Source organism: Balaenoptera musculus, chromosome 5 (assembly GCF_009873245.2).
Source record: "Balaenoptera musculus isolate JJ_BM4_2016_0621 chromosome 5, mBalMus1.pri.v3, whole genome shotgun sequence".
Classification (NCBI taxonomy): domain Eukaryota; kingdom Metazoa; phylum Chordata; class Mammalia; order Artiodactyla; family Balaenopteridae; genus Balaenoptera; species Balaenoptera musculus.
The window spans coordinates 9,232,261-9,520,618 of record NC_045789.1 but is presented as its reverse complement, the minus strand read 5'-3'; the positions used below and the strand labels follow the sequence as shown (position 1 = coordinate 9,520,618).

Here is a 288,358-nt window from a genome sequence, read left to right as displayed (position 1 = left end):
CTCCCTTGTGCTGTAGCACTAGTCCCAATAAAGCCTTGCTTGAATTTCTTACCTGGCCTCTTATCAGCTTCTATTGATTAAGGAGTCCAAGAACCCCATAGCTTAAGGCGAAGTTTAAAATTTTTTTTTAAGATGGGAACATAAAAATCCTCAAAGACGGGCACACCCTGGTGGTCTCAAGCAAGTTAAGTTAGTTAAATAGATTTGAATAAAGTTTGGGTCTTGTTTTGTTTTGTCTTTTTAAAGTATGTCACAGCTTCTATACTACAGGAGTTTGAAGGCCTGGTTTCTGCCCAATTCTGCCAATCAGGTGATACACAGTTGGAAGAGCATATTTATTTCACTTTCTTTCTCTGCTGCTAAGTTCCTTATTTTTAAAAATGAGAAAAGGCATTCCTAACCTCAAGGTAGCTTTAGTTGGCTGCTCCTATACATATTCCATTCCATATGATATATGGAGTATGTATACGGTCAGCCAACTAAATATAGATACATTATCACAGCAAATTCAGTCAGAGTTAAGATTGAAATTTAACAAAAAAAAAACTCAAGTCATTACAAACGCTAACAGGGAAGCAGATAATAAATTATCTGGAACGGAATTAAGAAAGTAAGTAATAGGAATCACAAGTACCAAAAAAAACTAGCATGTTTGCTAATGGGAATACACTGGGCCTTTTGTAAATAGTAACTTTCTTTGGGGATGGGCACAAAGATGTCCTTTTGTAAGAGAATTATTATTGCAGGTTATCTTTGTGGATTAATAAATGCAATTTAATTATTTTGCAAACAAAACACTTACGAAGTACCCACCAAGTGTCAGCACTAAGTGCTTTACATATTATTAACTAATATCCGCAAGAATCAAAAGACGGCACCAAATGTACTTAGGGAAGTAATTTCCTTACAGTCACAGGTTTTATGGAAAAGCTTCAGCAAGTCCCAGTATAACTGATGAAGGAAAAGCATTTATATCAGTCATGGCGAATTTGAAACCACTCCTGAAGAACCCCTGTAAAGATCGTTTGCGTTCTATACCTAAACTATGTGCCCTTATCCTTACTCAAGAAGCTATCTTTCTGATTTAATAAATGAGGAACTAAAGTGTCTACTCACATGGCTATTAGAGAACAAGAGCTCGGTATTTAATAGCTTTCCTCAATGTTCTCATACACGAATCACCGGTAAGAGCCATAGCACAGGTGCTGAACGTGCCTCGGGGACAATGCCTGTACGTGCGTGTGTGTGTGCCAGCGCGTCCCCAAGGAACGGCAGTCCTAAACACATGCTTCAGGCCCGGGAAGGCAGGGGGCCCTCGGCCCGGGCCTCAGGGCTTACACGGTCTTGCTTTCTTTGGCCCTCCTGCAGCTTTATTCCTCCCCAGAGGCCAAGGGCTCCGAGGACCCTTCGAGAACATTCCAGGATACCGGCGTTCCGAGATTCCCTATCCAAACGGCTCCAAAGCTGCTTCCAGGGTCCGTCTAGCTGGGAGAAGACCCTGCCACCAGTATATATGCTGCTAGGCTGGGAGAGGGGCTGCTGCGGGGGCGGGGGGGGGCAGGGGTGATGGGGGGCATGTAAACTGCACGATTCCCGCCCCCATCAGCACACGCACCCAGGTCCTCAACGGGGTGGGACGGAGCCCGCTCTCCCCGCGCCTCCACTCTCCGGAGAAGAATTCAGTGAAATCTCAGGTGCTTAAAGACGGCTCCCCAGCAGTAAGCCAGAGACGCCCTGCCAACGGCATGCCAACGGCAGCCCAGCGCCAGCTAAGGGGAGATGCAGACAAGCGCCAAGCCAGGCGCACCGGCGGATGGAGATGAAGCCCTTCCCCGCGGCGCATCCCCGCCGCCAGCCCCAGCCCCGCTCTGCCGCGGGGGAGGCGTGCGCGGGCGGCCGGGCAGGGTCGCTAAAAAACGGGTCCGGACGCCGCCCGCAGTGCGGGGAGACGGCAGCGCAGCATCGGCGGGCGGCGGGCTGGCGCGGCTCGAGGGCCCGACCATCAGCTGATTGTGGGGAGCCAGTCAAGCGCCCGCGGGGGCAAAGGGCGGGGCCGCGCCTACGTCCCCGCCGCGGCCGACGTCAGCGCCGCTTGCCGCTTGCCGCTTGCCGCTTGCCGCTTGCCGCAGGATCGCTGGGGCGCAGCTCGCGGGCAGCTCTGCGCGGGGGCCACCGAGACCTCTGCGCTGCTCCGCGAACATGGCCGACTCGGAGAACCGGGGCCCCGCGGAGCCGAGCCAGGCGACGGCGGCAGCGGAGGCGGCGGCGGCGGCGGAGGAGGTAATGGCGGAAGGCGGCGCGCAGGGGGGAGATTCTGACAGCGCGTCCGGCGACTCCGACGGCGCGGTCGGTCGGACGGCTGAGGAGCCCCAGACGCCTGCGGAGAACGCAGCGAAGCCTAGAAATGACTTTATCGAGAGCCTGCCTAACTCGGTGAAATGCCGAGTCCTGGCGCTCAAAAAGCTGCAGAAGCGGTGCGATAAGATAGAAGCCAAATTTGATAAGGAATTCCAGGCTCTGGAGAAAAAGTATAACGACATCTATAAGCCCTTGCTCGCTAAGATCCAGGAGCTCACCGGTGAGATGGAGGGGTGTGCGTGGACCTTAGAGGGTGACGACGAGGAGGACGAGGAGGACGAGGACGAGGAGGAGGAGGAGGGGGAGGAGGAGGAGGAGGAGGAGGGAGAGCCTCCGGCAGAGGCTGCAGCGGAGGCGGCGGGCGCCGCCGCCGAGGACGAGGGTCCCCGCGCTGCGGTGTCTGACGACGCCCAGAAATAAGCGGGGGCAGAGACTGCAGAGCAGAATGACGACGCAGATGAAAAACCCCCATTTTTTTTTTTTTTTTTTTTTTTTTTTTACACATCGGTGGACTTGAAAAGGCTCAGGTTTTGGACCAAAATACAACGTGAATCAATTCTGACATTCCTAACATCATATTAAATCGACGCAATCAGATTCTGGCCAGCCCGTTTCCAGTCTGAACACCAACACACCAAAAGGTGTTGCAAACGAGTTAAATTTGAAATGGTTTTTTCATGATCTCTTCTGCGAGGACTGGAGTTGAGACTTCCGAAGGGTGCCAAGTAGATGTGAAGTAAAGAACGTCACTTGGAAACCCTTGGGTCACACACTATCATCACACTGCGCGCAGACACCCAAGCCGAGACTGAACGTGTTCTCAATGCCTAATTCTGCAATTTCTTTAGTCTTGCATTTTTCCAGCGCGGAAGCGGCAGAACCCAAGAAAAAAAATCTCATCTTTAAGACTTTGCTTTCGTAACCCAGACATCAGCTTTACACTTCAGAGAAGCGTGATGGGAGGGAGGAAGCCGGTGCCGGAGAACATGACAGTACTGTTAACGAGGCCCCGAAAACTGCCACTTCACATTCTAAAGACTGCTCTGAATATTTGGTTCTGAGAAGGAGGGTGTATTAACCTGTACACTATCGTCAACATATGTGTTCATTATTTACAGTCTCGTGCTTACGTGTTTTCTTGGTAGTGTCTGTTTACAAAGGTGTTAAAAAAAAAAAAAAACCCAATGTTTGAGTATTGATCCCTTTAGCATTTTACAAACGTTAATTTACTTGAAAAGATGCAGAATCTAGTAAATTCTGTAAAGCATGTGTATCCAATGTTATGTTTGATCCTTGTGATGTCTTTTTGTCTTGTAGCTTTTAGAATGTAGCTGTGAAAATTATCAGAACTCTTCACGGAAGCTAATGTGTGGAAAAAATATATACTTGAAGAACCAATCCAACTGTGTGTCCCCACCCCCAGCTCAGAAGTAGAAGGGGTTAAAGTTTGCTTGTGTTAGCTGTGCCTTCATTATTTTGCTATGTAAATGTGATATATTAAATATAAAATGGTGCATAATCAAATTTTTCTGCTTGAGAACAGACTGTCATACAGTAAAGGATTTTTAGGAAGACACATTTAATGTAAAGACTCTTAGCTTCTTTGTGGGTTTTGAATCGTGTGATCTATAAAGAAATTTAAGCATAACGTTGTTTACCACTGTGGTGTTAATAAAACAGTATTTTCAAAAAACAAAAGGACTCATACCCTGACTTCCTGGAATCAAATCCCAGCTCTGCCTCCCATTAGCAATGAATCTTGGGCAATTGCATTAATCTGTGTTCAGTTTCTCCTCATCTATAAAAGGAGATAGTAACAGTCCCTTCCTCACAGATTATTACGAAGAACAAACTAGTTAATTTACATAAATCCCACAGACCAGTGTCTGACCCTAAGTGCTCAAGATATTTTAGCTATTATTATTATGGTTATTATTATTAGATGAAAGATAAAGATGATGATTTGAATTCAATCCTCCTAAATTACTAAAGAGGAAAAAATACATATTATATTCCTAAGTTCATGATATTACTGTTAAAGAAGTGGCCTTTAATTCATAAACACAGGTAGTTCAATAAACTGTCTTGTTTTGTTTTCCTCAATATAAAAATCAGGTTTTGATTTCTTCCCAGAAAGGATAAAAGACTTTAATGTGACATCATGCATATATTAAAAAGTCTATTTCAACTTTATATTTGGGCATTCTAAATGAAGTATAAAATTGAAGACCCCCCCAAAATTTTAAACACAGACGTGTTTTCTTCCATTTCCCTTAAGGGTTAAAATTAGTCAGAAGCAAAATTAGACCTCTTTACCTTAGGGAACGGAAGGAAGCTCTGACCTGTTGCTAATGGCAATAGTTGAGTGAAACCTTAATGTATTATTAATCTTCCTTAGGGCTGGGACAACAAAAAGAGAAAATCAAAATAATGTATTACATAAGTCAGTGATTATCTTAATCATGATTATCTGAAATAGAAGGAAAAAAAATCTAATAAAATTCAATATTCATTTCTTATCCCTAGGAGTAAGAGACTGTCATTTAATATTTTTCTAGATCCCACAAAAAAGCAAAAATGAATGAAACAAATAAGGTGTGTAGTTAGTGGGGGGGGAAAAATTTTTTTTCAGGCATGTAATTACACATAGAAAACCCAAAAGAATCAACTGAAAGCTATCACATTCATAAATTTGAGGAATAGACCAACCATGTAAATATATAAAAACCAATAACTATTTCTAGCCACTACTAATGATAAAAATATATGCAAAGGGCTCTCTTTCACAGTAGAAATAAGAAATCAAAATATTTATAAAAACCTCTAATAAAAATGTATATAACCTATGAAAAGAAAAAAAAACAGTATCACAAAGAAATGTAAAAGAGGCCTTTGGAAGATGAGACTGAATATCACAGAAGTGTCAATTCTTCCCAAATTAACTTTTAATTTATTACACTTCAAATCAAAACCCAAACTGGATCTGGAACCATGTAATTACCCTAATCTTCACCTGTAAGAATAGGAAAACAATTAAGATTTTTACCTTAGAACAGACAAAAAAAATTTTTTTAATTGAAGAAAATATATTATTAAGTATCAATTTCTATACAGGGAAAGGTTAAATTTAGAATGATTTAAGACCAAAAGAAATAATCGACAGGCGCGACAACACAAAAATTAAGAAGTTTTAGAGATTTAAACAGACTCCACATTTTTAAAAGTAAACAGCAAACTGGGAATAAAATCTGCAATAAATACAGATGGCAAAGGGTTAATAATCTTCATATAATAAAGAGTTGATACAAATGATACGAAAATCATTTCATCTTAACAGAGAAATACGTAAAGGACATCAGTGGACGACTTTAAAAGAGGGAAATACTGCAATCCTGTTTGGGGCAGCAAGACACGTCCTGAAAGGGCGATACTAAGTGGACCGGCTTCCAGCAAGGTCTGGAGGACACGCACGCCGAGCTGTGTGCTCGGGCCAGCAGTCTTCCCTCCACTTGTGGTAAGACTTCAGCTGCGGGGTTTCCCAGCTACCAGTCATACCACTGTTGGTTACTTTTCTCAGGATAAGGCACAGATCTGATGCCCGTCATAACGTCAAACAATTTCCACCATTTTCCTAACTGGGTTGATCTTTCCCCTCTGTTTCCTGCATTGCTTATTTGATCGTTCCTCAGGCAAGACATCAATCTTGTGTGTTAACATGTAGCAGGATACCCTCCCTGGAAGGCAGGTCAAACACTCTTACTCATAAACCTTTTTTCATCCATTATAGGCCCAAATTAGTAAGCAATGCACAACGTAACTGGCAGAAGGAAAGGCAACCGTGCATTACACATTCAACTCAGTCTCTAAGAGCATTATGCAGAAGCCTGCAGTGTGCCCACGCTCCCTGCCCAAGCACATCACAGCAGCTCTCCCTGAGAGTTTACAATTAAGCGTACACACACACATTTGCACGTGCACACACACAGACACAAACACGTTTTTTTAATTGGGGTGAAATTCACAAAACATAGCCATTTTAAATGAACAATTCAGTGGCATTTAACACATTAATAATGTTGGGCAATGACCACTTCTATCTCATTCGCTTTCTTTAAACAAAAATATTTTAGAGGTAAACATCAGTAAAAAGGATCAATGCTGGGCAGAATGTGTGAAGCAGCCTATGCATGGAAGAAATACAAATTTTACAAGTGAGGTCAAGTTTCTTATTAAATTAGATTAGATTTAAAAAAAAAAAAGAACACTCAGTATTTGTAAGGATTCGATGAAATGGGTACTTCTCATACATTGATGATAATGTATAAGCTGGTATAATTCATTAGCAAAATCAATTTAGTAAAAATATCAACAAATTCAAAATGATATACACTAATTCAATTTCACCCTTGGGACCTTACCATTAAAAAGAAATTTTAAAAAACAAACAAAGCTTTCTACATAAGATGACTGATACAGTCTTATTAAAAATGGAGGGGGAAAAGAAAGAAAAAAAAAGAGAAAGAAAAAGAACACAGAAACAAGCCAGATACCCAAAAGAGAAAGAATAGAAGATACACATTTACACAGCAGGCTGTGCAGCCATTATTAAGGGTGTCCATGAGGGCTTTATAATAACATTATAGATATAAGCATTGTCTCAACCTAAGTTTAAAAATTCAGACATACACTTTTATACGTACATTGTATGTCTTTAACTATGCCAACTTTGTTTTTAAAAAATTGCATCGTCTGCCTGAAACGAAAACAGCAAATTCTTCGAAGTCATTTATCTTCTAGGGATGAGGGGACATGGGGACTCTGGAGCCCTGGTCTTGGCCCTCTAAGTGGCAGTGTACTGAGAGCACAAGCTCTCCGTCAAACAGAATGGCTCTGAATTCTGGCTCTGGTGTTTGAACACTGGACTTCTGGCTGTGTAACCTTGAACAAGTGACTTACGTCCCTCTCTGCCTCAGTTTCTTCAACTGTAAAGTGGGGAGGACTGCATGTGAAGGACTCAGAATAATGCCTGACACAAGGGAAGCACCCAAGAAATGTTACTGGCATTTTAATTATCTGCTATTCCTGTAACAGTCCAGTGCGAGTAACATGCAGATCTTAAAGATTACACCTCTCATAGACTATCTCAAGAGATCAAGGTGGGAGGGAGACGCAAGAGGGAGGAGATATGGGGATATATGTATATGTATAGCTGATTCACTTTGCTATAAAGCAGAAACTAACACACCATTGTAAAGCAATTATACTCCAACAAAGATGTTAAAAAAAAAAAAAAAGAGAGAGATCAAGTGAAGTCTTTCATTGGTCCTAACTTCAGTAGATCTTAAGGAGCTAGAAGTATTTGTCACGTGTGGGTTTTATTCTCAGGTTCTCTCTATGGAATCTAGGTGCCCTTTGGAGCACTTACCTTAAGCCTGGCATTTCCTTTTCACTATTCCCTCTCCCCACCCCTTTTTTAATATGGAAGAAATGGAGGAAGATATTGATTGCATTGGATTTGATTAAATTGTGTTAAACTGGGGGAAATCTAGAATGATATGTGGGGTTTTTTTATTAATGGTAGTAACACCATGCCACAGAGTGAGAAATACTTAACCACAAATAGTCATGTAATGCAGTATTATCCAGATGTGACTGCCAGTTGTTCCAAGATTTAGCTAAGATGTGGTCACCAGCAATCACCCACGGATGTTCTTTTACCTGGATGCTTATAATTCAATTGTCTGTCTGCAGCTCTTGTCCAAGGAAAGAAAGCAATTTTAAGTCCAAATGGAATGTAATAAATTATGGATACAGAATTGGTACCCTTCTGACATTTCCCTACAGGGCAGTGGTGACAGCAAGTATCTTACTGTTAACAGAAACAGCTTCAATGCCAGCAGTATCTGTATACACAACGCTCAAGTTAAAAATCCAGCAGGTGTTATTCTTTTGGTTCTTTCATTTAATTTTCTTAGCCTAATCTATGAAATACCCAAAAAGGACCCCCCAGTAATGAGGTTATGGCATATAACAGTCAAAAGGAAATAACAGCTGCAATGATTAATCTTTTGCCGTCGTATACAAGCTTTCTTACCAGGATCTCAACGTGCTTTAATGTTAAGATTTCTGCTTTTTGCAACATTAAAGATAAAGGAAAAAACATTTGCTTGGCTTCTTCTGGCTGTCCCTAACTCTGACAGCAATACCATGTCATGTGGCAGTAACCACACTAGGTTCTCAGAAGCCTTCCCAACAGGTAACTGTGTCAGCAAGGGGGTCTGCTCCTGTCACCGGGTACAGAGTCACGGACAACAGTGCCTGAAGCAGCGGGTGAGCTCACCACCGTGTGCTCGGTGAGTGCCAGCAACCCAGAAAAGCCGAAACCCAAACTTGCACCTAACACAGAAGCCATTCCACGTTTAAATTTCAAGCGCCGCGTACTGGCAATAAAAATAAGAATCCCCCTCTGCCTGGCAATATTTAAAACGACAGCACATTTTATTGCACAAAGATTTGAAAACTTTTTTAGAAAGAGAGAAGCTACTTTTTAGAAAGTCATGGTAACAGAACAATGGAGTTTTGTAATACAAGTAAAAGAATAATGTAAGTTCCCTTATTACTCCCTTGAAATTATGTACTGTCTTTCTTTTAAGGAACCTGTATGTCATCAGAACACCCGTATGGAAAATGTTTTCTAGAAGCAGCCCTGAGGTCAATTAGGGGCAAATAACTGCACAGGCAGAGAAAAGGAACCCACGTGGCTGTAAACAAAAGCATGCTCTCCACACTGATTCTGAGGACCCCCCATGGGATCAGCAATGTCCAGGAGTGCATATGTGTCAGTGCATGGTCAGGACACTCAAGATGGCTGTCCTCCTGCTCTCCGTACATCCCCTGCTCTACCTGTGCCTGCTTCACCTACACCTACTCACACGACTGACCTTCCTACAGACTTGCCCCAGGCCCTAGCTAATGACCGTTCCAATTTGAGATCAGAACACCTCTGCGAAGATAGCTTATCAAAGGGGTGCTGAGGGGCGTGCCCCTCTACTGGTTTCCCTGATAACTGAGAGCCAACCTGACGTCAATTCCCCCTATAACTGGTCACCTCCCCCATCCCCCCGGTAGCAAAGACTGCCAGCACATCCTGCCTGACCTCGGACGCACACAGTGGGGTGTCACTCCAAAACCTTGCTTCAGACATGTAAGATCTCCCATGCAGTAAACCACTGATGTCTCTGTTGCTGACCCCGGGCTCTTTCTTCGGTCTCAAGGCTGGGCAAGTACAGAGCTTGTAGGACTGCGGGCTGCAGCCCAAGAGTCAGCAACAGATATAAATAATGGAGAAGGAAAAAAAGAAGACGAAGAAAGGAAGTGTGCCACGGACCCACATCTATCATGCAACTCCTTTGCTCACAAACTTTACAGAGCACCTTCCCCTTTTTATTATGTCCTCGTCTCTACTTTCTAGTATCCAAATCTTAGGAGTTCTCCCAACAGCTCTAATCCCATATCCATCCTCCCAGATGCATATGTCTACGTGGATTTCTCTGAACACCTTCTGGTCCAATTAATCAATTTTGTCTTCATATTTCATTTATGGTTACATATGAGAACGGCTTACCACCCTAAACAAACTGTGGTCTACTTCAGTGTTCCTGCACAAACTGTCTCTCAACTATTAAGTGAATTCAATTGCTGATTCAAAGAAACACCTACTGAATAAGGAGAGACAGTAAGAGTGAGAGAGAGAGAGAAGCACAGACACAGAAAGAGAAAAACTCAGACCCGGAAAGAGACAGAGAGCAAAAAAGGCAGAGACAAAAAGTACTCCAAGAGAAATAATTTTATGAAGATATGAAAAAGAAAAGTCCCAACAACTGCCTCTTCTGCAGACTACATCACAAATCACCTGTGCCCACACGACATCGCTCTTTTCCCCACCCGGTGTATCCAACACACAGCGCATTAGGGTGGCTCACCAGAATGTGAAGAACTTCTGAATATGCCCTTCCTCAGGCTGCCTGCCCAGCCCACTGTTAGCTCCTAATGCACACACCGTCGTGTCTGAAATCTGACGCAAAAGCTCAGGCATCCTTTGAAAGACTAAAGACTATAGATGTATCTACGTAGGTACATACATGCACATGTAATAAAGCGATCGTCAAAACCAGGAGGGAAGAGAAATCACCTGGACCCACAAAGCCACTTTATGATCTACCATAAATTCCCCAATTCTAAAAACAGTATCAAGGACTTCCCTGGTGGCGCAGTGGCTAAGACTCCGCACTCCCAAGGCAGGGGGCCCGGGTTCGATCCCTGGTCAGGGAACTAGATCCCACATGCGGCAACTAAGAGTTCACGTGCCGCAACTAAAGATCCCGCATGCCTCAACTAAAGATCCCACATGCTGCAACGAAGATCCCACGTGCCGCAACTAAGACCCCGTTGCAGCCAAATAAATAAATATTAAAAAATTAAGAATAAATAAAATAAAAAATAAAAACATTATCAGACTCTACAGAATAATGAGACTGTTCTTATTAAACAAATCATTTGCTGTCAACAAAAATACCAACATTATGTAGATAAAGAAAGGACAGTGCTTTCAGCTCCAAAAGATTCTTATCAAGTTAGAGTTTCGACTGAAACACCTACTTGAGACAAGACTAGCCTCTATATTAGAGTCCCAGAGTCAAGATAATTTCATCATCTGAAGCCATTTTGTTGGGTACTTAGCAACTTCTGGATTAGTTTACTTAATTCTGGTATTACAGCTCACACTTTTCCCAAAGCTGAGGCTTCCTGCATAGTCTGGAAAGTTTACATGACAAAAAAGATGACTGAATGTTACATTAGACCACTTTGGCTTCTAGCTATCTTTAAAAATGTAAAAGGATGGAAGAAGAGGCCTGTCAGTTTTTCTATCATTCCTGTTTTCCAAAGGGAAAACTTATGGGAGGAAGCCAATATACATCCCTTGGATAGAGTGAATTTCATAGGATCTCTGTTTGCATCTTTGCAACTATTTACAGTAAGAAGCCAGCTAAAACCCAGAGTGAATTAGCTTTAATTTCCCAACATGCTTAAAACAGCAAACAACTTCTCTTCATCTGTAACTTTTTCCGTGGCTTCAATGAACCCTTGCTTCCAGAAGGCTTCCCTCGCTCACAGCCCTCCCAAGTGGACACTGACACTCCCTTGTCTTTCCTGACCCCTACCACTTCTTTAAGCCGAGAAGTTTTGTCTCTAGCTAATGTGCTAACGGTCCCTAAATCCTCATCTCAAGAGTCTACTTTCTATTCTAATACATACAACTCCTCTAAGAGCATACATTTTCCCTGTCCTCGTTTTTTATTTATTTCACCACTTCTTTCCTTGTGTAGGCAACCTCAGATTCACTGGTGATTAAGACTGGAATAAGTAAACAAATAAACTACTGATATAAGACTTCTCTTCTAATACAACAAACTAGTGAATATAACAAAAAAGAAGCAGACTCACAGACATAGAGAACAAACTATGGTTACCTGTCAGGGGGAGGGGCAACATAGGGGTTGGGGAGTGGGAGGTACAAACTACCTGGTGTAAGATAGGTTCAAGGATGTACTGTACAATATGGGAATACAGCCAATATTTTGTAATAATTGTAAATGGAAAGTAACCTTTAAAGACTGTATTAAAATTTTAAATGCAAAAAAGAAAAAGAAAACATCCTACTTAAAAAAAAAAAATTATGAATTGATTTTAAAAAAAGACCTCTCTTGATGATAGACATAAATTTTCAGCTGTAAACAAAATCACCCAGGTATCACACAGACATGTCAAAATCAACACATACAAAACAGAACTCTTTCCCCTCCACCCTGCGCTACAGATTCTGTTTCCTGTTGGTCAGCTCTCCAAATTAGAAGTCAGAGTTGTTATCAATACGTGCCTCTCGGGACTTCCCCTGGTGGCGCAGTGGTTAAGAATCCGCCTGCCAATGCAGGGGACACGGGTTCGATCCCTGGTCCGGGAAGATCCCACATGCCGCAGATCAACTAAGCACGTGCGCCACAACTACTGAGCCTGCGCTCTAGAGCCCGCGAGCCACAACTACTGAGCCTGCGCTCCAGAGCCCGCGAGCCACAACTACTGAAGCCCGTGCACCTAGAGCCCGTGCTCCACAACAAGAGAAGCCACCGCAATGAGAAGCCCGCGCACCGCAACAAAGAGTAGCCCCCGCTCGCCACAACTAGAGAAAGCCCGCGCACAGCAACGAAGACCCAACGCAGCCATAAATAAATAAATAAATAAATTGATTAAAAAAAAAAACTTACATGCCTCTCTAGTACCATCTGTATATAATGAGACACTAAGCCAGCTCTGTATCCCTGCTACCTTCACTTTGGCCCTTACCACCCTGCCCTTGAGCTACCTCAACAGCCTCCTAATGGGCCTCTCCACACGTGGCTGACTTCCATATGGCCACCAGTCATCACTCAAACAGAGATCAACCACGTCCCACTGCAAACCCATTTAAGGTCTTGACAAGCTCCACCCCAATACTACTGCACCCACCCTCCATCCACACCCTAACCCCCACCCCACAAATACTCATCATTCTCTGGTATGTGTTAAATTTGAGAGTCTGACTCATAGTACTCCCTGTGTCTAAAATGTTTTCCCTCTTCAGTGTTTGGTCAAAGCGTTATGGCCTCTCCTCCTGGTTCCTTGGCACTTGGCCTATCACTTTCCTGTCACATGCACCATAATCTACTGCAATCATTCATTACACTGCCCCTTCCCAGCTAGTCTTGAGGATAAAAGTTACTTACTCCTATACCCAGAAACATGCCTGGCGTACAGCAGACACTCAGTGCTTGTAAACTGAATTAATTAATATGCAGATGGCCAACAACCTCACTCATAATTTAATTCAAAGGCAAACAAAATTGAATTTTTTTCTCCTCCAAAGGGATAACACAGAGAAAATCATCCTGAAAAATCAGATATACTTGAATTAATTTTCATGAGGCAGAAAGAATTTAATTTAAAACCTGTATTACAAATTCTTCAGCAATAAAACCACAATAATAATAAGCATCTTGACAACATTCGTTTATTCAACACATTTTTTGGAGCATTTTTATGCCAGTCACTCTGCTGGATACTGGAAACCTTGTGCTAAATGCTGGGAGTTCATTCATTCCAAAATGTTCTCCTATAAATTATCTCACTTTAGTCTCACAACCATTCCATGAGGGAGGCAGGACAGTTATTATAACCCCCACTTGACAGATGAGAAACTGAGATCAGAGAGTTTACGTGATTTGCTCAGGGTCAAAGCCAGTAAGACAGAGATGCAGAACTACAACAGTTATCTCCTGAACCCAGGTCCGCTGCTTCCTCTACTATTAAACCCCTAAAGTTGCCTTAGCACCCTTACTCCCTCTGAAGAAGGGATGAAAATTTAACTTCAGTCTTGGTCTTAAAAGGAAAAGTGCAGAGAAATGAAGTAACGTGTGCACGGTCCAGGGTCAGGACTAACCTGTTCTCCTTGCACACAGCCACTTTGTCTCCCCCAGGTATCAGCTTCTTCTGTTCAATCACGCCATAGCTTTCTCGACAAATCTATATTTAAGGGGGAAGAAAGAAACATTTCAATTTTGTTGACCACTTATCTTTCTAGACCCCAAATGACTGAGAGAAGCTTTAGGAACAAATGTAGCTTAATGACTACTTATTACCACAGAACATTCTCAGGAGGAGAAAGGGAACCTGAGTCAGAGAACACTGACACCTTAAAAGATATCTTTTTTTATTTTTTTCTTCATTACTGTTTTTTTTTTAACATCTTTATTGGAGTGTAACTGCTTTACAATGGTGTGTCAGTTTCTGCTTTATAACAAAGTGAATCAGCTATACATACATATATATATCCCCATATCTCCTCCCTCTTGCCTCTCCCTCCCACCCTCCCTATCCCACCCCTCTAGGTGGTCACAAAGCACCGAGCTGATCTCCCTGTGCTATGCGGCTGCTTCCCACTAGCTATCTATTTTACATTTGCTAGTCTATATATGCCAAGACGTGGAGTTGCCAATAAATGCAATCAAAGAGAAAATGATATGAACTCTAGAAAAGAAATTATATGTATACGAGTAAAGAGGAATAATGCTTCAGTAATTTTCTTAATTGTATAGATTAATCATTCATTCATTTATTCAACACATTTACTGAACCCCTGTAACATTCAAAACACTCTGACTACCATATGACCCACCAATTCTACTCCTGAGTATGTATCTGAAAAAAACAAAAACAGTAATTCGAAAAGATACATGCACCCCAATGTTTACAGCAACATTATTTACAACAGCCAAGATATGGAAGCAACCTAAGTGTCCATCAGCAGATGAACGGGTAAATAAGATGTGACACATGTACACAATGGAATACTACTCAGCCATAAAATAAAGAAGGAAATTGTGCCATTTGCAGCAACATGGATGAACTTGGAGGGTTTTATGCTAAGTGAAATAAGTCAGACTGAGAAAGACAAATACTGTACAATGTCACTTGTACATAGAATCTAAAAAACACAACAAACTAGTAAATGTAACAAAAGAGAAGCAGACTCACAGATTTAGAGAACAAACCAGTGGTTACCAGCGGGGAGAGGGAAGAGGGTAGGGACAGTATAGCGGTAGGGGACTAAGGTGTACAAACTATTAGGTATAAAATAAGCTACAAAGACATACTGTACAACATGAGGAATATAGCAAATATTTTATAATAACTATAAACGGAGTATAACCTTTAAAAATTGTGAATCACTATATTGTACACCTGTAACTGATATAATATTGTATAGCAACTATACTTTGATTTTAAAAAAGACACTAAAGGGACTTCGCTGGTGGCGCAGTGGCTTAGAATCCGCCTGCCAATGCAGGGAACACAGGTTCGAGGCCTGGTCCGGGAAGATCCCACATGCTGCAGAGCAGCTAAGCCCATGTGCCACAACTACTGAGCCCATGTGCCTAGAGCCCATGTTCTGCAACAAGAGAAGCCACCGCAATAAGAAGCCTGCACACCGCAACGAAGAGTAGCCCCCACTCGCCACAACTAGAGAAAGCCTGTGCACAGCAATGAAGACCCAACGCAGCCAATAAATAAATAAATAAATAAATAAATAAATAAAATTTTAAAAATACAAAAAGACACTATGACTAAAATAATTTGATTCAGAGAAGTCTCTGAATTTGTTCTTTGATTTGGAGAAAAATTAATGTTAATTGTGACTTGTAAGCATGAATGATGAAAGAGACGGCTACAATCATGAGTAAACTGTGGAAATCCTTACCGTGAAGTTGAGGCAGAAAGTCTCCTCAATATCTTCCCCAGGGTAATCTAAAAGTTCTTGAAGACTCCTAATCACAGATTGACAGAGAAAGGAAATGAGGCAAATCAGACATAGCAATAGTGTTTCTATCTCAGTCACATGCCCACCAGACTGTCTGCAAGGAAACGCTATAAAAGAAGATTCTAGAATGAACATGAATCCAGACTGACAGCAAATCATGTCAACTGTATCTTGAAAAGAAATACGGCAGTTGACTTGTAAGACACTCATTAATCATTCTCTGTTCCTACTGACAAATCTTACTGAATTTATGAAGAAATTCAGATGGAGTCATATCTGACACATGTGTTAACTCTGGTATTCCTCAGAAGTAGATACACGAGGAGATGGTCTTGCAGCGGTCCTACAGACTTGCTTTATCCATACGCATTAGTAGAAAAATCCTCTTATCATAAAACAAAAGCTACAAAGTCACCGTATCCACTTAGGAATCTTAATGGCTTACTTGTTAATGCAAGGGGCTCTGTACGGTAAAGAACTGCCATATTAAAGAACACCGAAACATGTTTCTGCCAACAATGATCATATCGTATACTCTCACGAGAACACGTTCTTATTACTAGACCTCATTCACACTTTCTTCTTTAGTGATCTCGGAGTCTGGCAGTTCCATAAAGAAAGAAAATTGCCCAGAAAGAAAATTCTTAGTGTGGAATTTAAATCTGTTTCCAGTTAACCAGCCAAGAAGATTACTTGAAATGCATCATTCGCAGCCAGGTTGGCAAAGAAAATAGCGCACATTTCTGTCACTCTCAGTTACCAAAGAAAGCAACCCCGCCTGGGTCTCCTCTGCCATTTTTTTATATTCCTTCTAAATTTTCTTTTCCTCTCTCTGTGCACCCTCTCCCCACATCCTTTATGATTTCTCTGTATTGGTGTCCTAGACTGGTGGTGTGACAGTCTCATTTCCAGAGGGCACCTTAGAGACCACCCTTCCTCTATCTCCATCTTAAAATCAGTATTCTTTCTCCATAAAAAAGGGATGTTCCTTCCTGTTGAAGTCAAAAGAATTGTACTGTTTAGAGAAAGTCACAGATATGGTGTCTTTTTATATACTTCGCCTATGCTACCTAAAATCAATACAGAGAAACTCAGAATAAAAGGAGTTTTTTTAAGAGCCAGAAAGAATAATAACATAAAAACATGGCTCCACTACGCTGGAAAACCGTCTGGAGGTTCCTCAAAAGGCGAAACAGAGTTACCATTTGACCTAGCAATTCCACTCCTAGGTACATACCCCAGAAAAATGAAAACTTACATCAACACAAAAAGTCTGTAAGAATATCCACAGCAGCACTATTAGTAATAGCCAGAAGGTAGGAGAAAGCCAAACGTCCATCAACTGATGAATGGATAAACAAAATGTGGTATATATCCATATAACGAAATATTAGTTGGCAATAAGAAGAAATAAAATACTGATACAAGTTACAACTTAGATGAACCTTGAAAACGTGCTGTGTGAAAGAAGCCAGTCACAAAAAAACACACGTGGTATGATTCTGTTTATGTGAAATATCCAGAATAGGCAATCAATAGAGACAGAAAGTAGCTTAGTGGTTGCCTAGGGCTTGGGGAATGAGGAAGTTGGGGATGTCGACTAAGGAGTACCAGGTTTCTTTTTCAGGTGATGAAAATATTCTAAAATTGATTGTAATAAAGGCTGTACAACTCTGAATATACTAAAAGTCACTGAACTATATACTTCAGCTGGGTGAATTGTGTGGTATGTGAATTATATCTCAAACTACTTTCTGAAAAAGGCTCTGTGACATAACAGAAAATGCATATACTGGTCTCTGCCCCCAGTTCCTGGCACAGGGCTCCCAAAACCCTACGTGATGAGAATATTAGGAGCATCTTTTGTTCTAATGGGGTGATTCTGGGTGGGCTCCTGGGTGGGGGCTGGTCACCAGAAGGACCCAGCCATGATTTTCAGCTCCACGCCCCCCATTCTCCAGAGAGGGGAGAGGGGCTGGGAATGAAGGTCATAATTGATCACACCGTAAGCAAGCCTCCTTAAAATCCCAACAGTAGGGCGTTCAGGGAGCTTCCAGGTTGGTGAACACATCCACACACCGGGAGGGTAGTGCACCCCAACTCCATGGGGTCAGAAGCTCCTACTACACTCAGGACCCCTCCAGGCCTCACCCTAATGTATCTCTTCAACTGGCTGTTCATCTGTATCCTTTATCATAATCCTTGAATAAACTGGTAAACCTAAGTGTTTCCCTGAATTCTTCGGGCCGCTCTAGGAAATTAATCGGACCCGAGGAGGGGTCACGGGAACCTCTGATTTGTAACCAGATCAGACAGAAGTTGCGGGTAACCTGGGGACCTACTGCCTGCGACTGGCCCCCAAAGTGGGTGAGAGAAGTCTGGAGGGACCGAGCACTGAGCGTGTGGGATCCAGTGCCATCTCTAGGTAGCCGGTGTCAGAACTGAGATGAACTGTAGGACACCAGCTGGCGTCGTGGAGAATTACTTGGTGGTAGGGGGAAACCGCCACACGTTTGGTGACCAGAAGTGCTGTGAGTGCGGCTGCGGTGTGACAGTCAAGGTGACACAGAAAAGAGAAACACGGAAGGACAGGGAGACCTGTAGGCTTTCTCAAAATACAGACTCCCTTTTCAATACTTCCTCCCCTGTACTTATGGACCATGGCAAAGCTCGAAGTCCTAATTTTTTGTTCAGGATAAGAAAAGCAGACAGCTGGATTCCTGGGCAGCTACGACTTCCCTTTTCCCTTTTCTCCTTCTGCCCCTAGAGTGACACAGGCACTGCTTCAAGCCACTAGCTGTGGAGCTACGTCTTAAGACAAAGCATACACAGCACAGTCTAATGATAAACTCTTAACTTGTACACGTGGTGTTGTCAACCTTTGATCCCGGCGCCAGAGCAGCTCTCCACACCAGGCTCCCGTCTTCCAGTTCCATACCTTCCTTCCGTGGGTGACAGCTCCTTCAAGTCCTCCAGGCCAGGCTTCACGTTCAGTAGCTTCTTATAGAGAGCCAACGGGAAGTGCAGGTCCACCACGGTGGAGTTGTAGGTGGCGAGTCCGCAGGTTATGCCAATCAAGTGAAACCAGTTGTGCTCTACAAAACACTTTCACCACATGTGCAAATGTGTTAAAAGCAGGGACTTCCCTGGGGGGCCAGTGGTTAAGAACCCGCCTTCCGATGCAGGGGACGTGGGTTTGATCCGTGGTAGGGGAACTAAGATCCCACGTGCCACGGGGCAACTAAGCCCGCGTGCTGCAACTACAGAGCCCACGCACTCTGGAGCCCGAACGCCACAACGAAGACCCTGCGCCGCAACTAAGACCCGACACAGCCAAAAATAAATAAATAAACATTAAAAAAAAAAAAAGAAAAACAGTGTTTGCAGCCCTCAAAACAATCTGCCATTCACCTTAAAATATTTTCAGTATGAAAGAATGAAGATCTCGTTAATATTTAGTTACCTTCTGAAGCAGAGAAGTACCCCTAACAAAAGTTCAGCTGTCCCCCAAAGATGCAATGCTGTAAGTTAAGCATTTACAGCTCATTTGTGATACAGAGAACAGCTTACCCTTATTTAGAGCAATGCCGTCCAATAGAACTTTCTGCAATGATGGAAACAGTCTATTCTGTGCTGTCCCAGATGGCAGCCACTAACTACATGTGCCTACTGAGCACTTGAACGGTGGTTAGTACAACTGAGGGAATGACTTTAGTATTACTTAATTTTAATTAAATAAAATTTAAACTTAAATAGCCACAGGAAGCTAATGGCTACCCTTCAGGACAGTGCAGATCTAGGGAGAAAACTCTGGTAGAAAAAGAGCGAAACTATAGTCTGCTTGAAATGAGAATGCCTTTTAAAACTTAGCTCTCCAACTGAATTTTCAAAAAGTGTGCGTGTGTGTGTATATTTGTATGAGTATTCATACACATACTATCCTTGTTATTAAAATAAGATATACTTGACAACTACTTTTTATATGTCATAAAACCAACTTCCTTATCATACCATACTCTTTCTACCCTCCGAGGATTACAAAACTTGGAGCTTACCTACTAGAAATGGAAATGGGGCTAATGGGTGACAAAACACACCAAGAGGTCTTAGCAACAGGTGAAACATGAAGACGGGAAACATGAAGATAATCATGTCAAATGATTACCTTTGTTATGCTCCCCTTGGTAAACATCAGAAGGCTAGGGATTGGTCTGACAACAAAAAAGGCAGTTTAATTCAATCCATCTGCTGAATGGTGACATCACTAACTTACCTTATCTGAAAACCACAAGAGATTTGAATCCTGATAGTAGGTAAACATTCCATAGATGGGATTCAACAATTCTTTTAATAGTAAAAGAAAGAACTCCTTTGTGACACCACCAGCATCCACTGCTTCTTCACCATCAAAAATGACCTTGAAATAATGAAAGTAGAATTAGTACTTCAGGGGAATCATTGGCATTTTATGTTTTTTCTTTCTTTTTTTTTTCTTTAGCAAATTCTTTCCAAAGTCAGGACAAAGAAAGGAAGATGTAACAGAGAATACACTGACGCAATGAAAACTGCAAAGTGTATCTGCTGATTATTAACAAGGCACTTATAAACACACAAAATTTTACCAGGTACTTCATGGGATACAGAGAAAGTCAGAAGTTTACCATATGTCCACAGAAAGTTTACCATCTATTTGGGGCAGGGAGGCAAACATAAAAGAACCAATTCGAGAATACATTTTATTTTCCAAGAGTCAGATACACTGAGACGTAAATGTTCTGGCACGTAGAGAAAAGCAGTGACTAACTTGAATAAAGGAAGAAATCTCTCTCAGTGGGGTTCTTGAACTAACTGATGCATATGAAAGGGAGGAGAGCATTCTGAGCAGACACAGACCTGGGCTCTGTGAGGGGCTATAAAGAGACCCATCACAACAACAGCTACAGCGAACCAAAGGACGAGATTTACTGAGAGTTGTCTACATGCCAGCCAGCACTTAAACTCTATTAACCTAATGCTCAGAACAGTCTTACACACTGGAATTACTACTATCATCCCCACTTTACTGGTAAGGGCTCAGGTACAGGACTAAAGACAGCATTTAAGAAAGCTTATCCTGGGAACTTCCCTGGTGGCCCAGTGGTTAAGACTCCGCGCTCCCAGTGCTGGGGCCACGGCTTTGATCAGGGGACAGGGAACTAAGATCCCGCGTGCTGCATGGCGCAACCAAAAAAAAAAGCAAGCAAGCTTATCCCGGTGCCCGTGGTCAAGGTTGCCCAGAGCACGAGGAGAGTCAAGGCCTCCGATTATACGGATGCCAGCAGAAGACTTAACTCAAACACGCTAGCAAGCAAGAACTGTCCCATCTGAATTACTGATTGAAAACAAGGGGCAAAGAAAGCGCCCTCTCTTTGCAATATCAAAAACCGAACCCAGACGTTCTAGGGAGAACTCCCAGGCATACTGATGGGACCGATACTACTTACTGGAAATTTTTAAAAGGGTGACAGGATCGTGGAGACCATCAGTTTCTTGCCTATTACATTTCAGAAACTGGAGTTTACAACAGGATTGGAAATAGAGTTAGGAAAGTCTTCTGAAGGGAAAGGTAAATGACTTAAAACTTCAATAATTCACTAAATATTTACTGACCAGCTACTGCGTACCAAGCATTGTGCTAAGCCCTGGGAATACACTAAGTGGTGACACAAACATGCCTAATCTATGAGGAAAGACAATTTCTTAATTTAATCATTTCCAAGTACTGAGAGGGCCTATCATAACAGGCCACCAGCTGCCCAGACAATCTCACTACCTTTCCGTTCTCTTTTTTTTTTTTTACCTTCTTTCTCTTAAATCTTTGACATCCAAAGACTTCCTAGATGCTGGCTTGGTAGTTTTACCTAGTTGAAGCTTTAGTAGTGCTGTTGTTCGCTTGGTTTTGGCAGAGCTGGAGCAGGTAAACTGAAGAGAGCAGACAAAAAAGGCCCTATATTCCCCTCAAGTGATCCACTGGCATTTTTATCTGATGTCACGTTGAGATGTTCTGTTTGGTGACTGGACAGAAGCAAGTGAGTAAATTCTTGTAAAATGAATGAAAGGAAGAATGAATGGCTGTACGCCACGATTTTAATAAAATCTTTGCTGCCTCATCAACACTGTTTAAGGAAAACCCAGGAAGGTATTTAGAGGAACATAGGGAAGGGCTCACTTTGAGAGGCTTTTTCAAATCAATATCAGAATGAATGCTCAGCTCTCTCAGGGCGTCGCCGACAAGGTTGCTCCGGCGAATGTGAAGGACCAGGAAGGGGCTTCTGGCCAGCAGAGGCTCCAGGGTGAGAAGCATGAAGACGTTCTGCAGGTTGGCCCCGTTGACCGCCACCTGGAACGGCACGTGCAAGAGCGCAGTTACCACTCAGAGCGCACCTGTGAGTGGGGACAGCAGCCGGCCCCGCCTCTGGACCGGGGTAGGTCGGGGCCAGGCTGACCGCAGCTCCATTTTGGTCTTTATTTTCCTCCTAACTTTTCCAGTAGATTTTCTCAGTTACTCCTGTTTACAGAACACACAAATCTTTCTAATCTGAACCCAAAGAGATTAACTGAAACACTTCATAAACCATATGATCCGTAACTCTTTCCAGGAAAATGATTTAGACTAAGCTGATTAAGACTGAAATAATATCTTAGTAGAAGAAAGTGATGACGGACAGTGGGTAGAAACTATGACTTTCAAAGTGGCAGGAAAAGAAACCTAATAACTCCTTGCTAAATGGTGTTTATTCTTTGAAAAATGTCCATTTTCTCTGGAAAACCTTTAAATTGTCAATATCATGGATATATCACTGTGAAAACATATATATATATAGAGAGAGAGATATAGATAAGAGCTAGAGAGAGACAGACAGATGGGGAAAGGGAGAGGGAGATGAATGAAGTTATATATCCACCAACAATGGGAATTGGTAGATTTGGATTGCTAATTCACAGGTGTCTTTGTAGGCTTGTCAAAACCAATTATATTTTACAATAAAAATGGGTGTTTAAAATAAATTAAACAAATCTCTATAACTTGAGTTTCTGCTCAATGAAGAACTGCCAACTCCATTTAATTATCTATCAGGGGTCAGCAAACAATGGCCCAAGGACCGAATCCAGCCTGCTGCCTGCTTTTGTACAGCTGTTGAGCTAACAATAGGTTTTACATTTTTAAATAGTCTTTAAAAAATCGAAAGAAAAATATTTCACTACATGTGAAAATTATATAAAATTCAAATTTCATGCTACGACAGAGCTGAATACTTGAGACAACTGTATGGTCCACAAAGACACACATTTACTATACGGCCCTTTATGAAGACACTTGCCACCCCCCTGTTTATGCAGATGTGCATTCACGTATACGTGTTATATTCAATATAAAATTGCTGAAAATTTTTCTAACAGTTCTAAAACTTACAATGGAACTTCATCCAAATCAACTTTCTCCTATTTGGAAAAATTACAACTGAATGTATAAGATGAAAGAAACCTGTAAGAAGAGAAAGTAAGGTTTAAAATACGTTACCTGCATCTGCAGCTCAGCGTCGGTCTGCAACATTTTGGTCTTAGCTTGGGCATCAAAGATGAAAGGGTAGGAACAAAGTGTTACAGCATCCTAGAATAAAACATATTATTGGCAATATTATAGTATCCCACAGAGAATACTGCTGGAAAAATACATAAATAAATTTTACAGAGTCATTTACCTGCATTATAGATGGTCTAGCCTTCTGTGTAAAGAAAAATAAAAAGTCTCTTAGTTGGATTACAAAACTTGAACTTTCTACCTCGCACAAATAACAAAACAAATAACAGAACAGATAACCTATCTGACCATTTGACCATGGAACTAACACCATTTGAACAGCTTAGTGGAGTTCTGATGGAACAGGCTAGTTGTTTTGATGACTACAGACTGAGAAGAACACTAAAAAAAATTTAAAAAAAAATTTTAAAGGACCTTTACAAACCATTTCACTAACCCCATAATTCACAGTATTAATAGAACTCTCATTTATAAGAAATCTAATTCCAAAACAGGAGCTTTACAACCATGACTTCAGAGGTTAATTTTGTTGGGTAAAGTGGATAATGCAAATTTCATTTATTTGTCAACATGTTAAGCCTCCCTTTTACACACACACACACACACACACACAGAGTTCCTCTTGGGAGAAACCAAATATTTAGAAAGCTGTCCCTGGGGGGCTTCCCTGGTGGCACAGTGGTTAAGAATCCACCTGCCAATGCAGGGGACACGGGTTCAAGCCCTGGTCCGGGAAGACCCCACATGCCGTGGAGCAACTAAGTCCGTGCGCCGCATCTACTGAGCCTGCGAGCCACAACTACTGGAGCCCATGTGCCACAGCTACTAAGCCTGTGTGCCTAGAGCCCGTGCTCCGCAACAAGAGAAGCCACCGCAATGAGAAGCCCGCGCACCGCAATGAAGAGTAGCCCCCGTTCACTGCAACTACAGAAAGCCCGCGCACAGCAATGAAGACCCAACGCAGCCAAAAATAAATAAATTTAAAAAATTTTTTAAAAATATATTGAGAAAGCTGCCCCTGACTAGGCACTGGGACCAATGCCTGGCCTACAGAAGACACTCCATCAATATGTGACTAAATCTGAATAAACTTTTGAGGAGGGGAATAACAATACAGACGTACCTCGTTTTATTGCGCTTCACTTTATTGCGTTTCACAGATACGGCTTTTTTTTTAATTTTATTTGTTTTTTGTACATTATTTATTCATTTATTTTTTATTGGAGTGTAATTGCTTTACAATGCTGTGTTAGTTTCTGCTGTACAGTGAAGTGAATCAGCTCTATGTATACATATCCCCCCTCCCTCTTGGACCTCCCTCCCACCCCATCCCACCCATCTAGGTCATCAGAGCACCGAGCTGAGCTCCCTGTGCTATACAGCAGGTTCCCACTAGCTATCTGTTTTACACGTGGTAGTTAGGATATTTACGTCAAACCTAATCTCCCAATTCATCCCACCCTCCCCTTCCCCGCAAATTGAACTTTGTGGCAACCCTGAGTCTCGCAAGACTATGGGCGCTGTATTTCCAACAGCACTTGCTTACTTCATGTCTCTGTGTCACATTTTGGTAATTCTCACAATATTTCAAAGTTCTCATTCTTATTGTTATGGTGACCTGTGATCAGTGATCTCTGATGTTACCATTGCAAAAAGACTGAGACCGGCTGAAGGCTAAATGACAGCTAACATTTTTAGCAATAAAGTATTTTTTAATTAAGGTTTGTACATTCATTGTTTTTGTAAACATAATACTATTGCACACTTAATAGACTACAATATAATATAAACCTAACTTTCATATGCACTGGGAAACCACAAATTTGTGTGACTTGCTTTATTGTGACATTCACTTTATTGCAGTGGTCTGGAACCAAACCCACAATTTCTCCAAGGTATGCCTATAAATAAATACAACCACAACATATCTATAGAGGTATGTTAGTTTCATTTATCAGGAGAAAAAAGGAACTCTCTCCTGAAAGGTTTTGTTAAGTTAATGAATAATGTTTGCTACATAACCTAACAGAAAGAAACAAAAAAAATCAACAGTATAGATCATGTTGACCTGTAGCAGTATTTCTCAAACAGAACACCATGGATTTATTCCCAGAGATCTGAAAGTGCGCTATGCATTTTTTAAATTTTGTGTTGTTTTTTTTAACGATATCCTAAACAAAATAAAAACACATTCTGAATGACCTCTTTATAAAGATGTGTTACCATATAATTTGCATTTATTTTAATGATTGCACTGGTGCCATGTTATACTGAATCGTCCAAGGGTAATAAGAAAGGAGAAAAGCAGTCTTCCTTTGTAAGTGATGCATTTGTGCCCAGGAAAAGGCCACTGCAGTCCTGGCTCCCTGCATGAATGAAGGTTTAATAGCAGCTGAAAGGACAAAAGGGAGCTGAGTCATCCCTGGGTGTATAGAACAAGCTGCAGAACTCAAGTCCCCAGGCCTGGCAGCCCGCAGTAAGGCATTCTTGCTCATCACGTTAAATCCATGAGGCTCATTTGTGTTTTACTGACTTTAGAGTTTTGTTAATATCTAATCTGTAAATTTGCTTTGGTTTTATAACATTTAAATGCTATATGAATAAGAAGTGTATATCTACCTCCTTTTGTATTTGCGTATATTTCAATGAAATCATTGAAAAGCAGTTTTAATTAAAATTCCCCTTGTTTATTCTTTAGAAACACGTTCCTTCAGGGATCTTGGAACATTTCCCTAGCCTGAGAAACACTAATCAGAGAAAGGATTCCAGTGCAGGGAGACAAGGTATGGAGTCCTGCACACAGAACCCAGAGTGACTTGATTCATTCTCACGCCTACTTCTCGAATTACTTTGAATTCTGGAATTGAAATCACTAAAATAAACACACACACACCATAAAACAGCACTAGGTACCTACAACGGGTACAAGTATCTCTTGGGATAAGAGTGTTGGGAAAGTGTGTTTAAAACTGGTGCCAATATTCAGAATTTTCTAACCTCCCTCTCAGAAGAGATTTTATTCTAAGCATTATTTGCCTATTTTCAAGGCAAAAGAAAGATCTTTACCATGTGTGTTGGTCTATAAAGCAAGATAAAGTTTTGAACACTTCAAATTAAAAGTGACTATGGGAGAAGTGAAAACAGTTACTATAAAAACAGTTGTTGGGGGGCTTCCCTGGTGGTGCAGTGGCTGAGAATCCGCCTGCCAATGCAGGGGACACGGGTTCGAGCCCTGGTCTGGGAAGATCCCACATGCCACGGAGCAACTGGGCCCGTGAGCCACAACTACTGAGCTGCGCGTCTGGAGCCTGTGCTCCGCAACAAGAGAGGCTGCGATAATGAGAGGCCCGCACACCGCGATGAAGAGTGGCCCCCACTTGCCACAACTAGAGAAAGCCCTCGCACAGAAACGAAGACCCAACACAGCCATAAATCAATCAATTAATTAATTTTTTTAAAAAACACAAAAAAACAGTTGTTGGCTTTACAGCATTGGCAGTATACAGTCAGCCCTCCTTATCCACAGTTCCACATCTGCAGATTCAACCAACCACAGATGGAAAATATGTAAAAAAAAAAAAAAAAAAAAAAAAGACAATTCCAGAAGGTTCCAGAAAGCAAAACTTGAATTTGTCACACACCGGCAACTATTTACATAGCATTTACACTGTATTATGTAGTATAAGTAATCAAGAGATGATTTAAAGTCTATGGCAGGATGTACTTAGGTTATATGCAAATAATACAACATTTTATGTGAGGGACTTGAGCATGGTATGGGGATGGGGGCTCCTGGAACCAATCCCCTGTTGATACTGAGGGACAACTATATCTAGTATTTTTACTTTTTTATAAATTTATTTATTATTTATTTGTTATTTTTGGCTGCATTGGGTATTCGTTGCTGTGCGCAGGCTTTCTCTACTTGCGGCGAGCGGGGGGCTACTCTTTGTTGTGGTGCGCGGGCTTCTCATTGCAGTGGCTTCTCTTGTTGTGGAGCACAGGCTCTAGGCATGCAGGCTTCAGTAGTTGTGGCTCGCAGTCTCAGTAGTTGTGGCACACAGACCCTAGAGCATGCAGGCGTCAGTAGTTGTGGCGCATGGGCTCAGTTGTGGCTCGCGGGCTCTGGAGTGCAGGCTCAGGAGTTGTAGTGCACGGGCTTAGCTGCTCCGCAGCATGTGGGATCTTCCCAGACCAGGGCTCGAACCTGTGTCCCCTACATTGGCAGGCAGATTCTTAACCACGGCGCCACCAGGGAAGCCCATATCTAGTATTTTTAAATACTAGTATTTTTATTGGTGCGATAGAGTTATTTCAGACATCAATCAGCAGCTTTTCCTGTATGTCTTGACTCTCTCCAGTCCCACTCCAGTTCTCCAGCTCTCTCCTACCACCCTCTCCCTGCAATCCCCACCACAAGCCCTCCCAGACCCCTTTAATGCCCACCTTCTGCAGCTCCTAGTCCCTCCCATGGCCCCCTGCCTGCCCCCTGAAAGAGCCCAGTTTTGGAGGTAGGCTGATCTCTCTTCTGGAGGGCAGGGTCACTGTGCTTTCAGTTGGGTAAGTTGGCTGGAAAGAAACTATTGTTGGGAACCAGAGCCAAGGTCAGAGAGTTGGTGGTCCAGAAGACCCTCACCCCGGGGGGAGGACTGAGGTGCCAGCTCTATGGAAGGTGAAGAAGGGAAGGGTATTCGGTCAAAAGAAGCAGCAGACCTATATGAAAGTCTACTTACATGTCTACAAATTTTTTACAACTCTATGAGTTTTCGTACTTGAAATATAATGATTTCACTGATTTTTGTTTTGTAGATGCTGAATATTTTAGAAATCGTATTAGTGCTGGCATTTCCATACTACGTGAACGAAATACTGGAACAGCAGTATTATGATTCTGCTTCCTGACTGCTCTCCCTCACCTAGAAGGATGTATATGAACGGGTAAGATATGTGATCCCCTCCTGAGAAGCTGTTTGTCCTGGGCCATCCATTCCCCAAAAGTGAGTCTCACAACCTATAACTAGCAAAGTACTACTGATGGATCACATTTCAAGTGGTCCTGCTTGAAATGGGGCTGCCCTGTAACCTCTGTTCATTTTTTTAAAGTATAGGACACAGAAGCAATGAATAAGTACATGGTACAGAACTAGAGAACTGGGGAATTGAGAATATCTTTTTCTTTTCTTTTCTTTCTTTTAATTCCAAGTCAACATTTCCTAAATGTGGCTGTGACTGGAGACAAGCGGCATCACACAAACACCAAGGAGGAAACCCAGGAGCCCCTGCCTTCGGGCCTGCCTGCCACCACGTGTTCCTGTACCTTCCATGGGCAAATCTGGCTCCCAGCATCACCGAATGCTGACGCACACACAGCTGCCTCATCTCACCACGCACAATACTGCTACCCGGAACCAGACACTGCCCCAGACGACACAGACAGCCGACGTCAGGTTGACTCCAGTCTTTATTTGTGAAGCATTTTCTTTTTTTTTTTTCTTTGTTTTTTTTAAAATTAATTTTTATTGGAGTATGGTTGCTTTACAATGAAGCATTTTCTTTGTATCACTCACTTTCTCACTTGTGAGGCCCTCTATGGGGCCCACAAAGGCACTCATTCTGTGTGCTATTTGGTTTTCAAGTGTAGATGGTGGCAGTTAATGAAGAGAAATAAATAAGCCACTACCACCTCTTCTTTAAAATAAGCTGACGGAGACCTTCAAGATGGCAGAGGAGTAAGACGTGGAGATTACCTTCCTCCCCACAAATACATCAGAAATACATCTACATGTGGAACAACTCCTACAGAACACCTACTGAACGCTGGCAGAAGACCGCAGACTTCCCAAAAGGCAAGAAACTCCCCACGTACCTGGCCGTGTGGCTGACCGGGTCTTGGTGCTCCGGCTGGGTGTCAGGCCTGAGCCTCTGAGGTGGGAGAGCCGAGTTCAGGACACTGGCCCACCAGAGACCTCCTGGCCCCACGTAATATCAAACGGTGAGAGCTCTCCCAGAGATCTTCACCTCAACGCTAAGACCCAGCTCAATTCAAAGACCAGCAAGCTACAGTGCTGGACACCCTATGCCAAACAACTAGCAAGACAGGAACACAACCCCACCCATTAGCAGAGAGGCAGCCTAAAATCATACTAAATTCACAGACACCCCAAAACACACCACTGGACACAGTCCTGCCCACCAGAAAGACAAGATCCAGCCTCATCCACCAGAACACAGGCACTAGTTCCCTCCACCAGGAAGCCTACACAACCCACTGAACCAACCTTAGCCACTGGGGGCAGACACCAAAAACAACGGGAACTACGAACCTGCAGCCTGTGAAAAGGAGATCCCAAACACAGTAAGTTAAGCAAAATGAGAAGACAGAGAAACACACAGCAGATGAAAGAGCAAGGTAAAAACCTACCAGACCAAACAAATGAAGAGGAAATAGGCAGGCTACCTGAAAAAGAATTCAGAATAATGATAGTAAAGATGATCCAAAATCTTGGAAAGAGAATGTAGAAAATACAAGAAACGTTTAACAAGGATCTACAAGAACTAAAAAGCAAACAAACAATGATGAACAACACAATAAATGAAATTAAAAATTCTCTAGAAGGAATCAAGAGCAGAATAACCGAGGCAGAAGAATGGATAAGTGACCTGGAAGATAAAATAGTGGAAGTAACTACCACAGAGCAGAATAAAGAAAAAGAATGAAAAGAATTGAGGACAGTCTCAGAGACAACTGGTTCAACATTAAACGCACCAACATTCGAATTATAGGGGTCCCAGAAGAAAAAGAGAAAAAGAAAGGGACTGAGAAAATATTTCAAGAGATTATAGTTGAAAACTTCCCTAATATGGCAAAGGAAATAGTCAATCAAGTTCAGGAAGCGCAGAGAGTCCCATACAGGAAAAATCCAAGGAGAAACACACCAAGACACATTAATCAAACTGTCAAAAATTAATACAAAGAAAACATATTAAAAGCAGCAAGGGAAAAACAACAAATAACATACAAGGGAATCCCCATAAGGTTAACAGCTGATCTTTCAGCAGAAACTCTGCAAGCCAGGAGGGAGTGGCAGGACATATTTAAAGTGATGAAAGGGAAAAACTACAACCAAGATTATTCTACCCAGCAAGGATCTCATATCAGATTCAATGGAGAAATTAAAAGCTTCACAGACAAGCAAAGCTAAGAGAATTCAGCACCACCAAACCAGCTTTACAACAAACGCTAAAGGAATTCTCTAGGCAGGAAACACAAGAGAAGGAAAAGACCTACAATAACAAACCCAAACAATTAAGAAAATGGTAATAGGAACATACACATCAATAACTACCTTAAATGTAAATGGATTAAATGGTCCAACCAAAGACATAGACTGGCTGAATGGATACAAAACAAGATTCGCATACATGCTGTCTACAAGAGACCCACTTCAGACCTAGGACATATACAGACTGAAAGTCAGGGGAGGAAAAGATATTCCATGTAAATGGAAAATAAAAGAAAGCTGGAGTAGCAATTGTCATATCAGACAAAATAGACTTTAAAATAAAGACTATTACAAGAGACAAAGAAGGACACTACATAATGATCAAGGGATCAGTCCAAGAAGATATAACAATTGTAAATATTTATGAACCCAACATAGGACCACCTCAAAACATAAGGCAAATGCTTACAGTCATAAAAGGGGATATTGACAATAATACAATCATAGTAGAGGACTTTAACACCCTACTTCCCTATGGACAGATCATCCAAAATGAAAAGAAATAAGGAAACACAAGCTTTACATGATACATTAAACAAGATGGACTTAATTAATATTTATAGGACATTCCACCCAAAAACAACAGAATACACTTTCCTCTCAAGTGTTCATGGAACATTCTCCAGGACAGATCATATCTTGGGTCACAAATCAAGCCTTAGTAAATTTAAGAAAATTGAAATCTTATCAAGTATCTTTTCCGACCACAACGCTATGAGACTAGATATCAATTAGAGGAAAAAAATCTGTAAAAAATACAAACACATGGAGGTTAAACAATATACTACTAAATACCCAAGAGATCAATGAAGAAATCAAAGAGCAAATCAAAAAATACCTAGAAAAAAATAACAATGAAAACACAACGACCCAAAACCTATGGGATGTAGCAAAAGCAGTTCTAAGAGGGAAGTTATAGCAATACAATCCACCTCAAGAAACAAGAAACATCTCAAATGAACAATCTAACCTTACATCTAAAGCAATTACAGAAAGAAGCACAAAAAAAACCCCAAGTTAGCAGAAGGAAAGAATCATAAAGATCAGATCAGAAATAAATGTAAAAAGAAATGAAGGAAACAATAGCAAAGATCAATAAAACTAAAGCTGGTCTTTAAGAAGATAAACAAAATTGATAAACCATTAGCCAGACTCATCAAGAAAAAAAGGGAGAAGACTCAAATCAGTAGAATTAGAAATGAAAAAGGAGAAGTAACCACTGACACTGCAGAAATACAAACGATCATGAGAGATTACTACAAGCAACTCTATGCCAATAAAACGGACAACCTGGAAGAAATGGACAAATTCTTAGAAAGACACAACCTTCTGAGACTGAACCAGGAAGAAATAGAAAATATGAACAGACCAATCACAAGCACTGAAATTGAAACTGTGACTAAAAATCTTCCAACAAACAAAAGTCCAGGACCAGATGGCTTCACAGGTGAATTCTATCAAACATTTAAAGAAGAGCTAACACCTATCCTTCTAAAACTCTTCCAAAATATTGCAGAGGGAGGAACACTCCCAAACTCATTCTACGAGGCCACCATCACCCTGATACCAAAACCAGACAAAGATGTCACAAAGAAAGAAAATTACAGGCCAATATCACTGATGAACATAGATGCAAAAATCCTCAACAAAATACTAGCACACAGAATTCAACAGCACATTAAAAGGATCATACACCATGATCAAGTGGGGTTTATCCCAGGAATGCAAGGATTCTTCAATACATGCAAATCAATCAACATGATACACCATATTAACAAATTGAAGGAGAAAAACCATATGATCATCTCAATAAGTGCAGAGAAAAAGCTTTCAACCAAAGTCAACACCCATTTATGAAAAAAGCCCTGCAGAAAGTAGGCACAGAGGAACTTTCCTCAACATAATAAAGGCCATATATGACAAACCCACAGCCAACATTGTCCTCAATGGTTGAAAAACTGAAACCATTTCCACTAAGATCAGGAACAAGACAAGGTTGCCCACTCTCCACCACTCTTATTCAACATAGTTTTGGAAGTTTTAGCCACAGCAATCAGAGAAGAAAAAGAAATAAAAGGAATCCAAATCGGAAAAGAAGAAGTAAAGCTGTCACTGTTTGCAGATGACATGATACTATAACATAGAGAATCCTAAAGATGCTACCAGAAAAACTACTAGAGCTAATCAATGAATTTGGTAAAGTAGCAGGAGTACAAAATTAATGCACAGAAATCTCTAGCATTCCTATAACACTAATGAATGAAAAATCTGAAAGTGAAATTAGAAAACACTACCCATTTGTACCCAATTCTGCAACAAAAAGAATAAAATATCTAGGAATAAAACCTACCTAAGGAGACAAAAGACCTAGTATGCAGAAAATTATAAGACCTGATGAAGAGAATTAAAGATGATACAAATAGATGGAGAGATATACCATGTTCTTTGGATTGTAAGAATCAACATTGTGAACATGACTCTACTATCCAAGCAATCTACAGATCCAATGCAATCCGTATCAACTACCAATGGCATTTTTCACAGAACTAGAACAAAAAGTTTCACAATTTGTATGGAAAGCACAAAAGACCCCAAATAGCCAAAGCAATCTTGAGAACGAAAAATGGAGCTGGAGGAATCAGGCTCCCGGACTTCAGGACTGTACTACAAAGCTACAGTAATCAGACAGTATGGTACTGGCACAAAACACAGAAATACAGATCAATGGAACAGGATAGAAAGCCCAGAGATAAACCCATGCACATATGGTCACCTTACCTTTGATAAAGGAGGCAAGCATATACAGTGGAGGAAAGACAGCCTCTTCATAAGTGGTGCTGGGAAAACTGGACAGGTACATGTAAAAGTAGGAAATTAGAACCCTTCCTAACACCATACACAAAAATAAACTCAAAATGGATTAAAGACCTAAATGTAAGGCCAGACACTATAAAACTCTAAGAGGAAAACATAGGCAGAACACTCTATGACATAAACCACAGCAAGATCCTTTTTGACCCACCTCCTAGAGAAATGGAAATAAAAACAAAAACAAACAAATGGGACCTAATGAAACTTCAAAGCTTTTGCACAGCAAAGGAAACCATAAACAAGACCAAAAGACAACCCTCAGAATGGGAGAAAATATTTGCAAACGAAGCAACTGACAAAGGATTAATCTCCAAAATTTACAAGCAGCTCATGCAGCTCAATAACAAAAAAACAAACAACGCAATCCTAAAACGGGAAGAAGACCTAAATAGACATTTCTGCAAAGAAGATATACAGATTGCCAACAAACACATGAAAGGATGCTCAACATCAGTAATCATTAGAGAAATGCAATTCAAAACTACAATGAGGTATCATCTCACACCAGTCAGAATGGCCATCATGACAAAAATCTACAAACAATTAAATGCTGGAGGAGGGTGTGGAGAAAAGGGAACCCTCTTGCACTGTCAGTGGGAATGTAAATTGATACAGCCACTATGGAGAACAGTTTGGAGGTTCCTCAAAAAACTAAAAATAGAACTACCATACGACCCAGCAATCCCGCTACTGGGCATATACCCTGAGAAAACCATAATTCAAAAAGAGTCATGTACCACAATGTTCATTGCAGCTCTATTTACAATAGCCAGGACATGGAAGCAACCTAAGTGTCCATTGACAGATGAATGGATAAAGAAGATGTGGCACATATATACAATGGAAGATTACTCAGCCATAAAAAGAAACGAAACTGAGTTATTTGTAGTGAGGTGGATGGACCTAGAGTCTGTCATACAGAGTGAAGTAAGTCAGAAAGATAAAAACAAATACCGTATGCTAACACATATATATGGAATCTAAAAAAAAATGGTTCTGAGGAGCCTAGGGGCAGGACAGGAATGAAGACGCAGATGTGGAGAGTGGACTTGAGGACACGGGGAGGGGGAAGGGGAAGCTGGGACGAAGTGAGAGAGTAACACTGACATATATACACTACCAAATGTAAAGTAGATAGCTAGTGGGAAGCAGCTGCATAGCACAGGGAGATCAGCTTGGTGCTCTGTGACCACCTAGAGGGGTGGGATAGGGAGGATGGGAGGGAGACGCAAGAGGGAGGAGATATGGGGATATATGTATATGTATAACTGATTCACTTTGTTAAACAGCAGAAACTAACACACCATTGTAAAGCAATTATACTCCAGTAAAGATGTTAAAAAATAATAATAATAAAATAAGCAAAAAGCAGCCACTTTAGAATGTTGCTTTTATACACCATAGCCCTTTGCCCACACATATTATGTCCCTTTGTAATTCCTTTTGCACTACACTGAACACCCCACAGAGGCAGCCCCCATGTGCTGTACGTGTGTCCATCCCCAGTGGTAGCAGGCACATGACATACATTAGGTGCCCAAGACTGCTTACTGAAAAATAGTTATTAGGGCTTATGATATGCCAGGCGCTAGGTACGCTGACAAGTAAGGCCTTTCCATGGTTTCTCCCATTTAATTCTCACAGTACTGTTATAATTCACATTTATAAATGAGGACGCTAGGCTTACAGAAATTAAGTAATTTGCCTAAGGTCACATAGGTAGTAGGCCTGAGTTGAGACTTGAACCCAGTTCTTTTTGACTAAAGCACGTGCTCTGAACTGTATGCTATACTGCCTCGGCTACTGCCAAGGCAAGAAAATTTAACACATAAAAACTCATATAGTGTGAGACAGACAGACACACAGACACACACACAGGAATATTATTCATCCATAAAAAAGAAGGCAATCCTGCCATCTGCAACAACATGGGTGAAACTAAAGGGCATTTTACACGAAGTGAAATAAGCCAGACAGAGAGAGGCAAATACTGGTGTCAAAATATGGCAAATATGGTGTCATTTATATGTGGGATCTAAAAACAAGAAAGCCGGTCTCACAGAAACAGAATAACAGTGGTTGCCAGGGGCTAGGGCGGGAACAGGGGAGGCGATGGGGAGATGTAGGTCAAAGGGTACAATCTTTTCAGTTATAAGTAAGTTCTAAGGAGCTAAAGCACAGCATGGTGACTACAGTTAATAACCCAGTATTAAATACTGGGAACTTGATGAGAGTACATCTTAAGCAAAAAAAGAAGTTAACTATGTGAGGTAATGGATGTGTTAATTAACTTGATCTTTGTAATCATTTCACAATGTATATCAAATCATCATATTGTACACTTTAAATATATACAATATGGGGCTTCCCTGGTGGCGCAGTGGTTGAGAATCTGCCTGCCAATGCAGGGGACACGGGTTCGAGCCCTGGTCTGGGAAGATCCCACATGCCGCGGAGCAGCTAGGCCCGTGAGCCACAACTACTGAGCCTGCGCGTCTGGAGCCTGTGCTCCGCAACAAGAGAGGCCGCGACAGTGAGAGGCCCGCGCACCGCGATGAAGAGTGGCCCTCGCTCGCCGCAACTAGAGAAAGCCCTCGCACAGAAATGAAGACCCAACACAGCCATAAATAAATAAATAAATAAATAAACAAATACTTTAAAAAAAAAAAAGTAAAAGTCTATAAAAAAATTAAAAAAAAAAAAATATACAATAATGTTGATTATCCCTCAGTAAAGCTGGGGGAAAGAAAATCCACTTATTGTTCATTACTATCATTTAAAAGTGGTTAAGCTCAGAAATAAACCCATGCATATATGGCCAATTAATGTATGTAAAGGAGGCAAGATCACACAATGGGAAAAGGACAGTCTCTTCAATAAATGGTGTTGAGAAAACTGGATGGGCACATACAAAAGGATAAAACTGGACCACTATCTTACTTATCATACATAAAAATTAACTCAAAATGGATTAAAGACCTGAACGTAAGACCTAAAACCATAAAACTCTTAGAAGAAAACGTAGGTAGTAAGCAACTTGACATCAGTCTTGGCAATGATTTTTTGGATCCAACTTCAAAATCAAAGGCAACAAAAGCAAAAATAAACAAATGGAACTACATCAAACTAAAAAGCTTCTGCAGAGCAAAGGAAACTATCAACAAAATGAAAAGGCAGCCTACAGAATGGGAGAGGTATTTGCAAACAATATATCTGATAAGGGGTTAATGTCCAAAATATACAAAGAACTCATACAACTCAATATCAAAAAAAAAAAAACACCACCAACCCAATTAATTAAAATTATTGGGGTTAACCCAATTAACCCAATAGACATTTTTTCCGAAGATGACATACAGATGGCCAACAGGTACATGAAAAGATGCTCAACATCATTAATCATCAGGGAAATGCAAATCAAAACCACAGTGAGGTTTCACCTCACACCTGTCAGAATGTCTATTATCAAAAAGACAAAAAATAACAAGGGTGGGCAAGGATGTGGAGAAATGGGAACCCTTGTGCACTGTTGGTGGGAATTTAAACTGGTGCAGCCAGTATGGAAAATTGTATGGAGGTCCTCAAAAAATTGAAAATAGAACTACCATAGATCCAGCAGTTCCACTTCTGGGTATTTATCTAAGAATAAGAAAAACACTAATTTGAAAAGATTTACGTACCCCCCATATCCATAGCAGCCTTATTTATATTAGCCAAGATGTGGAAACAACCGAAGCATCCACAGATGGATGAATGGATAAAGAAGATGGGGTATATACACACACAGTGGAATAGTACTCCTGTAACCGAGCAGGACCCTATGGGGCCTTCCCAGGACGGACCCCTCCCCGATACCCTCTGTTTTAGCCCCTCTCTGAAGGACCTAGATAACAGTATCGGATGCGCACTTCCTGAGCTGTCTTGCAGATACTAAAACCACCACCAATGGAAGAAGAAACTAACTACCTGATGACCAGGAGCACACAGCCCCCAGACCCACTGGAGCCTGAGGACTGATCATGTGACACTGCCCTGTTACGTCACCATCAACCAATCAGAGACTTGTGCACAGGCAGATTACATACTCTGCGACTCCCCTCCCTCACCTGGCCTTTAAAAACGCTTTCCTGAAACCCACCGGGGAGTTCAGGTGTTTTGAACACTAGCTTCCCTGGACTCCTTGCTTGGTAAGGAGTTCACCCTGCAGTGAACGCTGCACTTTCCTTCCCACAACCCGGTGTCAGAAACTGGCTTTACTGAGTGCAGGCAAACGGACCCAAGTTCGGTTCGGTAACACTCACACGTTAAAAAAAAATGGAATCTTGCCATTTTCAACAACCTGGAAGGACCTTGAAGGCACTATGCTAAGTGAAATAAGTCAGACAAAGAAAGACAAATGCTGTATTATTTCACTTATACTTGGAATCTAAACAAACAAAGCAAAGCAAAGCAAAACAAACAACAGCTCACAGATAAAGAGACGGTTAGTGGCTGCCAGAGGGGAGGAGGGGAGAGCGGGTGGGTAAAATGCGTGAAGAGGGTCAAAGGTACAAACTTTCAGTTATAAATAAATAAGTCACAGTGATATAATGCACAGCATAGTGACTATAGACAGTAAAAACTGCATTGCATATTTTAGTTGCTAAAGCTGCTAAGAGAGTAATCTTAAAAGTTCTCATCACAAGAAAACAAAATTTGTAACTTGTGGTGACAGACAGTGACTAGACTTATTGTGATGATCATTCACAGTGTATGTAAGTATCGAGTCATTATGTTACACACCTGAACTAATATAAATGTTACATTACATGTCAATTATACCTCGAAAAAAAAGTAGTCAAAAAACATGAATCAGGGGCTTCCCTGGTGGCGCAGTGGTTGAGGAATCTGCCTTGCCAATGCAGGGGACACAGGGTTCGAGCCCTGGTCGGGAAGATCCCACATGCCGTGGAGCAACTAGGCCCGTGAGCCACAATTGCTGAGCCTGCGCGTCTGGAGCCTGTGCTCCACAACAAGAGAGGCCGCGATAGTGAGAGGCCCCGCGCACCGCGATGAAGAGTGGCCCCCACTTGCCGCAACTCGAGAAAGCCCTTGCACAGAAACGAAGACCCAACACAGCCCAAAATAAATAAATAAATAAATAAATAAAATAAAATAAGGTACCACTTACTTTAAAAACAAAACAAAACAAAACATGAATCAATATATGAAATAGCTTTAGCATTTTAGGTTAAATCCAAGATATGAAGAATATAAACTTTAATTTCTAATAGCATTGTATAACAGAAAAAAATGCCACAGAAATCACAAAAGGTCACACAGTAATTTCACCTAATTTTCTATCTTTCTATAATAACTAATTTCTGAAGAGGAGATGAGCAGCTGGTATTTAAGACTTATATTTGCTTATCAAATGTTAAGAGAAAGGAACTATAGAAGTTGCTCACTTAAGTATCTCCATTCAGAGACCACAGTCATGGTAACCTATATTTTAACACCAGCAACTTCTTTTTTAGGGTCAAAAAGAATTAGGGGCTCATTAGAATTATTTTATTCAGCAGCAAAGAAAGGGTAGAGTAGAAGTTCGAAAATTGGCTTTTAAGCTAATTGATTGGTGGGAAAAACTGTTTAGCTTCTCTGTGCCTCCAATTTCTCACCTAGAAACAAAAGCAGTTGGCTAAATATAATTCATAAGGCTTACTTCAGCTCTTAACATTTTATGATTCAAAGAGTATTCACAAACTGACAAAACAGAGAGGCTTATCTTTTTTTTACAATTTCTAAATCAGCAGATGAAAACAGAGTTTACTGCTAGCCTCCATATTAAATTTCCATGTAAACCCGTTTTGAAGACGCATCCACTTTTTTGAAAAGGATTTTGGTTTTTTAAAGTAATCAGAAGTCTTACTAAAAACACAATATTGTGTCTAGCATTGATCATCTGTTATTTAACGAAGGAAAAAAATCTTCCTTAGTTAAATAAACCGATTTAAATGCCTTGCTTTTGGAAACCACTACTGACCTCCAAAAGCCCTACAGGGTACAGGGAAATACTGCCTAAAGGTCAGTGATGAATCTGCTAAATTGGCAAGGACTTACCTCAAATGTGTCTGCTATGCATGGCTTCACTAAATATAATAACCAAATAATCACTCTGTTTTCTGACATCACTCAAATTTTTACATAATCCACAGATGGGGGATCCTAAAAAGCCTTGCATATATCCCAAGCCAGTCTACAATCAAACTGAGGAGCCAGGCCAAGGGTGGCAGGCAGGAACCCGCAGTTCTAACGTACAGTGAGAACTAAGTCAGGGATACGTGACATTTTCACACACGTAATCCCAAGTCACAGGTAGCCTGTAGGGTTCAGGCAGCTGACATATGATGACTAAAGTAGGCTAGCTGTTAGATGAAGACAATTAGTAAATGATCCTTTCCTCAGTGTCAAAATCAAGCTGCAGTGGGGACTCTGGCACGTCTCAGCCTCATCCAAAGAGTCCCCATTGAACTCCAGCCAACTGGCGCCATCTGGAAAGACAGGTCATGTTGCCAGATCTTCCAAGTTTCAAGAAAAGTCAGAAATACACTTTATGTGTCTTGACTCTTTAAAATTGTTGTAAAAGACATATAAAGTTTACCATCTTTATAACATCTTTAAGTGTACAGTTCATTAGTGTTAACTACATTCACATTATTGTGCAATGAATCTCCAGAACTTTTCCATCATGCAAAACTCAAAGTCCTAGAGATGATCATACTAAGTAAAGTAAGCCAGACAGAGAAAGACAAATATCATACGATATCACTTATATGTGAAATCTAAAAAAATGATAAAAAATGAACTTGTTTATAAAACAGAAATAGACTCACAGACATAGAAAACAAACTCATGGTTACCAAAGGGGAAAGATGGGGGGGAGGGATAAATTAGGAGTTTGGGATTAACATATACACACTACCATATACAAAACAGATGAAGAACAAGGACCTATTGTATCGCACAGGGAACTATACTCAATATTTTGTAAATACCCTATAAGGGAAAACAATCTGAAAAGGAACATATATAGATATAGATATATGAATCACTGCACTGTACACCTGAAACTAACACAGTATCGTAAATCAACTCTACTTCAATTAAAAAAATAAATAAAATAAAAGTCTATACCCAATCAACAACAACTCTCCATTTTCTCCTTCCCCAGACCCTGGCAACCACCATTCTACTTTCTATGAGTTTGACTACTTTAGATACCTTGATTTTTTTTAATGTTGACAACTAATTAAAATTTATACCGTTCTGGGTGACTACCCATTTGTGACTGCTTGTGATTACTCAAAGCACTTCAGTGTTTCAAAAATGCAAAAGCCAGCTGATAAAACACAGGTATAGCACTAACATCAAAGTCAAGGACAAATTTTAGAGTTCAGATGTGCTTTTCTTGCCCTTACTTGTACTCTGAGAAAAAGATTAAAGCTTTGAGATATGCTTTACATGAATTCTTACCATGCCTGCTTGATGTAAGAACCACATGAGGTAGTCTTCCTGAATGTCCACAAGACTGGAAATTTCAGGAATATAAAATGTATCATATTCCACATGCGTCACTTTAAGATTTACCTGATGAAGAACAAAACAAGGACAACTAAGGCCCAGGCAACTGGTAAACGGCTTCCCATAGAACATCTCGGTATATCATTTTACCCTACTATCTCTTCATCCCTCCCCCCTCTGGCTCTTCTCTATGCTCACCTTGTATAACTTCTCCAAGAGCTTGAGCGCTGCTGTAACATAATTGTTAAACAGTACAGGAATTAAGAATGTCTTTCTTCCTCTCAGTAGATAAACCGACTGCACCTTATAGAGGTTTACCAGCTTCGTGAAGTATCTCGGGCATACCTGAGACCACCAGTTATCTTTAGAAAGAAAGGAAAGACATATTTCAACATGTGACCTTCATCAAGTATTGATGTCTTCTGCCTACTAGCTAAAAACTGCTCCAGCTAGAAGATAAGCATTAGTCTAAAATACAGTTTCCCAAAACTAACTTTAAAAAGAATCCATTAAAGCATTTCTGGAGAGAGTGGCAGCTGTACGAGAATCCTGGAGCTTTGTTATAAAGCTTTATCTGATTTTCTCCTCAAGGACTCATCCAGAAGGCTAATCTAGAAGTCCAGTTCCAAGGGCACATGTGGACAAGATGCTCGGGCACGTATTTCGGGCAGGAGCATTCACATATCCTCGTCCTTTCAGCCCTCTTCTCACCCACCACCTAAGTCCTGTAAAAAAAAACCCCAAACTTTTAAAAGTCAGGTAATATTCCTTCAAAGATTGCTATCTCTACCTCACAGTCTATTAGAACACCTGAGAAAATATGCCCCAAAGGGCTTTGGAGCTTAAAAAAAATTAAGGACTAACATCTTACTAGTGCTTTCATGATTATCTGTAGAATGGTTCCACCTTCTACAAAAGGTGGAAGCAACATAGAAAAGCCAGTGATTCCCTCCTGAGCCACACAGGTCTCTTTACTCACGGGGAGACCACACTCAAGTAACGTCCTAGTCCTTATGGAACACAGAAGTTACTGAGCTGCAGTGAATACCTAAAAAGAAGTTACCAGGAAAAAATAAAATAAAAGGAAAAAGCCAGGTGACAGACGTTCTGCATTTGATTAATAAAAACATCTCAGGCTCTACTCCCATGAGAGACACTCTCCAATTCACTGAGGAACGGAAGGTTCTTATCTCAGCAAAGTGTCCGTAGCCTGCAAAAATCAGTGTGGACTCAACTGTCCTAAAAAAGAAAAAACAAAACAAACATTTGGTAAGTCTCCATTAAGGTCATTTTCTTCCTCTCCTTTTCTGGAGACCTGTGTATCACACCCCAACTGTTCATTTCACCTCCCACCCCCTAAATTAGGTATAAGAGAAAAACAACAGATGGACACTAATCTGAGGCACTATTACCACTAGCAAGTGTAGGAGGAGAAAAAAATAAAGTCAATAATCTAACTTTGTGAATATTTAAAATCAAGATTAGTTTGGCGTAAATCATTTTCAAATAACCTAAATAACGGTTCGATTTGTTTAAACTGCAAATTAGAAATTAACAGCAAAGAAGAAAAGTTTAAGTGTTAAGGATATTAAATGGCAACCAAATAGATTCTTGCATGTCAATCCACCAGGAGCCAACGGTCACACGAATAAAATAAAAAGCACAAAACCTCTGGTATTCAGTGTAGCAAATCACCTAAGACTTTGCTGGGGTTTGTATCCAGCCGCAGAATGGCCATAGCCAGGGGAATAGTCAACGTTATGTAATACTTAGAATCCTGGAGCAGGGGAAACTCGGGGTAGTATTAAGTAGATTCTCATTGCTTCAACATCTGGTGGTGAACTTGACAACTGAGGAATCAGGCAACTTTCAAAGCTATTTAAGATCTGCATGAGAGAAAAGAGTATTGAGAAATTCAAACACCTGAGATCTAGTTACCTGATCTCTAAATTCATAAACTATTTGAGAGACTCTCAACTCTCATTCATTCAGTATGTACTCAAGACCCTCTATGAGCCAGGCACTGGTCTGGGCACTCAGGATACATCAGTGAAAAAGAAAAAGCCAAAGATCTGTTGCTCATGCAGACCTTACACTCTGGGGAGCATTTCCTTAGAAAAACTTAAGCCAGAGAGAAAGTTAAAGTAGGTCAAATTCCCAAAGTGAATATTTACAGAGTTATGATTTATACAAGACTTCTGCCTTTTCATCCTACTCTTTCTTTTCCTCTTGAAAGTCAACTATTTCAATGCAAAGTGCATTTTTAAGCACGCACTTTGTAAAAGTAAAAAAACATACCTGTTCTAGAATCAGGGAGTGCTGAGAGTTCATTAACTTTCTCAAATAACACTCTAGTTGAGTTCAGGTCAATCCCAGGGATTTTGGGACTTGTTTTAAAATGCTCATCAATCCTAAACAAACAAAAACAAAAATATGTATAGCACAGGGAACTCTACTTAATGCACTGTGGTGACCTAAATGGAAGGAAATCCCAAAAGAGGGGATATATGTATATGTAAAGCTGAATCATCTGTTGTACAGTAGAAACTAACACAACATTGTAAAGCAATTATACTCCAATAAAAATTAATTTTAAAAAAATATGTATAAAAGAAAAACAAGCAAACACTCTGATAGGTAGGAATTATAAAGCTGTCAACAAAATACATACTCTACATACTGATCAGATGATCAGATTTAAATCTGACCTGGCGGACCAGATGCACAAAAACATTAACTTTGGGGAAAAACGACAGAATAAATCTCTCTAGAATCCCTTTTCAAGATGATCTTAAAATTTTCAACTCTTGGGCTTCCCTGGTGGCGCAGTGGTTAAGAATCCACCTGCCAATGCAGGGGACACGGGTTCAACCCCTGGTCCGGGAGGATCCCACATGCCGCGGAGCAACTAAGCCCGTGCGCCACAGCTACTGAGCCCGCGCTCTAGAGCCCGCAAGCCACAACTACTGAGGTCTGTGTGCCTAGAGCCCGTGCTCCGCAACAAGAGAAGCCACCGCAGTGAGAAGCCAGTGCACCGCAACGAAGAGTAGCCCCCGCTCGCCGCAACTAGAGAAAGCCCGCGTGCAGCACACGAAACCCAACACAGCCAAAAATAAGTTAATTAATTAAAAAAATATTTTTCAAGTCTTTTTTCCTTCAAGTCAAAGTACAAGGATCATCATTTCAATTTGAGGCTGTCTTGAAATTTATATGCACAGTGTTATTTTCCTGATTGACTTTTGTATTTTTGACTCTTTCTGTCATTGTGGTACATTGAACTAGACGTAGATGCTATGCCTAGGTGCAAAAAACATCCCTTGTGCAAACTGGCCCACTCATCAACAAATGCCAAGTTTAAAGCAAGTAGTTTTTAAAAAAATCAGATCTACAATAAATGCACAGTTAATGCCTCGCTCAGTTAACACAAGGGATACGATTACATTCACTCAAGACTAATTTCACTGCTACTGTTTTTAACTTCCGAGCAACTAATCATTTTCTAACCCTTAAATAAAGTCTTTAGTTTTTTAGAGACTTGGAGAATGTCTCTTTTAAAATTCCCACTCTTGAACATACCACATCTGCTAATTACAAAAGAACTATCTATTTGCAAAACAGCCTTCTGTTTATGCGTAACAGACACATTCAGATAGTTTTAATACCATCTGACATCACTGTTTTAATCTATAAAAAATAAGTAGAGTTTCTAACATTTGAAAAAAACCGTAATTATATGTATTGGAACCTAAGTGGTCAAACAAGAGGAGTAACTTAGACTTTGTTTGTTGGATCTTTTGTTACTGCTGTTCTAAAAATAAATTTGCCCAAAACATAGAAATTAACTCCAATGTCCCATAGGTAACGTTCCATATGCTTAGAAGTACCTTCTGCTATGCTGTTAAGAAAAAACAAAATATTTTATCTACATGTATTTATGCTTTGTTAAACTGGATCTTCATTTTCACTGGTTTACTACGATGTATTTTACATAAAGCAGGAGGAGCAGAACTCCAGAAATAGCACCAAAGTCCATTTAAAAAAAAAAAAAGGTTTTACCCACAAATCTACAGAATCCATGATACTAAGGATGGATAGCCTAAGAATCCGGCCAAGAGCCATTCCCAACTTTCATAAAAGCTGTGCTTCTAGAATAAGATTTCTCAACCTTGGGACTACTGATTTTTGGGGTCGGATAATTCTCTTCTGGGTGGGTGGAATTGTGAGATGTTTGGTAGCATCTCTGGCCTTTGCCCACTAGATGCCAGTCGTATATTCTCCACCACTGTAACAACCAAAAAATGTCACTAGAGATTGCTGAATGTCCCCTGGGAAGCAAATCAGCCTGGTTGAGAACCACTATTCTAAAAGATCAACGTTAGCACAATACAGAATATTTTTCCCTGGAGGAAAAGCCTAAGGATTGACTCTGAAATGAACTGGATGAGCTCATTTCAGTTGCCCTAATGATACAAGTAAATGACTTCGCAATCTTTAACTGTAACTGAACAGAGTTTCTGAAGCAATCTCTTGCAACCCAGTTAGGGACAGAATTTGGGGCAGGGATGGAGCGGGAGATGAGATTCACACACAGAACTGAAGTCTAAGTGTTTATGGGATTTCATTAGCCTTGCCACTGGCAGGAAAAGGATAGAAAGATGGTCAGGACTTGGGATCACCAAAGATCAAAACCTATGACAAGACCCTTCTGCTGCAGCAAGTTCCTGAGGGGGATATTTGCAGAAGGGATAAGGCCCAGCCAAGAAACATTATTTACAAGCTGGGAGTTCAGGCCAAATGTAATTTCCTGGTGGGCTGGGCTGGCCCTGAGTCCAAGGAGTCCCTGAAGCCTCCTTGGAACTTTTTCCCTAAATTCACTCTTTTTGAGAAAAGAAAAAACTATGGGAAAGCAAACCAAAGAAACCAAGGAGATTATTTAAAGAATTAAGAATTTAGGAATAAATACGATTAACATTTTGGAATGCCCTGAAAAATCTTACTTCTGACTACACAACCCTTTCTGAGATGCCGTCTCTCTCTCTGGTAACCTGCTTCTCTGCCAACCAGGCACGAATCAGGATCACTCTTCCTGAGGTCCTCTCGCTCATCATCACTGGGCGTTCCAATTTCTCTGCAAACCACTGGCTTATCATCATTGGGCGTTCCAATTTCTGTGCAAACCACTGGCTCATCCACTGGATTAAGGCCAACCACCATCAAAGAGAACAGAAGTCTAGGGGCTTCCCTGGTGGCGCAGTGGTTGAGAGTCCACCTGCCAATGCAGGGGACCCGGGTTCGAGCCCTGGTCTGGGAAGATCCCACATGCCGCGGAGCAACTAGGCCCGTGAGCCACAACTACTGAGCCTGCGCGTCTGGAGCCTGTGCTCCACAACAAGAGAGGCCGCGACAGTGAGAGGTCCGCGCACCGCGATGAAGAGTGGCCCCCGCGCGCCGCAACTAGAGAAAGCCCTCGCACAGAAACGAAGACCCAACACAGACAAAAATAAATAAATAAATAAATAAATAAATAAAAAGAGAACAGAAGTCTTTCACGGCCTTTGCTGAGTAAGTATTTGCATCACATGTGGGTTTTTTTTTTTTTTTTTTAAGACTCTAAATCACTTACTTTTTCTCAAGAAAACTTCCATTCCAACAGGCTGCAGAAGATAATATCTGAATGACACCGCTGCTCAGGAAGAAAAAGGGAGGGAAGCCTTTAATAATTACAAATAAATGGTTGTTTAAGCATCAGCAACAGGTTTAGTCCTCTATTCCAGGGTTTCATTAACAGCTGCTTTTTCTTACCCAGGTGAAGCCTTGGAAAACGTACATTGCTTTAGAGAAGCATTGTGTCATGTCTCAAGATGGACAAGAGCGTAAGTTTTCCGTAAGTCATGTTAAAATAAAAAGACAGCATCAAAGCTACCAAAAGAAAACTCTTGGGCCTAAGAATAATGATCTTGAACGTTCTTTTCCCACCAATCATCTAAGACACTCCCCACCTCACCTCCGAAAGTGAACGCAAAATAAAACCAAAAACAGAGAAGCTGAGCTGCTATTTATCAAGCACAGAAAGTATCTTTGTCAATTAATAACCAAACAAGTACTTCCTTCTATTTTGTTGCCCATCTGAGAAAGAAACTAAAAGTAAGTGAAATAAGTGTTTATTCCTATTACCTAGATTACATAGTTTCTGAGGAAACCGCTAGTTTCTGAGAACCCAGGGTGAAACTGCAGTCCGGAACCCCGGACTCTCTTATTTAATATAAGGAAAAGGGAAGGAATAAAACAAATATTCGGTTGAGGAGGGGATCACAGTAACTTCTATTAATCAGAGAATCCGGGTCAGGAAAGATCTTTAGAGACCATTTCTTGCATCCTGTCCTTTTGTAAATAAGAAAACTAAGAATTGGTAAAGTGTCAAGGTCCCAGCCAAGGAGGTCTCAGTCCCCCCACCCCTCCCACGGTGAGTCTAGTCCCCCAGCCCCTTCCCTGCCACCTTCCAGCCTGAGCGTCCCAGCAGAACCACCCAAAGCTAGAGGGATTCGGAGGACCGCCATGGAGCTGCTCTAGGGCATTCCCAATGACCCTCCACTCAAAAAGCTGCCACCTGGTGTGCCCAAAGTTTAGGGCCCTGGGCATTTGCTCCACTACGATCTCTATCATAAAGCAAGATGCTTTATACACATTTCTGGGAACCGTCACCACCTAATATTCAGCCTGATTCATTCATTCCCAAGAATGAGACTCTGCAGAAAAATGGAAAAGCTGAGGAAAGCCAATAAAATGTGTAAAAATGTAAAAAAAAAAAAAAAATTCTCTTTTAAGAATGAAATAAACTTGCTGAAGGGCCTCAAACCTTTAACTGTACTTTTTTCTCTACTTGACACCGAATTACTATCTCAACTGATCATTTTGAATGTGAAAATGCTAAATTACTCAGATTAGGTAAAATAAGGCTGTCTTAGATTTGGGATGCTTTGGGATATGCATATGAAGAAACTCTTGGAGTTAAACAATAACACTGAGCTTTCTTAGCAGAAAGGCCAACCCAGGCCTTCATCAGTCAGGATTAAGATCCAAACAAGGGAGGTTGAGGAATACATTCTGTGAGAAAATGGGGGAACAACCTATTATGTTATCTGGGTCTAAGGGCACCAAATCCTGAATAAACATGTGCCCAAAAAATGATTCCCTAAAATGTAAAACTCCATTTATCTTCACAACCTCAATATGGAAGTAGGGAAAACCACTAAGCTAGGAAGTTCCAACACACTTTGAAAAAAAATGAAAACAAGCAACCACGTACTTGATTGTATTTGCGTTGTTGTGTTCTGAGAGTTTTTGTCTCCAAACTGCTATGGTTTCATCATTTATTAAACTGGTGTAATGGGCTTGGTTCATCATCCTGAAGTCAACAGCAGGAGAAGAATTCTGAAGGATTAAATGTAACAATAAAAAAGAGAAACTGTGTAATAGCATGGATCTTTTCTCATCTCCCTCTCCCCAGATGTTCCCCGCTTGGTGCTTCACTTACATACAGGAGCTGGGGTGCACTGCCAGATCCTCCCACCCTTCAGGATGGGGGCGCTCCCTCCCCCAGCTGCCGAGAGAGTACACTCCTGAGGGCTACCAGCTGTGCTGCCCTGGGCTAGTGCTTTGCTCCTTTCCCACCCAGCAGCTGGTGGGGGCGTGGTACCAGGACCCAGCCAGTCCCCTTGCCTCCAGCAGGATTTAAACCTGTAAGATTCCTCGGGGAAACAGACTCTGAGCCTGAGATTTATGTTTGGGGGCGGCGGTTGCTTTAGAACCACGTTTCCTTAGGGAGGAAGGAGGCGGGATTGGGCCGAAGGAGAAGCTGAACTGCAGAGCCCTCAGCCAATCCCATGGGGAGCTCTGGAGTTGGGACGGCCCTTCAGCACACTCCCCAGAGACACCAAACCAATACGACTTCCTCAGGCTTCTTTCCCGCTCTGCTTTGAATCACCATAACATCAAGGCTTATAAATTACTCATCATTTGCCATAACTGTTGACCAAACTCCAACAAAATGTATTATATAAAGTCAGAGTTCAGTGACAACCTGTATTGCAAATCATCCATGAAAACGTAATGCCTCTTAATGTCTTGCTCAAAGTATAGAGCTATAAATTTATAAGAAAGGTAACAAAAAGGACATGTCAATAATGGCCTTGAAAATCCCAAATGCTGCCCAGCACTGTACTGTACGTCCTTTCTTCAGTGAGATTAAAAAATAATAATAATATAAGCACTTCTATTTCCTAAAATTGTTCTTTTTCAACTTATTTTCCCCAAATCCTGTTCTTGATCTAGAACTAAGAAAAAGTTGAAAGTGCTTTATGCCTCCTGTACTTGTCACTAAAAAGGAGGAAAAAAGTAATATTAAAGCATTAACCAGATGATCATTTTTTTCTCCTTTGTACCTGCACATGAAAACACAACTTTCTGGGGACTTCCCTGGTGTCGCAGTGGTTAAGAATCCGCCTGCCAATGCAGGGCATACGGGTTCGAGCCCTGGTCCAGGAAGACCCCACATGCCGCGGAGCAACTAAGCCCGTGCGCCACAGCTACTGAGCCTGCGCCCTAGAGCCCGTGAGCCACAACTACTGAGCCCACGTGCCACAACTTCTGAAGCCCACGCGCCTAGAGCCCATGCTCCACAACGAAGAGTAGCCACCACAATGAGAAGCCTGTGTGCTGCAATTAAGAGTAGCCCCCGCTCACCGCAACTAGAGAAAGCCCGTGCGCAGCAACGAAGACCCAACACAGCCAAAAATAAATAAATTAATTAATTAATTAAAAACAAACAAACAAAGAAAACACAACTTTCTGAGTAAATTTTCTCGGTTATTTTCTCAGAGTTATGAGTTTAGATATCATTATAAGGGGAAAGGAGAAGGGCATGTAACAAATCAGAGATGCTTGTCAAAGTTTATGATCATCTGTTCTTGATAATTATTTTACGAAAATGACCACAGACATGTATTGAGAGAACAAAAGCCGTCTTGGGGGCTTCCCTGGTGGCGCAGTGGTTGAGAATCTGCCTGCCAATGCAGGGGACACGGGTTGGAGCCCTGGGAAGATCCCACGTGCCACGGAGCAATTAGGCCCGTGAGCCACACTACTGAGCCTGCGCATCTGGAGCCTATGCTCCGCAACTAGAGAGGCCGCGATAGTGAGAGGCCCGCGCACCGCGATGAAGAGTGGCCCCCGCTCGCCGCAACTAGAGAAAGCCCTCGCACAGAAACGAAGACTCAACACAGACAAAAATAAATAAATAAATAAATAAATAAAAAAATAATTTAAAAAAAAAAAAAAGCCGTCTTGGATTACATAGAGAAAACCTATAAGACAAAGCAGACACTTGAGAACACACAAACGAGACTGCCTTGCCACCATGGTCTTGCAACCCACTGTCATTATGTAAATTTTAATTACTTCCCCCATTCAAGGGGTAGCTGAACATAGACACTAACACATACTTACAATAAAATATAAACAAAGAACTATTCTGTCAGTCTTCATTGCAAGTCCAACAAACCACAGATGCCTTGGATGCAGTACAACCTCAGAATCACATAAAGACTCAAGAAAAAGCATCGATTTTCCATACCTTAGAATTACATACAGCCCCAAAAGAAAAAATTGGTCTAGGTCAGTGTTTCCCAACTGTGGCTGCACTTTGGATCACCAGAGCTTTCAAAACTCCCGACAGCCAAGCCACACTCTAGACCAGTTAAATCAGAATCTCTAGAGACATCAGCGTCTTTTTAAGACTCCTAAGTCTTAGTCAATAATTACGTAATATCTTTGTACGGTGACAGATGGTAACTAGACTTCTTGTGGTGACCATTTTGAAATTACAGAAATATCATATCACTATGTTGTGTACCAGGAACTAAAATAGTGTTGTAGGTTAATTATACTTCAAAATCAAACAAACAATACTTTTCTAAGTCATATTCTATTTTTAGTTTCTTTTTTCTTTGTTATCTTACATTTTTAACGCATACAACCTTACAGTTGTTTAAAATTTAACCTGGAGAATTTAATTTCTCCAACAATATGCTACTTTCACTTCCTTCTCATCAACGTTTTGTTCTCCAGTCCCAACAGGGTTAATCACAGTAAATTTAAAAGCCAACTACAAATATCAGATACCATATTTACAAAAGAAATGAAACAAAATTTTATGTTGAATTTCACAGGAAAATTGAAGTTGGTTAATCAAGCCAGTTTCATAGGGAAATGAATACTTCAAACTCTACTACTGGTGGACACAAAGTTATTATCCTGCAGAGATTCAGGGCTTTTCATATTTCGCTTTATTAGCATCTTAAAGGAACAAAGAATAGCCTCAGCTTTTCTCCAGGTTTCTCTGTGAAGCACTGAAGCTGGTCCTAAAATAGGTCTAAAGCAACAGTTCCAAATCACCCCAGATGGCTGCACTCAACAGAACTTTCTCCAGGATCCTGACCTGGAAAATATCCAATTGTCAGTTTCAGCTGTCCAACCTGCAGCCTCAGACCCCACCGCAACCTTTAATACCAAAGTCCTAGAACGATACTGACCAGAAGGCAAGAACATTGCACACTGAAAGATGGCGAAGTATCAGAGTAAGGCGGAGAGTTCCCAGCAGCGACAAGGCCCCTTGTGTCCACAGACCCTCATTTTCTTTCCAACCCATTCTGATTCCTTTGTCATCACCGAGGGCCCTTCCCTGCTCCTCCAGGGGAAGATAAGGACCAATGCACTACCTACGGTTGGTCCTCCCTAAGTGCTTGTGTGGACAGGGGAGGAGAGGGGCAGGGAGGGAGGGAGGAGAGGGGCAGGGAGGGAGGGAGGAGAGGGGCAGGGGAGGGGGTGGAAGGCAGGAAACGAATCTGTGCTGCTGATTTCAGACTGGTATCTCTCGTCCAGAAGAGGGGGATGAACTAAAGCCCTGTCACAGATACCTGGCCCACGTTCTCTTCGACCTCCACCCCTGAAAGAATGTCATTCTTCCTGACTCACCCACCACAGTGATGCAGGAGGCAACCAGAGGGAAATTTTAGTGTGGTGCTACGAGCGGATGATCAATAACAGAGGAGAGCTGAATACTGTGGCATCTCCTAGACCTCGTGTAGGCTCAGTCACATCAAACAAACCCAGAGAGTCCTCAGACACCCAGCATTTGTGGCTACGTAACAGGGGAGGAAAGGATGGAAAGTCAAATAATCCCAAAGTGAGTGTGAACTCTCTAAGGCCTCCTTAAATCTCCTGTGGGACAAATCCAGATGTAAATAAATAATTTTCAATTATAAATGAGAACTCTGTGATTAAAATACCAAGAAAATTACTGGCACTTCAAGGAAGCAAAATGGAGATTACCTCAAGGTTTAGTTGGCTTATTTTAATATAATAAAATTGGTAGAAACAAAAAGTAACGTTGCTCTCATGTAATTATTTATCAAAATAAATATTGGTTCACCCTTATTCCACCCCCAAAATAACAGTCAAAAGAAAATGTTACCTCATATTTGGAGCAAAGTACAAAAGTCTGGTCTCCTCCAGAGAAGATCTGCTTAACAATATGATATTTAAAGCGATCTGTCAAAAAAATTTTCAAGAGCATATTTTTCAACAATTAACGTTTTTCCTTGATCCCCTTTTCTAATATTCCACAATATGCTTCAGAACGGTTTCCTATCCATTTAATAATTATGTCCGAAAAGTAAGAGACCTCCTCCCCGGGCTCTCTTCCCAGGACTGTTTCTACTTCAGTTAAAACTAAACATATAAAACTGTACCTTCCACTCTGACCCTCCCTCCCTCCCTCCCTCCTACTGCCAGCTAGTCCTGACCTCGTTTCTGTTTTTCATTCTAACTCTGTCATGCCACTGCCCTGACGTTTGAAACGGTCACTACCATAAACCGTAACATCTGCTAAGAAATCATTCGGCACCTGAGTGTGGCGGTCTGCAGCCCCTTCAGGATGCAGCTTGCCTCCGAAGGACCTCGACATCCTACCACCCGCTCTGCCTCCCATCATACTGCGTCCGTGCTGACACACCCCTGCCACCACCTTGCTTTTACTTCTCACACACCACACTACCTCCTACCTCCACGCCTCCTCCTCTGCCTCCCCCAGCGCACACCGCATTCGCCATAAACGGCGCCTCCTAGAGCGTAACTGGAAAGGTGCTCCTGGAATGTGCGATTCCACGGTACTCACCACCGCCCACCCACTCACAGCCCTCTACCTGGCTAACTGCAAATCATCCTTTAAGACACAGCTCAGACTTCCTCTAACCGGAATACGCCTTGATGCTTTCCTCTGTGCTCCCACATTACCAGGAAGGTTCCTAAAACCACAGCATTTACATAACAAATTGAAATTTACCTACTTTGGCAAACATCCAAGCACAGATTTATGGTCACGTAAGTTATGCGGTAATTAAACTTCAAAAACCTTGTGGTTTCAAATTAACCCATAAAATGTTTGAGCTTTTTTACATTGGTGGTATTTCTTAAATATATGCATTCCTAACAGGCGTACAATGCCTTAGAGAAAAAGAAATTTACAAATGACAGAGAAGAGGACACCAAGCCATTCTTTCACTTTGGGGAACATCACCTAAACAAAATCTTGTTTATTTTACAGTTTAAGTTCCACTACATTTTTAGATGCTTATATGTTCCTTCCATAAATATTTATTCAGTTAGAAGTTTGTGCCAGGCCCTGTGCTATATGCCAGGTTTATAAAGGGGAAAAGACTCCATCCCTGTAGTTAAGTTTCTTATAATCCAGTAGGAAACCTATGATTGTTATTGTTAAAATAAAATTCTGATCAAGCCAGAAGTGTGTCATTTTATAGTCTTCAAAATCAAAATTAATTAATTAATAAATCACACTTCTTTCTAATGACTCTCCAGCTGCATTGAAGCTTCTGGATTTATTATTTCAAGTCACTCTTACTGAGTGACTGCCTTATTTTGATTTCTAATGAAATGGAACTATTTTGAAACTAAATGGAACAAAATTCAACTATTTTTGAAGAGAAGGAAAAAATGGCATGAAAAGAAATCATGTCATGTTTTCACCAAAATAGCAATCATAAAGGAAAGGTAACACAGTACAGGCATGAAGAGCACAGGCTTTAAGATTCACAGATACAGAGAACGAACTAGTGGTTCGTTCGAACTAGGGTGGGCAATATAGGGTTGGGGCGTGGGAGGTACAAACTACTTGGTATAATATAGGCTATCATGATGTGTTGTACAACACGGGGAATATAGCCAATATTTTGTAATACCTGTAAATGGAGTGTAATCTTTAAAAACTGTATAACATTTTTAAAAATTAAAAAAAAAAGAACACAGGCTTCAGAATGAGGCAGACCTGGCTTTAAATCCTGTTCCCCGAATCTGTATCATCTCGGGCAAGTTACTTAACCTCCGTAAGACTCAGTTTCCTCATCTCCAACATGGAGATAATAACCACTAGTTCTTAAGGTTGTTTGCAGTGCTTAGCATGGTTATGGAACTTGGTTAAGCATTCAGTAAACGTGAACTTTCATTATCAGCAACAATAATAAATAAAACGTACACACCACCACCACGGTCCTTAGGGCCAAAATTACACGTTTTGCTTTATTCTCTAGGATCTCAACTATAGAGCCTCATGCATAGTGAGTACTCAAATACTTGTTGATTGATGTTAAAATATCTCACATTCATTCCTTCCAAAAGACCTCAAGGTAAAAAATAAATACGTGTTCTATAAACAACTGTTTTGAGCATTTGAAATACCATTAAATTCTAATAAAAATCACTCTTACCAGCTCTGGCTGAAAGCTGGCCACTATGGGCGGCCCAGTAACCTTTCACAGGTGATGGGCACTTGACATTACAAGTGTGTCCAGTTCCTAATTGACCTCTTGCTCCACAACCAAACGCATAGATGAGTCCAGAAGAAGGCACAAAGGCTAGGGTGTGTTGTCTGGGGGAAAATAATGTAAATTAACCCATCAGCATCCCTTCTGATACGGATGAATACACACTCTGACTTTTCACTTCCACATGGGAGCACTGCAATTCCCACGGGTGCCCCTTGTGTTCACAGGTGCCTGTTTCTGCAGTGCTGGCTCTTCGTAACACCATCCTTCTCTGATCATCTAGGTCATCGGGATGATGGCAAGACTCGGAAAGAGCTGAAGGCCTGCTGCATCTGGGATGAGTGGGAAGAGGCGGGGTGGACCAGCAAAATTTCCAAGACATTCTTTGAGGCTCTCTCACTTTCCTCTCTTCATGTCTCCCACACATCGCGCTATTCTTTACCCCGAAGAAGCATCCTGGCCCCAGGCGGCTCTGCTTCTCTAAAACCCTTCCTCGCCACACCCTGCTCAGATCGGACTCTCTCCAAGCTTTCACCATAGGTGTGCATGCAGTTAAGATTTCTTAAAATGATGGTGGCTGGGTCTAACCACATTCTCCATCACTACAAAGACAAGATCCATTTCTGGGTCTTAACAGTTATGGGGACGCTCTTAGGAGCACTCACCTGCCACAGGCAATCTGAGTGACTTCACTGCCCATCAGCTCCAGGACTCTTCTGGGATTAACCTCATCATTCATGGAATCATGTCCAAGTTGCCCACAGGAACCAGCACCAAAGGTAAACACACCTCCACTCTAACAAGGAGCAAACACCACATGACTGCACTGTGTCTCTGAGTTTGCGTACACTCCTTTAGCCTCTGTATACAAAATTCATTATCACAACCGTCTGTATAAGAACGCTACACTCGCTTGGTACTTAGCCAAATCACTTCTTTGGAACGTTGATTAAATGGAAAAGTAATTTAAAAAGAACTTAAGGCTACACCTTTATGGAATAAAGACAGTACTGCTCAAGGGAATGTGTGCCATCTATAAATTCTGAAAGTTGTTTAAAAGTACAACGATGTGTTAATAAGAAGGAAAACAAAAGAAGAAGAAAAAGATAGGTGAAATGAGATGATTTTGCATGATCATTTGTATGTAAGAAATTAAATGTTCCACAGATTCCTTGGAAAGTAAGATCTTTTTAGCAGCTGTACTTGAACAAACGCTAAGGCATTTTATCAAAGTGAATCTATAATAGTATTTGTTCGACATGAAAATACCTTCTCGTTCTCTCTAGATGTAACTTTTAGAAGCAAAAGAAATAGGTAGATAATTTTAAGACATTAATTACATTGTTCTTTGTTTTTTACAAATATTTAAATGGCTTGTTTTAAAGGAACACAGAATATTGCTATATATATTTGAAAGTTATATATACATTGAACTATCTTTTTAACACCAAAATATATATATATATATATATATTTTTTTTTTTTTTTTTAATTGGAGTATAGTTGCTTTACAATATTGTGTTAGTTTATACTATACAGCAAAGTCAATCAGCTATACGTATACATATATCCCCTCTTTTTTGGATTTCCTTCTCATTTAGGTCACCACAGAGCATTCAGTAGAGTTCCCTGTGCTACACAGTAGGTTCTCATTAGGTATCTATTTTATACATAGTATCAATAGGGTGTATTTGTCAATCCCAATCTCCCAATTCATCCCACCCCCCTCTTCCCCCTTGGTATCCATGCGTTTGTTCTCTATGTCTGTGTCTCTATTTCTGCTTTGAAAACACCAAAATATTAACAGTGATTCTTTTTGAGTTAGAATCCTTCTTTATTTTACAGTTAGTCCATAATGAACAGGAACTACTTCCATAATAGAAAAAAATCACTTTAAGAACAAATTTATGCCAAAGAAATGCCAAAAGGGTCAGGCCAGCTTAGCATTTTCTCTCTCACAGTGGCATTCTAGAATCTTTTCTGAAAGGGCGTATTTTTCCCTGATATCAGTTTCAGGAGGTTGATGGACACACCCTAAACACCACTAGCTTCCCTTAATAATAACTGATTTGAATGTATTGTCCTCATATTTTTATTTTTTATATTTAAAATTTATTTATTTATTTATTATTTCTTTTTGGCTGTGTTGAATCTTCGTTGCGGTGCGTGGGCTTCTCATTGCAGTGGCTTCTCTTGTTGCAGAGCACGGGCTCTAGGTGCGCAGGGCTTCAGTAGTTGTGGCGCACGGGCTTAGCGGCATGTGGGATCTTCCCGGACCAGGGCTTGAACCCGTGTCCCCTGCATTGGCAGACGGAGTTTTAACCACTGCGCCATCAAGGAAGTCCCTCATATTTTTAGAAATTCTTAAATCTCACTGTGGCTCAACTTGAAGAAAAAAATACTTTTGTGTTGGACTTGCCTGGTGGCCCAGTGGTTAAGAATCCGCCAGCTAGGGCAGGGGACATGGGTTTGAGCCCCGGTCCGGGAAGATCTCACATGCCGCGGAGCGACTAAGCCCGTGCGCCACAACTACTGAGCCTGCGCGCCTAGAGCCCGTGCTCTGCAACAAGAGAAGCCACCGCAATGAGAAGCCCGTGCACCGCAATGAAGAGTAGCCCCCACTCACCGCAACTAGAGAAAGCCCGTGCATAGCAACGAAGACTCAACACAGCCAAACATAAAATAAATAAATAAATTTATTTAAAAAAAATATATACTTTTGTGCTACTTTTAATAAAGGTCTTCAGGGAAGTATGGCTGAATTAACGCCTAACTCCGTGTTACTGGGGAGCTTTCGTAGGGATAGTGGTCATACGCATTTAGCCTGGGAGCTAGTGTCAACTGGAACGGGGCGAGGGTCCGTCTTCTTGAGCGCCTGGAGGCTGACCGCCAGTGGAGCGAGGGAAGAGGGAGAATGCAGACAGCTGCTGAGAAGGGAGACAACACTGGACTACTTTTAGACACTGTCAACTGCTCTCTCTAAAAGGCCCTATCCAACCAACCAAACCATGATCAATGAGCATTCGCGTCATACCCAGCACCAAAGCGCCGCGGAACAAACTGGAATACTCCGAGTCCCTTACTTTTGTGAGAACTGCCGTATGCTCTTCTCCGCAACTGATATAGACGACCTTCTGTGTTCGTAGCAGCTTCACATGGCAAGGAGACTCTCGATCTAGAATAAGAGAAATACCACAGTGTCACTACCATTTGCCTTTGAGATGTACACAGCTGTCTTAGCCTGAATTTTGGGTCCCCCGGACGCCTGACTCTCACCTTCCGCTTCCTGCCTGAACCTCCCCTTGGATGTCTGACAGATGCCTCATTTTTAATGTATTTAAAACTTAACTCTTGGGTTCCCTACACTCCCCACACATAGCTTTCCTCATTTCATGAATGCGACTTCACCCTTCCAGCTTTTCCTCTTTATTTCAAACTACACACCCAACAATGAGCAAAATCAACTGGCCCCGCCTTCAAAATACATTCAGATCCATCTTTATTCCCACTACTTCCAAACTGGCCTTCCAGCCTCCCCCGTGGACCCACTCTAGGCAACGCGAAATTGGATTGCTCTTCTCCTCAGCACCTACAGCTCAGTGTCCTCCCTGATTTCACGGAGAGAAGCCCAAATCCCTACCCTGCCCTTCAGGCCACGCGTGACGGGGCCTCCCTAGCTCTCTGAGCTGCTACTCCTCCCGCCTCCCGCTCACCCCAGCCCTGAGCACACCACGGATGCCCCGGCATCCGCGCTTCCGCACGCCCTGCTCCCTCTTATCCGAGAGGCCCTCCCTGGCCACCTGATACGAAATAGGAACCTCTCCTCTCAGACCCTGTGACATCCTGTATACTTACGGGTTTGTGGTTTGCGTCTGCCCACGGGCAGGCAATCTCCGCTAAGCCAAGGGTATTATCTGTTTTGGTCCCTGCCGCACCCTTAGGGCCTGACACGGGGCCAGCACACACAAGCGCCTCAGGAAGCACATACTAAACAAATGAGGTTAAGAGGTCCACGTGAAGACTTCACCTACCTTTCTCATCACTGAGCCCGAGCTGCCCCGCGTTATTCATCCCCCAGCCAAACACGGCTCCCGAGAGAGACAGGGCAAAGCTGTGGGCCCCTCCTGCAGTCACCTGTGCCAGCGGGATCCCCTCCAGGGACCTCACCCTCTGCGGGCTGGCTTGGGAGGGGAACTCCTTCCCCAGGCCCAGCTGCCCATGGCTGTTCTTCCCCCACGTGAAGAACTGCCCATCTGAAATAAGAAGAGGGTAACTGGTATTACCAGAAATGATACAAGTGCCGTCCACAAAAATAACCTTGTTAGAACAACAGGGTTGCCCAGGAGGCTCATTCGTTAGTGCCCTCCGGCCGCAACACACACCCCCCCAAGAGCAAGGGAGCAGACACACTTCACGCTGCAACCGAAACTCCCACGTGTCGTGACAACAGAGATGGGCTGAGCCTTAACACCCTTCCAAGGCTATTAACATTTATGCAAAGAAAAAAGTAAATGTTTAAGTCAAGTCAGTTTTGAATAGGCAATTACCAGGCTTAGATCCACTAAGCAAGGTGAACGAGTTCTGACCACACCAGGGCCATGAGAGACCCAGGACTTCACGGGGTCCAGCTATGACCCGGACGGCAGCACAGAGAATCAAGCAGGACCTGTTGGTGCTGACTTCCCCTCACATTTATCCTAACAAAATACAGCATTATCTGCTGGCTTAGGTTTTTCTAACTCCGTCTTCTTCATTTATTTGGGAGCTTCATGGTGGAATATAACGCCATAGTGAGCTGTAGCTCAGAAAAACCAATCTTCTGCTCAAGCACACGACTGACGTACTGTCTCCTCCTCACCTTCCCCCGAGAGAGAGTGGGAGCAGCAGTGATGACCAGCTCCTTCGTCATCCAAACCCTGAGAAAAGCATGAGCTACACAGAGGCTGTCTGAGAACCGCTGCTGTCCAACAGGAATGCACAGACCCTAACCAGTTAGTTAAACGTATCCAGTTAGATAACATCACACAAAAATGCAAAGGGAAATGGTTCTCAAATTAGCATAACATTAGCACAGATATACGTTACCAGCTGCAAGAGCCAAGCAATGCCAGTTGCCGCAGGAAACTTGTAATATTGTCTGCTGGTTCAGCTTTTGTATTAACCTAAAACAGAAAAGACTTTCCTCTTAAGAAGGGCATTCACAAACAATGATTGGAAATATTCCCAACTAAATAAAACAGTTGTAATAAGTTAACATCTTTCACAAAAGACTTTTTAAAATCAAACATATAATCTTACATGATATAATTCTATTAAGTCTTTCACTAACCTCCTGCCTCTTAGGTAGCTACTGTTTAAAAAAAAAAACAAAAACCATTCTGCACCTAAACCCATTACCATAGCCCTCTGTTAATTCCCACCTTGTCATCTCCAATTCAGGGACAAAAGGAGTAAACTACAGGAGAAAGATCCCTAAGGACATGGCTAGTATCTAAATGGCTTTCAAATGAGGGCAATGCCATGATCCAGCAATCCCACTTCTGGGTATATGTCCAAAAGAACTGAAAGCTGGGTACCAAAGAGATATGTGTACACCCACATCGATAGCAGCATTATTCAAAATGGCCAAAAGGTGGCAGCAACACAAGTATCCATCAACAGATGACTAGAAAAACAAATGTGGTAAACACATCTGGAACATGTATACAACAGAATATTCACCAGCCTTTAAGAACAAGAACTCCGACACGTGCTACAACATGAATGAAACCTGGACATTACGCTAAGTGAAATAAGCCAGTAACAAAAAGTCAAATACTCTGTAATTCCGCTTACGTGAGATATCTAGACTAGTCAAGTTCACACAAATCAAAGTCTAACGGTGCCTGCCAGTGGCTGGGAGAGGAGAAATGGGGAGTTGTCATTTAATGAGTACAGAGTTAAACTTCTGCCAGATAAAAAAGTTCTGGAGATTGGTCACACAGCAACGTGAATATACTTAACACTACTGAACTGTACACTCTAAAATGGTTACGATGGTAAATTTTATGTTATGTGTATTTTACCATAACTTAAAAAAATTAAGAAGGGCAATGCCTCCAAAACTCTGATTCCCTAGGATGATAAAGAGGAAGATCATATGATAACTTTTTAAATCCCGCTCCTCTGCTTGCTCGTGTCAAAGACAGAGATAAGAACGGTACCCATTCACAGGGTTGTGGTGAGAATTAAAAGAAAAAATTCATGCTTGGCACTGCCCAACAGAGGTGGACAGCCTGAGAATATCTGCTGCTTCCTATTTTAGTAATTCACAAGTTGCCGTTTTCCTCTTCATTAAGTGTATGCCATGGGAACAAAGGAGTCAGACGGGCACACTCTCGGGAAAGGGCATTTTAGAAGACAGACATCCAATAGGCGAGGAGGGGGTTATTTAAAGTGAGAGGTAGATGTTGCTTTTGTTAACGGTTTATTTTCTCGGATCTAAAAAAATGTATAAAATAGAGTTCACATATGCATTTAGTACCAAATAGAAGCCAACTATTTTTTTATTGTAGATTCACATGCACTTGTAAGAAATAATACAGAGATCCCTTGTACACTTTGTCCAGTTTCCCCCAGTGATGACATTTTGCAAAACTACAGTATAGTATCATAACAAAGATACTGACAATAATATAACCTACCAATCTCATTTATGTTTGGGTTGGCCAAAAAGTTCATTCAGGTTTTCCCATAGGATGTTACAAGAAAACCCAAATGAACTTTCTGGCCAGGCCAATATTTCCCCAGATTTATTTGTGCTCGTTTCTGAGTTTGTAGTATTTTTGTCACCTGTGCAGGCTCATGCATCCAGCACCATGCTCAATGGTTCCAACGCCACAAGGATTCCTTTCGTTGTACTTTTATAACCACTCCTCCCCTCCCCCATTCGTAACCCCTGGCAACCACTAATCTACCTTCCATTTCCACGATTTTGTCATTTTGAGAATGTTATAGAAATGGAACCATACAGTAGGTAGCCTTTTGGGATTGGCTTCTTTTTCACTCAGAATAATTCCCTGGACATTTGTCCAAATTGCTGCACGTATCAATAGCTTGTAGAACCCCACTATGTTTTAAAATTGGAGAACGTAATACTGCCTTGGGGCCCAGTGTTTCAGAACCTTATGTGGCAACAGCCCCTTTTCCTGGCCAGCTTCCACTCCAATTCCCCCTCCCCTCCCTTTATGGGTCACCATTACCCTCAATACAACCTCCACAATCACAGTTACAGAGAGGAAGCAGGCCAATAGGACAAGACAAACAATAAGAAACTATACCCTTGAGATGGAGAAAACGGGACACGCCTGCACAAGCATATACTGTGCTTTACCTACTCATCTTACTCCATCCTCCCAGTCACTTTGTAAAGGTACACAACACTATGTAACTCCATTCTGAAGTTAGGAAATCGAGGCCTAGATAAGTTCAACAATTTGCCCAAGGTCCCTCACCTAATAAGTAATAGAGCCAGTACTGGAATCTGAGTCCGTATGACCTCAAAACTATGTTACTTTCCACAATACTAAGGTATGAATTAATGAATCTACTTTAATTAAGTTATGAAATTATATACAAACTAAAGGCTCAGAAGTCATCCATAATTTAGACATGACTAATAAAAATAATAACAAACTGCTACTCTAACACAGATTACTCCATTTTTAGAAATGAAATGCCATTAAACAGATTTTCTTGAGTCTTTGGTCATCAACGAATGAAATACTTTTGTCATTAATGTTATAAATCTTTTCCGTAATATTACAATTTCGTTAAAATATAGCATCCCCCTTTTTAAAATTTCTACTCTCCCTCTGCCCCCCAAATTAAATTAATTTTTGGAAGTAATGAATCCAAGACATTACCTGTTCTAAATCAGGAAATGGAATCAAATCATTCTTACCTCCCTGTTCCTCTTTTCCCTAAAACAGCTTTTGATTAAAGAGACAAAAATCTAAGAAGGGCAAAAAAGGAAGAGGAAGAAGAATGTACCGTCCTTTAAAAGGGACAGTAATTGGGCGGGGGGGGCGAGAGGCCATTTAATAAACACACCTGTACTGAGCAATGCACGTGCTGGAGCACCCTTAGCAATGGCAATGCTAAAATGAATGATCCAGGTCTCCTGGCATCAAGCGCTCCCAGCTCTGTACTAAACATAGTTATTAAATTAAAAATTGCAAAGAATGTGACAAGTACTGCAACACAAGGAATGTTGTACATCTGCAGCATGAAGGAGCAGGAATTAAATGAAGGAAATAAACCAGTGGCCTCTTTGATCATTAAGAACCCTCAACAAACAGAGATGCCCCCGTTTCAAAACATCCACCTGAAAGTAACTTCAATATTTTAGACATTTACTTAGTGGTGAAGCATCGGTTACGTATTTAGCCAAATCATCTAAGATTCAGAATTAAGTAAATACTTAAGGGACTAAAAACCATCGCATTAGTACTTTTGTGTTAAACAACTTATGTATATTTGGTATTTTAGCTGTTGGTAATGCTTAAGGTAATTCGGCCTGTTATTAGAGTATCAGGTCAGCCTTGTGATTCTATTTTAAAGTGACTCATTGAATAATTGTTTTAGGTTTGCAATTTTAAGTTAAAGGTTAGTAAGTCCAGCAATGTGAAAAGGTGTTTTTTTATTCAAACATTAATGAGTTCCAAACACTCTGCCAGCAACTAGGCTACTGGAATAAATAAAGTACAGTTCCTGAACAACTCACATTTTTTAACTGGAGACAGACGCTTCTATAAATAATTACAATTTTTGTGACAAGCGTTATAACAGTATGAGGCATGACAGTGACACAATGGAAACAGCAATCAAAAGAAGAAAGCAGAACCCAAACCAAGGAATCTAACAAAGAAACTAGCAGGAAATGATATTTACAGCAACTGACATTCTTACCTGGGTACTACCACAGAGTCCTCGGTAGTCACGAGTCCTAGTTGACCATCGCTCCCTGCACCCCAAGAAAACAGCTGGCCCCGGTCACTGAGGGCCAGACTGTGGGACTCGCCACACGCCACGTGGACAATATGCTGATCTGCCAAAGCTCCAATTTGCTCTGAAGAAAGAAAAAAACAAAAACCAAAGGAGGAAAATGTAAAGCCCAGAAACAGGACTTACACAGAATTAGCTTCCTAGGCAGTAGTGTTTTTCAAAGAGAACCACTACATCTGTAAATTTATAAAGGTGTTATACGTTTCTAAAAGGTATCCATTGAAACCCCAGCTATACTGGGTAGCACACACGCCTAGAGCAACACACACGCCAGATGTTCCCTCCTGTGCCTGGTGCTTCTCCCCAGAAAGATGCCTGAAGGCTTACTATTCGGAGATGTGGAACCAGAGAGGCCCCAGTGTGAGTGGGAGTGAGGCATGTTACTAAAAGCAGTGGGATTGAGTGAAATTTTGCCTGGGAACAATGAGACCTCCCCCATCCAGAAAAACACCTTTCTCCCCTTAGTTCCAGAACACAATCTCTCTATATATACCTATCCAGCCAGAAGATAGAAGGATTTCTCTGAGAAAATTGGCCCAAAAGAAAAGACCCATAGCTACTGACATTTGTGGGTCCCCCAATGAAATGTCCAGCTTCCCGCTAGTTAACAAGACTTGCCCACACACAGCTCCACTCACGTTTCAGTACCTCACTCTTACATATAAAAGACTGGCCAAGGATCAACATATACATGAGGAAATTTTAACATAAAAGTTAAAGAGCAAAGGAAACAGAAGAAAATGAACTCTGAAGAAAAAAAGATCATGAAGAGAACAGAAAAAAAAATAAGGCATTAGAAAAATAAAAGAAGAAACATTCCAACATTCAAAAAATAAAGTTATCTTGGAAAATGGACACATGGCAGCATAAATTTAAAGGAAAAACCTTCAAAAGCAGGATGGGAAGTAAGAACTGAAATTTTCTAAGAAACAGAACAAAAAGGCAAAGAACACAACAGAGGAGGAAAAAAAAGAAAGAAATGAGGGGATTATTCCAAGAGGCCCAACAACGGAAAAATAAGAACTTTAAAAAGAGAATGGAGGGCTTCCCTGGTGGCGCAGTGGTTAAGAATCCACCTGCCAATGCAGGGGACATGGGTTCGAGTGCTGGTCCGGGAAGATCCCACATGCCGCGGAGCAACTAAGCCCGTGCGCCACAACTACTGAGCCTGCGCTCTAGAGTCCGCGAGCCACAACTACTGAGCCCGCGCTCTAGAGTCCGCGAGCCACAACTACTGAGCCCATGTGCCACAACTACTGAGCCCGTGCTCCTGGAGCCCATGCTCTGCAACAAGGGAAGCCAACACAATGAGAAGCCCGCGCACCGCAAGAGTAGCCCCCGCTTGCCGCAACTAGAGAAAGCCTGTGCGCAGCAACGAAGACCCAACGCAGCCAAAAATAAATTAATTAAATAAATAAATTTTTAAAAAAGAGAGAATGGAAAAATCACAAAGTAGAAAATTTCCAAGAAGAAAGACATGAAGATTGCGCATAACTAAAGGACATGAGTTTCACATTGAAAGGACCTATTAAAACTTCAGAATAAAGACTGATAAAACCCTACTTTAGAGCACTTCAGCTTGAAATTTCAGAACACCAAAAAAAGATTCCAAAAGTTTCTAGAAAGGAAAACAGTTTATATACAACAGAACAGGGATCAGAATGGCATCATATTTCTCAGAAGCAATACTGAAAACTAGAAAGACAATGAAGCAATGCCTTCAATTCTGAAGGAAAATGACTTCCGACCAAGAATTCCATATCTAGCCAACCATGAATCAAATGAGAGGAAAGGGGAAAAGAACAATTTTCAGGGATGTAAGGCTCTCAAAATATTTTATCTCCCATGCTGCCTTTCTCAGTTAGCTACCTAACATCATGCCTCCAAAACAAAGGGAGATTCAGGTTCCAGGAAATAGGAATCTTACCTAGGAAAAGGTGAAGAATATTCCCAAGACAGCTATGTAGCAGCCTATGAAGCAAAGTTGGAGGGATGTCTCCAAAGTGAAAAATGGCATACAATCTGATGAGTTTATATTATTATGAGTTTTACACTTCTGTCAGAGAATAGAGATTACTACACAAATGAAAAAAATGAAATAACTCCAGGAAACACAGTGTTTTATGGGAAATAAGAGCAATCATGGTACATAAAGTCATAATAACCAAATAAATGTAATTTACGTAGTTAAAAATTTAATTGACTTAAAAAATCAACTATTTAGGAAAAGATAAGCGTCTAGGGGTGAGAAAGAGGAAAGGGTGGCTGGAGAATATAAAAGCATGCTACTCTTCCCCAGTGTGAAGCCTCTAGATTATGTCCAATATTGAAAAAAAAATCAAGAAATAGCATTATAAGCATGTCATTTAGAAATAAAAAGGTAAGTACAAAAAAAAAAAAGAGCTTCAAGAATTGAAAGTGATGGCCTCCGCAAGTGAGACTCAAGGATGGGAACCGGAGAGGTAGGGAGTTGCTATTGGACCTGAACAGAGTTGGTATAAACGTTACCTTAAAAAAAAAATTTTTTTAATCAGCTGAAAACATGTTCACGTCAGAGAAGTCTCCTTTACCCTCTACTCACCATTAGGCGCTAACTCCCAGCTTAGCCTTGCCCCACACACTAAGAACAGTCCCGTCTTCACTTTGGAAAAACTGAGAAACTCTTACCCAAATAGCTCAGGTGAATCAGATTCTTACTCCTCTGACCAAATTTCCAAGTGTACCATAGTTCTAGGACTTGGGCAGCTTTCATGTTCTCCTGGGCCTGAGCGCCTGGCCTGATACCTCAGCTAGGACTGAGACCTGCCCCCCAGTTCCTGACCTCCTAGGTCCACCATGAGCCTTTCCTGCCTGAATGTGAGTGCACCGCCTCACATGACACTAATAAGTTTCTCCCCGGTCTGACAGGACACTCTCTGGTCTGCCACCGATTTCCTTACCTCGGTATCTGTCAATAGCATCCCTCTTGATCTTTTCTTACCATGGCTGAGTAGTGTCAAAAGGCCACGTCTAGATTCCAATTACCATTTACTCCCAGTCTGGTCAAGCCCTAGGCAAACCAATTCCTGTCCCATCACATATCGGCCCCCAAAACAGACATGGAACTCCCACTACGATCACAACACAACTTGCAGCCCCAAAGGCAGAGGTACCGTTCGGTAATGCAAAGATTTGTGGAGGATTAAACCAACAGTTTTATCAAGTCCAATTTATTTTATTTCTCCTAGCCAGAACACCGAGCTCATCTGATTCATACTAGTGGTCTGCTACAGTGCAACTTTAATCCCTCTTCTAGAATCTACTCCCTAGGTCAACTGGGAATGCTTCATTCACACCTCTCACTGAATACACCCCTGCCCCGGTTGGGAACATTCAGGCTGCAGTGCACATTTTCACATGTCGTCTCTTCTGATTCATTCTGTCAAGACTGTACACTATATTTTGCAGATCATGACAGAACCTCAACCCACGCATTAAAATAATTAAACACACTAAGGAAATATTTGGCACTTTTTGACGACAAAAGTATATTTTATCTCTGATCCTCTCGTAGAAACACTTTAAGGTCTTTAGAAGTCTTTAAGGTTATCAACTCTGAACAAGCCAGGGTAATAGGGCAGAACAGCAGCAAATGTGGAATGCTGCTTACAGCCAGCCAGCAGTTCAACTGCACGTATGTTATTAGGATTACTGCTACTTGGCTTTTGAGCCCCATGATAATTTTTTAATGTATTTTCAAGTTAACAGTAAGTTGGGCAGTAAACCATCACAGGGTGGTAATAGAGAAGGATGATATGAGCCTGGAGGGTAGATGGATGTTGCCGGTATGAACTTAATCCTTGCACCGATCCTGAGAGGTGCCGGCTCTCCAATAAGCCCCAGCTGAGACAAAGGGTGTAGCTTGGCCAAGGTTCACAACGAATGAGTGGTGGAGCTGGGACTGGAGCCCGGGTCTTTCTGACTTCCAAGCCCATTACACCCACAAGTCTGTATCATCTTCCCTCATGGAAAAGGACCAGGCGGATTTTAAATCAGTTAACAGTAACTACGAAGTGACGCGTCTAGTTATGGATAATGGGAAATAGACTCTTTCCTCTTACTGTCTGTTCTGATGAGAAATATATCCAACAGTTTGCAGTTAACAGCATGAGCAGTTGGGTGGCAAGTACACAGCATATACAAAATCAGTGATCAATATTTGGTACTGAATTTTTCATAAAGCTAAAATCAAATTAAGTGTCAGCAGTTAATATGACAAAAGGGATTAGACTTTCATCACTTAGATGTCTCCTTTTTTTTTTTAACTAAACATACATTTTTATTCTTATACTTTTTAATCTACATTTTTAAAATTAATTATAAAAATATACACACACAAGGATACATGTGCACACATTTAAAAGAAAAAGTCAAGGGGCACATAAATATCACAGAAACATGAAAATTCAGAAGTGAGTCAGGGACTTCCCTGGTGGTGCAGTGGTTAAGAATCCACCTGCCAATGCAGGGGACACGGGTTCAAGCCCTGGTCCGGGAAGATCCCACATGCCGCGGAGCAACTAAGCCCATGTGCCACAACTACTGGGCCTGCGTTCTGGAGCCCCCGAGCCACAACTACTGAAGTCCTCGCGCCTACAGCCCGTGCTCCGCAACAAGAGAAGCCACCGCAATGAGAAGCCCGCGCACCACCACGAAGAATAGCCCCTGCTCACCTCAACTAGAGAAAGCCCACGCACAGCAACAAAGACCCAATGCAGCCAAATAAATAAATAAATACATTTTTTAAAATTAAAAAAATAAAATATAAAAAAATTAAAAAAGGCCTCTTCCCTATCTTTAAAAAAAAAAAAAAAAAAAAAAAAGAAGTGAGTCAGGACAAACCTTAGGTAATCCAGCTCAGCTTCCCTCATTTCTTTAACATCTTTGATACAATATAACCCAAGTTCCCTGCAGATCCCCAAAAAGAGAATTTCCTAGTGCCCAACTTTCCTCTGGGGCCCCTGGCTTCCCACTACTTGGCAAGACTCTCCCTCGTTTTCTTTGCTTCTGTGTCTGAAAGGTCCTATTCCCAAGCCATATTCCAACTACTTTCTTATTTTCATCTAACCATTTTGGGGGATCTGGACTATGCCTAGCGGGACCACCCCCCCCATAAGAGAGTTACTTCCGGGACTTCCTGGTGGTCTAGTGGTTAAGACTCCGCATTCCCAATGCAAGGGACTCAGGTTCAATCCCTGGTCAGGGAACTACTAGATCCTGCATGCCGCAACTAAGACGTGGCACAGCCACATAAATAAATAAATACATATCTTTAAATCTAATTAAAAAAAAGAGAGAGTTACTTCCATGAAAGGAATTCTACCTCGTTCCTGAGCCAAAGCACTCAAATCAGAGTCAGCTTTTTAAAAAAATTTTTAAATTATCATACAGTAAAATTGACCTTTTTTAGTGTACAATTTTATGAATTTAAGCACATATAACCAGTGACACAATCAAGATACAGAACAGTTCCATCAACCCAAAAAGTCCCTTGTGTCATCCCTTAGTCACACTCTCTCCTCATCCCTAACTCCTGGTGACTACTGATACGCTTTCTATCACTACAGTTTTATATTTTCAATACTGTCACATCATGGAATCGTATAGTATCTAACCTTTTAAAACTGGATTCTTTCACTCAATATAATGCCTCTGAGATTCATCCAGGTTGTCGTATTATCAATAGTTTGTTCCTTTTTATTAGTGAGTAGTGTTCTATTGTATTATGGATGTACCACAAAGCACTGTTTCCAGTTTTAAGCAATTATAAATAGAGACGCAATAAACATTCGTGTACAGGTTATTGTGTGAGAATAAGTTTTCATTTCTCTGGAGTAAATACCCAGGACTGGGTAGTCAACCTTGCTATATACAGTTGGGTTATTTTAAAAATCTAGTATGATAATCTCTGCATTGATTGTTTTGTTTGGACTATTTATATTTAATATAATTATTGATATGTTTGGATTCATGATCTACCTTTTTACTATTTGCTTTGTTTATTCCCTGTTTTTCATCACTCTTTTTCCTCATTCCTGCCTTCTTCTGCATTAAACATGTTCTACTTTTCCATTTTAATGTACTGTGGTTTTTATTATATCTCCTTGTATAGTTACTTGAGTGCTCTAGAGATTACAATGTAAATATTTAGCTTTTCAAAGTCTAATTAGAATCAATAATTTACTATTTCAAGTGGAATTTAGAAACTTTCCCATGATATAGGTCTCTTTACCCCTCTCCCCTTTAAGTTATAGTAATCTTAAATATTACATCTGCATACCTTGAAAACTCTATCACAATGTTATAATTTTTCATTTCAATCATCAAAATATTTTTAAAGAATTCAAGAAGAGAATAGTCTATTATATTTACCCAGATATCCACTATTTCTGTTGCTCTTCCTTCATTACTGATGTTCCAATATTCCTGCTGGTATCATTTCCCTTCTATCCAAAGAACTTCCTTTAACTATTGTTTAGTACAGGTCTGTTGGCTGTAAATTTTCTGCCTTTTCCTTCATCAGAAAATGACTTTGTTTTACCTTCATTTATGAAGGCTTTTTTTTTTTTTGTCTGTTTGCTTGTTTTTGCTGAACATAGAATTCTGGGTTGACTTCTTTTCTTTCAGCACTTTAAAAACACTGTGCCACTTATGGCGCCCATAGTTTCTGGGGTGAAATCCACATTCCCCTATAGGTAATATGTTGTTTCTCTTTGCCTGCTTTCAAGTATTTTCTTTGTCTTTAGTTTTTAGAAGTTTGATTATGATCTGTCTTGGTGTGGATTTCTTTGGATGTATCTTGCTTGGTCTACTGACTTCTTGAATCTGTATATTTATGTCCTTCACCAACTTTGGAAATTTTTCAGCCATTATCACTTTCAGCACCACATTTTTTCTCTTCTCCTGCTAGGATTGACATGAATGTTAGACCTTCTGTTCTTGTCCCACAAGCCCCCGAAATCCTGTTAATATTTTTCCCAATATTTTTAACCTTTATTACTCAGTTTGCATAATTTCTATTGATTTATCTTCAACTTCACTGATTCTTTCCTCTGTCATCTCCATTCTACTACTGAAACCATCCAGTGAGTTTTTCATTTTGATTATTGTATTGGTTCTTCTTTATGTCATCCATTTCTTGGCAAAGAATTTCACTTGTCCATTTGTTTCACAACAGTTTGAGCCAGTTTGTTGGAACATTTGTACAATAGCTGCTTTAAATAAAGTCTTCATCAGATAATCCCAACATCTATGTCATTCCAGCATTAGCATCTGTTGTCTCCCCCCATGGTAGTGGAGATTTCCCTGGGTTTTCATATGCTGAGTATGATTGTATCATGAACATTTTGAATATTATAAGACTGTGGGTCTTATTTAAATCTTCTGGAGAATGGTAACACTTCTGTTTTATTTTTCAAAGCCTTTGCATGCTATTTGGATTTGTGTCCTGCATGTGCCACATAGTGGCCAGTCTGGAACCTGAGTGGTGGTCTATTAGGTAAGTTCTCAAAGTCACTTACATGCTAAGTAGGATCAGATCCACACGTACAGCTCAGGGATGAGCCCAAGAGTTCATAGATAACTATATGGAGTTGCTTTCCCAAGCTCCTCCTTCTCTGAGATCTCTCAGATACTTTCAGGTTCCCTGGGGCTCCCTTTTTAGCCTACATACTGTACTTCCACAGCTGTGCTTGCCTCTGGGCCAAATGGCAGGAAGACCAGAGGGGGAAAACGGTAAACTCATTGCCAGTTCAGTGGTACTTTGCATTCTGGTCTTCTGTCCCAATCCACCTGCTATTATTTGCTTTTCAGAGTACTCAAATAGCTGCTCCATGCATTGTATCAAGGTTTTATAGCTGCATTCAGTAGGAGCGACAGGAAGGAATGTGCTTACTCTGTCCTGCCCGGAACTAGAAACCCGGAGTCTGACTTTTAAAGTAACATTTTTTTTTCCTGCTATTTGTGTGTGTTCACAAACTGTCTTTGTTCCACTTGGCTAAATTAAAAAAAAAAATTCAAAGGCATAGCTTTCCCACAAATGTTCAAAGTACAATTGTGCTTAACCTAAGAGCTGGATTCCTGGCTGTGGGCAGTATCTCTGAGCAGCTGATGCTTCATTTAAGTTATCTGAGCATATCAAACACTTATTTACTTGATCCTTTGTTTGACTGCCCAAGTTTAAACAATCATTAAACCAAATCTTTTTAACTAAAGAATCAGAGAGAAAGATTAAATTACGACAAAATTCAGAGTAGTAGTTCTCAGTTCAGGGCCAGGTGACTTTAATATTGGGCTTTAATGTTCACATACAAAGGCTGAAAACACTTATACACTATGAAACATGTTTGAGAATACTTTTTTAAAGCCGTAAATCTAAATTTACCATGTATGCATTTAGATGCAATAAGCCAAAACTGGGGGCTTCCCTGGTGGCGCAGTGGTTGAGAATCTGCCTGCCAATGCAGGGCACACGGGTTCGAGCCCTGGTCTGGGAAGATCCCACATGCCGCGGAGCAACTAGGCCCGTGAGCCACAACTACTGAGCCTGCGCGTCTGGAGCCTGTGCTCCGCAACAAGAGAGGCCGCGATAGTGAGAGGCCCGCGCACCGCGATGAAGAGTGGCCCCCGCTTGCCACAACTAGAGAAAGCCTTCACACAGAAACGAAGACCCAACACAGCCAAAAATAAATTAATTAATTAATTAATTAATTTAAAAAAAAATAAGCCAAAATCACTAAGTCCATTAAAACATATGGAGGCCTGTCACAGGCAATGGGAAGGGAGGAGCCTTTGTGTCTCTGAGTCATTAGCACTTCACTAGTCAGAATAAGATCAGCTGCAGTGACTCAGTTATTTTTAGGAACTCAGAATTGCCAACTATGGCATAATCTAATGCTGTAAAAGGATTTTAATAGAGAAAGATTGTAAATTAGAAAGCTACCTCACAGCTCTGATAGAGGGAACCCTAAAAGCGGAAGGGACCACTGCAGTGGTGATACAGTGGCATATATAACTTCGTAGAGTCAAATGCCCAAGTCCACCAGTTGATAATTCAAGACCCCTCCAAGAAGACTGGAATCTTAATCCTCAGCACAAACTATTAACAGTCCCCCAAAGTTCAGCTCACAGGTTACCATGGATGCTTTCTCCTTCACAAAACTTTTGCTTCTTGTACAATGACAGCTCTGGAGTACCTGCTTGGGTACCTACAAGAATTGGAGTGTAAGCTCCAGGAAGACTGTCTCTCATTAAAGAAATGCTGGGGAATACCTGTTGAATATATAAAGTCTCTAGTATCAAAATGTAAAGTCAGGCTTTAAGATGTCTCAAGTGACTGCAAAAAAAAAGTTACATATTACAGTGCTATAATTCCTAATAAGGAGGGGAAAACAAACTGGTTATTTCAAAACACTGGAGGAGTTCAGGGGTATTTCAAAGCATCATCACCCTTTATGGGGGAATGGAGAAACTAAAACATTTTCAAAAGATACATGAATCAGAGAAGTGACAGAACCAAGACCAATCCATTTAGAAAATAAATTAATCTGCACTGGATTTACTAATATAAATAGAACACTGTTAAGAAAGCCCAGGGCTTCCCTGGTGGTGCAGTGGTTCAGAGTCTGCCCACCAATGCAGGGGACACGGGTTCGAGCCCTGGTCTGGGAAGATCCCACGTGCCGCAGAGCAACTAGGCCCATGAGCCACAATTACTGAGCCTGCGCGTCTGGAGCCTGTGCTCCGCAACAGGAGAGGCCGCGATAATGAGAGGCCCGCGCACCGCGATGAAGAGTGGCCCCCACTTGCCGCAAGTGGAGAAAACCCTCGCACAGAAACGAAGACCCAACACAGCCATAAATAAATAAATTAATTAATTAATTAAAAAAAAAAAAAGCCCATTCCACCCTGCCACACCGCCCCTGCCCCCTGCCCCCTCCCCCCGCAAGCCAGACCTGTCTGTCTCCTTTACTACATGAGGCTTCCTCACATAGGCGTGATCAGTTATGACCTCCATTTCCAGCCCCTCTCCCCTCTCTGGAGAACGGGGGGCTAGGGCTGAAAATTCCAAGCCTCTAATCATGGCTGGATCTTTCTGGTGACCAGGACCCACCCAGGAGCCCAACAAGAGTCACCTCATTAGAACAAAAGATGGGGCATTCCCTGGTGGCCTAGTGGTTAGGATTTCGAGGGCCCGGGTTCAATCCCTGGTCAGGGAACTGAGATTCTGCAAGCTGCACAGCGTGAAAAAAAAAAAAAAAAAAATGCTCCTAGTACTCCCATCACTTAGAAATGCACACGGGTTTCAAGAGCCCTGCACCAAGGAACGGGGGGCGCAATATACACATTAACTTAACACTAGCGCTACTTTACCTCCTCAGAGCTCAAATTTTTTAACTTTGGCCTCCTTGCAAGGCAGCCAAAACCCATGGATGACCCGAAAGAGAATTAAAAACCCTCTATATGAAATCACAAAATACACTGAGATGCTGACACGTTTTAACTATGCAATCACAACAAAATACCTTCCACCCCACTTCTTTTCCAAGAGGCTGTGTTAAAAGTATTTTTTACTCACCATTTAAACTGTAGTAAATGTAAAAATTATCTTTGATTAAATCAAAATTATAGCAATCACTAGTTGATTAGCTTTTAGAAAAAAATGAAAGCCCAGAAAATTGAAGTTATGATACAAATCCAAACTATATCTCCCAAAAAAGTAAACAGTAGACACCTGATGTTAGTATACGACCAGTCAGTACAAACTTTAAGGCAAGCATTTTGACAATATTCCAGAAGCTTTAGAATTCTTCAAGTTCCTTGATCCAACAGTCGAATTTCTACAAATGTATCCTAAAGGATTACTATACACTGCATTGCTACTAACAGAGAAAAATTAGAAATTGAGATTATACATTATAAATTGAAATATGCAGCCATTAGAAAGACTGATATAGATCAGTATGAACATCAGCATGGAAAAATATTCATGACATATTAAGTGGAAAAGAAAGTTACAGAGAAGTATTACAACGTGACTCCATTTGAAAATTACATTGATGTTTAAAAAATATTGGAAGGATATATTTCAAGGCAATAATGTTTTTTGTTCAGGGTGGTAGAATTAAAGAGTAAAACACTCTTATTTGCTTCTTGCTTATGGGTATTTCAACTGTGAGCAATACACATGTATTACTTTTGTAACAGGGAAAATTTTTAAGCTTTTTTAAAAGGACTTTTTACCACTTCCCGCTCTTATTCACATCTTTTTTCAACAACTCGAATTTTTTTCATGTGATGTAGCAACAGGAGACCATTTCCAAGACTGCAGATTGCTTTCTGACTATTTTAGACTATATGCTACCTTATAAACAGTATCTCTGTGCAATCACAATGCAAGATGAGATGTTTCTGGAGGGGCTTCCTAAAGATAGTTAATCCCACTTGATGTTTATAGATTGGGTAAATTTTTATCACAGCAGGCAGAACATGCCCACACTGAGATCTATCTACTTTATCTATGGAATTGTAGTCCTCTGTCCATTTTCTTTTAAAAATGTGTGTATATAAACTCTCCAATCAGAATACAGAGACAGTCAGATTGGATTGATGCTCAAGACCCAACTCTATGCAGTCTTTTTTAAAAACCTCTTTAAATATAAACACACAGAAAAATAAAACACAAATGGATGGAAAATGATATACCATGCTAACACTAATCAAAAGAAAGCTGAAATAGCTATATTCATACGAGGCAAGGTAGATTTCAAAACAATGAATACTATCAGGGATAAAGAATGATATTTCATGATGTTAAAAGGAACAATTCATCACGAAGATCTGACAATCTTAAATGTGTACATACCTAACAGCAGAGCTTTAAAATACATATAGCAAAACTGATAGAGCCAGAAGAAATAGTAACTGATATAACAAGTAAACACAAAATCAATAAATATAAAGAAGATCTGAATAACACTATCACCCAACTTGTCTAATTGACATTCATGAAACACTCTTTCCATCAACAACAAAACACACATCCTTTTCCACTGCACACAGAGTACTTACCAAGATAGACCACATTCTGGGCCGTAAAACAAATCTGAATAAATTTAAAAGGCCTGAAATCATATAAAATATGTACCCTGACCACAGAGTATTAAACTAGAAATCATTAACTGACAAATATCAGTAAAATCCCTATATATTTGGATGTTAAAGTACACACTTCTAAATAACCTATGGGTCAAAGAAGAAATCATAAGGGAAATTATTACAAAATATTTTGAACTGAATAAAAATAAAAACAACCCATTAAAATTTGTGGAATACAGGTAAAGTGATGCTTAAATGAAATTTTTAACATGAAATACTTATTAAAATAGAAGTGGTAAATCAGTGATTTAAATTTTGCATGAATAGAAAAAATACAGTAAATTAAGCACAAAGTAAACAAAAGGAAATAATATAAAAGTACAAATCAATGAAACAAAGAAAACCAAAAAAGATTAAAAATAATCACTAAAACCAGAACTTTTTCTTTGAAAATATTAATGAAACAGATTAACCCCTAGCCAGTCTAACCAGGAAACAGAGAAGACACAAATTACCTATATCAGGAAAAGAAATGTTACAGACATGAAAAGGATAATAAGGGAATATTGTGAACTATTTTTTGCTAATAAATTTGACAACCTAGGTGAAGTAGACAAATTTCTTGAAAGATATAAACTATGAAAACTCACCTAAGATGAAACAGATAATCTAATTAGTCCTATATCTTCTTTAAAAATTGAAATTGTAACTTAAAAATGTCCCCACAGAATGTAAATTGATACAGCCACTATGGAGAACAGTATGGAGGTTCCTTAATAAACTAAAAATAGATTTACCATATGACCCAGCAATCCCACTACTGGGCATATACCCAGAGAAAACGATAATTCAAAAAGACACATGCACCCCAATGTTCACTGCAGCACTATTTACAGTAGCCAGAACATGGAAGCAACCTAAATGCCCATCTACAGACGAATGGATAAAGAAGATGTGGTACATACATACAATGGAATATTACTCAGCCATAAAAAGGAACGAAATTGAGTCATTTGTTGAGATGTGGATGGATCTAGAGACTGTCATACAGAGTGAAGTAAGTCAGAAAGAGAAAAACAAATATCGTATATTAACGCATGTATGTGGAACCTAGAAAAATGGTACAGATGAGCCGGTTTGCAGGGCAGAAGTTGAGACACAGATGTAGAGAACAGACCTATGGACACCAAGGGGGGAAAACTGCGGTGGGGTGGGGATGGTGGTGTGCTGAATTGGGCGATTGGGATTGACATGTATACACTGATGTGTATAAAACTGATGACTAATAAGAACCTGCAGTATAAAAAAACAAACAAACAAAACAACTAATACTAAACTTTCATTGGGTTATTTGTATGGAAATATGTTAATATAAATGTTTCAGACATTACATGAAATTTCTTTAAAAAAAAAAAAAAATGTCCCCACAAAGAAAACTGTAGCCTCAGATGGTTTTACTGGTGATCCTACCAACCGTTTAAGTAAAAAATAATAACCTCTAATAAACCTGTATATAATATAGACAAACTCTTCTAGAAAACAGAAGAGCGAACACTTCCCAACTCATTTTATGAGGCTAGCATTACCCACGTAACAAAACCAAAGGCACTGCAAGAAAAGAAAACAATTATCCTTATGAACATAAATGCACAAATCCTAATAGAATTTTTAGAAATCAAAAGCAGCAATATATAAAAATTAACAAGTGAGATTTATTCCATGAGTGCAAGGTTGGTTTAATACTCAAAAATAATCAATGTATTTCACCATCTTAACAGACAAAAAAGAAAAGCAATACAATCACTACAATAGATTCAGAATAACATTTAACAAAATTCAACACTCATGATTTTTTACAAAATGAATAAATATCAGAGAACTTCCTCAACTTGATAAAAGGCAACCAAGAAAAACCCACTGCTAATATCACACTTAATGGTGAAAACTAATGCTTTTATAGACATTGTCATTTATGTAGAAATTCCTAAGGAGTCGACAAAAAAACATAACTGGGACTATTAAGAGAATTTGGCAAAGTTATTCAAGATCAATACACAAAAAATTAACCATATTTCTATAAACTACAAAAAATTAGAAATACCATGTGTAATAACATCAAAAACATTATAAACTTAAGAACAAACTATGTGCAAGACCTGTACACTTAGAAAGTAGAAAATATTGCTAAGAAAAATTAAAGAAGACCCCAAAATGGAGAATATACCATGTTCATAAATCACAAGATTCAATATCATTAAGATGTCAATCCTCCCCAAATTGATCTATAGATTCAGTGCAATCCTAATAAAAATCCCAGCAGGTTTTTTGATAGAAACTGAAAAGCTGATTCTCAGATATATATGCAAAAGCCAAGGACCTAGCATAGCCAAAACAGTTCTGAAAAAGAAAAGTTGGAGGATTTATACTATTGCACTACATACTCTGAAGATTTAGTATAAAGCTACAGTAACCTACATAGTGTAGAACTAAGGATAGACATGTACATTAAAAGCATAGAATGTCTAGAGATAGACCACCACACATATGACCAATTGGTTTTCAAAGGTGCCAGGGTAAGTCAGTGTGGGATAAAGTCTTTTCAGCAACTGTATTGAAAACTGGATATCCATATGCAAAAAACGAACCCTGTCTAGAGATCGACCACCACACATATGGTCAACTGGTTTTCAAAGGTGCCAAGGTAATTCAGTGGCGGATAAAGTCTTTCCAACAATGGTACTGAAAACTGGATATTCATATGCAAAAAATGGACCACAGGCCTACATGTAAGAGCTAAACTATAAAATTTGAAGAAGAAAACTTAGGAGAAAAATCACTGTAATCTTGAGTTAGGTAAAATTCTTAGGACATAGAAAGCATAAGTCATAAAAGCTAAAACTGATAATTGGATTTCATCAAAATAAAAAGTTTTGCTCTTCAAAAGACACTGTTAAGAAAATGAAAACCACTGATTGAAAGAAAATATTTTCAAAATGTATCTCTGATAAAAGACTTGTAATTGTTCTTTATATATTCAGGATACATCTCAAAAATAGGACAAGCAATTTGAGTTTTTAACAGGCAAAATATCTGAATATATACTTTGCCAAAAATAAGAACATATGAATGGCTAAAAATAAGCATGTGAGAAGTTGCTGAAGATCATTAGTCACTAGCAAAATGCAGATTAAAACCACCAGGAGACTCCATTATGTATCAATTTGAATGGCTAAAATTGAAAAGACTTGGAACTTCCCTGGTGGCACAGTGGTTAAGAATCCGCCTGCCAATGCAGGGGACACGGGTTCGAGCCCTGGTCCGGGAAGATCCCATATGCCGTGGAGCAACTAAGCCCATGCGCCACAACTACTGAGCCTGTGTTCTAGAGGTCGCAAGCCACAACTACTGAAGCCCGCGCACCTAGAGCCTGTGCTCCGCAACAAGAGAAGCCACCGCAATGAGAAGCCTGCACACCGCAACAAAGAGTAGCCCCCGCTCGCTGCAACTAGAGAAAGCCCGCACGCAGCAACGAAGACCCAACGCAGCCAAAAATAAACAAACAAACAAATAAATAAGACTGACAATACCAAGTGATGGTGAGAATGGGGAGCAGCTAGAACTTTTATAAACTGCTGGTGTAGGCACGGTCACTGGAAATCTGGCAGTTTCTTATGAAGTCAAACATACACTTACCATATGAACCAGCAATCCCAATTCTAGGAATCTGCTGAAGAAAAATGAAAACATACGTCTACACAAGGACTTGTACTCAAATGTTCATAGCAAATTTACTCAAAAAAGCCCAAATCTGGAAAAAACCCAAATGTCCATCAACTGGTTAACGGATAAACAATGTGGTATATCCATAAAATGGAATAATACTCAGCAAACCAACTACTGATGCAACAATACAGAAAGAACTTCAAAAGCATTATTCTAAGAAACCAGACACAGGAGACTACCTCATGCATGATTCCATTTGTATAAAATTCTAGAAGTGTCAAAACTACGGTGACAGGAATTCCCTGTTAGTCCAGAGGTTAGGATTCCATGCTTCCACTGCAGGGGGGCACGGGTTTGATCCCTGGTCGGGGAACTAAGATCCCACATGCTGCACAGCATGGCCAAAAATAAATTTAAAAAAGAAAACAAAACAAAAAAACTATGGTGACAAAAAGTAGACACAGGGAAAGTAGTTGGTGTGGAGATGGAATAGACTACAAAGGGCATAAGAGAAGTTTTGGTGGATGAAAAAATGTTCTCTTTTATGATTGCAGTGGTGGTTACCTGATTCTCTATGACTCATTAAATTGTACACTTAAAATTGGTGAATCCTACAGTATGTAAATTATATCTCAGTAGAGCTGTTCCAGTGATTTCCAGTGACCGTGCCATTTTACATTTATACCAGTAGTTTATAAAAGTTCTAGTTGCTCCCCATTCTCACCATCACTTGGTATTGTCAGTCTTTTTTAATTTTAGCCATTCAAATGGATATATAATAGAATATTAGGGGTCTCAATAAAGCTGTTAAAAATACAGTACACCAGAAAAAGTATGAGCTTATCATATACAAGGTATTTTATTAGGGGTCAAAAAAGAAATAAGATTAGTTCTGCACTCAAGTTCACTCTGACTGAAGAGGCAAACAAGGCATATGAAATGATGTTACAGCACAGGGTAATGAAAGACACATGTGCAGACTGCTAAAAGCAGCCCACGTGAGAGGCATCTAATCCACCTGGGGTGGGAGGGGAGAGAGCGTCAGGAAAAGCTCCGTGAAGAGGTAACATCCAAGATGTGCCCTGAGTGATAAAGAGCTAGTTCTCGCTCATATCATTCAACTACCCATCCAAGTGACCCAAAGTCTATAACAGCAGATTAAAGATTTCATTATAATGAGTAAATCCAAGACAAAAATGGGTAAAGCACATTATGAGAGGACAAAGGATGAGTAACAAACCAGCCTGAGAGGGCCTAGGGAAAGCGTCCTAGGAGTAAACACCCAGAGTGGAGTCTCTAAGGCAGTGACTCACAACAGAAATGAGCAGCAGAAATCCCTCAGGAAACTTTTCTAAACACATACACCTGAGTCCATCCCAGCTTCCAGAATTAGAAAATTTTAGGGAAGAAGCACAGACATCGGTAGGTTGTTTTTTAAGTTGCCCAGGTGATTCTGATATTAAACACTGCATTGAAAAGCTTCACAACACTGGATTTGGCAACGATTTCTTGGACACCAAAGGCACAGGCAACCAAAGAAAAAAACAAACAGGACTTCATTAAAATTTAAATATTCTGTTCATCAAAAGATACTATCAACAGAGTAAAAAAGGCAACCCACAGAATGGGAGAAAATATTTCCAACTCACATATCTGATATGGGAATAATATATAAAGAATTTCTAAAACACAACAAAAAATAAACAACCCAATTCAAAAATTGGCAAAGGACTTAAATAGACATTTCTCCAAAGAACATATATAAATGGCCAATAAGCACATGAAAAGATTCTCAGCATCACTAATCATTAGGGAAATGTAAATCAAAACTACAATGAAATACCACCTCACATTCATGAGGATAGCTACTATCAAAAAAACAGAAAATAGGGCTTCCCTGGTGGCGCAACGGTTGAGAGTCTGCCTGCCAATGCAGGGGACACGGGTTCGAGCCCTGGTCTGGGAAGATCCCACATGCCGCGGAGCAACTGGGCCCGTGAGCCACAACTACTGAGCCTGCGCGTCTGGAGCCTGTGCTCCGCAACAAGAGAGGCCGCGATGGTGAGAGGCCCGCGCACCGCGATGAAGAGTGGCCCCCACTTGCCGCAACTAGAGAAAGCCCTCGCACAGAAACGAAGACCCAAAAACACAGCCATAAATAAATTAATTAATTTAAAAAACAAAAAAAGAAAATAACAAGTGATGGCAAGGATGTGGAGCAACTGGAATCCTTGTGCACTGCAGGTGAGAATGTAAAAAGGTGCAGCCCCTACAGAAAACAGTATGGCAGTTGCCCCCCCAAACTTAAAAATCTGGCAATTCCACTTCCAGGTATATACCCAAGAGAAATGAAAGCAGGGTCTCCAAGAGATTTGTATACACATGCTCTTGGAGGTATTATTCACAACGGCTAAAAAGAGAAAGCAACCCAAATGTCCACTGATGGATGAATGGATTTTAAAAAAATGCAGTCTATCATAGATTGGCCTATTGTTCAGCCTTAAAAAGGAACTTCTGACACACGCTACAAAATGGATTATACGAAGTATGTAGTTAAAGTAGTCAAATTCATAGAGACAGAAAACAGAGTGGTGGTTGGGGGGATGGGGAGGAAATGGGGAGTCACTGTTTCAATTTTACAAAATGAAGAGTTTTGGAGAGGGATGATGGGGATGGTGGCGACAGCACAACATTATGAATGTATTTAATACCACCGAACTGTATACTGAAAAATGGCTAAGGTGGTAAAGTTCATGTTAGGTATATTTTACCACAATAAAGTAAGGAAACACTGCATTGATTCTGAACTTGTTATCTACATGGAGTACCCACTATATCAGTTACAGTAAAATAGCCAGCACTTATTGACTGCTTCCTATGTGCCAGGAACTGTTTTAAGTGCTTTATGTTTTATCTCATTTATCTCCACAACAACCCTATGAGGTAGGCACTCTTAGAAACAGATCTGCATTTTTAAAAAACTCTCAGGCCCTCAAACACTACTAGCAAAAATGTAGAATGGTGCAACTACTTTGGAAAATAGTTGACAACTCCTCAAAAAGTTAAACAGAGAGTTACCCAATAACCCAACAATTCCACTCCTAGGTAGGTATCTAAGAGAAATGAAAACGTATACCAACACAAAAACCTGTGCACAAATGTCCATAGCATTAATTAACTGAAAGTATAAACAAAATGTGGTATATTTATACAATGGAATATTATTTGGCAAGAAAAAGGAATGAAGTACTGATATATGCTACAACATCGATGAACCTTGTAACATTATGCTAAGTTAAAAGAAGTCAATCACAAACGACCACAGACTGCATGATTCTATCTACATGAAAAGTCCAGAAAATCTATAGAGACAGAAAGTAAATTAGCAGTTGCCTAAGGGCTAGGGGTTGGGGGAAAGAGCTGCGTGACTGCTAGGAGTAGGGGGTTTCTTTCCCGCGCGATGAAACTGTTCTAAACTCGACTGTACAACCCTGTGAATATAATAAAAACCACTGAATTGTACGCCTTAAGTGGGTAAGTTGTTTAACATGTGAATTACATCAATAAAGATGTTAATAAAAATCAAAAGTATCTCAGGGTCGGGGAATGGGTCCACACTTTAGTCAGCAGCCTGTCATAGCAATACACGTGCAATTGTCTACTACAGATGTAATCACATGGCTTCTCATTCTGGAGTGCTTACAGCTTTAGGATTACAAAAGAAACTTCATACCTATTTGGGTAAGGGAACTAACACACTGCAGGATATCTATGCGCGATATATTTAGGTCCCTAGCAGCAACAATACATTTGCAACTGATCCGCAAATACTTCAGCCCCCAAAAGCAAATTCGGCAAACCTGATGCAGCAGAGCAGGCAGGATTTCTAGGGGGGGACCTTTCTGTCTCAGCTCCTTCACACGTGTAGACATGCAGATCATTACAGCCAAGCAAATGCCTGACAGCTGGAGCTGTGTGAGCCTGTCTAGAAGTGAATTCCACATAGGAGCCACAGGAAGGAAAAATGAAAGGTACATAGTTCATTAAAACAAAGTCTGGGCTTGATTTTTATCTGTACAGAAAAAGGGATCCTATAATCCTTAATTAGTAACTTTTTGTTTCTTTTCACAATATAATCATTTATTCAAAAAATAATTACTAACGTTTGCACTGACTACGTGCAATGTACTGTTCTAGGTATTGGGGATACAAAACAAAGCCCTGATCCTCAAGGAGCTTAAACAACTACGAGAGGGAGAGAGAGGATATAAATGAATATGAACGTAGTATATCAGACAGGGATAAACTATGAAGAAAGCAGGGAATAGAAATAAGGAGGTGCTGGGAAAGGGGCAGGGGTAGAAAATACACAGGGCAGTGAAAGGAGGGGAAAGGGAAGGGGCAGGGAGTCAAAGACGACTTTCAAGTTTTTGACCTGAAGAATGGAACCGTCATTTACAAAAATGGAAAAACAGGGTGAGGAATGGGTTTAAGGGAGGAAAATCAGTTTGGCTTTGGATATGTTAAATTTAAGATGCCAATTATACATCTCCAGGTGGAGATTTTAAGTGGACATCAAGCTTGGAATTCAGTGAAGTTAAGGCTGGAAATAATTTGTGAGTCAACAGTATAAAGACGGTACTTAAAGCTTTATCCTGTGACTACCCATTATATTTAATTCAACCTATTCCCTAGAGGATGAGGAAGCTGTTTCTGCTATTTTGCCATTAAAAATACTGCTGCAACAAGCATCCTTAGAAATATTCCCTTATGCTATATACTGACATTTTTATTCGAGTAGGGAAGCCTCCTAAAAATGGAACTGCTGATTCAAACGCTATGACCATTTTAAATTTGACTAAAGACAGCCAGTTGATCTACAAAAAGATTGCAGCAGCTCACGCTTCCTCAATCAGGACATGACAGTGCCCATTTTCCAAGACCAGCGAGCAGTGAATATTACTCTTAGATTCTGTGCCAATCAAATGGCTGAAAAAATGGTATCCTGTTTTTTTTTTTGTTTTTTTTTTGTTTTTTTAATTAATTAATTTATTTATTTATTTCTGGCTGTGTTGGGTCTTCGTTTCTGTGCGAGGGCTTTCTCTAGTTGCGGCAAGTGGGGGCCACTCTTCATCGCGGTGCGCAGGCCTCTCACTATCGCGGCCTCTCTTGTTGCGGAGCACAGGCTCCAGACGCGCAGGCTCAGCAATTGTGGCTCACGGGCCTAGTTGCTCCGCGGCATGTGGGATCTTCCCAGACCAGGGCTCGAACCCGTGTCCCCCGCATTGGCAGGCAGATTCTCAACCACTGCGCCACCAGGGAGGCCCAATATCCTGTTTTAATTTTAATTTCCCTGAACGTATTTGCATATATTCATTGGCTATTTGCAAGCGCTCCTCTGTAAAACGTCCGCTTCATGACAGGGCTGCTTAACTTTTCAATTTGAAGATGCTCTGATATATTAGAAATATGAAACCTTTATCTGGTACTTTGTGGCCATCATTTCCCCCAGTCTATGACGTGTCATTTGGCTTCATTTATGAATGCCTTATGTCACAGGAAAAACCTTTCTGTTCACGCAAATCTGCCAATCGTTTACTTTACGGCTTCTGAAACCACCTGTCTCACTTGAGAAGCCCCAAGGCTCCCAACACATTCCCCTATTATTTTTGCAGTTTTACTTTTTACACTTTTCTCTTTCATACATCTGGAAGTTACTTCTGAATACGGAGTGAGTCAGGGAGTTCAGGTGTGTTTGGAGGCGAATAGCCAGTTATATCAACAGCATTTATTAAGTAAACCATTCTTTCCCGCATAGTAAGTGCCTGTTATCATACGTCTGACTTACCAGCGTAGCCATGCAACACTGACCAGAAAAAAATTCTGCATAGAAGACTAAGGAAAGTCAAAGCGCCCTACTACTTTATATAAATACGCAAATTACACAGAGCAGTGACACATAAAATTCAAAGTCAAGAATGCATTAAGGGAAGGAAACGACCGTAACAGTGAACGATGACAGAAGCATCGCTTCTTCTTGACTCGTGGCTCTGGCCTCGCCGTGATGCTCCGTCCAGAGCAACGGGCAGAGGGCAGGCACTTAAACTACAAACAGAAAAGGATTCACCTGTCTTGAAGTCTTTGGCCCCCTCCAGTCTCTCCCGTCACAAAGCTCGCACTGGTTGGTCCCATCCACGCGCACTGAAGCCGGAAGCTCCCCCTGGCTAGTACACCTGGGGGTCAGTCCTAAGGTCTCAAGGCAGCGCTGTTTGGCTGCAACAGGTGTGTCCTCTCATCACTGCCAAAGTTAACAGTGCCTCTAAACTGTGGACAAACTTGGAATAGCTTCTCTGACACAAAATACCTAAATCAGGGCAGTTAAATGGTATTCATAAAGTGATTTATGGTGGTGTGTGTGTGTGTGTTAGAGAGAGACAGGGACAGAAAAAGAAGGCGGAGGGAAAGGGAAATACTGCTCATTGTTCTCTGGGCACTGGCCCACCCCTTCCCACCCCTAATCGCATTTTGTCAATTTAGATATATAAAAAGCAGCTATCAGGAATTCCCTGGCGGTCGTTAGGACTCGGCACTTTCACTGCCGGGGACCTGGGTTCAATCCCTGGTCGGGAAACTAAGATCCCACAAGCCGCAGGGCACGGCCCAAAAAAAAACACAGAGCAGTTATTTACAAAACCTGTACAAAACCTAAAGATGAGTTCCCCTCCATTTGAGTTGCTTTATGCTGAATCAGAATAGTAAAGAAGAAAGGAGACAGGTACCTAGTCAGTCTGAATTATACCCTCAGTGACCAATGGAAGAGCATGAAATAGTCAGAATGACTAGATACCTTTCATCGTGAATGTCTCCATATCGCATATATTAAAGGCATTCACCAAAGCTTTTCTACCTCCAAAGCTACTTTCAGCGAAGAACGAAAAACAGAAGGATGGGTAAAACATGGGCTAACACAAAGCTTCCAGCTTCTCACCGAGACCAGCTGTTCTGAGGTCTCCCTGTCAGATGCTACCTCACAGTAAATAAAACACAATTACGTCAGCCTTCCCTCCTTCATACGCAGGGAACAGTGTTCAGCTTGTGCCTCCTGGTGAGCTCAGCACGGGTGCTATTCTTCACGGATCCAACTGTCCCTTCCCTCCTCCCGCTTCCCCGCATTCTCGCTTTCAGCGGGGGCTACCTGGCGGCCTCCACCTCCCTGAAGGAAGCCAGGGGATCCGCTGCCCCAGGGCATCATGGTCCCGACCCTCCCGCACTCCTTTCTCTGACTTTGGGCCCAAACAGCCTCGAGCTACAGGCAGAATGCGGAACCTGCTGTCCAATCAGCACAACCTATCTGCCCACGATTAGTCCTATACACACAGCACCAGGCCAATTCCAAGCCAGTACATACAAGATTCCCCTCATGTGACCAAGTACAACCGACCACAAATCTATCTGAAGTGGGAAGCAGGTTTTTTCAATTGGTAAGGACTCTCTACAAGCTAACATGACTTTGCAATGAGAAAAAGAAGCCTTAAAACTCTCTCCCTAACAGTATGAACAACTCCCCCAAAAAGTTAACAGGCTGGGCTTTCCTGGCAGCACAGTGGTTAAGAATCCACCTGCCAATGCAGGGGACACGGGTTCGAGCCCTGGTCTGGGAAGATCCCACATGCCGCAGGAGCAGCTAAGCCCGTGCACCACAACTACTGAGCCTGCGCTCTAGAGCCCGCGAGCCACAACTACTAAGCCCGTGCACCACAACTACCAAGCCCGTGCACCACAACTACTGAGCCCACGCACCTAGAGCCCGTGCTCTGCAACAAGAGAAGCCACCGTGATGAGAAGCCCGCGCACCGCAACGAAGAGTAGCCCCACTCGCCACGCGCAGCAACGAAGACCCAATGCAGCCAAAAATAAATAAATTAAATAAATTTATTTTTAAAAAGTTAAAAGGCTGAGATGCTACTGTGACTAGACCTCACTCTGTCCCTCTCAGACACTCAAATTTTAATGAGGTAAATCATATTCCTTTTGAGAGGTTGAGTCCATTGCAAATGTTTCCATTTCAATAGCTGACAGTACCAAAGGAGAAAAATATCACAAGAGCCAAAATAACACTTTCAGTATAACAGGCCACTTCTGGCATCAAAACAAACAAACAAACAAAAAAACACAGCATAGTGGCAGAGTGACCCTTGTTGGTAAAGCACTCGAAGAATAAACGCAGGCTTTAAATGGGGCCCAGCAATTGTTACAACCTCATTAGCGGGCTAGAGGAAGAAGGAATCTGCATCACTACAAAACTCCACTCCCATCCACCCACCACCGACTTATACGTAAGCTCATACCCTTACATTCTGAAGAAAAAAAGAAGTCTCTGAACACTGGAAGATCTGTGTCAATCATATTAACAAATGGATATTCATACTCACGTGGAAACTTACTTACTGCTGCAGAAAGGTGTGGCAGTAAGGGATGGGACGGATCATAAAGGGTGTACTTTAGAGTCTGTTTCATTTCATGATTTTAATTAGTCTGACAGTTAAATGAGGGACCACTAATCAATGAACGCCTGATTCAGGGACCAGGTGATGCCACTTATCAGACCACTCATAATCTTTGCCGTCTTTGTAAAAATGGTTAGAACTGGTAAGGTTTACTGAGCTGAAGCCTGAGCCTACTACAGTTCTCTCTGGAGTTGTTCTGTGCGGCACCAAATCCACTTTCAGTTCTGTGAAGCCTAATAAGTGGAAATCTTTACCATTCAAGTCACTTTTTTATCCTTCATCCTTAAAATTCGGTGATTTTCTTTAAACACAGATCACTCTAATCCTTGTTGACCTAACCCTAGCAATCTCCCAGAGCCCATATAGAGCATGGCAAAGTAACAAAATAAAAAACCCATGAGACATTTTATATATTTAACACACTACCTACACTATGTGCCTACCACATTATGCTCAGCACTAAGATACAAAGGTGAATAAGATACTAACTCAAGAAATACACAATTCCACATCGGATATCATAGAATAAACACTAAAGAAAGTCATTGCCTCACGATAACAGCCATTAGTTTTGTTTTAAAAGCAGATGTGAAGGTGCTGAGTTCGTAAAAGGAACTATAGATCATAATCCAGAGCAAAATGTAGACTCCATGATTCAAAGGCATTAGTTTGCACACAATATGAAACGAGACGCTAGGCATTGCTTACCTGTCAGCCATCATCCCCTTCTTCCTTGCACCAGAACCCTCCAGGCTGCTGGGCCCCTCCCCAGGCCTAGGAGATAAGCCCTGGCTGTGCCAATCAGATGATTCTTATTTCACTTATCAGGCACGCCAGTGACTGGTCTAGGGTAGGCATGTGACCCAGGCCTGGCCAATGAGACTAAAGATGTAAGAGGGTTCCTGAGAAAGAGTTTCCCCATTGTGAAAGGTGACACAAGACACTACCCTTCCTGTCTGCTTCTGAACACAGCTGTGTGAGGATGTGATGCCTGGAGCTGTGGCAGTCACCTGGTGACCATGAGGGGACAAGCCCAAGTAAGAAAGTGAACAAACTAAAGATGGCAGAATAGAAAGGTGGGAAGCACCTGGGTGCTTGATGGTGTCAGTGTGCCCTTTGGTTTAACCAATCCTAGAAATACCTCTCTATGGACTTTTTATGTGAGATCAGAAATTTTACTCATTGTTCATGCCACATTTAGTTTAGTATTCTGGTACTTGCAGCTGAAAGCATCCTGTTACAGGCCCATTTTATTTTTTTTTAACATCTTAATTGGAGTATAATTGCTTTACAATGGTGTGTTAGTTTCTGCTTTATAACAAAGTGAATCAGCTATACATATACATATATCCCCATATCCCCTCCCTCTTGCGTCTCCCACCCTCCCTATCCCACCCCTTTAGGTGGTCACAAAGCACCGAGCTGATCTCCCTGTGCTATGCGGCTGCTTCCCACTAACTATCTATTTTACGTTTGGTAGTGTATATATGTCCATGCCACTCTCTCACTTCGTCCCAGCTTAACCTTTCCCCTCCCCGTGTCCTCAAGTCCATTCTCTACGTCTGTGTCTTTATTCCTGTCTTGTCCCTAGGTTCTTCAGAACCTTTGTTTTTTTTTTTAGATTCCATATACATGTGTTAGCATATGGTATTTGTTTTTCTCTTTCTGACTTACTTCACTCTGTATGACAGACTCTAGGTCCATCCACCTCACTACAAATAACTCAATTTCATTTCTTTTTATGGCTGAGTAATATTCCATTGTATATATGTGCCACATCGTCTTTATCCATTCATCTGTTGATGGACACTTAGATTGCTTCCATGTCCTGGCTACTGTAAATAGAGCTGCAGTGAACATTGTGGTAAATGACTCTTTTTGAATTATGGTTTTCTCAGGGTATATGCCCAGTAGTGGGATTGCTGGGTCATATGGTAGTTCTACTTTTAGTTTTTTGAGGAACCTCCATACTGTTCTCCATAGTGGCTGTATCAATTTACATTCCCACCAACAGTGCAAGAGGGTTCCCTTCTCTCCACACTCTCTCCAGCATTTATTGTTTGTAGTTTTTTTTGATGATGGTACAGGGCCATTTAAAAAAAAAAAAAAAAAAAAACAGGGATCAGACAGGTTCAGACTCCAGAGTAATCTCTTCTTAGGCCATTGCAGAATGCAGAAAGAAAACCACTTACCTTCTTTCAGGTCATGTATAACCCTGTCCGAAGATTCGCCCCCATCAACGCTAACTGGAAACCTAAAGTAACTGCCTACAAAATTCAGCTGGGGAAAAAAAAAAAAAAAAATCAAAAAAAAAAAAATTCAGCTGGGCTCAGCATCAATGGATTGCCGTCTACTTTCTGAAGCTGTGGTAAGATCAAATCACCTGGCCATGTGTTGCCAAACCACTTCGAGTCCTCTAGGGGCATCACAAAGTAGCCCTTGCTGTGCCAAAATATCCACGGTGGCTTCATTTGCTTCCCCTGTCTGTGCAAATTTGGACCAGAATGCTGGGGGCAATGTTAACCACGGTGTAGAGATAAGATATATGTATACATGTCTGTATGTGCATAAGCAGTTTTTACAGAGTTCCTAATATATGTAAGGTACTTTTCTTGGGACCAGTAAGGTCAAGGACCCAAAAAATGGAAAATAAAGAAAAGACTGTCCTTTAAAACTCAAAATATAAAAATCAGCATAATGTGTGAAGTCTCTCTTAACGCCCCTAGCCTACATCATCTCCCTCCCCTGGATGTATATACCATTCATCAGACCCTACAGTGTTAAGGGAACCTATAAAAATGATTAACACAATTACTTATATATGTATAAATATAATATATACTTAATGAATTTATTATTTGTTTACATTCTGGAATAGGAGGATCAAAAAATTGTAATGGAAAGTGTTAAGACAAATTACTACTATGAGCAGTAATAACAGCTAGCACTAATTGAGTTCTTATTGATACTCTGGGCCAGCATTATTCCAAACACCTGACATACAACTTACTAAATCCTCACAACCCTAATAGATAGATATTATTAACATTATCCACATTTTACAACTAAGAAAACTGAGACACAGAGAGGTTAAGCCACCTTCCCAGAGTCACACAGCCAGTGAGTGGCAGAGCCAGGATTCTAACCCGTAAGTCTGGTTCCAGAGTCCATGCTCTCATTCATTATACTGCTTGCATAATTAGCTAACACTCTAAATTAAAATCATTCACAATAATGATTTCAATTGCTATGAGTTATTTAATAATTATATATAATAGAAATTGCAAAACATGTCTGAATAATGAGAGAAAAAATGGTTTAAAATCTGTAAGGATATGAGACAGTATCTGTTGGAGAGTTACCCAGATTTCAACATTACATGCTATCAAAGGGCATTTACTCACGAAGACAAAGATTCCGGTAGCTCTTGAATCACTGTGAAGTATCAGCTGACTAGATATACTCCATCCAGATTGATAAATTCAGAAACATTTCACCTATCCTTGATCTGTCAAGATCACAGATCACCAAGCTAGACAAGAGTTCATCAAAACTGCCAGACAATGAAATCATTATCACAACACAAAAATTCAAGGGTGGACTTACTAAAATCATGGAACATCCCTAGAGACTGACACCATCACCAAAGCTGCCCCTGAACAAACCAACCTAAGATAAACTTGAACTTTATATGTGTGTGGTGGAAAAGATGACACTTCTTAGAAATCAGAATTCAGCACTCACTGCTGGTGACCTGACTTAGACCTAACTCTCCACCACAACTCTTATTTTGACACACTTAGGACCTTTATCACTTGCTCGGCACAAGGTGAACTGCATTATGTAAACTTCACAGGAACACACCTTATTCCCACCTGGCCTATAAACTCCCAAAGGGCAGCTCTGCGCTAAAGGTGTTTTGTCCTGACAGTATCTAGAACAAATGGGGAACCTAGTAGTCTAATCACTCCGTAAATATCTGCTGACTGAATGACTGAATGAGAAATAAGTAATTCAAGGAAATAAAGGAACAAAGAACATGAGGTAAATTGCGAGGCAAAAGGTATCCGCCTGAGATATGAATTATCATGTGTTCTTTTTCCCCAGATTATGTGGTACTCAAAAGAGAATAAAACAACAAGCTGACAGTCATCTAATGATTTTAAAGATGAAAGGGAATTGTTTCTCTGTGCCTTTAATCAAAGCACCTTGATCATATGTGGTATTCAACCAGTAAATTAAAGAATACAAGCTTCTTGGTGGCCAAGTTTATATCTTTGTTTCTTTTATAAGGACTGAGTGGAAATTGAATATAAACGAGAAAAACAACTTGAAAATAAAATTCTACTGGGCCTTCCCAATCAGTCTGAAGTTAAAAAGATATCCATGGACAAAATTCCAGGATTATTAAAACCAAACTGTCAGTACCCAACCAAAACTCAAACTCAACTCTCTTTCCTCTTCTCCTTTACATATACCTGGGATACTACTACTGACCTACTTTACAGGGCTATCATGAGGATTAATCAGCTTAAAAATGATCAGCACATCGACGTGAAGAGAGCTTGTAACATGTATAGTTAACCGCTTTTACAATTAACAAATGAACTGAGCCTCTTGTATCACGGTGCAAACCACTGTGTTAATTACTTAAAGGTAAACTGCAGGGACTTCCCTGGTGGCGCCGTGGTTAAGAATCCACCTGCCAATGCAGGGGACACGGGTTCCAGCCCTAGTCCGGGTAGATCCCACATGCCGCGGAGCGACTAAGCCCAGGCGCCACAACTCCTGAGCCTGCGCTGTAGAGCCCACGTGCCACAACTACTGAAGCCTGCGCACCTAGAGCCGGTGCTCCACAACAAAGAGAAGCCACCGCAATGAGAAGCTCACTCACCGCAGCAAAGAGTAGCCCCCGCTCGCCGCAACTAGAGAAAACCACGCACAGCAACAAAGACCCGACGCAGCCAAAAATAAATAAATAAAATAAATTAAAAAAAAAAGTAAACTGCAAATTTTTAAAACACAAATAGCATCTCATATTGAAGAATATGCTCATGAATAAGTATATATTTTATAAAACATTCAAATGTCTTTAAGGAAAGTAGGCTGAGTACTACAGACAGAAAAAAGTAACTTTCGATCAACCACAACAGAAAAATAAAATTATTAAATGACATTTGCTCCTGATCCCTAGGGCTCTAGACCAGAAAGCTGTCCACTCAGCTGTCAAAGCCGTCAACACCTCCGTGGCGTTTGATGACTACCATTCTCCTCATCAGAGAGATGATGAATTTATGCAAACCTCTAACCTTTATGAATCTATGTAAGCCCTCCCCCACCTGCAATTCCTGCTGAGGAAGAGCTGGGCCCCAAACAAGCACAGTGCTGAGATCTGAATATCTGCTATGGTACCTTCTGTCTTTTATAACAGAGTTAAGCCCATGGAAACACGCACTGCAATGTTAGGAAGTCATTACCGGATTTCTTCTGTTTCCTTTCAGCTCAGTTAGTTTGCTTTTCGGCAAAAACTGATTAACATAACAGAGTTATGGCGTCCTTCAGATGCCCTAGAGCAACCTGATAAGCTGCTTGAAAGTGTTACTTCTACCTCCGGTTACCAGCAACCCCAGCTCTGGGAATTGAGGCTTCTGAGATGGTCTGCTTTATAAACCTCATTTATCAAACAGCAGGAGAGCTGTTACATATGGTGATGGGCATTACGGAAATACTTAGATTGAACACAAAATGTGAATGTGAACTGGATTAAATTACCTACAAGAGAGAGAGAAACTAACTCAGGAGGAGGTAAAAGGAGCCAATCACAGGTGTGAATCAAATAGTGCTGCACAGGAATGTTAGTCTGTTTATAAATTGTTACTCTTGGGGTTTGCCATGGAAAGGTTTCCTGGGATGTCTATGCAGAATTTTTATCTATTTATTTATTTTGGCTGCGTTGGAATTCTTAACCACTGTGCCACCAAGGAAGTCCCCAGAATTTTTAAAATTTAACATAGGTTAAATTAAAGTAAATAATTGCATCTACCACAGTTCTTGCCTACTCAAGACAGGAAGAAAGGTTAGAGGTTTACATAAATTCAGACATTCCTGATAACACAAGGATTAGCTTAAGCTGAAATCCCAATATGGGAAATCAGAGTATGTATGGGAAAAGGAGAAGGGTCCCTTCACGAGAAGAGTTGTGTTGACAATGTGGATGGGTGGGAATAAGAGAAGCACGATAGGGCTTCCCTGGTGGCGCAGTGGTTGAGAATCTGCCTGCTAATGCAGGGGACACGGGTTCGAGCCCTGGTCTGGGAAGATCCCACATGCCACGGAGCAGCTGGGCCCGTGAGCCACAACTACTGAGCCTGCGCGTCTGGAGCCTGTGCCCCGCAACGGGAGGGGCCGCGATAGTGAAAGGCCCGCGCACCGCGATGAAGAGCAGTCCCCGCACCGCGATGAAGAGTGGCCCCCACTTGCCGTTAACTAGAGAAAGCCCTCGCACGAACCGAAGACCCAAGACAGCCAAAAATAAATAAATAAATAAATAAAGTAGCTAAAAAAAAAAGAGAAGCACGATAAACTGAGGTAAGTTGTTTGAATTTTTTCTATGGGCCACTAGTTTCTATTTTAATTTAATGAAATATTTCAAGACTTGCTTAATGTTCAGTTATAGATTAATCACTTATTTAAAAAAACATCATTTAGATGTTTTGTTTGCTTGCTTTATTTTTAGAAAATACAAAGAGGCACACACGGCTTCCCTTTATCCGAGGGTCAACATAAAAATTAATGATTACAAGTTAATACTGATACATGCTATGGGAGAGAATAACTATGAGAAAAGAGGGAGGCAGGCACAGGGGGGGAAAAAAAAAAAAGCTCACCCTAACGTCAAACTGACTTTCCTAAAAGAACACAAAAGAATAAAATTATCTAGACAAAAACCAGCAAGGCTGTTTTTCCATGAAGCTTTGGCCTCTTGATGTGATTTGGACTGAACAAAAAAAGACAGCAAGTAACAAAGAAAACGGCACATGCCAGTGTGAAAAATACTACACAGTCACAAGTTAAGACCCTACCTCATCATTTCTCACCAGAAGGAGAGCCCCCCTGAAGGGTCAACGCTTGGTGAGGAAACCTTCGACCAGCCCTCCCAGTCTCGGCCGGCCTCGCCCGTCATCGAGGCTGCCTAGGTGCACTCACCTGGCTTGTTTCCTTCCCTCTCGTGGCCCAGCTGCCCCTTGGTGTTCAAACCGCACGTGTAAACTTCCCCATCCTCCAGCAGGAACACGGAGTGGCTGCCTCCGCAGGCCACTTCCTTGACGCGTCTGTCGGACGTAAATCCACACAGCTGTGGCTCGGCCACAATCCCCTGCAGGTTAGGGCTCATCCCAGGCTGGCCCAGAGACCAATACCCCCAACATAACATCGTTCTTGTCCTTCAGGGAGACATGTAGCCTAGAAGAGAGCTTTGTAAGAAAAAAAAAAAAAAAAAAAGGTGCGGGGGAATCAGAAAAAAAAAAATCACTTTAAGGAATAAACGTAATCAAAGAAGCCCTCCCCTTAATATTCTTCAGATACCTTGCATCTCAAAATAAAACATATTACAATTGCTGACGGTAGTTATAATGATAATGCTATTTTTATGTTTTAGTAAGAGTTTTAAAAAACGTCTAAACAAACGTTGTGTAAAGGAACAGTGAGCACAGAATGCGGTTTTCAGATCACTGATGAAGAACTGAGTACAGGAGATGTGCTGCAACAAGGTCTGCACACCATGACGGCAACAACTGTTTTGAAACTACCCTCACGACTTCAACTTGTCCTCTCTTGCTGTACCTTTCCTTTGAGTTTTCTGGGTTTTGGTTTTTTTAAACTAACTAATTTTGAACTAACTCCTTCAGGTAGCCAATTGTTAACTTGCATAGTAGTAATTCACTACTCAAAACAAAAATGAGAAATGGGAAAAAGAAATGCTATCTTCTCTGCCATTCCCTCTTACACATCCTTCAGGATCTGGGTCAAGCTTCAGTTCCTCCCTGAGAGCCTCTCTGACACATCTACTATACCGCCTTGATTGGAAACTTTCTCTGTCTCTTGTAACTTAACTCCTCAGCCAAAGTTTAACTGCCTCAGGCAGAGACCATAGCACGACATACACCTCTCTGATTTAGCAGGTGCTCAGTCAACCTTTGGCTGATTGATTACAGCTGACTACCCCAAAGTTTCACTACCATTTAAAAATTCATGCTTCCTTTTTCATACAAACAACAACTAAAAATAGAATTACCATATGACCCAGCAATCCCACTACTGGGCATATACCCTGAGAAAATGATAATTCGAAAAGATACATGTACCACAATGTTCACTGCAGCACTATTTACAATAGCCAGGACTTGGAAGCAACCTAAGTGTCCATCGACAGATGAATGGATAAAGAAGATGTGGCACATATATACAATGGAATATTACTCAGCCATAAAAAGGAACAAAACTGAGTTATTTGTAATGAGGTGGATGGACCTAGAATCTGTCATACAGAGTGAAGGAAGTCAGAAAGAGAAAAACAAATACCATATGCTAATGCACACATATGGAATTTTAAAAAGCGGTACTGATGAACTTAATGGCAGGGCAGGAATAAAAACGTAGATGTAGAGACCGGACTTGAGGGCACAGGGTGGGAAGGGAAAGCTGCAATGAAGTGAGAGAGTAGCACTGACATATATACACTACCAAATGTAAAATAGATAGCTAGTGGGAAGCAGCCGCATAGCACAGGGAGATCAGCTCTGGTGCTTTGTGACCACCTAGAGGGGTGGGATAGGAAGGGTGGGAGGGAGAGGCAAGAGGGAGGAGATATGGGGATATATGTATACATATGGCTCATTCACTTTGTTGTACAGCAGAAACTGACACAACATTGTAAAGCATTTATAGTCCAATAAAGAACGTGAAAAAAAAATGTTATTCTTTGAGCTAAATGCAATCATAGGAAGGAAGGGAGGAGAGATAAGATGCAAACTAGGGATAGGGTCGGGGTGGGGGGGGTGCGGAGGGAGGACAGACATTTGAAAAGAGCAGCAAGCTCACAGTCTAGTCATAATTTAATTTTCCCAATTTGCTCAGCTGCTGTATTTGTACTAATTACTTTCATTTTTAATGTTTCATGAGTTTGTCTTGTCTCTCCTACCAATAATTACATAAACATCATAGTGCTTACTATACCGCAGTCACTGTACCTAATAAGCATTTTATGTCATTATCTCATTTCATCTTAACAACTCTGTACCCTCAGCACTATTTTTAGCCTCATTTTCAGATAAAGCAAGGCTCAGAGAGATTAAGAAGCACGCTCAAGGTCACAGAGCTGGAAGGAACACAACCAGGCTAGGAATCTAGGCCTGAAGCCAATGTGCACGCGCATGCTCTTACCCACTGGGCCGCACCACCACCCAATGCGCACGCGCACGCTCTTACCCACTGGGCCGCACCGCCACCCAAGTAGATTTACACGTCACCTACAAGAGCAAGAACACACACCAAAAAACGTATGGAACGATGTGGTCAGTATACAACACAAGATGTCTTAGAAACTTGAAAATAAAGTTGCCCTCAGAGAGTGAAAGTAGTCAGAATTAAGAGATAAAGGATGAGATTAGGAAGCTGAAGCATTAAGCCATCCCCTTAACCAGCCAAATACAATGTGTCTAAAAATATGGTATTAAAATCTGGACTTCCCTGGTGGCGCAGTGGTTAAGAATCCACCTGCCAATGCAGGGGACACGGGTTCAAGCCCTGGTCTGGGAGGATCCCACATGCTGCGGAGCAACTAAGCCCGTGCGCCACAACTACTGAGCCTGTGCTCTAGAGCCCGCGAGCCACAACTACTGAGCCCACGAGCCACAACTACTGAGCCCACGTGCCACAACTACTGAAGCCCATGTGCCTAAAGCCCATGCTCCACAACAAGAGAAGCCACGGCAATGAGAAGCCCGCGCACTGCAACGAAGAGTGGCCCCCACTCCTCACAACTAGAGCAAGCCGACGCACAGCAACGAAGACCCAATGTGGCCTAAAATAAATAATTTATATAAAAAAAAAAGGCCTTTGGGACACAATCAAAGCCTCACTTTAGATAGGACAAAGTATTTCTTTTAAAAAAAAAAAGAAGCTATGATTGTATGTCTACATACGCAAAGGTCTATAAACAATGCTGACAGCAGCTTTATTCATACTAAACAAAAATGGCAACAACGCAAATGTCCATCAACATGGACACTGCTCATCAATAAAATACAATGGAACACTATTCATCAATTGAAGAGGGCCACGACTGAAATGCACTTAATGCAAGAGAAGCTGCAACCCAATGTGGCACGACCTTCCTGAAGAATGAAGGTTAGTTTAAAACAAATTCCTCAAAGGTGTAAGGGACTGCCCTTTTGTCTAATCTCTCTCCTCAAGTCCCTCTTTATCTGGTAGCAAACCCTACGCCCTCCTGCACAAAGGTGAGCGTGACCCTGGCCAAGCCACTCAGAGAGGGCCACCCCTAAGCCGCTGTGATTGGTGCAGGGAGAGGTTCACACTCCCAGCTGGGCCAGAGTCCTCCCCCACCAAGCCCCGTGGAGCTCTGATGGAAGACTGCCTCTTGCCTCCGAAGGTAACTGGAGCTGCCGGAAGCTACCTTCCCTGTCGCACAGAGGACACCTGTAAGACACGGGGGAGCTACCAGCCAGAGAGGTTCTAAGACGGGAGACAGAAAGAGTCCCAGCGATGGTGACTGAGCCTTGGAGCCCCTCGTGCCTAGGGCCAGCACCCCCACCTTCACTCTTCCTGAGGACAGCTGTGTTTCATCACTCACGGATTCCATACTTGTGGATCTGCCTACCCACCGATATTTATTTGCAACCTCAAAGTCAGTACTCGGAGCCTGTTTGCAGTCATTCCCAGACATGTGCAGAGAGGTGAAAAATCTGAGCCCCTCTCTGGGCACGTTCCCAGCCGAAGTCGAACAAGACGATGCTCTCTACCTTCTTGTCTCAACTCTCACACTGCAAGCAAGTGATCTTTTTGACTCCACTTGGTGCCACAGTTTTCATACTTTTATATTGTTCTGTCGGTGATTCTGCTGTTTAAAATGCCCCCCACGCACAGGGCTGAAGCCCCGTCTAGTGTTCCTAAGTACACGAAGGCTGTGAGTGCCGCACAAAGAAAACACACGTGATGGATGAGCTTCGTTCATGCGTGAGTTCCAGAGCCGTTGGCTGTGAGTTCAATGCTAATGCGAAAAAGGGGCGATTCACTGATCAAGACATGTGGCCGCTCTGGAAAGTGCTAAAGTAACATCTATAGTGCATAGCGAAGCTACAGAAGAGAGAGAAAAGCAACTGAGTATCTGGGGATTCATGAAATGACGCCTGATTATAGCGTGTACTAGACAGCACTGTTGTGAGGCTGAGAGCCAGAGAAACTTACTGTCACGTTACCCAGGATCAGGAAGAGGTTAAAAAAACTCTTCCTGACTAGTGTTTTATTATAAAGAAATACTGTATAGAGTTAATCATTTGTAAGAAATAGGCATCAAATAAGGTGTCTAAAAAGAAACACACTTTTTTCTAGATTTTTTTTTTTTCCTTTGGCTGCACCGCAAGGCTTGTAGGATCTTAGTTCCCTGACCACGGATTGAACCCGGGCAGTGAAAGCACAGAGTCCTAACCACTGGACCACCAGGAGATTCCCCCCAGAAACACACTTAAACATATATGAAACAAGATTACGTACTGATCTGTTGACCAGAGGCTCTTGGCAGGAAACTAACTAACCCTGTGTTTCCCCAGGAGCAATGGCTCAGTCTTCATTAATTTGGTGTTCTCAGCAACTTCATTGAACTTAACTACCACGAAAAATGAGAATCACCTCTATACAGTCTAATAAGTCCCTTCTTTGTCTGCTTAAGAATGAATGTCTGAATTGGATTTCTGTCACTCGAAATTAAAAAAAAACTCCTAACTGATAATATTAACATTACACTATTAATAACAACAGCAGGTAAGACTTCATTTGAGCTTATGCTGAGTCTGGCACTTTTCTATGTGGTTCACAGATATTAAATCATTTAATCTTCTACGAGGTAGGTACTGCTATTATCATCTCAAATTTGTAGATGAAGAAAGTGAAGACAAAAAAAAAAGAGAATGAAGAAAAAGAAAGTGAGACAGAAAGTGTTGAAGTGACTTGACTAAATCACACAACAAGGCAGTGGCAGAGCTAGGATTTAAGCCCAGAGAATGTGCTCTTGACTAGTATGCTATACAGTAAGGAGTCTAGAAAACGGACAGCCAAACCGTCAGAACTTCCCAGTATCTCCAGCTCTGTCCAGAGAGAAAGGGTACCATAATCAGTCAAGTTGACTATTTGATCTGCTAAGTAATTACTGCCCAATAATGGAGATGGGGAGATCAGACTCCATAACATTAATCATTAAATTTACCCAGCCACCTGCCCTGCTTAGATTCCATGATTAATAAGCAATCTTTTTTTTTTTTAATTTTATTTATTTATTTATTTATTTTGGGCTGTGTTGGGTCTTCGTTTCTGTGCGAGGGCTTTCTCTAGTTGTGGCAAGCGGGGGGCCACTCTTCATCGTGGTGCGCGGGCCTCTCACCATCGCGGCCTCTCTTGTTGTGGAGCACAGGCTCCAGATGTGCAGGCTCAGTAGTTGTGGCTCACGGGCCTAGTCGCTCCGCGGCATGTGGGATCTTCCCAGACCAGGGCTCGAACCCGTGTCGTCCCCTGCATTGGCAGGCAGATTCTCAACCACTGCGCCACCAGGGAAGCCCTAATAATCAATCTTAAATAACTTGGTTTCCAAGGCAGATACTACTATGGGGAAAGAATACTGTGACCAGCTGTCCAAAGCATCCCAGCCTTCTTGGCATTTCTACTTCTCGTTGCTAATTCGGCATCCTGGATCTATCAGTTTCTTATAAGTCTGTTTAACATGATTCAGTCCTTGAGCATCAGCTGAACTCCGATGCTCTGGCCAACTGCAAGCCTGGGAAAGCAGCCTGAGGTGCGGCTTCACCCCTGATTGACTAGTAGAAACCATTTATGAAAAGAGATAAATAGGGCTATTGTTAAAATCCTGCCCACCTGAGTTATAGTAATGCAATCTTCAAGTAGTCAAATGAAAACTACTTATTCAAAAGACACAGACATAGAAAATAGACTTGAGGACACAGGGAGGGGCAAGAGTAAGCTGGGACGAAGTGAGAGAGTGGCATGGACATATATACACTACCAAATGTAAAATAGATAGTTAGTGGGAAGCAGCCGCATAGCACAGGGAGATCAGCTCGGTGCTTTGTGACCACCTAGAGGGGTGGGATAGGGAGGGTGGGAGGGAGATGCAAGAGGGAGGGGATATGGGGATATATGTATATGTATAACTGATTCACTTTGTTATACAGCAGCAACTAACACAACATTGTAAAGCAACTATACTCCAATAAAGGTGTTAAAAAAAAAAAGAAAACTACTTATTCAGAGGTAACTAAATAGCAACCACAGATAAGATGTATTCCTATCAAAGAATGATTAACCCTAATTGGAGATATGGTCTAGCTCATCACGGCGCCCTGCCAAAACTAGAGCAGGAGGCACTAAAAGCATCTAGCTTTCAGGAGGGAAGTTCAGGGCGTCGAAGAGAAGTCAGATATTAACGTAGCTTCCACTTAAAGTACACTCTGGTGGAACCCCCGAATCTAGGAGCTGTGGGTTTCCGTGAATTTAAGGGTCTGTCTTTGGCAATGTTCTCCATCACTGGGCATTCTGATCTCCTGGGTCGTCTCACCCACTTTTCCTCACTCACCGTCTCTCCCTTGCTTCCAGAGGAGTAGAATCTTTCACTTCCCTTCAAAACACACAATTATAAAAGGTGCTACAGGGGCTTCCCTGGTGGCGCGGTGGTTGAGAGTCTGCCTGCCAATGCAGGGGACACAGGTTCGAGCCCTCGTCCGGGGGGAACCCACATGCCATGGAGCAGCTGGGCCCGTGAGCCACAATTGCTGAGCCTGCGCATCTGGAGCCTGTGCTCCGCAACAAGAGAGGCCGCGATAGTGAGAGGCCCGCGCACCGCGATGAAGAGTGGGCCCCGCTTGCCGCAACTAGAGGGGGCCCTCGCACAGGAGCGAAGACCCAACACAGCCATAAATAAAAATAAATAAATAAATAAAAACTTAAAAAAGAGCTTTACAATTTGCTTAATCATTAAAAAAAAAGGTGCTACAGAAGCACACAGGACGACACACTGGCTCAGCACCCGCGCCAGCCACCTTGGCTGTCCCGGGCCACTTCGGTCCGGCCCCTCCGTTTCCTGCCTCTTATCTCCCCGTCGCAAAACAAAAGGAAGAAAGCTGGACCTTCCGTTCCTTCCCTCCGTGTCACACCTCGTACTTTTCCCAGTCCTTCTCCTCCTCTGTTTCTGGTAAAAGACTCAGGATAATGTTAGCAGGGCTTAAGGGTCAAAAGGACCAAAGTTCAAGCCCCAAGTTAACCACGTGCTAGCTGTGAAGCCTTGGGGAAGATATTTAAACGCTCTAAGCCTGTTTCCTGTCCCTGAAGTGGCAAGAAGAGCAACAGGGCTGTTGTGAGGACCAGGGACAGAAAGCGAGTCACGAGTGCTTAGCCCGGGCGCGGCGCTCAGTGCAGGGGGCCAGTGGGTCACTGCCTGCTGCCCCAGCACCTGCTCCAGGTGTTCCGCTCTGAGCCCTCGGCACACAGGGCAGCTCCCCAACGGGCTGGGCTGTGACTCCCTTCTTCCTGTGGCGAGTATCTGCTGTGCCGCCAGATCTGCACTAGGGCAAGGCAGCGCTACCCTGGCAGGCATAACTTACGCGTAGGAAATTCGAGGTTGCAAGGACAAAGTTTTTTGTATGTATTTTCTTTTAAATTCTGGGGAAGCCAAGGCAGGGTGGGGGGGGGGGGGGAGGGTAGATAAATCTCCTTTTATCAGTCCTAGAGAGTTGAATGCTAAAAGACAAGCTGCAATTCCTAAACTCTGTCTTACTAATTAATCAGACTGTGCAAACATCAGCCTAACAACTGATTCTTATTTCTTTGAAAGTCACGAAAACCTAAATAACACTCAGGCAGGACTTCTAATCTCATTTATGATAGGGATAAGCTTTGTTTCAAATAAGCTCAGAAGCCTTTACCTAAATGGTACACGGGGAAGGGAGGGTCTTTTCCAACAGCAGGAAAAGGGAACGCCCCAGGCTTCAGTGCTCTGCAGGCACTCCCCAGATCCAAGCTTTGAATAAATCTGGAGCCAAAACTCAAATGCAGAATTAACTCCAGTAACAAAGAAGATTTATTCTAATGACATACTTTATTGCCAAAAGTTTACTACCACAGGCAGAAACGGCACAGAAGGCAGAGAGAAGTTTTCAACAATGTGAATCCACTCCTTGCTGGTTTCTCTCTCTCTTTCACGTCAGCTGGACTTTGGTCCTCTGACCCTTTTAGCCAACTCAGGAAACATTCCTACCCCTCCTCTGATGATCCCTGCACAGGTGGGGCCTTCTTTACTACCTGGTGTTGGGCTTTGTACAACTAGAAGAATGATCTTTCCGTTGTCTGCATAAGGCGCGGGCTGCCTTCAGAAAAAGACACTTGACCAGACTGGCAAGAATTAAAAAGTCTGACAGTGCCAAGTCAAGGATATAAAGCAACCACGACTCTGACCCACAGCTGGTGGGAGTGTAAGTTGGCAGAACCACTGTGGAAAACAAGTGGGCATTAATTCCAGTGAAGATGAAGATGTAAATACCCCACGGCCCAGTAATTCCATTCCAATTCTAGGTACAAAACCAGCACTGCCCAACTTATCAAGTATCTACAGTGCTCCTTCGCTATGCTGAGAACTGGAGATACAAAGATGAGCAAAACCCGGAAACAGAGAACTCTGTGATGGAAATGTTACCTATCTGTACCGTCCAATATGGTGGTCACCAGCGACATGTGGCTCCTGAGCACTTGAAAGGTGGCTAATGTGACTGAGGAACTGACATTTTAATTTCATTTAGTTTTAATTATTTTAATATAAGTAGTCACATACGGCTAGTGGCTATCCTACTGTACAATGCAGCAAGAAACTCATGAATATATGCCCCAAGGTATATGCACAAGAACGTTCACTTCAGGATTATCTGAAATACATAGAACAAAGACAACCCAAATGTCCATCTGTAAGGAAACGGATAAGCTGCAGCAGAACCATAAAATAGGACGCTGTACAGCAGTGGAAGAGAAATGAATTCCATCTACAAACATCAGTGCAGCTAAACCTTAAAAATGGCGTTGAGGAGGGGAAAAAGTCACGGAAGAATTCAGAATGTGATGCATCTTTACAAAGTCCAAACACAAGTGTACAACAAGTATTTGGAGATAAGAACGTTAGTGGTGCTAAAGCTATGAAGAAAAGCAAAAAAATGATCAATACAAAGACTGAGAGAGATCTGTGTATATGTGACAATGCAGGGTACCTTCTGGAAGGAGCACAAAGGGAGCTTCAGTAGCATGGCTGAAGTCCTGCTTCTGTCCTTTTATTGTTGTTTGTAGAACATATATTACACATACTGTTTTATGCTTTCAGATACTTCACAGTCTTTTAAAAAATGAAAAGTACTGTTGGGGTAAGATCACTGCTTCTTGCATCTCACCCACCAATTCCCCATCCATGAGCAGACTGAGAGCTTCTCCATATAGGGAACCGGGTTTTACTCATCTGTGTGTCTCCTGTCCCCAGCATAGCAAAGGAGCGCAGTAGATGCTTCATGAGTGCCTAGAAAACTGAACCCGAATCTGAGAAAACCACATCTCCCACAATCTAAAGTTGTTAACAGTTTTGTTTGCCAGGTTTCCTTAGATACACATTCCCTAAGCAGTAACAAAAAAACAACAATGTATTTCCTCCATTCTCAACGTGCTCGCCCCTCACCACATTTTAGCAGATCTGAAAGTAGAATGCCTTTTACGATCCAAGCTGTCATTAAATAACGGTGTTTCTCAATGCTAGCACTGAGGAACGGAAGCTCCGTGAAGGACGGACTGCGCCTCTTTGTTCATTTCTCTACCCCTAGAGACTAGACTAGTGTCTGGCACAAGGGAGGGCTCAGTAGATACTTGTTGAATGAAGAAAAAGTAATAGTTACTATTACTGCAAGCCTACTGTGTGTCTGAATCTGTGATAAAAACTTTACATAGATTATTTAATTTGCCCTTTACTATAACCTCAAGACTTCGCCAGGTTAAGTCACTTGACCAAGAGCATGTAAATAAGTACTAGCTGTGGTAAATAAGTACTAGCTGTGGAGGAAACTTACTTAAAGTGGCAAAGGCAGGATTCAAATCTCATCTCCCAGACTCCAAAGTCCATGCTCTTAAACATGATGTTATACCACCATTAAATAAAACAAAGCCAAGCTATACTCCTTCTCCAATTTTAAAAGCAAATGTTAAAAGAAGAATGCTGCACATAGTAAGTGAGCTCGTATTAGCTGGATCACTGGCGATGTTCGTAGGCAACTAGAGCTAGAACCAACCTGTGTAAGCCGGAGACCGGAGGGATGCGTGAGGCCATCTCAACAGTTAGCCACGCTTTCCTCCACACTCCCCGGAACTCAGAGCGAGTCTAGTTCACTTACTGGCTCACACACAGAAACACACGCCCCTGACACCAGCAAGTGCTGTTTCTTAATGTAGTAAATGTCTAAAGGGGGCAGCGTTATGTCATCAAAGGGGTCATCTTATTAAAGAGACCTTAAAAATCCATTTGATCCAACCTCCAGGCAAGAGATTGACATTCCTAACCTCATTTTAATGGCAGCTGAAGTTAACTTTGGTCCTCTGAGAAGTAACTGGTTGAATCCAAGACCAGAAACTAGGTCCCGGGCTTCCCTGGTGGCGCAGTGGTTGAGAGTCTGCCTGCCAATGCAGGGGACACGGGTTCGAGCCCTGGTCTGGGAGGATCCCACGTGCCGCGGAGCAACTGGGCCCGTGAGCCACAACTACTGAGCCTGCGCGTCTGGAGCCTGTGCTCCGCAACAAGAGAAGCCGCGATAGTGAGAGACCCGCGCACCGCGATGAAGAGTGGCCCCCGCTTGCCACAACTGGAGAAAGCCCTCACACAGAAACGAAGACCCAACACAGCCAAAAATAAATAAATAAAGAACTATAAAAAATGGTTAAGATGGAAAAAAAAATTATTTAAAAAAAAAAAAAAAACTAGGTCTCCTACTTCCTGGGCTCATTTTGTTCTCTTCACTCTGTCACAGCCGAAAGAAGTCAGTAAGGATTTGTTAAGGTCCCTCTCTAGGCAGCTATACTAATCCGAGTCCTTTACGTAGATTATCCTGTGTAATCTTCTTATCGATTCTGTGAGTTAGATATCATTCCCAAGTACAAGATGAGGAAACTGAGGCTCAGAGAAATTAAGGAACTCACCACAGGTCACACACACTTGGCATCTGTACTTAAGCCAGAATGGTTCCACCTCACCCTGCAGATCTGCAAGTTAAAAAGAAAACAATTAACATTAATATAGAATGCTACAAAGTGCTTTCATGTTATTGAAAACAAAATGAAAAACAAACTTCTGAAAATAAGAATAGCTTTAAATTATGCGAGCTTGAATATTCCCCCAACATTGTATCTCAGGACTGGAGTTTAGTTAAACACCAATGAGATAACCACTGACCAACTATGAAGATGTCACCTCTAAACGTGAAGTTAGAGTCAACTGGACAGTCAGCTCAGTTGGTTAGAGCATGATGCTAAAAGCGAACTTAGAGACGCACCTTTAAAAATTCCTAGCATTTGTAGTAGATGTAAAACTAAAAATAAAGTTATTTTAAAACCTCCCGTTTAGGTTTAAAAAGATGCATTTTTGAAAAGTAATGTACTTTTTCCCTCCATTTTTCCATGTACCACACACATTATAGCTTATTTTGCTACAGCCGTTTTGAAGTCTTTCTCAGACTTTCCTTCCTTCTCATCACCACATCCTCTTTCATGCAAAACAAGATGGGACTATCTGAGAGGCACCTTAAGTCTCTCAAAAGAAAAAGTACAGTACCGCATGATTCTAAGACACTAGCATCATAATTTTATTTCTATATAATGTAAGAAACTGCCTTTCAATTTGGAGACTATTACTTTTATTTCTGAGACGGCAGCAAAACTATCTTGTATCTCCAGTAATGGTACAACTCTCATTATGTATTTTTTTTAAAGTTTTTAATTATTATGCAAATCTTAAGAAATTTAAATCTGTTACTCGGAATGAAATGCTTTAACCAATGGCTCCAACCACACCATTTGGAACATTTTGGAATCTCTGTTTCTTTTTTCAAAAATAAAATCCCAACTACTAACTGAAAAAGTAAAACTGCCTGCTAACCAACTGTGTTTCTTTTTTTCATGCCAAGGGAGAAGTTCTGCCAAAGAGGTCTCAAGTCTTCCTCCTTGATTCCTGCATCCTTTCTCCAGAAGGTTCCTAGCCTCCACGCGGTCAACGATGTGTAATTCATCGGTTTTGCTTTAAAAGGGCGTTAAGTACGCTACTCTCCTTTTCTGGTTTATAATGCCACCCCCCTACCCCCCAGGGTAAAGGAAAGTAGGAAAAGAGAGAGCTACGCAGTAATCTGCTACTAAATAAAACAAGACAGCATCTCTCTCCAGAGTCGCTGCATTTAAAAAGGGTGTTAATCCTCATTTTATTTCACTTTTCTTTCTCCTCAGTCTGGAGTTTAAAAAGCAGCTCACTCGATGTTATCAAATCATCAGATGAAATGTTCTAGAAATAGCCTCCTATTTGTGGAAAGAGTCAGGAGACACAAAAATGGAAGAGAGCGCTTGAATCGTCTTTCCTAAAGCATTCCGTGCGTAACGAATGCAAAAGCAAAATCCTGGAAGGCTTAGCTCTGAATTTAAGGTACTTCCAAATGGGGCTAATTAAAAAGCTAAAGTAAAACGGAATCAGAAAACAACCAGAAACGCTGATATACCAAAAGCAAAGTTCAAAAACACACATCCCGGAGCCCGGGGCGCACAGCCCGAATCAGTGCACAGCTGCTTTAGGTGCGGTCTCTACAGCCCTCCCCGGCTCGTCTGTTTCAGGTTACACAGGCTAGGCTCGGTCGGCTGTCCCGGTGCGCCCACTCCACACATCCGCAGATGACTCAAAGCGCCACCTGCCCCCGCACGTCCCAGTTCCTGACACCCCCGCGCCCGTCCGCGCACTTACGTGTCCGCACACACACGTGTCCGCACACACCCTCGCCCCGGCTCCGCCCAGGAGGCGGACTCCGAGCAGGCAAACCGAGCCCCGCCTCGGTCAGGTGGGTGGCGCTGTCACCGCGGCCGCCGAGCCCCCCGTGTCCCCAGCGCCAACTCCTCGCGGCCGCCGGGGTTCCCCCCGGCGCAGAGGCCTCGGCGGCTCCCACTGCGCGGGGCGGAGTCTGCGCCCCTCACCGCAGCCGTGTCGCCGAAGCCCCGGAATTTAAATAGGGGCGGGCGGGGAGGAAGGGGAGGATCCTCTTTTTGACTTTCGGCGTCGCAGTTCCTCCCAGTCCGCAGGCGGCCGAGTCGGGGCGGGGGGCGCCCCCGTCTCTGGAGCGGCTTCCGGCCTCCCCGGGCGCTAGGGCTCTGTAGGTCAGAGGGAGCGCCCCGAGGACGCCGGCGAGGCCCCCGCGCGCCCGCGCCCCGCAGGCACTGCAGGCGCCGCGCCCCGACCTCCCCGCGCGCCCTGCCCCGGGCTGTCACGGGAGGCGCCCGCAGCCGCAGCCGCCCCTCCGGGAGCCGCGCGCGGACCGCCGTGCCGCGCCGAACGCGGCTGACGCTCGGCCGCGGCTCCGCGGTGCCCTCCTTCCTGGGACCCGGCCCCCCCCACCCCGCCCCGCGCACCTCGGCGGCCGCTGACCGCCGCGCGGGATTCCGACGGTGACTGCTCCGCCGACCCGGCTCGGGGTTTCTCCGATTTCGGCGTCACAGTAATAAGGAAGTTTCCCCGCAAGCCTGCGGGCGGCGGAATGCGCCGGGTGAAGGATGGCGCGCACGGCCAATGGGCGCCCTTGTGGGGCGGGCCCGCACCCCCGGCGGCCGCGGCGGAGCCCGAGGCGGGGCGGCGAGGTCCGCGGGCGGGAGGCGGGGAGAGGCCCAGGCCCGGGAGGGCGGAGGGGGCGGGCCGAGCTCAGGGCACCGGCGGGCCTGGCGAGGGGACGGCGGGGCAGGTGTGTGTCGGCCGAGCGCCGGCTGCAGGATGCAGAGCGTCCGCGCCGGAGCCGGACTGCTTCTCCCTGGCGGGGAGGGGAACGAGACGGATCCGCGGTTGGCTTTCCCGGTTCTGAGCTCTCAGTCTCATCAAATTTGTGCAGAGGTGCCCAGAAGCCTTGGGCACGGCGGGGAAAACCTAGAGGGGGGCAATTGAGGCGGAGTTCTTAAGCGTCGTATTCCATCCACGGTGCAGGAGTCTTGTTCCACTCGCCTTTGGAGGGCTGGAGGAGGCGCCGAGCCGAACGCCGGGCTGCGCGGGAGGAGAAGCGGGAAGGAGGTCGGCGCTTTCCTGGGACCCGCGTGGAGAGCTGGCGTGGAAGAGGAGAGCGGCGCGCGGCAGCGACGGGGACTTGGGGAAGACTGGAGCGCGGTGGCGGGGGGAGCGGGAATCTTCGCGTCTGAAAGACACCCTGTGGCCTGAAGCCCAGTAACGGATGGAGAAGTTTGTCCTCGCCCACTTTCCCTGGCACTGAATCTCAGCGCTTCCTCCTCGTCCTCCCCGAGGTTACAGGGCTTTCCGAGCTCCCCTGGTCCATGTCTGATGCACAGATAATCCTGGGAAGAAAACATTCTCACGAAGGTGACCTCCTGAGTCTACCCCACCCCACCGCCGCTTCTCCTCTGAAATTTGCAACACAGAAGCAGAATGCTAAGAAAGTACTACTTTAACCCAAAGGAATGACTTTACTCGGGGAAGAATTTCTGTAACCGGCCATTTGAGCCGGGAAGGTCCTTCGAGGCCAGATTCTTCCCAAGGAGGTCCGAATCAGGTCAGGTCTGTAGTTAATCTTCTCTGAGAATGTAACAGGTTGACCAAGCAGAAAAGAAGTTTGGGGGAGTAGTATATCCTGGGGACGGGGCACTGTTGGCTGGCATATGTAGTCTCAGTGACATAAGCAGGTTGTCAGACGCTCCTGAGACAAGAGAAGAAAGCAAAATCTCAGTTACCAGGTAACTGACGGACATCTAAGGAAATGATTCCAACCTTTGAAGTCTGAATCACACTGGACCCTTTAGAAACACTGGGGACAAGATTAGCACAATTTCCTTATGCTCCAGAGATGTGGCAGTTTCACAGAAGTCCAGGTCTCTCACAAAGACATAATCCCAACGCAGGGATGGTATCACCAAAAAGAACTGGAGGAATGGCCAAAGAGAAGTCATGGTGGGAAGGAGGGTTCCTCATGGTTGAGAAGGAGAGAGTGAGATTCTATTTTCATGTGTCATCAATTTGTATTTTCATGTGTAATCAGTCAGCGTTTAGGTCAATTATCTCTGGCCCATGGCTCAAGTGTTTTTCATATGAAATTTTGTCTTGAGGAAAAACTTGCTTATCAAAGACTTAAGTCTGGAGTTGAGCTAGGAGTGATGTCTAAATTACAAACTGAGGTACTCTAAGCGTCCTTACCAAATAAACAGCCAGAAACCTGGGAACTTACTCCTATGCAGAACAATCAGTGAAGATACACAGTACTTCATTTTATTTTCTTCATTGAACCAACATAAAACGGCAGTTTCCTCAGCAAGCATGTCCTGCTCCATTTACCAAAATGGCTTTAAATGGCCCCAGCAACAACAATAGTCATAATAGCAGATATTTAAACTGGCTTGAAGAGGCCATGGTTTACTTTTTCTTTCCATTTCTATAGCTCTGTCTTCCATCCATTTCTTTCTGACTTCCGCATGTTCCCTAACAAATACCCTGTATATTGAGCACCTACTATAATACCAAGCCCTGTGGATACATTGGTGAGCAAAACGGCACAGTCCCTGTTACCTCGGAGGGGTAGGCAAACGTTAACCAAATACCATACCAAGGGTTAGATAGTGGCTAATCATGAGAAATTTTATAAAGGAAAAACATTCATGTTAAAAATAAAATATTTAACCCCAACAAGAACTGTAAACAAAATTGAGCTCCAATTAATGCTATGTATGCTGTATTTAGGAGGAAGTATCTGATGTCAGCAACCTATTTTGAAATGTATATTTTAAAAGATGGATTGAAGGATGGATGAAGGGATGGATAGATATGTGATAAATCCAGTACAGCAAAATGTTAAGTATAGGTTCTATGTGGTGGGTAGATGGTGTTCACTGTACCTTACTTCTTACTTTTCTGTGTGTTTGAAAAGTTTACATTAAAAAATGTTGGAAAACCCAAAATAAACAAACAAATAAACAGTGTGATAAATTCTAACCGTAACCCTTGACAGGCAGAAGGGATCCCGTGGTCGTGGTCCAGCACTGGGCAGACGAGGGATCCCCAGCGACAGGGGCTGATGCCCAGGACTGCTGCACCTCCAGCTGAACAGACGGCGATGTGCTCCATTCTCCACACCTCCCTTCTCGAAATGCATATGCCTGTTTTTGAACTGAAAGAAATTCAGTGCAGCAGGAATACTGTTTAATAATTATTGTTCTCTGTGTTTACTTACTTGCACGGCAGACAAACGTCACTTGGTAAATTTACACAGAGACAGACTTCTGGTATCTCAGATTAAACATGTGGGAAAAGGGGGAATTCCCTGGCGGTCCAGTGGTTAGGACTCGGCAGCTTTCAGTGCAGTGACCCGGGCTCAATCCCTGGTCAGGGAACTAAGATCCCGCAAGCCCCACGATGCAGTCAAAAACAAAAAAAAAAAACCCAAAAAACATGTAGGGAAAAAACCAAGTCAGCCACAACATTCTGCCTTACAGGCATACTTTTGAAGAATAGGTGTCTTCATCTCTAGGAAGGGAAAGCTCTGATTATTTAACAGGTAATGGGTATGCACCCTGTGAAGCTACACAATCACAACAGTGTTTCTTGGTTCCCCCTGGGCCCCCAACAAATTACTCATTTTGTCAGTCAAGTCAATACTCAAGGGGAAAATTGGTTGTAAAACATTTTCCACATTTTTTTGGTTGCTTAATACAGTTTATCTGAGAGGCCTATATATTCCCAGGATAAATTATCTAAACTTATTGAAAACCGTCCTGTAATACACAGCATTAATTTATTAATGTGAAAAATAACTTGGAAGAAAGATATGGTAAATCAATATTGCCATCAATCAGATAATCATTCAGTATTTATTGAATGTCTTCTACATGTAGAGTTGCTGGAAAAGAAGCACCATTCCTGACCATAAAGATCTTACAGCCGTTATGACTATTCCTTTGTTTTTCTTGAAACTATTCATAGTTTAAATTTGCATTGGTTTTTCTTTTCTTATCTTACCATCTCATTTGGATGAGACACAAGCACCTTACCTTAAATATAAGAAACTCACTAGCGTCATATAGGTTGAAATTAATTAACATTAACAAGATTGGATGGTTGAGCATGTCCTAAGAAAGTTTTTAGGGCGAGCTTTGGTTTGTCCCGGAAGATTGCATGAAGTAGAGCCTTGTAGCAATGCGTAGTTGATGTTGCAGTGAGTGTGGTGTGTTAATACAACATTTTCTTTAATCCTAGCAGAGGCATCTGCAGTATGTTGCATGATTTCTCCCTCTCATTTTTACTAAGTAAATCTATACTTTTAGCACACTCCAGAAGAAATAAGTAATCAAGGGGGTTCTGTCTGTAAAGTTGATATATACTATAACATAATGTAATTTACTTAATATGAGTCTGTAAAAAAATAAAACAGTATTGTTTGTGTTTCCAAACTTTACGGCTCCCCTTTATATAAAGGGGAACTTATAACTGTTATTTAACTTTCTATTGGCCTTTGGCATTTTGTTTTCATCCTACATGTAGGTAAAAGTTCAGTGAAATCAGCCATTATATTTACTTTCAAGTTGTGGACCAACAAACTGTTCTTGCCTTATACTTATAAGAGACTATAGTATCTTATCTTGTAGATACTGTAGCTGATTGTGTTTCCCTTTTTCCAATGGCTTTTGAAAGCTTACAGCAAAATGTATGTCCCATCTGTACAGAATCTTATTGCATGCGTTTTGAGAAGTAACCTCATTTCAAGGTTCATTTTAACTTTGCTGTCATTTTCCCATTGCACTCATTTTCTTACCTAATTAAAAAAAAAACTTGTTTTTCTCTTTACAAATGCAATAAATATACACTATATAAGATGTTTAAAATACATATAAGAAAAAAGAAAATAACGATCTGGTCTTTCACCACCCATTTTTAGTTCTTAATATTCCGTCATTTCTCCATGCATGTATGTGCATTTCTAAAAGTGGTTCATTTTATACATAATATTTAACACCATGTTTTCTGAAGTTAACAATATATTGAACATCTTCAATAGATTTAAATACTATTTTACAACAGCATTTTAAACAATTGCAAATATCCACAAAATAGATATACTATAACTTAACCAATTTCCTGCTTATCGCATGCTTAAATTATTTTCAGTCCTTTGCCATTATAAACAATAGTGAAACACAGCCATACATGGTGAACATAGCTAAATGATTGCCTTCGCTCTTGATTATTTCCTTTAGATAAATTCCTAAAAGTGGAATTGCTAGGTTAGGTAGAAGGCAGACTCTTTGAGGCTTTGTAGTGTATTGCCAATTCTCCCTAACAAACAATAACACTAGCTAAATACACACACAATGTCTAAGTGGCCTCTGCTCAATCCCCTCACCAGTAATGAGGTTGTTTTGTTTTGGTTTACATTTTATCTTTTTTTTACTGTACTAATTTTGTAAGCCGCTTTAGGTATCAACTAGAACATGTGGGATATAAATAAATAAAACAAAAAAATCTTCTAGTAAAATCTTAAAATTAGCTTAGCTAAGAAAGTTAAAATTACCTTAAAATTAGTTTAGCTGTTTCTAAATATTCATATCAAAAATTACCTACATGCATAAAATTGTAGTATTGGAGTTCTCGGTCCTTTGCTGAAATTCTGTTTGATGTCATGTGATTCCCACAGTCCTTCCACATAGTTGCCAAAAATAAAAGATTCCAAAAAGGAAGTCTTGTACAAACTCACACTATTGTTAATCTTTTTCACCTTCAGTACACATGCACAAGCCGATGGCAACGAGTTGATGGTTCACCAAGTTTCACAGAAAACTGAAAAGCAGACGGAAGTGTCAGAATTTGTGTTATCCAGCAGTGGTAGCCAGAGAAGGCATTTCATTGTGCATTTCTGAAAAAGAAAACTTAGTGTACTGATTTATAACGTCCATTGTGGTCCGATCACCTGTGCCATTAATCACCTTGTTATGGGTAGCAGTACGTCCCAGGCATAATCAAAGAAATTGTCCGTACTCACCAACCATCAGGTAGGCACGTACTTTGAGTTCTTTTGTCGCCTTTAGGGGTAGATTTGTACTATTCCATCCAAGTTCTTGTCTGGTTCCCTTTTCAATTAACTGGATAAAATTTCAAGGTAAATGTATACCTGTCAGGCTAGAACCAACCAAAATGACCTGCCCTGTACCTGGAGTGAAACATATACCCTGGGTCTTATTAACATTATGTTCTGAGGAAATGTACTGATGTTTCTGAGGGTAAATGTACTGATGTTTCTTAGGGTAAATGTTAGGGGGTGTAGTGGGTTAAATAGTTTCCCTCCAAAATTCATGTCTACCTAAAACTTCAGAATGTGAACGTATTTGGAATAGGGTCTTTACAGATGTAAATAGTTTCATTAAGATGAGGTCATACTGGATTAGGAAGGCCCTAAATCCAACAACTGGTGTCCTTATAAGAAGGCGGTGTGAACACACAGAGACACACAGGTAAAACCTTGTGAAGATGGAGATAGAGACTGGAGTGATGTATCTACAAGCCAAGGAATGCCAAGTAACCACCAGAAGTGAGAAAAGAGGCATAGAGAAAAGATGCCCCCTCAGAGCTTCCAGGAGGAACCAACTGCTAACACCTTGATTTCAAACTTCAGCCTCCAAAAGTGAGATAATATCAATACATTGCTGTTGTTTTAAGCCATCCAGTTTGTGGTACAAAGGTAAGTGTGTTGCTACAAAAAGCATCTATAACAGGCTTTTAATGTAGTCTAGCTATGGCATCTTGTCACCAGGATGACTGCCAGGACTGACTGACTGACCTGGCATCTTAGACCAGAGTTCCCTTCCTCTGAGAGTCCCATGTGTGTTCTTCCCAAAGTGCCAACTCAACCAAAAAGAATGACATTCCAAACTCACAAAGTCTATTCTTAGTCAGGATATACGGGGAGCTGTACTCCCCAGCTAGATCTTTCCAACAAGCATTGACATCTCTTTGTGAGCAAATGTAGGTTAGCCAAATCTGTTTTTACAAAGTGCCTCTTTCCACATGATATTTTGTTACAATATCAATCAAATCATAGTTCCATATCAGTTTCACTCAGAAAGCATATAAATTATAGAAGATTGAACTTATACAAGCCTTGACTTTGATGAAATTCTAGTCATTTCAAAACAAATGCTTGTATTTTCCTTGATATTGCAGCAAAGCAGGTACCCTTTATGATTCGACTATAATAGTAGAAACTGAAAATTGTTTAAATTTATTTTATTCTCTTATTGAATTAATATTTATCCCATGAAGCAAGACTCTGAATGTTAAACTTCATGACTATGGAGAGGACCCGGGGAAATCAATCATAACTATAGGAAACTTCATCAACTACAAACCTAGTACACTCCTTTATATTATTAAAAGGAAATCTTGACAATAATAATTTTTAGTTTTTTAAAGTCAACATTATATTGCAAAACAAAATGGAAACTCTTCATTTTTATCTGTACAGAGACGGAAAACCAGTTACCTAAATAAATTGCTTCGGAAAGAGACTCTGACCCCAGGTCAGCCTCTGAAGCATTCAATGGACTTGGCTATGCTAAATCTAAGCTACGTGGAGATTTAACTACAGAAACACTTTACTTAGAGATCAACTAGGCAACTGTTGATGATTTATTTCACCAGAAAAAAAAAAAATCGTTGCTGCTAATTAGAAGCTACCTAACCTGCTGTATAAAAAAATAAAATAAAATTCAAAAATTAAAAAAAAACATATTAAACTTTCTTTGGGTTATTTGTATGGAAATATGTTAATATAAATGTTTTAGACATTACATGAAATTCCTAAAGATCTTATACGTTCTGGTATAATGTTATAAGTCATAATTCTAGTTATTATTTTAAAATGTATATCTCAGAAATAACTAAATTTCCTTGTCAATTGCATTGTTATGAACTTTCACCAAATCTTTAACCGTGGTCATTTTTAAGTCTTTTGTCATATACAGACAGTTCTGGGTGTACTCTGATGCTTTTGCAAAAATGTTCCTATAAAAGGGTTTCATCTTCAAGGAATTCATGGAAAAGACTCTGACAAGTACAGGTTTCCGGTAACTGACTATACAGCTGAACTGAGTGAATAAGCATTTTCAGAACTCTAATGGAAAACTGATGAATTCATAAATGTGCTAACAAAAGATCAAGATAAAAAAAAAATTAATTACATGGGACTGAGTGAACTGAGGAGGATGATTATAATTTTCATGACTTTCTGTTTGAATAAAAAAAAAAAGTAATGCCACAATGGAAAAAGAAAATGAGATATTTTAAACAATTATTATTCTGTTTGTGTGGACCTTGTGGGTTTGGGATTCATAGGGGTTATAGGGAATAAAAGAAGTGCCTACTTCTCAAAAAAAAAAGCTACCTAAGCTTTCTATGTCTCACCTTTGAAAAGAGATTACCAATGATAATTATTTATTGAGTTATAGTACTTTAATATTTACTTTGTGGAAATACTAGTATTTGTAATATTAGAAAACCCCTTTAAAAAACATAGATGAGGGATTTCCCTGGTGGTCCATTGGTTAAGACTCTGTGCTCCCAATGCAGGGGGCCCGGGTTCGATCCCTGGTCAGGGAACTAGATCCCGCATGCCACAACTAAGAGAGCCTACATGCTGCAGCTAAAGATCCCGCGTGCCGCAAGTAAGACCCGGCATAGCCAAATAAGTAAATAAATAAATATTTTTTTTTTTTTTTTTTTTTAATATTTTATTTATTTATTTATTTATGGCTGTGTTGGGTCTTCGTTTCTGTGCGAGGGCTTTCTCCAGTTGCGGCAAGCGGGGTCCATTCTTCATCGCGGTGCGCGGGCCTCTCACTATCACGGCCTCTCTTGTTGCTGAGCACAGGCTCCGGACGCGCAGGCTCAGTAATTGTGGCTCACGGGCCCAGTTGCTCCGCGGCATGTGGGATCCTCCCAGACCAGGGCGCGAACCCGTGTCCCCTGCATTGGCAGGCAGACTCTCAACCACTGCACCACCAGGGAAGCCCAATAAATATTTTTAAAAAAAGAAAACCCAGGGACTTCCCTGGTGGTCCAGTGGGTAAGACTCTGAGTTCCCAATGCAGGGGCTCCGGGTTCAATCCCTGGTTGGGGAACTAGATCCCACGTGCATTCCGCAACTAAGAAGCCCGCGTGCAGCAACGGAGATCCCACATGCCGCGACGAAGACCCGGCGCAGCCAAAATAAATAAATTAATTAAATATTTTTTTAAAAATAAAATAAAGTTTCTTCATCCATTTCTTAAAAATAGATGAAGTATTCTGTAAAACACCAAAAAAAGAATCTTTCAAAGAACACATTGTCAGCAAATAAAATAACTCTAAACAGAACAAAAAAACTCTGCAGCTGCTTTGCAAGCTGCTTCTAGAAGCACAAGAAGCCCTGAAATGGGTCTAGTAAGGGAAAAGAGCGGCATGAGTTAGCAGTGCTGTGCTGCAGCAAAAGAACGACTGTGGAGTTTTCATGTGTCGCCCTTTCTTTTTTTAATTGAAGTATACTTAATTTACAATTTAGTGTTAATTTCAAGTGTACAGCAAAGTGATTCAGTTATATATATATACATGTACATTGTACATGTATATTCTTTTTCAGATTCTTTTCCCTTATAAGGTATTACAAGATATTGAGGATAGTTCCCCGTGCCACTCAGTAGGTCCTCGTTATTTTCCTATTTTATACATAGTAGTGTGTATATGTTAATCCCAAACTCCTAATTTATGTCCCCCCGCCCCTGCTATCCCCCTTGGTACCCATAAGTTTGTTCTCTGTGTCTGTGAGTCTACTTCTGATGTGTTGCCTTTTCTGCTTCCTCTTGCCCTTTGCCTGCCCTCTTCCACCCTCTGATATCCCATAGCAGCAGAGCATGATTCTTAACTTTCTTTTTTGATCTTCTATCCTTTTGAGAAGCTGATGAAACTTATACACTGTCACCACAAAAACGGTGCATATACTCACATAATTAATAACTCACATAAGAGTTAATCATGACTCACATAAGACTTCTAAGAGTAGCTCGGCAGGCATTCTAAGAGTGTTCATGGACTCTTGGCCTCAACCACTTACCAAATCTAAGAACATGATAAGCACATTCATACTAAAATGCAGTAAGGCTTAATACTTGGTCATTCTCTCCCAGAAGAGAATTTTAAGTGAGGTGACTTCACCTCTGATATAACGGATCTAAGTGATATAAACATCATTGGACAATGTGGGAGCTGCATTTTGCCTCCTAAGGGCCCCTTCCTGAAGCCCCAGAATCAAACCCTCATATAAGGTAAACTTAATTTTGGATGCCCTCCCTGGAACCCAAGCAAAATGTATAAAATTGACTCATTTTTCCCCCAGAAATTAATTCCCCTTCCAATGATGCCTTCCTAATCTAGATTCAGAATCTTGGAATTTCTTTGATTCTCAGTTCTTCTCCCCTCATCTAGTCATTCATCAGGAACCACCATTTTTCCTTTGTAATGTCTTTCATACCCATCTCTTCCTCTACATGTTAGTTTCCTACGGCTGCCGTAACAAATTACCACCTACTTAGTGGCTTAAACAACGCACATTTTTTCTCTTACAGTTTTAGAAGCCAGAAATCCTAAATGAGTCTTACAGGGATAAAATCAAGATGTTGGCAAGACTGATTCCTTCTGGAAGCTCCAGAGGAGAATCTGTTTCTAACCTCTTCCAGCTTCTAGAAGTTGCTCACTTTCCTGAGCTTGTGTCCACATTACTCCAATCTCTATTTCCACAGTAACATCACCTTCTCCTAACGTTGCCCACCCCGCCTCCCTCTTATAAAGACCCTTGTCATTACATTGGACACACCCAGGTGGTCCAGGGTAATTTCCCATCTCAGGATCATTAATCACATCTGCAAAGTCCCTTTTACCATATAAGAGAACATATGCACAGGTTCTGGGCATTAGGACATGGACATCTGTGGCGGGCCATTATTCAGCCTTCCATACTCTACATCACTTCTTTCTCAGCCCCAGTTTAGGTCCTTATCTGTACCCCTGGACTATTTCAACATTTCCCTAACTGCCTTTTCTGACCCGCACCTCCCTCCCAGTTCCTTTGGTCATTCTAGATCTGACAAATATTCATCAGAACTTAGTTCTTCAACCTGCTCCCCACACCCATCCCAATACCCTGACCCTAGCTTACTTTGGCCCAGCATTGAGCACTTCTGTCACACCGATCGCTATACTGTCCCCCCCCCACACACACATACACACACACACACACACACACACACTTTAATGGAGAGACCTACCCAGCCTTTTCCGGGAATTCCTCCCTGAAGAGAAAGCCTGTAAGGTTAAATTTTCAGGATGTAAAGAGAGGCAGAGCAGGGTAAGCGCATCCCTGGCAGAGGGAACGGCAGATGTGACAGCTGTGAGGCCGAGGAGAGCTGGTCGTTGTTACACACTGAAAGGACTGCCAGGTTGCCAGGGTGGCTGGAGCAGATTGCACAGAGAGGGAGGGGCGGCAGAGAACTTCCGAGAAAAAGGCAGGGACGGAGCACGCAGAGCTTTGCAGGGGTTCTGATTTTTCTATACGTGCAATGAGGAGGTTTTGAATAGATCGCTGGTTCCTTGATGGACGGCGAGGGACGGAAGGGGAACAAGAGTAGGGTTAGATAGACCAGCTAGGAGGTTATTGAGGCTATCACAGTAATCCAGACTGGAAACAGCAGTGGCTTGGGTTCAGACGATGGCAGTGGAGATGAAGAGAAGCAGATGTAGCCACGATCTATTCTGGAGGTAGCAGAGAAGGGAGCTGGAGGGTTGGGAGAGGAAAAACCAAAGAAAAGTCCTAGATCTCTGGCTTGAGCAGCTGGTTAGATGGCAGTGATGCCCTTTCCTAAGGTGAGGAAGGCTGAGAGACAACAGGTTTCAGAACGTAAATAGTGTCCTCTAAAAGTATAAGATCCTTGAGGGAGTGTCTAGGTTTAAACTTTGCTTACCAGGGCTTCCCTGGTGGCGCAGCGTTTGGGAATCTGCCTGCCAATGCAGGGGACACGGGTTCGAGCCCTGGTCTGGGAAGATCCCACATGCCGCGGAGCAACTGGGCCCGTGAGCCACAACTACTGAGCCTGCGCGTCTGGAGCCTGTGCTCCGCAACAAGAGAGGCCGCGATAGTGAGAGGCCCGCACACCGCGATGAAGAGTGGTCCCCACTTGCCGCAACTGGAGAAAACCCTCGCACAGAAACGAAGACCCAACACAGCCATAAATAAATAAATAAATAAATTTAAACTTTGCTTACCAGTATACACAAGCACCTAGCACACTGCCTGGCCCGGCGAATACTAACTGAACCGGTTTTGATGATAATTCTGTAACATCCTGATGATTCACTGCTTATGAAAGGAGACTCAGCACATCTAAGTGAAATATTAAACAGACATGGGATATAGTTCAAAGATTCACGTTTCAAATTTATGAAGTGAGAGTGATAAGTTAATGTCTTCTACACATATGAGCCTTATGTAAAGCAAGGGACTTTTTTTCACAGAATGTCTGATGTAAAGAAAGTCCGATGCTCTAAGCTGATACTTCGGAAAGGAAAAAGTCATAAAACGTCACTGTAGATGAGGGCTCTTATTATTACTTGAAGTACTTGAATTCTATTGTTTTAGAGAACTGACTCTCAATGGTATGGCAGCCTTGCACTACTAGCTTTTAGTGGACACGGGAGCAAACGAGAGAGCAAGTGACAGCTGCTGACGCTTGTCAGATTTGACAGGCTACGGAGGAGCCCTCGAATGACACTGCGACCAAATCAGTACTCAGCTTTTAAACTCCGAGGGCAACATGGTGTTTAGCATAGTCACCTTGACATGCGATTTGCATGGCCCAACTCTACTAGAAAATGGACGATTCATTACGTGAAAAGGAGGAATCCTATGCAAAAGGATACAAATGTGTATCTTCATTGGTGTTTTGCCAAAAGGTATCTAGTATCTTTAATACTTTTCGATAGGTTATTGGCATCTAGCGTCCTTACTATTCCAAGAAAGGCTTTTCAAAAACTGGCACTAGCTATCACTGAATATCAGATTTGATAAGGGAGATTTCAAACTCAGTTAAATTTATCCAGACCTGAAATTTTATATCTTGTCTAAGTGAGATCTAAAACAAAAACAAATAAGCAAACAAACAAAAATGTTCTAGGATAGACAAGCAGTACATTTTAAAAAATATGCTGAAAGGATTAAAAATAGTTATTAATTCCTTACAATCCAGCAATTCCACTTCCGGGTATATACCCAAAAGAACTGAAAGCAAAAGTCTCAAAAAGATATTTGTACACCCATGTTCACAGCAGCACTATTTTCAATAGCGAGAAGCTAGAAGTAACCCAAGTGTCTATCAACAGATGGATGGATAAACAAAATGTGGTATATATGTACAATGGAGTATTACACAGCCTTAAAAACGAAGGGAATTCTGACACAGGCTACAACATAGATGAATTTTGGACACATTAAGGTAGGTGAAATAAGCCAGTCGCACAATAAAATCAACTACTATACAATTCCACTTATATGAGGTACTTAGAGCAGTCAAATTCATGGAGACAGAAAGTAGAATGGTCACTGCGAGAGGCTGCGGGGAGGGGGATATGGGGAGTTAGTTTCATGGGCACAGAGTTTCAATTTGGGAAGATGAAAAAGTTCTGGAAATGGATGTGGTGACGGTTGTACAATAAAGTGAATGTATTTAATGCTACTGAACTCTATGTTTAAAAATGGTTAAAATGGTAAACTTTATGTGTATTTTACCCCAATTAAAAATAATAATTATTAATTAACTTTAAGTCGTAAGGGGTCTGTCACACAAGCAGTAGTATAATAGTCTGACAGGATAAGACATTTAAGAGTGGGATCCTAATCTCAACCCTACCTTTCCAACATCCGGCACTGTGGGTATTATTAGTTCACAGTAAAGTCAGTTTGAAACAATAATGGATGTGTGTGGTCACCAAATAGTTTTCGTGCCCTATAGAATTATTTTATCCAGGATGAGAGATGGTAGTTCACTTCTCTTCTGACCAGTCTACATCCCATTCTGTTCAGCTACAGGGAAACCCTTTCAGAGAATCATAGACAAACTGAAATGGGTTCAGGGAGGCGTAATCAGGAGAGAGAGAGGATCTGAGAAGTCCTTTACGAGAAACAAATGAAGGATGACACACTAGCTGTAATGAAAAAAAGTAATTTTTTTTTAATGAATGGGAAGAACAGAATTAAGACCAAATTTTGGAAGCTACACAGTAAGACAGTTTTCAGGTCAGTAGAAGGAAGAAATTTCCAACAGTTTCCATAGCACTTTATCAGTACCCCTCCTGTAGAACTTTCCACTTTCTATCTTTAACTAAATTTACTTCCAGAAATTACCTCAATAGCCACATAACACCTGATGGTGCCCATATTAGGCCCTGAAATACTTGTTTGATGAATAAAAGAGTGTGAGATGATTAAACAAATGACTGTCGCAAGTAGCCAGAGATGAACCAAGCTGTCCTGTGAGGGAAGGCATTCAAATACAGGCTAGTTAACTACTTGGCAGAGGTGTTATGGAGGAGATCCAGGTTTTGTTTACTTGGCTGGATTAGATGACTTTTAAAGGCCTTTCAAGCCCTAAAGATCTATGGTTTCATGACCCGGGTTTAAGCCCTGGCCCCGCCACTTTAGTAGCACTGTGGCGTTAGGGAAAGTCACTGGGGTGCTTTGCTCAAATGGGATTAAAATATATACCCCACTTGCTACATAAATTATTTGGAAGATCAAAACAACATTTTAACACGAACAAACAACAAAAACCAAAAAAGAAGGTTAAGTGCCTCCCTCCCTTGACTGGTGAGAAGTCGTGAACTTTTAGAGAGCTCCCTAGGGAGGCAGGTGGCAGCCTGGGCTGGGAGGGACCAGAACCAGAGGAACTGGCTGTATTACAGGGCTTATTCCTGAGGCTAAGGCAGTGTTAACCCCAAGCACTGTGGACCAAGGGGCGTAACCATTTCAGGCTTGATGAAGGTCAGCGACCATCTATGGCAGGTCAGTCCCACAAGAGGGGCAAGAGTACACTCTCATACTGCTGTGGGGCATGGGAATAGAAAACACCCACTGGGGCAGGTGTTTCTAGATTAATCAAGGTCTCAGCCAAGTGGATGGGATTCAGATTAATCAAAACACTTAAGAAGAAAATGGGGCAGAAGCCGGGGGTCTAGGCCAACGTGGAGGGAAGTGGAGAAAGGTTGTGGCTCAACCCAGACGCTTCAGAGTCTAACTGAAAGCACTGAAGTGAATGCCAGGCCCCAGCTGATGGGTCTGGTGCTGCAACTCTACCGCTGCCTTGGTCAAAATAGACTCTTCAGCTGCCTGAGGTTAAACCTGTAGGAAGAAACCATCAGGTAATATAGGTGAATCAGGGAGAGAGGCAGGATTAAACTGGGAAAGTGCCTTGCAATTTATAAAGGGTTATACAGGTGTACATGTTTATAGCTTAGTGATTAGAAAGCTGCCTCCAGAGTCAGATTGTCTGGGATTGAATCAGATTTGATTCAGTTTGACTTAATAGTGGGTCCCTGCCTTACCTTTCTGTGTCTCCATTCCTTCGGGTGTAAGATGGAGATGATAATAGTACCTACCTCAAAGCGTGGTCTGGGGTTAAATGAGATAATGTGGTAAAGCACTTAGAACAGCACCTGGCATAAAATAAGCTTGCAACAAATATCAGTAATTACAGATTTTGCCTAGAATCAGTGATCCATTTTGATCTACATACCTAGGTCATTTTTTTCCACTCAGTAATCTATTCTTCAATTATGTCTCCAGTTGTCTTCTTCCAATGGTTCTCAACTAGGACTGATTTTGCCCTGAGGGACATTTGGCATTGCCTGGAGACATTGTCAGTTGTCACTATGTGTGTGTGGAGGGGGGAAGAGGTTACTGGCATCTAATAAGTAGAGGCCAGAGGTGCTGCAAAACATCCCGAGATCTAGAGATGTGGCTAAACATACACACAGCAGCACCACACAACAAAGAATGACCTGGCCCCAAATGTCAAGAGCGAAGACGTTGAGAAATCCTGACCAGACTCAGTTCTAGTAATCAGCAAAATTTCATTTAATGCAGCTCTGAAGGAGAAAGGTGGCATCTTCTCTTTCCTTCACTTTCCAGAGCCCTAATACTCTGAAAAGATGGAATGTATGCAAAGCTGCAACCCACCGTGGGCACTGCCACAAAGACTCTTCTTACCCTTGTCCCTTCTTATAGTGCTCTGGAGTTGGGGTGTGGCGGGATTTATACACCCCAGAAGGCAGTGGACCGTTTCATTCCTTCCAGTGGCTTTCAGGGAGCTGCAATTCTCATACGGGTACAGACTGACTTGGGGAGTGGAGGTGAAGAGAGACGACAAGGGTCTTCGTATCTTCTTTCAGTGAGGATCATTCTGTTTCTGGCAGCATAATGTCAGTGGTCTGTCAACTATTTTCATTCTTCAGTTGTGTCTTGTTGCTTCATGGATGGTGGAAGTTCCTTCTGGTGGATGGTGAAGAGATTCCGAAATTCAACCATTCTGGAGGGGGAGTTTGGGGTTGGCATCGTTTCTGGAACAACACGAGTGTTTTCGCTGACAGCTAGCAAAGGCTGCCAGGGCTGCAGGTCAGGTGTCCCTTAAAATCATTACCTTCTCTTTACTCCTGTTCATTTGTTTTGGAAAGGGTACATTAAGGCACGGGCATCTCCTCTGGGGCGATCAATAAATTTGTAGTGAGGACTTTCCTTTTCTCAGATACTCAGAGTTGTTAGAATTAGATTTCAAATCCATGCAAAGATGTGGGAAAGGAAGCTCTGCACCCTTTGGGTCACCATCCTATCATCCTCTCCCAGAACTGCCCAGAATTCCAGAAGTCAGCGTAAGTGCATGGTCCATGGTTCACAGGTCTTTAGTGACACTGCCTGGTAGCAGTGTGAATAAATGGTTATATTGTACAAATTTCTAATTTTGGGTATAAAATATTCAACTAAAAATGGCATCTAATCAAGAGATTAAGCTTTCTAAGAACTGGAAGTGGCTGTATTATAAACCTGATGAGCTTTATGTTCCATGTGCACACAAAGAATGTTTTCTAATGACCGATGAGTAAGCTAGCTTTTCATTTTCTTCTCCAAATGGCTATAGAGTTTCTTTTGCTCAGTGAAGACTGATCTTGAATACACACAAATGCTGAAACCCAGCTGTTTCTCTCTGCGAGCAAAAAGCAGTCTTAAATTAGTTTTTATAACATATACATATCTTTCACTCTAGTAAAGTGCAATACTCAATAAACAATGTTTTAATTAAAATCCGGTGAACACTTTTCCTGTTCTTTTTCTCCCTAGTCTTGCCCCATATTTTTTGCACCCCACAAGTATTGCCAAAATATAATTTTTCAAAAAACAATATCAAATTACTGACTTTTTTTTTAATATTTACTTATTTATTTGGCTGCACTGGGTCTTCGTTGCGGCACGCAGGATTTTCGTTGCCGCATGCAGGATCTTTAGTTGCAGCATGGGGGATCTAGTTCTCTGACCAGGGGTGGAACCCGGGGCCCCTGCATTGGGAGCACGGAGTCTTAACCGGTGGACCACCAGGGAAGTCCCCCAACTTTATTGTGATTGTAGAGGTTATGATTAAAATGTCCCCATTTATGTAACTTTAATTACAGGCTTCATGAAGGAGAAGACTTTTACCACTTTTACATACTGATAAATCAATTTTTGGTTAGAAGATGGCTTGAGGCCACATTTACTTCATTAACTGCCACCAACTGAATGGCGGCCATAACCCTGAATTTCTGAGTGCTTATTCCTTGGTAGAGTAGAATTGATACTATCAGGAAAACTACATTGTCAAAATCAACTGTTTTGGAGGATTTCTTCTTTGGTGCTGTACTGTATTATCTAAATTGAATGTGTCTAACTGGAAACACAGCCCTTTCAGCACATACTTGGAAACCAACTGTATTAGCTTGCTAGGTAGGGCTGCCATAACAAAGTACCACAGACAGAGCGGCTTATACAACAAAAATTTGTCTTCTTACATACAGTTCTGGAGGTTAGAAGTCTGAGACCAAGTTGCTGGCAGGGTTGGTTTCTTCTGACGTCTCTCTCCTTGGCTTGTAGGCGGCCGTCTTCTCCCTGTGTCCTCACATGGTCGTCCCTCTCTATGCATCTCTGTCCCAATTTCCTCCTCTTATGAGGACACGAGTCAGACTGGATTAGGGCCCACTCTAATGACCGCATTTTAACTTGACTGCCTCTTTAAAGATCCTGTCTCCAAATAGAGTCACATTCTGAGGTACTAAGAATTAGGGCTTCAACATATAAGTTTTAGAAGGACACAGTTCAGCCCATAACACTGTTAAAAACCCAGAAATAGCAAAATTAAAACCACCAGATCAGTAAATGGTATTTAGTAAGAGTTATTGCATATAAGAACAGTTTGAGAACTGGGAGATTTCAAATTTAAAACTGATATGAAGCTCAAGGATGTGATGTTACAGGATGATTTATAAAATGAAAATGAGGAAGTTGTTTAACTTTTACAATGATTGGTTATTTCAGTGGGGGTTTCCAGAGGGTAGGGGGTTGGTTAAAAGTGATTATCTGATAACATATTTAGGAAGATAACACATTTCTTTTATGATTATCAGAGGCATTTACAAGAAATAACCTAAGTTAACTTTTACTTATGTTCATGAAATGATTTCCATTTAGTTTTGCTTCTGTGGCTTAAATGGTTTTGTCTGCCAGGGAATTTTCAAGTCTGGTCTCCATTTTGTATTTAATTTTAACAATACCAATTCACAGACTTTTCCATGTTTTTCATTTGGTTTAGGTGGAATAAAGTAGTCCCAGATAAATATTTCTATACAGAAAAATTGTATCTAAAGTATATTCAAACTGGAGCCAGATTACAGCACAAGCATAGGTTGTCGGAGATTCCTAAATGTTATTGTTAGAGATGGCAGATTTTGGGACCAACATAGGTCACAAGCCTGAGGATGTCAAAGGCCTATCAGGAATAATGGGGTCCCAGGTATAATGGAAATTAAACACTTGCATGTGTAAAAGCTTTGGTTAGATATAACTGAGACTTCGTACTTGAGCCCTCCAGTTTGCACACCAAGTTCATCCTCCTAGGACCTGGGAAAACACAGAAGAGTGAATCAGAGTTCAGAAGAAACCTTTGGAAAATATTTTCAAACCAAGGTAGTTTCTACTTTTGCTCCTCAGTTTAGAGACAAGGACATCCAAAGTGCACAGAGGCTACCACTGCTCTAAAGAAAACAAAAAGCCCTAATGGTTCTCAAGCACCTGCAGGCCTTGGCTTTGCCTCCTTTCCCCTGCCTCTCCGCCGCTCTGGAGGTGGAAAGGTTTAAAGAACAAAATAGCGAGAAGCGGGCGCCACACTGGGCACAGACGTGTTCCCACCCACTCAAAGTTAAATGAGGGGAGCAGCACGATAACCCGCAGAGGAGCCGGAGGGGAGCTGAACTTGCTGCCTTCCGCCTCGCCGCCCCTGAGTCCTAGACGCACGCGCAGTCCTACAGGAGCAGGAGCTGCCCATCCCCAAAGGCAAGCAGCCGGGATACCCAGGAGCGCCGCCAGGCCCATCCCCTTCGCGATCCTTCTGGCCACATCCATAGGGCCGGGAGAACAGATGCGCACGGCCTGCAGAGCAGAGAATCAAGGTTCAGGGAACACACACAGTGACTTTCACGGGTACATGGATCTATGACTGCATCCAGGGAGGACAAATAAATAATGAGAGTAAATTCAAAGTAGTATACTTAGGAAGAAAGGTGAAATGATACAAAGTGCATACATACTGGTGACAAGTGGACATGTTCTGGGGTGAAAAATTAAATACGCATGCAATGTATCAAATATTCAGGTTCCTATTACACACCAGGCTCTAATGCAATAGATTACCAATGAGCAATACAGAGCCAGTTAGAAAATAAGGGTCTTCTTAAAGAGTGAGTTCAATTCTCATCTTAATATTCTCAGTGATACCACATGGAATCTCTCAGTGAAAATCTTGAGGGACTTCCCTGGCGGTCCAGTGGTTAAGACTCTGTGTTTCCGGGACTTCCCTGGTGGCGCAGTGGTTAAGAATCCGCCTGCCAATGCAGGGGACACGGGTTCGAGCCCTGGTCCGGGAAGATCCCACATGCCGCGGAGCAACTAAGCCCGTGCACCACAACTACTGAGCCTGCGCTCTAGAGCCCACGAGCCACAACAAAAAGTAGCCCCCGCTCGCCGCAACTAGAGAAAGCCTGCATGCAGCAACAAAGACCCAATGCAGCCAAAAATATAAATAAATGAATGAATGAATGAATGAAAGACTCCGCACTTCCACTGCAGGGGGCTCAGGTTCGATTCCTGGTTGGGGAACTAAGATCCCGCATACCATGCAGCATGGCCAAAAAATCTTGAAAGAAATAAATGAATGATCAGTATAGTGTAGCATAGTGTAGTAGAAAAATCATGGACTTTGGATACCTACAAATGAGAGTTCAAATCCTAGCTCTGCAGCTAAGGCAGCTGTGCCAATGTTTCCTTCCTTGTTAAGTGGGAATTATAATATCCACCCTACAGTTTATGCTGAGGATGAAATGAGCTAATGTCTTTAAAGGGTCTAACACAGGTCCTGGCACTGGGGTTCTGAATTATTAGTTGCCTTTCCTCTCTGTTCTTTCCCTGCTCTGGAGTATATCAATGAGACATTTGTTTTAAACTGAAGCATAAAGGAATGAATTTATATAAAGGAACAAATTTCCTGATGGTGTACATTTTCAAATATTAAAGCAGGTAAACCAAGCAATTGGGGGCTTAAGAAATCTCTAGTTTCCTTTAGTAGAGATGAGTTTTTCAAAGGCAGTCACGTGGATAGGAGAATGGAGTGAAGACTTCCTAGAATGAGGGGAGAATAAAAAAGAGAAGTCTCGACATTTGAAATTGAAGGCTTTCAATTTCAAAAACCTTAACTCATGTCTCAAACAAGGCCGCTCACCGTCCACTCTGTAATTTACAGGCAGTAAAGCCAGGTGGAAAGAGAATGGGCTAGGGAGGCAGACAGACAGGAGCTGGTGTCCTAGCCATCTGTGAACTTGGACGTACCATTTAACTTCTTTGAGGCTCAGTTTCCCCGTGTGCAAGTTGCAGATATTAACACTTGCTGGCAAGATTGTTCTGAGAATTATATGAGATAACACAGGGATCATACTCAGGAAATAAATAAAAGTTTTAATACAACCAACCCTGAACTGAGGGACCTTGAACCCCTGGAACCCCTGAGAAATTTCATTGAGATGATGTAAAGAGAAAGGTGTAAAAAAAATGAAAGGAATAGACGATGATTCACAATTAAATTCATTGAAAAGAAAGTGTTCTCTATCTATATAGCTCTCTTCATGACTATTAGTCACACTGTAATTGAGTAAGATAAATAGAATATGAAATAACTTGCTGTATTCTTTACAAGAATCATCATTAACATACTCTCTCTGACCTCCAGACTTTGATGTGTACTGTAGCTTTTGCTAGGAACACTTTCCTCCACCTCCCCCCAATCTTAATTCCTCATCCTTACAATCTTCACATAAACATCGCTTCATCATGGAAACTTTGTCTTACCCCAGAATAATTTAAGAGTCCTGCTACGTGCTTCTGTCAAACTCTTAACTTCCCCATTTGTAGCACTTTCCACACTTTATTGAAATTGAGTGTTCATTTCCTGAGGGACTGTAAACTCCTAGAAAAGCGAGTCAGTGTGTCTGTCTCGGTCAATGTTGTATCCAAGCACCTAAAACAGCGGCTGGAACATCCAAGCCTTCCATTTTTTTAAACGGAAACATGCATAAATTCTTGAGTGTAAAGTCAGCATATTTTTATCTTTATACTGAGTATTTATTACTTGATATTATATCATAAGATATCAGTTACATTTTATTTCTTCACATTTAAAATAGCATTTGCAGGATGCTGTGGAAAGTTCTGTGCACTACGTTGGAACTTTGAACCAACTGATGCATAAGCTTACGTCTAGTTCAAAGTTCTGGGATCCTATGACTCTTTGATGTTGAAGTCATCGGAGTCAGCTTCCCAATACTTAAGTCACTCCAAGATAGTAAATCTGGAGCGCCAAAGCCATGTTATTTCAGAATATTATGATGAGAGCATTATGATAGAGTTCTTTAAAGGTAAAAATGGCATTGGTAGAAGCAGAGAGAAGACTTGGAGGTTTATTTCTCCCAATGGTGGTAACTGGCTGGTGCTGGACCATCTGTACTCCTTTTCACCATCTTCCTTGTCCCTTCGCATGACCCACATTTCAGATGACTGGTTAGTGTAAGTAGTCTATAACCATGCGAAAAGCAAAACCAGCTGGTTTCCAGGAGGCATAACTTGCTGCCTTACTCTTGAAGCTATATAATCTACCAATAAACTCACTAAGCAAAGGATGGTACAGTATTGTGGCAGGGTTGTGAATTGTACCCTTAAACATTACGTCTCCTTGAATGTCAATTTTATTATTAAATAGAGATCTGGTACTAAAAACAAACCAGAAATATGTTGGTATCTTGAAATAATTACTGAAGTTTTCTAAACCATATCACTTGCAATCTAGGAGTGTACACTGTGGATCATATTTTCAGAAAAATATCCTTCACTCATTCCATAAACCTTTACTGAGTAAAGGAACTGTGTTTAGAACTGAGGAAACAAAGTGCTGAGATGATTAGGATTTAGACATTACGATTCACAGAACTTGGGAAATATAAAGGAAGAGCTATCTTCTGTTATAATAATAATATACAATTATATATATAATATATAATTATAACTTTTTATAATAATAGTCTTTAAAATGTATTCTTAAAATATATGTTGAAGTCCTAACCCTCCAGTACCTGTGAATGTAACCTTATTCAGAAATAGGGTCTTTTCAGATATTCAAGTTAAGATGAAGTCATTAGGGTGGGCCCTAATCCAGTATGACTGTGTCCTTATAAAAAGGGAAAATTTGGATGCAGAGATATGTACAGAGGCAAGATAACATGAACACTCAGGGAGAACACCATCTACAGGCCAAGGAATGCTTCAGGCCACTAGAAATTACGTGAGAGGTGTGGGACAGATATTCCTTCACATCCCTCAGAGTGAACGAACCCTGCCGACACCCTGATCTTAGACTTCCAGCCTCCAGAACTGTGAGACGGTACACTTCTGTTCTTTGTGTCATTCAGTTCGTGACCCCTTGTCACAGTAGCCCTAGGAAACTACAACAAGCACTCTCATCAAAAATCCATTCATTCAGTGGTATTCCTGAGTCAGGTATACTATACTCATTACAATATAAATATTTTATAGAGCCATGAAACAATCAGGCAATTTGATGAATTGTTTGTGGATCCGTGTCCAAAATGTAGGTCTCATATCAATGGGTAAGAAAAATAACTAGAAACATAGTAAAAATAGAAACACTTACCCATTATATTTAATAAGATGGAAATCAATACTATTTTATTTTGGTTAAATAAGAACTCAGATCTTCTTGTCCTTTGATTACCAAAAAGTCAGCCAAAGCTAACAGTTTTCACTTAAAAAGAAAACTGTCACTTAATTTGAAATATTGCTACAGATTATCTGGATAAGCACCATCTTCTAATGGAGACTGGCAACTCCTAGCAAAGAAAACTTCCTGTTTAGGACCTGGAAGCAGCCTAAATGTCCATCGACAGATGAATGGATAAAGAAGATGTGGCACATATATAGAATGGAATATTACTCAGCCATAAAAAGAAATGAAATTGAGTTATTTGTAGTGAGGTGGATGGACCTAGAGTCTGTCATACAGAGTGAAGTCAGAAAGAGAAAAACAAATACCGTATGCTAACACGTATATATGGAATCTAAAAAAAAAAAAAAAAAAAAAGGTTATGAAGAATCTAGCGGCAGGACAGGACAGGAATAAAGACACAGACGTAGAGAATGGACTTGAGGACACGGGGAGGGGGAAGGGTAAGCTGGGATGAAGTGAGAGAGTGGCATGGACATATATACACTACCAAACGTAAAATAGATAGCTAGTGGGAAGCAGCCGCATAGCACAGGGAGATCAGCTCGGTGCTTTGTGACCACCTAGAGGGGTGGGATAGGGAGGGTGGGAGGGAGACACAAGAGGGAGGAGATATGGGAATACATGTATATGTATAGCTGATTCACTTTGTTATAAAGCAGAAACTAACACAACATTGTAAAGCAATTATACTCCAATAAAGATGTTAAAAAATAATAATAAAAAAAATAAAAAGGAACAAAATTGAGTTATTTGTAATGAGGTGGATGGACCTAGAGTCTGTCATACAGAGTGAAGTAAGTCAGAGAGAGGAAAACAAATACCATACGCTAACGCACATATATGGAATCTAAAAAACCGGTACTGATGAACCTAGTAGCAGGGCAGGAATCAAGACGGAAACGTAGAGAACGGACTTGAGAACACAGCGGGGAAGGGGAAGCTGGGATGAAGTGAGAGAGTGGCATGGACATACATACACTACCAAATGTAAAATAGATAGCTAGTGGGAAGCAGCCGCATAGCACAGGGAGATCAGCTCGGTGCTTTGTGATGACCTAGAGGGGTGGGATAGGGAGGGTGGGAGGGAGACGCAAGAGGGAGGAGATATGGGGATATATGTATATGTATAGCTGATTCACTTTGTTGTACAGCAGAAACTAACACAACATTGTAAAGCAATTATACTCCAATAAAGATTTTTTTTTAATTTAAAAAAATTTTAAAAAAAGAAAACTTCCTGTTCAAATTTGGTAAGGAAATTATGTAATATTATTAAGAAATTTAAAAAAGAAAGAAAGAAAACAACATATTGGTGATATTACTAAGTAGAAACACAACAGATTAGAAATTAAAGCACAGAAACAGTCACTGATTTACTATCATACTGGCAGGAGGGATCAAAAGGCAGTAACCAGAGATCATTCATTTGCTAATGTCATTTAATATTTTTGTGCTTGAACTGAAATAGTGCAATAGCCAGTGCATGCTTATTTGGCTTGTAGTTAAACACTAGGTTGAAAGGGTTGCTAATGTTTTAAACAAAGAAAATCCAAAATCACTATAATAAGTAGATGGTCAGAGGAAGTTTAATGGGAATAATTTCAAGACTGTACAGCTAAGGAAAACAAAATCAACTCTAGCAATATAGTGTATTAGCTGGCACATAGCCAGTATTCAAAAAATGTTTCTTGGAATGAATATGAATATGACACTTCTGTTCTGAGCTGTTGTTTACCTGAGAGCCAAAAACCCATTGGGAGTTCGTAGACCAACAGAAAGTCTTTTAAAGCAATTATCACTAGAAACGAAGAAGTAAATAAAATTCCAGTTTAATATATCTAGTTGTATCAAATACGTCCTTCACTTACTTGTCTAACAAATATTTATTGATCAGCAACTGGACAAATGAACAGGACAAAATCCCTGTCATTACAGAATTGTACAGGAGAAAGCCTGGAAGGGCGACCGTTACAGTACAGTACATGGGGACAAGGGCGGATTGCGTACAGCAGCAAGTACTTCTAAAAGGACGTATCTCATAAAGGATGATTAGGAGTTATCAGTTGTGGGGTGGGAGAAGACAGCACTAGCAGAGTTAACCAAGTGTGCAAAGGAATAGAGGCTAGAGAACAAGGCACTTCCGGAGTGCAGCACGTGGCTGTGTTGAGGAGGAGTCGGGGTGGATGACGAGACTCGAAAAGGAGAGAAGACCCTTATCCTGAACATCTTCAGATGCTTTGCTAAAGAACTGGACTTCATCCGTTTCTTCCCCCAATTTTATGGAAATACAATTGACTTATAACATTGTGTAAATTTAAGGTGTAACACGTGTTGTTTTTATACACTTATATATTGCAGAGTGATTACCACCAGAGTATTAGCTAACACCTCCATCACGTCATGTAATTACCATTCTTTTTTTGGAGTGAGATCATTTAAGATTCACTCTCTCAGCAACTTTCAAGTATATAGTACAGCACCGTTATCTATAATCACAATGCTGTCCATTAGATCCCTAGAACTTATTCATCTTCCAACTGGAAGTTTGTTCTCTGTGATCAACATCTCCCCATTTTCTCCACCCCCTAATCTCTGGTAATCACCATTCTACTCTTTGTTTCTATGAGTTTGGCTTTTTTAGACTTTATTCTTAATATAATGAGGAGACACAGATAATTCAATGAAACAATCAGATCTATATATTCAAAATATTATGTTAGTAGTGACAGTATGAAGAATTAATTGGCACTGGGACGGACTAAAAACAGTGGTGATACAGGTTGTTTTAGGAATCCAGATGAGCAACAAGGACCTGAGTTAAGACAATGGCAGCAGAAATGAAGAAGAGAAGACCTATATGAGAGATATTAGGAGGTAGATTTGATTGCATGTATGACCACTTAATGAGTCCACGATATGAGCCAGGCACTGTGCCAACTACTAAGGAAATAGAAAGGAAAGAAATATCTCTTGTGTTTAAGTAACTTCTAGTTCAGTGATCAACGTAAACAGTTAAACCTATTAAAAGTCAATATGGAAAGCATTAAAACGGTGGTATGAACAAGTGCTATGGTTGCCCAGGGAAGATGTGATTAACTTAGTTTGGGGAAAGAAAGAAAAAGGACCAAAAGGGTAAGGATGGGTGGGGAAAGAAGAGGTGGGCACTTCCCAGATGAAATGAACCTGGAGAGGAAACGTAGAGGGAAGGGAGAGGTGTAAGGTCATTCTGCAAAACTGCAAATAGCTCGCTATGTATGATGATAAGGTACCTGAGAACAAGTGGTGAGAAATAAGGCTGGAGAAACTAAGATGAGAATAAGTAGGGCTTGTGCCATGTACAGGAGGTTGAAATTAATCCTGGAGGTTCTAGGACACTACTGAAGAAATTTAGGCAGGCAGGCAACGTGACGTAACTGGTGTTTTAGAAAGACGGCTGCGGTGGCAGGATGGAGGATGGATTGTAGAAGGAGGGGCAAGCAAGATCAGTAACGAGGTGGAACTGAGTGTAAGTGAGGATCCAGATCAAGGCTGGGATAAAGAGGCAGAACTTATAGGATTTGTGACTGATCTGATGGGGAGGTTTTAGAAAAGGAAGTAGCTGAAGAACGTCTGTTCTAGAGCTCTCACCACAGTGATTATTTGCACGTAACAGGAACTCATAAATGTTGATAGACTGTAACTAAATTACTTATTTCCTTTGTAAAGGTTGGTCTCAACCAACTAATTCTTCCAAAATATGAGTATTTGGTTCAGTTAATTCTGCAAAAAAGTGTGGTTTTAGAGCTATTAGGGTTTAGTACCATTTTATTCATGTTTTAATCCATGACTGCAAATGTTTACAAAAAGCTTTTGGACAGCTAAAGAGGGCTAAAATTCAAAATTATTGCTCTTCACAATGACACTTGCAGTTTAGAAGTCCTAGTGCACCTCTTATGTAACACAATTGCTGCTACCCAGATTGCTTCATCTTTCATTAAAGAATATTGGAAAATGGCATGATGTTTCATAAGGCTAGAAAGATTTTATGTATCACGCCAAGGAGCTGCTGCGTGGAAAGTTTGCATCAACAAAGGAAGAATAACCAGGGTCCTTTGTTCATACTTTCATACCTTCCAATATCATCAATTTCAAAGCTCCCAGCCTCCCCTTGACTCTGACTTTGAACTCTCCTTCTGACCCATCTCCCCAAATCCAATTCAACTATCAATATAAACTGGAGGCTCCTACTCATATTCACTACGTCTAATTTGTCAGCCTACTTTATTTTCTCATCTAGATAAGTTTACCAAACTAGGAGGTGTCTCACTGGAGCTTAACAGGTCACCAATTTCCTATAGAGTAACATTTACTAGAATTCTCCTCTCTCCTTATGCTCATTGATGAAGTAAAATTCAGATTTTAAGGCGAGACAAGAAAAATTTAAACATAAAAATGTTCTTCAGAATAGTTCTCAGAACTCTCTGAGAGACAGTCTCCCGAGTTATAATCCTCAGGTTGGCTCAATGAAATTTCCAGTTCTTTCTTTCTTTGACTATTGACAACTTTTTTTCATTGCCATCACCACACCAAACTTAACTAAGGAATAAAATATTCCTGCTCAATCTCTGAAGATAGGATTTATCTGCATCCTTGTTTAAGCAACCATAATCATACCAGAACTGTAAGTAAATTAAAATTATTTCAAGTTATATAAAAGTTCTTCATATCCACCTGAAATATATTTTTAGTAGAATATGGCAATATAATTGTCAGTAAATATGCTAAATATAATTTTCAAGAGCATTTTTATATCAAACTCTATCATAATTACCAATAATTAGCCATATAAAAAATATACCATAATTCCATGAGTTTCATTAAATCTCTACTTGTGGCATACCGAATAGCCACTCGTGAACAAAATTTCCCTACCTTAAACCATCATGTGCTTTAAACAAATATCAAACTGCCTCATAATAATACATAATGCATATGTATGACAGTGAATTTTATCTGTCCACTTGACTAGGCTAGGAGATGCCCAGAAAGCTGGTAAAACATTATTTCTGGGTGTGTCTGTAAGGGTGTCTCCAAAAGAGATTAGCATTTCAGTAGGTAGTAAATCAGGAGTAAAGAAGATGCCCATCATCAATGTGGGTGGGAATCATCCAATCCACTGAGGAACTGAATAGAACATAAAGGTGGAGGAAGGGAGAATGTGCTCCCTGCTTGAGCTGGGATACCCCTGCTCCAGGTTCTCAGGCCTTCGGACTTGGACTGAATTATACCACCAGTTCTCCTGGTTCTCCAGCTTATAGATCATGGGACTTCTTGGCCTCCATATTCACATGAGCCAATTTCTACAATACATCTCCTCTTATATATCTGTATATATCCCGTTGATTCTGTTTCTTTGGAGAATCCTGATTAATATAATATGCAATCATGAAAATGAGTAAGAGACGTTTTGAAGGAATAAATTTAAGGGCTCCAACCTGAATGAGAGAACGCAAAACTTCCATGCTCTTATACTACACTATATGTAAGTAAAGTCAATTAATTAATCTGTAGAATCCCTACTCTTAAAATGGTTTATACCATATCATTTCTATACTAAAGTTTGCCTGTGTGATAATTGTTTTATTTAGCTTAATTCTAGATCCTATGTTTGGCTCTCCATGAACATTAGCTTGAGTAAGCCTGGAAATTAACACCCTACCCAAAATCATTATCCAAAATCAACAAAAGCAGCAGCATGTTTTAGTATACGTATTTGTTATAACAAGGCATGACTACTAACCAATAAATGAATGTACTAACCTCAGTCAACATAATTCTGACTCTATCCATGGAGCTAGGCTTTATCTCTTTCCCAATGAAATGCCAAGGTATCCCATTAACTTCTCATATGTTCCTCTTACATGTCAAAAGTCGCTCCCAATCTCAGTTACATACTGACTCTTCCCGTCATTAGCTCTTCCTGTCTTCCATTAATAAAGTCCTTATTGGCAGCTGAGCAGGCTTAATCAAATTCAGCTGGGAAAAATTATAGCCTACACTTCACTAAATAGCAGTCATTATTGTATAAAGCCCAACTCTAATCTTAATCATTTTATTTATCTCATCTTCAAAATTACTTTTTTCTTCATCTGAAGTCATGTGCCAGCTGCCAAGACACAGCCCTTTGCCATTCATATCATCTATAATTGGTATTGCCATCATACCATTTTACATCCTTAGGGGATATTCCCCATTAACAAGGTTTCTTCCCAAATGCCTTATCCTTGAACAATTTATCAGGCACAGTACTGTAATTTTAACAATATCATTATTAGCACCTTACCAAATATTTCTCCTAAATAGGAATTATTTAGTCAATACTAATCATGTTTCTAACAACTAATAGCAACAATATTAAGCAACGTGGGTTTTATCCTTTACTACTCTCCAAAATATCAATAATTTCCATTCCCTTTTCCCATGTCTTTCTCTTTAGAGTTCAGGACACTTGAGAAACAAAAATATTGTCAAATGTGACGAGTTTATCCTGAATGTTTTTAGTTATTTCACTTATTTACAGGGAACAAAGACCCTTTCAAATTAGCTCATGTGGAGGAACAAGGAAATTAGGATTTCATGGAAATCCAAGAACTGAAGCAGGAAATTGGGTTTGGATTCAAGGTCATTCTAGAAACCTTAGATGCAGAAGTTCCAGAATCTTTCCTCTACTATTCTACTGTTCATGTTACTCAGTTCTATTCTATGTATATACTTCTTTCTATCTTGCTTTAATAACTCTTTCTGCTTATTTATATAATTTCTACTTCCCTATAATTTTAGCTTATATGTGGTCCATTATAGCCTCCCAAGTCCTGATTCTTCTCACAAATTTTCAGCTAAAGCTTCCACCAGTAACTGAAAAATTCTTTCTTCGTTCCTTAGGTCCAATTCTCACTTGGTTAAATTAATCTTTTTCAATCTGGCCTTAGAGAGTGAAGATTACTGCCTCACCTGAGGATTAGCTGTTCTTGGGTCAGACGGTTATTCCAGTCCAATAAACAGAGTTGAAGGACGGGGAAAGGAGGAAGACACCACCATAATACCATATATGACTCCTGAGACAGCAGGGTCCAATGGTGGATCAGTTTCCTTGGTGGAGGTTGTGGACAGGACAAGCACAAAAATGAAGATGGCCAGTAGTTACGGATAAAACAAGATGTAGCCCTATTCTCACAATATTTATCGATGCAGTCCTTTTCTCACAACATTTATCTCAATTGGGTCTCAATTTTGTCAAATTCTCTTATGCCATTTTATTTAGGTAATGCGACCATGTAAGAGAAATGTAACAATTATAAATACTTTAAAAGATCATTACAGCACCTACAAAAAACCCTTAGTTAACATAATACTTAATGGTGAAAGACTGAATGTTTTCCTCCTAAGACCAGAAACAAGGCAAGGATGTCTGCTCTTGTCATTTCTGTTCAACGTCACGCTGGAGGTTCTAGAGGGCAATTAGGTAATAAAATAAAGGCACCTAGATTGTACATGAAGAATTAAAACGATCTCTATGACAGTTACGATATTGTATATGGAAATGATATTGTATATAGAAAATCCTAAGGAATCTAGCAAAAAACAAACAAAACTAATAAGCAAGCAAATGAAAAGATGCTCAGCATCATTAGCCATCAGAGAAATGTAAATTAAAACCACAACGTGATTTTATCCCACATCTCTCAGAATGGCTATCATCAAAAGGAACACAAATAATAAATGTTGGCGAGGATGTGGACAAAAGGGAACTTATACGTTGTTGGTGGGAATGTAAATTGGTGCAGCCACAGTGGAAAACATTACACAGGTTCCTCAATAAACCAAAAATAGAACTACTGTATGACCCAGCAATTCCACTCCTGGGCATAGAGCTACAGAAAACAAAAACATTAATTCAAAAAGATACATGCACCCCAATGCTCACAGCAGCATTATTTACAATTGCTAACATATGGAAGCAAGCTCAGGGTCCATCAACACATGAATGGATAAAGAAGATGTGAAATTTTGTGCTTCAAAGCACATCACCAAAGAGTGAAAAGACAATCAACAGGATGACAGAAAATATTTGCAAATCATATATCTGATAAGGGACTTGGATCCAGAATATACATAGAACACTTACGGCACAATAATAAAAAGACTGCCCAACTGCAAAGAGTCCAAAGGATCTGAACAGACGTTCCTCCAAAAAAGATACACAAATGACCAATAAACACATGAGAAGAGATGCCCAACATCATTGACCATCATGGAAATAAAAATCAATACAAGGAGGGAGGACCTTCAAGATGATGGAGGAGTAAGACGTGGAGATCACCTTCCTCCCCACAAATACATCAGAAATACACCTACATGTGGAACAACTCCTACAGAACACCTACTGAACGCTGGCAGAAGACCTCAGACCTCCCAAAAGGCAAGAAACTCCCCACGTACCTGGGGAGGGCAAAAGAAAAAAGAAATAACAGAGACAAAAGAATAGGGACGGGACCTGCACCAGTGGGAGGGAGCCGTGAAGGAGGAAAGGTGTCCACACACTAGGAGCCCCTTCGCGGGCGGAGACTGCGGGTGGCGGAGGGGGGAGCTTCGGAGCCATGGAGGAGAGCGCAGCCACAGGGGTGCGGAGGGCAAAGCGGAGAGATTCCCGCACGGAGGAGCGGCGCCGAGCAGCACTCACCAGCCCGAGAGGCTTGTCTGCTCCCCGGCCGGGGCGGGCAGGGCTGGGAGCTGAGGCTCGGGCTGCGGTCGGATCGCAGGGAGAGGACTGGGGTTGGCGGCGTGAACACAGCCTGAAGGGGTTAGTGCACCACAGCTGGCTGGGAGGGAGACCGGGAAAAGGTCTGCAGCTGCCGAAGAGGCAAGAGACTTTTTCTTACCTCTTTGTTTCCTGGTGCGCGAGGAGAGGGGATTCAGAGCGCCGCCTAAACGAACTCCAGAGACGGGCACGAGCCGCGGCCATCAGCGCGGACCCCAGAGACGGGCGTGAGACGCTAAGGCTGCTGCTGCCGCCACCAAGAAGCCTGTGTGCGAGCACAGGTCACTCTCCACACCGCCCCTCCCGGGAGCCGGTGCAGCCCGCAACGGCCAGGCTCCCGTGATCCGGGGACAACTTCCCCGGGAGAACGCACGGCGCGCCTCGGGCTGCTGCAACGTCACGACGCCTCTGACGCCGCAGGCTCGCCCCGCCTCCTCCGTACCGCTCCCTCCCCCGGCCTGAGTGAGCCAGAGCCCCCGAAGCAGCGGCTCCTTTAACCCCGTCCTGTCTGGGCGGGGAACAGACGCCCTCAGGCGACCTACACGCAGAGGCGGGTCCACATCCAAAGCTGAACCCCGGGAGCTGTGCGAACAAAGAAGAGAAAGGGAAATCTCTCCCAGCAGCCTCAGGAGCAGCGGATTAAAGCTCCACAGTCAACGTGTTGTGCCTGCATCTGTGGAATACCTGAATAGACAATGAATCAGCCCAAAACTGAGGTGGTGGACTTTCGGAGCAACTGTAGACTTGGGGTTTGTCTTCTGGGTCTAATTTGTTTCTAGTTTTATGTTTATCTTAGTTTAGTATTTAGAGCTTATTATCACTGGTAGATTTCTTTATTGGTTTTGTAGCTCTCTTCCTTTTATATATATTTTTTTCTTTTTCCCTTTTTGTGAGTGTGTATGTGTATGCTTCTTTGTGTGATTTTGTCTGTATAGGTTTGCTTTTACCATTTGTCTTAGGGTTCTGTCTGTCGGGTTTTGTTAGTATAGTTTCTAGCGCTTGTTATCATTAGTGGATTTGTTTACTGGTTTGGTTGCTCTCTTCTTTTTTTTTTTAACTACTTTTTAATTGCTTTATTTTAATAATTTTTTTAAATTTTTTACTTTAATAACTTTTATTTACTTATTTTCTTTCTTTCTTTTTTCTTTTCTCCCTTTTCTTCTGAGCCGTGTGGCTGACAGGGTCTTTGTGCTCCAGCCGGGTGTCAGGCCTGAGCCTCTGAGATGGAACAGCCGAGTTCAGGACATTGGTCCACCAGACCTCCCGGCCCCTTGTAATATTAATCGGCGAGGGCTCTCCCAGAGATCTCCATCTCAACGCTAAGACTCAGCTCCACTCAATGACCAGCAAGCTACAGTGCTGGGCGCCTATGCCAAACAACTAGCAAGACAGGAACACAACCCCACCCATTAGCAGAGAGTCTACCTAAAATCATAATAACTTCACAGACACCCCAAAACACACCACCAGAGGCAGTCCTGCCCACCAGAAAGACAAGATCAGGCTCATCCATCAGAACACAGGCACCAGTCCCCTCCACCAGGAAGCCTACACAACCCATTGAACCAACCTTAGCCACTGGGGGCAGACACCACAAACAACAGGAGCTATGAACCTGCAGCCTGCAAAACGGAGATCCCAAACACAGTAAGATAAGCAAAATGAGAAGACAGAGAAACACACAGCAGATGAAAGAGCAAGGTAAAAACCTACCAGACCAAACAAATGAAGAGGAAATAGGCAGTCTACCTGAAAAAGAATTCAGAGTAATGATAGTAAAGATATCCAAAATCTTGGAGATAGAATGGAGAAAATACAAGAAACGTTTAACAAGGACCTAGAAGAACTGAAGAGCTAACAAACAATGATGAATAACACAACAAACGAAATTAAAAATTCTCTAGAAGGAATCAATAGCAGAATAACAGAGGCAGAAGAACGGATAAGTGACCTGGAAGATAAAATAGTGGAAATAACTACAATAGAGCAGAATAAAGAAAAAAGAATAAAAAGAATTGAGGACAGTCTCAGAGACCTCTGGGACAACATTAAACGCACCAACATTCAAATTATAGGGGTCTCAAAAGAAGAAGAGAAAAAGAAAGGGACTGAGAAAATATTTGAAGAGATTATAGTTGAAAACTTCCCTAATATGGGAAAGGAAACAGTCAATCAAGTCCAGGAAATGTAGAGAGTCCCATACAGGACAAATCCAAGGAGAAACACAACAAGACACATATTAATCAAACCATCAAAAATTAAATACAAAGAAAAAATATTAAAAGTCGCAAGGGAAATATAACACACAAGGGAATCCCCATAAGGCTAACAGCAGATCTTTCAGCAGAAACTCTGCAGGCCAGAAGGGTGTGGCAGGACATATTTAAAGTGATGAAAGGGAAAAACCTACAACAAAGATTACTCTATCCAGCAAGGATCTCATTCAGATTCGATGGAGAAATTAAAACCTTTACAGACAAGCAAAAGCTAAGAGAATTGAACAGTACCAAACCAGCTTTACAACAAATGCTAAAGGAACTTCTCTAGGCAGGAAACACAAGAGAAGGAAAAGACCTACAATAACAAACCCAGAACAATTAAGAAAATGGTAATAGGAAGATACATGTTGATAATTACCTTAAATGTAAATGGATTAAATGCTCCAACCAAAAGACATACACTGGCTGAATGGATACAAAAACAAGACCCATACCCATATATACGCTGTCTACAAGAGACCCACTTCAGACCTAGAGACACATACAGACTGAAAGTGAGGGGATGGAAAAAGACATTCCATGCAAATGTAAATCAGAAGAAAGCTGGAGTAGCAATTCTCATATCAGACAAAATAGACTTTAAAATAAAGACTATTACAAGAGACAAAGAAGGACACTATATAATGATCAAGGGATCAATCCAAGAAGAAGATATAACAATTGTAAATATTTATGCACCCAACATAGGAGCACATCAATACATAAGGCAAATGCTAACAGCCATAAAAGGGGAAACCAACAGCAACACAATCATAGTGGGGGACTTTAACACCTCACTTTCACCAATGGACAGATCATCCAAAATGAAAATAAATAAGGAAACACAAGCTTTAAATGACACATTAAAGAAGATGGACTTAACTGATATTTATAGGATATTCCATCCAAAAACAACAGAATATACCTTCTTCTCAAGTGCTCATGGAACATTTTCCAGGATAGATCATATCTTGGGTCACAAATCAAGCCTTGGTAAATTTAACAAAATTGAAATCGTATAAGTATCTTTCCTGACCACAACGCTGTAAGACTAGATATCAATTACAGGAAAAAAACTGTAAAAAAAAATACAAACACATGGAGGCTAAACAATACGCTACTAAGTAACCAAGAGATCACTGAAGAGATCAAAGAGGAAATCAAAAAATACCTAGAAATAAATGACAATGAAAACACGACGACCCAAAAGCTACGGGATGCAGCAAAAACAGTTCTAAGATGGAAGTTTATAGCAATACAATCCTACCTCAAGAAACAAGAAACATCTCAAATAAACAACCTAACCTGACACCTACAGCAATTAGAGAAGAAGAACAAAAAAGCCCCAAAGTTAGCAGAAGGAAAGAAATCATAACATTCGGATCAGAAATGAAAAAGAAATGAAGGAAATGATAGCAAATATCAATAAAACTAAAAGCTGGTTCTTTGAGAAGATAAACAAAATTGATAAACCATTAACCAGCCTCATCAAGAAAAAAAGGGAAAAGACTCAAATCAATAGAATTAGAAATGAAAAAGGAGAAGTAACAACTGACACTGCAGAAATACAAAGGATCATGAGGGATTACTACAAGCAACTATATGCCAATAAAATGGAAAAACTGGAAGAAATGGACAAATTCTTAGAAAAGCACAACCTTCCAAGAACTGAACCAGGAAGAAATAGAAAATATACATAGACTAATTACAAGCACTGAAATTGAAACTGTGATTAAAAATCTTCCAACAAACAAAAGTCCAGGACCAGATGGCTTCACAGGCGAATTCTATCAAACATTTAGAGAAGAGCTAACACCTATCCTTCTCAAACTCTTCCAAAATATAGCAAAGGCAGGAACACTCCCAAACTCAGTCTACGAGGCCACCATCACCCTGATACCAAAACCAGACAAAAATGTCACAAAGAAAGAAAACTACAGGACAGTATCACTGATGAACATAGATGCAAAAATCCTCAACAAAATACTAGCAAACAGAATCCAACAGCACATTAAAAGGATCATACACCATGATCAAGTGGGGTTTATCCCAGGAATGCAAGGATTCTTCAATATATGCAAATCAAGCAATGTGATACACCATATTAAAAACTGAAGAATAAAAACCATATGATCATCTCAATAGATGCAGAAAAAGCTTTCAACAAAATTCAACACCGATTTATGATAAAAAACCTCCAGAAAGTAGGCATAGAGAGAACTTACCTAAACATAATAAAGGCCATATAAGACAAACCCACAGCCAACATCATTCTCAATTGTGAAAAACTGAAACCATTTCCACTAAGATCAGGAACAAGACAAGGTTGCCCACTCTCACCACTATTATTCAACATAGTTTTGGCAGTTTTAGCCACAGCAATCAGAGAAGAAAAAGAAAGAAAAGGAATCCAAATTGGAAAAGAAGAAGTAAAGCTGTCACTGTTTGCAGGTGACATGATACTATACATAGAGAATCCTAAAGATGCTACCAGAAAACTACTAGAATTTGGTAAAGTAGCAGGATACAAAATTAATGCACAGAAATCTCTTGCATTCCTATACGCTAATGATGAAAAATCTGAAAGAGAAATTAAGGAAACACTCCCATTTACCATTGCAACAAAAAGAATAAAATACCTAGGAATAAACCTACCTAAGGAGACAAAAGACCTGTACGCAGGAAGCCAAAAGACACTGATGAAAGAAATTAAAGATGATACGAACAGATGGAGAGATATACCATGCTCTTGGATTGGAAGAATCAACGGAACAAGATAGAAAGCCCAGAGATAAACCCACACACATATTGTCACCTTATCTTTGATAAAGGAAGCAAGAATATACAATGGAGAAAAGACAGTCTCTTCAATAAGTGGTGCTGGGAAAACTGGACAGCTACATGGAAAAGAATGAAATTAGAACCCTTCCTAACACCATACACAAAAATAAACTCAAAATGGATTAAAGACCTAAATGTAAGGCCAGACACTATAAAACTCTTAGAGGAAAACATAGGTAGAACACACTATGACATAAATCACAGCAAGATCCTTTTTGACCCACCTCCTAGAGAAATGGAAATAAAAACAAAAGTAAACAAATGGGACCTAATGAAACTTAAAAGCTTTTGCACAGCAAAGGAAACCATAAACAAGACCAAAAGACAACCCTCAGAATGGGAGAAAATATTTGCAAACGAAGCAACTGACAAAGGATTAATCTCCAAAATATACAAGCAGCTCATGCAGCTCAATATCAAAAAAACAAACAACCCAATCCAAAAATGGGCAGAAGACCTAAACATACGTTTCTCCAAAGAAGATATACAGATTGCCAACAAACACATGAAAGGATGCTCAACATCACTAAGCATTAGAGAAATGCAAATCAAAACTACAATGAGGTATCACCTCACACCAGTCAGAATGGCCATCTACAAAAAGTCTACAAACAGTCAATGCTGGAGAGGGTGTGGAGAAAAGGGAACCCTCTTGCACTGTTGGTGGGAATGTAAATTGATACAGCCACTATGGAGAACAGTATGGAGATTCCTTAAGAAACTACAAATAGAACTGCCACATGACCCAGCAATCCCACTACTGGGCATATACCCTGAGAAAACCATAATTCTAAAAGAGTCATGTACCACAATGTTCATTGCAGCACTATTTACAATAGCCAGGATATGGAAGCAACCTAAGTGTCCATCGACAGATGAATGGATAAAGAAGATGTGGCACATATATACAATGGAATATTACTCAGCCATAAAAAGAAATGAAATTGAGTTATTTGTAGTGAGGTTGATGGACCTAGAGTTTGTCATACAGGGTGAAGTAAGTCAGAAAGAGAAAAATAAATTCCGTATGCTAACACATATATATGGATCTAAAAAAAAAAAATGGTTCTGAAGAACCTAGAAGCAGGACAGGAATAAAGACGCAGACATAGAGAATGAACTTGAGGACACAGGGAGGTGGAAGGGTAAGCTGGGACGAAGTGAGAGAGTGGCATGGACATATCTACACTACCAAATGTAAAATAGATAGCTAGTGGGAAGCAGCCGCATAGCACAGGGAGATCAGCTTGGTGCTTTGTGACCACCTAGAGGGGTGAGAGAGGGAGCGTGGAAGGGAGACGCAAGAGGGAGGGGATATGGGGATATATGTATATGTATAGCTGATTCACTTTGTGATACAGCAGAAACTAACACACCATTGTCAAGCAATTATACTCCAATAAAGATGTTAAAAAAAAAAAACTACATGGAGGGAACTTCCCCGGTGGTCCAGTGGGTAGATCCCGCATGCTGCATCTAAGATTTCCTATGCCTCAACTAAGACCCAGCACAGCCAAAATAAATAAATAAATATTAAAAAAAAAAAAAAACTACGTGGAAATACGACATCACATCCACTAAGATTACTATTGCTCTTATGCTTTCTAATCAAAAAATTATAAAACAATTCTTACACCACTATTTTAGCAAAGAATACAAAATTAGAACTGGTATTTCACTAGGCCAGTAACCTCTTATCTGGTTAATAAGACCAACCAGTTTAATAAAGACGTCAGCTCTTTCATTGTTAAACATTAAATATCTGAAATATTATAAATATTATATGACAAGTTTGGGATAAGAAAGAAGAAAGGTAAATAAAACTATTGAAACATGGTTTCTTCAGTACCTGTTGTGAAATTCCAGTTCTAGATCCAGAAAAAATTGGAAAAAATAACCCTAAGCACAGGAATTATATTACACGTTACAGAAGAACATGACACAGTATTAAAGAATTACTGGGAGACTACTACTATAACAATAGCAAGGTCCAAAAACTATTTCTAAAACTCTGTGACAAAGCTTACTTAAATAACATCAGATTCATCTGAGATTAGCAATGTCCAGGGTGTTTCGAATTTTACGAGGCAAAAAACCAAAAACAATCATAATTGCATAATTAAGCCATGTGATTTTTTTAAAAACAGGTTCTCTAGTACTTGAAAGGACTAGAAAAGTATATAAAAGAATCAGCGGTGAGGTGGGGATGGTGGTGTGCTGAATTGGGCGATTGGGATTGACATGTATACACTGATGTGTATAAAATTGATGCCTAATAAGAACCTGCAGTATAAACAAACAAACAAACAAAACAACTAATACTAAACTTTCATTGGGTTATTTGTATGGAAATATGTTAATATAAATGTTTCAGACATTACATGAAATTTCTAAAAATCTTATATTTGTATTTGTATGGAAATATGTATGGAAATATGTTAATATAAATGTTTCAGACATTATATGAAATTTCTAAAAATCTTATATTTGTATTTGTATGGAAATATGTATGGAAATATGTTAATATAAATGTTTCAGACATTACATGAAATTTCTAAAAATCTTATATGTTCTGGTATAATGTTATAAGTAATAATCCTAGTTATTACTTTAAAGTGTATATCTCAGAAATAACTAATGTTCTTGTCAACTGCATTATTATGAACTTTCATCAAATCTTTAACAGTGGTCATTTTTAAGTCTTTTGTCATTTACAGACAGTTCTGGGTGTACTGTGATGCTTTTGCAAAAATGTTCCTATAAAAGGGTTTCATCTTCAAGAAATTCATGGAAAAGACTCTGACAAGTACAGGTTTCTGGTAACTGACTACTGCTGAACTGAATGAATAAGCATTTTCAGAACTCTAATGGAAAACTGATGAACTCATAAAAGTGCTAACAAAAGATCAAGATAAAAAAAAATTAATTACATGGGACTGAGTGAACTGATGAGGATGAGTATAATTTTTGTGACTTTCTGTCTGAATTAAAAAAAAAAAATCCCACAAGGACTCAGAGGCAAAGAATATACAAATCAATTTTCACTGCAAAGTAAAGGAGCTGTCACAATGGAGGATTACTGGACTGAATGTCAATATTATGACATAGTATGAGTGTGTTTCATGTTTGGTAATTGCAATCATTGTTGCTTTTGTTGTGGTCATCCATGTACAATGCTTGGTGTCAGTCTATTTATCTCTTGTAAAAATAAAATGCAGTGTGTGTGTGTGAAAAAAAAAAAAAAAAAGAATCATTACTAACTGACATTGACCTAAATATTACCAGATTTGGTGTCACCAATATTTTAGGTTTTCCTTTTTCCACATGGATAGTATTTCCCACCCCATTGAAGTTAAACATAACCTTATGACTTTTTTGATAAAGAATATTTGAATGTAAGTGGAATGTACATAATTTTAAGGTTCCTTTCCTTCTGCCAAGGTAACCAGCAACATCCTAGCTGGTGAAACCTCTCAAAGACTGTACCCCTCAGTAAAGACAGCGAGAAAGAGAGATCCCAATCCATCTGTGACTGATATGCACTAGGTTTATCCATACAAACTTGCAGTATCTCTAGTTCAAAAAAGATAAAATACGGGTAATTTCATGTGATTTAACCTAACAACAAGAACACAAAATAAACTCATTATTTTAGGCCACTGAGATTTGGGGGTTGCTTTCACTGTACCATATCTAGCCTATCCTAACTGATTTCCCCAAAGGGCAAGGAAGTCCTTTCTAAAATATTTGGTTCTTATTCACACTTATACCACTATTAAAGGGGAATGAGATATGCAGATCACTTGAATTATTACGTCTTTACATTGGGAGAACCTTACACTAGGTTTTAGTTCAGAATTTTCCCTGAAAAAGGAAATTGTTTTTTAGCTTAGACTGTAAAAGCTCTTTATAGTCAAGTTACCTTCAAGCATATAAAAAGAGAAAACAAATATTTCCCTTGGAACTGTCATTACTTTAAAAATTAATGTTTCTCATGCATAATTCCCTAATCGTTGAGAATTCTGCAAATGACTTCCTTTAAAAAATTAAACAAATTTGAATGTGTATTGTAAAGTCTATTAAGGGACTTTAGGATGTTTGATACCATCCTTTAAACCCTGTAGAGTTGGTAGAATAACTAAGAACTTTTTGTGCCAAAACAGTGGAACTGGAAGAGCAATGTTACAGGCTGAATTGTGTTTCCTCCAAATTTATATGTTGAAGTCCTAGCCCCCAGTACCTCAGAATATGACTATATATTTGGAGATAGGGCTTTTAAAAAGTCCTTTCCTAGACAAACAAAACTGGGAATACAGTATACCAAAACCTATCAGACACAGCAAAGCAGGTCTAAAAGGGAAATTTATAGTGATAAATGCCTATGTTAAAAAAAAAAGAAAGATCTCAAAATAACAATCTAACTTTACACCTCAAGGCTAGAAAAAGAAAAAACACTAAGCCTAAAATTAGCAAAACAAGAAAATAATAGAGATCAAAGCAGAAATAAATGAAATAGAGACTATAAAAACAATAGAAAAGATCAATGAAAACAGGAGTTGGTTTTTCAAAAAGATAAACAAAATTGACAGAACTTTAGTTAGACTAAGAAAAAAGAGAAGAGTTAAATAAATAAAATTATAAATGAGAAACATTACAACTGATACCACAGAAACACAAAGGATCATGAGACTACTATGTACAATTATATGCCAACAGATTAGATAACCTACAAGAAATGGATAAGTTCCTAGAAACATAGAACTTAACGAGACTGAATTATGAAGATCTAAAAAATATAAATAGACCAGTAATGGGCTTCCCTGGTGGAGCAGTGGTTAAGAATCCGCCTGCCAATGCAGGGGACACGGGTTTAAGCCCTGGTCTGAGAGGATCCCACATGCCATGGAGTAACTAAACCCGTGTGCCACAAGTACTCAGCCTGCGCTCTAGAGCCCGCAAGCCACAACTGCTGAGCCCACGAGCCACAACTACTGAAGCCCATGCACCTAGAGCCCGTGCTCCACAAGAGAAGCCACGGCAATGAGACGCCCACGCACCACAATGAAGAATAGCCCCCCCTCGCGGCAACTAGAGAAAGCCCGCGCGCAGCAACGAAGACACAACGCAGCCAAAAATAAATAAAATTAAGTTACCTAGACCAGTAACAACAAAAAAGTTAAATCCATAATCAAACCCCCCCAACAAAGAAAAGCCCAGGACCTTATGCTTTACTGGTGAATTCTACAAATATTTAAAGAATAAATGCCAATCATTCTCAAACTTTTCCAAAAAAATTAAAGAGATGGGAACACTTCCAAACGCATTTTATGAGGCCAGCATTACTCTGACATCAAAGCCAGATAAGGATACGGTAAGAAAACAAAATTACAGGCCAATATCCCCGGTGAACACAGATGTAAAAGACCTCAACAAAATATCAGTAGGGCTTCCCTGGTAGCGCAGTGGTTAAGAATCCGCCTGCCAATGCAGGGGATATGGGTTCAAGCCCTGGTCCAGGAAGATCCCAGATGCCGCAGAGCAACTAAGCCCGCGAGACACATCTACTGAGCCCGGGTGCCACAGCTATTGAAGCTTGCATGACTAGAGCCCATGCTCCGCAACAAGAGAAGCCACCACAATGAGAAGCCCGCGCACCGCAACGAAGAGTAGCCCCCGCTCGCCGCAACTAGAGAAAGCCTGCACACAGCAACAAAGACCCAACGTAGCCAAAAATAAATAAAAGTAAAATAAATTTTTAAAAAATCGTCCTGGAAAGCCAGGACTAGAGATTATAAAATTTGAAGAAAAAAAAAAAATACCAGCAAACCCAATTCAGCAACATATTAAAAGGATCATATACCATGATCAAGTGAGACTTACCCTTAGATACAAAGATGATGCAACATATGCAAATCAATAAATGTGATATATTAATAGAATGAAGGATAAAAATCATATGATCATCTCAATAGATGAAGAAAAAGCATTTGACAAAATTCAACATCCTTTCATGATTAAAAAAAAAAAAACTCAACAAATTTGGTATAGAAGAAATGTAGTACTTCAACATATTGGGTTGGCCAAAAAGTGCATTCAGGGTTTTCTGTAAGATGTTACGGTAAAACCCCGAACGAACTTTTTGGCCAACCCAATAATAAGGCCGTATATGACAGGCCCACAGCTAGCATCATACTTAATGGTGAAAAGCTGAAACCTTTTCCTTTAAGATCAGGATTAAGACACGGATGCCTACTTTCACCAATTTTATTCAACATTAAGGCTGGAAGTCATATATATATATATATATAAACCGTTTGAAAGAGTAGTTTCAAAGCATTCTATTTATTGTGCTAGATTTATAACTCTGGAAAACAAGTAAACATTTAAAGAATAAATGGATCAAATTACCTGTACAGTTTCAGCAGAGTTCTCTCTTAAAGAATATGTGGGTTGAACAAAGAGATTGAAAGTTAGGACTTATCACTTTGACACCAACATAAATCTGTTCTTTTGATTGTAAATTATGACTAATAGCCTAGGACATTATCTTCCTGTCAGAGGTTTTTAAAGGGTGATCCAACAGTGAGAAAAATGCATACAGCAATATAGAAACAACAGTTCTGCTGCTATTCAAGCTTCATCCCCTTGAGGAGCTGCTGAATGCAGAACTCCCGTTTACTTAAGGCTTTAATATTCAGCCCTGCAGAAATCCGAGCTACATCTTGTTTCCATAAATAATTTTGCTAAAGCACTAAAAGTGTCAGAAGATTGCCATTTTAAATAGTCTTCTAGTTTTTTTTTTTTTTTTTTTTAATTTTTATTTATTTATTTATTTATTTTTGGCTGTGTTGGGTCTTCGTTTCTGTGCAAGGGCTTTCTCTAGTTGCGGCAAGTGGGGGCCACTCTTCATCGCGGTGCACGGGCCTCTCACTGTCGCGGCCTCTCTTGTTGCGGAGCACAGGCTCCAGATGTGCAGGCTCAGTAGTTGTGGCTCACGGGTCTAGTTGCTCCGTGGCATGTGGGATCTTCCCAGACCAGGGCTCGAACCCGTGTCCCCTGCATCGGCAGGCAGATTCTCAACCACTGCGCCACCAGGGAAGCCCTAAATAGTCTTCTAGTTTTTACATGTAATCTCTAGGGAAATCAAATAACAGAGCTAAATAATTTCCCATCAGATCACTTGGGAAAAATTGCGTTCTCTTTTATTTAGCCTTAAATATAATCTCATCCTTATACAATACGTATTAATTACGTAGCGAAAAACAGTTATTTACAGCAGAGACGACTTGCAGGCGCCACCTTAATAATGTTTAGAGTTAACATCACCGGTAATGCTTCTTGGTTGATGCACTGAGAAGGACACAGTATCACTCTGTGGTATTCCTGGCAAAATGTACAACCTGAATCTAATCATGAGGAAATATCAGACAAGTCAAACTGAGGAATAGACTTGCTGTGAATTAACTGGTCTGAATGATTCAAAATGTCAAGATCATGAAAGACAAAAAAAAAAAAGAATCAAGAAAATACTTCATATTGAAAGAGAGAAATGAGACATGACAACTAAAAGCAATGTTTGATCCTCGATTGGATCCTGGAACAGAAATGTTTTTTCTTTTGCTATAAGGGAACAACTGGCAAAAATGGTATGAAATCCATACATTATACAATAATATTATATCAATACTAATTTCCTGGTTTTGATAATTACACTGTGGTGATATAAGATAATGTCTTTTGTTTTGTTTTTGTTTTGAAGTGTTTAAGCCTTAGGTCTGCAAGTTACTCTCAGTTCTTTTAAATCTAGCTATTGAAACATATTAACTTAGGAAATCTAGATGAGAGTATTAAGAATTCTTTGTTCTGTTTTTGTAACTTTTATATAAGTTTAAAATATACATATAACCTCAAACAAAAAAGAATTTAGAAGACAGATATCATACAGCACTCCTTCTAGTATGACCACCCTAACGTATGTTGCTCAAAACTATAAAAAACTGGCAAAGAGTCTTTTATGTTACATGCTTAGAATTCCTCTAAATTGAAAAAGAAAAGTTAATTATGCTGTGCTTTTTGCTGGTAGCAATCTTCCTGGCATGTTTTATGACTGCATAATAATTTTTCCTGCTGGCAAGTTAAGAGGAACAACAAAACATTTGGTACTGGACATGCTACATTCATTTTACGAGCACTGATTTACACCTGCTATATGCCAGTCACTATGCTAGATGCAGGGATAAAGAAAAAAATATACATGGCATGTGACCTACAGGATCTTACGGATCAGCAGGCGAGATAGACATATAAATGAATGATTGCAGTGAAGTAGTGTAAGTGGTGTGTGTGTGTGTGTGTGTGTGTGTAATCCACCGTTGTACACTGGGATTGTTCAATTCCCAGGGAGCCAAGAAAAGAAGAGGGTTAGAACAATCTTCGCAAGAGAGGTTGTGTTAAAATTGGGTCTTAAAAGATGAATAGTGGTTTAGATGGACAAATGGAGGGAAGAGTATTTGGGACACGAGCAAAGAGCATGAAGCTATAAAACAGCCAAGAGTATTAGTGAGACAGCAAATAATTCAGAACGGCTGAATCCAAGATGGGGAGTGGCCACAGTGAGAAAAGATGCTAGAGAGATGCAGGGGCCAGTTCCCTGAGGGCAGCATAAGCCATTGTGCCAGGAAACTTCGCACAATCCTATGGAAGTGGGGTTGTGAGTTCTTGGCATCTGTCTGCATCTGTGAATATCTAACTTGTTGAACTATCACATACAAAGCGAGACACATTGAAGTAGGTCATTCCATTCCCGTAAGATGACTGTGTTAATTATAACAAGGGAATGCAACTGAGAATGGGACGTTCTGCTCTCTTTATATCTTACACTATGACATGAGAAAAATTTGCATTCCTTCTCCTTTGCAGTATCAATCTCTGTAAGAGATTGGTGGGGATTCACTTTCAATATGCCAAATGAGAAAGTTTAAGTTGTAATTGAAGGTCATCACTGCGTCAATTATCTTGACAAAAATAGTGTCTCAGTCAAGAGGACAGCGCTTGACCTCGGGTGCACCTCTTTTTTGTTTGCTTCTCATAAATCAGGGTGACAAGTGGTCAAAAATCTCTGCTCACATCTTTGAAAGGGTTTAACAATGAACGAGAGAAACTGCAATCAGAAAATTAGGGAATGAGTACAGGAAATAGATGTTGGATACTGAAGATTATTCTGAGTAAAAATAAAAGGTCTTCAAAGAAAAAATATTTCTAATTTATATCTGTCTCAGGATTTTGAACTTTTATTTACTCCCATATAAAAAAATACATATGCAAAGAATGAGAAGATGAGCCACAGACTGGGAGGAAAAATTTACAAAAGACATATCTGATAGGGGACTGTTATCTATTATAAAATGTTAAAAGAACTCTTAGAGCTCAACAAGAAAATGAACAACCCAATTTTAAAAATGAGCAAAAGATCTGAATCGATACCTCACCAAAGGTGATATACAGATGGCAAAAAGGCATATGAAAAGATGCTCAATTTCATTCATCATTAGGGAATTGCAAATTAAAATAATGAGGAGATACCACTACACACCTATAAGAATGGCAAAAATCAAAAACATCAACACCACCAGATGCTGACAAGGATGTAAAATAATGGGAACACTCATTCATTGCTGGTGGGAATGCAAAATGGTACAGCCACTTTGGAAGACAGTTGGGCAGTTTCTTACAAAACTAAATATACTCTTACCATATGATCCAGCAATCACATTCCTTGGTATTTACCCAAATGAGTTAAAAACTTATGTCCACATAGGAACTTGTACAAGAATGTTTACAGCAGCTTTATTCATAACTGCCAAAACTTGGAAGCAACCAAGATGATCTTCAATAGGTGACTGAATAAACAAACCGTGGTACATCCAGACAATGAAATATTACTCAACAGTAAAAAGAAATGAGTTATCAACTCATGAAAACGGAACCTTAAATGCATATTGACAAGTGAAAGAAGCCAATCTGAAAAGGCTACATACAGTATGATTCCAGCTATGTGACATTCAGGAAAAGACAAACTGTGGAGACGTTAAGATAAAAATCAGTGGTTGCCAGGGGTTTGGGGCCCCTGCCCCAAAAGTGAAAAGTGAGCAAGTGAAACACAGGTGATCTTCAGGGCAGTGAAAATACTTTGTATGATACTATATATAATGGTAGACACTTCTCATTATACCTTTGTCCAAACCTATCCAATGTACCACACAAACAGTGAATCCTAATGTAAACTATGGATTTGGGGTGAAAATTATGTGTCAGCGTAGGTTCACTGATTCCAACAAACGTACTGCTCGGGGGGGCGGATATTGATGGCAGAGGAGTTTGTGTGTGTTTGTGGAGGAGGGGATATACAGGAACTCTGTCCTTACCACTCAGGTTGGCTGTGAACGTGAAATTGCTCTAAAAATTAATCTATTAATTAAATATACATATTAATTATGGAATGATTATGACATATTAATTATGTAATGACATAATTAATTAATTAATGACATATTAATTATGTAATGAATATATAGATTATATATAATCTATATATAATTAATTAATTATACATATTATTATATACACATATACATATATATTATACATATATATTATATATACATATAATCTATATATAATTAATTAAACATATTAATTAATGACATATTAATTATGTAATGAATATATAGATTATATATAATCTATATATAATTAATTATACATATTATTACATATACATATACATATATATTATACATATATTATATATACATATAATCGATATATAATTAATTATACATATTAATTAATTAATGACATATTGATTATGTAATGACATATTAATTATGTCATGAATATATAGATTATATACATAAAAATTCAGAGACCACCAGGAGGATTAAAGCCGAAAATTCCCCTAAAGCGGTCACATTCAGGAGTTTGGAAATTATATTTTAAGCAAAGGCTTTTACTTGTTAAGTTTTGTGACTACTTTTTACATTAAAAGAATATTTTGGCAACAGTGGGGGGGATGAATTGAAAAAAGACTGGGGGCAGGACCTGTTAAAAGACTATCGTTGAAAAACAGGACGGAAGTCAGGAGGACCTAGACTAAGGGACACAAATGACAGGACCTGGCGACTGATTGCATGTGGGAGGTGAGAGGAAGGGAGAAGTAGAGCAAGACTTCAGTTCTGGGGCCCAGGTGATTCAGTGCATGGTGGCATCGTTTACTAAGTTGAGTAAAGAGGAGAGACAGTTGTGTGGGGAGTGAGATAATAAGTTTAAGAGGATCATGCTATCTGATGTAATCACCTTATATAACATTTTTCAGTTCATGAATTCTGTAAGTTGTTGAATAAATTATGTTTCAGTGAGATCATTACATTAAAAGAATATATCCTCAGTGACAAGTCTAAACACTGTTTGAAAATGTGGTATTATCTTCCTGTGGAAGGAAAGCAAGAAGAAACCAGGGCAGAATGAATCCCAGGGCTGTGCCCCAGGTGCTGGCAGGCCAGGTAGTAAGCGCCTGGTAGGAAGTTCAATGTTGGGCTGTGAGTCAGCCAGAGATGCCTGACAGGCTGAGAAAAATCAGGAAAAGCAGACTTTCAAAAACTTGGAATTGTGACCACAGTTTAAGCAAAAATCTTTCATTTTTACTTTCATTTCATTGTGATTCTGGTAAAGTCATCATAGTTTTCATAGGCAATAATTCTTCTGTGTGGCCTGTGCTACTGAAGAGCCAAATCAAGTTAGAGTTTACGAAATTCCCCAATCTCTTCAACCACGGAAAACACAGCTTCTTACGGTCAGAGGGAAGATCTCTAGAGCTAGTCCCCATCTTCCTCATCTAAATACAGCGAAAGGCTTCTTTTAAGGTTCGTTTTCTTTTACACCTCGGACTATTTGATTGATGCAATCTGAAGATTCATTGGAAACATATACAGAGTAAAACATCTATTGATTATCATTTTGGGAATCGCTTCAGTTGTTTTCTAAAACCCCATAAAGTACTAGCCTAAATACGGATAACACAAAAGCCATATAAGATCACACATTTCAAGCCTATAAACTTGCTGCCTTCATATTTTTTTTTATCCTTTTCGGATTGTGGGCCTTTTTAAAATCATGCTAATGCCATGAAAAATTCCATTCATCATTTTCCCTTAATAAATTGGAAGGAGATATGACCAGAGGGCTAGTAGACTTTTGAAAGAAAAAATTATTCCTGATGTTATGTAAGAAACCCTTTCAGTCACAGGATCTGGCTAAGAAGAGGGAACCTACCAGGCCTCACTGGGAGCAACCTGGAAAGCTTTATCCCACCAACCCCCCGACCCCAAAATTCAAAAACACCTGTTAGAGTCCTAGAAGATACACATCGGGTACTTACAAATTCGAAGATCGTTCTAGAGCAGGGCTCTCAGCCTTGGCACTGTGGACCTTTGGGGCAAGATCCTTCGTTGTTCTGAGGGCTGTCCTGTGCATAGTAAGACGTTTAGCAGCGTCTCTGGTCTCCACCCAGTAGCACCACCCCAGCTGTAACAGTCAAAGATGTCTCCGCATCGTTGTCAAGTGTCCCCTGGAGGCCAAAATCACCTGTTTGAGAATCGCTGTCCTAGCAGCTCGCTACTCAGTGTGGTCTGAAGCTCAGCAGCGTCACCTGGAAGCTTTTAAGAAACGAGGATTACAAGCTGCCTCTTCAGCATGATCTCAGTCATACTGAATTAGAATTTGCATTTTAACAAGATTCCCACGTGACTCATATGCACATTAAAGTTAGAAAACTGTCGGATCATACGGATCCTATTTATCCAGCAGCAGGAAGGAAGTGAGGAAGAAAGAAGTGTGGGGAGGCGGAGGGAGGCGGGAGGGATGTAGACAGAGAGAGAAGAGGAGTAAAAAAAAGAAAAGAGATAAAAGCTAAGAAACTTGGTTAAAACTGAAAACACACAGAACTTTAAAATCAAACATAAAAGTAGATGGAGCATAGAAGAATTTTAGGGCAGTAAAAATACTCCATATGATACCATAATGGTGGTTACCTGCCATTATACATTTGTCCAAATCCATAGACTGTACAACACCAAGAGTGAACCCTAAGGAAAACTATGGACTTTGGGTGACTATGATGTGTTAATGAGCCTTTTGAAAAATAATAAATATAAATCAAGCATAAATAATTTTTCTTTTTGTGAAATTTTTGGCAAAGTTGCCAGTGAGAAAGAAAAGGAGAAAACTTTTCAAATTGGAATTTTAAATGAGAAAAAATTTAAAAACAAGAAATTTAGGACTATATTCAGTTAACCACAGTTTTAAATTTACTGAGGCCTAGATTAGAACAGTGACTATGAAGGTCAAAGTGGGTGAACGCCAGAGTATTTATGAAGAAACAGACTGTAAGAACTCACAACCGGCTGGGTGTGAAAGAGGTAACATAGACTTTTATTACGGGGCTTCTCACGTGGTCACTTTCCAAGCTGGGCTGCATGATCTAGAGGAAAACCCTGGGAAATGGCAGGGGTCGTAATGTGAGCACTACCAAATTACTTGCTGAGGCCTCAGGTGACATCAGTTTTGCCTCCTTTTATCCCTCCAATTTTACTGATAAAATCAGAGTTTTGCACGTATAATAAGTATCTTCCCCCCCTCCTCAATGTTCTACTTTGAACCCTTGCAGAAAGAAAACGTCCCAAACTATTTTCCCCAGAAATGACCACTCTGCGTCAAGGGGATGATTGTTTTCATGAATGTCTCCCAGTACTTGTACTCCTCATTCTTTTTGACGGTTCAGATCAGAGGTACGCAAATCTTTTCTGTAAAGGGTCAGATGGTAAATATTGTAGGCTTTGTGGTCTATTCAGTTTCTGTTGCAACTGTGACCTTGAAGAATAACAGCAGTCACAGACAACATGTAAACAAATGATAGCGGTTGTGTTCCAATAAAACTTTATTTATGAAAACAGGCGGTGGGCTCGATTTGGCCTTCGAACCATAGTTTTCAACCTTGGGCCTAGATTGTTCTCTTCAGCCTGAACTCATCTCCCTAATAAAAATTTAAATAACTAGTACGTATTGAGTACAAACTGTCAGGTACTATTCTAAGTGATTTACATATATTTTTATATTTTATTCTCATCGACACTCTAGGATAATTTATCACTCAGGGTTCAGGATAGGAAAAATAAATTATTTTAGGCATTTCCAGTATAAAGGAATTTAATACAGGGAAGTACATGCTTATAAGTTCATTGGAAGAGTTGGAACAGCAGAAATAGGGGGCTTGCTCTGGAGTTTTGGTGTTAAGGTCACACCCTCACAGCTGTGATCCATTGGGCAGGACGCTGCTGTTGCTGCCACAGCTGCCTCACGTTCGAGAAGATGTGTCCAGACGGCAACATAGATCCAACCCATGCAAATCTTGTGTCTGTCAGAGCCTGCTTCTCAGCTCTCCCTGCTGCAGGAAGCTTGTTTCTGTCTCCCTTTCAAATCTCATGTGTGCGCAGAACTTACTGCATATCTACAACCCTAGCTGCAAGAGAGTCTGGAAAATGTACTTTCAGCTTTCCAACTTCTCCACACATATAGGCGGGTGAAATGGCGGTTGAGAGGGCCAAAGTAGCCAGCACAGATGGGTACTACTACCATTCCTATTTAAAGCCAAGTTGGAAAGAACTTCCTGCCATTTCTCCTTGATTTCCTTTATTCTAAATAGACAAATTAATATTATGGGGCGTTACTTATCTGGACACTTCCTTTCTGATACACATAGTTTTAATGACTTATTTTTGAAATATGTATAAATAGAACATTTTAAAGAACAAAACAGTGGTGATGAGTCTCTTCAAGAAATACTATTCTATGGATAAAGATGTAGTACATATATACAATGGAATATTACTTAGCCATAAAAAGGAACGAAATTGGATCATTTGTAGAAACTTGGATGGACCTAGATACTGTCATACAGAGTGAAGTCAGAAAGAGAAAAACAAATATCGTATATTAACGCATATATGTGGAACCTAGAAAAATGGTATAGATGGTCTTATTTGCAAAGCAGAAATAGAGGCACAGACACGGAGAACAAACATATGGATAAGAGGCACAGACACGGAGAACAAACATATGGATACCGAGGGGGAAGGGGGGGTGGGATGAATTGGGAGATTGGGATTGACATATATACACTATTGATACTGTGTATAAAATAGATAACTAATGAGAACCTACTGTAGAGCACAGGGAACTCTACTCAGTGCTCTGTGGTGACCTAAATGGGAAGGAAATCCAAAAAAGATGGGATATATGTATATGTATAGCTGATTCACTTTGCTGTACAGCAGAAACTAACACAACATTGTAAAGCAACTATACTCCAGTAAAAATTAATTTAAAGAAAAAGAAATACCATTCCTCATTTCGTATGTTCACATCCTAATTATGCTGAATTTTTAAGCTCAAGATCAAACCTGGCCTTTTTTTTTTCGGCTGCGCCGCATGGCTTGCAGGATCTTAGTTCCCTGACCAGGGATCGAACCCGTGCCCCCTGCACCGGAAGCGCAGAGTCCTAACCGATGGACCACCAGGGACTTTTCCAAACCTGGCCATTTCTGTAATCAGATTTGAAATCTGACAGTTATACAGTCTTGATGGTTCATCATCTCTGCCAGCAACCTTCTATATCCTCACTGCAAAATTTAAATTTGTTTTCATGGATTAAAAGAGCTTATAAAAGGGGATTAAATGAGTGTCTCCTGGGACCTCAGCAGATAATTTGACAGTGCCACATGACCCACACTTAACTGATACTCCCCCAACCCTTCCATCAGGCACAGGTAACACTCCCTCCTTTGTGTACCTGATGTACAATGTAAATTCAACAAATGTTGAATAAATACACAAAAAATGCATCACATATAAACCAGGATTTTTAGATAACTTTATCCTAGGCTGTTTACTCCATTTAAGATTATGAACTTCTTGAAAATCGGGATCATATCTTTTACGCTTTTATACCTTTCTTTTTACCTCCTATTGAGAACACAGAAAGTGCTCAATAAATATTAATTTAACTGAATCAATAGTTTTGAAATAAAATACACATCTATCGATGATTAACCTCAAATATTAACCAGTCATATTTATATTTTAAAACTATTTTATTAAAGAAAAAATTTAAGAGAGAGAAACAATTAAAGAACAAGTCAGTAATATTCCAACCACCTAAAGACAACCAATACTTGGTTTCTTTTTTTCAGAGGCCACATTTACATAACTTTTATTACAGTACATTGCAATAATTATTCTATTTTATTATTATTGTTATTAATCTCTTACTGTGCCTTAATTTGTACATTAAACTTTATCATAGGCATGTATGTATAGGAAAAAGCATAGTATATATAGGATTCGGTACTATGCAGTGGTTCAGGCCTCCACTGCGTTCTTGGAATGGATCTCCCAAGCCTAAGGGGATGACTGTTGTATTGACTTTAGGCCAGGGAATGGTCTGAGCAGATTTGATTTTCAGAAAAATCACACTGGAAAACAATAGGGGGGAATGAATGGAAGGGATGAGTCTGGAGGCAGGAAGGTCAGGCTGGAGGCTACTGGGATACAACAGGGGAGACGTGCTGGTGCCCTAGACCAAGCAGGGTTGATGAGAAGGAAAGAGAGCTCCACAGCTCACACTGTACAGCAGGGCTAGCCAGTGACATTGGTGCCTGGGGCAGTCTGACAAAGCAGCACCCCTTCAAACTAATACTTTTTAAATGGACACATCTCTTTAGTGGACATGGAAAGAAACAAAGTATCCATTATTAAAAATTGCATGTCCATTTCTTTACCTTTATTATGTGTATCAAAGATAACATTTCAGGGACTTCCCTGGTGGTGCAGTCGTTAAGAATCTGCCTGCCAACACAGGGAACAAGGGTTCAAGCCCTGGTCCAGGAAGATCCCACATGCCGTGGAGCAGCTAAGCCTGTGCGCCACAACTACTGAGCCTGCGCTCTAGAGCCCACAAGCCACAACTACTGAGCCCGTGTGCCGCAACTACTAAAGCCCGCGTGCCTAGAGCCCGTGCTCTGCAAGAAGAGAGGCCACCACAATGAGAAGCCCGCGCACCGCAAGGAAGAGTAGCCCCTGCTCACCACAACAAGAGAAAGCCCTCACGCTGCAACGAAGACCCAACGCAGCCATAAATAAATAAATAAATAAATTTATAAAAAAAAAAGATAATATTTCAGATCCTCTGGAATCAGGACCTCTCACATGGTGACTCACATTGTTACCCAGCTGTAAGTGATGGAGAAATTGTGCAATACTTGGTTTTTATTCTTTTTTTTTTTCCTATTCCTAAGTTTTGGTTTAAAAAATAATTGTACTCATGCATAAAATTTGTGTCCTGCTTTTTTTCACTTCTTATATGTAATAACCATTTTGGTATTGTTGTAATGAGTTTTTATTTTTCACACTGTGTAATGGTGTGTCCAGAGGATAGCTCCAGCCGCTAGGATACTGTGATGTTAACTTTTTGTGTCAACTAGACTGGGCCAAGGGGTGCCCAGATTCAACATTATTTCTGGGTATGTCTGTGAGGGACAGATGAGATCAGCGTCTGAATCAGTGGACTCAGTAAAACAGCTCACGCAACGTGGACAGGCATCAGGCAACCCACTGAAAGTCTAAATAGAACAAAGAAGTGGAGGAAGGAGAAATTCATGCCTTTTGCTTCCTACCTGACTGCTCGAGCTGGGACATCTGTCTCCTCCTGCCCTTGGACAGGGGTTTACACCATGCACTCCTCTGGCCCTCAGGCCTTCGGGGATTCAGATTGGACTTCACCACTGGCTTTCCTGGGTCTCCAGCTTTCAGACAGCAGATCTTAGGACTTCTCAGCTTCCATAATCATGTGAGCCAATTCTTCATAAGAAACCCTATATACAGATATATATACATATACACACACAATTAATTGTTTCACTGGAGAACTCTGACTAACCTAGACAGTTCCTGCCACATAGTGGGCATTCAATAAATTAATAAATGAATGGCAAATATTAAGATTTACACTTCTAAAATATTTACAATTTTTATAGGTGAGAAATGGAAAGTTCTTTGATGTTTGAAATTTGCATTACTTTACTATGGAGGATGAGTATTTTTATGTGTTTATTGATCAACTGTATTTTCTCTTTTATGATTTTTTTCATACTTCTTGTGCATTTATCCTTTGGACCCTTGATTTTAAGGAACTCATCACAACTTTAATTTATTAATAACATTTTTGTGACTTCTGTTCCTAAAATAGATGTCATCAGATTAAGGAACCAACTGGCAAAATAAAAGCAAATCTTTGTAATCACAGAAAGAAAAGTACAAGCAGGAATAAATGTTAGTTCAAATATTTGATGATGCCATCTAGTGGAAAAGTGATTTTAATTTCTCTCACTGAATCAGAGATTCCCAAATTCCAATGCCCCAAATTTGGTATTCATGAAACTTTTTATTAAAATATATATTCTAGCCTCTCCTCTACCTGGAGATTTCTAACTCACTTAATGTGTATAATAAACCAAGAGTTGTGTTTCAATATTATCCACATTGGAAACTCTAAAAATTCCATGTCAGTTAAAATTAAGGTTTCCAGTGGTACATTGTGCTTTCCTTTTTCATCAGAATTTTCTACAGCTTCACCACAATAAGGAATTTTGCTGCTCTGATAACATTCTTTAAATGTGTACTCTGTGCCAGCCCCTAGGCTAACTGCTTTACTTGTATTATTTGATTTAATCCCTTCAACAACTCTCACAAGGTAGGTACTATTATTATACCATTTTACCAATGAGAAGATTGAGGCAGAGAGTTTCCCAAGGTCACAGAGCTAATATGGTGTGAGCCCAGAGCTCTGTGATGGGAAAGATCACAGCCATGCCAACAGTCAAAAAAGGACTAACGGTTTTACAATTCTACCCTGTCACCTACATTCAGCTTAGTATACTACATGCAGAAATGAGTTAGATTTCTTAATTAGCGAGGGCTGTGCAGGGACATTTTGCAACTTAATGCTTATATGGTTTGGACTAATACTTCACACACTCACATGTTCCTTAAAACTTGAATGTTGATTGGGGTGCTACAAATTTGAAGATATTTTCCCCCAATACTAATATAAATTTAACTGATCTGCTTCAAACCTTCTATGTGGATGCAAACTGAAACTAATTTATTTATAACTTGTTAGAAAACCCAGTTGATAGGCATCTATCAGCCAGGTGAGGTGAGATGAAGCTAATGAAGCTTGTCTTAAGCATGGGTGTCTGGCCCTACCCCACAGGGGTCCAAGGTTCTGGCCTGCCCAGCCTGGCCTGGGACCACTCAGTGCCAGCACAAGTTCAGCTCTGTGTCCCCATACCTCGCTGAAACTTACCTTTCCTACAGTTCCCTCCTTCCCTAGGTATCAACTAACTACACCTGAAAAATTGATTCCTACTACTGCCCTAGTAGGAAATAATGTGAAAGTAACATAGGAACTTTACAATAGGCCCTCTTGAGGCTACATCCCTGACAACTGCCTATGCTGAAATCTTTTGAGCATTAGTAAACAAAAAGCATCAAATAACGTAGTGGGTTTTTTTTTAATAGAGTGAACAAACAAAATAAAAGTTTCTCTACTTTTACACCGCTGAGTGCAAGAGAAATTTGAAAATATAATCTTGTACTTGTACCTCTATATTCCTCACTCCCATCCCTATCTCCGAGGAACACAAAGTGTGAAATGATAAAGACCAATGACGTGAGAAAAGGTTCAATATTTAGTGAAACAAAGAGAAAAGAATGATGACTAACAAAGAATCTCCTAGTATTCTGAACTAGGAAGAATAGAGAAAATAAAAGTAGATAACATTAACTGAGCATTAATTTGTCCCAGGCACAAATGTTCTAAATGTTCTTTGCATGCATTAGCACATTTTAATCCCCAGGAGGGAATTTCATGAGGTAGGTACAATTATTAATCTTATTACACAGATAAGGAAACTGAGTAGTTAGGTCATTTGCTGGAGTTATGGAACGAGTAAACTACGCACCCCAGAGCCCAAGCACTTATCTACTACACTATAAGAAAGAGATAAAACGTGCATCATTTTCTTGGAGAGTCAGAGGCAAACCGGGGGCGAAAAACCCATTGAATGGATCACCCATTTAACTAACAGACGCAGTTATTTAGAGTCCTTGCTGCTTGCAAGCTCATTTATAAAAGCAAATTAGGTGTGCTATTATTATTACGCCATTGAGTTCCCGATGAGTCCCACAGGGTAAGAATCTGGACATCTTAGAGGTGAAGAGGACTAAGTCATTCTTTTCAGGTCTTTAAATGTTTTTAAATGAAAGGAGAAGAAAAAAAAAAAAAAAAAGGCCAAACGATGCTACAGGAACTGTGGTATAGTAAAGATTTACACAAAACAAAGTAATGTTTTTAACATACCCAACAGGACAGTGTGTTTGAAACCTCATTTTGGTGATAACCACGTAGGTCCAAGTGAAACACTGTGTGACTCTGAAGTCGGCCACTGGCTTCCTGGCAACCCTGCGACAGGCTCTGGTGAAAACTCAAGACACCCTGCCCCCCTCCCCGCCTTAAAGCGTCGGTTTTGTTTGTAACCTGCAAACGCGCAGGAGAAGCCGCAAGGGGCCCGGGCTGCACGCCGCGCTCTCAACTACCGAGCGGTGTCGCGGCGAAAGCAGTCGGGTCCGGAGCGTCCTCGGAACCAAAGCGCTAGCCTCCACCTGTCGGGGGCAGCGTTTCCCGAGCACCGGGGGGCGGGGCCTGGCCGCGGGGGCTGGACTCCCGGGCAGCGCCTGCGGCGGCGCGGGCGGTCACGGGCGCGGTCACGGGCGCGCAGGGGCCCGGTCGCGGGCCGCCAGGCCATGCCGCGCGGAGTTTGCGGCCGGCTCGCCTCAGCGCTGCGGGGGACACGCGCACGGCCGCCCGCGGTCGCCCAGAGGTGTGTGCACGCGTCGGTGTCGCGGCCGTCCCCAGAGCAGAGCGAGCGGACGCGGGAACCGCCCCGCGCCTTCGACCCAGCGCTGCTGGAGTTCCTGGTGTGCCCGCTCTCCAAGAAGCCGCTCCGGTGAGGTTCGCCCGCGGCGGGTGTTCCGTCGCGGCGAGGGGGGCGGGTGGACCGCATGGCCGTGGACCGCCGCCGAGCAGCCCTGGCAGGTCACTCCGGGCGTGCTCTTGGCTGCCATTCCTTGGCCCCGGGGCCCGCCGGCTCCCCCGGGTCTCCCGCGGCGCGGGGAGGGGAGGCGGGAGGCCGGCGGCGCGCCGAGCCCCAGGCCTCCCGAACCGCACCGCCCACTCGCCGGCGCGGGCCGGAGCGCGTGTCGGTTCTCCCCTGGCCGCGCCTGAGAATCGCCAGGGCACCTTTTTAGAAATGCAGACTTCCAGGCACCCCAGGGCGGGCCGAATGGTTCGGAAGGCCCGCGGGCGGGGCTTGAGCAATGGCGCATTTTCTTAAAAGGACCCGAAGGGTTTCTCACCTGGAGAGCCCGGTTTAGGAGCTCGTAGGACTCAAGACTAGTCCACGGCGTTCCGATTTTTCAGCCAAGACGATGAAAAATGCAGTGGCCTCCACAGTCTTGTGCAGACGCCGTGTGCGGCCTTAGGCATGTAAGCGCGGGGTGCCGCCTGCTTTTGGCTTTTGTAAAGGCCTGCTTAACCTTTAACGTAGAGTCGTTGTGGGGGAACACTACCGTTCCAGGCCGCCGACTCGGAACCCCGACACCAGGAAACGCCCACATGGCGTCAGCGGTGGTCTTGGGGTGGCGGATTGCTAGTCATCTTCATCTTTTTCATGTCTCTTTCAGGGTTTTTCTCATAACGAACATGTGACTCACTCAGTTTTCTTAAACCTTGACATTACCATTTGATCTCCCTCTTAGCTAATTGTGTAAACAGCTCACTTGCAGACACGCTGCGTTCCGAAGTGTCCTCATTTCTGCACTCTCATCTCTCAAACTTCTGTGTATCTCGATTTTTCAGTGGTTTCCTTTTAATGGGTCAATAAGGCTGCTCTATTAAGCATGTATTCTAAGATGAAGAAGTTGGAATTTCCTCTAGGGTCTGTTCCAGTGGTAAAGGAAGGGGGGTTGTTTTGGGGTTGAAAAAAGTAATGAAGGAAGATTTGGATGAAAAGGGCAAATCTTTTCTGACTGGTATTTTAAAAAACTGAGGCATGGCTTGGGAATAAAGTGAAAAAGAAAATGAGAGAAACTGACTAAAATGGGAACAATTAAGAGATTCATTTTCTAAGAGAAGTGGTTCGATGGGCTATTCCTGCTTTTAGAATGAAAAGCAGCCTAATTCTGCTTTTCTGGGATTAACACTTACGTGAAGAACGGGATAAACGTTACTGTTTTTTGTTTGTTTTTTTTTAAAGGAATTCCTTTATTTTTATTATTTATTTATTTATTTATTTATTTATATTTGGCTGTGTTGGGTCTTCGTTTCTGTGCGAGGGCTTTCTCTACTTGCGGCGAGCGGGGGCCACTCTTCATCGCGGTGCGCAGGCCTCTCACTGTCGCGGCCTCTCTTGTTGCGGAGCACAGGCTCCAGACGCGCAGGCTCAGCAGTTGTGGCTCACGGGCCTAGCCGCTCCGCGGCATGCGGGATCCTCCCAGACCAGGGCTCGAACCTGTGTCCCCTGCATTGGCAGGCAGATTCTCAACCACTGCGCCACCAGGGAAGCCCAAACGTTACTGTTTTATTGTACATCAAGCTCTTCCAAGCATTTTGTTCTCCACGATTCATTTTGTTTTTCTTTCTCCCCCTCAGATACGAAGCATCGACAAATGAACTGATTAACGAAGAGTTAGGAATAGCCTATCCAATTATTGATGGGATTCCTAATATGATACCACAGGCAGCTAGGATGACACATCAAAATAAGAAGCAAGAAGAAACGGAGCAGCATTAGATCATATGTAAAAACGACCACACACACAACTGAATTTTCTAAATACCATCCACCTTTTAAAAAGTCAGAGTGGCGGGTAATCAGTGGAGGGGAAGAATGTTTCTGTCTCTTCCTACGTTGACTGTCCTTATTCCGCTGGTCTCGTTAGCAGGGCTGTTATACTCGGCCTCCGTGGAAGAAAACTTCCCGCAGGGCTGCACTAGCACAACCAGCCTGTGCTTTTACAGTCTGCTCTTGCCGGTCACCATACCCGTGTATGTGTTCTTCCACCTTTGGACTTGGATGGGTATTAAACTCTTCAGGCATAATTAATACAACCAGAGCCAAGACGGTATATCCTAAGGATAGGCTTGAGTGTCTGCCTCTGAAAGCTCAACTACGTGGAAATACTGGACACCCACTTAACGTGCAAGAAAGATGCTTTGCCTAGCTTCTGTCAGAGGTTTAGGATTAGGGGAGGCTTAAGCTGCAGAGGCTTCTGTATTGTACTTTGGTTCTGCCCTTGTTTTTTGAAGGTTCTTATTTATACCTGGGGTATCAGGAGAAACATTTCAACAGAGTGTCTTGTTGGAAATTAATAGCCCCAGCCATCATCTGATGACTTTATGTCTTATCCCATTCATAATTAAAAGTTACTAATTTGAAATCTTATATGTTTATTTTACATTCAGAGTCTGGTAAAGTCACATGTTAAGGATGACTGAAATAATTCCAGAGGAGCTCTGTTGAGGTAGTTGTAGAGAAATGGATTTGAACTAATGTGGTATAAAACTGTAATAAAATGGAAACTTCATGTATTTGCCAAAATTCTGAGTTTGTAAAATTACCTTCATTTCTTTGGCATCACATGCTTACATTAATAATAAAATAAGCTATTGACATTTTCCATAAAACAATTTGTAGTTTTGTGGGGTTTTTATCCCCCTTTGGTCACTAGAGTGTGATTCTAAGGAAGAGAAAATGTAAAATATTCTAAATTTTAAACTTAGAATATTTAGAGAGACACATAATAGCCAAAATAGAATAATTTCCCAGGAAAGTATGTGCCTCTGGAGGTAGAAGTGGGGTTGAAAGGTTTGCAAATAGCTAATTGTGTCCTATTGAGGGCTACGTTTTGAGGCACATTTCAGTTTATTTTCCTGCCACAGGAGACCTATTTTAAATAGCACTACTAAGGGCATGAGCATTTTACACATTAATAGTTCCTGATTTTCCAGAACTTTCAACAAGATTGATTAGTACAATAACTCTTTCAGAAGTGTAACATAAATATTTCAGTAGTTACCCTAAAGAAACCTAAGAACTGAATATAACCTTAACTGATTCTTAATAGAACCTTCAAGTAGTTTAACAGAACCTTTAGATAGTGATTCTTCCCCTTCAAAAGACAAAACGAGGTTGGATGTGTTTTCTGTTGCATTAATTCAATGTATATACTGTAGTACAAGTCATGTTTTAAAAACTACTCTATGGCAAGGACTTCCCTGGTGGCACAGTGGTTAAGAATCCGCCTGCCAATGAAGGGGACACGGGTTCGAGCCCTGGTCCGGGAAGATCCCACACCCCGCGGGGCAACAAAGCCCATGCGCCACAACTACTGAGCCTGTGCTCTAGAGCCTGCGAGACACAACTACTGAGCCCACGTGCTGCAACTACTGAAGCCCGCGCGCCTAGAGCCCGTGCTCCGCAACAAGAGAAGCCACCGCAATAAGAAGCCTGCGCACCGCAACGAAGAGTAGCTCCCACTCGCTGCAACTAGAGAAGGCCCGTGTGCCGCAACGAAGACCCAACGCAGCAAAAAAAAAAAAAACAAAAAAACCCTCCTCTGTGGCAATATACAAATAACACGGAAGACAATAGAGGTACCCATCATTTCCTGAAATGGCATTATTTTTCTTTTTAATGTGCCCTAAATCTCACTATGGTCAGTGTAAATGAAAGAATTTTGCTGATAAAACAAGCACTGTATTCTGAAATCAACTGTGGTAATGATTGCACGATTCTGTGACTATAATAAATCCACTGAGTTGTACAATGTACATGGCTGAATTATATGCTGTGCGACTTGTATATCAATAAAGCTGTTACCAAAAAAAACCAGAAAAACAGTATCTATATGTTCAGCATAAGGCTCAGTGGTTCCAAGTCACTTACTTGCTGGAGTCAAATGCTAGTTAGAGACACGGACAGTAGTGGAACATAGATCTTACGCCTGCTAAATTTTGCCCACCACATTATGCTGGTTCTAGCGACCCTCTGAGGTGTGACACGCTTTCTTGGGAATTCTCCAACAGCTTTCTCACGTCCCTGAGTCCCTCACAAGCACGTCATCCTTGCTTTCTGTCCGTTGCGGGAATTCCTGCACCAGCTTCCCGCCACAGAATGCCACGCGCGTCATGACGCTGACCTCACCACCTCAGACCGTTGCGCTGTAAACCCACCGTGAGAAATACTGCCTGGTTCTTTCACTAACTAACTGGGACTCTCCCCCCCCCCCCCCCAATAATCAGCTGAGTCCACAATGGCAGGGACCTCTTGCCTCCTCAGAGCCTCTTAGCAAGACTCTCTTCCCTACTGTCCTCACCGCGTCCCTGTCGGGGATCACCTTTAACCACCTTGCAAATAAACTCCTTCCCACCAGCTTTCTAAGTGGGGATTTTCCACCCTGAGGGAGCAAGAAAGGACTCGTCATGACCTACTTTTCCTCTTCATTTTCTTCCATTCCTGCAGAGTGGGAGTTTAAGGAAGGCTCTTTGAACTTCAGACTCTGCATCTGTGACATGGAAGTTGTCACAGACCTGGTGGGAGTTTTAAGTGAGGCAGGAAATAAGAAAATTACATAGTACAACCAAGAGCCATAGTAGATTCTCACTATTATGTGTGGAAAGGGGACAGAAGTTTTGTGCCACTTAATGAAATGCTCCATTTGGAAGTGACTGCTATCTTCTGCATTAGCCACTAGGTGGCACTTTCAGCTAACTCCTGGGACCAAGGGCAGCTAAGCTCTTGGAAGGAAACTGAAAGCCGGTAGTTGGGGAATTCTGAGCTAGGTAGCCATATTCCACAAACTTATTAATTCACTCTCATGGCATCTACTAGACAGCCCTGAGAGCGGCAGTGAATCCTGAGAAACGCCTGGGAATAACCCAGGCAGAGGAGGAGGTGGAACCGAAGCCCGAGGAGGTGAGGAAGCAGGAGGGGTAGGGGTGGGATGAGCGGAGCGTTCCAGGCAGAAGAAAAACCACGTGTGAAAGCACAGGACAGAGACTGCAGCCGGTTCAGGAAACTGAGCTAGTTACAAATGACCAGAATGTGGTACACTGCGTGTGCAGGGCAGGGGTGGGAGACCAGGAGGCCCGTCGGGATGGGTTTGGGAACTAGAATGACAGTGTTAACGAGATTGGACGTTATTGCTTGATTTTAAAATTGTTTTGATATATATGCGGCTGATAAACACTATGGCTCTCCTTCCCAGAAAAAGGAAAAAAAAAAAAGCACGTGCAAACTTGCAGAGGTTTCGTGTGTCATGGACCCCTGGGGTGACACGTGCTCAAATCTGCACCAATACAGTAGCCAGCAGTCTCACATGTAGATACTGAGCACTTGAAACGTGGCTCGCGTGACTGACGAGTTGAATTGTAAATCTCATTTTAGCTAAATAGCCATACATTGGACAGCACAGTTCTACACTTCTTCTGCCACCGCTACCAACGACAAAGTTTTCTCTCTTCAAAATTCTTCAACAGCTAAACCTTATCTACAGCAGGGGTCCATCTTACTCAACGGCGCAGATCTAGATTTCTAGCCTCACGGAAAGTTCTACTGGACGGTGTCGGTCTAGATACAAGGAGACCAGTTGAGAGACAACTGCAGCGATGGGACAGATGGAGAGAGCCTGAACTAAAGCGCTGGCAGTAGGCTTAGAGGGAGATGAGAGCTACAATTGTCAAAACCCGACTGATTTTTTCAACGTAGGGAGTGAAGAAGAGGGAGGAAGGGAAGACGGCTGTAGGAGGTATTGGTGGTACCATTCCAAGCTGAGTGCAGGAAAATGGCCATCTTCTTCTTGAACATGTTGCGATGAAGGAGCCGAGAGGCATGTAGGTAGACGGAGGCTACGCAGAGAGATGGCTGTAGTGCTGGACTCTATCAGCTCCTGTCAGGCAAAGAGAGAGAGATCTGGGTACCACCAGCGTGTAAGTAAGTCATAACTGACTCCATGGCGACGAGCGGTGCGTGCAGAGTGGGAAAAGACGCCTGCACGGGCGCTTCAGGTCGCGGGAGTGTAAGAGAAGCACGCAAAGGACATGAGGAAGCAGCCGAGAAAAAAAGACAGCCTAGCAGTTCATGAGAGTTTTGAGGAGAAAGTAGTCAGTAGTTTCAAATGCAATAAATACCTTTTTAAGATGGAAATGGGCAAGCTTCCACTGAAATTTGCAACAAGAAAGTCATTTGTGACTTTTACTAGAGCAGTCTGAGAGGGAGAAGAACCACTTCAGCCCTGGACAAACTACCCAGACGTTTATGAAGTAAAAAAAGCCCTTCTGTCTCACTTGATGCACTGGGTTTCAGGGTCACCTCGTTTTTTAACCGCCTAATCTGTATCATTACTAATACATCTTACATGCAAAAACAGCCATTCTAAAAAAGCAGGTAAACACACTGAACAGTCAGCAAGACTTCTATGTTAATTTTGGAGTTAATTTTATTTCTGAAAACATTTCCCGAAAGCGGTAAAGAGCGCGAGGTAAGAGTCAGCCAAACCCTCTGCTGCTGTTGATGGCTACTTGAAGCGCTTCTTCTACTCTTTCCATCGTAGAGTATTTAGGGAGGTAGAGGACACTAAAACACGTCTGTGCCCTCATGGGATCTTTTTCATTCAAATATTCAGGACAGCAAAATGTTATTTTCATGTTCTTTAAGCCTTTTACTTGAATTCTGTCCGTTCCTGTAAGAAACGCTAAAAAAGAAGAATCAAAATGAGTGATCTGCTTCACAGAGACCAAAATTTACAGAGAGGAAATGTGTTTATTCAAAGACACTAACTGAGGGCCCCTGTGCAGAGTCCTACATTGGACTGCATCGGGGACCACTGTTGGCACAAAGTCTGACACAGTCACTGCCCTCAAGTAGCTTACAGTCTGGCTGGGAATGTTAGATTCTTGAGCAGGAAAAGACAAACGGCAAGAGAAAAATAAAAGGGTGGAAGACAGCAAACAAGGTGCCACGGAGTTAAGTACCTTCTGAGTGTAAATGCTGGGGTTCAGAGCAGGGAGAGAGAATCAGGCTGGGATGACCGGAAAGACTTCCGAGAGTTCGGAATGAAGTTGAACCTTTAAGGAGGGAAAGGTTTAGAGAGGCCACAAGGAGGCAGGTGAAGGTTCAAGGAACGGAAGGAGAAAGCTGGAGGTGGGAGGTGCAGAGCGGGCTCTAGAATGTACAGACAAGGGGACTGTTTGGCTGGAACAAAGATTTCCTATAAGCGTTAAGACTGGAGAGTTAGGCTGGGCTTCTGGAGAAGTCTGAATACCTTCCAACACCCATGTTATCCACAGAAAAAAGAATTAAGAAGATAAACGTTTCTCAAAAATAAGCTAAGGAAGTTGAGTAAGAAAATGAGAGAGGAAGTCATTAGACAGGTCTCAGGAAAAGCACCGAGCAGGCATAAAGCTGAGCTCAAAGTCTGAAGGTGAGGTAAAGTAGCGGAGACAAATGACGGCACACAGCCTGGCTCATCCCACAGGGCCTGGCTAACCGAATGGCGACACAACTACAGGAGAAGCCTCAATATTTAGCTCAAAGAAACGAAGAAAAATTTAGAAGCAAGGCAGAATTGAAAATGACAGGAGAAAGACCTATATTAACATTTATTTTTTGATGTTGGGACAACCTGGCATAAAGGACATTCCACGGGGCTAGGAGTGGCTCTGACAGTATGATTTGTTGCAAATGGTACCCATGAGACACAAGATTTCCTTACGTCACAGAAAAGACATGAGATTACAGATCCCCTCCTGATGCAATACTCACCAAGGAATTTTTTCTTTTCCTCCAAAGTCAATTTGTGTAAAGCCTTCCAAAACATCACTATGGTGGGATGTGAACTGTCATATCCTTGTTCGTAACGTGCATTCTAGAGAAAAATGCAAAAAAAAAATATTCAGGAAACAAACAAACAAAATTTTAATTCCAACCACTTGGCCTTTATGATGTACCTTTTCAAATGTTTCCCAGTCGTAATCTGTATTTCCAATAATCACATCCCTGAGTTCTTCAGGATGGAAAAATTCAATAATCTCCTTGTCACACAATTTGTAAAATCCTCTTTGAAACTCTTCATAAACTGCCTTTACAGAGATGTTGAAGATGTAATCGACATACTTAGAAACGTAGTCTCTCCTTTAACGAAACAGAAAATGATTTCAGCTTACTGCAATACCCTGAACGAAACTGGGGGAGGGGGTGAAAAGGACGATAAAAATACAGTAAGAGACAGTGGCCTTGGGGTCCGCCTGGCAGCTGCTGCAGAACCTTCCCCAAACAAGGAGAAGGCGGCCACCTGCGCCATCTTTGCACAGTTGCCGGTGTGCAGCCCCGATTCTCGAAGGAGGGTCTGCGGTGCCACGAGGGGGCTTGAGACATCCACCGGTGTGTTACTCTTGAATAAAGCACGAGAGCTTTGGAAGTCCAGCTGGGGCAGTGCCCCTTCACAGAGATTCAGGGCTAGCTAGCCTGGTGACTGAAGGCCTAAGGTTTGGAATTCTCCTCTTGGAGAAGTGCTGTTGGGATGGCTGGTCTGCCCAGGTAATGGTTCCTGCCACTGCAACAACAGGCTGGGACAAGAAGTGGAGAGCAGCGTGCCTTCTACCTGGGTACTGTGAGTTTTGCTGACACAAAGGCTGTCCTGCACCCGGTGTTGGACAGATCCTAGGAACTGCACATCTTTCCTGCATTGACCCATGTGAGCAGCTGTCAACCTCCGGGGGATGGGGGGAGGGGACTGCCTAGAAATTTGGGGGCCAAAATGAATTAGGCGGCCTTTACTTGGTCTTATCAAAAGGATACCAATAAAATATTTTAAAGCAGAAAAAAAAAAAAAGGAAGAGCTAGAACATCTAATAACTGGGTGCTTACCATGTGCCACGGAACTGTTAGAGCTGTTTTTTTCATGTACTGTCTAATTTAATCTTCATAAAACTCTGCAAGGCAGGTTCTTACGGCATTTTGGTAAAGAGGAAAAGAAACTGAGACACAGTGAAGGTACGAGATTGCTCAAGGTCACACAGTTAAGAGAACTGACAGATTAGAAGAGAAAAATTTTGGAAGAATAAAACCGTCCCTGTTCTCTCTGGAGAATGGGCTTGGGAGACAGGGGAAACTTCCTATTTTATACTCTTTTGTATTGTCTGAATTTGTCAGAGTAATTATTTGCGCTTAAACACAAATAAAGAGGGGATTTATACATCTAGCTCTGATGGAGTAGCTCGTAGCAAATGTTCCCAGTGATAAGAACTAGAAAAACCCAGGTAATATAACAAAAGCACACCTAGCTCCAGGTTTCCAAATCTAAGTCAAGACTCAAGAGGCCTTTGGACTAAGACAGAAGGGAAGCTCCCTCCCTGAGGTGAGCCCAGCACTTAACTTGCAGTTTCTGCCTTTGGGCGCATTTGCCAATTCTTTCAGGGGAAAGGGCCAGGCAATCAATAATACTATGGACAACTTGGGGTGTATTCATAAAATATACCACAGAGCTAGAAATGTTCTATTTCTTGATCTGCATGCTTATAATTTTGAACTTTTCTGTATGTTATATTACAATAAAAAAGTTTTTTAAAATAAAGAATGCTCACTAGATATTTCTCTGCCACTCTGACCAACTATCAGGGGAGCGTTCTATAATCGCAAACTCTATGGCTTTAAATGGCATCCCATAAAGTATTGGGAAGTCAAGATACCACAGTAACATCTAATAATATTAACAAAACTAAGCGCCTGCTATGGACCAGACGCCACTGTGGACAACTGTAGGTACTGGATAAACAACGGTGAGCGAGACAGACCAAGATCCTGCCATCATGCCGCTCCTCAGAGCTACGGGAAACACTGATAAGTGAACAAGCAAAAAATCCTAAAGGTAGGTAACGTGTGACGTGAAAAGAAAAAGTAAAGCTGGGTAAGGGGATAAAGAGAGAGAGGTCAGTGGTATAATCCTAGACAGGAAGATGAGGGAAGGCCTCTCCAAGAAAGCCGTTTCCTTCCCAGCCAGCACACAAACCCTAGGAGGCACACACATACGTACAACATGAACTGATTCTCTGCCTTTTTGGAAAATGATTAATTAAGAAAGGAAAATTATAACTACAAGGAATTTTTAGAGCCCGGTGAAATAAATACAGTGTATAAACAAAACAAATACTTCATTTCTTTGTACCTACTTGTTAGTCTGGTCGACAGCTATGTGACTTCCATTAGGAATTAAGTCTACATCATTTTTGTCCCAATGCACCTGTAACCACAAAGGAACTCAGTATCTCCAAGAGAATCCCGAACAATCTATTATCAACAAAAACACTCTGGAGCACACCTCTTTTCCTCAAACCAGCAAGGTGGTAAAAAATTACCACCTTTATCATGCAGAACGAAAAATAAGTTTTTAAAGGAACTTGAATTATCTATTTTAACTGATCATACTGAATAAATTAATTGGACAATTGCCATATCTCACTATTCACTTTACACACTACAGACCTAGTATGGCAGATTTGCAAAAAATGGCCATAAATTCCTCCCATCCTGGTATGTACGCAATGTGATTTTGCAACACCTCCCATCAAGAGGGCGAGTCTATTTCTTCGGCTCCTGAGTCTGGGTGTGGCCACGTGAAGTACTTTAGCCAAAGGGACCTGACAGGAGCAGAAGCTTGAAAAGCAGCCTGTGTGCCGGGGCTTGCCACCTCCTACTCGCCGTAACCCTGCGACCGCTCGTGAAGAAGCCCCAGCTAGCCTACTGGAGGATAAAAGGGCACTAGAACAGAGAGAGCTGTTCCAGTCGACACCCCTCAGCCGACCAGCCCGCTGGCCCCCAGGTGTGTAGGCAAGGCCACCGTGGGCCAGGCGGCCCGCCAGGCCGGCCCAGTTCAGACACCCCCCGAGTCGTGCCTCCTGTTCTAAGCCGCTCGGTTTAGGTGCCGTCTGTTACTTAGTAAAATCTAACTGATACACCCAGCTCATGAAAAATGAGGAAGAACACCTTTTGTACTAGCTTAATTCAGTGTGGTTTTTTATTACAGGTAAGTAAGTATAAAAATGGTTAATCAGATTAAATATGAGCTGTAATTTGATTTTCACTGTTACTCACGTTAAAATGGATGTGAAATACTTCTCTGAAGTCATCGCCTTCATCATCCAGAAGTGTCTGCAAACTCCTAAAGAACACATGATTTTATTCTTCAGATGTCAATAATCATGATGGCTAGAAACATCATCTAAAATAAATGTCGGGCTTCCCTGGTGGCGCAGTGGTTGGGAGTCTGCCTGCCGGTGCAGGGGACACGGGTTCGAGCCCTGGTCCGGGAGGATCCCACGTGCCGCGGAGCGACTGGGCCCGTGAGCCACAACTACTGAGCCTGCGCGTCTGGAGCCTGTGCTCCGCAACAAGAGAGGCCGCGACGGTGAGAGGCCCGCGCACCGTGATGAAGAGTGGCTCCCGCTCGCCGCAACTAGAGAAAGCCCTCGCACAGAAACGAGGACCCAACACAGCCATAAATAAATAAAAAATAAATAAATAAATAAAAACTTAAAAAAAGTTTAAAAAAAAAGTTTAAAAAAAATTAAAAAAATAAAATAAAATAAATGTCAAGGGCACGCTTACTCCCAAGGTGGGAGGTCAGGTTCAGTTCACAGAACCTGTTTCTGTGTACTGATAGTCTAACGAGGGCCAGACCTCAACCGGAAGTGTGAGATTTGGAGGGTTATTTGCAATTCTGCGGGCTCCTCACACAATTCCCAGCTCTCTTCCCTCCACCCTGTCTGCCTTACCCAGTTGGCAGGAGGTTCCTATTCAGAAAAGGATCACTAACATGCCTACTGATTCTGAAACTCATCCACACTGGTGTTACCTTTCTTTAAGCTTTTAATAAACATTACTTACAGAATAATAGATTTCCTTTTAATTATCAGGTATCACTTGACATTTTTAGGAGTGGGTGGGTCAAAGGACCTTCTCTATACCTCCTGTCCCAGTATCTTCAAGCTTAAGACAGAACTGAAATTTGACCACCTGAATTGTTTCAAGGCATCTGTGAGAACAGAGGTTATATCCGAATGGAGAGCAGCCTGTCTTTATATTTCCACCTTTATAAATACTTTTTTTTTTTTAAATTTTTTATTTTTTGGCCAGGCCATGCGGCATGCGGGATCTTAGTTTTCCCCGACCAGGGATCGAACCTGCATGCCCTGCACTGGAAGTGTGGAGTCTTAGCCACTGGACCGCCAGAGAAGTCCCTATAAATACTTGTAAAGTAATACACGGCATACTGTATTATGTGCTCCCTCACTCATTTATTCATTCAACAAACATTTATTAAGTATCTGGTACGGCAGGGATAAGGGATGTAAAGCTGAGAGTAAGACATTATTATTGATTAAATCCTGAGACTTATAGGTAAGATATGCTGATAAAAATCTTACTACAGTGCTGTCAGATATGTGCAGCTAGGAACGATGTAAATGGTACAGGTACAACTTGGGAGAGCTTGGTTAACTCCTTCTGAAGGGATGCGTGTCATCGGGGAAGACCTCTGGGAGAAGGTGGAATCCAAGCTGATTTCTTTTCCCTGCTGGATTTTTTATTACCGTATTGTGCCAAAATGTTGGATCCTTTTTTTCTTTTTTTTGGCTGTGCCACGTGCCAAATGGCTCGTGAGATCTCAGTTCCCCGACCAGGGATTGAACCCAGGCCATGGCGGTGAAAGTGCCAAGTCCTAACCACTGGACCGCCAAGGAATTCTCTAAAATGCTGGATCTTTTATTATGGTATCATGATAAAAACAGACCATGTTTTATTGTACTTTTGGGGGGTTGAGGGAAAGTAATGGGAACTCAGCTGACAAAACTGGACTCATCATAAACTTGGTTCATGATACTCTGTCTTTATATGTCCCTGTACGGCTCATTTGCTTATTTATGGGTATGTTTATGAAGAACACCTGTGAACCTGACTCCCCAAACAAGAACTAAAACATTGCCAGTATCTTGTACCTGCCTATAGGGGGTACCTCCCCTTATCCCATTTTTCTACCACCCCCAAAATGTTATACATATATCTACAGTTTGAAGAGTATCTTTTCTCTTTGCTAAGGTATCTCTTGATGAACAGAGAACTTCTTTCATCTTATTGCAGTTAAATTTATCAATCTTTCCTTTAATGTTGGTATTTTTATGCCTTGCTTGAGAAATCCCAATGGTGAGAAAGGTAACTGTCCATATTTTCATCATCATTGCATTCAATATTTAAGTCCCTTATCCACACAGAGTTGATTCTATTACGTGATGTAAGGTATCTGTTCTCATTTTTTTCCCAGGTGCATTAATTGAACAGTACTTCTGTTCCCACTGATCTAGCATACTACCTCTAACAAAGTGCCATGTGTATAGGGGTCAGGTTCTATGCTCTCCTGTACCATTGGAAAGCTTGCACCAATATCATACTGCCCTAATTAATACAGCTTTCTAATGACTCTTGATATCTGGTAGGCCAAGTTCCCCATCTTTATTCACCTTGCAAATTATTTTTGGCTATTCCTGGCCCCTTGTTCATCCATGTAAATTTTAAATAAGCCTTTTTTTTTTTTTAAGCCTGCTGGGATTAAAATAGGAGTTTTATTGAATATAGAGATGAGGGATTCTCAAAGTATAACCAAGACCAACAACTTCTGGGAATCCCTGAGGCCTTTACAGGGGGGTCCACAAGGTCAAAACTAATTTCATAATACTACTAAGATGTTACTGGCCTCCTTCACATTCTGTCATGAGTACAGAACAGAGTTTTCCAGAGGCTATATGATAGCTAACAGAATGAGCGTGTATTCCTGTATTTAAAACATTTATCACTTTTAATTTCTAATATTATAAATACTGACAAATGTAACCGACATAAGTAAAAGCTCTTTGGGGGCCTCTCTTAATTTTTAAGAGAGTCTTAAGACCTAAAAGTTTGAGAAATGCTAATATGGGTTTAGTGGTCTTTATTCAGTTTATGTATATTAAGTTATTTAGTTTATTACATCTTCTTAGGCATAAGCATTATTTATGTCATTTTCAATGTTTTCAGTAAAAATTAACAACAAATTTATCTACTCCTTTCCAAATTGGGTGCTTTCAATATTTTTCCTTATCTTATTAGTATACTAAGTATAACGATTAATAGTTGGATTCTGGAGCCAGTGTCTGTGTTCCAACCACAGATCTGTCACTGTGGGATCTGGGGCAAGTTACCTAACTTTCTTCCCTTTCAGTTTCCTCATCTGTAAAATAGGGATAATAATAATAATAATAGAATCATACTACCGTTCTCATTCTTTTAGAAATCCCCATAGTATTCCATTGCATAAATATACCAAAAACATTAATTCCCTCGCTGAAGAGCATTTAGGTAGTCTACATATTATAAACCATCTAATACAACGTGCACTAGCAGACATATTTGCATGATCGCCTATTTCTGAATGTGAAACGTCTAGAGGTAGAATTGCTGGGTCAAAGCAGCAAACATTTTTTTTTTTTATTCCAAGCACAGTAGTCCCCTCTTAGCCATGGTTTTGCATTCCAAAGTTTCAGTTATCTGTGGTCTACTGCAATTTGAAAATATGAAATGGAAAACTGCAGAATCATTCATCAGTGTTAAACTGCAGGCCGTACTGAGTAGTATGATGCAATCTCACGCCAGCCCTTTGTGCGGTACGTAAATCGTCCCTTTGTCCAGCGTATCCCACCTGTTGGTCATTCCGTAGCTGCCTCATGACCACTGTGTTATCACAGCGCTTGCACCCACGCAACCCTTATTTTACTCTATGACGGTCCCCAAAAGCAAGAAGGGGGACACTGGCAGTTCGGACGGGCCCAAGAGAAGCCACAAACTGTATGTTTTCAGTGAAAAGGTGAAAGTTCTCAACTTGGTAAGGAAAGAAAAACTCAGATGCCGAGGTTGCTAGGATCTACAGTATGAAAGAATCTTCTACCTGGGAAACTGTGAAGAAGAAAAAAGAAATTCATACTGGTTTGCTCTTGCACTTCCAACTGCAGAAGTTACGGCCACAGGGCATGGTTAAGTGCTCAGTCAGGATGGAAAAGGCATTAGATTTCCTCAGTAAGACATTCTGAGAGAGGGAAACCACATTCACATAACTTTTACTACAGTATATTATTATAATTGTCCTATTTTTATTATTAGTTATTGTTAATCTCATAGTGTGCCAAATCTGTAAATAAAGTTTTATCCTAAGTATGTACGTATAGGAAAAGACATGGTATATACAGCGTTCGGTACTATCCACGGTTTCAGGCGTCCACTGGAGGGCCTGGAACGCATCTCCTGCAGATAAGGGGGGCTACTGTACTGCCACACTGCTCTCTGACAAGCAGTTACCAATTTACAATTCCACGCACAATTCTTGAAATCAGAGTGAACCTTTTCCCAAATCCCTGCTGACACTACACAGCGTCAGTATTTCCAACCACTGTCAATTTGAGGTCCATATTAGCCTCTCACTTTAATATGCATTCCATGATCACTTAATTTATGATTATCCACGATCATCTTTATTTATGAACCATTTCTATTGCTTCTTTTGTAGGTTACCTTCTTGTATACTCTGTCAGTTTTTCTTATGGATGTGCAGGAACACTTTATTCAGCAGGGATAGTAACCCTTTCTATTATATGTCACCAATACGTTTTGTGAGGTGGTGGCTTGTCTTTTAACTTAGAAATAAGTTTTCATTTTAAAGATGATGACATGAAACAACTTTTAAAATAAACATCAGGACTTCGCTGGTGGCACAGTGGTTAAGAATCCGCCTGCCAATGCAGGGGACACGGGTTCAAGCGCTGGTCCGGGAAGATCCCACATGCCACGGAGCAACTAAGCCCGTGTGCCACAACTACTGAGCCTGCGCTCTAGAGCCTGTGAGCCACAACTACTGAGCCCGCACGCCACAACTACTGAAGCCCGTGTGCCTAGAGCCCGTGCTCTGCAACAAGAGACGCCGCTGCAATGAGAAGCCCGCGCACCGCAGTGAAGAGTAGCCCCTGCTCGCCGCAACTAGAGAAAGCCCACGCACAGCGACAAAGACCCAACACAGCCAAAAATAAAGAAATAAATTTTTAAAAAAACAAAACAAAAAAACAACTTTGGAAAACATGTCTCTTTAAAATAAATAAGTAAATAAATAAAATGAAATAAAATAAGCATCACTTGCAGGTTTTGCACCAAGGTGTAACCTGTGCTCTATCCTGACTGTCTCTGCTCAAATAAACCAAAGGTTAATGCAAACAGTGAGGACTGACTATACGAAAAACCAACTTTTCTTAATTTTAGAAAGTTAAATTATTGTCTAACAATTTGACAAAGTTAGAATCAGTTTAAAATACCCAGAATGCTACTATTGAACATGAAAATACTACTGGAATGTGTGTGTTTAAATATTTATCCAAATATATGTTAGACAAGGTTCTGTAAAAGGAACTATGTTAACTTACTTTCCCAAAACAGGACTGAGTTCTTTCAAGTCTTCTAATGATGGCGCTTGATCCAAAAGTTTCTTAAACAGAGCCAGTGGGAAAGGGATGTTGGCAACATTGCAACTGAAGAGGCAGAGTCCACACAGAACCCCAAAGAAGAAATAATTCTTCTTCTCAAATTTAGGCTGAAAAGAGAAAAAAAAAAAAAACCTTAACGTATTATGATGGAATATTTATATTAGGTAAACCATTTTTCCCCTTTCACAAAATCAAATCACAAATTAAAACCAAAAATCTTGAGATAAGAATATTTAGGGTTTGTATTCAATTATTAAGTCAATTTAAATTCCTGCCACAGTTTTGGTTACTGAAAACATTAATAGGATGGGGGTGAGGAGATAGGAGAGATGTTGTTTAGGCGGAAAAGCTGCAATGAGTAGCAAATTAATCCTAGAGTTCAAATGCACAGTACAGTGAGTATGGATAACAATACTGTATTATAATCATCAAATTTGCTATGGTACTAGATCTTAATTATCCACCACTAAAAAGAAATAATTATGAGATGTGATAAAGGTGCTAATTACCACTACAATGGCAATCATACTGTAATATAAATATATCAAATCAACATGTGGTACACCTTAAATTTATACAATGTTATATGTCAAATATATTTCAAAAAAAAATAAAAGTATTAACAGGAATAGAAACACATGAGGCTCAGTAATCCTTATAAACAATGTTTTTGCAATTTCTTTTCATAGGCTTTATCTTCAAGTTCATTGGGAAAACAGAACAAAGAATGAGTGCCTAAGAAAGGAAGGGTTCATTTTTACCTATACATTCTAGAAATGGTCAATACATATATATTGCTTAAATTCTCTTGTGTGGACTTGGAAACCCAGGGAAAGAGGACCCCCATTTTAGAGAAAATAATCACCTTTTTAGAATTAAAAGTTATCTCCATAATTACATCAATAATTCCTCTCCTAAAATACAACAGTCTAGACAACCTAATTTTCTATGGTATATCCCCATACCTTTTCTCTCAGGAAATACCTACACCAAGAAAAGAGGACTTACCTTGACAGGAAACCACATGTAGGAAGCCTCTTCAGGATATGTGAACATCCCATATTCTGGCCGGGTCATTTCTTCAAAGAGACAATGGAAAAACTCTGCTCTGACTCCTCCAAAGTCATATCCAATTTCTCCACTAAATGAAACCTAAAGAAACAGAGCAAATAATGCATCACTTCCAGAGCTCTGTATTGCTATGTATTAAATCTCGTTTAATAACTATTTGTGGACCCAAGTATTTGGGAGGTACTGGGTGGGGTAAGCAAATTACTTGTGTTAGCGTATTGAATTTTCTTACTACTTCTAGGAGGCCAATGAGGCTTCAAGAATTTAAATAACTTTCCCAAGGTTATACAGCTGCTAAGACTTTTTTTTTAAATAAATTTATTTATTTTATTTATTTTTATTTTTGGCTGTGTTGGGTCTTCGTTGCTGCGCGCGGGCTTTCTCTAGTTGCGGCGAGCGGGGGCTACTCTTCGTTGCGGTGCGTGGGCTTCTCATTGCAGTGGCTTCTCTTGTTGCGGAGCACGGGCTCTAGAGCGCAGGCTCAGTAGTTGTGGCTCGCGGGCTTAGTTGCTCCGCGGCATGTGGGATCTTCCCAGACCAGGGCTCGAACCCGTGTCCCCTGCATCGGCAGGCGGATTCTTAACCACTGCGCCACCAGGGAAGTCCCCAGCTGCTGAGACTGAATCCTACGGGTGACAAACCTGAGAGCCTGAAGTCTTTACCACTAAACTGACCTCAACTGGCATCATTTTTATAATCATCAGGTACATTAAGTATAATGAAAATAAACATAAAGAAATCATAAATATCAGAATTTTCAAAAAAACTGAAAAACCAGAGCACACGTATTTACTGGCTTGGCTGTTGATTCCATAAGGAGGCAGCGTCCCACCTGCTGACACCAAGCCCTCCTCAGGATGATTCTATTATAACCCATCTTTGCTCCTTCAATTACTTGCTCTGTTCCTTTCTGCCTTTCCTTCTTGGAATCCTTCACTTCAGTTTACAAATATGTTAAGGTCTCCCTTATCCTTAAAAGAAAAAAAAAAATCTCAACACCATTGTTTCCAGTACAGACAATACTGGCTTCCTCTACTGTAGGTTGCCAAATTTTGGAGATTAATGTACACCAACTTCTAAACCCGTTTCTCTACTTAAATGCTTCTCTGGATCCAAGAGGACCAAGAATCTGTGAATCCCCAATTCCAAGGACTTGAGTTTCTCATGTCTCATCTTGATTTCACCCACTCATTTTACACTTCTGGCCGCCACCTCTTTCTTCACTCTTTTCTCCCTTGCTTTCTCTTATGAAGCACTATTTAAGCTTTCATTCCTCTCTTCTTTTTCATGCTGCTTTAATACCAGAAATTCCTGCGGCTCTATGCTGGCACTTCTATCCTTACTCCTACCCTGCCCCTTTATATGGGCAAGCTCCTTAACCTCACAAAGCGTGTTTTCCCACGAGATCATCAGAAAGATTAAATGGGATAACACAGGTAAAATGTCTCACACAGTCTGGAAAATAGTAGCTGCTTATCAAATGTTACCTAAATTTTTAAAATGGATGAATGAAATATAAAAATGGAACTAAAATAACTGAGTGCGCTGGCTGGCCGACACAGTTTAGAATCATGAGTTCACTAGATTTTAAAAAAATTACCTATGTGCAAAAATACACAGAAATGCCAACTCTAACTGCAAACTCCGTACTTTTAAAATAGCATCTTGAGCTTTGGTCAAGTCAATCATTCTTTAATCTGAGTAGGACAAGTGATAAACTAACACCTCGAATCAAAAACACTCTAATAAATATTATCAGGAAAATCCTGACTTGTCTTGATTAACTGGAAAGTCTAGAGCCTGATGGTCGGGCTGAAATCCTGGCTCTGACACTTATCAGTTGTGTCACCCTGGGATAAGTTACCTCATGGTTCTGCACCTCAGTTTCCCCATCTGTATAAGGAGGAAAAAACAGAACCTTCTACACAAGGGTAGAAGTGACACAAGTGCAAAGCTTTTACAGTAGTTCCTGGCCTAAGGAAAACATTCATTAGATCTTCTAGTCGTTATTATTCTGTGCCAAGTATCTATTAGTAAGACAAGTTATATTAGTAGCTAAACCAAAGATCGTGATTCATGAATATTCAGGACATGGTGATATCTACAATTATACCCTCAAAAAACTACGTAGTCAATAAAGAGAATGCTCTCTCTTCAACAAAGCAACCTGGGTTCCTGCAGGAGAGCAGAAACAAACTCTCAGTTCTCCTCTGGGTCACCCCATCTCACCGGAACCTTCACAAGGTGATGACCAGCCAGGCTTGCTCAAGCCTCACGAGGGAATGGACCTCTTAGGGCTAGTACTGGGCTATCTACCTGACCAGGTTGTGGGGAGGACGACCATTTCACCTGCCGCTCCTCAGCCAAAGTGTACTGACAGCGCTCACCTGGAATTCACAGGTAACTGGGGGAAACCAGGGGAACTCCAATACAGATAACCCCAGCGGAAAAAGGGAGATAATTCCCTCTTTGTAAGGCCCGTCATTACATTCTTTTATGTTTTCTGTCTTAGCAGCAAAAACATTACGTAAGAATTATACTTTACCAGTAACTCCCTCCTCAGATCTTCATTCTCAAACTGATTTAGCTGATTCAAAACATCCTCAATCAAGTGACCCCTTCTGACTGTTAGATTAAAGGTGGGCAGTAAAGCAAATTCAGACCCTTCTTGTTCCACAACGCCAACCAACCTCATAAAAGCTTGCAATTTCTTCTCCTGGGAAAAGAAAAATGTTTCACTCCATTTCACCGTTTGCTCCAAGTAGATATTTACGAAGTAGAATAAACCGGTTCAGTGTATTATACGCGCGTGTCACGAACATTTATGAAACGAGCCCTATATACACCCCTGGAGACAGGCTACATATTCAGTGTTCACCCCCCGTGAGCAGAAGATACATGAGACACAGGAAATGAAAAGCTCTGCGGGGCTCATCTGGGTGCGCAGGAACGTGACCAACCGCGGGCTCCTCTGGACCACTGTATCCCGTAAACACAATCATGAGCACTTCAGTGACCGACTGACGATCGTCAACAGGCTAAGAGACTGACTAGTGAGCCCGAAGCAGTGAGCTGAAACCTAGTGTTCTCATCAGGAAGAGAAGTTCAGACGTTTAGAAAAGAAGCCTGCTGCAGGAAAAGTGCAGGATGAAAGACCTCTCTAGAGATATCCTTTTCTAGGAGGAAAACTCAGACAAGAGATTTTAGGGGACAGATAATCTACGAAGTTACCATGACAGAGACAGACCCACAGACTGACAGACAGACACGCAGACCGTCCATCTGGAACCAAATGGCAATTTGGGATCATTAACGTCTATGTCTCCTAGCAAAACAGAGAGAAATCAAATGCCAGTTCTATAAAATAATTACCGGAAGCTTGTTTAAAATCAAGAGAGAATAGTTACAGAGTTGAAGCAAAATAAAGTTCTCATATCTTTTTTCTTTCCATTTTCCTTTGTTAAATATTTCATTAATGGTCTTACTTGGAACTTATAAATCAATTTCCTATTTTGTTTTATTATGGCAACTGCATTATGTAAAGGTATCTACTCTTATGACATAGATTTGAATATTATTCATGCATAGAGATATACAGATGCATATATAAGCACAAAAGTGACAACAAGCGCTAACACTTTTGGGCACTTTGTGAGAGGCACTGTTCTAAATGCTTTACCTATATTAACAAATTTAATCCTTACAAAAATGCAATGAGGTACATTTTCTGAGGCATTTTCAAGTGTACAATTTTAAGTTCAAAACCCCTTGCTGGATACGCGGACAAACAGAACCAAGTCAGCTGATGACAGGAAGTACATCTGGAAGGGAAATACTTTTCACAAACCTTTATTATGGCATGATCACAGAGTACCAGCCATTTCTTTGGGTCTGAATTTCAAGAATCCTCTGTCACCTCTATTCCCACTACTATGTTTTCCCATTAGATTGGACCTTCTTATGTACTGGTGCTAATCCCAATCAAGCCCACGTCTGCCACGCGTCTTTGAGTACCATTCAGAAGACTACCGGCGCCAACCTCAAGGCAAAAGCCCTACAGCTAGGCCCAAGCTCTGTCCTTTGCTACTGAGGCCCTAATATGCCTCAAGGCCAACCCAACTCAAATTGTGACAGTCTCTCTAGCCTTCTTCATTAGCGTATAAGCTTCTTGAATGCTACGACCACCACTGGCTTCACCCGTGGGTGGCTCCCTTATCACTCCTCTATTATACACTGGAAAAGGTACTCATCATTTGATTTGCTAATGAAAACAAAGAAATAGGCATGCATACCTGTATTTTTAAAAGCGAGTCTGCATACAGTAGTTTAATTTTCGACAGAATATTAAAGATAAATGGAAAATGACTGAATATGACAGGATAGCAGATGTCCATTGAAGTGTCCTAAAAAAGGAAATGACAACAATATTGATAAATGAAAGGACAGAGAAATCTTACGCCTTATTCCTTAGCCTTAAAGCCCTGACGGTTTCAGGTCTCAGTACTTAGAGCCAAAGCAATCCAAAATGCTCGTCAGTAGTGCTCAGATATATAAAATTCTAAGAAAATGTTCTATATGTATCAATGAAAGGTATATAAACCTAGTATTTTCAGTACTCATTTAATTTCACCATTAATTATAAACTGTGGACATTTTCCCAAAGAGTCTATTCTGCTGCTACCTGCACTTCTGAAATGTGAAATTAGTTCAGACGCATTTGGTAAGCAGGGGAATGACAGGATGTAGAGAGCTGGTTAGCTCAGACAAGATTTTTCCCAGGCAAAGGACGATGTGCTAGGAGTAGAATTAGAACCTTCAGAGAAAAGGAGGAAAAAATCTCAGATTAGCTGCTGAACTGGCAGCAAGAGCCCTTTAGCTTTATTTTAAGAAAATGAAAAAGGAGTACTTACACCCAGGGAACCCTCCCCAAAGTTACAGCCCTATCCTGCTGGCTCCTGGTGAGTCACTGAGCCTCCTATACCTACCTTAAGAGCAAAGCTCCACTCCCATAGGTGTTACCTCAGTGCCACCGGTCCTCTAATCAGGGTGGGGAGAGATTTCTACCCTTCGGTTTTTGTGCATTTTTCATCTTCTCACGGCACTGTCCACAAGCTGCTTGCCTGGTTGATCTGAGCTATCTCCCCAGGTAGGAAGCACTTTTCTGTCAGTGTTCTGGCTACAAAACTGCATTGGTTTTGAGGGGTCTGCCTTGCTTTTCCCATAAGCCCTGCTATTTCTATTGGGCAATTTTGCAGAGTACAGGAAGTTTTGGAAATTCGTACAAAGTTATACAACGAGTGCCTGTATTAACTTACCGACGATCAATACCCTCTTTAAATATGCCATACTTACTGCGTTCATTATCGAGGCGGTCCTTTTGGACGCATCTTCATAAAAATCAAGCCAGTGTGTGAGTTCATTTACTTTGAAGATATTTTCAGGCAGCTGATATGTAGTCTGGTTTACCTTAAATAAAATACCACCTGTGAGAAAGTTCTTTATATAAAGACAATTTTGCTTAATGGCTATAAATGAGATTATCAGAATAAACAGCAAGTTAAACATACTTTGAATGACCAGAATTAAGTTCTATCCAGTTCCCCCATTGCCAAAGCCCCAAACTTTCAGGAGCGTAAAGGATACCTAAGATTTAATAGTAGAAATTGATGGTGTGATGAAAAACTTCTAGTTACTTTTAATCCACAGAAAAGTTTTAAAGAAACTCAAGTGCAAAGAAAAATACAGTGTAATATGAATCCAAACTACTCTGGGGCCCAATACTTCATGTCACGTTCGTTCTTTCTTTTTTTTTGCGGGGGGCGGGCGCCGCACTGCACGGCTTGCAGGATCTTAGTGCCCCGACCAGCGCCACCGCACGGGGATGCTGTCTCATCCCCGTGACCGGGGTCCTCAGGACCCTGCTGATCTCAGCCTTGCCCTGTCGACAGCCTCAGCAGCCTCAGTGTCACGGAGAAAAGAGGGTGTGTCGTCTTGGTGGATTCTTCTGGAGGTGTGTGTGTGGGGGGAGCTTGACAAACATTCTGACGTTGCCTGTTAAGAGTCAAAGGACACGGCAGGATCCCTTCAAGATTTCTTCTGTTGCGGCTTTGGTATTTCTAGGAATTCTCTTTGTAAATGGCAAACTCATTACAATACACTTTCCCTGAGCCCTTCAGTAAACTGCTCAATTTTTCAAGACCTGGAATTATTTTTTTGATTGATCTTTCACTTTTATATAAAACCTTTAAAAACAGCCAAGAACAGGCATCACTTTTCAGCAGTAGGGCAGACTTTTTTTTTTTTTTAAGCAGTTTGATAGATTAGGCACTTTGATTCACTGAAAACAACCATAAATATAGGATAAACTGTAAACCAACATTTTTGGATGCATTACTGATTTTGTCAGCAGATAAGGAATAATCAGGTCCAAAAACTAAGGGAAGGTGGCATTTCCCTTGAGAGTATCTGCCAAACCTGGTGAACCTGAACTTCAGTTTCAATGGCTGAGACTTTGAGAAAAGGAGACAAAGCCCAGACTCTGTTCAAATTAGGGAACCTTGCTTCATAAATCTGGGACCCAAAAGGGCTACCATTAGAGTGAACCAGGGTAACCTAGAAATGAACAAGCTGTTTCCTCCACTCCTGCATCAACCCATCCCCACCTTGACTCCAAGACCATGAGGCAAACTGTAGTTTCAATGGTGCTAGATGTTAATAGTTTGCATCTACCAACCTGAACTCCCAGTCTGTCCCTCTTCCCCTCCCCCTCCCCCTCGGCAACCACAAGTCTGTCCTCTACGTCTTTGAGTCTGTTTCTGTTCTGTAGATAAGTTCATTTGAGACTGGCACAACATTGTAAATCAACTATACTTCAATTAAAAAAAATAATAAAATAAGATGCATAAGTCACAGGAGTGTAATGTAGACAGGGAAAATAGTCAATATTTTATAATAACTTTGTATGGTGCATTGTAATCTATAGAGGTATCAAATCACTATGCTGTACACCTGAAACTAATATAAGTCAACTCTACTTCAATAAATAAATTTAAAATTTTTTAATTAAAAAAAAAAAATGGGGCTTCCCTGGTGGCGCAGTGGTTGAGAATCTGCCTGCCAATGCAGGGAACATGGGTTCGAGCCCTGGTCTGGGAAGATCCCGCATGCCGCGGAGCAACTAGGCTCGTGAGCCACAACTACTGAGCCTGCGCGTCTGGAGCCTGTGCTCCGCAACAAGAGCGGCCGCGATAGTGAGAGGCCCGCGCACCGCGATGAAGAGTGGCCCCCACTCGCCGCAACTGGAGAAAGCCCTCGCACAGAGACGAGGACCCAACACAGCCAAAATATGAATAAATAAATAAATAAATGTGTTTTAAAAAAAAAAAAAATGGTGCTGGCATTGGGGGAAGAAGGTCGCCTACAGAATTTGTCATTACAAAAGCACTCTCCCGAAAATTCACACACCAGATTCATACCACCTGGAGATCTAAAAAGCCTCAAGCCAAAATTTTAATCTTTATATTAAATGCTAATCTTTAAAGACTAATTTAATAGTACCAAACTGCTGGTGTCGCCAGGAGCCTGGCAGAAGCAAATTCTCCCTGAAAAGACCCAGCCCTCAAAGAATTCCAAAAGATAAAAGTTCCAAGGGAAGTGTGCACACACACACACATACACACACACACACAGTCACAAAATACATGATAATGAAGGAGCCACGAGGAAGATTCAGCAGAAACTAAAGACAGCAAAAACTGACCTGCAAAGACTTCAGATACCCAGAAATTATAAATAATAACCAAGAAAAAAAAATTAAAGAACCAAAGAAAACTTCCGGAAGTGAAAAACATACTACTAGAAATAAAACTCAAAAGACAGTTTTAATAGCAGACAAAAATCACTGAAAAGCGAATTCATGAACAGGAAGATAGGGCTGAAGAAATCATCCAGAATGGGGTACAAAGAGACAAACAGATGGAAATTATGACAGGACGATTAAGAGACATGGATGACAGAGCGAGAAGAACTAACATACAAAATAAGTAGAATTTCAGGAGGAGACAGTCAATACTTGTTTTGAATTAAAATGTGTAACAACTTAGAAATGGAGGGAACATCCTTTTACCTGGAAAGGTAATTTTCCAAAACCCCATAGTAAAAATGTTATTTAATAGTGATATTAAGAATTTTCCTTTAAAATCACCAACAAGATTAGGCACCTACTATCACTACGACTTCTATTCAACCTTCCTGTTGAACAACTAGGGATAGGAAGGCCTAGCCAGTGCAACAAGGCAAAGGAAAATAATAAAATGCATAAGAATTGCGAAGAAAAAAACATTATTTTTTTCAAAGATACGATTGTCTGCACAGAACATGCAAAAGTATCTACAGTTAAATTACTAGATATAATGCAAGAATTTAGCAAACTCACTGGCTATTAAAAAATCAATATTCAGGGACTTCCCTGGCAGTCCAGTGGTTTAAGACTCCGAGCTTCCACTGCATGGGGCCCGGGTTCGATCCCTGGGTGGGGAACTAAGATCCCACATGCTGCACAGTGCGGCCAAAAAAAATCAATATTCAAAAATCAATGCATTCCTACAATGCATTCCTATAATCAATGCATTTATCTGCTGTTAAACCAACAACAGATAATATAGTTTTTAAAAGATACCATTTACAAAAACTTAAAAACAGTTAAATACCCTGGAATAGATTTGACTAAAGATATCCAAGACTTTCATAGTAAAATAACAAAAACTCACTGAAAAACTTAAAAGATAATCTAATAAGTAGAAGAAATAGATACCATGAAGAGTCACAACAGTAAAGGTGTCAATTCTCCCCAAAGTGAAATACATATTAATTGCAATTTCAATCAAATTCCCAGTAAGATCTGTGTATGTGTGTGTAGAACCTGAAAAGCCAATTCCAAAATTTATAGGGAAGAACCAAATGCCAAAAATATCCAAGATTCACTTTAAGAACAAGACAGGAGTATTTCTTTTAGCAAGTATAAACAATATAGAGCCACAGACAATGACAGACAATGACTAACAGTACAGAAGAGAGCCTGTACATGAACCCCGCACACAGAAACTTGTTTTATGACAGTTCCCATTACCTATCAGTGCAGAAAGGACAGAATTTCAGTTAAGTGGTGCTAGGTAATTGTTTTCATATGGAAAATAATAAAAATAAATTTTCAGTTGGATTAAACACCAAAGTGTGAAAGGCAAAGCTAACCTCAATACTCCCTTTTAGACCTTGGCAGGAGTGACCTCTGCCCTGGGCCTCTGATTTAAAGGTCTTTGCTCTGGGCTTCCTCCAGCCAAGCCCCTTCCCACAAGGGGTCTGCAGGGTCATCGGGGCCTGTCTATATGCAGCCCACTCATCACACATCCCCATCTAGACTGAGCTCCAGAACCCAAGACCCGCAAGTCCCTGCCCAAACGGCTCCAAGCCAGCCCCAGGAGCTACACAGGTTTCTCCCTCCACTTGCTCTCTGGGGAGTGCAAGTGTCACAGGTGACACACCCCAAGGCTCCAGGGCCCCAGGGTTGGGTAAGGAATGGCTATTGTGGGAGGTGGGATGGAACACAGAGACATGGGCTGAGGTGTCCACACACGGCCACGTGCCAGCCCTGGTGTGGGAGAAAACCAAGGAAGGAAGAGAAGCGCAGAGGACCTGGGGTGGGAGCGGGGAGGGTCCGTCGGAGCCTCCCCTTTCGCTGCAGAACTCTGTAAGGAGCCAAGCTTTCGAAATTCAAACCTGGCTTCCCCCTGTCATTAGGAAGGTTTATTTGTCAAGGTGGGAAGACAGAGTATATTTTATTTCATTCAACACGTTGTTAGCTAGATTTCTAACCGTTTAAACATTAGACATATGGTATATGAGCCTCTGTTTGTACTCCTCCTCTGGTCCCGGCTCTCATCTGTGTTAGAAGACTACCTAGAGCAGCCCTTGATGCCAAATCAGGCCCTCTGCCTCTTCTGTAAAGTCTCACAGATGCCTGAAATATTTACCATCTGGTCCTTCCCAAAAAAAAGCCCTCCTGATCCCTGATACGGGTAATACTTTAAAACCTTGAAGGAAAAAAAAGTTTAAAACAAAACACATGGAGTAAAGATCCATAAAGGAATAGACTGACAAATTTTTTTTTTTTTTTTCAGCCACACCATGTGGCATGCGCGATCGGCAGCGGCGAGTCTTAACCCCTGGACCGCCAGGGAAGTCCCCAAACTTTATCTACATTAAAATTAAGGACATGAGTTTCAGACTTCCCTGGCGGTCCAGGGGTTAAGACTCCCCGCTTCCAATGCAGGGGGTGCAAGTTCAATCCCTGGCTGGGGCACTAAGATCCCACATGCTGAGGGGTGTGGCCAACAAGTTAAAAAAAAAAAAAAAGTGAGTTCATCAGAAAGCACCAAGACAAGCTACAAACTGGGACCTGATATTTGCAACACATAAAATTGACAAAGGACTAGTATCCAAACTAAAAAGTACTCCTATAATCAATAAGAAAAAATTAAACAATACATTTAAACTGAGCAAAAGGACAGGTATTTTATAGAAGAGGAAACAAGTACTGCAATTATAAACATGAAAATATGCTCTAATGCATTAGAACCAGGGAAATACAATTAAAATCATAATTTGGGGCTTCCCTGGTGGCGCAGTGGTTAAGAATCCGCCTGTCAATGCAGGGGACACGGGTTTGATCCCTGGTCCGGGAAGATCCCACATGCCGCGGAGCAGCTAAGCCTGTGCACCACAACTACTGAGCCTGCGCTCTAGAGCCTGCGAGACACAACTACTGAGCCCACGAGCCACAACTACTGAGCCCGCGTGCCTAGAGCCCGTGCTCCGCAACAAGAGAAGCCACCGCAGTGAGAAGCCCACGCACCGCGGCGAAGAGTAGCCCCTGCTCGCTGCGACTAGAGAAAGCCCGTGTGCAGCAACAAAGACCCAACTCGGCAATCAGTCAATCAATCAATAAAGTCATAATTTGGCACGATTTCCATATGGCACTAAAAATATTTTCCAAATTTTAAAGTCAGACATGGGACAACAGAATTCTCATCATTTCCTGGAGAGGATTTAAATTGGTCCAACCACTTTGGAAGACAGTTTGTCACTACCCATAAAGAACAACACAGGCATATCCTCCAACCTATCAATTCCAGAATTAGGGATGGAAACTAAAAACTAACTCTTGACACATGGACACCAAGAGATAAGTACAAAAATGTTGACAGTAGCATGTTTTCTCATAGAGGAACCCTCCCCCTAAAAAAAGAACTGCAAACAGCACATACTGTATATCCATCAATACTGGAATGGATAATTCTGGTAGAGTCACACTATGCACTATGATACAGAAGTGAAAATGAATGAAGTACAGACATAAGTATTAATCTGGATGAGTCTAAAAAAACAGAACGTTGTGTAAGCAGCATGTATTCGATTCATATGAAATTTTGGAAACGGCAAAATTAAACAGTATAGTGTCAAGAGATACTTATGGTTATAAAACAATAAAGAAGAGTAAGTGAATGATTAACTGAAATTCCAGGATCCTGGCCACCTTCGGGAGGTGAGGGGGTGTAATCTGTGAGAGACACACAGGCATTTCTAAAGCACTAGAAATGTCTTCTTTTTTAACACGGGTGGTAGTTGCACTGATGTCTGTTTTACTACTTTTCTTTAAACTGTACGTGGATACTAGACACACTCCCTTTATATGCATGACTTAATTCACAAAAAAACATTTTAAAAATAGCAGTATCAACCTCATGTTTCATAAGAGTCTGCTTAAGTTTCAAGCCAGTTGAAACCAAGGGAATTTTTATCGCAAAATAAAGATACATGGGTTTCTAAAACAGCACTTACCCTGTGCAGCTTTTTCAACATTTCTAGGAGAGTTTTAATGTGATAGTTATTCTCGGCAGTTCCAGCCCAATAATTCAGCTGAGCAATGACGGCTGCTTTAAACGTCTGGACCAGCCTGATGAAAGCAGATTCTTGCAGAGATGCCCAATGTTCCTCTGAGGGATACGAAGGTAAGTAACTGTCAGCGTGTAATATTGCTTGGAGTCTTAAAGGTAAGAAGTAGTCAATATTTTCTGAAACTGGCAGAATATTTTCATATATATTGTAGTTATAAAGACACACTTGTAATAAATTTTTCAGTAAATACAATCGGAATTGAAAGGGTAGAATTTAATATTCTCAAAAAAATGCCTTGACACTAAGAGAACCACACATTTGATCTAATTAATTTGTTGGGGGGAAAAAAAAACTAGACAAAATTAATTAGTCACATTTTTTACCCAGATGAAATAGCATACAGTATTAAAAACCAGATTAAGAACTATTTGTGATTACACGACTCTCTTTTGCACTCTCAGCACGAGTTTTTAACTCTTAAAAACCATCTTTTGGCATTGTATAAAAGAAAAAAATGTTTTAAACCAGCTTTTCATCGTTTACAATGTGACAAAACATAAGAACGAATGGACTTCCTTGGGCTGAATGTGCTATTTGTGTCAAAAACCTCATTAGAATATAATCAAGCCCCTAGACCTAATTTCCAGTGTACTGGAAATGCAGGGACAGGAGGAAACGATCAGACAAATCTAGATGTGAGACACTGTACAGGACTACTGACCCACACTCTTTGAAAAAAAAAAAAAAAAGCCTGTCAAATACTTTTCGGGACAAGCGCAGAAATTTGAATACGGCCTAGATGTGAGGTAATATTATGCAATCACGGCTAATCTTATTAGCTGTGGTAACAATGTTGAGGTAATACAGGATTCCATATCCTTCGGAGATGCATGCTGAAATATTATGGGTAAAATGCCCTGATATCTCCAACTCACTTTCAAATAGTTCAGCAAAAATAAAATGCCATCTGTACATCAAATGTAATCTGTACACACACGGCAACATGTTAACTGCTGTTGACTCTCAGGTAGAGAGTATCTGGGATTCGCTGTACTAGTCTTTCAACATCTGTGTATGAAGTTCTTCATAATGACAAGTAGGGGGCAAAGGACCTCATGACCAAGCCACACAGGTATCATGAAAAGAACGCTAAAAAGGGACTAGAAAAATCCATCTTGGATGAACACAGTAATTATTATAGCATGTTAGAATACACTAAGACTAGGAACTAAACACCATGAATGTGTTCACAATCACCTAAGTTTTGCCGTAACTTCACTAGGCATGTGTTTCCACCGAGAAGACAGTCATGTATTTTCAAATGCAAACCATCGATCTTACCCAGAACCTCTGACGACTGGGCGTGCATTTTATAAACAGCCTCTGCAAACGGGACCACCAGGCTCTCCCAGTTGTTAGGGTCATGCATCACAGGACACTCTGGGAGAAGGAAGAAAACTTCTAAAGCTTCTTGATGTGGAGAATGAAATGGAAGATTTTTGAACAGAGTATCCCTCAGACATGTGGTTATCTGTGGTCAGAAAGGATCCAGGAAAAGACACTCAGAACACAGTGGGAATTGGGTGCAATTACTGTAATAAAATAAAGTGTGGAACCCGGAGTTTCATCCCACCATGAATTTGGAGCAATCACTTGGTCTCTCTAAAACCCCTGTTCACAATCCATCTCATCTAGCTTCCCAAATACCTAGGTGTGTAAATGTGTGACAAGTGTCCTCTCCATCCAATTGTTGGGGTTCATGAAGGAGATCAAGAAGAAATCACATGTGCAAGATTATACTGGATGAACGATGGACTCAGAACTAAAAGGCAGCCCTCCCGGGCTTCCCTGGTGGCGCAGTGGTTGAGAGTCTGCCTGCTAATGCAGGGGACACGGGTTCGAGCCCTGGTCTGGGAAGATCCCACATGCCGCAGAGCAACTGGGCCCATGAGCCACGATTACTGAGCCTGCGCGTCTAGACCCTGTGCTCCGCAACAAGAGAGGCCGCGATACTGAGAGGCCCGCGCACCGCGATGAAGAGTGGCCCCCACTCGCCGCAACTAGAGAAAGCCCTCGCACAGAAACGAAGACCCAACACAGCCATAAATAAATAAATAAATAAAATTAAAAAAAAAAAAAAAAAAAGGCAGCCCTCCCAATGATAAGGTCCACATTCTTCCCTCCAGTTCCACTAGCACACCTCATTTTCTAAAGAGGAAGAATGTGTCAGAATCTCCCAAAGCAAAGCAAAAATAAAAAACAAAAACAAACAAAAAGCAACAACTGCAACAACGAAAATCAGCATGGTTTCCTGTTACCTTCTCACAGAATCACCTGTCTCATCACAAACTCTCTCCACCAAACTCTAGTTTCTAGCCCTTCCAATCTTCTTATAGTTTCCCCAATTCAGAATGCAAGTGTTGAAGAAAACTTCAAATGGAATTCTGGATGTTTATGTGTTCTGTGGGCTCAGATAATGGTAGTAATTTGCCTAAAACCCCGTTAAGAAGATAAGCCAGTGTTTACAGGGTTCTTATTATTTGTCAGATACTGTGCTAAGTAATTCACATATATAAGTTCATTTATCCTTGTCGTTTCTCTATAACATAGATGGTATTATTAACCCCGATTCATAACTGAGAACTCTGCATGTTAGGGAAATTAACCTGCTGAGGGTCACAGAGCTAAGTGAGAATCTCTCCTGGATCTTTCTGACTCCAAAGCTCAAACTCAATCACTAAATTATGAGATACTAGCTACATGATATCTCTACATGTACAAAATCTTACAATGATCTATTTTCACATCAAAACATTCTATTGGGCTCCCACCACGAGGTTCAGGCTTCAGAGTCATGCACACCTGACTGCTGCACGTGCCCCCCTCCTTCCTCTGGGCTCTTCTTCATCCACAGCCCCAAACCTCCCAGCCCTTTAGAACCACTTCTACCGCTCTCAAGCCAGTCACACTGTTTCACATCTTGTGCCTTGGTGCACACCTTCCTGACTGCCTGGAATGTGCTTCCCCTGTAGGTAGCCGGTAAACTCCCCTCCCCCTGGGCACCTTGTTTTGAGCACTCTAAACAGAGCTGACCCTTCACTGCCCAGGTGATGAATGAATTCATTCATCTAAAAATATTTATCATACACCCAGTATGTTCCAAGCTGGGAACTAGGGGAGACAACTGACCCCTGCCCGTCGGCATCCGTCTCCTTCACTAACCAGGACCCTCTGAAGACAGGGCTCTCACCACAGCTCCCTACGCATCGCAGTATTCGAATGTCTGCTGAACTAATGAAGGAAGGCCACGTCTGTGCGTCCATATCACAGAAATCTCAAAACAGAAACATTACAGGTCTTCTGATCCAACTGTCCCATCGGAAACAATGGGAGACTGACTGCTCTATGATTACGTCGCTTGCACTGTATATGATATTGTTCTGGCACAACTAAGGTATAATTAGCCTTAGTGATGAACTGGTCCAACCTCTTCCCTTCACACATGCAGAAATGGCTTTCTATTTTTGGTGATCTTTCTACTAACTGCTGCAGAGTCCTGATAAAGGTGCATAATTAGGGATCCGTTTTACATCAGACTCCTAATTGGGCAATGGTTCTGCCAAAGTTAACATAATTAAATTTTCCATCTTCCCTTGAGAAAAGAGTGTGCGAGAGAGAACCTGCAGCTAAGACACAGAATGCTGAGTGTGACAGACAGAGCGAGAGACCAGGTGAGGGAGCTGAGAGCAGGAAGAGAACAAGCACGAGACAGAGAGAGGGAAAGAATAAGAGCCACAGAAGCAGAAGAAAAGACCAAATGGGGGTGGAGGGAGCCAAGAGAAGTGAAGGAGAGGGGGAGAGGGAGAGAGGGGGAGGGGGGGGAGAGGGAGGGAGGGAGAGGGAGGGAGGGAGGGGGAGAGAGAGGGAGAGAGACAGAGAGAGAGAGCGTGCAAAAACGAGCCAGAGACCCAGAAAGAAACAGACTGAGAGAACAACACAGACAGTACCACCCCTAGATCAATCAGTACAGTAGAACAGGGAAATAAATTAATAAAAGCTACATTAGGAAAGGCTACATTAATAAAGGAAGCATGCTTGAAGCATCTCCAAGTGGGAAGCCTAAAGATAGTAGTAACAGTGCTGAAACGAAGAAGCAACAATCCCAGAAAGAACAAGAACATTCCAGAACCTACAAAAAAGGAAGTGCAGACCAGGCAGTCCTTGGTGAGGGGGACACTCATATCAGAAAAAGTGTTCTCATTTCTATACATTTCTAACATTTTTATGTTTAAAATAACTGCAAATAAAATGTTGTTCTTATTCTAGCGTACCAGTCTCAACAAATATTTTAATCATCTTCCCAAAGCCCTAAATCGAAGACATTCCCTCTAGGGGAGTGCCTGTACATATACGTGTATGTGTGTGTGGGCACCGATGAACTAGTTAGAATTATTTGTAACCTCAGTGCCTATTATACCACCTATTTCACCCGAAGTGGGGAAACTCCTGAATGGTAGCTGAGTTTAACTTAATCTGTATATGCCACAGGGTCTCAAAGAGTATCTGAAAACAAGATATTTCTTCTGAAATTTTGAGCTCTTATAAAAATGTTTCAGTGTATTTTCTTTTTCCAAGTAACAATCTGAAGAATACCACCATGTTAGTAATCCAGTCCTTCTGGGTTAACTCCTTAAAGGTCTCCCTTGCTGTATTTAAGTCCAAATGAATAGACGTCGTTTCTCCAGCGCTTCTGTGGAAGGAAGGTAAATGAAAACTGGGTGAATAAGTAAATGAAAAAGGACACTTCAAGATTAAATATTTTATTAGATTCTTTATCCAGATGAAAAGTTTCTTCTCAAGCTTGCTTCATTTTAATAAAATTACTTTTTTCTCACCTTTTCAATAACTATAAAAATGTGGCTGAATACAATTGAAAATACAGCTGACAAAATATGATTATTTCTGAAATGTCAAAAAATATCAAGGCTGCATTAACAATACATATGCTATCAGACTTTACATCAGATATTGTCTTATCTTAAATGAGTAATCAATAAATATTTATTTTACAGTACAAAAAAAAAAAAATAGCCACAGAAAAAAGGTAAAGGTTTTTCTCGTTTTCCAGCTACATGAACTATAAGCAGGGACCAAAAAAAGGGGTTCCAGAGCAGTAAATTTTTAGTAATCAAAGAGGAAATTACTAATGAAATGTCTATCTTAACTCAAGAATTACATTTATACTGGAGTGAATATATTGTCTAAAAACAGACCCATTCTTTGTGAAATAACACATATATTTAGTGTCTGAAAACAGAAAAAGTTCTTTTAAAATAAGTATTATATCAATATTTAGGAAAAGAAGTACAAAGTCATTCTTTCATAATACTTAAAAATTCAAAGAAACCTTAGTATCTAGCAATAAGGAAGTAATCAAATAAATTAAGGTATGTCCTTCCCATGGAATACCCTGCAACCATTAAAATGATATTATGGGGAAATACTGAATAATATAAAAATTGAATAAAATGGAAAAATGGGCAAATGTATTAAGTGTGAAGAAATGTATAGAACAATATAATCCCATTTTTTGTAAAACAACAGATTTGCATAAAAAAGACATTTATACAAACACTAGCTATTACACTTAAGTGGTGAATTTTGATTTTCATTTTCTTTTTGTTTCATGTCTTTTTTTTTGACATTTTCTACAGCAAGCATATATGTGCTTTTGTAGGAAAAAAAAGGTAATTTTTAAAAAGAGATAAAGACATAGGTAATTATTTTACCCTCAAACCATTTTCTTTACCACCTTTCACAGTTTTTTAAATTGAGGTATAACTGACACATAACATTATATTAGTTTCAGGTATGTACAACATAATGCACTGATATATGTATAGCATATATTGTGAAATGATCACCACAAGTCTAGTTAATATTCATCACCACACATACTTACAAATTTTTTTTCTTGTGATGAGAACTTGTAAGATCTATTCTCTTAGCAACTTTCAAATATACAATACAGTATTATTAACATAGTCACCATGCTATATCTATACATAGTGTTTTCAACAGAATTTTAAATTTATTATATATATTACCTTTCCCTTAAAAAACTTCCAGCCAGACATGCAGGGGATGAAAATATCTCTCTGATTTCCCTATATTAGGAATAAGACGGTGGTTAAAACAAATCAGAATGTGCCTCCTTGTAGCAGGAGACATGATCAGTTGTCCTTCAAACTCCTCCCTCCATCTCCAATTTATCTGCATATTGCCACGGGCATCTGAAAGTCTCATTTGCGAAATCTCAAAATTTCAGAGGCAAACATGGGAAACAAAAAGATATGTACTCAGAGAAGCCAGAGGGGAAGAGGATACGGCTTGACCTAGGGTATTTTCTTGGACAAATAAAACACTCCCAACCCACCCAGCTTTCCAAGCCCTACTTATTTCTATTCCACTGCAGTAGAAACAAAAAAAATTACCAGAAATTAAAGGTGGGGATGTATGCTCAATTTTGTCATAGAAGCCCTTGCACAAATAGTTCTTGACCATTTGTGCTCTGCATGATGCAGCTATTTGGTATAACTACTTTCCAGAATTAGGAAGCCATACCTAAAAATGTCTCTAAAAGGAAATGCCTGTATAAAAATGAGTATAATTTGTACAGGTGGTAGGAGTCCTAACATTGAGAGTAAGGCTGCCTAAGCTGTTCAGCTGTGAATAACAGCTCAACAAACAAGAGGCTCTCAAGTCAACGAGGGTTGAGAAACCGTAGACTGTATTTCCTGCTCAGTGTCACAATTAAACACATCAAAGGCCCAGAGAAGTCCTGCAGTGAAGAAAGACGCCCCCGTGGAGCCTACAGGCTAAATTGTATGTGTCAACTTGGCGAGGCCATGGCACCCAGAGATTTGATCAGACACCAATCTAGATGTTGCTGTGAAGGTATTTTTTAGAGGAGATTAACATTCAAATCAGTAGACTGTGAGAAAAGCAGATTACCCTCCATAATGTGGGTGGGCCTCATCCAATCAGTTAAAGGCCTTAAGAGAAAAAGTCTAAGGTCTCCAGAGGAAGAGGGAATTCTGCCTCCAGACTGCCTTGAGACTCAAGCTGCAATATCAACTCTTCCCTGGGTCTCCAGCCTGCTGTCCTGCCTCACAGATTTTGTCCTTGCCATCCCCTACAACTGCATGAGCCAATTCCTTAAAATTTCTCCCCACCACCCTCAAACACACCCTATTGGTTCTGTTTCTCTGCAGATCTCTGACTAATGGACCACTAGCGGACCACAAAATCTCACATCTCTGTATTGTGCAGAGCCAGTTGGGGAAACGCTGCTTTAGAGAGCTATATGAGCAGACAGACCCTTAGGGTGTACCTCTTTGTATTCTGCCACTGTTTAGTCCCCACGTCAGCAATCCATCTCTTTACAGTGCCTTTATTCAAGGTAGGAATTTTCCTCCTCAGATTAACATAGGAATTCTGTAAACAAACAAAATAGTAAAATACAGTAACTCAGACACCACAGAAATAGGTCTCCAACTCTTAGGCACGTTCTAAGGATAGAGTAATACTAAGCATGGATAACACAGCTCTGCAAAAATCATAAAGTAAGATTCTACCAAGGAACAATCAATCATTTGCCTGGTTGCCCATTTCTTGTCTAAGGGTGCTTAGATCGAAAGTAAGTTTCTCTGAATGCCCCAACGCTGAACGCTTTATACGGGTATGGTCAGATTAAACTGAACATCAGACAGCTTTGAGTGCAGAGATCCTAAAAGGACTGGGTACAGAAGTGGCAGGGACTCAGTCTGCCTTGGTGGAGTAGGGTACGGGGGTTACGGGCTGATTATTCATAAGACTATAAACCTCGGGTCTTTTTTAGGATTGGCTGGCAAAGTCACTTCAGAATATCAACCTGTTGGTTCACTAGCACCCTGACCAAAATGCCCCTGGCAAGGAGCCTCCCGAAAGGTCAGCAGAGTCTAAGGAAATCACACGTATTTGACGTACACTAAGGGCAAATCTGCTGACTTTTGTGAGTAAATACGTATGTAGTTTAGACAATAAAGGATCGATAACGCCTAACCATTCCCCAAACTCAGCCTAGTAACCTGATGATTTTGGAATTCACCAAATCTAGATTCTAGAACCTTCTGTTTTGCTTAAAATACCAAGTTATAAAACTTCTAGAGATCTATTTTTACCTTTTTTTCCACCCAAAGCAAAATGCTTTGATCTCCTCCAGCAATCATTATTAACTCCTTTTCCGAGGTACGGCTTTCTGAAAGGGATTTACAAAAAATAAGAGTTTAGAAACTCATTTGATACAAATATACACACTCAGCCTAAATAATTTTAGATTCTTCTTAAACTGAGTCCTTTTATCTTTCTGACAGACAAAGACTCAGTACATTTCCTACCGATAAAGCGGAAATATGTATCTACTTCAGGGTAAAGTCTAGTTAGCAAACATAGATGATTCACAAGGTCGGCAACGTGGTATCACTTTAATACACATAATTAACATAAATGCTTATATATACAACACAGTCAAACAAATATCTGATTAGTTAACTGTTCCCTGGTTTAATTCAGCGCCTCTTACTAAAACCCATATGATTCTACAACTCAAGATTTAATCAACGACTACTGGCTGTGAAGAATATAAGTACTTCAAAAGCCTATGCAAGGGGTTATAAGAAATCAGATATAATACTTGATCTGCTTAAGGAAATAACCCGACTGTTCATTTCCCCAGAAGAACTGAGAGAATTTTGGTACTTCCGGTCACCACTAAGCTTTCAGAAACAAGTGACCCAAGGGCTCCGAGGCACTTCTACAGTGGAACGTTTCAGAGCTAAGGCTCTAAGTTCCACAGGGCACAGTTCACGTGTCCAGCCACAACCCTTCACAGGCTAACCTTCTGCCCTCCAAGTCTCTGCACCCTCCAGCAAAAGAGGACTGAGAGTACACATCTCCTGGAACTGTTTAAGGGCCGGTGAGTTAGGCACAGTTTACAGTGCCTGGCATATGTCAGCTGCTCATCATTCTGAGGGTTTTATATGATTATGAGTCATTTTAATCAGGTAAGAAAAACAATCACTATGGAATTAATAGGTCCCTTGAAAACTGGAATCAGAGGCTGCATAGGCCTCTGAACCCATATAGTCTATTTTATGTTGTATCATTTTAAATCCACATTAATCTTAACCTGAAGCGCTAAGGGACAACTAATGGTTATTTCGACTTGATAAATTAGATTGGCTGTGTTACGCTGTTTACAAGTAAACAAATGAAAGCAATGTTTAGAAAACCTCCCTTCACAGTCATACATTTCTTTTCTTGCCCACATTACACGCTTACAACAATCAGTTTCTCAACCAAGGTATTCGTGTCAAATCCTGCGCTCCTAAAGAATTTACCAAATGTGAGTTCTTCATTTGATGGCGATTTCATGGGATGTGGTATCAGTTGATTGTGTGTTCCACCGTTTCCCAGTTGTCCTTCTTTTCCAGAACCAAAAGAAAAGACCTTCCCCAAATCAGAAACATAGGCAAGTGTGTGCTGCCTATTAAATGAAAGCACATATGGTCAATCCTCAATTATCCACAATGATTAGAGTATGCAGCAATCTGGTGAACTGAAGAAATTACGCTACTCAGTCAGTGAAACCAGCTAACCAATTTCCAATGTACGACTTAGCCGTCTAGAAACTAAGACGCCACTAACGTGTGGCTGAGATGATTCTGGAAACGCTAAGTGTGCTGAAGGCCATGACGCTGCACCCTGGCAAATGACGTTCCCTTCGTCAGAACAAGCACCACCTCTTGCCTTCTACTCCTTTTTTAGGCCTTGGCTTGAGTCACCCCCTTCTGGAAGCCATCTCTGAGTCCCTCCCCTCCCCCGCCTAAAAGGCGGCATTAGGTGATCCTCCCTGAGCTCTATTTCCCGAAGGCCTTTATCATGCTGAGTTTCTTACTGATTTGCTTGATGACCTCTCCTACTATACAGATGTGTAAGGAAAGAATTTGGCCTTACTCGAGGTCTGGCCTTTGTCCTCACCGCCTGGGAGGTACCTCTAAACCCTCAGAAGTTTCCAAGCGACAGGAGTGTCTCTGTTATTCACGGTAGGCCGGTAGGCCCGCCCCGAAGACCACACCTAACAGTTTACCCAGGTGGCTCCTGGAAGCCCCTCCAGCTGTATGTAAGCCCAACCTCTCCGGTACGCAGAGGCTGGAGGCTGAGTTCAACCACATGGGCAATAATTCAGTCAATCATGACTAAGCAATGAAACCCCAAAAACAACCCTGGACTTGGGTGAGCTTCCCTGGTTGGCAGTATTCTTCAGTCATGTATCAGGCTGGGAGAAGGTAACACGGCCCATGGCTCCAAGGGGAGTGGACACCAGAAGCTCCTCATTTGGACCCCTTCTAGACGCTGTCTTATGCATCTCTTCCTTTGACTGGTTCTAACTTGTATCCTCCTCTTGTAATAAAAGTGACCGTCAGTGTAATAGCTTTCAGTGAGTCTCGTGTCTTTCCAGTGAATTCTCCTGTGTTAGTAGGGGTACTGCCGCCTGGTTTGCAGTAAGACATTTCTAAGGTGAGGACTCCTTCTGGAACACGTACTACTGGGAGGAATGTACGTTACGAAAAATCCAAAGTGGTGACAATGTTCCTTTGGTTAATGCAGAGATGGAGTGATGATATCAATGAATGAACCTTTCTAACTCATGTCTGTTCATTTTTTTCCAAATAAATGATAACTTTTTTTTAAGATAAAAGTGCATTCGAACAGTTACAAAGGTATTTCACTAAAGGACCAACAGAAAGTAAATATATTTACACATTAAAAAAAAAAATCAATGAAAGTAAGTATGCATAGTAAAATATTTATTATGATTGTCTAATAATGTAAAATTAAGCATCTTCACCTATCTGAAAATGTTTGATACCTTTATTTCAATCAAAGAAGCCTGATGGAAATTTTATTAAACTACCTATCTAAATTTACCGTGCATGTCTTACCCATTTTCACTGACACTTCACAACTCACCTTCCACATGCTATCTGGGTCACTCTATTCCCAGCGAGTCCAGTTACCAAACAGGGTCTTAACTCATTCTGTGTTGAATTGTGACCGAGTTGCCCATATTGTCCAGCACCAAAAGTAAACACCAGCCCATCCTAAAGAAAGGGAACTTCATATCAGTTTCTAGAGAAATAGGACACAGAAGTAAACACTCACTGATGCAAAGGCGTCAGTGAAAAATCAATAGAATCACCATCAAAGCAAAGCCCCCCAGTGATCAGACAGTCCTGCATGTGGGAAGTGGTGACCTTTCTTCCCTGGGAAACGCTAGCTGCCCACATCTCCAGGTTCTAGTGCTTTCTCCACTACAAAGTGCTCTCCTGGAGTTACAGTCAGAGACAAGGGTACACGCACCTTTGTAAGCAGGGCAGTGTGAGAGCCACCACAAGCGAGAAAGTCAACTTTCTGATTGTCCAGCACTTCGATAAGGGAAGGAGAATCTTTACCTATGCAAGGGAAAGAAGAGTTCAAGTGACCCAAAGGAAATGGTGAATTTCACACTAGAGTTCCACGCTACTGATAAAATACCCAGACCGCTTCCTCTAGGCCCGTCACAACAGCGCCTAACACACTTTGGCAAGAAAGGCTCTGTGTTGGTACGTTTAGGTCTAAAAGCAGAGGCGGGCAGTGGTCAAAGGGCCACACTCGGGGGCACTCACCTGTGAAAGTGTCACTTTCACTTCCCAGAGCCCATTCTTCTCTTTTTAACCTGACCTGATTAGCCTTCATTGAAGCATACCTGATATTTCCAAGTCCCATCTAGCATTACCCTTTTAATGCACATAAAGCTTCTTTTTTTCTTTCAAAGTCTCTACTACACTGTCCTTGCCTTACACCACCTCTTCTCTCTTTCACGATTATTTTCTTGTCCAAGCACTTAGAGATTCAGCAAAACTAAGTTCAACTGTCCTTTATTCCTTTTCCTCCTCTGAGTATTTTTCTAACACTGACTTACTGGTTCTCCTGAGTAACTAGCATTGGACCATGTGAGGCAGAAATGCAGTATCTGATCAGTAACTCTGGGGGGAACGTGTACATTACCACAGCTAATAAAGCAGCAGAGTCTGCCACACCTTAAATCTCTAACAAGGTGTTTGGGGTCATCAGAAATATTGCCAGCGGCTTCCCTGGTGGCGCAGTGGCTGAGAATCTGCCTGCTAGTGCAGGGGACACGGGTTCGAGCCCTGGTCTGGGAAGATCCCACGTGCCGCGGAGCAACTGGGCCCGTGAGCCACAACTACTGAGCCTGCGCGTCTGGAGCCTGTGCTCCGCAACAAGAGAGGCCGCGATAGTGAGAGGCCCGCGCACCGCGATGAGGAGTGGCCCCCGCTCGCCGCAACTAGAGAAAGCCCTCGCACAGAAACGAAGACCCAACACAGCCAAAAACAAATAAATAAATAAATAAATAAATTTTAAAAATTAAAAAAAAAAAAGAAATATTGCCACCTGCTTTGTAGAGGTAGCTCAATAATGCGAATTGTTGTTTTCGTGTGTGTTTACAGATGTAATGAATACCTTATGAGACTAGGATAGGTGAGTTTCTAAATAAAATTTTAGTATCCTTTTGTCCTAATGTAATTGTAATAATAGACACTTAAGTGCACAAGTACCTTGAAGGTCACTTCATCCAAACTCATCACTTTACAGAAAAAGAAAATAAGACCTAGAGAAAAGTAAGTGACTTGGGCAGGCCCTGAAATTAGTTAACCTGAAATGGGAATCACAGCCCAGGTATTCTGATCCCCAGTCCAATCAATGCTCTTTCCCTTTTTCCCACTCAGCCCGGACACACGTCTCAATTACAGCCATGACCTCCACACTGTGCATGCACGTCGTTTAGACCGATTCTGCCCTGAAGACAGAGAGAGAACCGGGGAGGTCAGTGCTAATGAAAGTGGGGATCTGAACCATTTTTTGCCAGGGAAGTCCGTGGTACATTCATCTCTTATATGACAAATATATATTTGTTTAGAATATGAATTTGAAAATATGTTTCCATACTGTCAGTGTGGCCCAGGCCCAGCTGCCCACAATCGTTTCTTCCCCACGAGTAAACGTTTCCCGACAGGGATAAGGCCACGCTGTGGGCTTCTCCTGCAGAAATCTGAACCAAGGGGACTCCTGAGAGGTGCTCCACGATCTGCGGTGTAGGGTTCGAGGCAAATTTTCTTCCAACTCCAAGCTGGCCGTCTAAGTTCCTTCCCCACGCAAAAAGCTCACCACCTCGACGTAAACAGAGAAAACGCTGTCTTAGTAAGTTTAAAATGCAGCAGACATCACCCTAGGACATTATGTGCTATCCATACTGTACCATCGTGATCTCCTCCATTCAAACTGACAAGACTGCTCAGATCCTCTCATGTCTCGGTCAGAAAAACCAGAAGAACCTTCCGTTTAGCAATGACAGTTACAATTCCTTACCTCTTACCTCAAAGGGTAGTGCTACGAACTGAATGTCTGTGTCCCGCCCCAAAACTCCTACGTTGAAATCCTAACCCTCAGTGTGACGGTATCAGGAGGTGAGGCCTTTGGGCGGTGACTAGAATCAGATGAGATCGCGAGGTGGGGGGCACTCACGAATGGGGTTAACGCCCTTATAAATAGAGCTCCCTCGCCCTCTCCACCTGTGAGAAAACTGGCCCTCACTAGACACCAAACCTGCTGGAACCCTGACTTTGGACTTCTACCTCCAGAACCGTGAGAAATGAATTTCTGCTGTTTAAGCCCCCCAGTCTACTTTTGTTATAGGAGCCCGAACGGACGAAGAATAAAGTTATCTGAATATATTATAATCAAACTCAAGAAGCACGTATGTTAAAAATCCCTCAGGATGGGCCCATGAAAGATAGAAACATTCTACATTTGGGAAAATAAAACCTAAAACTACTTTTCTTTCTTTCTCTCTCCCAAGTGCCTTAAGATGCTAAACAAACACCTTAAAGATACACTGAAAACTGCAGCACAGCATTTTGAAAGAGTGAGCATCTTCTTCCATTAATTGAATATATGGAACATATTTTTATTTTACTTATTTATTTTTAAAACTTTTATTGGAGCATAGTTGATTTACAATGTTGTGTTAGTTTCAGGTGTACAGCAAAGTGATTCAGTCATACCTACACATATTGGATCATATTTTTAAAGAAAAATTCTTAGATATTATCTAATAGAGATGACAGTACCTAATGGAGTATCTAAAAAAATATATTGGAGATTTAATGTTTACTGAGCAGGACCTGGTGGGAGACAGAGGTTTTCCTTCAAACGTAATTATCACATGCCTATCAGCCACCAGGAATATCATGATACTACCGAGAACGATCAGTAGAGTTCCCTTTCTTGCTTTCCCAACTTTCATTCTTCTAGATTGTGATTTACCAATAATAAACCCTGAACAACCCCTTCGCCCCACATCCCTAGATCCTGGGCTGCTTGAAGGCACAGTGTGTCTGTCTCACCTTCACAACCTCAACATGGTACTTACTCAAAATGAAAGATCTGTTCATAAATGGATAAACTCAAACAACTAGTTTTTTCCAATACAAGTTTTATACACTCGAACCTTAACAGGGCCTTCAGTACAGGTCAAATACTTGATTACTTACTTCCCTTGCATTCCAGCTTTCATTCAGTTTATGTTTATATCCGTCCTACGTATTTAAAAAATTTCCTTGATCCTGAATTCCCCTCTATCGCCTTCCTGTCTTAATTAGGTCAAGTTTCTTCAGGAAATACTCCATATTCAGTACTTCCCTTCCCTACCATTATGGTATCCGATAAGAAACAGGAAGTAATAAAAGGCTGGGGAGAATCTCTGAATTCAAAAGGTAATGTTAAAACACGTCAGAGGCCTGCAAACTGGCCATAAAAGCAGACCCAAGGGATTCTGAGCTCCTGTCATGGGAGCTGGAAAAGGGAAGAAAGTTCTGGAAAAGGGTGGACCATGCCTGGTCCTGCTTCCAGAGAGGAGATTTTGATTATTCAAAATATTTTCACTGTTTCATATTTGAAAAATAAAAAAACATGGAACTTTTGAAATAAAGCTCTAGCCCAGGTGCCATGTCACCAAACCGAACTTTCATGCCCCTGTAAATGCTCCGCTTGACCAGAAACACAGCACATGCAGTCAGCCAATCCCCAAACACCAAGTCTACTCTGCGCTCTACACTTATTTCCTTGTTCCTTGATCTTTCTAAATGTCAGCCATGCGACCTTAGCCAATCATGCCCTGCTTCCGCGTTGAGGCTTCTAACACTCTACAAAGCTCGCCCTTGCCCGAAACCGCTCGGGAAGAGTGTTCCAGTGCTTGTGAGGCCCTAGACACTCTCAATCCATGGGCTCTTTTCCCTTAAATAAAGAACATCAAACTCGTTACCAAATTGCTTTAGTGTTGTCATTTGACAGAACAAAAGGTAGGAATAGTAATTATGAAAACCTGAAGATTTTATAGGTCCAAGAATTCTAATTTTGTATCTCCTTTAGTAGTGCTCTAGACCGTATCACATTCAAAACCATACTTCTGTCCTGTGACAAAGTGAAGCACATACACTCTACTAGTTCTATACACACACACATTTGCTCCCTCTAAGAAACAAGTAATATTCCAGAAAAGTACCTTTTGAGAGGGCAAGCGAATGATAATCTCCACATGTGATCTGAATTATATTATTTTTTTCTTGTAAAATGCACTGAAACCTGATGAAAGAAAATATATTTTATGTTGATCCCACAGTGGAAGTCACAACATTGACGTAAGAATTATTCACTGTATTTAATTAGGATTGAAGCTCAAAACATTAAATTTACTGCTTCACATTCAGCACATGTAAAATCATTATAATAATAACATGCTTTAATTAGTGGCTTAAAAGGAAAATAATGTGCATTACAAAACTGTGGTAAGATGATTCTAAGACTCTTTTGCAAACAATAATTTTATGATGCAGGAATAATACGAGATGAAAATAACTTCTAATTCATATGATCTACTAGTAAAAAGTCTCACAAATCATTCCATGATAATTCATTTTCTCCCAAGGTTGAAAACTATTTCTGTAAATAGAACTTACAGTATTATTATTATGAGGGCTAAATGAGTTAATGAATGTGAAAGTCCAGTCTGGGGCTACGTGGACTAACCAATCATTTCCTTTAAATGCCAAAGCAACACATGGTACATGCGATGGGAGACATAAATTGATTTAGAGTTCATTGATAGAATTCACTTGTCCAGAATTCATCATTTACTTAAGATGTCACACTGTATAAAGCAAGCAACAAGGATCACGTAAAGGAACATTTTCCTACAAAAATTATGATTGCCTTTTGAGCAAAATTTAAATGATTTTTAATAAAAGAAAAAACCTTCCTTACCTTGCGTGCTCTATGCTATAGTTGTACTCAAATGGTTTTCCATCTGAGGAGAGAACCAGCAGGTGCTCTGCTCCTTGGTCCATGGAATGTATCTTCATTTTTTTCCCTAACTTAATGCACTCTGCAGAGCAAATCCAACCAGGAGCTATCACCATTCTGTTACCCACTATTATTATTCATTGCATTATAATACACTTAAAACACCTGGAAGAAGTTTGCTTTTAGATTCCTGTTTAAGAAGTTCAGAAAGAGAAACTAAATTTGAAGAGCTAGAAATGGAAAAGGCTGTAAGAAAATATATCTTAATTTTTGGACGACACCACTCATTTTAAGAGCAAATATATTGTGTATTCTGAGATACACTCTTTCCCAAAACAAAACAAATAACAATAATAAAGCCCTCGTGACGCTCCATCTAGAAGCCAAGGCCTATATTCTTAAAAGGAGACATTTGGTTTGGGGGGACGATTTTTAAAAAGGATGTTGTTGAAAGAATTGTTATTGGCATTAGTGCATATTTAGCCCTTTCTAAAACTTAAAGATTTAAAATTGTCCACTATGCCATTTACTCTTAATTTGTTCACAAAAAGTAGGATAGATTTGGGACTTTGTTTTCAGTTCTAACGAAAAAAAATCTATTCATGTAAAAATATCAAAGCACAAACGACTTCATAATAAAAATGCTAAGAGAACCAAAACAGTTTGGTAATAAAGAAGAAATGGCCCAACAAAGTTTTTTAGAGACCCAGCATTTCAAATCAGTTGAAAAAAAGGAGGGTTTATTCAAAAAAAGGTATTGGGACATCCGGCTAGCCATTCTGGAGAAACAAATCAATCTAGATCCCCCTACTTCATTCCTTAAGTCAAAATAATTTCCAAGTGTATCAAAAATTTTAGGTTTAAAAATAAAATCTTAAAATTAGTATAAAGATGAGTACATTAAAAAAAGAAATTGGATTGTGAATAGCTTTCTAACATGACACAAAATCCATAAACCTCCTTAAAAGATTGATGAAGTAGACTATAAAATAACCTTAGCTAAAGGCAAGTAGGGGAAAATTTTACAACGTATATGACCGACAAAAGGCTACTCGAACTCAATATTCAAAAACTCTTCCAAATAAATACGAAAAAGATGAACAACTCCATTTTTTAAAAAGCCAGGCAAAGATACGAATGAACAGGCAGTTCACCAAAAAGAAATGCAAATGACCCACAGAAAAAAGATCCTCGACTTCGCTCAAGTTAAGAGTAAAACGAACCAAAGTAAAATATCGTTTTCTTCACTCAACAGAAGGGGCAAATTTTTCAGTTGAGTGTGTGGCCATTTGCTCTCCCGCCCACCTGTAGAATCGGAGCTACGGACACCGGACCTAAATCTCTACAGAGATTACCACGGAGAAGCGCAACTGAACGCACTCTTTAAAACGCCTGCAAACATCGTCACTGAGAACAAGATAACGCGAGCGAGGTTCTCCAAAGACTCCAAATAGGAGCGGACCGAAAAAGGGGTCAGAGAGAAACACACTCTGAACAGAAACCAACGACAGAGGAGGGCTGGCGGAGATACGATGCTGCCGGTGCACTCCGTCCGTGCGCTCGGCGGACGCAGCGGTCTACTCCTCGCCACCACCCCCGCCAAACTCCACGCCCGCCGGCACCGCGGCTGCGAGAGCTCAGGGATGCTGCGCGAGCCAAGCGCGAAAAGCCCCCGGGCCGGCGCGCGGCTGCGGCCCCCGCGGACCGCTGCGGCGTCGGGTCCCCGTCTGAATCTCCTTCGCGGGGAGAGAAGGACCGCATGCCCACAAGTCGGGCCACTCTGCAGAGAAGCGTCCCTGCTGGCCCCGACCGCGACCGCGACCCCGCAGGCGCCGACCCCGGCAGCCCACCGCACTCACACCCCCAGCCCGCGGCGGGAGGGCCGAGCGGGCGCTGCGCGGCCCCACTCACTCGGCTTCCTGGCGCCGTCGCTCCCCGCCGGCAGCTGGTGGACCTCGACGCCGGCCCCGCCGCGCTCCAGCACCGCCAGGCGTTCGCGCGTGCAGCACATCTGGCGCGTCGCCTCGGTCCTCCGGAACAGCGCGCCGCAGAGCGGGGCGGCGCTGGGGAAGAGCCAGAGCTTCGCACCCCGCGGCTCCGCGGGCCGGGACGCGGGGACCAGCCCGGACGCCAAGCGCGCGCCGCCGCCGCCCCGCGACTTCCTCCGTGGCCTCCGCTCCATCACCGTGTTCCCGGGCTCCACGGCCGTGCCTCCGCTCTCCGGACCTTCGGAAGAGACCGAGCTGTGGCGACGCAAGGAGAGGGTGAGATGGCCGCCCCGAGAGCGCCCACGGGACCCCCGGCGTCGCGGTGCGGAGGCGGAACGAGCGGAACGCGCGGCGGCGTCGAGGAACCGCAGCCTCCCTGCCCCGCCCCTGCCCCGACGCCGGGCTTCCAATGCGCTGTTTGGGGGGGCGGAGCCGGCAGTTTCAGAGAGAATCGAAACTGCTTTTTTTTTTTTTTAAAGGGGCGGAATCGAAAAGGAAAGGTTAAAGGGAAACTCGATGACTCACGACTGGCTTGGACGGTGGCCAGAGTAAACAGGACGCTGGCCGGTGAAGAGGTGGGTGGGCAGGGCTGAGAAGGTGTCCCCGGGCGGGCAGTGACCACCTGAACTGGACCAGGTGGCCTTCGAAGAAACACTGCAATTCCACTAGGAGGAGCCCTGACACAGGCGGACGTGCAGGATTTCCAGAAGCTATGGTGGCCCGGAGAGCTGAAATTTGTTAAGCATTCTGTTGGGGGCTCTGCCGCAGCCTCGTGGTGAAACTCGTGCGGTCCCACGGCCCACGCTGCGGTGCCTGCAACCACTGATCTGCTGTCTGTCAATAGATTTTTGCCTTTTCTAGAGTATCTTAGGAATGGACTCAAACTTGTGCAGTCTTTTGTGTCTGACTTTTTTCACTTAACATAAGGCTTTTGAGATTCATCCTGTAGTGTTTCATCAGTGGTTCCCTCTTTGTTATTGAGTGGTATTCTATTATATGGATATACCACAATTTCTTTATCCATTTACCAATAGGCAGGCTTTTCAGTCCTTTCCGGTTTGTGGCCACAAAGAACAGAAGTGCTGTGAATACTGTGAACGAGTCTTTGAGTGGATAAATGTTTTCATTTCTTTGGAGTAAATACCTAAAAATGGAACTGCTGTGTCATATGGTAAGTACATGAATATCATTTTAAGAAACTACCAGACTCTTCTAAAGTGCTATATTATTTTGCATTCCGTCCAGCAGTTTTTGGGAGTTCCTGTCCCTCTGTATCCTTGCTGACATTTGGTTTGGTCAGTCTTTTTAATTTTAGCAATCCCGGTGGTCTAGAGTACTATCTTATCGCAGTTTTCATTTCCATTTCCCTAACGATTAATGATGTTTAGCATTTTTTCAGGTGCTTATTAGTGCTGATCTCTGTCTCTCCTCTGTGGTCTGTTCACATCTTTTGCCCATTTATTAATTCGATTGCTTATTATCTAAGGGTTTTTTTATATATAACAGAGTTCTTTTTAAATATTTATTTATTTATTTTATTTGGCTGTGCTGGGTCTTAGTTGCTGCACACGGGATCTTCCTTGCAGCTTGCAGGATCTTTAGTTGCAGCATGTGGGATCTAGTTCCCTGACCAGGGATCAAACCAGGGCCCCCTGCATTGGGAGTGGGGAGTCTTAACCACTGGACCATCACGGAAGTTCCTATAATAGAACTCTTTACGTTACATATAAAGTCCTTTGTTAGACATATGTTTTGAAATGTTTCCTACCAGTCTGTGGCTTGCCTTTTAATTTTATTAAAAACGTCATTTGAACTAACACAATATTGTAATGCAACTATACTTCAATTAAAAAAAAAAGGTATAAAAAACTAAAACAAAAAAATAAATAAAATTACATGAAAAAATGTCATTTGAAGAGCTTAAGTTTTAATTTTGATGCAGTTTATTCATTTTTTCTTCTTTATCCATTTTTTTCTCTTACATAGTTCGTGCCTTTTTTGTCTTACTTAAGAAATCTTTGCTTGACCCAAGGTAACAAAGATTTTCTTATATGTTATCTTCTAGAAGTTTTATAGCTTTAGGTCTTTGTTACACTTCAAATGAATTATTCTTTATGATGTGAGGTAAGGGAAGAGGTTCTTTTTTTTTTTCTTATTGATTTCCAACTGTTCCAGTTTGCCTTTACTCACTGAATTGCCTTGGTGTCTTTGTCAAAACTGTTGGCTATATGTGACTCGATTTACTTCTGGACTTTTTATTGTGTTCCATTATCTGTATGTCCATTTTTTTTTTTTTATAAATTTATTTATTTATTTATTTATGGCTGCGTTGGGTCTTCGTTGCTGCGCGCGGTCTTTCTCTAGTTGCAGCGAGCAGGGGCTACTCTTCGTTGTGGTGCGCGGGCTTCTTATTACGGTGGCTTCTCTTGTTGAGGAGCACAGGCTCTAGGTGCATGGGCTTCAGTAGTTGTGGCACGTGGGTTCAGTAGTTGTGGCTCGTGGGCTCTAGAGCGCAGGCTCAGTAGTTGTGGTGCACGGGCTTAGTTGCTCCGCGGCATGTGGGATCTTCCCAGACCAGGGCTCTAACCCATGTCCTCTGCATTGGCAGGTGGATTCTTAACCACTGCGCCACCAGGGAAGTCCTGTATGTCCATTTTTACTCCAGTACCACACTGCCTTGATTACTGTAGATTCTAATTAAGTCTCAAAATCAGTTCACTCAACTGTTCCACCATGGTCTTTCTTCAATGTTGTTTTGGCTATTTTAGGTCCTTTGCATTTCCATATACATTTTAAGATCAGTTTATCAATTTCTACAAAACAGACTGCAAGGATTTTGAAACTGCACTAAATTAGATCAGTTTCAGAAGAACTGACATGCTGATAATATTGATTCTTCTGTCCATGAGCATGTCTCTCTCCATTAATTTAAAGCTTCTTTAATCTCTTTCAGCAATATTTTCAAGTTTTCAGGAAACAGTTGAACATATTTTGTTAAATTTATCCTTAAGTATTTCTTATTTTTTGATGATATTGCAAATGGTACTTTAAAAAAATTCAGTGTATGATTGTTGTGAGTATATATAAATGCAATTAATTTTTATATATTGACCTTGAATCCTGACACCTTTCTATATTTACTTAATAGTTCTAGTAGTTTTTTTGTATGGATCCCTTTGAATATCCTACGGATACCCATGTAATTTATAAATAAGATAGCTTTACTGTTTCCTTTCTAATCATTATGCCCTTTCTTTTCTTTAGTTTGCCTTATAGTGTGGACTAGTACATCTAGTACAATGTTGAACAGAAGCGATGACAGACATCTTGGCCTTGTTCCCAATTTTAGTAGGAAAGCATTTGGTCTTTCACCATTAAGTATGAAGTAATCAGGTTGAGGAAGTTCCTAGTTTTCCAAGAGTATTCATCCTGCATGAGTGGCTGTTGAATTTTGTCAGTTTTTTTCTACCTCTATTGAGGTAATGATGTGATTTTTTTTTTTCTATTATAGTGAAATATAATGGATTTTCAAATGCATTTCTGGACTAAATCCCAGTTGGTCACAAGGTATTATCCTTTTTATATTCTATTGGGTGTTTGACATGTTAAAACTTTGTAGAAGATTTTTGTATCTGTTCATATGAGAGATACATGTAGTTTTCTTTTCCTGTAATGTCTTTATCTGGTTTTGGTATCAGGGTAATGCTGGCAACAGAGAATTAATTGGGAAGTGTTCTCTCTACCTTTATTTTCTGAAAGAGTATATAAAGAATTGGTACTATCTCTTCTTAAAATGTCTGGTACAGTTCACCCATTTGCATAGAAAAAGTCATGTTGGAGTTGAACGGCCTGAAAAACACAACCCAAAAGTCAGGTGCCTAAGGATCCCTAAGATTTAGAGGTTACCTTTTCCCTTAAAATTCAAATAGAATACATCTGGGCCTTCATTCCATTTATTGTAGAAACCAGATATATCCAAAATAACTATGAGGATTTGCTGGGGGCTTATGTTTCTACTAACCACCTCACATTCTAGTGTCCTTGGTGAATTCTCTATGTCTGTTCTCTCTATCCTCAGATGCCTGCCCTCTTTCCACATCAGCACCCCAGTATGAACTTCACCCCATAGTTTCCTTTCCCAAAGTACCACTGACACAAGGCTTCTGTGTATGGTTTGGGATGACAATAGGCATTTATAGAATAGCTTACAGTTTAAAATTTAATATGAGATAGAAATGGCGCACAAAATCCATTTCTACCATACTTATATCTCTCCTTTAATTCATTCTATACCATGATGCTGAAAACATATTTCATGTTCTTCATTTTTTTCCAACTGTAATTAGATGGGAGTTCCTGGTTGGGCTTAGCCTTTAACCAAATTAATGATATCTGCATTTAGAATGCTTCTTGGAACACAGCAATGAGCATAAGTCATTATTCATTAAATTAATAAATCCCTTAACATTTAGATTTTTCAAATAGATTGTTTGGCTAAAATCAAAACTCTGGAGACATTCCAGAATATAAAAATATATATCTACGTGCCTCAAAAACATGTTGAATTAGTTTACAGTTTGATTTTTTTGAACTTCAGCATGTCTTTCATATTTGTAGACAGTGTTTACTAGATGTACAATTTTTTTAAAATATCTGTTAGCTTTTAACATTTAGTATATTTTTAAATGATAATTATTGTTCAGGAAATAATTCAGTAAAAAGCAAGCATTCTCATAGCAAGTTTAAGGATCAGGAAATGTTGATTCATTAAAAATGTTACCCTTGACTCATCATGCTATTGTTTATCCCAGCATTTGTCAACTAATTCTAACTAAAACCCGCCAACACTTTGTACTAAGAACAGAGGGATCGAAGGGTGAGAGAACCTGAGATCTGAGCCTCTCAAAGGCCACTATCACTCTGTGACCGTGGGTGAGATAAATCCTTTGTTGCTGTTGATGGCTACTTGAAGTGCTTCCTCCATCCTTTCCATTGTAGAATATTTAGGGAGGTCCAGAATATTATGACATGTCAGTGATCTTGAGAAATCTCTTTCACTGAAAGTTTCAGGACAGCGAAATAGGATTCCCACTTTCCGTACGCCTTTTACATGCAGCCTTTCATTTCCTGTAAGAAAAACTAAAAAGAAATAAACTTTGGTTAAGAGAGTTCATAGGAAGAGCAAAACTTAAAATGAAAAGGAAGAAATCAGTCACTTCACTCAACAAATATTTATTGGGTCCCCTTGTGCAAAGAGAACTAACTACATGGGACCATGTGGAGTGAAAAAAAATCATGACATTTGGTCTTGGTCCTTGATCTAGTGAGTTCGTGATCTAGTTGAGGGGAAATTATATACGTGAAAATATAACAGCAAGATACGAGGAAGTTTAGTTTAGCTCAACTAGGAAGTATGAGGAGCTAATGAAGGCCCTGAGACTCAAGGCAGGGAGAGAGGCACCAGGCTGGGGCGACAGGGAAGCTTCAGAGGTCACAGCTGGTTAGTCAGTTCTCAAGGAGATGAGCTGGGTGACCATTCCAGGCAGGGGGAAAAGCCCAAGAAAAAGCCAGGGGTAGGAAAATGTAAGTGAACTCACTGAATGTACCGCCAACAGAACCACTGGACTGGGCTTCCCTGGTGGCGCAGTGGTTAAGAATCCACCTGCCAATGCAAAGGACACAGGTTCGAGCCCTGGTCCGGGAAGATCCCACATGCCGCGGAGCAACTAAGCCTGTGCGCCACAACTACTGAGCCTGCACTCTAGAGCCCGCGAGCCACAACTACTGAGCCTGTGTGCCACAACTACTGAAGCCCACGCACCTAGAGCCCATGCTCCACAACAAGAGAAGCCACCGCAATGAGAAGCCCGTGCACTGCAACAAAGAGTAGCCCCCGCTTGCCGCAGCTAGAGAAAGCCCGCGCGCAGCAACGAGGGCCCAATGCGGCCAAAAATAAAAAAATAAAATAAATTAAAAAAAAAAAAGAACCACTGGACTGAAGCAGAAGTTTCCCGTTAAGAGAGAAGATTGGAAAGGTAGTTTGGGCTTGTGGAGAAGTAGGTTAGGTTTATGGGAAAGTTGTCCTCAAACATCCTCAGTAGCAACAAAAATAGCAAGAAGATGCGTAGCTCAGGAAAAACTGAGAAATGGGATGAAAAGGTAAGAGAATAAGTCATTAAGTCTGTCCTGTGGAAACCTTAGGGTTCCCACCAAGAGAAGTACTTATACCACACGGAGCTTAGTGGTCTTGAGCCTGGGCTTTGAATTAGCCTGCTGGGTTCAAATTCTCATTCTGACACTCACCAGCTGTTTGAACACAGGCAAGACACTAAATGCCTCAAGCCTTTTTTTCCTTGTATCTGAAATGGGGAAAAATAAAAGTGCCTGCTTCATGAGGTCGCTATTAGGATAAAGGGGTGTAATAGATATAAAGTGATCAGTACAATGCCTGGTGTAGAGGAGGCACACGATAGAAAGGCAGTTATTATTATTATTATCACCATCAGTGGTCATTGCTATTATTATTATTACTTCTAGAATAGCATTTGAGACAGTTGACATTGTCCTAATTCCATAGGACTTTAGGTAATTAAATAAAGGTAGGAATGTGAGATAAAAGGCTCAATTAGGAGCCAACTAGAGTGAAGAAAGAGGACACAAACTGAAATTGGAGGTGGTATTAGAGTCAGTGCAGACAAGGTAGTAAAATAGCAATATCTTTATTACTATCATTTTTTTAAAAATGGGGAACAGGCTTATGTAAGAGAGAGAACAGTGGTCTAGAAGGCAGGAAACCTGGATTCTAACCCTTGCTTTGCCATTAACATTTGTGACACACCATTAATAATGACTTTATCTCAAATAAGATATTTTAAAAGATATATAATTATAGATCCATCTATTACTACAATACTTACAGAGGAATTTTCTCTTTTCACCCAAAGTTAATTTATGGAAAGCATTCCAAAACATCAGTATCGTAGGATGTGATTTACAGTATCCTGGACCATACCTTGAATTCTTGAAAAAAAAAAAAAGGAGAAAAATGGTTTTTAGGGGGATTTCTTGTTTGGAAGAATTGGAGGCACTTTAGTGATCACCTACCTTTTCAAATTGTTTCCAGTCATAATCAGTATTTCCAACTATTGCTGTTATTAGTTCTTCAGGCTGGAAATGTTTAAGTATCTCTTTGTCAAAGACTTTATGAAATCCTCTCTGAAATTCCTTATAAACTGCCATGACAGAGGTGTTGAAAATGTAATCAACACACTTAGAAACATAGTCTTTCCTTGAGGGAAGCAAAAAAAAAAGGCCAATAATATACTTTACCAGTGACTAAACTATTCTCTACTTTGCCCTTTTTACCATCTCTATTGAGAAAGAAAAGGAAATTACGTCTGCATTGCACACAACCCTGTATGACACAGGGGGATGAAAACACCTGGTCAGCTAGAAGAAGGAAACTTGGAGAATATGGCAAAAGGATGAAGGCTTTGTTCTGCTCCCATTTCCCCAGCTGCAGACAGGACAATATTTTAAAAACACTAATCTGAATATGTCATTCTGCTTAAAATCTTTCAAAGGCTTCTCATTGCCTTTAGGGTAAATTTCAAACCTCTTTAGCAGGATCAAAAAGGCCTCCGTGATGTGACCCTTGCCCAACTCAGGAGCCTCTTCCCGCTTCTGCTGGAACCTCCGGCCGCGCTGACCCTCAGTTCACTGGCCTCACCGTCTCTCTTACGGTTAGGCCACAGCAGGCGGGGCTTCCTTTTCACCCGGCAACTTCCATCACTCATCAGAATTTAAAATGAGCATGACTTTCTCAGGGTTAGTCCTCTGTTCCTCTCTCTCTCCCCTCTCACAATACATCACTATGTGAAAATTATTTCTGCAAAGGTTGTCTTCTCCACTACGTGATGAGTTTCCTGATGGCAGGTGTGCTTGAGGTTATTTCCACCAAAACGTGCTAGTACATTCTTCCCTATACAATTTTAAATAACTAGGCATTGGTTAATTACTTATGTAGTTCGGTCTTCTAAATATATATATATAAATAGAGACATACCCTAGTATATGCTGTATATTGCTTTAAGCATACATCATTCCATTTAGTTTTTTATATTGTTCACATTGATTGAATAATTGCTGTCTTTTCACTTTATTTGAGAGTATATAGACATAACGTATGAAATGAGGAGCAAGTGGGAGAAAAGTCCTACAGTTTTACAGACGTAAAACACCCTTCAAAAGACACATCCCGTATTTAAGACACTATAATAAAAATATTTTTAAAAAACGTTAAATCTAAACTACAATCTGGCTTTCATTAGTACTCACAGAAAAACGTATGCCAAGTACTTCTTTAATGTCACCAGCTTCATCATTTAGAACTCCCTGCAAATTCCTAATGAAAAATTTGGTTTAAAACATTATATTTATTATTCTTGTAAAATTTCAAAAGAAATAAATGTTCAATGGAAAAAGCTGTGGACAATGTAGAAGTGTATAAAATGCCATGTGAATTTCTTCTCCTCCACCTACCCACTCCCTCTTCCTGGAATTAACCTCTATTTACGGTTTGATTGGTAGACCCACTGCTAACACAGACACTGCTGTGTCTTGGTGGAAATTATAAAAAGGAGCCCCTTCCTCTAGACCAGTGATTCTCAACCAGGGGTGGTTTTGTCCCCCAGGGAACATCTGGCAAAATCTGGAGACATCTTTGGTTGTTACGACTGAAGGGAGTTTTGCTACTGGCATCTGGTGGGTAGCAACCCCATATGCTGCTAGACATTCCTACGATGTCCAGGTCAGCGCTCCATAACAAAGAATTATCCAGCCCAAAATGTCAGTATTGCCAAGGTTGAAAAACCCTGCTCTACACTGTCAGAGCACATGGTGAAAATCTAGCCAGTTTGTTCTTCCACTAACAGTACGTGAGAAGAGAATACTTCCCCCCCCATCTGCTGCCAAGTTTACATTTTATAAGAAACTTTTAACAGTTGTCAATCCGTAAGCAGAAAAATATCTCATTTTCATTTGCATTTTCTTGATTACTAGTAAGGTGAGCATATTTTCGTTTTATTATTATATACACACACACACATAGCCGTATCTACATGAATATCTATGTTTATGCATCAGAGATATTAATCCTTTGTCTGTCCTATGTGCTGCCAGTATTTTCCTCACAGGATATAGTTTGCTTTTAACTTAGAACAAGTATTTTTCAAACCTTAAAAAATAAAGTTGATGACACGCTGATTTATTAAAATAAATGAAATGATTAAATAGGATTTATTTAAAACAAATATAGCATGCATGATTCTCATTAAGAATATCATGTACTTGGCTTCCCCGGTGGCGCAGTGGTTGAGAATCCGCCTGCTAATGCAGGGGACGGGTTCGAGCCCTGGTCTGGGAAGATCCCACACGCCGCGGAGCAACTGGGCCCGTAAGCCACAACTACTGAGCCTGCGCGTCTGGAGCCTGTGCTCCGCAACAAGAGAGGCCGCGACAGTGAGAGGCCCGCGCACCGCGATGAAGAGTGGCCCCCGCTTGCTGCAACTGGAGAAAGACCTCGCACAGAAACGAAGACCCAACACAGCCAAAAATAAATATAAATAAATAAAAATTTTTTAAAAAACCAAAAACCAATAATTTAAAAAAAAAAAGAATATCATGTACTATCCAAAGCAACTGTTTCCATCTGGATAAATTCAAGAGACCAGGCCAGAGCTCCGTTTATTGTGCTGGTTGATAATTAAGGAGCATTTGGCTTTTCTCCATTTTTAAATGTTTACTTGATTATAAGTCATGCCAAAATTCAAATTCATCTAAAGAGCATGCACATTTATTGAAACTGAAGACCTTGTCTGTGTGTATAACATTATTTATATTTAAACTACTGAGACTGACTCCATATATAGTCCTAGAAAAGCAATTATATTTACTTACTTCCCCAAAAGAGGGCTGAGTTCTTTTAAATCTAATGATGGCTCTTGGTCCAGAAGTTTCTTAAACAGAGCCAGCGGGAAAGGGAGGTCGACGACATTAAAATTGTACAGGGAGTGTCCACACAGCATCCCAAAGAGGAAATATCTCTTCTTCTCAAATTTAGGGGGGAAAAGGAGAAGGAAAAAAATCCTTAATGTATTATAAATAATCAATAATCCAAAGGGATAATTAGATTAGTAAAAAAAGGTTTGGTTCCCTTTTCTAAAAGTCAGAAATTAGAAACAAAATGGGCTTCAGGAAAATCAAAATTTGAGGTTCTTACACAGGCTATAAACACAAAGTAAATTTCTTCCATAAGTTAAAATACAAATTTTAACAGTTCAGAATACTGAATAAGTGAATTTGCATTTTGTTACTAATAGCACATCTGGAATATGAAAAAACATGCTCAGATAGCCTTATAAACCAAGGTTTTCACTATTTAATTTTACAGTCTTTGTCTTCAAATTCATGTACAAAAATGACACCAGGAAGGAAGGGTACACTTTATCTACACCTGCAGTGGGCACCAGGCATGTCAGGTGTGTGTCAGAGGAGTGTTCCCCTGTGATGCAGTCTTGACCTAGATGTGCTTACAGGGATAAGCATATGGGTCAGGGAAGGTGACCGATGCCGTTGACTGTGAGGGTCTGTGGAAGGAGGAAGGAAAGAGTCCTGATGAAATCTCTTAAATTTGTATAGTGCCCTGAAGTTTTCATGGTGCTTCACGCTTTGATATACCTTGTTTTAATCTCACAACAGCTCTATAAAGCAGGCAGAACAGAAATTATGACAGCTGTTTTATAGGTGAGGAAACTGAAAACTCAAGAGAGGCTAAATTACACAGCCATCAGCACTCAAGACTAGAACTCTGGGCTTCTAATCCCACATGATTGCTTCCTTCCTTATCCTACCGTGTTTCTCAACAACTATTACAACACTTAAAATCAGCAGCCTATAATTTCAAAAAATTGCTAAAGTTCCTGGTGTTTTAGTCTTATCGCTCCATCTACATATACAAAAAGTTTCAAGAGGAAAGAGATTGTGTTACACACTAATTTGAATCTTCTACAATATTTAATACAATGTGGGAACCTCAAGAAAGAGCCAGCAAAAGCTTGTTGATTGATAAAAATCCTACCACTGGCACACCTTGGCCATTCCTATCTTTTAGAGGTTCATTCTTTCTCAAAAAGATACAAAACACCTTTCAGTACTTTTTCACTCCCATTCATCTTCTCCTCCTGTCCCTGTCCTTTCTGGGTTCCAAACTCCACCATGTCATCTGAAGAACATTCTGGAAGTTTACCGGAAAGGAGATCAATAAATTGAAGCTCAGCATGTGATTCTTTTTAGAATTATTTGCTCTGTGTTACTCATACAGAAATGAAGTTTTTTTGTTCCTTTAAGAAAATGTTTACATATTGAGGATCTTTGTAAAAATATAATCATTGCATAAATGAATCACCTTATTAGAATTAGCAATTATCTCTAGGCTTCTATTAACAATTTCTCTCTTAATTTGAAACTCTAGATTACTGCCTCGTAAAATTTAGGAAACCACCCAAATATCCATCAACAGGAGACTAGATTAACAAAGTGTGGTACATCTAAACAACGGAATACTGCTCAGCAATAAAAGGGAATAAACTATGATACATACAACAACATGCACGAGCCTCAGTATAATTATGCTGAGTGAAAGAGGACAGACATGAAGACTACTTATGATTCCATGTATGTAAACGTCTAGGAAATTCAAACTGTGCTATAGTGACAGAAATCCGACCAGTGGTTGCCTGGGCGTGGGGCAAGGAGTAGAAGCAGGGGGAAGAAAGATCAGAAGGGGATCTGAGGCTCTCTGGGGGATGATGGATATGTTCATTGTCTTGAGTTTCCATGGCTATAGATGTACATCAACATTCATCAAATTGGACACTTTATGAGCCGTTTATCATATCTCAAGTATGCTTTATTCAAGCTCTTTAAAAATTTAATGTTCATATGAATCACCTGGGGATCTTATTAAACAATACATGTTCTGATCTGGGCCTGAGATTCTGCTTTTCTAACAGTTCCAGGTAACGCTGGAGCTTCTGCGCTGTGGAGCATGTTTTGAGTAGCAAGGCTTTATGTGACCTAATTTCACATTAGTATATATTGTGTTCATGTTACAGTATATGGTATACTTTTTCTGTTCTGAAAAACCATAAGAAAACAAATAAAAAACTTACATTGGGGGCTTCCCTGGTGGCGCAGTGGTTGAGAATCCGCCTGCCAATGCAGGGGACGTGGGTTCGAGCCCTGGTCTGGGAAGATCCCACATGCCGCGGAGCAACTAGGCCCGTGAGCCACAACTACTGAGCCTGCGCGTCTGGAGCCTGTGCTCCGCAACAAGAGAGGCCGCGATAGTGAGAGGCCCGCACACCGCGATGAAGAGTGGCCCCCGCTTGCCACAACTAGAGGAAGCCCTCACACAGAAACGAAGACCCAACACAGCCAAAAATAAATAAATAAACAAATATTTTTAAAAAAAAGAAAACTTACATTGACAGGAAACCGCACGTAGGAACCCTCTTCAGGATATATGAACATCCCATATTCTTTCTTGGTCGTATCTTCAAATATACAGTGGAAGAACTCGGACTTCACCCCTTCTCCCACAGAACGAATTTCTTTAATAAATTCAACCTGAGGAAAGAGAACACAGTCCCAGGTCCAGATTTAAAATATGATGCCTTGACCTTTACGGAAAAGTTTCAAACCTCCTGCCATCACCAGGATTCCCAGGATCCGCTCTCCTTACCTAACTGTACTCTGTTCTCCCTCAATCTGCTTCTGAGCAGCGGATGCCATGAACCTATTTACTGTCTTATTACTGTACAGTGAGGGCATGGGTCCCTTCCACGGCTACGTGAACCAAGTGAAGCGGGATTCTAGCAAGACTCCGCATTCTCCAATTATGTTGGCCAGTGTCTTGAACCAAATTTTGATGTGCTTCAAACCCCTGGGCCACTAAGTTCCTCAATTCTTCTATCTTATTTATCTTCCTCTCATCATTCAGGCTTTAAAACTTGGGCTCCAGTCAACAACTGTTTGGTTTCTCCTGCCTCTCCCCTCATTAGGACTTCAGACAAACAGCCCTCCCCATCAGCCTGGGCATGACACCTTTGTAGGAAGCTTCAGAGCGGACTGGCCAGAATGCTCATGTGGGCATCAATAAGAACAGGTCCGTCTTTTCTAAAGTCTACCTCTGGGCTTTGTAGTTGAGTACTATCCTGTGTTTCCTACTACCTCTCTAACTACTCCTTCTATCCTTCCCTTTCTGTCTGTTTCTTTTTATCTTTTTAATACAAGTATCAGCAAGCTTCACTAAGAGTTCTCTTTCTCTTCTGTTTGCCTAGAAGATCTTACTTACTGGCACTTTGATCAACCAACTCCTTGGCCACTGTCCATCATCTCCAAGGGCCTGCCTCACATTCCATCCAGAAAGCCCAATAATAAATTAAGCTTGCTTCTGATTTTCCTATTTCTGCTCATGTACACTAGCAAGTCTGCCTTTGCCACAGTCAGGACCTGCTCATAAAGGGCCCTGACAACCTTGCCTTGTTCAGAGTCTATATTTGGATTGGATTTGTCTTGAAGTTTGCCTTCTTACCTCTTTGTCATCTCCTGTAGGCAGAATCATTTTCTATTGATTTCCTCATAATCAAGATTTGAAGGAAGATAGGTACAGAGGGAGACAACAACTAGAGAGTCTGGCTTATAAAACAGTTTCTATGTTTTCCATTAGAGTCCCATGCTGGGGGGCATACCTCTCCTCTCTGAGGTCCACCCTCAGGTTTTGACTTCTTCTCTGAGAACTTAACTCTTCCCCTCATGGCTGATATCAGGAAAATTCACTCCCTTCTGGACAGATGCCAGCCCTCACCCACAAAGTTAGTCGTTATTCTGTGAGCAAACGATCGGAGGTACCACACAGTGAAAACCCTACAGGTGCCCACAGAGGGTGAAGTGAAGGATGCCGAGAATTGGAACCAATATACTGGAAAGTCTACGACTAAAACTAGAGCCAAAATGCAGGATAAGTATCTGTTGTACCTGCTGCTTGCTGATTGCATTCACAGCCCCAGTTCTTCACCCCGCCTTGACCCAGGTCTTTTGCGTGTGACTTTGCACTTCCTCTCATTAAAGAGGCTGAGTGTATTTTGCCAGCCCTTGACTTGAGTTCAGCCACGTGACTTGCTTTGACTAAAGCAATGTTTGTCGTGTGACTGGGCTTCCTGTCTTGTACCTCTGACAATGCTGTGAGAACACGTTTGCGGGTCCCAGGAAGAAGATGGAAAACGTAGGATCCAGGGCCCGGGGCCAAACGGCCCCAGCCAGGCCTAGCCTAGATCAGCCAATCCCCAGCCAACTCGCAAACATGTAAACAAGTATAGACGAAAATCTGCAAAGCCACCCAGATGAGTTCAACTTAGATGAGCAGACCCTCAGCTGAATTGCAGATCTGTAAAATTATTATTTTAAGTCACTGTGCTTTGGGATGGTTCATTAAGCAGCATTTCTGTAGCCATAGGTAACTAATAGTTAACTCATAACCCCAGTGTTCAATTAAACACCCCATAGCTTTTCTCTGAAGGGTAAGCAAGGAATCCTGGAAACCATTAGGCTGACGACTATAGTTGCAAACACAGGCTCTTCCTGTGCTACACTATATAAATGTTTCCCTCCCACGTTAGTAAAAATATCCAGTGAGGCTTTTTACTGTACCACTAGTATTTTCCGGAAGTCAGTGACTTCAGCTTGGCTTAACTGACGCAGAGCATCTTCAACTAGGTGACTCTGTCTGACTCTTAAGTGTAAATGGAGGGGATTCACCCTTTCCTTGCAGAATTATTTGCCCAAAATCCATGCACTCTTTTCCCTTCAGATTCCTAGAAAAAGAAATAGTTTAGGAATCCTCATAGGAATACTAGGAATTGTTTAATATTTCAAATAAACATATTTTATATAGCACACATGTATGCCTACCGTTGCTATATACACTCATACTGTAATATTTAAGGAAAAGAGCATCGTATCTATATTACGGGAGATAAAGAGATCGCAGGATCTGTGGCATCTAGGAACTGTATGTAGGGGATTACTCACCATGGATGTACAGCTAAATAATTAAAAGTATCTCAGATCACTTATCATAGGAAACATAATCCTTACAGGCGACAGTGGTATTAAACATGTGGAAGCATTACATCCAGTGTTATCCACTTCGCAGTCTTGCCACCATAATCCTCAAAAATATAAGGGCAGTGGAGGAGCCCAGAGGTGTCAGATGTAGGAAGAAGACTAGAGGAGAGGCTTTCCCAGAGAAAACCCACTCCTCCTCTACTATGTGATCTATGATCTATGATCTGTGATCTGTGATCATAGATCTGTGATCTATGTGATGGATCTATGTGATCCATCTACTGAATTTGCATGGGAACTCCCTAAAAAGATGTCACTGGTGGCCTCATTTTGTAGCTAGCATTCTTCTTGGCCACCCAATACAGTACTTGCATATAGCTTTTCTGAATTCTCAACATTTCTTTACCAATTTAGTCCCACAATCTTGATTCTGCTGAACTCCCTTGGATTAGAAATCAAGTGTTGGACTTGCTATCCTTGCTTTGACCTCAACATGCCTCTAGGGCTTCTGCTTTATCCCAAGGACAGTAAAGGAGTATTTAGGATTTATAAACCAACGCAACCCTCTTGGGGCCTGTCCTGCAATAGTGACGGCAGGACAGATGGATAACAGCTATGCCATCCCAGGTTTCCAGGCTGAGTGTGGTTGCCCATATAAGCCCTCCACAAGCATCTGAGACAAGTGTGCCTGTGGCTCTAGGCTTGGGAAGGCCCTGTCCCAGATCTCTGCCACCACTAAGTACTGGGAATTTGATATATGATGCTCCTAGATTCTTCTGGTTGTTCCTTAAGATGTTTGTTGTAAAGAAATTCCAGGTTTGCAGGGAAATGGAAAAGTGCCATTTCTGGTCCTTCCTGGTGGTGGGTCTTCTCTTCCTGTGGTCCAGGAGTCTGCAGCTCTGGGATGCGTCGCGATTCTGATGGCCGAGCAACGTGTCCTGCGGCTCTGAGTGACAGGGAGTGTCCAGCAAAGCCCTCCACTGACTACAGCAGGGAGAGGTGTATGTGGCCTATTGCAGGCCCCCCTCCTGTCACCTAGCCAAGAACTGGACTGGAAACCTGCAGCTTAACTTAATTTCCAGCTCCTCTACACCCATTCTCCATGTACTGGTTTCCCCTCTCTACATTGATGCATTTGAATTGGTAATACAGTTCGGAGCTTACAATTTTGACTACATCCATCATCTCTCCCTTGGAAGACAGGACTCTGGCGTCTGCTTTCTAACTTCACCCTTGACAACTACAACTAGAGTTTTCTTGTCCTCGAATCTTCCCTAATGCTTCATAATATGCAACCTGCCTGGGTCCACTGTCCACTCAACCCTCACTAACACAGTAGAGAGGTTAGATAGAGCGCTGCTGTAGAAGAAAGTACCGCGTAGGGAAGGACTTGTTTAAAGGACACTTAAGGGGCAGGTAGGCTTCGCAAGGAAAGACAATCTATTTTCTCTCATTACCAGGGATGTTAGGAAAATTTTTTAAAGGGGTAGCTGGGAAACAAAAGAGGAGATGATTCAGTCAAATCTCCTTGTAAACATGCTGATGACAGACACTAATAACCACAACTAAAGGAAGAGTCCTTAACTACAGAATGCTTTTAGCAGGATGTACCTTGTCTATCTAGGCTGCTTATTATAAAGAAACATGGAATTTATAGATTTATGGGGCATGGCTCACTGGAAACTGTCACGTAAGCTATATAATTAATAGGGTATATAAAGGAAATGTTTGATAACTGAAACGGCTCATTTTGTGCATGTGATGTCCCAGACTTCTCCATGTCTCACCATGTGAGTCTTTAAAGTACAAGTATCATAGATAAACAGATACAAACCTTTCCTGAGGAATGGCCTAGAAAACAAGCCTCAGCAGTCAAGAAAATGTTTGGGAAATCTTCAGCATAATGTCTAGGGGTAGGGGCTGGGATGAGGATTATAGATACATAACTAAAAGCTCAGGCTGATGGCGATAAGAGACACAAAACAGCATGTAAATGTTGTGTGGGAACAATACAACTACGAGGGAAGAAGCAGAGGGGAGAGTAAGTGGAAAGCAGAATAAACTCACTGAATGACTCACAGGCACTATCCGGGAAGAAAAGATATCACTTGTGGCTTACAAATCAAGCTCCAAGACTCTTAAGCAAATAAGAAAATCTAAAGACTAACACTAAGAACACAGTTAGTAACTAAAACTGGATTGAGGAAGAGAATGAAGGGAGTGGGAAAGAACAGTTACGAGATAATTGCAGTATTCCTCATAGTAGAAGAACAATGAATATTAACTGAAGAATATGAGGATTCAGGGACTTCCCCGGTGGCCCAGCGGTTAAGAATCCACCTTGCAATGCAGGGGACGCGGGTTCAAGCCCTCTTGGGGGAACTGGGATTCCTACATGCCGCAGGGCATCTAAGCCTGCGTGCTGCAACTACTGAGCCCACGCACCGCAACTAGAGAGCCCACGCACTCTGGAGCCCGTGCCACAACTACAGAGCCCACATGCTCTGCGGCCTGCACGCCACAACTTGAGAGAAGCCCACACGCCACAACTAGACAGAAGCCCACGCGCTGCAACGAAGAGCCCGCACGCCGCAACTAAGACCTGACCCGGCCATAAATAAATACATAAATAAAAGAGTATAGGATTCAGGCACTGTGTAATAATAAGAAACACAATTAAAATTAAACTGCAATGTCATGATTAAACCATCACATCTGGAAAAGATCACAAAGCTTGGTAACACTGCATCGGTGAGAGTGTGTGAAAGAGGCTTTCCATACGTTGCTGGCAGCAACGTAAGTTGGTACAACCGCTACGTACAGTAATTTGGCAACACTTAATTATGAAAGGAAAAAGATTAAGCATCATTCTACCTTCATCTATGACAGATATTTTTCAGGGTGACCAAATGGCCCTGATTGACAGGGAAAAGTTCTTTACAGAATTCCAGTTAATAATTTTGGAAGGAATGATAAGATCAGAAGTATCACCATTTTTCAAACTTTAACAATGCAATGGATGAAGTTATTCATTAAAGGTTGATGGAATGCATGTATCTTTCCAAATTCAACTATATACACAGGAGTGGAATTTCTGGGTCATATGGCAGTTCTATTTTTAGTTTTTTGAGAAAACTCCATACTATTTACCACAGTGCTACACCAATTTACATTCCCACCAACAGTGTGCAAGGGTTCCCTTTCCTCCACACTGGGTGACAGGTTTTATCTTTCAATATTTTGAGTATGTCATTCCACTCTCTCCTAGTCTGTAGAGTTTCTGCTGAGAAATCTGCTGATAGTTTAGTGGGGCTATCTTTGTAGGTTGCTGTCTTTTGTTCCCCGGCTGTCTTTAAAACTCTTTATCACTGACTTTTGCCAGTTTTAATATAATGTGCCTTGGAGAAGGTCTTTTTGCATTGAGATAATAAGGTGTTCTATTAGCTTCACGCACTTGTATATCCAGTTCCTTTCCCAGCTTTGGGAAGTCCTCAGCTATTATTTTTTTAAATAAGCTCTGTGCTCCCTTCTCCTTCTCTTCTCCTTCTGGGATACTCATTACCCCAGAAGGAGGGTTCTCTTTTCTCCACATCCTCACCAACATTTGTTATTTGTGTTCTTTTTGATGATGGCCATTCTGACAGGTGTGAGGGGACAACTCACTGTGGTTTTGGTTTGCGTTTCCCTGATGATTAGCCATGTTGAGCATCTTTTCATGTGCCTGTCGGCCAAATGCATTTCCTCTTTGGAAAAATGTCTGTTCAGCTCTTCTGCCCATTTCTTAATTGGGTGGTTTGTTTTTTTGATGCTAAGTTGTATTACCTGTTTATATATGTTGGATATTAATCCCTTATCAGTCATATAATTTGCAAATATTTTTCTCCCATTCGGTAGGTTGTCTTTTCGTTTTGTCAATGGCTTCCTTTGCTGTGCAAAAGCTCTTAAGTTTAACTAGGTCCATTTGTTGATTTTTGCTTTTATTTCCCTTACTCCAGGAGATGGATCGAAAAAAAATATTCCTGTGATTTATGTCAAACAGCGTTCTGCCTATGTTTTCCTCTAAGAGTTTTATAGTATGTGGTCTTACATTTAGGTCTTTAATTCACTTTGAGTTCATTTTTGTATACGGTGTTACAGAATGTTCTAATTTCATTCTTTTCCATGTAGCTGTCCAGTTTTCCCAGCACCACTTATTGAAGAGACTGTGTTTTCTCCATTGTATACTCTTGCCTCCTTTGTCATAGATTAGTTGACCGTAGTGTGTGGGTTTATTTCTGAGCTCTCTATTCAGTTCCATTCGTCTATGTGTCTGCTTTTGTGCCAGTACCACACTGTTTCTTTTTTTTTTTTAATTGGAGTATAGTTGCTTTACAATATTGTGTTAGTTTATACTGTACAGTAAAGTGAATCAGGTATATATATACATATATCCCCTCTTTTTTGGATTTCCTTCCCATTTAGGTCACCACAGAGCACTGAGTAGAGTTCCCTGTGCTATATAGTAGGTTCTCATTAGTTATCTATTTTATACATAGTATCAATAGTGTTTATATGTCACTCCCAATCTTCCAATTCATCCCACCCTCTCCTTTCCCCCTTGGTATCCATATGCTTGTTCTCTACGTCTGTGTCTCTATTTCTGCCTTGTAAATAAGATTGTCTATAGCACTTTTTTCAGATTCCACATATATGCATTAATATACAATATTTGTTTTTCTCTTTCTGACTTACTTCACTCTGTATGACAGTCTCTAGGTCCATCCATGTCTCTACAAATGACCCAGTTTCACTCCTTTTTATGGCTGAGTAATACTCCATTGTACATATGTACCACATCTTCTTCACCCATTCCTCTGTTGATGGACATTTACGTTGCTTCCATGCCCTGGCTACTGTAAATAGTGCTGCAATGAACACTGGGGTGCATGTGTCTTTTTGAATTCTGGTTTTCTCTGGATATATGCCCAGTAGTGGGACTGCTGGGTCATATGGTAGTTCTATTTTTAGTTTTTTAAGGAACCTCCATACTGTTCTCCATAGTAGCTGTATCAATTTACATTCCCACCAACAGTGCAAGAGGGTTCCCTTTTCTCCACACCCTCTCCAGCATTTACTGTTTGTAAATTTTTTTGATGATGGTCATTCTGACTGGTGTGAGATGATACCTCATTGTAGTTTTGATTTGCATTTCTCTAATAATTAGCGATGTTGAGCATCTTTTCATGTGTTTGTCAGCCATCTGTATGTCTTCTTTGGAGAAATGTCTATTTAGGTCTTCCGCCCATTTTTAGATTGGGTTGTTTGGTTTTTTTTTTGATATTGAGCTGCATGAGCAGTTTGTATATTTTGGAGATTAATCCTTTGTCAGTTGCTTTGTTTGCAAATATTTTCTCCCATTCTGAGGGCTGTCTTTTCGTCTTGTTTCTGGTTTACTATGCTGTGCAAAAGCTTTTAAGTTTAATTAGGTCCCATTTATTTATTTTTGTTTTTATTCTCATTACTCTAGGAGGTGGGTCAAAAAATATCTTGCTGTGATTTATGTCAAAGAGTGTTCTTCCTATGTTTTCCTCTAAGAGTTTTATAGTATCTGGCCTCACATTAGGTCTTTAATCTTTGAGTTTATTTTTGTGTATGGTGTTAGGGAGTGTTCTAATTTCATTCTTTTATATATAGCTGTCCAGTTTTCCCAGCACCACTTATTGAAGAGACTGTCTTTTCTCCATTGTATACTCTTTCCTCCTTTGTCATAGATTAACTGACCATAAGTGTGTGGGTTTATTTCTGAGCTCTCTATTTGGTTCCATTGATCTATGTGTCTGTTTCTGTGCCAGTACCATACTGGTTTGATTACTGTAGCTTTGTAGAATAGTCTGAAGTCAGGGAGCATGATTCCTCCAGCTCCATTCTTCTTTCTCAAGATTGGTTGGGCTATTAGGGGTCTTTTGTGTTTCCATACAAATTTTAAAATTACTTGTTTTAGTTCTGTGAAAAATGCCATTGGTATTTTGATAAGGGCTGCATTGAATCTGTAGATTGCCTTGGTTAGTATGGTCATTTTAACAATATTGATTCTTCCAATCCAAGAACACAGTGTATCTTTCCATCTGTTTGTGACATCTTTGATTTCTTTCATCAACGTCTTACAGTTCTCAGAGTACAGGTATTTTGCTTCCTTAGGTAGGTTTATTCCTAGCTTTTTATTCTTTTTGATGTAAATGGGATTGTTCCCTTAATTTCTCTTTCTGATAGTTCGTTGTTAGTGTATAAAAATGCAACAGATTACCGTATATTAATTTTGTATCCTGCAACTTTACCGAATTCATTGATGAGCTCTAATAGTTTTTTGGTGGCATCTTTAGGATTTTCTATGTATAGCATCATGTCATGTGCGAACAGTGACAGTTTTACTTCTTCCTTTCCAATCTGGATTCCTTTTATTTCTTTTCTTCTCTGATTGCTGTTGCTAGGACTTCCAAAACAATATTGAATAAAAGTAGTGAGAGTGGGCATCCTTGCCTTGTTCCTGTTCTTAAAGAGAATGCATTCAGCTTTTCACCATTGGGTATGATGTTAGCTGTGGGTTTGTCATATATGGCCTTTATTAAGTTGAGGTGGGTTCCCTCTATGCCCACTTTCTGGAGAGTTTTTATCATAAATGGATGTCGAATTTTATCAAAAGCTCTTTCTGCATCTATTGAGATGACTGGATGGCTTTTATTCTTCAATTTGTTAATGTGGTATATCACATTGATTAATTTGTGGATACTGAAAAATCCTTGCATCCCTGGGATAAATCCCACTTGATCGTGGTGTATGATCCTTTTAATGTATTGTTGGATTTGGTTTGCTAGTATTTTGTTGAGGATCTTTGCATGTATGTTCATCAGTGATATTGGCCTGTAATTTTCTTTTTTTGTGATATCTTTGTCTGGTTTTGGTATCAAGGTGATGCTGGCTTCATAGAATAAGTTCAGAAGTGTTCCTTACTCTGCAATTTTTTGGAGTAGTTTGAGAAGGACAGGTGTTAACTCTTCTCATAGCAGCATTATTTACAATTGCCAATATATGAAAGCAACCTGTGTCCATCAATGGATGAATGGATAAGAAAGATGTGGTATATATATACAAAGGAGTACTGTTCAGCCATAAAAAAGAATGAAATCTTGCCATTTGCAGCAACATGGATGGACTTGGAGGGCACTATGCTAAGTGAAGGAAGTCAGACAGAGAAAGACAAATACTGAATGATATCACTTATATGTGGACTCTAAAAAATACAACAAACTAGTGAATAAAACAAAAAAGAAGCAGACTCACAGATAGAGAGAACAAACTAGTGGTTACCAGTGGCGAGAGGGAAGCAGGGAGGGGCAATATAGGGGTAGGGGAGTAAGGGGCACAAATCATTAGATATAAAATAAGCTACAAGCATATACTGTACAACATGGGGAATATAGCCAATAGTTTATAATAACTATAAATGAAGTATAACCTTTAAAAATTGTGAATCATTATATTGTACGCCTGTAACTTATATAATATTGTACACCAACTGTGATTTAATTATTTTTAAAAAGGTTGATGGGAAATATTACAATGGAAGAATGTGTTCACCACCTGAACCCACTGATTAATCTCAGCATGAACAAAAGTGAAGCAACCAGAAATAATGTACTGAAGTATGGCGAGGTGAAAAGAAATTGGGCCTGGGATTTGCTTTAAAATATTATACTTCAGGAAAAATAGTAACAATTACAAAAATAACAAAAATGATAAATGAAGAAAGTATGGCAAAATGTTAATGATGGCTGAAAATGTGTGCTGTGGTTTAATACAGCATTATCTCTATTTTGTATATGTTTGAACATTTTACATAATAAAAAAGTAAGACATACATATCAGCATTTTTATATGGGAATTAGCTTGCAATAATTTAATTTTGGAGAGCAAATTAAAGACAAATGGAAAATCACTGAAAATAATGGGACTGAGGTTTTCTGCAGCTATCTAATAATTAAAAAGAGATAACAGTTTTGATAATCAAAAGAAAAGGAAAACTTCATTCATTCCTTTACCTCACCACCTTAAAATTATTTACTTCCACACTTTTTAGAATTTGTAAGAATCTATATTAACTAGAAACAAATTTCTAGGAAAATACATTTGTTTTGTGACTGAAAGGTGTTTAAGTTTTCCATGATCATCTATTTTAGCAAATTCAGCACTGCAATGAGGAAATTTTCAAATCTTAATTTATCAAAAAAGATACCTACCTAGCTACTAATGTGTTCCCCCTTTAAAGTATGAAAAACTTCAGAAAGTAAAAATGATATTCTTACCAGGTTTTTATCCCTACAGATCACTCTTCTTCTCTCTTCATAGAAGTTCAACAAAGTGGATAGTTCATTTATGTTGAAAGTATTTCTGGTAGTTGACAATTAGCTTTGTTTACCTTAAAGAGAATATGACCTGTGATTTTCATTTTCAATCAATAAGTGATTTCATCTATTTTTTTATATGGCTAGCATATAGATAATTAGAATAGAGCTCTATAAACCCAATGCATTGGTCAATGATGAAGTAGAGTTCTAGAAAACTTCCATTTTTTGATCCATAATTTCTCCAATTTTTACAAATATTGTAAAAGATATAAAACATTGCCAGTGGAGATTAGTAAACCAATTCCTAGGGCACAGGTTCACTGGAAACAGTTTCTAGATCTTGAGGATAAAAGCACAAAACAATCTAAGGTACTTTTGACAAATTCATCCCTTTCTCTATGAATTAGTGAATATTAATTTAGCACACACTATTTATCAGGCATGAGACAAAACATACGCTAAAAATTGTCCTGGTTTATACATCGCTTACTGTCTAGAAGAGTAGTCAGCAAACTCTTAAAACCAGATAGTAAATATTTTGAGCTTCGGATCATACAGTTTCTGGTGCAACTATTCAACCCTGCCATTTTGTAGCATGAAACACCTTTAGACAATAAGTAAATAAGTGAGTATGGATGTGCCTCAATAAAATTTTCTCTATAAAAAAAGGAGGCTGCCTATGGGCATAGATTGCCAAACCATGATCTAGTAGGTAAAAACAAGTAATCAGGCACCTAGGATACAGTTTTTATTGGAGAAGGACTTTAGGGGTTCGAGAAGGCTTCCCAGAAGAAGCAATGCTAGAAAATCAATGTTATAAATAAGCCTCCATCACATCCAATTAATCCAAATTAATCCAAGAGATAGAAGGCAGGAAATAAGAAATCTACAAACATAAATTAAGGAAATAAAAAGCAGATGTATAGGAGAGAAGATCAACAAATTAAAAGGTTGGGTCTTACAAAAAAACCTTCCTGGTAAGACTGAACGAAAAATAAATAAATAAACAGGTAAATAACTAATATCAAGAATGAAAAATATGATGAAACTACAAATTGTAATGTCCACTTTTTCTAAACAAAAGGAGTCCATTACCAAACATCTTTTTAAGTCTTCATAAAGTTTCTTACTTTTTAAATCTCCAATTATTTTATGTCAAACATTTCCCTTTTACTTTTAAAAATATTTGACTCCTCAGGATTCTTATTTGTCTTCTTAAAACTCTAACTGGCCATTCACAAAAGCATCAAAAACAATAAAATACTTAAGAATAAATTTAACCAAGGAGGTGAAAGATCTGTACACTGAAAGCTATAAGATTATGATGAAAGAAATTGAAGAAAACACAAATAAATGAAAAGATATCCAATGTTCATGGCTTGGGAGAGTACTGTTAAAATGTCCATACTACCTAAAGCCATCTATAAACGCAATGCAATCTCTCTCACAATTCTAATGGCATTTTTCACAAAATAGAAAAAACAATCCTAAAATCTGTATGAGACCACAAAAGACCCTGAATAAACAAATCAATCCTGAAAAGAAGAACAAAGCTGGAGGTATCACATGTCCTGATTTACAGCTATACTACAAAGCTATAATAATCAACACGGTATGGTACTGGCAGAAAAACAGACGAATAGACCTATGGAACAGAAACAAGAGCCCAGAAATAAACTCTCACATATTTGATTGACTAGTATTTGACAATGGAGCCAAGAATACTCTCTGGGGAAAGAATAATCTCCTCCATAAATGCAACTGGGATAACTGGATAACCACATGCAGAAGAATGAAATTGAACCCCAATCTTACACCACTCAGAAAAATTATCTTGAAATAGATTAAAGACTTAAGCAGAAGACCTAAATCCATAAAACTCCTAGAAGAAAACATTAGGGGAAAGCTCCTTGACACTGGTCTTGGCAATGATTTTCTGGATATGACACCAAAAGCACAAGCAACAAAAACAATAATTAATGAATGAGACTACATCAAACTGAAAAGCTTCTGCACAGCAAAAGAAACAATCAACAAAATGAAAAGACAACCTATGGAATGGGAGAAAAAATTTGCAAACCATATATCTGATAAAGGATTGATATCCAAAATATATACAGAAAATATACAGAAGTCATATAACAGAGAAAAAAAAAAATCAAACAATCCAATTAAAAAATGGGCAGAGGAAGTGATATTTTTTCAAAGAAGACATACAGATGGCTAACAAGTACATGAAAAGGTGCTCAACATCACGAATCATCAGGGAAGTGCAAATCAAATCCACAGTATGGTATCATCTCATACCTGTTAGAATGGCTATCATTAAAAAGACAAGGGCTTCCCTGGTGGCGCAGTGGTTGAGAGTCTGCCTGCCAATGCAGGGGACACGGGTTCGGGCCCTGGTCTGGGAGGATCCCACATGCCGCGGAGCGACTAGGCCCGTGAGCCACAGCTACTGAGCCTGCGCGTCTGGAGCCTGTGCTCCACAACAAGAGAGGCCGCAATAGTGAGAGGCCCGCGCACCGCGATGAAGAGTGGCCCCTGCTTGCCATAACTGGAGAAAGCCCTTGCACAGAAACAAAGACCCAACACAGTCAAAAATAAATAAATAAATAAAAAAAGACAAAAGATAAGTCCTGGTGAGGATGTGGAGAAAAGGGAACCTTTGTGCACTGTTAGTGGGAATGTAAATTGGTGCAGCCACTATGGAAAACAGTATGGAGCTTCCTTAAAAAATTAAAGCTAGAACTACCATATGATCCAGCAATCCCACTTTTGAGTATATATCCAAAGGAAATGAAATCACAATCTCAAAGAGATATCTACAGCCCCATGTTCATTGCAGCATGATTTAGAATAACCAAGACAGGGAAACAACCTAAGTGTCCACGGACAGATGAATGGATAAAGAAGATATGGTGTACACACACACACACACACACACACACACACACTGGAATATTATTCAGCCATGAGAAACAAGGAAATCCTGCCATTTGCAACAACATGGGCGGACCGTGAGGACATTATGCTAAGTGAAATAAGTCAAACAGAGAAAGACAAATACAGTAGGTTATCACTTATACATGGAATCTAAAAAAGCTAAGCTCATAGAAACAGAGTAGATTGGTAGTTTCCATAGTTGGGGGGGTGGGGGAAATGGAGAAATGTTAGTCAAAGGGTGCAAACTTCTAGTTATAAGATGAATAAGTTCTGTGGATCTAATGTACAGCATGGTGATTATATTGTAGTTAACAATACTGTACTATATAGTTGGAAGTTGCTAGGAGGGTAGATCTTAAGTGTTCTCACCACAGTAAAAAATGGTAACGATATGAGGTGATGGAGGTATTAGCTAAAGCTAAGGTGGTAATCATTTTGCAATGTATAAGCATTTTACAATACATAAGTGTATCAAATCAACACGTTGTACACCTTAAACTTACACAATGTCCTATATCAGTTATATCTCAATAAAGATGGGAAGAAATACACTACTTTAGAAATATCAGTGCATTATTACTTCTGAAAAGCACTAACTTTTTTTTAAATAAATTTATTTATTTATTTATTTTGGGCTGTGTTGGGTCTTCATTGCTGCGCACGGGCTTTTCTCTACTAGTGGCGAGCAGGGGCTACTCTTCATTGCGGTGCACGGGCTTCTCATTGAGGTGGCTTCTCTTGTTGTGGAGCACAAACTCTAGGCACACAGGCTTCAGTAGTTGTGGCACGCGGGCTCAGTAGTTGTGGCTCGCGGGCTCTAGAGCGCAGGCTCAGTAGTTGTGGCGCACAGGCTTAGTTGCTCCGTGGCATGTGGGATCTTCCCGGATCAGGGATCAAACCCGTGTCCTCTGCATTGGCAGGCGGATTCTAAACCACTGCGCCACCAGGGAAGTCCCAGCACTAACTTTTGTACATAATATTTTCTCCTATTGAGATTGATATTTTGTGGTGAAATTTGCTTTGATTGCCAATTGAGCAATTTATATTTATAAAAGCATCTTACTTTAGCTAATTATTTTTCAACTGAACAATATCAATTTAATTATTTTATTTAAAATGCTCTGGCTCCTCCCAATCCTCCAATAATCATTAGGTTTATTAGTAGCTTTAGGTTACTTCTGGATTATGTTTTATTATGAAAATGCTGAATCATTTTCCTATCTGAGTATTTGTGCCCCTAATATATATAATATGTAACATATTCCACCAGCGTTTATCCAGTTAGCAAAACAAGCAAAATTCTGAATTATTAAGGGCTAAATAAAATATTTTCATTCTTGATGTGGAAAATAAAAAAACAAGCCTCCAAATGACTAAGAACTAAGAGATCTTGATTTAGTAAAATGGTATATACCTTCCTTTAAATGAACCCTTACCTTATACACTTCTTTCATCACTTCTAGAAGAGCTTTAACACTGTGGTGACTGAATGGTTTCAGTCCAACAAAACAGTTGAGAGACGATGGCAGTTTTAAGCATCTGGACCAGTGTGTTGAGAGAGGATTCTTGCAAAGATGCCCAACACTGCCCTGAGGGGTGTAAAATCAGCCATGATATATATGCACCCCCCAAAAAACTCCCTCAGCTTCTAAGTTCTTTAATGTAAGAAATAGATCGTATTTTCCATTTCTGATGCCATAACCCATAAAATATCTTTTTGAAGGATAACATCCTGGACAACATTTATTACTCACAGATCTGGAAAAAAAACTTTTTTCCCTGATAAAGTATCTTTAGAATTAAAAGCTCAAATTCAGGTTTCTGAAAAAATTTGTTGATAGTTCATATTTATGCTTGATTACTTGATTGACTTCATGATTTTCAAACTGAAACTTCCATAGGGTATCTATAAAGTCTGAAAACATACATAGGTGAATAAACAAATACAAAGGCACACACACACACACACGACATATAATGTCATCAAGGACATTTTTAATCTGTAAAAAATAAAATAATATTATCTATGTTTTCAGACTTTATGAACACCTTGTATAGATGGATATATTTTTAAATTAGCTCAGTAACAATATTTTAATATCACTGAGGTTACAAACTGAATTTTTGTACCTTTAAAAGACAATTCTCAAAAACAAACATATCAAGTGTTAAAATATATTTTCAAACTAATGTAACTAAAATAGTATGACCCAGATGCATGAAAGGCAGATTAATTTAGCAGAGACTTCACAAATGGACCCAAATACACATGAGACTTCAGTATATGATGAAGGTGGCATTGCATATTAGTGGGGAATGAAACAGATCATTTAATAAATGTGTGACAACTGGAAATTGATCCAGAAAAAAAATGAAGTTTAATCAAGATAAACTCCATATAGTTCAAAGATTTAAACATAAAAATGAAACAATGTGGGGGAGGGATAAGTTGGGAGATTGGGATTGACATATACACACTGCTATATATAAATTAGATAAATAATAAGAATCTGCTGTATAGCACAGGGAACTGTACTCAGTACTCTGAATGACCTGTATTGGAAAAGAATCTAAAAAAGAGTGGATATATGTATATATATAACTGATTCACTTTGCTGTACAGCAGAAACTAACACAACATTATAAATCAGCTATAATTCTATAAAAATCAACTTAAAAAATGAAACAATAAAAATTCTAATAGGAGCACGGGAAATCTTTAAATTTCATCATGAGGTAAACTTTTTGAGGTATGACCCAAATTTAGAAACCATAAAAGAAAATGTTAATATAGTAGCCTGCATAAAAAAGTTTAAAAATAATTATGCATGGCAAAAATACCACAAAGTAAAAAAAAATTTTAGTAACCTAAAGAAAAAAATTGCAACTCATACTGTGGATAAAGAATTATCGTATATGTATAGCTGATTCATTGTGCTGTACAGCAGAAACTAACACAACATTGTAAAGCAACTATACTCCAATAAAAATTAATTTAAAAAAATAAAATAAATAAGTGATATGGGAAGATGCTGCAAAAAAAAAAAAAAGAATTGTCTTAGTAGTTTAAAAGCTTCTAAATAAAAAAGAAAGATACTAACAACAAATGGAAAAATAGGTAAGGGGGATAACTGATAGTTTCTAGAATATGATGTACAAATGGAACTGAATATAGGAAAACCAGCACAACTTCATTCCTAATGAGAAAATTAAAATTCAAATTAAGAGATTCTTGGGGACTTCCCTGGTGGCGCAGTGGTTAAGAATCCACCTGCCAATGCAGGGGACACAGGTTTTATCCCTGGTCCGGGAAGATCCCATATGCTGCGGAGCAACTAAGCCCATGAGCCACAACTACTGAGCCCGCGTGCCACAGCTACTGAAGCCCACGTGCCTAGGGCCCATGCTCCACAACAAGAGAAGCCACTGCAATGAGAAGCCCGCACACCGCAACAAAGAGTAGCCCCTGCTCGCCGCAACTAGAGAAAGTCCGCGGGCAGCAACAAAGACCCAATGCAGCAAAAGAAAATAAATTAAAAAAAAAAAAAGAGAGAGATTCTTGGGAATTCCCTGGCTGTCCAGTGGTTAGGACTCCACGCTTCCACTGCAGGGGGCCCAGGTTTGTTCCCTGGTCAGGGAACTAAGATCCCACAAGCAGTGTAGCCTGCCCCCCCCCCAAAAAAAAGAGTGAGATTCTTCTTTTCAGCATGGTATAGACCAAAGTTTGGTTCACACTGTGGCGAAGTGTGTGGGCTGATGCTCTCATATTTATTGATTAAGTGTAAACTGGTACATCTTCTGTCAGAGCTATGTTGCCCAATTCCAAGGGTGACAATGTGAATGGTAACCACTTAAAGTTGGACAACATGGTGGCCCTGACTTCTGTGGAGGGTCATTTGGCAAAATCTCTCAAGATTTAAAACGCACATACAATTTGACCCAGTAATTTTGCTTTCTGGACATTTCCCTGCCCGTGTAAATTTATGTATGTACAAAGAAATGCATGTTACAACTGTTATAATAGCAAAAATTTATGTATATCCTCCCAATAGAATACTACTCAGCCATTAAATGGAATGAGGCAGTCGTATAGGTGCTGTAACATAATGATCTCCAAGATATACTGTTTAGTGGAAAAAAGCAAGTTGCCAAAGAATGTATGCTACCATTTTTAAAAAGATTTATTATTTCTATATGTTTTTATATAGAGAGAATATCTTTCAAAGGTTATACAAGAAACTCTACTCTGTAACTGCTTTCTGGGAGGGGAACTAGGTAGCTTATAATTCACTGTACATTTCACCTTCATACCTTTTAAGCTTTGGACCTTGAACATTAGCTCAAAGTTGTAAAAGGATATCCCATGGCATTGAATAAAATATAAAACAAGAACACAAAGTTAAACATTTTTTTCCTCACCTCTGGTCAAAATGTCTAAAGTTTTAAAACAACATAACGTTTCAAAGTATGGATTTATCTTGACTGGATACTCTATGGTTATTAAATTCTGATGTCAAGGCCATGACCAAGTCTAAGAACTACACATGCTTTGTGATGACAGAGTAATGATTATAATAGCTTCGAAACCGTGCGGGACCCTGTGGGGCGCTCCCAGGTACAAAAGGCTTTCCGTGCCTCCTGCTTCTTGATTGCAGGAAAAAAGGCTTCAACCTCCGAGACCTTCCCTGAGTTCCAAAGGGCAGATTCAAACTGTTACTAACTAGGAAGAAGTGAGGGAATGCAGAAAGGAAGGAAAGCCAGTCAGGAAACAATAGTGCAGAGATGGGGCAGGGTCCTGGTTCCTCCCCAAGGGATATACAAGACAGTCTGACGCATATCTCTGAGTGCTTCCACAGGAACTAAGACCCCAACCCAGGTGGAAGATGGTAACTTCAGGCTGACCATAAGCACTTGAACCCCAGACTGGTTACAACCAGAAAGCTGATGACTGAGGTTCCGAGAGCACCATCCTGTTACCTCACCACCAACCAGTCAGAAGCCCTCCCTGAAAATTTGCCTTTAAAAACTCTTCCCTGAGACCCATCAGGGAGTTTAGGTCTTTTGAGCATAAACTGCCCGTTCTCCTTGCTTGGCACTTGAAATAAACCTTTCTCTGCTCCAAACTCCAATGCTTCGGTTTGTCTGGCCTCCCTGTGCATCGGGCACACAAACTTGGATTTGACAATAGCTTTAGGTTAATGTTTTCAGTAATGCACATACCACATATTCAAACATTTGTGTAGTATTTTGCAATCTATCTAAAATTTGCTACAACTTCTACTTCAGACAGTGACTCTCTACTGAGGATACAGATAAAGTGACATAAAGGTAATCACACTTACTCAGGGCTTGTGAAGCTTGGCCAGTCATGTGATGAACGGCCTCTGCAGACGGAACCACCAGAGCCAACCAGTTCTTAGGATCGTGCGTGACAGGACACTCTGGGGGCAGAAGCAAGACTGACAAAGCTTCTTGGCGTGGAGAACGATACGGAAGAGCTCTGAGCGGAGGATCCCTGAGACGTGTTGTCATCTGTGGTCGAAACGGGATCAGGGAGAGGCCCAGGATATATTAGACACAGAGTATTATAAGAAAGAAGCTATGGGACCAGAGGTTTCATGGCCACTATGTTCCAAATGGAATAATCATTTAGTTTTCCCCGAAACCTACTATTCAAACTCCATCACTCCTTGTATCCCACACGCCCCTGAAGTAGTATGTGAGAACCATCCACCCTATTTTATACTGGGGTGAATGAAAGAAATAAAGTGAAATCACATGCCTGGACATCCTGAATGAATCACAACGAACGGTTGCTCAATTAGAAGGGATCCACATCCAGATCTATCTGACCTAAAATTCTACCGCGGCAGAGAAAACGCCGTATGTTCACCGCGCCAATCCTATGTCATCTTCCTCCGGGGCTCGCAGGCAGAGGGCATTGCCCAGCCTCCCCTGCAGTTAGGTGGGCCCATGTGACCGGGTTCTAGCTAACAGAACGTGAGGGAAGGCGACGTGTGACACTTCCAGGCTTGGACCCTAAAGCCTCCCATGTGACCTTTCATACCCTCTTTTCCCCATCTGCCAACAACACAAAAGACCTACTGGAGAATTTCATGGCCCTGAGGCCTAGAATGACAGAAAGGAGCCTGAGTCACCCCTGAATGAGCCTGGGCAGAGGGGGGGAAGGGTAGTAGAATTTGCCACCCCCAAATATGCCACTCCAACATGAGGGTTATTTTAAGCTGAAGGCAAGTGAAAAAAAGCAGACACAGAATGAGCTCTCTGGCCTCTCCCATCTACCTGAAAACAGAACATAAATTCCCCTTGTGAAGGTGACCTCCTGTCCCCAACTTCCCGTACCAGGAAGGGGATAACAACCTGACTAGCAGAGATAGCCGGCGCTGAGGGAGACTCTACACCACACACCTTACTCACTAGCCCTTACCCACCATTGCTTGCTTCGTGTATTTTCCTTCCCACCATTTGCCAACCCAGAAGCTCCAAGTCCATATCTTTTGTCTTCTCGCTTCTCTACAAAATTACTGTTCTTCGCTAAGATGCTTTAGAAGCCCAAATTCTAACCACTCCTTAAAGTTACTCATCGCTGAGTATTTCCCTGTGTAAGTGGGATGCACGTGTGAATAAACCTGTTTTTCTCTTGTTCATCTGTCTTTTCTCAGTGTGATCTGTGAGGCCCCAGCCAATGAAACTAAGATAAGGAGAGGAAAAGTAATTTTTTTCCTTCCCTACAGGTGGCTCCTATCTCAACCCGCTTTGGACTTTGGTGTGAGAAAAAAAAAAAAAATCTTCACTGTGTGAATAGGCCGTTGAGATCTGGAAGTTGTCTGGAGGAGCTTATGTCTGGAGGCGGTGATCAAGAGGACGCTGACCCTCAAACTGGACCTGGGCAGTCACATGCTCCTCACCCACTCCTGTGTGTTTAGAGTGCATGCCCCGCCCCCTGTGCCCATAGTGGGAGCTATCCCAAGGATGCAGCCTTGAGAGGGTAAGGTGCTGCTGAGACCATCTGGACAGTCTATGTGACCGAACCCAGCAGTTAATGCCTCTATGTGAACTTCAGGATTCTGGCGGGCGGGTGCAGATCTACTCATCTTGCGGCCACCCAAGACAAGCCTTGCAAGTTCCCTTGCTTATTAAACCTGCTACCTTCCAATCTGGAGGGGCTGCCTCTTTCTTCAGTCTCTCCTTGTCCTCTGAGCACAGGGGCCGGTTTCTGAACCAACGGCTTATGTATTCTCTCTGACAGATCTTAGATACTCTTAACTGTGAGTATCTGCCTCTACGTGTCCTAAGGGTTAAGTGAGGTGATTCGTGCAACAATAAACTGTGAAGTACTGTATAACATTATTACATTGATGTTCTTACAATTTGTTTTTTCATATATCCAGAAGAACATGACTTCTGTGGAATGCTAGTCGGTGTACATGGGAAAATAGTGCCACAAAGTCAAATAACTTTGAGAAAAATAGGGTCAAAGAAGCTAGATTTCTTTCAGTATATGACATCATCTTTGCTTTACTTATGTGCATCACGACTACATAACAGTATGCAGTGTTCCTAAAGCTGCTTCACTAAGAACCCCTCTTCATAGAGCATTCTGTGAAACTAATGTTTCTTAGAACTCGCACTGGGAATAGCACCCCAAGTGATCGCCCACATAACCTAAATATTTATTTTAAAAATATACCTGATCACATTTACCATTCTTACTTTTTCATCTTGAAAATAAAAATAGGGACTTCCCTGGTGGTCCCGTGGGTAAGACTAAGCGCTCCCAATGCAGGGGGCCCAGGTTTGATCCCTGTTCAGGGAACTGGATCCCACATTCATGCCGCAACTAAGACCCGACGCAGCCAAATAAAATATAAATAAATAAATAAATATTTTAAAAAGTAAATAAATAAAAATAGTTTCTACTGCATAGTAAGGAACACTCTCTCCCTTTCCCTTCCAAATGTAGGGACCCAAAACGGTATAAAGATGATTTTCAACTGAAGATAGAGATAGAGCTGTTGTGGAACGAAGCCTTCAGAGCTTTCCTCATCTCACTAAAGGCAGAGGCTTCGAAGAGTGAAGCAGCTATAAATCCTCTCCTGGGTGGGCAGGCAAGCGAGCTTCACTGCCAGGAAAAAGACCCCGCACTTGCACTTGGATGAGAAATTGCAGAAACAAACATTATCACAAGCTATCCTATCTTCCATGTGTTCCCCTAAAAGCCCACTTGTCTCCCAATGGAAATTGTTCCATTTATTTCTCCCCCTTCCCTAACGTTGGTATATAAACCCTCATCCCTAGCTGCTCTTCACGAGTAGAACTTTTCTGTTAATCTGTCTATTCTTAATCAGTGGGTCCCAAAACATATGAATCCCAAACTAGTACTCTTTTCATAAGTTATACCTCTCAAGCATTGTTTTTCTCATATTGAAAATAAAAATACTGTATCTACTGTACATTTAAGCATGCAGTAAGAAAATAAATGCCAGCGCCTAATACAGCGTCTGGCATATAGTAACCTCATAATAAACACTAGCCCCTCCCCTATCACACTTCCATCTCACTCAACTCCTAACAAAAGTAAACTGCAATCATATTGGTTCCTGTACAGAAATTCTATTGATCTGTTTCTCAAGTGAATATTGGTTATTACCATAGAAGAAATCCATTCTTTTTTTGTTAACTGCTCGCCATTTCTAAGTCCACATCAATGGAAAGAGTTTCTCCAGATTCTCTTTGGATGCGAGACATGCAAAAAAACCACATAAACAGATGTAAAGGAATATTTCTAACTTCATATATCATTATGTATAATTTTATTTTACTACATATCATATATTATCTTTTTTCTTAAAGCTTGCATTCTTTCAAAATAATCGATTTACTTGGCACACAAAAAATTTATAAAATCTATGTCCTCCTAAAAGAGAATAAGTAACAATTTATTATCTCAAGTTTGGGCTGCAATAATAGCAAAAGTTTACATGCTGCGTCTGAGAGCTGAAACCATTTACCCTCACACTCAGCCTGTGCACTGAGAACTGAAACTCCCTAACCCCACCTATCTTACCATCTATATTTACATTACTTTGGGATTCCACTGTTTCATTAGCATGACTTTACTATTCCAAGACACCCTTGCCCAAGCAAATGGCTTGATTGTTCATTTTAGGAACTTCCTGAAAAGACCCATTAACTCTACCACGGGAAGCAATCAACAGTTTACGCCCTAAAATTCTTCGCATCTCTTGTCTCAAAATCCTTGCCTTGCTGTTTCCAACCGTTCCCGGATTGTAGTATCTTTCCTCAATCCTGATGAAGTCCCCAATCCTCCCCTCCCACACTGAGAGACCTGCCTTAATCCAAACTGCTGATTTAAAAAAATTCAGACCTGGCCATTCCCCTCAGAAATACTACCAAGGCTCTGTCTAGGTGTGGCATCTCCCTGGGCTGTGTTGGTAATATTTCAGGAACCTGAACTCTGAAGGACGGTTTGTCTTTATAATGTACTATTAAATATTTCATGCTTGCTAGATTAACCAATCAACTGTAATACTAGGCCTAAAACATTTATGCAAGTACCAAAACAGAGTACTGTAAATTTCCCTGTAAACTAAATTCTCCTTTGCAGCCTTTGGTGTCTTCAGATCATACCTTGAGGTTTATCACTCCTGGGAAGGGGACGTGGATACACTGACACTTTAGAAAGATAATATTCTTAGTGTAGAAAAGATCCTCCTCTAGGTAATGAGAATTAGCTTGAGGCTGCAGTGGGGAAGAAACAGGACACATTGCATGGTAGAGTCCCCTCCTTCCTAGGCTAGAAGGATGGCAAGAGGAGGAAGGCAAATGGCAGAGGAAGCCGGCAGAGGGAAGCCGTGTCTTGATTTCTCACCTCCTGCCTTTGGCCGGGATACGCAGGGATGAATAGAGGTGCCTCTGGGGACTCTAGAAGGATAACTGCCTCATGAGCTGCGGGCGGCAGGCATGACACTCATCTTCCCCGGGCTTCTCTGGTTGCCAGGTGAAGCTGCTGGACCCAAGAGTTCCTCCAGTGTCCCTGAGGAGTGGCTGGGAACGCAGCTGGGTTAAGAGCCAAAGGGACAATGGGGGGGGGGCGGGGAGGGGAGGGCAGGTTACCTTAGAGGCGAGAAATACCTGCAACAGGGGTTAAGCGAATAGTGAGTACCGCCTAGCGGCGGATGTGAACAGCTATCTTCCGAACCAGTGAGCCAACCTGAGGCCAAGTCAACGAGGGAGGGACAGGGCCTGACCTAGCGAAGGAGGACCGGGATGAGTGACACCAGCTGCGGACAGACCTGCAGGGCACCGGCCTCCAGAGAAGACAGAGGGCAGCCTAAGGGCCCCTTTATGCTGCTATTCCCCCTCCCCTCCCTCGTTACTGCTAAAGTAATTAAACAAGGAGGCCATTACACTGCAGTGGCTCTTGTGCCATGGTGGCCTGTAAAAGCAAACCAAAATCTAAGCCTGTAAATGCCTCAAAGTTATGAATCAAAAGCTAAGGGCAACCAGTCACAAAAAGCCCACTAGGCTTTAAGTTATAGCCAATCAAATAATTTCCTTTCTTTGTTTCTGTACCTTCTCTGTATGTCTCTCCCTGAGCTCCTCTCGCTGGGGCACTCTTAAGCAATTCTGAATTGGTGCTGCGTGATTCAAACTGATGTTCGCTCAAATAAACTTACAATTTTTAATATACCTCACTTTATCTTTCAGTAGTTCCCAGGTACAGTATTGGAGCGCATAGAGGGAGGGGAAGAAACAGAAGACCAAACACTGAGCAATTTAAGAGAGGAACTGTTTAAACTACTGAATCAGACCAAGTGTCAAACCAAGCAGGAGAGAAGTTAGATTCTCCTCTGTGGTAGTAAGACTAGTTAAAGATAAAATAAATAGAATCTGTTTTCCTTACTGATCTCAAAATAAGAGCTTCAGAGCAGAGCCCTGGCCTCTAAGTACAAAAGCAATGTTCGAATGAACTGATCGCTCCTAGATACAAAGATTCTGAAAAAAACACCATTCCTGCCAATCAGACACCAGAGGAGGGCAGGGCAGAGGAAGTGAACAATGTAAATTAGAAATTACAACTTGCAGTGGTCCAATAGGAAATTACTTTACAAAAATGGGAGAATTCTGTAACAACCTATGGAGTTTTCAACGTTGGATTTTTTTTGTTCATAGATGACAAAATTCACATATTAAAATGACTGAGTCGAAACATTTCATTTTAAATATCCCCCAGTGTTTTAAATAAAGGTAAGTCTCATGTAAATGTTACCTTTTCTTCAAAAACTTGCAGTCAGACAAGCAGGAGATGAAAATATCACTCCAATTTCCCTGCAAACATAATAAGACAAGGTTAAGTCACAACGTACTATAAGCATGTCCCTTTTATCTTACCGAATACTGTATGTAACTGATGACGTGGAATCATCATTAACGAAAATAACTACTCTCTTAAGAGTCTTCCAAATTCTGGGTATACTTTGTGCATGTGACTGCTAATCTCACCAAAACCCTTCATAGTTGATTTGATCAAGTCATCTAGATTTAAATAAAATTCATCCTTCTGAAAACAGAAGCTTCTGGAGCTCCAGAGAATAAACTATGAAGCCATAAAAACAGTCTGCCTAAAAAAAAAAAACAAAACAAAAACAAAAAAACAGTCTGCCTTGGGGAAGGCTTTGTGGGACAGAAAGCATTTTTGATTCACTCCTGCATCTTCCTCACCTATCAAAGTGCCTGGCACATTGTACATCCTCAATATACCTCTGTTAAAGAAATGATGAATGAATGAAGACATCAATGACTTCTTCAAACTAAGAGATGGTAGAAGAGAATCATGGTTAAAATGCAAATGCATTCATGACAAAGCCAAATCCTCTCTCTTATGTCTAGGATAAAATGACCAAGACTTCAGAACCACATAAAAGTGGTTTCTCCTTTTTTTCTTGGCCGTGCCACGCGGCTTGCAGGGTCTTAGTTCCCCAAACAGGGATCGAACCTGGGCCCCCAGCAGTGAAAGCGCAGAGGCCTAACCACTGGACCACCAGGAGATTCCCAGTTTCTACTCTGTCGGACAGAGCCACCTCTCAGCCACTTCATGCTCTGCAATTCCTCTTGCCACCGCCATCCATTTTTCTGTCAGCGACTGGTTAATTCGGCTTATTTCTGGCAGGGTTTTCCTGGAAACACTGGTGGAACTAGTATCCTTCTAGGAGGAAAGAAAAGAATGATCAGGAAAATACACACACACACACTAAGTAGTGAGTAAAACACAGGTGGGAGATAGGCCCCCATCCTCTCAGACAGTGGGGTTTGGTGGGAGGAGCCACGGCATCAGACTGGCCTGGCTCTTCCATTTCCTAGCCTTGGCCACTTTGCTTGGTCCAAGCCTTAGTTTTGTTATTTGAAAAACGAGAGAACACAAAAGAATTGAAAACAGGGACTCAAACAGATACTGTATGTCAATATTCATTGCAGCATCATTCACAATAGCCAAAAAGATGGGAACAATCCACGTCCAGCAACAGCACCAACAGATGAATATGGTACATCCATACAATGGAATATTACTCGGCCATGAAAAGGAAGGACGTTCTGACACACGCTGCAACATGGATGAACTGTGAAAACACTATGCTGAGTGAAATAAGCCGGATACAAAAGGACAAATATTGTACGATTCCACTAATATGAAACAGGCTAATTCATAGACAGAAAGGGTATTAGAGGATACCTGGGGTTATGGGTAGTGGGGAAGGGGGAGTTATTATTTAATTGTTAAAAGTTTCTGCTTGGGGAGAAAAAGAGTTTCTGCTGGGGGTAATGAAAAACGTTTTAGAGGTAGATAGCGGTGATGGTTGCAGAACACTGTAAATGCAAGTAATGCCACTGAATTGTACCTTTTAAAATGGTTGAAATAGCAAGTTTTATGTTATATATGTTTTACCACAATTAAAAAATGAGATAACAATACCTACGTCTCTGGGCTCCTGTTAAGATTAAAAGATATTAGGTATACAAAGCCTTTGGATTATAGTAAGTACTCAGTAAATACTAGTCTCTTTCTGCCCTTTAATCATCCACAGGTTTTTGCTTTTATATCAGTGGTTTTCAAACTGATAACAGAATCACCTAGTGATCTTGTTAAAGCGTAGACTGCTGGGCCCATCTCCACAGTTTCCGATTCAACAGGTCAGGAGTGGAGCTCAAGAATCTGCGTCTAGCACATTCCCAGGTGAGGCTGAGGCTGCCGACTGGGGACCACATTTCTGAGAACCATGGTTCTATATCATATTTGAAACCAAATGGCTCAACCAGAGGTGTCAGAGATCACTGTCTGGAGAGAAACACCTGTCTTTAATACGTTCTTCCAAGGACGTCAGTGCTCTGCTCCGTAAGATACCTCTGCTTCCACTGACTTATAGTAAATCAGGGAATTCTGCCTCACTTTTGTTTAATGCTTAGCTAAAGACCTTCTGAAAAAGATGTATTACCGTGACTCCCAAAGCTCCCTTCACCGTCTTGATCTGAGTCCTGGGTGTTCCCTGGAGTTCAACCATGGGGAAGCTTTTTTCCCTCCACCATCCCAGGGACCTTAGGACAATGAGGCGCTCGCCCTTGGCATTTACAGACCATTGCTTCTACTTTCTTCTTCAAAATCCCGGCTCCTCTGACGCACGTAACATCAGACTGTATCACCTGCCGAAGTCCTAGTCACGACCCTTCAGTCACCGAAAACTTCAGCACCCTGCTGACTGTCTTCCTCGCACGTCCGCGCCTGGCATCATTCTCCTGTCCTTCTCGGCAGCTTCACACTTAATGGAGCTGGTTTATTTCCCCACGTGACCTCTCAGTTCTTTATCTTGTCTCCGCTCTCCCTCTGCTCCCCTGCAGCCGCCCAGGCCCCGGGTCGGGGCTTCTACACCGATCCGACTGGCATTTTGCGTCAGATAATTCTCTGCTGTGAGCGGCTGCCCTGTGCGTTGCAGGATGTTCAGCAGCGACCCCGGCCTCTACCCACGAGATGCCGGCGGCAGCCGCCCCGACATGCACGCCCCGCCCTCGGGACAACCTCAGCTGAGCACAGACGCTGCCAGATGTTCCAGGGGCGCAAAACCGCTCCTAGTTGAGAACTATTGCCCTAGATAAAGGTGACGTTCTGTACTTTATAATCACCAGTAATTGCTCCAGGGGCTTCCCTGGTGGTGCAGTGGTTAAGAATCTGCCTGCCAATGCAGGGGACACGGGTTCGAGCCCTGGTCCGGGAGGATCCCACATGCCACGGAGCAACTAAGCCCATGCGCCACAACTACTGAGCCTGCACTCTAGAGCCCACGAGCCACAACTACTGAGCCCGTGAGCCACAACTACTGAGCTGGTGTGTCTAGAGTTCGTGCTCCGCAGCAAGAGAAGCCACCGCAGTGAGAACCCCGTAGAGAAAGCTCACACGCAGCAACAAAGACCCAACGCAGCCAAACAAACCAACAAAAATTGTTCCACCTTCTAAATTTCCATCAGAAACATTCTCCTCTCTGATCATCATACACCATCCTTCTAATTCACTGACTTCAGAGTGGAACTCCCAGGCTAACATTCTTTGATGCTGGAATGAGTTAAGACTTGGGGGCTGTTGGGATGAAATGAATGTATTCTGCATGCAAGAAGGACATGAATTTGAGGGGGGCAGTGGCAGAACGTTATGGACTGAGTGTTCTCCCCCCAGATTCATATATTGGAATCCTAACCCCCACTGTGATGGTATTAGGAGGTAGGGCCTTTGGAAAGTGATTGGGTCATGAGGGTGGAGCCCTCAGGAGTGGGACTAGTGCCCTTTATAACAGACCCCAGAGAGCTCTTTCACCCCTGCTCCTTCTGCCACATGAGGATACAGTGAGAAGACAGCCATCTGTAAACCAGGAAGCAGGCCCTCACCAGACAGAAAATGTGCCATCATCTTTTTTTTTTTTTTTTTTTTTGGCCGCACTGTGCAGCTTGGGGGATCTTAGTTCCCGGGTCACAGCAGTGAAAGTGTCGAGTCCTAAACACTGGATCGCCAGGGAATTCCCAAATGTGCTGTCATCTTAATCCCAGACTTCCCAGCCTCCAAAACTGTAAGAAACAAATTTCTGTTTATAAACCACTCAATCTATGGTATTTTGTTATAGCAGCCCGAACAGACGAAGACACTTTAGAGTGGAATCCAGTCCAACATTCTTTGAGGCCACTGGGCTCTCCAATCCATCAACCCTATTGTTTGTTCATTATCCATCCTCCTCTTCATGTCTTTCTTACCCAGCTTAGAGTCTATGGTCAGCAGTGTAATCAGTCCTTTGCAAATACCTCCAAGTCTTCTGTCCCTTTCCTATTGTACTTACCTAGCAAAAGTCCACCTGTAGTTAACCTTCAATCTGAATTACTCCAAAGGAATCCAAGCAGCTTAACATCAATGGAGAAAAACAAACAACTGTGCCGACTGAGTTCACCGTATGCCCTACAACCACAGATTTCAAATGGTTACTCTATACTGTCTAGTAATCTCCCACGATGTTCACTGTCTCACTCTGAGTCACTACTGCACACTTTCCTTTTATTCCTAAACCTGTAGCGATCCTCCTCTGCTTCACTAAGTTTCAAATAAGGACCGTGCCTTGTGCATCACTGAGAAAACTGAAACAATCAGGGAAGAACTAATCACCTTCCCACAAGCAACCTACCCTCACCTCCACTGTTCCTCATCAGAACGGAATAAAAATTTCTGCCCAAAGCCCTATACTTGCCACACTGGACCCTTGACCCTGCTTCCTTGCTCCTATTCTGGGACATGACCTCTACAATTATTCCCTCTTTCTCATGCACCATCACTTTCTCCTCCTGAACTGGATCATTCTCACTGGCATACCTTAATATCATACAAACATACCTTAATATCATACAAACATACCTTAATATCACCCCTCCAAACAGCAACAAAACCCTCTCACGGTGGTCTACTCCCTTTCACGACAAAACTTCTCAGAACTGTCACAGTCATTGTTCCCCACTTATTCCCCTTTATTCTCTGCCCATCCCGCTCAGTTAGGTTTCATCCTCTTTCCCCTGAGATGACTCAGTCTTGACAAAGCAAAAACACACTCTGTGCTTGTCTTACTGGATCAGTATGTGTCAGGTCTGGTCACTTCCTCAGAGAAAAAAATGCTTTTTAAAAGAAACAGAAAGTGTAATAGATACCTGGTAAGTTGTCACAAAGTTGGCATACGTTCCAGCAAAAATATGGTTGACTTGAACATCCGCAAGGTCTATAAGAAAGTTGTAAATCCATGAGTATTGCTTTTAGAAGTAAAAAATAAATCTTTTGTTGTAAACCTAAAACTGCTCTAGGGCTTCCCTGGTGGTGCAGTGGTTGAGAATCCGCCTGCCAATGCAGGGGACATGGGTTCGAGCCCTGGTCGGGGAGGATCCCACATGCCGCGGAGCAACTGGGCTCGTGAGCCACAATTACTGAGCCTGCGCGTCTGGAGCCTGTGCTCCGCAACAAGAGAGGCCGCGACAGTGAGAGGCCCGCACACCGCGATGGAGAGTGGCCCCCGCTTGCCACAACTACAGAAAGCCCTCGCACAGAAACGAAGACCCAACACCGCCATAAATATATAAATAAATAAATAAATTTATAAAACTGCTCTAAAAAATAGTCTTTAAAAAAATCTAATGTATTACCAAGCTAAATTTACTTATTTATTGGCTTCTAAATGGATTTTGACTACAAACAGTATAAAACAATAATTTTGATCAGATTACATGTTGTATATTCACTTAGCTTAAAATTTAACTTTTCATGTACTTGCATAATGAAACCAGGCTGATGTGCTTCAGTAGAGGTTTGATTGAATATATAAAAGTGGGGATTCCCTGGTGGCACAGGGGTTAAGAATATGCCTGCCAACGCAGGGGACATGGGTTCGAGCCCTGGTACAGGAAGATACCACACGCCGTGGAGCAAATAAGCCCACGCGCCACAACTACTGAGCCTGCGTTCTAGAGCCCACGAGCCACAACTACTGAGCCCACGTGCCACAACTACTGAAGCCCGCACACCTAGAGCCCGTGCTCCACAACAAGAGAAGCCACTGCAACGCGAAGCCCGTGCACCGCAAAGAAGAGTAGCCCCCGCTCGCTGCAACTAGAGAAAACCCACGCACAGCAATGAGGACCCAACGCAGCCAAAAATAAAAATAAATTTATATTAAAAAAAAATATATATATATATAAAAGTATACTGTTCCGAAGCTTAAGTAACTGATTTGGGTTCTTTTGTATTACCTTAATCTTTAGAAAAGATCACCAAATACTCCAGGAAGCACTGCATAAGAAAAAGAATGCATATTGTACAAATCAAAGATAACAGTACTAAAAGAACCACAGTTCTATGCACCCCTTTGAAAGGAAACTGAATAATATTTCTCCTCCAGCGGCATCATTTAACACAAAATCACAAATTCGTGAGACCACTCATACCATCAACAGAAATCAGGCAGCTAATGTCAAAGTTCTCTGCCAGAGCCCCCGGATGAGGTGAGCTGCTTGTGCAACTTGGTCCACAACCAAAAGACACCACCTGACTAGTGGTACAGACATACACAAGGGTGTGAGAACCGTGGAAGAGAGAATATATTAAAATAAAGACATATTATAATGTGTCACATTTTTGGAGAAAGATGATGTCTCAACACAAAATAACAGATTTATCTTATACTAAGTACCCAGATCCCATATCACAATGTCAGAGTTAGAGGGTGACAAATCATGTGGCTAAACAAATGGTAGGTGAATACTGACTTATTACTAAACTTAAAGGCAGAATATTATTGATGGTTTCTATCATTTGTGTTTTAAATGTAAGCTCTTTTTGTCTTTCGCTTTTCATGAATTGGATAGATTATATGCAAAGTGTCCTCACAGGGAGGGATAAATTGGGAGATTGGGATTGACATATACACACTACTATACATAAAATAGATAACTAATAAGGACCTGCTGTATAGCACAGGGAACTCTACTCAATACTCTGTAATGACCTATATGGGAAAAGAATCTGAAAAAGAGTGGATATATGTATATGTATAACAGATTCACTTTGCTGTACAGCAGAAACTAACACAACACTGTAAATCAACTATACTCTAATAAAAATTAAAAAAGAAACAAAGTGTCCACATAATTAGGTTATGCAAAACTCTGAATACATATGCAAATATATATCATCTTCTACTTGCATGAGATTAACTTTGTCTCATGAACTCAAATAGGCAAGCACCACTATTTTTGTTATAGACCAACTCCACCACCCCCCTCGTAAGGTGGTCTATGCACAGTAGATTTCCAATAAATTCTTACGAAACAAATGAAATGTCTAGGATAAAGAAGAAAAAAATAGAAATATTAAACTGTATTTGAAAGAAGTAAATTTTCAGAAAGGAGAATGATGTATAAAAAGAGTAATCACATATTTTAGGGTCTTAAGGTTTAATAACATTCCACATGAGCCATTTCTAAGCAATAAAATACAACACTTTCTACTCATGCTTAAAAAAGAAAACCTATTACCTTCCACAATCTGCGAAACTAGGCCCTCAATTCTTTCCAAGTTGCGGACCCCTCTTCTCAGCAGTGGGGCTGTGTCCCAGCTGTCCACAGCTATTGTCTCCAAATGTGAATACTTTCCCATCCTGTTTGAAAAACGAGGGATCAGGCTAATTTCAGGCTAAAAAAAAGTAATTAAAAACTAAAAGATTTAAGTATCCTAAGAGAGTTCTATGAGAGCACCATGGTAAATATAAGCCCTATGTAAAGAGGAAGAGTCCTGTATTTATTATTTCTAACAGTGAATGAAGAATTAGCACATTAAACTTGAAAAATCATTGGCATTCCCTTCAGAACTAGGCACTTATAGGTGTTTGTGGAATAAACTGATGGACAAATTAACTGGCTCAAGAGTAACACTAACATTTAAGCATAGGGTTGCTTTATTTATTTGATCATTTCTCTGAAAATAAATCTCTTTTCAAAAGATGATTCTAAATTAAAACAACTCTAGCTCCCTCTTGCCAACTATGAAGACTATAATTCAAACATGCTTTTAAAACAAACAAAATAGGGCTTCCCTGGTGGCGCAGTGGTTGAGAGTCTGCCTGCCAATGCAGGGGACATGGGTTCGAGCCCTGGTCTGGGAAGATCCCACATGCCGCGGAGCAGCTAGGCCCGTGAGCCACAACTACTGAGCCTGCGCGTCTGGAGCCTGTGCTCCGCAACAAGAGAGGCCGCGATAGTGAGAGGCCCGCGCACCGCGATGAAGAGTGGCCCCCGCTCGCCGCAACTAGAGAAAGCCCTCGCGCAGAAACGAGGACCCAACACAGCCATAAAAAAAATAATTAATTAATTAATTAATTAATTAATTAAATACTTTAAAAAAAAAACAAAAAAAACCAAACAAAATATAAATTATTTTAGATACTTAGTTTTTAAATAAACATTTCAACCACACAAGCAGTCTTCAAGTCTATTCATCACATCTATGGAGAGAATCCATCCCGTTGGAATGTACTGTATGGCCAGTACAAGAAGGGGGTGGGGAACATTCAGGAAGCTGACTCATAATTGTGCCGAGTAAGAAATGGAACAAAGAATGTTCTAGTCTGTAGTATGGGCCATTGAAACCTGTAAAAATTACTTTGTTGCTTGTATAATATTTTTCATGTGTAGAGCTACATTATGAATGAACAACTGCTAAAAGGATGAGCTCCTATATTAATCTAATTTTAAAATATCTAAAAATATTTCCTAAAGCTGAAATTAGCTTTTGTTATAGGATCTTAAAAATTCCATGGTTTATATTTGGCTAAGTTCTCCTCTTTAGACATTTGTACATTGAATGGATATCTTCACATGTTGATACAAATATTGCTTTCCACAATAATCAGTACATGTACCTTGTGGTAACATTTCTCTGGGATTTAAAAAAACAGCAAGATGCGAATTCCCTGGCGGTCCAGTAGTTGAGACTCAGCGCTTTCACTGCCAGGGGCCCGGGTTCGATCCCTGGTTGGGGAACTAAGATCCTGCAATTCACACGGTGTGGCCAAAAAAAAGAAAAAAAATAGCAAGACATTTTGGATTACCTTGGTAAGCACTGCAGTGTGCTCATAACCACAGCTGACATAAATCACACCTAGAGTCTTCAGTACACCAACTGATTGAGGCTTGTAGCTCTGAACTGTTGAAAGAAAGCAGAATCTCTAGAGTATAAGAAATACTCATATTTCCTGGGTTTTATATATTTTAATATTTTTGTCATGTTATAATTCATCAACATAATTTAAAAAGTGAACAATCAGAAGTATTATAAAACAGAGGGAAAGCCCTGTGTTGGAAAAGAAAAGCAGTACTTTAGCATTTATTTCTGGAAAATATTTAATTTTCTGGAATGACTAAGGCTATTGGCCAAGAAAGCTAAGCTTAAAAACCCCCATTCCCAATAATACTTCCATTATGTTGTATTCATTTCTGTTACATAACAGGTGTTCTGCAAATATGCAATAATAATTGAGAAGATAAGATGGCCTACTTCATGCTGACAAAGTTAAATGAAATGAGATGTAGGAGCTCAGCACGGTACTGGTATGTAACAAGAACTAAATATACGTGAGTCACGTGTAAAGAACTGAACAGAGGGGCTCATGGGGAAGTCACAGCGAGTTTTGTTGAAAGGTTGCCAGAGGAACTGGTTGTTTCCCCTACTGCTAGCAATCTTCTAAACAAGTGGTTCCCAAACCTTGCTGCACATTGGAATCACCTGTGGCGTCTTTGGTAATGACTGATGCCTGGCTTCCAACCCCAGACATTCTGATTTAATTGGTCTGGGGTCCAACCTGGGCATTCAGATTTTTAAATGTTCTTAGAGTAGACAGACTAATGGCCTTCCAAAGATGGCCATGTTCTTTTCCCAGAGCCTGTGAATATGTTAAATTACATGGCAAAGGGAAGTTAAGGAAGCAGATGGATTTAAGAAGGTTGTTAATCAGTTGACCTTAAAATAGGGAGGTTAGCCTGGATTATCCAGGTGGGCCCAATGTAATCACAAGGGTACTTTTACCGAGGAAGAGGGAGGCAGAAGAGTGAGTGTCAGAGTAATGTAACTTGAAGAAGACTGAACCAGCTATTGCTGGCTTTGAAGAAGAAAGTGGGTTATGAGTCAAGAGTGCAGGTGCCTCTAGAAGCTGGAAAAGGGAAGAAAAATGCTCTGGTCCCCTCCAGCCTCCAGAAATTAATGTAGCCCTGCTGACACTTTGATTTTAACCCAGTGAGACCTGCATCAGACTTCTGACCACCAGAACCATGAGTTAATAAATTTATGTTGTTTTAAGCCACTAGGTTTGTGGTGATTTGTTACAGCAGGAATCAAAAGTTAATACAGCTCCCTAGGTGATTCTAATGTGCCACAAAGTTTGGGACCACTGTTCTAACCTTTCAGTGTGCCCTTTGCAGAACTGGTTTTCCAACCAGAAAGAAAGAAGGACTTACTACAAGACTACCTTGTTACCTAGGACTTTATTCCCTCCGAGGGCCAGCTTCCCTGCATTGTTGCTTCCCCAGCCAAATGAAGTCCCAGAGAGAGACAGGGCGAAGCTGTGGGCCCCTCCTGCAGTCACCTGTGCCAGCGGGATCCCCTCCAGGGACCTCACCCTCTGTGGGCTGGCTGGAGAGGGGAACTTCTTCCCCAGGCCCAGCTGCCCATGGCTGTTCTTTCCCCATGAAAACACTTGGCCATCTACAAAAATAAAGAGGAGAAATTCAGAACTGCAAACACAATGGAATACCAAATTCAAGGAGCAACTGCCGTCCTAATTCTAAAAATCTTTAAAGAATAAAAACAAGAGTAAAGGAGGTTAAAGTACTCTCACTAAAGGCAAAGGGGATGGTCAAGGTCACCTTTAAAAGTCCCTTCCAACAATATCCACTCTTCTTCTCCCTCCCAGTTAAGGGTAACCATGATCTTTCAGCTGCTCAGGCCAAAAACCTTGAAGCCATCCTCGACTCCTCTCTTTCTTCTACACACTTCAACCCACAAATACTAAAGCCTCTATCTTCAAAATCGATCCAGGATCCAACCACTTCTCACCACTCCACTGTTAGCCCCTTAGCCACCAAGTCACCATCACTCCTCTCCTGGGAAATGACAACAGCACCTCACTGGGCTCCCACATTGCATCTCTGCCCCCAGCAGTTTCTTCTCTAAAGAGCGGTCAGAGTGCTCTTTTAAAAGTATAAGTCAGATGGAGAGGATAGAACCAAGATGGCAGAGTAGAAGGACGGGCTCTCACTCCCTCTTGTGAGAGCACCAGAATCACAACTAACTGCTGAACAATCATCGACAGGAAGACACTGGAACTCACCAAAAAAGATACCCCACATCCAAAGACAAAGGAGAAGCCACAATGAGACAGTAGGAAGGGCGCTATCACGATAAAATCAAATCCCATAACTGCTGGGTGGGTGACTCACAGACTGGAGAACACTTATACCACAGAAGTCCACCCACTGGAGTCAAGGTTCTGAGCCCCACGTCAGGCTTCCCAACCTGGGGGTCCGGTAACGGGAGGAGGAATTCCTAGAGAATCAGACTTTGAAGCCTAGTGGGATTTGATTGCAGTACTTCAACAGGACTGGGGGAAACAGAGACTCCACTCTTGGAGGGTACACACAAAGTAGTGTGCAAATCGGGACCCAGGGGAAGGAGCAGTGACCCCATAGGAGACTGAACCAGACCTACCTGCTGGTGTTGGAGGGTCTCCTGCAGAGGCAGGGGGTGGCTGTGGCTCACCATGAGGACAAGGACACTGGCAGCAGAAGTTCCGGGAAGTACTCCTTGGCGTGAGTCCTCCCACAGTCCGCCATTAGCCCCACCAAAGAGCCGGGTAGGCTCCAGTGTTGGGTTGCCTCAGGCCAAATGACCAACAGGGACGGAACCCAGCCCCACCCATCAGCAGTCAAGCGGATTAAAGTTTTACTGAGCTCTGCCCACCAGAGCAACAGCCAGCTCTACCCACCACCAGTCCCTCCCATCAGGAAACTTGCTCAAGCCTCTTAGATAGCCTCATCCGCCAGAAGGCAGACAGCAGAAGCAAGAAGAACTACAATCCTGCAGCCTGTGGAGCAAAAACCACATTCACAGAAAGATAGACAAGATGAAAAGGCAGAGGGTTATGTACCAGATGAGGGAACAAGATAAAACCCCAGAAAAACAACTAAATGAAGTGGAGATAGGCAACCTTTCAGAAAAAGAATTCAGAATAATGATAGTGAAGATGACCCAGGACCTCAGAAAAAGAATGGAGGCAAAGATCGAGAAGATGCAAGAAATGTTTGACAAAGACCTAGAAGAATTAAAGAACAAACAAACAGAGATGAACAATACAATAACTGAAGTGAAAACTACACTAGAAGGAATCAATACCAGAAAAACTGAGGCAGAAGAACGGATAAGTGACCTGGAAGACAGAATGGTGGAATTCACTGCTGCGGAACAGAATAAAGAAAAAAGAATGAAAAGAAATGAAGACAGCCTAAGAGACCTCTGGGACAACACTAAACACAACAACATTCGCATCATAGGGGTCCCAGAAGAAGAGAGAGAGAAAGGACCTGAGAAAATATTAGAAGATATTATAGTCAAAAACTTTGCTGAAATACAAAGCATCCTAAGAGACTACTACAAGCAACTCTATGCGAATAAAATGGACAACCTGGAAGAAATGGACAAATTCTTAGAAAAGCACAACCTTCTGAGACTGAACCAGGAAGATACAGAAAATATGAACAGACCAATCACAAGTAATGAAATTGAAACTGTGATTAAAAATCTTCCAACAAACAAAAGTCCAGGGCCAGATGGCTTCACAGGTGAATTCTATCAAACATTTAGAGAAGAGCTAACACCCATCCTTCTCAAACTCTTCCAAAAAACTGGGGAGGAAGGAACACTCCCAAACTCATTCTGTGAGGCCAACATCACTCTGATACCAAAATCAGACAAAGATACTACAAAAAAAGAAAATTACAGATCAATATCATTGATGAATATAGATGCAAAAATCCTCAACAAAATACTAGCAAACAGAATCCAACAACACATTAAAAGGATCATACACCATGATCAAGTGGGATTTATCCCAGGGATGGAAGTATTCTACAGTATATGCAAATCAGTCAGTGTGATACACCATATTAACAAATTGAAGAAGAAAAACCATATGATCATCTCAATAGATGCAGAAAAAGCTTTTGACAAAATTCAACACCCATTTACGATAAAAACTCTCCAGAAAGTGGCCATAGAGGGAACTTACCTCAACATAATAAAGGCCATGTATGACAAACCCATAGCAAACATCATTCTCAATGGTGAAGAGCTGAAAATATTTCCTCTAAGGTCAGGAACAAGACAAGGATGTCCACTCTTGCCACTATTATTCAACATAGTTTTGGAAGTCCTAGCCATGACAATCAGAGAAGAAAAAGAAATAAAAGTAGTCCAAATTGGAAAAGAAGAAGTAAAACTGTCACTGTTTGCAGATGACATGATACTATACATAGAGAATCCTAAAGATGCCACCAGAAAACTACTAGAGCTAATCAATGAATTTGGTAAAGTTGCAGGATACAAAATTAATGCATAGAAATCTCTTGCATTCCTATACACTAATGATGAGAAATCTGAAAGAGAAATTAAGGAAACACTCCCATTTACTATTGCAACAAAAAGAATAAAATACCTAGGAATAAACCTACCCAAGGAGGTAAAAGACCTGTACTCAGAAAACTATAGGACACTGAAAAAAGAAATCAAAGATGATACCAACAGATGGAGAGATATACCATGTTCTTGGATTGGAAGAATCAATATTGTGAAAATGACTCTACTACCCAAAGCAATCTACAGATTTAATGCAATCCCTATCAAATTACCAATGGCATTTTTTACGGAGCTAGAACAAAAAAATCTTAAAATTTGTATGGAGACACAAAAGACCCCGAATAGCGAAAGCAGTCTTGAGGGAAAAAAATGGAGCTGGAGGAATCAGGACTCCCTGACTTCAGCCTATACCAGAAAGCTACAGTAATCAAGACAATACGGTACTGGCACAAAAACAGAAATATAGATCAATGGAACAAGATAGAAAGCCAAGAGACAAACCCACCCACCTATGGTCAACTAATCTATGACAAAGGAGGCAAGGATATACAATGCAGACAAGACAGTCTCTTCAATAAGTGGTGCTGGGAAAACTGGACAGCTACATGTAAAAGAATGAAATTAGAATACTCCCTAACACCATACACAAAAATAAACTCAAAATGGATTAGAGACCTAAATGTATGACCGGACACTAGAAAACTCTTAGAGGAGAACATAGGAAGAATACTCTTTTTTTTTTTTTTCAAAGTTTTTTTTCTTAACTTTTTGGGTTTATTTATTTATTTTTGGCTGTGTTGGGTCTTCGTTTCTGTGTGAGGGCTTTCTCTAGTTGCGGCAAGTGGGGGCCACTCTTCATCGCGGTGCGCGGGCCTCTCATTATCGCAGCCTCTCTTGTTGCGGAGCACAGGCTCCAGACGCGCAGGCTCAGTAATTGTGGCTCACGGGCCTAGTTGCTCCGCGGCATGTGGGATCTTCCCAGACCAAGGCTCGAACCCGTGTCCCCTGCATTGGCAGGCAGATTCTCAACCACTGCGCCACCAGGAGGGAAGCCCGGAAGGATACTCTTTTTTTTTTTTTAAGAATACTCTTTGACATAAATCACCACAAGATCTTTTTTGATCCACCTCCTAGAGTAATGGAAATAAAAACAAAAATAAACAAATGGGACCTAATGAAACTTCAAAGCTTTTGCACAGCAAAGGAAACCATAAATAAGACGAAAAGACGACCCTCAGAATGGGAGAAAATATTTGCAAACGATTCAACGGACAAAGGATTAATCTCCAAAATGTATAAACAGCTCATGCAGCTCAATATTAAAAAAACAAACAACCCAATCCAAAAATGGGCAATCTAAATAGACCTTTCTCCAAAGAAGACATACAGATGGCCAAGAAGCACATGAAAAGGTGCTCAACATCACTAATTACTAGAGAAATGCAAATCAAAACTACAATGAAGTATCACCTCACAACAGTTAGAATGGGCATCACCAGAAAATCTACAAACAACAAATGCTGGAGAGGGTGTGGAGAAAAGGGAACCCTCTTGCACTGTTAGTGGGAATGTAAATTGATACAGCCACTATGGAGAACAGTATGGAGGTTCCTTAAAATACTAAAAACAGAATTACCATATGATCCAGTAATCCCACTACTGGGCATATACCCAGAGAAAACCATAATTCAAAAAGACACATGCACCCCAGTGTTCATTGCAGCACTATTTACAATAGCCAGGCCATGGAAGCAACCTAAATGCCCATTGACAGACAAATGGATAAAGAAGATGTGGTACATATATACAATGGAATATTACTCAGCCATAAAAAGGAACAAAACTGGGTCATTTGTTGAGATGTGGATGGATCTAGAGACTGTCATACAGAGTGAAGTAAGTCAGAAAGAGAAAAACAAATATCGTATATTAACGCATATATGTGGAACCTAGAAAAATGGCACATATGAATGGGTTTGCAGGGCAGAAATAGAGACACAGATGTAGAGAACAGACATATGGACACCAAGGGGGGAAAGCGGCGGGGTGGTGGGTGTGGTGGTGTGATGAATTGGGAGATTGGGATTGAAATGTAGACACTAGTATGTATAAAATTGATGACTAATAAGAACCTGCTGTATAAAAAAAGAATTGAGAGATATTAAAAAAAAAAAAAAGAATGCAAAGAAGCTTTAGGAAAAGCTTTACCAGTTTGGTCGGTCCACATTTTCCTTTTCATGTTTGCAAAAGACTGATGCATGATAAAAATATATGATCAATTAAATCTAAAAAAAAAAAAAAACCCCACAAATAAATAAATAAATAATAAAAATATAAATGTAAGTCAGATGGAACCCTTCAGGAGCTTGCTCTCTCTGTCAATAAAAGGCCAATTCTTACCACAGCTCATAAGCCCCATGTCACCAGGACTCCCACGACCACGTCTCAGGCCTCATCTCTCCTGGCTCCCTCATCCCCCTCTCCAGACCCCCTGCTGCTCCTGAGCACCCCGCTGGGCATGGCCTTGCATCTGGATCATGCTCTGGACCATGACCTTATTAGCATCATGTCTCTCCCTTCCTTTCGGTCTTTGTTCACATCTCACCTTATAAAGTAGCTTCCCTGACCTCCTTTATAAAATAGAAAGACCCCTTCCCTCCGTCCACCTCCTCACTTTCTGTCTCCTTGCCTCGCCTCACTTCTCTTCACGCCCTTATCCCTGTTATACCACACAACTATTTGTGTGTTTAAGGCTCACTTCCCCTACATCTCCCCAGAATATAAGCTTCATGAAAGCGGGATCTTAGGTTTGTTAACTGCTGTATCCTCTTTGCTGGAGACACTGTAGGCAAATAAATACTTGTGGAATGACTTGGGAGGGGGGGGAAAACAACAACATTTTATGTTGAATTTGACCAGAGATGGAAAATTTACAAGAAGTCAAAAATCAAGTTCTTCTGACTACTCAGAGAAATGCCAACACATGTCAGATTTCTGTAAGTTACGACATCTAAGTTTTCTTTTTAACTTTAAATGCATTAAAAGGAACCCCAGTGCATTAAACTCAACAGGTATCATTCTTTTTTTTTTTTAACATCTTTATTGGAGTATAATTGCTTTACAATGGTGTGTTAGTTTCTGCTTTATAAAAAAGTGAATCTATACATATATACTCTCCTCCCTCTTGCATCTCCCTCCCTCCCATCCTCTCTATCCCACCCCTCTAGGTGGTCGCAAAGCACTGAGCTGGTCTCCCTGTGCTATGCAGCTGCTTCCCACTAGCTATCTATTTAACATTTGGTAGTGTATATATGTCCATGCCACTCTCTCACTTCATCCCAGCTCACCCTTCCCCCTCCCTGTGTCCTCAAGCCCATTCTCTACATCTGCGTCTTTATTCCTGTCCTGCCCCTAGGTTCTTCAGAACCTTTTTTTTTTTTCTCAGATTCCATATATATATGTGCGTTAACATACGGTATTTGTTTTTCTCTTTCTGACTTACTTCACTCCCTCCGTATGACAGACTCGAGGTACAGGTATCATTCTTATTCAAAATATTACTTCCTGATGACACGTAGGAGATCCAAGAAGACTTTTTTTACCTTCTGATAATGCCAGGGAGTGGTAACATCCACAGGAAACTTGTATAATTTTTATACGAGTCAGAGTTTCTATCTTCCTATAATAAAAATGATACAAAATCTATTAATCCTTCTTCAGATTGGGTCACCAAGTGGACTACAGATATTTTAACTTATTTTCTTGTATTTCTGTACTATTGGGTTGGCCAAAAAGTTCGTTCGGGTTTTTCCATAACATCTTATGGAAAACCCTGAACAAACTTTTTATTCCAAAGCCTTCAAGCTATTTTAACATGTCATCAACATGTACAAAGGTGCAGGGCAGAATCCAAAACAATATATAATTCAAAAGTGAATTGGGCTTTTGAATTATTGGGCTTTTAACACATTGTATAATGTACTAAGTTTTATGCTATACTTATGCTATACTTACCAGCCTAAAAGAAAAATAAATTTCTTCACACACATATAGTCCAGGGCTTTAGAATTTATAGAGTACTGTCACCTACAACACCTATCTCACCCTGTGAGATAAAGATACCACTAGGTTGATTCCTATTAAATTGCCATTTTTCTGGATCAAAAACATAACTATCAGCAATTTCATACGGTCCAACTTAGGAAAACTCAGAGAGGTGAACTGCTATCAGTTGTAGAACAGACTCAAACCTCGGGCTTTTCATTCCAAGTTCGGTGCTCATTCCCCCAAGCCTCAGCAATCTCTTCTACAATTTAATGAGCAGAGAAAGTGACAAAAGGTAACCTCCTAGCATTAAAAAACATGCTTTTGAAAATTTCCAATGCACGTAATTCATGAACACACAGTTCAGACTGCTTGTCATATCCTTTGGCCTAGGAAGCTGTGTGTGAGGATGTGATTTTTTTCCCCGATTTTACTAAGTAAAATATTAGGATCCACTGGCTTATGACAAGCCAAAAGGTTATGTTGGGAGGAAAACCTTTCCTCTTCCAACTTGTGTCCCATGATTGGGGATCTGCAAATTAACTGAGTATATATAGATTAACAGGAGAAAAAGGCAAAGTTTATCTACATGTACAGACAGGAGCTCCCAGTAATGGAAAATTTGTACAATAGCCTGAGTAGAGGTGTACATATATTAACTTAGCAAAAGGGATTTATTTAGGGCTTCAGTGGGAGAGGATGGAAGGTTCAATTGGGTTTTTTGATGCTGATTGGGCAGTTTGTCTTTACAACAGCTGAATTCATAGGAAACTCCCTCAAAGGAGGGTTAATGGCAGCTGTATTTTCAAGAGACCCTGTTTCAGTCAGGTAAGATGTCTCTCTGTGAATTTTCTGTAGCTCAAATATTTTCACTTTAAAATAATCTTTACACCAACTCTGGAGGTCCAAGTGGGTCCCACAGTTACTTCCAGTACCTAAGATTAAGATCACAAGGTCACAGGTTCTCACTTCATGCTGCCCTGCTCTTTCATAGACTCTAATTAAATAATAACTGGTGTTATACCTTGTTTTCCCGCCTCCTTCCCTCACTACACTGTAACCCGTGAGGTTAGGGACCGTGTTTGTTACAGTCATCTTTGGACCCTGGCATCTTGCACGGTGCCTGGCACATGAAACTCAAAAATACTGAATGAATAAATGAATGAATTAAAATACGTACTTAGGCGCAAAATTTATTTCCTTAAATTCTCCAGTTCCCAGCTGTCCTTCAGAACCAGATCCCCCCCCCCGATCACCCTTCCTTTGTGACAGCCGGCTAGGGAGTGCTGCTTTCCACAGCTCACCGGACCCACATGTAGAGTTTCCAATGCCGGAATTCGTTCTTTAGGAACAAAAACAAAACCATACCTCCCACAAGACTGTTAATTTAATACCAAGTTTAAGAAAATACTTTTCTTGAAAAGGAAGGGTCTCTGGGATTTCCCATCTCTTCCAATGACTTTTAAATCAAGGCCTAAAGTCCACCTTAAAGGTGTGAAGGAAATAGGCTCAATGTGTGGCACTGTCCTTATGGGAATATGGCTGCTATTTAAAAGGGTGGGCATGTGGAGGAGGGGAACCTGTAAAGACTTGTTGCTTGCCCTAACATTTCTCTATGACGGTGGAGTCAAAACCCAGCCAGATAAAGGAGAGAAGATGGGATCACCCCTCCTCCATTCCTCTGACTTTCCAGCCCTGAAGAGGGAGAATAGTGAATCCTTTGCTAAGGGCAGGGAGCCTGCCTGAGTGTGAGAGGCAGTTGCCAGTGGCACTCACAGTGAAGAGTGCAGTAACATGCCTCCCAATGGGCCAGATGTGCCCACAAATGAAAACCTGAGCACATTTCCCTACGAGACAATCCAAACTGTTCTCCCAAAGCGTTTGTCTCTGAATTATTAGAGGTTTGAAGTTAAGCACATCATTACCGGTAAAGTTTTTGTTAACACTTAAGTTTTCTTTTTCTTTTTTAATCTTGTGATCTTATCCTTTTCAATGATTTACTTTGCAAACTATGCAACAATAAAAAAATGCCCAAAGATTCATACACTCATGGAGGTGGAAACTGGTACCTTCTTCCTGGAGAAGAATTTGGCTTTAAGTATCACGCTGTCCCTAATTTCCACCTGAAGGGGGTCAGAATATGCCACCCCAAAATATGCCACTTTGGCATAAGGATGACTTTGAGCTGAAGGCAATTGAGAATCAACAGATACAGGAAGAGTTCTCTGCCTTCCCCTTATCAACTTAAAAGCATAAATTTGTGAAGTTGGCATGAATTTCTCCTGTGAAGGTGCACCTCCCTTCCATACCAGGAAGAAAAGAATGACTCTTATCACCAGAGCTGGCACTGAGATGAGTCTGCATAAACAGCCCTTAGTAAAGTAACCCTTATCTTCCATTAGTTTCCCTCATATAGTTCTTTTTTTTTTTTTTTAAGATGTTCATTATTTTTATCTTTTTTTTTTTTTAATTTGTTTTATTTTTGGCTGCGTTGGGTCTTCATTGCTGCACAAGGGCTTTCTCTAGTTGCAGTGAGGGGGGGCTACTCTTCATTGCCGCGTGGGCTTCTCATTGCAGTGGCTTCTCTTGCTGCGGAGCACGGGCTCTAGGTGCACAGGCTTCAGTAGTTGTGGCTCACGGGCTCTAGAGCGCAGGCTCAGTAGTTGTGGCTCACGGGCTTAGTTGCTCCGCGGCATGTGGGATCTTCCCGGACCAGGGCTCGAACCCGCGTCCCCTGCACTGGCAGGCGGATTTTCAACCACTGTGCCACCAGGGAAGGCCTCCCTAATATATTTCAAAGACACTTCCCCACAATTGATCATCTCTCAAAACCCAAACCCCCTGTTCTTTGTTAAATGGCATATAAGCTCCTAAGTCTAACCACTTCTTGAGTTTCACTTCTTTTCTGTGAACTCCTGTGCACATAAAATATTCATAAAGTTGTAAGGTTTTTTTCTCGTTAATCTGTCTTTGTCAGTTTAGTTCACAGGCCCTCAGTATAAGAACTAAGAGGGTAGAGGAAAAGTTTTTCCTCCAGACACATCTTTTGGAATTTAAGTAAGTAATCAAAAATTTGGTCAAATATTTACTTACAATAATGTCAATCATACTATTATTTATAAAAGGCCCTGATGAGAAAAAAACAAACTTCCACAAAAGGAGAATAACTGAATTGTACTGTCAGAACCTGGAACGTTATGCAACAATTTAAAATTTATTTTAAAAAATACATAATAAAAGGGCAATATGTTCATGATATTATGTTTGACGAAAACGCAATTTACAGAGTTAAATTCTGCGTACATAAAACTGTATAATGACATGATTTTATAAAGATTAAATATATAATAGGAAAAAAAGGCCCCCCAAAATGCATCAAAATATTAGGAGTTGTCTTTGGGTGTTATAACAATAAGCGATTTCTTTCCCTGTGTCTCTATGGATACAATAATAATAGAAAAATGCTATTATACATGTTTTTAATCTGAAGAAAAAAGACGCCCTAGGGTATTTCTCAGGGAGTTTCAGGTGTCCAAACCACAAACCACGTTTGCAAGGTCACTCTGTTCCAGATAGATTCGCAGACGTAAGGGCTGGTCCCAAAAGGCATCTCTGTTCAAAGGAACGCTGTGCAGTTCAGCGCAACTTTCAGTTTCGTTTTGAAGACGGAACTACTGGAAACCGAAACAAAGCCGAGGCGCGTCCGGAAAACGAAACGGGAGGCGTTGCGCTCAGGCTGCGCGGGGCTCCGTTTCCCGGTCTCCGGCGGGCCGGCCGCCCCACGACGCCCCGCCCCGCGCGCCCCGCGCCCGGCGCCCCGCTTCCCGCTTCCCGCGCGCCCCGCCCCGCGCGCCCCGCGCCCGGCGCCCCGCTTCCCGCGCGCCCCGCCCCGCGCGCCCCGCTTCCCGCGCCCCCGCGCGCCCCGCGCCCTTCCGGCCCAGCTGGCCCCGGCTGTCGGCCCCGCACGACCGGGTGGCGCCGTCGCTCGGCGGCCGCAGCAGCGAGCCACGCTCCCCGCCGGCCGCCCGCAGCGGCGCGTTGCCGCGGGCCCCCCGCCGCCGTCTCCGGCGGTCCGCGATCCGGCCGAAGTACGGGCCGCTCCCGCGCCCAGCCGCCTGCCCGAATCCCTGCGCTCTGCCGGCTCCGGCACCCACAGGCTAGGGACGGGTGCTCGCCGACGTCCCAGGAAACGGGAGGCTGGGTGAGCCGCGCCCTCGCTGGCGGCCCCCTGATGTCCAGCTCGCTCCCCGCGAACGGCTTTCGGGTGTCAAACCCGGGCGCCAAGTGCTGAGAAGCAGAGGGACTCCGGAGGAAGAGCGCCCGAATGTGCATCCCGGCCAAGCCACTTGAGAGCTCCGTGACGCTGGGCAAGTTACTTACCGATTCTGTGCCTCGGCTACCACGTCTATGAAACGTGGACGGTAATACAGCAAATCTAATGTGTTAGGATAATGCAACTGATAATAAACTGTGGTGGAATAATGCCTAGAGGACTTAATAAAAGCACCTGCGTGCCAGCCCTCTTCTAGACGGCGTTTGGCACTGGAAAGGCAAAATCCTCATGGAGCTTTTACATCCTCCCATTTATAAACAGATAAATAAATATTTTGTATGATGTCAAGTGGCAACGTGAAGAAAAATAAAACAGTAAAGGAATGGAGGGCGAGGGCAGAAGGAACTAGCCTTTTTTGATAAGATATCAGGGAAGACCTCTCTGATGAAGTGGCATTTGAGCAGAGAGCCAATGGGACCCGGGAAATGAGGGAATGAGTCACTCTCATATCTAAGCGTGCAGGGTGAAGTGGAGCCTTTGGAGGCTTTTGAAAAGAGAAGTGACATGATCTGACGTTAGTTTTAAAAGAATTATCCCGGCTGCCATGTAGAAAATCACAGAACAAAAACGGAAGCAGAAAAGTCAGTTAGGGGAAGCTGCTGTGAGAGCCCGGGACAGAAGGATGACGCTGAGTCCAGGACTGAGGTGATACCCTAGCGGGGAAGAGAGAAGAAATGATCACTTTCAGCATGTTTTAAAAGTCAGAGGCCACAGACTGGCTGATGAATTGGAAGTGGGAGGAAAGAAGGAAAGGGATTAGGGTTACTCCGAGGTTGGCCAGAGCAACTGGGGTGAAAGGTGGTACCCTTTACGGGAGTGGGAACCCCGAGAGAGGCACCAGTTTGGGGCTGATGGGTCAGGAGTCCAGTCTGGTAATAACTGTGAGACGCTTATTATACAAGGAGGCAATAAGCTCAATCATTCTGGAGTTGGGGAGAGACGTTGAGGTGGTCATCAAACTAGGAATCATCAATGTAGAGATGCTACTTAAAGCCAGAAGACTGAATGAGATCACCCACGGGGTAAGTGTGTTAAGCATGTAACAGAGGACTGATCTTAGGAGAAAAACCAGGAAGGGCGGTGTGCATAAGCAAGTGAAGAATAAGGGAATGATTAACTCTGTCAATTGCTTGTGGAGCAAGGTTGAGTGTTGATCTTTAGGTTTGGCCAAATGGAGGTTATTGGTGACTGTGACAGCATTAGCCATCATCAGCATTATTGTTTTATTTATCTTATTATAGCATCCATTTATATACTCTCAGCTCACCTCTCCTTACTACTACATTTTAAGTAAAGACAAGAATAAATGTCCTTTGCTTTTCTACCTCAAGAGGGTCTAGCTCGTGGTAGAGGCTAATAAGTATGTATTGGACAGATGGGTTGATGAGTGGTGAGTAAATGAGTATCAGTCATACTTCTGGTTCCATTTCATTATGTACCATATGTAACCTTTTTCTGAATAGTAATTTCCTAAATGTTTATCACTTTCCTTAGGCATAAGACACTGAGCCCTCATATTAAGTTATTTCTTTAACATGAAATCTACTGGAGAACTAAACTGTAAATGTACTGTATCATTTTGTGTCCCCACCACCTAGCACAGTGTGTGTCACATAAAAAGAACTCAATAAATGTTAGTGAGATAGTGAATAAATTAAAGAAATTGAGAACATTTGAGAAAGATGTAATCCTCAGTTCATCTGTGTTCATGCGCTTGGAAATAGCAGCTCCCAGTTACTGAATGTTTACCATGTGTTGACTATTGTATATAAAATTTCTAATTTAATTCTTTCAACAGCGTTTCTCAGTTAAGGTTCTTTTGGCTGCAAGTGACAGAAAATGTGACCTAAGCTCGCTTAAGCAAAAGGGAAGTTTACTGGTAGATTGCAGTATTATTTTTCAGAAATATTTGCTGCCCCTTCTCCACCCTATGGCATCGAGCTTGAGTATGTGAATTTGTTCTGGCCAATGACATGCAAGCAGGAAGCATCCTCCAGGCAGATGGTTTAGGAGCTAGTACTTATTTTCCCTACTACTCTCTTTTCCCTCTGTTACAACTGGTGATTTTCCAAACAGAGATTGCTCCAATCATCCTGGGTCCCAGATCAAAATCGAGCAGAGTTGCAGCCATTCTGTGTAACTAAGTGAGAAATAAATCTTTGTTGTTGTAAGCCCCTGAGCTTTTGGGTGTTTGTTATCACACAGAGAGCATAACTTAGCCTCCTCTGACAGTCACATAACTGAAAAGTCCATCGTCATGGCTGATTTTGGGAAGTGCTGTCAACAAGGGCTTATACAATGTCCGAGCGACTGCATTTCTCTGTATCTCTTCATTCTGCCTCTTGCTATCAGGACTTCATCTTCAGGCTCCAAGCAGCGTAACTGCACAATTCCAGAATCTCCTCTGAAGTGGCAAGAGGGTTACAGCAGCTCTAAACTTTATATCCAGCTCTCAGCTTCACAGCCTGCAGAGAATCTGCTCACAAACAAAAGCCGTGGTGTTTAGCCATGATGCTCTCAGTGGGCCAATTTGGGTCACATGTCCTCTCCTGAGCCGATCAGATCTGCCTGCAAGAATCTCTCATGAGCACGCGTTCTGAGAGAGAGGAGTAAGCAGATTCCCCAGTGAAAGCTGGGCATGTTGCTGGAAGAAGTGGGGGATGGATGCCAAGGAGGTAAGCAACAAGGATCCTCTACATCAATCACAGAAACTAAGCAGTATTGTCATTCCCATTTTGTAGGTAAGGAATCAAGGCTCAGAGAGTTTTGCTAACTTGTTTGACGATACGTGCATATAAGTGGCAGGATTTTAACATTGACTAATTTGACTAGAAAACCTATTTAATTTCTACTATAACATACCTGTTGACCTTTAACAAATAGAATGCCATATATTTCTCCAGCAAAGGTGGGTTTGTTTGGGATCGGCGAAGAATTGCAATCTGGGTCTGCAATCATGGTGAGCCATGTGCAAATCCCCCCATGGCAAGAGAAGGAGAACCCTTTTATAGAGGGGAAAAGGAAGTTGGGAGGACTGTAGTAAGCTAAGAGTCCCTGGCTTTTCATTGGCTGAAGACTTGCCAGGGAAGTCCTTTTTCTTCCTGTTGGGCTCTGCTATTGTCCAGGGCCTGAGAGCTCCCCCTTCTGGTCTCCCAAGTCCATTTAATTGAGGTTTCTGTTATAATAATTTTTGCACACTTTTGAGTCCTGACCTCTCCTCTCGGGTCCCCTTTGGGTTAATGGCACATCCTCACAACCCTTCCATCTAGACAATTCCAATTCATCGTATATTCTCTCCCCATTGCAAAATCTTCCCCTAATCAATTAGTTGCTGAAGGATGTAGGCTCATATCAGCATCATATTTTCCATCCACTTTATATCTCCACCACTCCTACCCTGGTTCAGTTTTTTTGCAATAACATCTCACATGTCTGTATCTCTAATATCTGGCATCTCTAATCAATCTTTTACTTTCTCCTAAGAGTTATCTGCAGAAGACACAGTTCTGATCATGTCACTTAACTGTTCTAATGGTTGTTGGCCTATTGCTACAGAAATAATAAACACAAAATCCTTTGCGTATAATTTAAAGCCCTCCATGATCTGCTTGTTTGATGTTACCAGCTGCATTTCACCAACAATTACAGACATATCTTGTTCTCTCTCTCTCTCTGTCTACTGTCACAACGAACAACTTGCCTTTTCCTTCCTGATTTTTTCCAAATCCATCCCTTTGTTCACTTTGAGAAGAGGAATTTCCTCTTCTCCATTTGTTTACAGAAATAGTATGTCTCAAATGCTTCATCTCTGTGAAGTTCTTCTTGGACCTCACAATATCAGTTACTCCCTTCTGGGCTCCTACAACACATGATGACCTCAGTACGCACACACTCCCATGATTTCACTCTGTATGGCTATGTTATTTCACCTTTGCCCAACCAACTCCAGAAAGGACCTTAATCATCTCTGCAGGATCACCAAACCCTAGCAAAGTGTCTATTACACAATACATGCTAAATATAGTGCCTGGCACTTAACAGGCATTCAATGACTATTAGGTGAACTAATTAGGTAAAATTCATGATTAATTTTTTTTAATATTTACTGAATGTCTACTAGGGGTATAACAAGGAGGGAAAAAATAATAATAATTACTATTTACATTAGTATTTACTTTAGACTTTGTAAAGTCCTTCCAGCTGTTTTACTTGCTGTGTCCTCATAAGCACCGAGTAAGCAGGCAGGAGAGGGAACACTGTCTCTGTTTCACAGATAAAGAACTTAGGCTCAGAGAAGTCAAAGTGATTGGTCTTGAATTACAGATCAGTGAGCTGAACAGCCCATGGGTTTTCTTTCCACTTTATAACCATGTCTGATGAGCTTCCCTTTCTCAGAGAACACACAGGTAAAAAACAGAAAAGCAACAGACATTGATTGTCGTTGTATCTTTAAAATCAGACTTTGAAGATTATTTATACCTAATATCTCATACCAACAGCCTATTTTCCTTTTTTTTTTTTTTTTTTTTACTAATTTTCCCTAACCGTGATTTATGGAGGACAAGAGAATGAGAAATGGGAAAGAAAATAAAATTTCTTAACTACCCACCAAATGCCAGTTTCTCTCACAACACATTTCCCCATTTCGGCTTGGCAACCACCCTGTAAGGTCCCATGTATTATACCCCATACAGATACGAATAACTGCAGCCTCAGGAAATTGTGGTGACTTGCTCAAGATAAAGAGTAAGATAAATGCGGGACCAGATTCAAACCACGTCTCCTTCTCTACCCTCTTTCCACCAAACAGCACTGACTCAAAGTGAGGTGAGAAGGATGTTAGAAGGGGGATGAGAGAGAGGATGAGCTTACAAAAGGTCATCATGGAACACATGGGGTTGAGGGAAGCAGAATAAACCAGGTAGGAGTAGGGGAAATGGGCCTGAGGTCAGTCCTTGAGGATCAGCTGGAAGGACATCTGAGAAGAGGTAAGGGTATTGCATTTCCATCGCTTTCCTCTGCCATCCTCTTCCTAGACCCACTTCTGCTTAACCCCCAATGCTTCTGAGTTCAAAGCCTATCTCCATGCTGCTTAGCCAGGACAGCCCTTAGACGGGACAAATAAATGGAAAATGGACCGCACCCCATGTATTAGCTTGGTTTATGATCACGCTCTAGCTGCCATCCCAGCTACCTCCGGAAGGCTCCCTGGAAAATGTCATCCAGTGACTCTTCACAAATGCACAAGACAATTAGGAGAGCCAGTACTAGTCAGTGCGAGAAGAAACCGCCCGCTCAAACCCTAACCTTTCAGGCTCCTTAGAGATAAGAAGTGGTAGTTTTGAATTTTAACTCTAGGTGGCAGTATTAGCCAACCCGATCCTTTACTCTTAGGCAACAAGTTCATCTATTTTTTATGGTTGACAAATTAATAATGGTTGACATCTCTTTTCTATAGGTAATCTTATAAATATCCACAAGGATGTTTATAATTTTCTTTCCCATGCTCATTGTAAGGTATTGGTATTTAAATTACTTAGAAAAAAAATTACAAAACCCTACTCTCACGTATATCACTGCCATAATGTCTTACATTGTAACACTGCGTTTATCTGGAGTCTACCTGCAATCTCAGAGCTCCAGAACATAGTCCTGAACTGGGAAGAAAGAGGAAAAGTGCCTCTGAATCCTAGAAATCGTTGCTACTCAAGCCAGGGTATTCTAAACATGTTACGCAATAACAAATTGAGGACTGCCCAAGGTTTGTCTTTAAAACACTGCTTAACTTAATTGGTTAACCTATGTGAACCAGCGAAGCTTTCCTTGTAAGTTAGGATTAGTTTCACCTGTATATAATTAAAATGCCAAATAACAGTGATTTAACAAGATACAAGTGTATTTCTCTCACACATAAAAAGTCCTGAGATAAGCAGCCAAGGGCTCCTGTGGCACCTCCATGGTTTTTCAGGGACTCAGGCACCTTCTATGCATTTTATCTGAGAACCCAACTTCCACCTTCAAGGTCGCCTCATGTTCCAAGGTGACTGCTGGAGTTCTAGCTATCACAACTCTATTCTAAGCAGCTGGAAAGGAGGAATGAGACTGCTATCCCCCAATTCCCATGCAACACTTCTGCATACATCTGATTAACCAAAACTTGTTTATAAGTAGCTGCATAAGATGCTGGAAAATGCAGTTTTTAGCTGAGCATCTTACAACTCCAAAGAAAATTGGCATTTTGTTACCAAGGAGGAAGGAGAGGATTATTAGGTGGCAATGAGCAGTCTCTCTACAACCAGCAAGGAATTTGAGATGTTTGGTCCAAACATATACAGCAGACAAGGCAGCTTCATGGGTGTGTGACCAGTGTTGTACACTGAGAGGGTCCTGCTCTCAGAAGGCCCTGCACTTAGTTTAATGTTCTGTCTTAACATTTTTAACAACTTTATCTTTGAACTTGTGTTTTACAAGTGCAGTCTGATGTAACACTGGAGTATGCAAGTGAGCAGGGGAGATACATGCTGTAACACTGGAGTATGCAAGTGAGCAGGGGAGATACGTGCAACATGTCTGCTATTTCTTGCCACCCTGTTCACATATAGTGGTCAAGATGCCCCGTGAGCACAAAATCCCATCGGGTCCATGATGTGTGGGAGTTCAGTGAGACTCAAACCTAGTATAAGGTAAGCAGGTTACATCTACGACTGAGTAATAAGTAGGGACACTGATAGCCCCTAGAGGCCACACTTTCTGTTTGAACAAGAACTGGGCTTCCAACACAGAAGGAAGGCGATGGCATTCTAAGAAACGCAAAGGAGCAAGAAACCCGACCACACCATTCCTTACTCCCATTAGTTCTCAGTGTTAGGCAACCACTTATGCTGAAAATGATGATATAGAAAGAAACAGAGTCACTATGGAGAACAGTATGGAGGTTCCTTAAAAAACTAAAAATAGAGCTACCATATGATCCTGCAATCCTACTCCTGGGCATATATCTGGAGAAAACCATAATTTGAAAAGGTACATGTATACCCCAGAGTTCATTGCAGCACTGTTTACAATGGCCAAGACATGGAAGCAACCTAAATGTCCATCAACAGAGGAATGGATAAAGAAGATGTTTTATACACACACACACACACACACACACACTCACCCACACACACACAGTGGAATATTACTCAGCCATAAAAAAGAATGAAATAATGCCATTTGCAGCAACATGGATGGATCTAGAGATTGTCATATTAAGTGAAGTAAGCCAGACAAAGACAAATATTATATGATATTGCTTATGTGTGGAATCTAAAAAAAAAAAAACATACAAATGAACTTATTTCCAAAACAGAAAGAGACTCACAGACATAGAAAACAAACTTATGGTTACTAAAGGGGAAAGGGGTGTGAGGAGAGGGATAAATCAGGAGTTTGGGATTAACATATACATACTACTATATATAAAATAGATGACCAACAAGGACCTACTGTATAGCACAGGGAATTATATTCAATACTTTATAATAATCTATAAGGGAAAATATTCTGAAAAAATATATGTATGTATATATATATATACACATATATATGTATGTATAACTGAATCGCTGTGCTGTAAACCTGACATTAACACAGTACTGTAAATCAATTATACTTCAATAACAAATTTTTTTTATTAAAAAAATGTGAAAAGTCCAACAAAATTTTGATTTTCCCCATAATGAATACTTTCATACTTTCACTGAAATATCAAATATTATATTCTTTCAAAACTAAAAAAAAAGGTTTCCTGTATAATTTTGAGGGTCACTTTGTTAAGCTGGTTAAGTTGTGAATACGTTAAGCTTCCATCTAGTCTCAGAGTGGCAGAGGAGGAAGTCTATTATTTTTAGAGATTCTCAGTGACTAATTTTTTCATTTATAGCCCTAATTTATTTAGATAAACTTCAGCTCACAAACTCTTCCCTGGGATTTGAGGGTTCACTTGAAAGCTAACTAACTGGGGAAACTAATAAATTACGAAAAGAGTCAATGTGCAGAAAGCGAAATTGCATTATTTAATAAAGAGTTTAAATTATGAAAGAAGAGGAAAGATAGGGCAACCCATAATTCCTTTTCCTTCCTGTCCTGCCTTATCATCAGGCCAAAATTAGAGTGTTGGTAGAACACGTGGGAATCAAGAAGTGGAATAAAACAGTTGAGTTAATTTGGGGCAGTGTTTCCACTATCCTGATAAGGATGAAATACACTTGTAAATAAGAGCTACAAAATATAAAGTGCATAATGTTTATGATTTTGCATACAAGTTAAATGTTTATATTTGCATTTAAAACTGGTATTGCACAATGTAAAGATGAATGGTAGAATTCATGCTAATCATTTAAAATTATATATATATATTTTTGAATAACATTAAGCAAATAAAAACACCATGACAAATTGAAAAAGACTGTGGAAGATGACCTCACCAACACCAAAGAAACAACCAAGCAATAAAGTGGAAGATTAATCACCAAGATGTGGATGTTAGAATGTTTACTATTATTCTTTACCAAACAAACAACTACAAAAGGAAAATGTCAGCAAATTTCTTCCAGCAAGCTGAGACACTGGGAGTGTCTGCACAGAAAAAGAGAGCTACCTCGTCGGTTTCAGCAAAAACCACTAGGTTTATATTTTTTCCTGCTTTTACTATTTTGGTAATAGGAACTGAAAGAAGTATTAATACCACATGGGAAGACCTCCCCCACCAAAGAAATCTGAAATATATAGTAAGTGTTTTTTTCTCTCTTTTGTTCATTTTAGATGCTGGTGGTAAACTTCCAAGAGTTGTGATTTTTTTTCAAAAAAAGTATGCCCTTCTTATTAATTTCTAGGATGAAGGGAGAACAATATTTTGCTTTCTAAGGTGACTCTGAAAATGAGCAGTACGAAGCTCCTCAAAAATTAAAATTTTTACCCTTGAAAGGAAAAGATGGGAAAAAAATAGATTATAGAAGAAAATTTTAAAAAATTATATTTTATACCTTTAATTGACTTTTTTTTCCTAGTCTTTGAACACGTGGCTGTGAATTTTCATTTTGCACTGGGCCCCACAAATTATGAAGTTGGCACTGGTGTCAGGGTTTAATAACTCAGACTACGCAAAAACATTTATTTTCTAGATCTTATATAAACTTATTCTCCAGCCTTTGTGCTACAGAGTGGGCAGTGATCTTAAGTTTATCATTTAACTGTCTCCATCTCTTCTTGTTTGAAATGTTGCTTTTCAGGTAAGTACTCCATTTTCAGACATTTTCTTCCTTCCCACTCCCTCCAGCCCTGTGTCAATAATGAAAGTTTGGAAGGAAAAGATAAAGTAATATATCTAAGTCAAAATAGAAGGCTGTTCCCATTACAGATTTCATCAGGAGAGCTCATCATTGTGTCATGAAAGTTTTATGAGAATTTTTTCACACTAGTGTCCTTAACTATTACTAGTTTATAATATGCAGGAAAAGTCAAATCAGAATATAGAAATTCAGTAAAATATGATGTCAGAAACAGTAATCATGAGGAAAGGAGAGTAAAAATGAAGAGTTTTTTAAAATTAGAAATTAAGATAGCAGCAACTTAAAATAATCACATATGGATAGATTACTAATAATCACATATATATAAATTACAATTTAACCACAAAATAAAAAAACCTATAATAGACACACACAAAATAAAGAGAGAGGAATCCAAACATAACACTGAAGATAATCATCAAAACACAAGGGAACAGAAAAAAAGAAGAAAGGAGCAAAAAAGAACTACAAAAACGATTAACAAAATGCCAATAAGTACACACATATCAACAATTACTTTAAATGTAAATGGACTAAATGCTCCAATCAAAAGACATAGAGTGGCTGAATGGATACAAAAACAAGACCCATATTTACGCTGCCCACAGGAGACTCACTTCAGATCTAAAGACACACACAGACTGAGTGTGAGGGGATTGGAAAAAAGGTAGTCTATGCAAATGGAAATAAAGAGAAAGCCAGGGTAGCAATACTTATATGAGACAAAACGGACTTTAAAATAAAGAATGTTGGGCTTCCCTGATGGCGCAGTGGTTGAGAATCCGCCTGCCAATGCAGGGGACACGGGTTCAAGCCCTGGTCTGGGAAGATCCCACATGCCGCGGAGCGACTAGGCCCGTGAGCCACAATTGCTGAGCCTGCGCATCTGGAGCCTGTGCTCCGCAACAAGAGAGGCCGCGACAGTGAGAGGCCCACGCACCACGATGAAGAGCAGCCCCCGCTTGCCGCAACTAGAGAAAGTCCTCGCACAGAAATGAAGACCCAACACAGCCATAAATATATAAATAAATAAATAATTAATTAATTAAAAAAAAAAAGAATGTTACAAAAGACAAAGAAGGATATTATATAATGATCAAGGAATCAATCCAAGAAGAAGATAAAACAATTGTAAATACATATGGACCCAATATAGGAGCACTTAAATTCATAAAGCAAATATTAACAGACATAAAAGGAAAAATCGACAGTAACACACTAAATAGTAGGGGACTTTAATACCCCACTTACATCAATGGACATATCATACAGATAGAAAATCAATAAGGAAATACAGGCCTTAAATGACACATTAAACCAAATGGACTTAATTGATATACAGAACATTCCAACCAAAAACAGCAGAATTCACATTCTTTTCGAGAGCACATGGAACATTCTGCAGGATAGATCACATACTAGGCTATAAAACAAGTCTCGGTAAATTTAAGGAAATTGAAATCATATCAAACATCTTTTCCGACCAGAGATTATGAGACTAGAAATCAACTACTAGGAAAAAACTGAAAAAAACACAAACTCATGGAGGCTAAGCAAGAAGCTACTAAACGGGGCTTCCCTGGTGGCACAGTGGTTGAGAGTCTGCCTGCCAATGCAGGGGACACGGGTTCAAGCCCTGGTCTGGGAAGATCCCACATGCCGTGGGGCAACTGGGCCCGTGAGCCACAATTGCTGAGGCTGCGCGTCTGGAGCCTGTGCTCCGCAGCACGAGAGCCTGCGATGGTGAGAGGCCCACGCACCACGATGGAGAGTGGCCCCCACTTGCCGCAACTGGGGAAAGCCCTCGTACAGAAACGAAGACCCAACACAGCCATAAGTAAATAAATAAATAAATAAATAAACCCAAAGTTAAAAAAATATATATATATATATATTTAAAAAAAAAAAAAAAGAAGCTACTAAACAACCAACGGATCACTGAAGAAGTCGAGGAAGAAAACTTAAAAATACCTGGAGACAAAAGGAAACAAATACACAATGATCCAAAAACTATGGGACGCAGCAAAAGCGGTCCTAAGAGGAAAGTTTAAAGTGATATAAGCCTACCTCAGGAAACAAGAAAAAAATCCCAAAGAAACAACCTAACCTTACATCTAAAGGAATTAGAAAAAGAAAAACAAACAAAACCCAAAGTTAGTAGAAGGAAAGAAATCATAAAGATCAGAGCAGAGGGACTTCATGGTGGTCCTGTGGTTAAGACTCCATGCTCCCAATGCAGGGTGCCCAGGTTCGATCCCTGGTCAGGGAACTAGATCCCACATGTCACAACTAAAAGATTCCACATGCCGCAATTAAAAGAATTAAAAGAATAAAATACCTAGGAATAAACCTACCAAAGGAGGCAAAAGACCTGTGCTCAGAAAACTATAAAACACTGATGAAAGAAATCAAAGATGAATCAGTATTGTGAAAATGACTATACTACACAAAGCAATCTACAGATTTAATGCAATCCCTATCAAATTACCAACGGCATTTTTCATAGAACTAGAAAAAAAATTTTACAATTTGTATGGAAACACAAAAAACCCCAAATAGCCAAAGCAGTCCTGAGAAAGAAAAACGGAGCTGGAGGAATCAGGCTCGCAGACTTCAGACTATACTAAAAAGCTACAGTAATCAAGGCAGTATGGTACTGGCACAAAAACAGAAATATAGATCAATGGAACAGAATAGAAAGCCCAGAGATAAACCCACGCACCTATGGTCACCTAATCTATGACAAAGGAGGCAAAAATACACAAAGCAGAAAAGACAGGCTCTTCAATAAGTGATACTGGGAAAACTGAACATCTACATGTAAAAAAAATGAAATTAGAACACTCCCTAACACCATACACAAAAATAAACTGAAAATGGATTAAAAACCAAAATGTAAGAAAGACCAGACACTATAAAACTCTTAGAGGAAAACATAGGAAGAACACTCTTTGACATAAATCACAGCAAGATCTTTTTTGACTCACCTCCTAGAGTAATGGAAATAAAAACAAAAATAAACAAATGGGTGCTCACTACAGCAGCACATACACTAAAACTGGAATGATACAGAGAAGATTAACATGGCCCCTACACAAGGATGACATGCAAATTCGTGAATCGTTCCATATTTTTTAAGCTGGGACAAAGTGAGAGAGTAGCACTGACATATATACAGTACCAAATGTAATATAGATAGCTAGTGGGAAGCAGCTGCATCGCATGGGGAGATCAGCTCAGTGCTCTGTGACCAGCTAGAGGGATGGGATAGGGAGGATGGGAGGGAGACGCAAGAGGGAAGGGATATGGGGATATATGTATACACATAGCTGATTCACTTTGTTATACAGCAGAAACTAACACACCATTGTAAAGCAATTATACTCCAATAAAGATGTTAAAAAATAAAAAAGATTAAAAAAATGGTGAGTAAAACTGCTGCTGCCTTATCA

General features: G+C 41.0%; 6 protein-coding genes, 2 long non-coding RNA genes and 1 other non-coding gene across 12 annotated transcripts in view; 5 read left to right on the top strand and 4 right to left on the bottom strand.

Moving 5' to 3' along the window:
- The window catches only part of HERC3 (HECT and RLD domain containing E3 ubiquitin protein ligase 3), a 140,199-nt gene extending 30,782 nt beyond the window's left edge, over positions 1-109,417 (bottom strand). Inside the window, 25 exon segments of the mRNA XM_036852919.1 lie at positions 13,892-13,974; positions 15,710-15,776; positions 18,708-18,874; positions 20,043-20,186; positions 21,978-22,148; positions 23,331-23,420; positions 23,512-23,535; positions 41,018-41,131; positions 41,264-41,427; positions 42,761-42,863; positions 42,865-42,951; positions 43,364-43,402; positions 43,404-43,476; positions 46,689-46,748; positions 48,372-48,496; positions 52,596-52,672; positions 54,904-55,064; positions 55,626-55,756; positions 58,044-58,135; positions 58,992-59,213; positions 60,046-60,122; positions 63,910-64,069; positions 95,577-95,842; positions 106,884-106,946; positions 109,344-109,417. Coding sequence (XP_036708814.1) covers positions 13,892-13,974; positions 15,710-15,776; positions 18,708-18,874; positions 20,043-20,186; positions 21,978-22,148; positions 23,331-23,420; positions 23,512-23,535; positions 41,018-41,131; positions 41,264-41,427; positions 42,761-42,863; positions 42,865-42,951; positions 43,364-43,402; positions 43,404-43,476; positions 46,689-46,748; positions 48,372-48,496; positions 52,596-52,672; positions 54,904-55,064; positions 55,626-55,756; positions 58,044-58,135; positions 58,992-59,213; positions 60,046-60,122; positions 63,910-64,069; positions 95,577-95,802 — 2,657 coding nt within the window. The 5' untranslated portion in view covers positions 95,803-95,842; positions 106,884-106,946; positions 109,344-109,417.
- NAP1L5 (nucleosome assembly protein 1 like 5) lies at positions 2,093-4,051 on the top strand. Its single transcript, XM_036852921.1, has one exon. It carries the CDS (start codon positions 2,200-2,202, stop codon positions 2,776-2,778), a length of 579 nt encoding a protein of 192 aa, XP_036708816.1. The 5' UTR covers positions 2,093-2,199; the 3' UTR covers positions 2,779-4,051.
- Positions 109,418-127,741: 18,324 nt separating the features above from the next.
- Positions 127,742-167,265, bottom strand: LOC118895598. 4 transcript variants are annotated; one of them, XR_005019978.1, is made up of 3 exons: positions 167,059-167,265; positions 158,962-159,238; positions 127,742-128,185 (listed from the first exon to the last, which is right to left on the bottom strand). It is a non-coding gene; the product is annotated as an uncharacterized LOC118895598 (long non-coding RNA). The 4 variants fall into 4 exon arrangements; XR_005019977.1 differs by lacking the exon at positions 167,059-167,265 and adding an exon at positions 164,312-164,484; XR_005019980.1 differs by lacking the exons at positions 127,742-128,185; positions 167,059-167,265 and adding exons at positions 128,567-128,713; positions 164,312-164,484.
- Positions 167,266-167,478: 213 nt separating this feature from the next.
- PYURF (PIGY upstream reading frame) lies at positions 167,479-169,584 on the top strand. The gene is made up of 2 exons (XM_036852922.1): positions 167,479-167,704; positions 169,408-169,584. The coding sequence occupies exons 1-2, from the start codon at positions 167,502-167,504 to the stop codon at positions 169,547-169,549; spliced, it is 345 nt and encodes a 114-aa protein (XP_036708817.1). The 5' UTR covers positions 167,479-167,501; the 3' UTR covers positions 169,550-169,584.
- Positions 169,585-169,607: 23 nt separating this feature from the next.
- PIGY (phosphatidylinositol glycan anchor biosynthesis class Y) lies at positions 169,608-171,123 on the top strand. The gene has a single exon (XM_036852923.1). The coding sequence runs from the start codon at positions 169,646-169,648 to the stop codon at positions 169,859-169,861; it is 216 nt and encodes a 71-aa protein (XP_036708818.1). The 5' UTR covers positions 169,608-169,645; the 3' UTR covers positions 169,862-171,123.
- A 3,125-nt stretch (positions 171,124-174,248) lies between these two features.
- HERC5 (HECT and RLD domain containing E3 ubiquitin protein ligase 5) lies at positions 174,249-216,264 on the bottom strand. Its single transcript, XM_036853418.1, has 23 exons — positions 215,821-216,264; positions 213,871-213,991; positions 213,113-213,192; positions 210,499-210,720; positions 208,852-208,943; positions 208,462-208,592; positions 206,829-206,974; positions 205,611-205,687; positions 204,782-204,885; positions 203,496-203,555; positions 202,045-202,138; positions 198,730-198,919; positions 197,332-197,486; positions 190,789-190,902; positions 189,729-189,839; positions 187,982-188,152; positions 185,374-185,517; positions 184,306-184,472; positions 178,907-178,973; positions 177,985-178,055; positions 175,765-175,948; positions 175,580-175,682; positions 174,249-174,509 (listed from the first exon to the last, which is right to left on the bottom strand). The coding sequence occupies exons 1-23, from the start codon at positions 216,089-216,091 to the stop codon at positions 174,304-174,306; spliced, it is 3,081 nt and encodes a 1,026-aa protein (XP_036709313.1). The 5' UTR covers positions 216,092-216,264; the 3' UTR covers positions 174,249-174,303.
- Positions 216,265-220,549: 4,285 nt separating this feature from the next.
- On the bottom strand, positions 220,550-275,284 carry LOC118895884 (probable E3 ubiquitin-protein ligase HERC6; the record flags this gene model as incomplete). Its single annotated transcript, XM_036853448.1, is given in 30 exon segments — positions 220,550-221,036; positions 222,815-222,917; positions 223,002-223,232; positions 224,211-224,301; positions 225,855-226,019; positions 228,442-228,584; positions 230,667-230,747; positions 230,749-230,830; positions 231,048-231,060; positions 238,979-239,090; positions 239,423-239,505; positions 239,508-239,535; positions 243,847-243,892; positions 243,894-243,999; positions 247,753-247,942; positions 251,082-251,116; positions 251,119-251,160; positions 253,725-253,783; positions 254,536-254,657; positions 258,680-258,747; positions 259,964-260,101; positions 261,050-261,090; positions 261,092-261,174; positions 262,624-262,718; positions 264,045-264,272; positions 270,800-270,876; positions 272,422-272,489; positions 272,492-272,583; positions 273,955-273,959; positions 275,151-275,284. Coding segments are annotated over 30 exon segments (2,985 nt in total), but the record flags the coding sequence as incomplete, so codon positions are not given.
- An 11-nt stretch (positions 275,285-275,295) lies between these two features.
- On the top strand, positions 275,296-284,335 carry LOC118895860. The gene is made up of 3 exons (XR_005020043.1): positions 275,296-278,249; positions 282,177-282,257; positions 283,992-284,335. It is a non-coding gene; the product is annotated as an uncharacterized LOC118895860 (long non-coding RNA).
- A 3,599-nt stretch (positions 284,336-287,934) lies between these two features.
- On the top strand, positions 287,935-288,041 carry LOC118896247. Its single transcript, XR_005020153.1, has one exon. It is a non-coding gene; the product is annotated as a U6 spliceosomal RNA (small nuclear RNA).
- Positions 288,042-288,358: the final 317 nt, after the last annotated feature.

What these genes read in the sequence shown, in the direction of transcription:
- PYURF (XM_036852922.1), top strand. Translation starts at nt 167,502, where the DNA reads ATGCCGCGCGGAGTTTGCGGCCGGCTCGCCTCAGCGCTGCGGGGGACA. An exon ending in CTCTCCAAGAAGCCGCTCCG is followed by an intron (nt 167,705 to 169,407) that starts GTGAGGTTCGCC and finishes TCTCCCCCTCAG; the next exon opens with ATACGAAGCATCGACAAATG.
- HERC5 (XM_036853418.1), bottom strand. Translation starts at nt 216,091, where the DNA reads ATGGAGCGGAGGCCACGGAGGAAGTCGCGGGGCGGCGGCGGCGCGCGC. An exon ending in CCGCCTCGATAATGAACGCA is followed by an intron (nt 189,840 to 190,788) that starts GTAAGTATGGCA and finishes TTCCTTTTTTAG; the next exon opens with GACACTTCAATGGACATCTG. An exon ending in GGAAAAGAAAAAATTCCTTG is followed by an intron (nt 174,510 to 175,579) that starts GTGAGTATTGCA and finishes CTTCTTTTTTAG; the next exon opens with CGTTTCTTACAGGAACGGAC.
- PIGY (XM_036852923.1), top strand. Translation starts at nt 169,646, where the DNA reads ATGTTTCTGTCTCTTCCTACGTTGACTGTCCTTATTCCGCTGGTCTCG.
- NAP1L5 (XM_036852921.1), top strand. Translation starts at nt 2,200, where the DNA reads ATGGCCGACTCGGAGAACCGGGGCCCCGCGGAGCCGAGCCAGGCGACG.